Source organism: Corythoichthys intestinalis, chromosome 4, assembly GCF_030265065.1.
Source record: "Corythoichthys intestinalis isolate RoL2023-P3 chromosome 4, ASM3026506v1, whole genome shotgun sequence".
NCBI classification, from domain to species: domain Eukaryota; kingdom Metazoa; phylum Chordata; class Actinopteri; order Syngnathiformes; family Syngnathidae; genus Corythoichthys; species Corythoichthys intestinalis.
This window is the reverse complement of record NC_080398.1, coordinates 11,544,442-11,778,033: the sequence shown is the minus strand read 5'-3', so window position 1 is coordinate 11,778,033 and position 233,592 is coordinate 11,544,442. Positions and strand designations below refer to the sequence as shown.

The 233,592-nt window shown below is 38.8% G+C and overlaps 1 protein-coding gene and 1 long non-coding RNA gene across 3 annotated transcripts; one reads left to right on the top strand and one right to left on the bottom strand.

The window, feature by feature from the left end:
• Positions 1-4,930: 4,930 nt before the first annotated feature.
• col14a1a (collagen, type XIV, alpha 1a) lies at positions 4,931-224,032 on the bottom strand. Its single transcript, XM_057834300.1, has 48 exons — positions 223,770-224,032; positions 218,995-219,098; positions 195,468-195,584; positions 190,215-190,358; positions 189,290-189,388; positions 155,326-155,481; positions 155,129-155,248; positions 154,773-154,937; positions 154,500-154,664; positions 150,850-151,001; positions 149,838-149,967; positions 147,621-147,766; positions 147,373-147,502; positions 145,842-145,981; positions 145,487-145,613; positions 140,936-141,075; positions 135,594-135,726; positions 135,200-135,235; positions 133,990-134,132; positions 126,767-126,899; positions 120,789-120,911; positions 120,151-120,300; positions 115,421-115,537; positions 111,979-112,125; positions 91,419-91,493; positions 88,026-88,165; positions 84,112-84,235; positions 71,166-71,309; positions 68,541-68,705; positions 68,427-68,465; positions 68,203-68,341; positions 64,138-64,280; positions 62,557-62,666; positions 60,821-60,979; positions 54,607-54,684; positions 53,972-54,058; positions 48,368-48,421; positions 42,902-42,997; positions 42,489-42,542; positions 32,416-32,469; positions 31,320-31,373; positions 31,150-31,221; positions 26,835-26,870; positions 24,041-24,107; positions 23,410-23,601; positions 21,967-22,044; positions 20,610-20,765; positions 4,931-7,333 (listed from the first exon to the last, which is right to left on the bottom strand). The coding sequence occupies exons 2-48, from the start codon at positions 219,092-219,094 to the stop codon at positions 7,008-7,010; spliced, it is 5,655 nt and encodes a 1,884-aa protein (XP_057690283.1). The 5' UTR covers positions 219,095-219,098; positions 223,770-224,032; the 3' UTR covers positions 4,931-7,007.
• LOC130914793 (uncharacterized) lies at positions 175,121-178,640 on the top strand. Of its 2 annotated transcripts, none has more exons than XR_009062998.1 (3): positions 175,121-175,268; positions 178,147-178,256; positions 178,333-178,640. It is a non-coding gene; the product is annotated as an uncharacterized LOC130914793 (long non-coding RNA). The 2 variants fall into 2 exon arrangements; XR_009062999.1 differs by having other exon boundaries at positions 178,087-178,256.
• Positions 224,033-233,592: the final 9,560 nt, after the last annotated feature.

The window sequence follows — 233,592 nt, the reverse complement described above, 5'->3', positions numbered from 1 at the left end:
GCATCCGGCAAAATGGGCGGAGCTGGGCCTGGACGTAACAACCCAGGTGCCTAATCACGGTTTAAACACCAGCGAACATGGATGATGAGCGCTTCATCATGGAGGTGGAAACCCACAAAATCATTTATGATGCAGCAATCCTTTCTATAAGGACAATATAAAAAAGGAAGCTGCAAGGTGTCCTATTATGTGTGTTTTTCTGTCCTGATCTCATCATGATGCAGTCATGTCTGTCTCTTAATTCCAGATTAACTAAAATATCAATATGCAAAGAAAATATGTGCTCTCTCTCTGCTTCTCTGATGAGTATAGACTCCGTGTGTTTTTCGTTGTTTTAAATGGCACATTATCGCGCGCGATCACGCGAGAGCTCACGGGGGGGACGAGGTTGGCGGACCGCAGCCGTGCAGCAGCCGGTATGATTTGCCTGTTTTTGACGGACTGCGTGGCACGCAGGCAACACTGAACCGGACCGCAAACGCAACGATCACGCATGCGGTGTACTTGGGCCTTTACTGTGTGGTCAGTGTAAAAACTTTATTTTTAAAAGTCCTGTTCATCTGTCAATGGCAGCCAATGAGTTAACATTTGACGTAATGAAAAATATTTTGGATGGATTTATTAGTGACGTAAACGTCCCCCCCCCCCCCAACTCACTGCCGCCACTGTAAATATACTGTAGTATTTGTATATAAAATTCTTACTATTATAAGTACACCTCTGTATGACAATGTGTTCTTTATAATATTAAAGAGAAAAGTAATAACTTAAAAGAACAAAACACTTCCATACTGTAAAAACAGACTCATTGCATTTTTTGACTGAAAAATTAAATTTAATAAAATCAATAAATAATAATTCAAACTGATTAGCATGAGGACAATATGCCAAACAATTAGGCCGAAAAACAACAATTAATTGAGCAAAAATGACAGTGTCATTGGACAGAGGGACAATTTTATTTTTGCTGCAGGGAGTATCAGCTCCTTTGCTATGGTGTGGGGTTATTTTGCACTGAGCAACTTTGAATGCCAATTTATATGATGCTGACAGGGCTCGCTGGTTTATTGAAGTAAGACTGACAAAGCGGGAGGGTTGTTGCCAATATTTGGCACGTTTTCGCTGAAAAAAAAAAATTCCTGCGGTCTGCTGCAAACATTTTTAGACAAAGTAAACAGACTGGTCTTTCCTTGTCTCCCACTGTACTAAAAGTCAAAGCCAAATGCTACATACGCTTCGTCATATTTCCTTGTCTTAGCTTTTCATATCGCCAATGTTCTTTGCTGTGTGCTCCTGTTTGGTTCAAAAATACTGCGCACACGCTGAAAATGAGAGCGGCACTGCCACCCACTGAGTAGATGTGCAATTACACTTTATTTTAGTATGGCAAAAAAGTATGTTCCCTAAGGTCAAATGTGCCATCCCGATGCATTGTTTCGCACCCCTTTTTTTGGGGCACTATGAGATGTACTGGTGTATCGCGTCAGGGCTATTAAGGTCTGACTGTGTAACCAGGCCAAGTTCGTCTATAGGAGCCAAAGCGGGTGAAGGACAAGGTGATGGTTTGATTTTGATTTAGTTGTTAGTTTAGTAGGATCAGATTGGCTACTTAATTTTAACCACACTATGTTGATTTCAGGGCTGGAAAGCCTTCATTATTTTTAAATATATTAAATGTGTGTCCCAGAACTAAATTAGATCTATGGCTACATATGTATGGATTAATTAATATCATTTGATTTTGCGACAATGTGTGTGTCAAGGTATGTTTTTTATGCTTACATCATATAATATAAATATACTGTATTTATAAGATGATTACATTTAATTTGAGATATGACAAATGCTTTATTTTTGACCTTGTTAATGAAGTTCCTTAATTTCAAGATCAATCACAACAACACAAAATCAACTGGGCAGCTATCAATCTTTCGAACTTTGTAAACAGTTGATAAGTTCTGGCATTGGGTCAATAGCTCACATGGTGGCTAGCAAGTGTTGCGCTGAAACCTAAATGTCTTACAAGTTTGTGATCACAACACAAACACTAGTATTAACAATAGGATTAAAAGCAACAAGTATGTATTCCACAGTGTTAATTTGGAGTCAGGTGCAATATCCAATAGCCAAAGAGAAGTAATCAATACAACACTGAACAGAGAATTCAATTTTTGATGAGGGCAGTGTTCACACTTCGTCTGGAAAATGGGAGCTGATGAATGTTACGTGGAAGTTTGTGCAGCAGTGTAAAACTACAGAATCAAGGTTTAGGGGTGGGTAGAGCAGCCAAAAATTGTACTCAAGTAAGAGTACCGTTACTTCAAAATAATATTACTCAATTAAAAGTAGTCTTCCAAAAAATGTACTCAAGTACAAGTAAAAATGTATTTGGTGAAAAGAATACTCAAGTAATGAGTAACATTGTGAGTAACTGCTTACAAATTTGTTTGATTTTTTTTTCCTTCTCAACACAGTGTTATTGATATGAACTGTTGTTACAATGATACTGTACAATAACCCATTACATAACCACATTAAGCCATAGAAATACAAAAAAAAAACCCATTGAATTCCAGCGAGAGAGAGAAAAAAAAAGACAGAAATAAAGCATTATTCGTCCAAAGAGCATGAGTGCCCTCTAGTGCAGAGAATAGTTCCCAGTTTGAATAGTGAATAGTTCCTTCATTGTTACTTTTTGCCTTCTAGTGGAGAGAATAGTTCCCAATTTGAATAGTGAATAGTTCCTTGTTACTTTTATGAAATTAAAAGGATCAAACTCCGGTTTTCCGTGGTCAATCAGTGCCAAATAAACACAAAAAACGGAGAGAGGTTAAAATCCGCGCTTTCGAGTCATGTTGAGGGCAGCGTTCTTTATCAAATACTGTACTTCATTTTTTAATGGCGCTTCAAAGAGCGCCAAGTGATTGAACAGGCTGGTGTGATCATAGAACGGCAAGCTTGCGTCTGATTGGTATAATGGAGTCATGTAACTATTGTTGCGACGTCTCATTGGTGAAATTGGTAGAACTACATTTGGCATCGCTAGCAAAAAAAAAAAAAAGTCTAATATGAAGAATAAAGAGGAAAAATGTAACGACTTGTGTAGCCCAAAATGGCGGAGTAAGGGTAGCGTTTTTCTTCACAAATCTACTCAAGTAAATGTAAAAAGTATGGCTTAGTAAAACTACTCTTAGAAATACATTTTTCTCAAAAAGTTACTCAAGTAAATATAACGAGTACATGTAATGCGTTACTACCCACCTCTGTCAAGGTGCTTACTTACTGCTATACTTTTTGTTTTGTATTGAAATTATGCCTTTACTTAATGATTATTTACAGTGTATCAAAAAAGTGAGCGCACCCCTCGCATTTTTGCAGATATTTAAGTACATGGTACCTCTACATATGAAGTTAATTCGTTCCAGGAGATTGTTTGTAATTCAAAATGATCGTATGTCGAGCAGGATTTTCCCATAAGAATACCTTATAATTCCATTGTTCCACAGCCTGAAAACCTAAATTCTCAATAAATACTGATGTTACTATTGCAAATATCAATTACAAAGAGCAAAACAAATATATTATAAAAATTGTAATAATAATAATAGCCATAACAATAATAATAATACCTGTAATAATGTAACAAACCGGGTTCTAATGTGGCGAATGTGTTTGCGTAGTGTACCTGAACGCATCGTATGGTTGACTTGATAGTGAGCCTCTTAGTTTCACTTTCACCTTGTTTACTTGCTGCGGGGGATACTAGACATAAGTTGATGGAATAAATGATGAGAAACCTGACAAAGCTGGCAATTTTTTGGCGAAGTTACCACAATAATAACTGCCACCTTAACTTATAAAGACGGGAGAACGGAGGCGGAACATCATAGACCGTCTACGGCTGTATTGTTGAGCAAGCCATTTCACGGATGCGCACCCACGCTCATATTTTTCTATCTTATCTATCTTCATGTCAATAGTAACGGTAAGCATAATCTTTTTTCCTTTTTGCACCACCTGCACTAACATTGTAGGAACCCATGTTGATTTCTCTCACAAGAAAATCTGCCATGCGTCCGTCTGGCGGGAAAACAAACTGGGATGCTGTCATAGATCGTCGTATTTAGAGCATGTCGTCAGATGTAGAAACAAATGTTGAGGCAAATTTTACGTCGGATGTTGAAAAGATCGTGTGTCGAAGCGATCATATGTCGGGGTACTACTGTAGATCTTTTCATGGGACAACACTGACAAAATAACACTTTGACGCAATGAAAAGTAGACTGTGTGCAATCTGACCCCCCACCACTTCAATCTCTGCAGCAATGCTGACAGCACTCCTGTCACGAGTCACATGACATTTTGGAGGGAAAATGACAAGCAGTACTCAATTTGGATATTTAGGGATGTACGTAGTTTCTATGGGGTGTACTCACTTTTGTTGCCAGGGGTTTAGATATTAATGGCTATATTTAGAGTTATTTTGAGGAGAAAACAAATTAATTCTATTATATAAGCTGCACACATACTACTTTTTATTGTGTCAAAGTGTCATTTTGTCAGTGTTGTCCAATGAAAAGATATTCTTAAATATCTGCAGAAATGTGAGGGGTGTACTTATGTTTGTGATACACTGTATATACAGTATATTTTTTCGCAAATGTGTAATGATCAAACGATCCCAATTCAAGCAGAACTACGTAACGACTCTGGTTGTATAACCTAAAATGATGAGTACCTTAATTTTTAAAAAACATCGATTAGCTCACAAACTGTCGAAATATGATGCTCTGTTTTTTAAACTGCGACACTATCTGCACTTCTCACCCTGTATAAATCTTTTTTTGAACCACATTTACAATATTGTAGTATGAAACATAATAATTGAAACACTACAGAAAAAAGTCATACGTGCCATAACAGCCTCTTCTCTCCTTTTCACGGCGCTCTCCGCTCTCTCTCAACACCTTCCTTCGCTCCCTCTCTTTTTCTCGCCCAGACGCCCAATTCTTCTTCTAAGCTTAACTAGCAAGCCGATCATATTGTAGGGGACAGCGGCCCCTTGGGGATACCGGTAACAACTGGTTGCCTGGTTACTTCTGGTAGCTCTTTTTGTGCATTATGCCTCGAGAGAGTTGTGTGTCGCACAACAAGTGTCAAATGCCACTATGAGACAAAACATGAAAATTCATAGAAAGCAGGGCCAAGGAACACATTAAAGTAGGTATCTTTTATATTTGTAATATAAAATCTAAAATTGTGCATATCATTCACTGTTTAAGTTGCTAGTGAACAAGACAAAATGTAAGAGTCGGCTGTTCTGACTTTGAAGGCTCTCTGTACTGTGAGAGACCTGCACTGAGAATCACACCTGTTCCCCTTTGCGTGCTGGGGTGTGTGTGTGTGATATGTTTGCATAAAATGGTGCAGCTGTACAGCTGTTATTACTGTTGCACTTATTTTCAAGTTTTGATATTTTCGACAATATGCATTAGTTTTTAGTTAATTGATGAAGACGAATGGTAGTTATACAAATTAGATGTATGTCCATGTTTTTTTTGTTTGGAGTAAAATTCCAGCTCTGCTGAATATAAAAATTCGGTTGCGCGTCATAAATCTTGGGGTGGCACACTGATTGACAAGAAAATTTGAAAGTGGCACTCCACACCAAAAAGGTTGCTGACCCCTGCTGTAAATGCTTAACAAACTGTTAACAAATACTTCACAATTCAAGAAATTATTTATCAACAGTTTACTAATGATCTATTAACTAGTAAAATGGATAGCTATTATAAAGTGTTACCGAAAATTTCCATAGTTAATTGTATGTATGTGTATGGAGGTGTGTATGTGTGTGCTTTTTGGCTGGGCCCCTACTAAAGGCTTTAAATAGCTTATTAGAGTGTCCCTTTCATGCATCTTGTCAGATGAACTGCTTGTATATATGACCATGTTCTTGTGTGTACCATGATGCGATGTGTGAATAAACTGAAACTGAAACTAAATGTAATGTGATATAGACTAGTAAAATTAATCTTCATCTTTCCATCTTTCTCAGAGACAGGGTGAAAGACAGGATAAATATATGTCTACTAGATGAAAGGAGGTAAAAGTAACCTGTCGTCATCGTAACAGCATCGTTATCCATTAAATCGGTCCAAATTTCAATCACAGTAACTCAATTGAGACATTGATATTGTGCCATGAGAGTGTTCTAATATACAGTCCTACAGACATTGGAGGAGAGGACAAAATGCCGTCAGAAAAGGTGTCTGCACTGGGTTGTAGTTTTGTTATATATTTCCCCTTACCATGTCACTAACGAGCTTGTAAAATGTATTTTACAAAGCACTGTTGGACCCGCGCCTACCCAACGCTCACCCACGTAAAGATGGTGACAAGTAGAAGGGAGGAGTTGAATATCTGTGCTGTGTTTATGCTGTTTGCTGTCAGTTTAATTCTATTCTGTGTTGCATTCATATTTGGGCTCAAGTTAACCACTTCACACAACTTGCAAGCAGAGCAAAATTACATGTTGCACAGTAATCCCAGCAGGCTTCTTTTTCAACCAAACCAAGTGTGAACACAACCTGAAAGATGAACACGCTGGAACCAATAAGTTTAGACGACAGAAAACGCTGCCTGTACAAAACCTTAACACATCGTCATTCATATTTTTTAAATACAAGGAGACGTACAGTACATTAAGATGAGTGCGAAGTTATGGAAAGCTGCTCGAACATTTATTCAATAGCCTAAGTAAGGTTCAAGTGCAATAGCTTAGTACAAGAACGTTTAGATGTGTATCAAGGGCATTGAATAAATATTTAAACAGTTTTCTGTAGGTCGGCTAACCTTGACACTGAAAACAAACATAGATCAGGCACTTTTTGCATTATTATACAAGAGTCCACAGAGATATTTACATTGTTTCATCACTGGGAGAGGATAGAGGCGGGGGTGTCTTGCTACATCTTCTGATGTATGTGTATGCATTTGTGTAGAAGTCAAGCGCTTGAGGGGAGTGCGTCCTTGCTCTTGCTCTCACTCTCTTCCATGACGATGACATCGCGGGAAAATCTCCTGACCACGCCAGGTGAACGCAGTTCCACATCTTCCGAGTGGGAAGGGTGTGAAGGGTAACCATAGCGATAAGGCCCATGGGGGTAACTCCGATAATAAGGTTCCTCTTCACTCTCCTCTCCTTCTTCCTGGTCATCTTGGCCTCCTTGGTCATTGTTGTAAGCTACTGCAGCAGGGTTGTAGGCCTGGTTGTAGAGTTGATTGTAGGCTTGATTGTAGGGTTGGTAGCCACCGTGAGGCAAAGTTTGGACTGTGACAGGGTGAGGGGAACATTAGGAGTCAATTGTAGCACACACAGGATTTTTAGGCTTGAGAAAATCCCTTCTGGAAACCCCTCATTTAAACTGAGCCCATTTAATCCGAGGCCCTTACTAGCAGTAGCAGAGGGTCAAAAAATGCCCATGCCTTGGCACCACCTCTAGAAGAGCAGCTTTCAAGCAATGTGAGGAGCATGCAGAGGTTGAACTCGAATCCCTAGTCAAGTTACAAATTGTGACAGCGCACAGTCCAAAATTCAGGGGTTCAGCCCATCTTTTAAGCAGGCAAACAGTGGAAACAGCCAACAAGCAAGATGAATTCATCACTTGCTATTGAATTTGAAAGACGAGATTAGTGCTGAAGAGATTTGAAGAAGCTGTGGCGCCCAAGAATTGTGTGAACATAATAACAGCATTATGGTCGGTTTTTGGTAAACTATAATCCAGGGTTGCTTCAGAGATTGTCAAAGTATGGGCCTGGAATAGCAAAGCACAGTTGAATGTGACTTTTTTTCTTTCTTTCTCTCTCGCTTTTTTTTTTTTCTTTTTCTTTTTTTTAATAAGAAAATCAAGATGAGTAAATCTAATGGTTGCGATTCACCATCGCAACGGAGGACAAATATCTTGAGGAAGTCTTTCAATGTACATGATGCAGAGGAAGAAGAGGACGACAGCTGGAGAGGCTCCTCAGTAATCATTCCCATAGTCCCGTTGAACTTGAGTCATGGACAAGCAAGAGGAGAAAAGGGAAGGAGGAAAAAAGATGTTACCTCATGTCACCGAAACACCCAAAGACACCCAACGGTTCCAACACACAAACTGCTCTGACACACGTTGCGGAGTCAGTGACAAGTAAAGTAATTAAACAATAAACAAGGTAAGTGATAAATAATACTAAGAAAATAAAGAAAACATTGCAGGAATACCGCATTTCTTGGACTATGAGGTGCACCTACATTGTTTTATTTTGACAAAAATTCACTGCGCTTTTAGGCATGTGTCGGTTCCCGGTTTCAAGGTTTAACATGGTATGAAAACTTCACGGTTTCAAAACCACTAAAATTATCCGTCATACGTTATTTACGGTATTAGCTATTTTTTAGATCCCAAAAATGTAGCGAGAAATCCGCGGCTTGGAGCGGCAGTGCTCACCCATCCCCTTCCAGTTGTTGTTCTGTCCTGTGTCTGTCAGTGATACTAAATCTGAGCTTTTCCCCCCCTCAAAAATAGACAAAGTCGTTAGTATGGGAGTACTTCGGCTACCGAAAAGAAACAGACGGCCGCAGTTCAGTGGAGGAAGAACAGCTGACATGCAGGCAGCACCTCCAACACGAGTTCACATTTACATGATCATCATCCATCACTTGTGTCTAGCGATGGTAAAACAAATGCTATAACGTAAACTTGTTAACGAGGCAGATTACATGGCTTGTTACCATGCCAAGATGGCTAAATAGTTTCCTCTCTACCTTTAGCCATTGTAGACATCTGCCAATTTTCAAATATGTTGTGAAAAAAATCTTGTTCAATGGAAAACTTTTTTTTAACCCATACAACTCAAAATAACACATTTTTTAGCTATAATTGCAATACAGCGATACCGTGAAACCGCATTATTTTTGCTTAAGGTTATCATACCATCAAAATCTCATACCGGCACATGCCTATGCGCTTTATAATTCAGGCCACCTGATACATAAATTCTGATTGTGCTTAATGACCTCGAACCTTTTTTTTTAAATTTTTTTTTTTAAACATAATGTTATTATACTGCTCCAGTAAAATGCTCAAAACACACATTCATCATACATCAAACCATAATTGAAACCACGAAACAAACACTAAGCAAATTTAAAAAATAAAACAATAATTATAATGTTAAAAGACTGTGAACAAATGACAAATGCAGTAAAATGATGCACCAATGCGCCTTGTAATCAGATGCGTTGCGCCTTATGTATGAAAATAAGCACGTTCATTGTTAGTGCGCCTTATAGTCCGAAAAATACGGTGAATTGATACAATGATTAGACAGCTTCTGACGTGATGAACCATCTTCTTTTGGACATTTTAAGAAAAGTGTAACTAATGATTTCAAGCATGAAATCAGAATGTAATTAATATTTTTTTTGCATGAACTATAGTAATATGCAGTGGCGGACTTCGCAATTTTGGGGCCTAAGGCGAACATAGCCAGGGGCCCTCTTTATATGTTCCTTTAACACAAAAGAAGCAGGAAAGGCAGCCTCAAAGGCCCCTATCTACATACAACGTTTCAATAGATTAATACAAAATGAACAAGAGTGAGGAAATATAGCTTCATATAAATTGTATCTCAGAGAGAAAGAGACTGTGTGTATGTATCGAGGCTGAAGATGAACAACTACAATCAGGCATGAAAATGGGTCAGGGGTTAAAAAGGTGAGAAGGGTGTGGAGGAAATATGTTCCAGTAAACTGTACAACTAGGGCTGTCACAGACTACTAATTTTCTCCCAATTAGTCAGCTAGACTATTTTTACGATTAGTCGAATAATCCAATATTTATTTATTTTACTTTTTTTTTTTTACTAATTGAGCAATGAAATTTTTGTTGATGCTTATAAATTCACAAAACATTTTGGAACACGTAAATTCTTTATTAAAGTACAAATAATCACGTGAATAACAATAATTAATCGCAAATAAACAATGAGGTTAAATGCTGATAGCATTTACTAGTGCAAAAGAATGGAACGTAAACAGATTCAGAACACTGACTTTGCCCTTCCAACATTACTCAAAACAATTCGTTAAAAAAATTAGTAAAATAATATTACAATAATTATTATATAATATTATGTATAATAATTATTCATTGCCAATCATATTTTTCATAAAGGGTGTCATTTTAAAGCTATTCTTAGTGTAGAATCTGTATTCTTTGAATCTGTATTATTGTATTTACATATTATATTCCTGAACCATGGCGGATTAACCCCAGAAATCGTTATTTATATGGTGAACATGGCGCGCTTCATTTTGAAATGTTTACCCGAAGTACGTTCGCTAAAGCACTAACCTAAAGCTTGGCACTCCGTAAAAAGCACTCTTCGTCATTGCTTGAGGTGTCACTAATTGATTTTTTTTTCTCCATAATTTTCGTTAGCAAATGCTGTTTGTAGTATATGGACTATGTGTCCCATGATCACCCAGGCTCACACAGCAAATGGCATGGGACTTGGAGTGATCTATGGGAGCGCATCTAGGTTGCTTGTTCGTGATATCTAGTGTGACGCGCGCAAGTGTCGTTGAGCATTAAAAAGTTATTATATGCCGCAGAAGTCACTCTGCTCTTTACATCACATTACCAGCATATGACACTGTGAACCAGCGATTTTTCATCTTTGAAGTGTCACCTTTTGACCGCAAGTTTGCATTTTGGAAAAGACTGCCAATGTTTTATAGCAGGTTAAAGTAGGTTGTCTTTTTCCCCATTAGCCTCAATGTAGCAATGCTAACGTTTACAGTGTTGAATATAGATGTGTTTCCTAAATTTTTATGTCTGAACTGTAATTCTACGGCGTGTTGATTGACCAATAAACATCTGTAAAAGGAACTGGAGTCTCATATGTCATCTACACGCACGCACAAATGTATGCAGCACACACACGGTGATAAAACACAGCCGTGAAAATTACCGCCCTCATTTTTATTTACCTTGCGATAAATGGACTCATTGCATATCGCGACAGGCTTAGCGACTTCAATAAAACATGTCGTTAGTTAGACTTACGACCCCCCCTAAAAATTTTGAATGTTAGTGTATATTTATGCTCAGTCTGTAGTCATGGAACAGTCCATTGTAGTACGTGTGTGGGGGGTAGATAATATAAATGCAGCATTCAAATGGCGTTCTTTTTTTGTTTTGTTATTTGTTTGTTTGGTATGCTGACATAATTATGCATGACAAATAGTTAGGGGGTGCTGCTGGCTCCAGTGGCCCAGGCCCTTTCTCGTTGGGACAGGGGTAGCTGGTTGGGGGCCCCCGACTGGTTGGGGGCCTGGGACGATCGCCTACTTCGCCTTAATAGTAGATCCGCCTATGGTAATATGTTTACTCACTATTAGACTAAGCATTAGTATAAATACTTTACCATGAAACCGCGGTATTTTTGCTGAAGGTTATCATACAGTCAAATCTCATACCGGCACATGCCTAGCGCGTGAGAGCTCAAATCGACTCCTGTCTTTGTAACGAATAGTGAAAGATATGTATGCCGTAAAGCAGGTTGAAAGTGATACAGGCTGAAAGTGATACAGACCCCATGGGGCTTTCACAGAGATGTCATTCAACTACTTGTAAGTTGATTCCTGAGTTAATATGTTTATTGAATGTTGAACATTCATATAGAAGAGGGGTATCACACTTGCAGCCAGAGGGCCAATTGACACCCCATTTGATGCCCAATTGTAGTATTAGTGTTACCCGCACATATTTTGTCATTGGCAATTAAAAAACCAACAACAAAAAAAAACAAACAAACATAATTTCAAATAAAATGAACGAAATATTCGGAAAAAATAGAATGTAGAAAAAAGGAAATTTGAATATTATATAAATAATAATGAATACAAATAAAATAAATAAAAAACTAAATTAAAGTTAAAAAAAAAAAATATATATATATATATATAAAATAAAACAATACATCGTAAAAAAAAAAAAGAAAAAGAAGAAAGTAAAATTTTTAAATAAGTGTACTCCGTGTGTGTTTTTTTCTGGGATTTGTATTTATTTATTTGTTTTGTTTTGTTCTGATTGATAAATCTTGTGACGTCACATATTTAACTGTCTGCCGGTGACAGCAATAGTCGTCCAATCCATTTTAACTGGGAGGGGCTTCTTGTTGAAATGGTTTGGACATCTAATGCTGTCAATAGGTGTTTTCAATATGAACTTCCCTAATTTTACTAGCTACCACAACACATGCTCTGTGACCTTGGCTGGCAGTGAATGAGTGAAGCTGATGATATCTTTTGGTAGTGTTTATACTAACAAGTTAGCCAAAGTGAATTAGCAACATTAGTCCCTTTTTGGGGAATCCTTGATTTAGCCCTGACTCTTATTTCCAGCGACCACTTTAGTGACCACAGTCCCTGAAAGGGTTTATGTCTTCTAGTTGAAGGCGTGTTTTAGTTGAGCTGTAATGAATAGAAATGAACTTTGACATGTAGGGAACAACCAAAAGCTGGATTTTATGATGCAGTAATGTCACATTTCATACACATAATAATTCAGAATAACAGATGAGGCTTTTCAAAGTTGTAACAGAAGTATCACAACTGAATAACTTTCAGTAATATGACTGTCATTTGCTGGATGAAAATTCTCCCCGTCAGCCACTTTGGAAGGCGACACAGGTGTCAAAAGCTGTTAAAGGTGTGATAGCGTCGCTGCAAAGCAGGCCTATCAGACATGCAGCCTCCTCGTCACTATCAATATTCAAATACGCCTTTTGTGTGTCTTGGGGTTTGTTTACCAAACCACCCACTTGAATCTATAAACTTGTCAGTGCAACAGTTCAAAAAACCAGATTAGAGTGCATCGTCTGAAAGGTTTATGAGAACAATAACATAATAACAAAGAGAACCTGATCCCAGTGCCTATATTGTTGCCTTGAACTTTATTTTTTTAGGAGAGAGAGCAGCTGCCTTTTACTCTTCAAATTGGGTGGAAATAGGAGGTTGATATGTCTGCATGAATTATTGAGAAGAAGAATTTCTGGCTAGTCGGATGTTGAATAAATATTCATTCAAAATTAATTTGGCTCAGAAGCACACAACAACAGAAGGACATTTTGTGTTGGGATTAATGTTTTGGCTCCAATTACTGTGACTACTACTTTGTCATGAGAGTATATTGGAGGGAAATCAGACTGCTTTCAAGAAATTCATGGTCTAAAGGACTGAAAACGGAAAAACTCATGTTTTATTAACCCTTTCATGGACAACAGTCACAACAGCGGACAGCTAAAAGCAAGTGACTATTTTTTGTTATTATTTATTTATTGTATTTTGACACATACCCCTTTCACATTTATAGGTTTTCATATTTTAATGAGGATAGTATGCAACCAATGACAGAAGGGGGGAAATAAGTAAGTGATGCATCACATTTAAATATTTTGTGGCCCCCCATTTGGCAGCAATAGCTTCAACCAGACGCTTCCTGTAGCTGCAGAACAGTCTGGCACATTGATCACGACTAATCTTGACCCATTCTTCTCTACAAAACTGCTGTAGTTCAGTCAGATTCCTGGGATGTCTGGCATGAATCACTGTCTTTAGGTCATGCCACAGCATCTCAATGAGGTTTAGGTCTGGATTTGACTTTGCCACCAGCAAGCCAGAATGTGTATTTTATTCTTCTGAAGCCATTCTGAAGGTGATTGACTTCTGTGTGATCATTGTCTCGTTGCAGCATCCATCCTCTTTTTAGCTTCAACTGTCTGACAGACGCCCTCAGGTTTTCCAGAAAAACATCCTGATAAACTTTTGAATTCATTCTTTCATGAATTATTGCAACTTGTCCAGGCCCTGAGGCAGCAAAACAGCCCCAAATCATGATGCTCCCTCCAACATGCTTCACTGTGGGGATGAGGTGTTGATGTTGGTGAGCTGTTCCATTTTTCCTCCACACATGACATTGTGTGTTACTTCCAAACAATTAAACTTTGGTTTCATCAGTCCACAAAATATTTTGATAAAACATCTGTGGAGTGCCCAAGTGCCTTTTTGCGAACATTAAACGAGCAACAATGTTTTTTTTAGACAGCAGTGGCTTCCTCCGTGGAGTCCTCCCATGAACACCATTCTTGGCCATAGTTTTACATATAGTTGATGTGTGCTCAGAGATATTGGACTGTGCAAGTGATTTCTGTAAGTCTTTAGCAGACACTCCAGGGTTCTGTTTTTTTTTTTTTTTTTTTTACCTCTTTGAGAATTCTGCCCTGAACTATTGGCATCATCTTTGGTGGACGGCCACTCCTTGGGAGAAAAGCAACAGTGCCCGACTCTCTCCATTTGTAGACAACATCTGTCTTTTGATTGATGAGCATCCAGACTTTTAGTAATGGTTTTGTATCCTTTCCCAGCTTTATACAAATCAACAATCCTTGATCGCAGGTCTACAGACAGCACTTTTGGCAAAAATTGGTTTCAATTACTCATTAAGTCTCCTTTGGCAGAGGGTTCACTTACTTATTTATTGTTTGCATGCTATCCTTATTAAAATATGAAAACCTAAATTTTCGGGTGGTTTTAGTGAAAGCAGACACTGTTTTTTCATCTGTTTGGTTTTGACAAAGATCAAATCACATTTGATGGTGATTTTATGTAGAAATGTGAGGAATTCCAAAAGGTTCAGATACTTTTTCATACCACTGTATGACTGTTTTTGGGCCTTACAGGGCACTCATTTAACTCATTGGCTACCATTGACGGCAATTGTCTAATCTATTCGCTCCTCCCAGTCAACATGGATTGGATGTCTGTTGCCATCAGTAGCATGCAAAAAGTTAAATAGTATGAAAAATATGACTTTACTATTACTTGGGTACATAACCAGAGTGTATTTCTGTATTTATTTATTAAAATATCAATTATTTAGCTTTTATTAACATTGTATCAATTTATATATGTATTTATCATTGTGTAAAAAATAACCATAATAATAATAACCATACAAAAATATATAATAATTAGAAATAATTATATTAATAATTAAAAAGTGTTAAAGTTAAAAAAAATATATATTTTTTTTAAATGACCAAAAATAGGCACTTGCACTATAAAGGGTTAAAGGTCTTTAAGTGCCAACTTTTGAAAGGCTTTCCATTGTAGTGACCAAGTCCCTTCGAGCAAGTGACTATTTTTGGTCATTAAAAAAAAAAAAAAAACAACAACAATAACTTAAAATTAGCAATTTTGATAAAATTTTTATACTTTTTAAAAATTATAAATACATTTAAAAATTAATACAATGTTAATAAAAACTTCAATTAGTTAAAAAACAAAACAAAACAACAACAACAACGAATACTCGTTGGTTACGGCCCCAAGTAACACTATAACATGTTTTTTTTTTCCCTATAGTATTAAACTGATTGCACGTCAATAATGGCGATAGACGTCCAATTCATTTTAAACCAGGAAGACTGGCTGTGAATGCTCATGTTTCAGTACCGATGACAACATTAGAAGTCCAATCCATTTTCAGCGTTCATTCGCCCCTCCCAGGCAAAATGGTTTGGACTATTAATGGCAGCTAATGAGTTAAATATGTGCCAAGGAAAAGTAAAAAAAAAAAAAAAACTTAATTTGTGCATGAAATGGTTTAGATGTTTTATTTTTTTTTTTATAGTTTTGATATTTACTGTATAGTTCCGATAAAAAAAATCGTCCATAATGAAGATGTATTTCAATTCAAACATATCACAAAAACTGTAAATTATGTCTGATAGATTTTTTTTTTTTTTTTGTAATAACAATGCTTCCTAGCAAAAAGTATTCTACCATAGACTTCAAAATCTATTATGAAGTCTATGATTCTACTGATTCAAAGCTGTTTCAGTTCCCTTTTAAATGGTTCCACATCTGTAGGAACACTACAACATTTGTGGGATGAGCAACAGAGCTGAGTATACGGGCTGTAGCTATGAAAAAGCTGCCAAATCGTCTTTGCTAATAATGCCAAACACCTTATTTTAGTGTAGCCATTCTTGTTTTGAGCTTGTGGTACCCCATCCAGGCACCTGATTGGCATCACCTGCTACTGTGGGCCATGTTACAGTGTCCAGCTTTCTGCGCCAAGAACTGGCATGCCACATTAACTCATTTACTGCCATATTTCAAATGGCAGTCAATGGGGAATTGTATTAAATAACTGAAAAGCAGTTACAACAGTAGGAGTGATGTTAGATGATGTTTCATGATTGTAAATGGTCTTTTAGTTATAGTGTGGTTATTGTAAAAACAGTTCATTCTTAAGTCTCCAATTTGTTCACTATACAGTGATATGAAAAAGCATCTGAACCTTTTGGGATTTCCCACATTTCTGCATAAAATCACCATCAAATGTGATCTGATCTTTGTCAAAATCACACAGATGTAAAAACAATGTAAGCTTTAACTAAACCACCCAAACATTTATAGGTTTTTCATATTTTGATGAGGATAGCATGCAAACAAAGACAGAAGGAAAATAAGTAAGTGAACCCTCTGCCTAAGGAGACTTAAAGAGCAATTGAAACCCATTTTTACCAAACAATTTAATTCAGGTGTGTGCCCAATCACTGATGAGTGGTTTAAAGCTGCGCTGCCCACTATAAAACACACACCTGGTAACAATTGTCTTGATGAAAAGCATTGTCTGATGTGCATCATGGCTCGGTCAAAAGAGCTGTCTGAAGACCTGGAATCAAGGGTTGCTGATTTGCATAAAGCTGGGAAAAGATACAAAACCATCTCTAAAAGTCTGGATGTTCATCAATCGACAGTCAGAGAAGTTGTCTACAAATAAAGAGAGTTTGGCACTGTTGCTTCTCTCCCAAGGAGTGGCCGTCCACCAAAAATGACGCCAAGAGTTCAGCGCAGAATACTCAGAAAGGTGAAAAAAGAGCCCTAGAGTGTCTGCTAAAGACCTATAGAAATCACTGGCACAGTCCAATATCTCTGTGCACAGATTAACTTTATGTACAACTATGGCCAAGAATGGTGTTCATGGGAGGACTCCACGGAGGAAGCCACTGCTGTCTAAAAAAATTTTTTTTTGCTCGTTTAATGTTCGCAAAAAGGCACCTGGACACTGCACAGACGTTTTGGCAAAATATTTTGTGGACTGATGAAACCAAAGTTGAATTGTTTGGGAGTAACACACAACGTCATGTGTGGAGGAAAAGTAGAACAGCTCACCAACATCAACACGTCATCCCCACCGTGAAGCATGGTGGAGGGAACGTCATGATTTGGGGCTGTTTTGCTGCCTCAGGGTCTGGACAACTTGCAATCATTAATGGAAGAATGAATTCAAACGTTTATCAGGATGTTTTTCTGGAAAACCTGAGGCTGTCTGTCAGACAGTTAAAGCTAAAAAGAGGATGGATGCTGCAACAGGACAATCATCCAAAACACAGAAGTAAATCAACTTCAGAATGGTTTCAGAAGAACAAAATACATGTTCTGGAGTGGCAAAGTCATAAATATAAAATGTGATGGTTCACTTACTTATTTTTCCCCCTTCTGTCATTGTTTGCATACGATCCTCAATAAAATATGAAAACCTATAAATGTTTGGGTGGTTTTAGTTAAAGCAGACACTGTTTTTTCATCTGTGCGATTTTTACAAAGATCAGATCACATTTGATGGTGATTTCATGCAGAAATGTGAGAAATTCCAAAAGGTTCAGATACTTTTTCATACCACTGTATGTGTTGTTTCTTTAAATGTCAGAGTCAATGGTAACCGCAAAATAAGCTGTTTGGCACTGGCAGCCAATATTTAACAAATTATTCAAGAACACAATGAACATACTCTGCTTCTCATCCCACAAAGCATGTTCTTTGCAAATGCGGCACAATTTAACAGGGAAATAAACAGGTTATCCTACTGAATAAAATGAATTGACAAGCCGCAACTTAGGACAAACAAATGTCTTTACCTATTAAGCTTTGATGAAATGAAGTGAACTGGCCTTGAGAAAATTGTATTTTCAAATGCGTTGAAAATAGAAAATAAGAGAATAGCAATCTTAATAGAATTGTTTTGTAATGACAAAAATACTTCCTACCATATTCTAATTAAATGAGATGCACCTCTGCTTTCTGATATGGTCGTGCCCATTTATATTCTGTACGATACATATACACTAATGATATCGGCTCAGTTGAGCAAATCTTTGTGTCAAGGGCGTACGTTTGTATAGGGACGGAAGGGACATAACACTACCAACTTTTCAGGATGATCAAATTGTCCCCACCAACTTTTAAGCAATCTCATTTGCATTATATAATGAGTTCAGTTATATGGACACATTTCCGAGGTACATCCGCTTTACTTCTGCATGTCTGCTCAGAACTTCTGTTTTAGAATTTCTCCATCCAAAACAACAGTGGAGCTAGAGTAACATTAGTCATCAAAATCCCTTAAAATGGACAATTTGGAAATACTGCATCCATCTGCCATCATCACGACAGGGGGGACGACAACATGTTCATGAAGTTGGATGTGAAACCAAACTCGTGCCACCACAAAAACCGGGTGATTTTGTAGCCATGTTGCCGCTGTGTTATGGAAGGTATGTTCTTCCTATCCCTGCATTTTCATGTGTCCGGTGCTCAAAAACCACAAAAGCTAAAATCTTGCGCATGAAACGACTTGTTGCCTTTGATATTGTTACTACGATGATGATTGTAATTATGATGATCTTTAATATTATTTACTACAACTACTGTATCTGCTGTTAGCCTGTTGCTAATAAGTACGTGTTGGATGCCACAATTATGTCAATGGATAAATGCAAGTGTTACAAGTTTTTTGTTCGTTTGTTTACAGGTGGAAAACGCTGTTAGGCAAGGGAAGCCCAGTTGATGTGCCTCACAACAAAACTTACTGTACGTTGATGGACATAAATCGAGACTACTTGGGTTCTACCCGTGGATGGCTGGGTGACGGTGGCTCACCTCGCGGTGGACCATCAGCTCGATCCTGAGATCCAACTACAAGCTTTTTAACTGCAGCAACTTTAAGATACGCTATCTATATTACGCACTGCACAGAACGTCTCGGAGTATTATTTCCATCATGCTGAATCCATTTTTGGAGATTCTGTGGGTTCCTCTGGTTTGATTTTGCAGTTTTAACTTTGTCAACACACTGCTTACTTCAACCGCAATTCACGTCGCTCTTTCTAAACCGGAAGTTCAGAGCAGATATTTTCCAAGATGGTGCCGCGCATATTTTGCTCAGGAAACTTGTCTATTGGTCATTCAGGTTGTCTTCCCATATGTTGTAAGAATAGAATATACCCTACCATTATCAAGTGAATTATTTTCATTTTGTTCAGACTTACCCCTTTTCACTTGCTGAATGTGCCCGTGCATTTTTTCCCCCCTTAAACGCATGGTAGATGACTTGGAACCCCCCCCCCCCCACACACACACAATCACAAGTTTTTTTTCCGGCCAGCAGCAGCCTCTGTAAGTAATGGAAAAATGTTGTGGAGGTAGGGAACACACCACTAATTTTACTACTGAAAGTCACACGTGCATCAGAGTTAGCATAACATTAAACTGAACTTGCCCATGGCAAAACTCGAGTAGGAAGCTGAAGTGTCCTCCTGGATGTTTTTTCTACTGTTAACGTTAGTTAAACTGAGAAATGTAGTGGACCGAGCTTTATCCCGTCTTTACAATTTTCATTTTTATTTTATGTATGTGGTCTTAAAGCAGCCCAAAAGAGCTTTTATTTTTTGTTCAGTTAGGCTGTTCTTGTGGACAAAAGCCGTAGTGTTCTACCTGAAGGAAGGCGCCATTCTTATTTTATTTTGTTATTCCCTGTCTAAGAAGGTTTGTCAGTTATATTTTATTTATTTAGATAGACAATGTTGAGTGGTCTTAAGACAAATGTTTATGCTTTGCTTTTCTGGATAGTTAAGAGATAATCAATAAGTTTTTAATTATTAAGTATGTTAATATACGTAATTCATGTTCAAATATTGCAATTTAAATTTGCTATCCCTACCAAAGTTGAGACCAAACCTACGCCCTTGCTTTGATTTAAGTCGTGATTTGTTTAGATTTCTCAATATAAACACTATGTAGATTAGTAAAAGAGGGAAACTTTTTTGTGCGTGGAGGTTTTTTGTTGTTGTGTAAAGTTAAAAATGGGAACTGCTTATGAAACAATAAGCAATGTATTCAAATGTACTTTAGAATATCAAGATCCTTTCAAAAAATAGAGTTTTAAAATATTATCCTAGTATCTTGGAAAAGTTTTTTTCCGGGAATAAACATGTCTATGATATTGTAAAAGAATAATCATTTTAAAAATTATAATAATAATTAAAAAAAAAAAGATTGTCATTAATATGGAAACTTTTCCATTATATTACTTTTTTTGCAAAGTGTCTATAAGCTATGATGAAACTGACTAAGCTCATGATTTTACTCACGTTCTCACAACATCCAAGTACATAATATAGCAGCTACAAGTACATGCCACTTTGCTTACCTCCAACATTATACCCCAAACAAGAATTTGGGTCACAGTAACCTGGTGGTCCAGCCGGTCCAGCAGAACCCGGATTACCATGCCTCCCTGGGGCACCCGGGTTCCCAGGCCGACCGAGGGGCCCCTGAGTCCCCGTACGCCCCTCACCAGGTAAGCCTGAGGTCAGAACCGGAGAGTAACAGTTAAACCTAGTTAGACCTGAACTGGTCCCGAGCAATTCTCCAATTTTTATTAAAAAATAATATTTATGATAAGTGCTAAAACACTGCTCCTATATCACACAGTGACCATGAAATGGTTGTTTCATTTTAGGGGAAAACAAAATCCATCAATTGTTTCTTATAGTACTTCATATGTATGTGTGCCATCCATCGTACGAAAGTAAATTAAACCACGGTTTCCCATTGATTGAATACAAAGATTGATTTGCTTTTTTCTTCCCTGCAAACCAACTGGCTACATTATTTAGTACACTCGGATAGATACAGAATCCTAAATGTTGATGGTGTCGTAAAAATAACCTCAAAGATGGTCTGAAATCAACTACTACAATTTCATCAGCAACTGTCTTTGCTTATGGAACCTGCATCCGTCTGTCGCCATTTTTCAAAATAAAGTCTTTTAAAACGAAGCTAGTGACCAGATGCCTTATTATCAATTCACTATGATTTTGTAATCAGCAGTTAATTAAAAATGAATTATCTTTGAGTTGAGGCTGTCTCACTCGAGGCATTTCATGAGATATCACAAGAATGTTTTACACGAGGCTATCCCCATGCAGCGGCAGACAAATCCCAATGCTTACAAGGAAATCAAGCTCTTATTCTTTTTGCAAGTGCAACACACTCCCTCAAGCTGGCTCTGGATCTAAGTAGAGCAAAACACAACCACTCTCAGCGACTTCACGGTTAGTGAAACAGTTTTGTTTGAAGAAACTTCGTATGTTCAGTATTCGATATGCCTGAGGAATAATCGAGCTGATTGGAAATGAGAACGCGGACCTCTGCCAAGGCTTTAGCATTTGTCACCTGTGAAATCAATGTGTGAAGACTGATGATCTAGGGATTAATGGCTAAAAGAAGGTCAAGTTTCATCAGACCACACAAAATAATCGTACATTGGTCCACAAAATTTCTGAAGGGATTCGATTTCTGGCTATTCAAAATCAATCAAAATATGCAATCATGATTAAATTAGATTTAACTTTTGTCTTCATAGTTTATGACCCTTAGTAACTAAAATAAATTCATACATGACATTTAGAGAGATGCATTGCAAAATCCTGTGATTTATAAATGCTACCATACAAATCCAGGTACACAAATTGTTGCAGACAAGAATATGGAGTTGGTCTCACCTGGTGGCCCTGGGGGTCCCCTTGGTCCTTGATTCCCAACACCTGGACTCCCCCTTTCACCCTTCTCACCTGCTAAACCTGGAGACATTGTGCGACATACCACATTTTTCATTTCTCCTGTATGATTAAGTATGCTGTACATCCCCACTAGATCAGTAATTTCCAACATATTTGGAGCCAACGCAGGTATGTTATCGGCAACACATTTATTTAAATGCAGGTATGTTATCGGCAACACTTCATTTGAATGCCACTCTCATAAGACAGACATTTTCATGACATGATATCTGTTATGAACATTGTGGTGGCTACCACTACCACCACAATTTAGTGTTTCAAGATTAGTAATTTTTTTATGTGGTATATTTTTAGACATGTATTTTCTAATGGGTGCACACTTTAGTTAATATTTGTCTAAATGTTTACTGGATTTTATTTTCTAATTTGAGGAAACGACTACAGCTGTGAAAGATCTGGCACCTACCATTTTGGAGGGGGGATATTTAAGTTCATTTAATTATGACTGGGGTAAAGTTTTCACTGTTTGTTTAAATGCACATTAGTTATTATTTGAACTCAATGTATGGAATTTTTCCATCTGTTGGTGTTTTATTAAGTTGACATTGTTTGGTTAATTTGTTGTCATACCTCCCTCAGGTGGTCGTTAGTAGAGTCTGCCCTGATTTACTGTAAATGGCCACAGACGTGTGTCTGGAGGTCATTTTGGGTTGAAGCCTTTTGTTATGTCGGCCTCTTTTATGTTTAAGTTTAAACACCAGTGTCCTCGTGTATGTTTGGTCCACAACAAACATGAATGACAGATGTCATCAAGTGTCATCAAACATTACAATTTACTGAATGACACTTCCTGTTTTTCATAAGCATTCAATCATATTAATGAGAGGTGTTATGTCATAATTATGAAAGTCTTATGACGGTATAAAAAGAAGCATTCAACTAAAGTGAAACCATAAAAATCTAAAAAAAAAAAAAAAAAAAAAAAAAAAAAACTATCCAATGAAATAATGATAAAACACAGTGAAATAATGATGATTTTGCCTCACAAATTTCTGTTTAACAAAAAAATATTATTTTACTGTATTCATGCCAACAGGAAGGTTAATTGGACTTTCCATGGTTTAAATTGAAAAGCATTTGTTTTGCCTCTCACTAGATGTAGCTGGTTGATTGATAACCAATTATCGTGAAACTGTATATATATATATATATATATATATATATATATATATATATATATATAATAGTAACTGCAGGCTAGTTAGTTAGAAGAACTACACAAATAGTGCATAATGCAAAGGAACGACAGTCGCCTGAAAGCAATCATAGAGAACATGTTTTTTTTTTTTTTTACTGTCTCCATCTTGACATGTGTCAATCTTCCTATGAGAGAGTATTATTTTGTCAAACATCTTAGTGGCTCACCTCTCTCTCCCGGCCGGCCACTCTGCCCATTAGCACCGGGGAAACCGGGCCTCCCAGTTGGTCCTTGTTCCCCCTGTGGTCCTGGGGGTCCTCTCCTGCCGGGCTCACCTGGGGGTCCGGGCAATGTACGCACTGACGTAGCTGACTGGACTGGGATCTGGTTCAGGATGGAGTTGTAACGCGACAAGTGGTCTGCAAAGAGTTAGAGTTCACGATGATGATGGTGCAACAGGGCACATTATCAGTTGAATTTGAGTTTATCTTATTTTCCACTTTTCTTCTCAGCATGTAAACTTCAATTCTCTTTAAAATAAAATGTTAGAACTGTAATCTATCATTTATGAATGAAAACACAAAGCTTTTGCAAAACAACTCAAAGAATTCTACCTTTATAAACATACTGATGTTAAATTTTGTTTGACACACCCCTTTTCATGTAGTTTAATAAAATGACACAGCATGATGCAGCACAGTGGTAAATGAATATACATATATACAACTGCGATATTATTTGTAATATTTAGTTCTTGGCAAGATTCTGGAGAACAATATTGCATTTAATCTGAATTTATTGTGAAATTGTGAAAAAAAAAAAAAAGTGCATTCCATTTTGTTTTGCTGATTTACTCACTCTGGATAAGCTGCTCACACACTTGTCTCGCTATAGCGCGCACTGCAGCTTGGGACTGTACGTCACCCTGGGGAATACACAGTTATACAAAGTCTCTATCACGCCACGTTTTTAAACTATAGGATTCCGTTCTCTTTAAAACATTGTATTCAACATATTGTGTTGGATCTATAAAACTTTTGAAGTATTGACATACAATGAAATATAAAATAAACAAGCATGAATGCAATACTAATTTAACACTACCTGTATCATGTTTTTACAAAGGTTATGAATAGTTGTAAGCTGAAAACATTATTAGTACGTAAGCTGTTTTTCAGTGTAATGATTGCGATGAGAGATACACTGCTGGCCAAAAGTATTGGCACCCCAGCAATTCTGTCAGATAATCCTCAATTCCTCCCAGAAAATGATTGCAATACAAATACTTTGGTAGTAATATCTTCATTGATTTTGCTTGCAATGAAAAAACACAAAAGAAAATTAAATCGTTATCGTTTTACACAAAACTCCAAAAATGGGCTGGACAAAAGTATTACCACCCCTTTGAAAAATCATGTGATGCTTTTCTAATTTGTGTAATTAACAGCACCTGTTACTTACCTGTGGCAAATAACGGGTGATGGCAGTAACTAAATCACACTTTCAGCCATTTAAAATGGATTAAAGTTTACTCAACCTCTGTCCTGTGTCCTTGTGTGTACCACACTGAGCATTTGGAAAAGAAAGAAGACCAAACAAGCAAAATTGTGAGGAAGCATGGACAATCTCAAGGCTACAAGTCCATCACCAAAGACCTGAGTATTCCTGTGTCTACCGTGCGCACTGTCATCAATAAGTGTAAAGCCTATGGCACTGTGGCTAGACTCCCTAGATGTGGATGGAAAAGAAAAATTGATGAGAGATTTCAACGAAAGATTGTGCAGATAAAGAGCCTCCACTAACATCCAAATAAGTTCAAGCTGTCCTGCAGTCCAAGGGTACAACAGTGTTAACCCGTACTATCCGTCAGCGTCTGAATGAAAAGGGACTCTGTGGTATTATACCCAGGAAGACCCCATTTCTGACCAAGAGACATAAAAAAGCCAGGCTGGATTTCGCCAAAACTGACTTGAGAAAGCCAAAAACGTTTTGGTCAGATGAGAAAAGTAGAGCTTTTTTGGAAAAGGTATCAACATAGAGTTTACAGGGGAAAAAATGTGGCTATCAAAGAAATGAACACGGTCCCTACAGTCAAACATGGCAGAGGTTCCCTGATGTTTTGGGGTAGCTTTGCTGCCTCTGGCACTGGACTGCTTGAACATGTGCATGGCATTATGAAGTCTGAAGACTAACAACAAACTTTGAAGCATAATGTAGGGTCCAGTGTGAGAAAGCTGGGTCTCCCTCAGAGGTCATAGGTCTTCCAGCAGGACAACGACCCAAAACACACTTCAAAAAGCACTACAAAATGGTTTGAGGGAAAGCACTGGAGACTTCTAAAGTGGCCAGCAATGAGTCCAGACCTACTGTAAATCCCATAGAACACCAGTGGAGAGATCTGAAAAGGGCAGTTTGGAGAAGGCACCCTTCAAATCTCAGAGACCTGGAGCAGTTGGCCAAAGAAGAATGGTCTAAAATTCCAGAAGAGCATTGTAAGAAACTCACTGATGGATACCTGAAGGGGTTGTTCGCAGTTATGTTGTCTAAATGTTGTGCTACCAAGTATTAGGCTGAGGGTGCCAATACTTTTGTCCGGCCTATTTTTCGAGTTTTGTGTAAAATGATAATGATCCCCCCCCCCCCCCCCCCCTTTCTCTTATGTGTTTTTTCATTGCAAGCAAAATAAATGAAGGTATTACTACCAAAGCATTTGTAATTGCAATCATTTTCTGGGAGGAACTGAGCATTATCTGACAGAATTGCCGGGGTGCCAATACTTTTGGCCAGCAGTGTATATGCAGTGCCCATTGTATAATACTTGGATACAAAAGAGCAACAGCATCAGTCACAAACTGTTACCTAAGGTTCCAGTTCATTGAAATGCCCAAAATAGAGTATGAAGAATTACAATTCAGGGCAATTAATGGTTTAACAGTACAAATCATGATACTCCATTTCGAGCACATCACAGGAGGAACTTTCTGCTCTAATAACACATCCACAAAACTTCTGCTGGGCATTAAAAATCCCTCCAGCAAATTTGTGAAATGCAGTCTGCTACTTTTATTACAAACCCACAACAGATGCGTGTGGCAGTGGCGAGCTAAATATTTCATGTGACCACTTGCTGTAAATGTTTTAAGTTCTCCCTGTAAAATGATCATACACCACCCTATTGCTGTGAAGTGAGTTTTATCATTGGGACGATGCCCACTAGGCACAAAATTGTAATACAGTGATGGGGGGAGGGCGGGGGGAATCCTGGAGAGACCTTCTTTCCTCCAATAAATGAAGCGCAGTAGGACACAAACGACCGTAAAAGTAGGCAAAATTGGATGGATGAAGGTTTTGATTCAGGGTGGGAGAGCTGTGTGCCTCTTTCTCTAATCATAGTGTCGTCAAAAACGTGCAACTCTTCTGTGCTGCAAATCTGAGGCATGAGCACTGACTTGTTTTTTTCTATTCTCTAAAGAAGGAGCAGGCAGTGCAAGTGAGAAACAGAACTACTAAAAACACATTTAATGAGAGGAACAAGGGATTGATTCCTTCAAATCAAGACGCCATTGGTGAGTCTGAGCAAGTAATATTTCCATTTCACAACACTAGATTAATTCGAACAAGCATTGATTGACTATGGAATGGAGAGACTTACTCTTTCTCCTTTATCTCCTTTGATACCAGCAGGACCCTACAAAATAAAAGCACACGAGAAAAAAGATGTGAAAGCACATCTCATTATATATTCAGAGTATCTATTCCCTTTTCTTGATATCCCTTCTCCACTCTACAGTGATTACTACCACAAACAGTGCTTTGAAGTTTTGACGCATTTATATTTTGATAAAGTACATCCATGTGGTTCATTCTACACTCATAAAAGTATACAAAAAATTGCCATGGCTTAGAGGGCTTCTGGCTACACTGTAAAGCACACAGATCTAATATCTGGTTACGCCATATACACGTAAAAGCTGCCAAGCACACACAAATGGATATCAGACTGCAGCACATTGTAATCCCGAGGCAAATATAAGATAAACATTACCTGCTTGTTATTTGATAATCAACTTAAGGCTTTTGAATAAAAGCACATATATTGTAGAGGACGGGCTATCTGTGATGCAAATTGTTTTATTAAAGTGCAAAACAACTTTTTAAGAGGAACTCCTCAGTGTGCTTAAAAGCTGTGTGAGTCAACCAACACTGTAATTAGTCAAATAGTGGCATTAAATCACTGAAATACAGAGAGGACGAGGAGTGTATTTATTAAAGGCTGCTGTGTGTTGATTGGTCAATGGCAAATTACTTTTTCCATGTTACCATGGGAATGTAATGCTCCTATCAATGAACACCACGAGGTTGGGGCCAAACCAATTTTTCCCTATTTGTCTCCTTAAGTGTATAAAACATGCACCTGCATGAACAACACAATCAAAAGTGGACTGATTCACTGATTCAGTGTATGTTACAATAGCAAACTTGGAACAGATGAACCAGGATTTGTTTGCTGTACTTTCAGGGTTCAACACACTAAAGTGAGACAAGTGTGTGGTCACTACAGCTGGCTTTCTGTCTGTCTATCTGAATAAAATAGTATATTCTATTATGAAATGAATTCTATAATCTTACATTTTTAGGGCAACGATTGCAGTTACAGTAACTCAAAACATAATTATGTATGTAAAAACCCCAGTGTTGCCATACTTTGATATAAAAATAAAGTATCATCATAAGAGCTCTTAAAGGGATACAAATGGAATTTGGGAGGAATTGTTCGACAATTTAAGGACGTTTTGGATAATTTTCTCGCACGAAACCTATTCTATTCAAATTTCTTGCCCGACAAAAGAAGGCAGAAACATTTATTATTTCCTGAGGATTTAATAATAATTAATTGTAATCACCACAATGCTAATTACAGTGTTGTTTTCCTCAACAATGATGATAACGAAAATATTTCGTCATCGAACGATTTTTTTCATGACAACGACGAGCTAAAAATGTGGCTCGAGAGACTAGAACATGACGAGAAGAATGCAAGTTTTTGTCTGACGGCACAACAACGAGACGAAACTGCAACATTGTTTCTGTCATATGTTCACAATACGTGACATTTTCATATTGTACGTGGAGTACGTCACTTTGCATCGTAGCAGTGTTTGGGTTGTTTCACTCACGTGAGATGTGCTGCGCCTCTCCCTCACTCTCCTCACTGGAGTTTAGGATGTGTAAACTAGGCTGTGCTCCATCTTGCTTGTTTGGAAACACGGTGATATTTGCTTTCTTATCTTGGCAAGAGAGATTACGCAATGCTGCTTTAGCTTTTATAGGTCTGTGCTGAGTGATCATCAGACGCTAAATGTAACTCCTAGTGTTAGCGTAGCATTCGCATATGCATTAGCTTCAATGGCCAGTCTAAAGCCTAAGTTATGCTTCTGCATTACGGTGACGGAGTAGCGAAGGCGTGGACCCTACGTCGTCAACAACAATTCGAAGCTCTGCGTCAAGGGAACCCATTGCTCTGTAATTCACCACCAAGCCACTAGAGGGGTGTTGCGTTGTGTTTATGTGGCTTTGGGGGACTCTTGTCGAATTCCGTGACAATGGCAACTGAGATGAAACGCTTGAATGTGGATCTTTAGCTCATCAACATTGAACAACAAATGTTGATCATAGAAATGTTGAGGCGCAGGCAACGCAGAAGACTGTTGCTGAGGTGGTCTGTCCGACTGTTGATGCCGCACAGAGACTGGCAGTCACATTATGAATTCTAGCATCGGGGGGAAGCCAGCAAGCTGCGTTGTCCAGCGTTTTGTCCGATTTCTTTGTCATGTTCTACAACCAGCCAGTGGGAAGCCATAGTAGATTTCTGCCGGCTTTGGAACTTCCCAAACTGATTGGAAAGCCTTGATGGTAAACACGTTTTTATAAAAGCACCAAGGCACTCTCAATCAGTGATGATGATGTATCAAGTGTGTGAACTGTCTGTTTTGGAAAATTAAACATCAAAAACACTCAACTGACACCAAACCTGTGCTTTATTCTTCATATACTTAAACTGTAAAATGTAAATAAGTCACAGACTCACAGCAAACATGTGTACAAAATAAATGATAAAGTGCACCAACCAAAAATACGACATAAAGTTATAAAAAGCTGGCAGGTTTTGGCCGGCTGGGTCACCGTTTCGAGTGGCCATTCCCTACCGAACACACTCTGAGGTTCTTCCAATTTTTTAAATATTTTCATATTTTCAGCAATCTCCTTCCTTGACGAAACATTGTACAGGTGGTCGTACTTGCGGACCTCTTTGATGATCCTCCGTCGACTTGGTCCATTTTTGAGTGTAGCGCAAGAATGTTAGTAAATGGCGGTGATTTTGCGCTGAACCGGAAACAACAGTCTGTGCGGACCAAATCCATTTGCGTCACGTCACCACGCGTTGGCGTGACACGTCAGGATTTTGTGGAGGTGCACGTCAGGCTACGGTGGAGGGTCGTAAATCGGGTCTGCCTTGAAGCAGAATTACTTGGCTTTTCTGGTCACTAAGTCTAGAGGAGAGCCAGTTGGCGAAATGGCTTCTTGTATTAGCCCACTTCCGCTGTTTTGTTTGGTAAATGAACAATTACTGGCTTATTAGTTTCTACAAAATGTGCTCGTCAATGTTGATTCGAAATTGTTGGCAACCTTTTTTCTTTTTTGGACAAAAACCTTTGAATTTCACATACGAAAACAATTTGAGTAATTGTCGACCAAAACTAGACAAAATTTGTATGAGATTTCGTCGACTAAAACTTGACGAAGACAAACACACCTTGAAATGATTAAAATATGACTAAGACTAAAAAGTATTTTCATCCCAAAGACTAAGACTAAAGCAAAAATGAAAAGGACTGCCAAAAACAACACTGCTATTTACTAGAGATGTCCCGATCGATCGGCATCCCGATCGATGCCGACCGATCGGGTCCGATCACGTCATTTTCAAAGTATCGGAATCGGCAAAAAAAATATCGGTCATGCCTTTTTAAAATTCTTTTTTTTTTTTTTAATTAAATCGTATTGTATTTAACGTTACAGACATGTTACACTCATCCAGAGTCTTTAGTTTAGGCTTAAGGTAGGGTTATCAAATTTATCCCGATAGCGGCGGTAATTAAATTTTTAAAAAATGTATCACGTTAAAATATTTAACGCAATTAATGCATGCACTGCACGACCCACTCACGCATTGTCGCGCTCAATCTGTAATGGCGCCGTTTTACCTATATAGAGAGATAAATGGCAGTGAAAATGAGTAGAGTGAATTTTGGCAGCCTTTGGAGCCTTTTTTTAATTGGCTAAAGCCTTACAATCCCTCTCCCTACGATTAGAAATATCATGGGAAGCAATGTGGGGAAGCAAGGTAGCAATTAATCTTTTTCTTAACACCTTATGTTATTTCCCAACGCAGAGAAGATATATCAATTGGTAGCACTACGCACAGTCATGGTTCCACTTTCCATCATGCATTTAGGCATGGCTACAGTATCATTTACTGAAAGCTCAACAAATACACTAGATGGCAATATTTAGTCACAATATACAAAGTCACAAGTCTTTCTATCCGTGGATCCCTCTCACAGAAAGAATGTTAATAATGTAAATGCCATCTTGAGGATTTATTGTCATAATAAACAAATACAGTGCTTATGTACTGTATGTATGTTGAATGCATATATTCGTCCGAGTTTTATTCATTTTTTTCTTAATGCATTGCCAAAATGTATATGATCGGGAAAAATGATCGGGAATGATTGGAATTGAATCGGGAGCAAAAAAAAGCAATCGGATTGGGAAACATCGGGATCGGCAGATACTCAAACTAAAACGATCGGGATCGGATCGGGAGCAAAAAAAAAAAACATGGAACAACCCTACTATTTACCATTTAATTTAAAAAGATTGGGGGAAAAAAATCAACTTACAGAAGGTCCTTGCTCCCCTTGAGGACCTCCTGATCCAATCGGTCCTGGAGCTCCAGGTGCACCTGGGGCACCCTGAGAAACAGAATTGGAAAGATGGAACGCGTTGCTCATTAATGAAATGTGTCTGGAAAAAATATATTCTCTTAACCGATTACTATAAGATAACTTACAAGGGGGCCCGGCGGCCCTTGTCGACCTTGAGGTCCATTGTTACCTGGCAGGCCCTGAGAGAGATAGTGAGACAATACACACTCATGATGTTGCTCTTTTCTTCTGTAAGCAATACACATCTTTAAAAAAACAAAAACAAAGTGATGACACTCTTATGTACTTCCATTCAATTTTCAGTTGGAGAAGTACTCAAGATTTATTTTTATTATCCGTGCAAATGCAGCTTCCTGTACTTTGGCACATAGTTGCAAAAATCCAGTGTTATTCACCTTGAACCTTTTTAACTGGAATTAATCTTCCAACTGGGAAAAATGTATGCATGGGCTTGCTTTCTGTATGGCTCCCGGTGCCCTTCCAACAAGGATTCTTGCCTTACATGACTCTCATTTCAGTGAATTGAAGCCAACACAAAGCAACACAACTGCTAAAATATTGAACACAGCTGAAGATACAAGCCCCTAGATACTCGAATGAACCAGCCTCTACGTTTTGCTTACGTTTTTTTTGGCCTGCCTACACTGTTAAATCCCATTTGGTGAGACAAAGATTGCTGGGAACGTTCCCTGCGGTGTTTCAGTTTAGGAGGCAGCTTCTGTATAAAGGGGTTCGTCATCTGTCCAAATGAAAACCCTCGTTCCAGTGACACAATGTACATTTTTCACACACTAACAAATCACAGAGGCATGAGAGGCATCCAGGAGTCAAGCTTTCAAGCGATCACCTGACCAAGCCACTAAAGACACTCTGGAGGAGCAAGATTCACGTCTCACTATTGCACAAAAAAGTGATCGCGTTCATATGCAAAAGGATTAATACACTTCATGTAGTGATAAAAATATATCCTCAGTGAAGTGGACAAGTGTGAGCAGTCAAGCTTGGGATTTCATTGTAAAGCCATTTCCTTTACAACCATGCCTCCTCAGTATAGCCAATTAAATGGGTGGTGCAATAAAACATGATGGTAATTTGAAATGGTTAGACCTAATAATAATTAGATGTGCTGTGTTCTGTCAGATTCTTCAATCACATACACATATTTAAAGTGCATGATGTAAAATTCATATACTTGAACTCAAATAACAAAAGATGTCTTACCCTCACTCCAGGGGGACCATCCCTACCAGGGGAACCCTGACTTCCAGGAACACCCTAAACACAACAAAAACCAGAAGGATTTAATCTTCAAAGCAAACTTCACTGTAGAACATTGTATCTCAATTTTTATTGTGCCATGGCACCTATTGTTTTTCCCCTTCATTTTTATTATTTCATTGCACGACACCAAACTAAATCATATACAGTGCAGAGGCGTAGGCTTGCCTTGGGGGCAGTAGGGACATAACACTACCAACTTTTCAGGATGCTCAAATTGTCCCCACCAACTTCTATGCAACCTTATTTGCATTATAGAATGAGTTCAGTTATAAACTGTAGGTCATTTACTGTAGATCATCTCCCCATATGTTGTAAGGATAGAATTGACCCTACAATGGCGTACCGCAAGCAACACGTCACTTCCGCTCATTAATATTCATGACATTAGCTACTGTTGCTGTTTAAGTAGGGACAAGCCACCGGTTGTCTGTAATAGGAAATGAATGGAAATCGTGTATGAAGATGTTTACAGAGCTAAACCTACCAATTCTCTCCGAAAATGATGTGCCTGGTGCCAGATACACTGGCAAAGATATGGAAGAACATAAAAATGTTCAGTTAAAGAGATGGCTTGAGTGTCGAAGGCTGAAAAAGACAAAAAAAACGAGCCGACCTAAGCATAGCCTTAGCTTTTTTATCGACGCGACTGACAATGACATTCTCCTGTTTCAACAAGCTATCCTTTATCATCAGCCCTGTCTTTCTTATATATCCTCTGGTTGTCCTACGTCTCTTCGTTCTCGGGGGTAATTTAGTTAGCTTTGTGTAGCGATCGCAAATGCTACTCAGTGACAGCCAACGAACACTTTTAATTTTTTCATTGATAACAAATCATAATTCGATAATTTATTTACACTTCCCCCTTATTAAAGTTGTTATATATATATATACACTAGGGCTGTCAAACGATTAAAAATTTTAATCAAGTTACTTACAGCTTAAAAATTAATTAATCGTAATTAATCGTAATTAATCGCAATTCAAACCATCTATAAAATATGCCATATTTTTCTGTAAATTATATATATATATTCTGTAAAATAAATTGTTGGAATGGAAGGATAAGACACAAGATGGATATATACATTCAACATACGGTACATAAGGACTGTAGTGGGCATTTCACTCTACTGTCATTTAAATCTGTCTATGCTGTCCTTACTCCGAAGCGTCTACTTTTTCCAAAGCTAGACAGCTAGTGAACGACGCCATAATAATCAGACTTCTTCCTTTTTCATCTGATTTATTAATAAAATGGCCTCAAACCATTGTCCTCTTTAGACCGTCGTAAAACTACAAAAAAAAAAGTACACAAGCATTGCATTAGCAACAACGTTAGCTTAGCACGCTATACAGGTTCACTAAACATAAACAAAAAGTGTCTCATACAAAAAATATAACATTTCGCTTACTAACATAATATGTACATTATTTACAACAACCATACTTACGGACAAATCTTGTCCAAGGATCATATAAGCACAACATTACAACGTAGGCGTCAGCCCGAGACGTCGTGCAGTCATACTGAACTGGCAAGACAACAATAAACCATGTCGCAAAGCGACCACAAGAGTTCGCTGTTAGACAGCACAAAAAGCCTTGCTGTAAAACTTACCAAAAGGCAGAATACTGTCTGAGCGGGACATGTGCGTTAATTGCGTCAAATATTTTAACGTGATTAATTAAAAAAATTAATTACCGCGCGTTAACGCGATAATTTTGACAGCCGTAATATACATATACACACACACATATATATACAGTGTATATATATATATAACAGAAACGGTAACAGTGGCAATCAGATAACATTGTAATTCTTTTCAGGTCATTCATTATCAGACAGAAGCAGTACGGCACAACGTTACGCTAAAAAAATAAGTAACTCTTTGTCCTCTGATAGACCATGCCAACCCAACAAAATGTTTACTGCATATGAAATGTGAATGGATTCACCGAGCTAGGGTTAGCGTCCGCGCAAGTTGATTCGGTCTTCACATTTTTTCCTCCCGAGTTTTTGGTTTCCAGAAACGTATGAAGAAAACATCCTTCATGTGTCGTAATTTCTAGAGTCGTTTCTACAAGTTCCAAAAAAGCAATGCGTGATCGGCATGTTCGTTTTTTAAAGATTACCGGAGAAAAGTGGCACAAATTATGTTCTTTCTATGCAAGGGCGGATCAATAATGTCCCACTTCGGCTTTATTTCCACTTTACGATGCGACGTCAAGGTCTAAAAATAGCATGCGTGCGGTACGCCATTATTAAGTGAATCGTTTTCATTATTGTTCAGACTTAAATTTACCCCTTTCATTTGCTGAATGTGCCAGTCCACCCCCCCCCCCCAAAAAAAACATATTTGATTGGCTGATGACTTGACACCCCCCAACACACACACGAACTCACAGCACTGACAGAAATACATGTCGACAACATGCTGCCTCCTCCGCACCCTTTGATGAGAAGGGATATTAAAAGTTTATTTTGGGGTGGGGGAGGGCAGCAGCGGCCACTGTAAGTAATGTAAAAAGACATCAATGTTGTGGAGGTGGGGAACACACCACTAATTTTGCTAATGAAAGTCCGACCTGCATCAGAGTTAGCATAACATTAAACTGTGTGAATTTGCTAACCTGCAAAACTTGAGTAGGAAGCTGCTTAGAAAGAATGTAAGCTGTATGTGCTTTCTATTCTTAATGTAGTGAACCGAGGTTTACCCCTTTCTCCCCAATTTTCATTTTTATTTTTTTATGTGGTCTTAAAGCAGCCCAAAGGAGCTTTCGTTTTTTGTTGAGTTTGGCTGTGCTTGTGGAAAAAAGCTGCAGTGTTTTAACCTAAAGGAAAGCTCCATTTTTATTGCTTGACTAAGAAGTTTTTTCAATTATATTTAATTTCTTTATCGCGGTGGCGCTGCTTCATTTATATTGAATGGTTTCTTCTTCTGTTGCTACTTACTTTTATGTTAGAGCTCATCTGCGAACTTGTGTGTGCGAACCGCTGAACTACCGCGTGACGAGTGGTCAAGGTAGATTTATTTATTTTTGTTAAAAAATGTGCATAGGTGGTAGCTTGTCCCATTATTAACAAATTTGTCATTATTGTGTATGTTGATGTAATTTAAATTATGTTCAAATGTTGCAATTTAAATTTGCTAATAACATCCAGGCATGTGTCCTGGATGTTTTCCAAATGTTTCTTTAGTCATTTTTAAAAACAAAAGTTTGTAACAAACGGTGTATCACCTGAACCAATACACATGAAAGTTAGTATAGGTCGGTAAAGATTAATTTTGCATTGATCATTTAGCCTATCAATTAATTATGTTCATATTTATGAGAAATGTGACCCTAACCCCCGTTCACATAATCTGTTTGGTTTTATCAATGTCCTGTCCCCAGTCAGAAGTGTACATGCAGGTTATACTGTCTCTACAAATGTTAAGACCAACCTACGCCCTTGATACAGTGGTACCTCTTACAAATTTAATTGGTTCTGGAAGTAGTTTGGTAACTCGATAATTCTATAAGTAGAGACGCGTTTTCCATTTAAGTGCCTTTATCCGTTCCAAGCCACCAACACCCTCAAAATTCAGACATAAATCTTTTATAATGCATAAAAATGCATCAAAACAAAACAAATACATGTTGCAAATAGATTATTGCACAATAAACATAAAATCAGAGTTATGCATGATGTAAAAAAAAACAAGAGTGAAAGTTAATACACTCATGTAAAGCTGTCGGAACACGAGGGATGAATGAGGAGAACGCTGGGATACACACATAAACATAGAGGTCCTTCTTAGCCAATTGGATGCCAGAAATGCTACGCAATAGACAATGGCAGAGCAGCTATGTTACGTTCAGTAAGCTCTGGGAGTTGCGAGTACCAGCCATACTGTATTTTTGCCTTTCGTATCCTGGAATTTCTTTCGTAACAAGAGGCAATATTTTCCCGATGAGGCATCTCTTAACCTAAAAATTCTGTATGTAGAGACGTTCGTGAGTAGAGGTATCACTGTGCATTAAATACTGGTGCTCTTAACTCAAGAAATACACTTAATCAAGTTTTTTTTTTTTTGCCTGGTTTTGAACACAAAGCCCATTATTCTGTTGTAAGAATGGCAAAAAGTGGATAGAGGTCAATTTGTACCTCCTAAAATCTAGCAGAAGAGCATTTCTTGTTTTGCCTGTCGTTTTACATCACTGGCAAAGCTAGAGTGACAAAGATGCATTATCTGTAGTAAGTTTAAGACCAATTAAGTGAACTTCGATCATTTCCCCTGTATTGGGGATAGGAGTCATGCGATACCATTTTGTCAGTTACAAAAGGAAACCTTTTATTATATTTCAATGCAATGTTTGCCTCAAAATTAGGTCTGCTTGTATCCCATTGCAATTTTAATGCAAAGCATGCGTGACCTGAAGTCAAAATGTGTTCCAATATATGAAAAAAAAAAAAAAAAAATGCAAATATTGCGTCCCCGAACAGTAGGAAAAACATCATTGCATTAGGCAACACATCGCTAGTTCTTCCACACAGAACTCAAAGTGACATTGCCAACGTGTTCCCACAATATGGAAGCAAACTCTTGATTTACAAACAATTTGCCCTGCATTCACCTACAAGCATGTGAATGCAAACTGTCAGTTACATAATAACATCACGCGTTGTGATGATTTATTGCCACATGCACTGTAAATTATGTCATGAAGCAGGACTTTAAAATGTGCTACAAAGAGGAAACGCCTCGCTCCACATCATTATTGATTTGTTATTGTTTCAAACTTGGCAGACATTGTCTTTGACAATAATGACAAAAACTTTGTCAAGAAAGAAGAGGTCACCCTGGAGAAATGCCACACTAGCTATAAAACAAAAGCAAGATTGAGGACGAGCAAAACGCAGGTGGCGAAAAAACAAACTCCAGGTTTTTTACGATATCTACAAAGAAATTCTTCGCAAATACAACCAGGAACTGAAAAATGCAAGACAGTCATTTTTTTCAGCGATCATGAATAGAAACATCAATAATACCCACACTATTTTTTGTCGTTGACAAAGGGACAAACCCACAAGCATCAATACCTCAGGAATTGGTATCTGAGGTGTCCTGTAATGATTTCGCAGCATTCTTTACACACAAAGTACTAAAGATTAGACAGACTGTGTTCAACTCCAGATTAACAATTGTTACTCTAAATGCCTCCCAAACTGTCCCCCACATCAATCTTAAACAGTTTACCCTCTTGGACTATGCCACCTTAACAGAAATTGTGACAAAATTAAAGCCCACAACATGCTGCCTTGACATCCTTCCTTCAAACTTTTTCAAAACTGTTTTTCCTTGCATAGACCCAGACATACTTCAGAATATAAATACTTCTCTCCAAACAGGAGAGTTCCCGCAGACTTTAAAAACTGCAGTTATAAAACCACTTCTAAAAAAAAAAACCTAGTCTAGATGCCTCAACCACGAGTAATTATAGGCCAATATCAAATCTGACATTTCTGGGGAAAATGATCGAGAGGTTTGGGTTCGAACAGATCCAGGTTTTGATGATGCAAAAAAAAATTTAAACTCATTTCAGTCCGGATTTTGGTCACAACACGGCACCGAGACCGTGCTGATCAAATTCCTAAATGATATTCGTCGGAATACTGATGCAGGCAAATCATCTGTTCTGCTACTCTTGGATCTAAGTGCTGCATTCGACACTGTTGATCACAGCATACTACTCAGGAGATTGAACCAGTGGGTAGGGCTCACTGACATTGTTCTTCAGTTGTCCACATCTTATTTACATGATAGGGATTTCTTTGTGTCAATTGGAAACCATAAGTCATGGTCCATTCTTGGACCACTCTTATTTAACATCTATATGCTTCCTGTAGCTCAGATCATGTGCTGGAAACTGAGGTGCTCCTCATCGGCTCCAAATCCACTATATCCAAATACCATAGCAATCCCCTCCTGACAACTCGACTGTTTCACCCTCCCCCCAAGTTAAAGACCAAATGTGAAGTAATTTCATAAAATGCCAAACAGGTTCCCAATTAAAGTAATTAAACATTGTTCAACAAATAAAGCATGAAAAAAAATCATTTATATGTTGTATATTTGACAAAATAATCGCGTTTCCGAAGTGTGAGCCTGAAAGGGGACGAACCCGGAAGTGATACGTCACACCAAGAACAGCGATGGCAGCGCTCCGTACGGCCGCAATACAAAGCCCTTCAAACAATGATTCAAACAGCGATATACAGTAAGGGATTGATCGAGCGCAAGTGAGGAGAGGAGGAGGTTGGAATTTTATGTTGGACCTTACATGTATTAGCCAGACGCTAATCAGGATGCAAACAATGTGCCCACCTGACCTGACATGGAATGGGACAAGACCCATCGAGATTACAAGATTGGTAAGATATAGGCTGCTATTATTTTTAAGATTTGAAGATGCAGGCATTTGCACATAATTTTGTTTTTTGTCAGATTACATTGAATCACAAAAATCACTCTTCATGTTCAAGCAGTTAGCCTACTTGGTACTTGAGTATTCAGCAAATATTTTCGGACCCTCTGACAAACGCGGAAGTGTTCGTCAAAACGTCAGCTAAATAAACCCCCTACTATTGCCTGGGATAAAAGAAAAGTTTTGTCGAATCCCCAGTAGTGTTGTGGAATGAACAGTAGAAGCTAGCGACGTTAGCTTTTATTTACCTGACATGTTTCGGCGAACACTTCCACCTTCAGACCCTGTGACGAATGTGGAAGTGTTCGCCAAAACATGTTAGGTAAATAAACCACCTACTATTGCCTGGGATAAAAGAAAAGTTTTGACCAACTTATAAGTGTAGGCAAAATGAACTCAATACAACTATGATCGGGGATTGCCACAAGTTAGCTTTCGGCTAACGTCGCTAGCTTCTACTGTTCATTTCACAACACGATCGGGGTTTTGCCTCGAGTTACTTTTCGGCTAACGTCGCTACCTTCTACTGTTCATTCCACAACAGTTGGCAGCTCTGCTTTGACAAAGTCATCAGTCAGCTATCCAAAAATCACACTTACTTTTTGGCAAATCCTTGATCATAAGCAGACCGGTTGAGGAAGCAGGCATCATCGAAGTGTTTGGAGCAGAGAACACTACTCGATGATGGCGTGAAATTCATTCGCTTCGTGCGAACGAAAGATGTCCATTTACGTGCCCTGCTATCCTTTGGCCACTCAGAGAAGTTTTCTTTAGATTGAGAACAATACATCGCCACACACCGCCGTGGCATCTTTCCGAAAAGCAATGCAAAAATACTGGTCTATGGCGGACTTCCCTCGTAGTTTTCTGTGTGATGTAATTTCTGAAGATTGTCCCCACATGATTATAAATCCCTTAGTCTCCCTGAATGAATGCATTCATCAAATCAATGAATGGATGTGCCAGAATTTTCTCTAGCTAAATGTGGAGAAGACAGGAGTGATCATTTTTGGGCCAAAAAAGGAAAGGTCAACGATAAGCACACCCCTTAGCACAATGTCACTTACTGCTACGAATCAAGTCAGAAATCTTGGTATAATTATTGACTCAGACCTACAATTTGATAGCCATCTAAAGTGTGTTACTAAATCTGCTTATTACCACCTAAAAATATAGCTAGAATTAAGGGGCTTCTGATTCAACAAGACATGGAAAAACCTATGCATGCATTCATTTTCAGTAGATTGGACTATTGCAACGGTATACACTGTATTTACAGGTCTTGATTAAAAAAAAAAAAAAAAAATCAGTCAGGAAGCTGCAGCTAGTACAGAATGCTGCTGCCAGAGTCCTTACAAATACAAGGAAATTGGACCACATTACACCGGTTTTGAAATCGTAACACTGTCTTCCAGTGAGTCAAAGGATAGACTATAAAATACTACTGCTCGTCTACAAAACACTTAATATCCTTGGACCAAAATACATGCTTGATTTGTTGGATCCCTATGAAACATCTAGACCCCTAGGGTCGTCTGGAACCGGTCTCCTATATGTTCCAAGAACAAGAACCAAGCAGGGTGAGACAGCATTTAGTTATTATGCTCCTCACCTCTCGAACAAATTACCTGAAGGTCTGACGTGTGCTAAAACTGTTAGCGCCTTTAAATAAGGGTTCAAAATGCTTTTGTTTATCACAGCATATCCATAACTGTATACACATTTCAAACTTCACCCTATTTGCTTTTTAGTCCTTTTCTGCTTTATTTCCATTTCTGATTTCAATTAAATGTGATTTTCATGTATTTCATGTAATTTCATCTCCTATTTATATTGCCTTTTTTTTTAACGATTTTTCCGACCTTCATGTAATGTAAAGCACTTTGAATTGCCTTGTGTTGAATTGTGCGATACAAATAAATTTGCCTTGCTTTTGGCACTCATGCCAAATACACGCGTGCAGCCTCTTAATTTCAATTTCCTGTTTGCAATTTGTAAGGTAATGAGTAACACCAATGTTGTCAAAACTTGTTAGAGGAGAACATTTTGCAGCGGGTGGGACTTTAATGTGTAATTATGATTAATTAATTACAAAATAGCTGGCGAGCTAAAAATAAAAAAATAAAAAAGCATATTATCCAAACAACATGGAACCTTTAACAACAAAGAACCTGGGTCAGTGTAAAATTTCCTCACCAATTCCATTGATGCACACATCAGAGCAAATTTCATATAGAATCGCTACAAGACTGAAGCCTCAACAAAAAAAATGTGGGTCTGTGTAAATTGCACAAAACTATTGATTCCCCCACAAGTTGTATGTTCCGAATGAGCGTTTTTGTTGAGGGGTATTTCCGGTTCCCATTTTTTTGTTTCAGTGATGTACAGTAAACTATTTTGTGACACATCACCCACAACTCTTTTCCTTTAAAAATACAGCAGTAGAACACTCATAGTCAAAACACACACACACACACACACACACACACACACACACACACCTACGCATACAAACAGAAGTATATTGTCCTTGCTCAGATGATACAAAAACTTACATCAGGCATGTTGATAACAATGAAAGCAAGATAAGGAGGATGGATGCCCAAACACACACTGCGCTGCTCATTTTTGCAGCAATTTTCTTTCTTATGAAAGTAAAGACAAATATAATCAGAAGCCGATGACAAATTTATATGGTATTTACTGGAGCCACAGATAGACAAAGGAATGGTTTTGGAGAAAATATAGAGAAGGGGGATTAGTTCATTTTCTTTGCTGTTGGAAAAATGGAAGTCTCCATGCAAAAACACATGCACATACATGTTCCAATTCTTGTAATTCTAATAAGTGAAAGAACTGTTCTGGAGTTGGTACAAATCTGAGTTTGCCAAGTTTTTTACGGATGGTATTATAAATCAAACAAATTTGAAAAGCACTGTTTATGTGGGACTCTTCTCACAGTGCTCACAGACTAATACTGAATTTGCTTTGGCAGAACAGTAAAAGATAACACCAACTTGAAGAAATACTGGAAGTGTAAATTGTTCCTGCTCATGAGGGCGTTTCAAAGTAAGGTCTCAATTTTATTCCGCAACCCCCACCTTTCACAAGATCGATAGGAGCCCTTTTTTTGAACAGACTTGTGAAAGCATATTGTGCATAATCATGTTTAATTATGACTGAAAATGGGAAAATGTTTATTTTATTTTTTTATAATGTGACCAGGTCAAGTCGTTCATTGTGGGTTACTATGACAACAACTCTTGCTGACGTCTGTCCACAGACTGCAGGCAATTCAATGATAATATATTGGATGCTCATTTGTATTTGCTACGCATGCACGCACATGCATATACATGGAGAAGAACAATTTCTAAACAGTAAAGCCAGGGTTTCAGTTCATTTGATCATGACCGAAATGGAGTGAGGACTAGAATGTGTGACTGTCAGGTAGACTAGCAAACAGGTCCATGTTTGACAGAGCTTCGTTTTGCTTTTACAAGGTTTGATGTTTGAAATAGTTGCACAGCATTTCTTACCATTGGACCGGCTGGGCCGATCTCACCCGTTTCTCCCTTCTCCCCAGCAGCACCCTGCAAACAGTGTTCCACATGTCAGCTGTTTGAATGATAGCAGTCATCGCGACAGATATCAAGGGAGCAAAGAAACAAACATCAGTTTTCTTTCATATAGTTCTCCTCAAACTTGAGTGTGCTTTGGACTGGAGCCTATAAATGTCTGGTAAGATCTTTTTAGACATCTTATGCTGGCATGTGTTTGATAGCATACAACATGTGTATACACACAATGTGATCTATCTGCCCACTTGTGAGAACAGATTTTTCTGACTTTTCTGATCTATTCATGTAAGATCCGTGCAAAAAAATTAAACATTATGCACAGGTACTGGAACCTATATTTTTTGTAAATGTTATGAACAAGCATATCTTACCGGAGGCCCTTGAATAGAGAGCCCACTGGGTCCCTGAGGACCAGGCAGTCCTGGTGGTCCAGCAGACCCAGCCTCTCCAACAGGTCCTGGAGGCCCCTATGAACATATCACAAAAAAAAAAAGCAAAAAAAAATTTTTTTTTAACTGCCGTCAATATTTCTCAAAAGTGCAGATTTCAACCTCTCTCCCAGTCTTTATTTGGCACTGATAGACCACGGAAAAGCAGAGATATGATTGTTTGAATTTCATGATAGGAAATATGTTGTCTTCACTTTAGGGCACTCATGCTCTTTGGGGGTTGATGGTTCATTTCTGTAGATTTATTTTTGTTAGAAGTCAATGATTTTTATTAGAATTGTGCGATAATGACTTTTTAACGAATATCCCGATATTGTCCAACTTCTATATTCCGAAACCGATATCAAACCGCTACCGATATATGCAGTCGTGAACTTAACATAAAGTATTTTGCAGTGTTGTTTTCGTCATCAAAGATGACAACGAAAATATTTCCTCAATGAACACTTTTTTTCATGACAATGACAAGATGCCAACGAGCTAGAAACGTGTTTTGGGAGACTAAAACATAACGATAGAAATGCCAGTTTTCCTCTGACGAGACAAGAATGCAAAAATGCACAATACTTTCTGTCACATGTTCAGAATGTGTGATATTTAATTTGTAGATAGCCTGCGTCTGGTTGAGTCACTCATGACGTGCTCCCCCCCCCGGATCCACCAGTGTCGTCTCCAGTCACTCCAGCTTGCATACACGGTAAGATATTTTCTTATCTTGGCCAGAGACAATATAAAACGGTGCTTTAGCTATCAAAGGTCAGTGCTGAGTGATCACCAGACACTAAATGTAACTCATAGTGTTGGTATTGCATTTGCGTTAGCACTAGGTTAACGCTAACGCATTAGGTTAATGCTAAGGCTAACTGCACGCGTCCTCTTAACCTCTAGGACATCTTTTTTTTTTTTTTTTTTTTAAATACAGTTCATGGCGTCCATGTGGGTATAACTCATTGAAAATAATATACCGTTTTCCTGCCGAGTGTGTATTATCACCAAGTTGGCGTTGTCCTTGTAGAGGCTACAATATGTGCTTGTCTGTCAATGTTCATTTGAAATAGTTGGAAACCTATTTATTTATTTTTCTGAGTAGACAAAATTAGTTTTCATCAACAAAAACTAGACGAAGACAAACACATTTTGTGAGGACTAAAATATGATTGAGAGTAATAAGTGTTATCGTCCAAAAGCCTAAGACGAAAATTAAAAGGGCTGCCAAAAACTACACAGGCATTATGGCTAATTGTATTGTGATGCCCCACTGGATGCTTCAATAATGATAAATGTAACAACTTCAAGGTTTTCCAAATAAATGTTTTGTGAAAAATAAGAGAACCTCTTCAACTGAAGTTATGGAAAGAGTGCCTATAGTGCACCACTATATTTATTGTTGGAGTCAAAATAGTGCAAAAATCAGTTTTTGGATCAAGTGCAAGTGTCCTCAATGTGTGTGTGGGTACACAAACCGACAGATAGCCAACAAATCAGGCTCTACAGAGAAGTCAGACGCTGGAGTAAAGTTGAATTGGCTTTACTGTGGTCATCTTTCTCTTGACAAGAGCACTGATATATTTTTTTGTAAAATTGAAAACAACAAACATTTCAATATTATGAAATAAAGTCACAAATAAAGCAAAGTATACACCATGTGTCAATTTGAAGAGCAACTGGCATTACAGCTAGCAAGTGATGAAACAATGTAACCAAAATAAAACAAAATATACATATTTCCAATATACTACACAACTCTTATGAATATGAAACAAAGGAATATAACTTACAAGTGATTCTTGTATAAGGCACAAACAACATGGTGAGATGGCAAGAACTGCTATGCTACACTGGCTGCAGATGTTAGCTCGTCCATTTAGCTCTCTCTATTGGCAATGAGCCCACGTCGACATATGATAACATCAGCAGAAAGTGCTGGAGCTTTCCAAAACAAATTACATCTAACACCACCAGGACCAGAAATACAGGCAGGCAATAAGTGGACATGACAGCACTGCCATATGTATATTGGCCCAAAACCGATAATGAAAAACTGATGTGGATATTATCTGATATCATTTAAAAATGCTTTTATCGGCTGATATCATTGGCTAGCCGACAATAGCGGACAATTCTAATTTTTATGTATTGTCATGGCGTAAAATGGTCAAATAGGTTATAGTACAATATAATTTCGTTTTAGATCATATTGTTTTTAGAAAAAAAAATATACCATTGTTTAAAACAAATCTAACAATGTAATCAGTTACCTGAGTATTCTCTTCACCAAATACTTTTTTACTTGTACTTAAGTTAATGTTTTGGATGACTACTTTTACTTAAGTAATAATATTTTGAGGTAACGCTACTCTTGAGTAAAATCTTTGGCTACTCTACCCACCTCTGACTGTTGCTTGAATGTACTTTAGAATGATACCATACGCCTGAAAAATAGGCGATAAGCCCCCCCCCCCTTTAAATACATACAGTACAAAATGTAACAAATAAAAAGTAAAAGTATGTAAACCGAAATGAGATCAGATTAGTTCTTTTTTTTTTTCATTCTAAACCAATTATCTTCATATTGCAAATAAATGGGAATATGCTGGTGGTGGCAGGAGGTCAACACAAGCTCTTGAAATAGCATGGCTGAAAATGTCTTTGTGAGAATGCAATTGTGATCTTGCAGGTAAGTATGTGCGCAGCATATGAATGTGCCAGCCGCGTACTGAAATGCATCTCACATAACACACATAAAAATGTCATTTTTCTGCCCATAGTTCATTCTTGGGAATTTCTCAAAAGTCTCCTGGGTGGGCCAGCTCATGTTCATTGCTTGATACTCTTTCCGATAACCATAATATTTTCTTATTGACTTACTGAAAGGCCACCCTGCATGATCGAGTGTTAGGAACAACCCTATCTAAAACACGTTTCCCATATGTCAGACTAAATGACCATGAAGGGAATGGAGGCACGGAACTGGGAACCTCTATCAACAGCTGGACGGTTAGTTACACTTTACCAGACAACAAATATATAAAAAAACACCATATAAAAATCTTCCATGAAATCATGAATATAATGTGTAAAAGTGGTACGCCACTCACTAAATGTTAGGTGGTAAGTACAATCAGTTATGTTCGCCATTTAGACAAATCGCACACATTTTTTGTCTTTTTCCAAGGGATGATTATATTGACATGCCTCGAGAATGAATAGGTGGATGTTTTACAGTATAAGACTCATTGTTTGTGAGCATTTCCCACCCAGTACTATTTCCCCCCAGCACTTCAATAGACAAATAGATGAGCGCTGTTCTGTCCTTGGAGATCAGGCGTGGACCAAACATATGTAGAATGTATAGTCAGCAAGTGCTTGTGAACACTGCTGAGAGATGAAGTGGGTGGTTTTATTGATCCTCCCTTAGTTGTTCCTTATGTGGGGGGCCTTCTCACTGCCTGTAGCATTATAGCTCAACCGCATGAATGCATTGCATTTGTCTCAAAAATAAAAGTCACACCACTTCCTTCATCTAAACCATATTTCATAATAAGCTCTAAATCCGTGGTGCTCAATTAGCGGACCGCGGTCCACGACCGGACCACAGCACACCCCTATGCGGACCCACAGACATACGAAAACACGAAAGAAAAAAAAAACTTTTTTTCAACATACATCATTTGTATGAATTGCCGATTTATCGCTATGCGCAACTATTCTATCGCTAAATTCTGTTTGATTTTTGGTCAAATATCTTACATGTTTTCACTTCTGTTGTCATCGCCTTGACAACGATGCGCTGATTGACTGAGAGAGCCTGTGTGGATGCGCTGATTGGCTGAGAGAGCGTGCACGGATGCGCTGATTGGCTGAGAGAGCGTGCACGGATGCGCTGTTTGGCTGAGAGATCCTGCATGCTACTTACTAGCATGGGCAGCAGTGTCAGCAACCTCAAACACGAGTTGCACTCGGCACTTTGCAATGTGTTTGTACATGCTGTCGTATATTTATTTTTCATTCGAGAGAGTGAGTCACTGTGAGCAAACGTGATTTATTTATTTCCCCGTATTACCCCGGCACTCTCGCTGTATGCGGGCAACGTTCAAGATCACAACGTTAAGCAACGTTCACTTAAACCACACATGCCACCAGTAGAAGCTCCCAAAGTTAAGCAACGTTCACTAACACCACACGTGCCACCAGTAGAAGACCGAATAGAACAAAATGGCATGCTCAAAGTTGACCAAGAGAAGAAAAGTGGACAACGAAAATTGCCTTTTCAATGAAAAATGGAATGACAAACATAAGAAGCCGTTCTCTGATGATGAAATAATAAAAGAGTGTATGAAGTGATGACAGCAGTGTTCAAAGGGAAAGAAAAGGAGAAAATGACAACAAAAATCAAATCTCACTCTCAGATTTATCAACCACAAGATGCACTGAAGTACTGGCTGATGATGTGGGTAAACAGCTTTGTCACCCCCAAATGCCATTTCTCTCATTGAGCAGTGTTTTACAGTTAAAGTTACTGTCAATAATTGTTATGTTTGCACCTTGATGACATAGCTTGTCATGTATGTTCTGAACAAGTGAACATGTACTGTACTACTTGCACGTTTTCTTTTTTGTCCAGCAGTGTTTTACAGTTACAAAATGTACTGTCAATAGTTATTGTTTGCACCTTAATGACAGATCTAGTCAATTATTTAGTATACATGCGTAAACATTGTTCTTGCATGTTTTTTTTTTTTTGTATTTTCATTTTAAGTCAAAAAAATGTTTTGTTAATTTATTTTTATTTAATCAAAATGTCCATTGTATTTATGTTTGGTCCAAAGAAAACCACCATTACCACCTTCGACCTACCTTGCACTTGACCGACATTAACAAATGGACCCATGCTTGTATGAAAAAAATAATTGTGGACCTTCAAGATTTGTATTTCAGGACCCCTGCTCCAAATCAACCAATGCGTAGGAATTTAAAAAAAAAAAAAAAAAAATGCATTCTCTACATTCCAATAGTATGTCTATTCAGCAAATTCTTGCTTAATAATCACAGATTTTAAAGTAATGTATAAGAACTCATTAACTTTGATGTTTTAATATCTCTCTTTTCAGAATGAAGATAAATTTCACAATACCCTAACGAGTAGACTTTTCCTCATTTCTGCAAAAAGCTAATTGAAATCAGTGTCTTTGTGAAACTGGTTATATCCATTTGAAAATGTAATTGGTACTTAAATATACATTTTATTTCCAACATGAAGCTTATTTAATTCTTTTACTATTTCATATTTTTTAAAAATGGATTTAGGGGGACAAACTGTATCATGCTCAAGGGAAGTGTTACATGCGTCTAGCATGGCGGAACAATACAACAAGGATTTTTACTTACCGTCACTCCAGGTTCCCCTCTGTCTCCTCGTGTGCCTCGTATCCCCGGACCACCCTAATACACAGCATGACACAACACAGAATAATCTTTCTGATAAAAAGTACTTATCTGAGAATATAGATGTACACCTTTGTTTGAAAGGAAAATGTAAAACACTTGGACACAAACATTGTTTGTGTGTACATATAGAAAAAAATACTTTATGCCACAAGAATGGTCATACATATAAATTTAACTCATTTTTTGGCACAAACTATAAGTACTACAGTGCAGTAAATGGCATTAAGTTAGGGTGGTGTGCTCAAGGGCCACATTGGAATCTTACAATTGACAGATAAAGCAGATGAATGGCTTGGAAAAAAATGTTAATTAGTCTAATAAAGCTAAATAACATAAGTAAAGGTTAATTCCTGTCTGTAAAAACCCCAATTCCAGTGAAGTATGATTGTTTTTGAATTAGGTGCTATGAAATGTTAACCATGTCAAAAAAATGATAATGACTGCACTAATGCACTTCAAATACAGACTCAAAACCCACCTGTTCAAATTATCATTCGCAGCTGGACCTCTGTTCTCCTACATGCTATGTCTTTTTAATTTCGTGTTACATTTTGCTTTTGATCTGTGTCTTTTATTTGTTCTTCTTGTACAGTGACCTTGGGTGTTCAGAGAGGCGATTTGAAATAAAATGTATTATCATGATTATAAGTATTATTACTCTTAATGTAATTTTATATGAGGAAACCAATTTGCCACTCAAATCTGGCAGTTTAATTCACCATTTCATTGTCATTCCACCCAGAACAATGCATCAGGGAACTTCCATTTTGTCAGCAATTCTGGTTGTGACATCACAACCAGAATTGATGATCATTTGGAGCTTTCTAGTGCTGCGCAAGCTAGTAAATATTGACAGAATGACAGAACAGTCACATGTTAGCAACATAATAGGAACTCCATTCGAGCAGGCTAGCAGACTGCAAAAATCTGCAGCTCATTCTGGGTGTGACATCATGTTCTCGTTGGAGATTTTTTTAGTCGTCCAAGGCAGCTGAGAAATTAAGACACACGGTAACTGGGATCTAATTTCATTATTAAACCTTTTTCTTTACTTTAAAAAAATTTTTTTTAGATGGTTTTGCATCCAAAAGATGGTCCACTATCATTCTAAAGTCACTTGTCGTCATATTTCATTGCACCTTTAAAATATAATAAAAACAGAATACAATGATTTCCAAATACTTCTACCAACCTACCTGCCGTCACTTAAATACACTACAAAGAGAACATATTTAATGCTCGGGTTTTTTATTAGCGATTTTCAGCTTTTCATTTTGAATTAGATGCTTGCTGTACGTTCCAAAAAAAAAAAAAACCTGGGACAAAAGGCAACAATAGAATGGGAAAGTTCAGGATTGCTTAAAGAAATAAATAAAATAAATACATTGATTAATAAATAAATGTTTGGAACATATAGGTGAACAACTGTCTGACTAAACAACCTTGACCATAAAAGTTTTAACAGAATCTGTGACACTGATGGCTAGTTTGATCATTTGCTGCCTTTTCAATTGAATACACATTTGACAGGACTTGCAAATCAGCATATTTTGTTTTCATATAAACTTTACACAAATGACCATCTTCATTGAAAATGCAATTTTTTTTTTAAAACCTATGCTTACTCAATAACACAGGAAAAGGTGTCATTTAAATGCTCTTTACAACTGTATTTAGTTGTAGACACATCTAGAGGTCTCAGCCCAACAAACTGTCATCAAACTACAGCTCCAGCATGTCCCTGGAGCTATAAATTGTTCTACTTGGAAGACATTACTTCCCATAGTAAAAATACCCTCCAACTGCAGATTTATATTTATCCTTTGGCCCACAAAACATGTTCTGTGCTTTATACACTCAGCATCTTACTCATACATCTTTAAAACAGTTTGATTGATTTGATAGGACTCTGGAAAACAAATTAGATCCAGTTTGTATTGTTGATGAAAAACTGGATACAGTATTTCCGTGCTTTTTTAAAATTCTGACTTTTAAGGATGCTCCAGGCTAGACATCATCATTATTGACGGGTTAGCTCGGCCATGCACAGTGCAACTTCTTCAAGTCGTGGGCCGCCCACATCAAGAGGAGCTATTCACAAACACACGTACGCAGCGAACTTACGGTGGATTTCGTTTCAAAAAGTACGAAAGCTGTACCACATACAAACAGGAAGGATTGTCTCAGGAGTGATTTGTTCGAGGATTCGAGGTAATTATTATATTTTTCGTACCATGCATGCATTTTGAAACGTTGTGAAAAAAAAAAATTGAGAAATTTGCCGCTAAGAAATTGGCATCATAGTTCGCAATACAATGGTACCTCTACATAAGAAGTTACCGTATTGGCCCGAATATAAGACGGCCCTGATTATAAGACGACCCCCTCTTTTTCAAGACTCAAGTTTGAAAAAAGATTTTTTGAATACCAAATTAATTTTTATACAGAAAATAAATACAGTACATCTGAAACAAATGATTATAACAATATATTTGAGAGAAAAAGCATGTTTTTTTTTGCCTCATTCAAATCTTAATATCTGAACATTTAAATATGGAAACTAAAGTGCAATCACATTCGTAAATGAATGGCTTCTGGTTTTTGAAATGTAAATAAACCAATCTATTGTGATAAAACAACAAAATTGCAATAACTGCATTAACCATCAAAGTGAAGTCTAACTGTAACTGTAGTCTTGAAACAAATCTGAATAAGGAAAAACATTGCAATAAATAAAATAATGCAAACTGGTTAAACTTGAGAGTAGCTGAGATCCGTCATGACAGAACATCGCTTCAATTACAGCTGGCACTATCTAGCGTCGTGAATGGGTATAATGTCTAGACCGTGAATATAAGACGACCCCCACTTTTTCAGTCTTATTTAGATGCAAAATACACCGTCTTATATTCTGGCCAATACGGTAATTCATTCCAGGACCTTGTTTGTAAGTCGAAATGGTCACATGTCGAGCTGGATTTTCCTATAGGAATACATTATAATTCCATTAATTCGTTCCACAGCCCAAAAACCTACATTAAATCCTTAATAAATACTACTGGTACTATTACAAATGGCAGTTACACAAAGCAAAACAAATAAATTATAAATAAAAAAAACGGAATAATAATATAATAATAATAATTCCTGTAATAATGTAACTAATCGGGTTCTAATGTGGCGAACGTTTTTTGCTGTACCTGAACGCAGAGAGGTGTCAGAGAGAGGAAGAATTTCACTTTTCACTTTAAATGTTTTCTTGAGAACACCGTCAACTTTGTGTTGGATAAGTTGTGAAATAAATGATAAAAACCTGACGAAGCTGGCAATTTCTTTGGCGATGTTACCACAATAATAATTGTCAACTTATAAAGTCTGGCGAACGATGGTCGGACGAGGACCGTGGAGATGCCTTGTTGAGCCAATTCACGGATGTGCACCCCGTGTTCATATTTCTCTATAACTTGCATCTTCATTTAGAAGGTAAGCTTGTTGGTTTCACCACCTGTCCCAATCTTTTTGAAACCTCAGTTAATTTCTCACACAAGAAAATCTGCTGTGCGTTCGTCTGCGGTGCTGTCATGTTGTCGTATTTCGAGCATGTCGTCAGATGTAGAAACAAATGGCGAGTCAAATTTTACGTCGGATATCGAAAAGATCGCGTGACGTATGTCTAGGTACCACTGTATTTACGTAAATTTAAGTAAAATAAATGCTACCTGCCCGGTTTCTTAAGCTTCAAACCAAAAATCTAGACTGTTTTACGTCAATATCTATAAAGAATTCAGGGATTTAAGCATGTATTTACAATGCAGGCCCCCTATTTATCGGCCCTGCGCCCCATGTCCCGTCAATTACATTATGAAGTCTATGGCTCCAGCTTGGATAAAGATATTCCGAAACAAAGTCCACTGTGAGAATTTCTGCGTAGATGCAAACACTTCTGTGCTAATTGCTTTAATTTGCTGCTCATATATTCAAATATAAGATTTATGAATACCAGTTTTATTGATAAACTTTACTAGTTGTTTGTTTGTTTTTTTTGCTAAGGATTGCAATTGAAATCCTTTATAAGACATTTTAATGAACAGCTTAATCTAAGCAGCATTTTATTTTAAAAACGGCAAACCTACAGTATGTACTGTAGTTGTTTTAAACGCACATCAAACAATTCTCTTTGTTTTGAGTGTGGTTTGACAGCAAACTTCAACTCAAAGTAGCATTAAACTGCTTGTAACCTTTTTTGGATGATTTTTTTTCACTATGTGCCAAACTGCTGCTTATAGTGAAGTGAGCTGAATTGAGTTCATTGACCCCATGCAACGATCATATGGTAAGTCAGCTAAGTTTGCATTTCAAAGTCGATAAATCAGCCGACTGATGGCCCGTATCTCAAAAAACTAGAATGTCACTCATTGAAATATGGTCAGTCTATTGTATTTAAAGAAGAAACTGTACATGGTAGACACACATCAAGCATGATGAACATTGCGCTTTCAAAGTAATGAATAAATTTATTCCATCATGGCATTCACTGACTGCCATATTCCGAAGTTACAATGTGATTTAAGTAGTCTATTCAAAGCTGCAGGGCAAAACAAACAGTGAAAGGAGACATAAAGCAGCAGCAAAAAGAGAGTCAGTGTTGGGATGACGAGGACATAAAAGAAAATAATAGGATGGCCCCCAAAGAAAGCATCACAGCTGCATGCTGTGCTGCTGTTGGCTGAAGAATGAAAGTAAAATAAAAATTCATACACAAAAAGGGGTGAAGGAAGGAAAACAAAATGGTAGAAGTTGTGCATTAACATATATATTGGCTATTTGTTACTGGGCTGCTGTATTGTCGCACTACAGGCTTCTTAGTGGGAGGTAATTAGAAAATTAGAACGACAGTGGCAAGTAGACATGTTGATCCCTCAAATGAATGGGTTGCATGGGGAAAGAAATTGTATTAGATCACAATCGTCTGTGATAAATGAAATCACCTCTTAATTACTGTTTCAGACTCGGTGTTGCCGACAGAAACAAATGCAATGATTGAGAGTTTAGAGTTTGGCGCGTTTTAAGTGAATAGCAGAAAACACAGGACATACGGTAATTTGAAAGACAGAGGGGGGCGATAAGCAAAGACTAATTGAAAAATGAGCATCATGTCAAGAAGTTTCAGGCTATAAATGATATTGTTTTTGTGTTACCTAACTGTGTGTTCTTCAATCTCTGAAACACAGTTACTCCATTGCAACTTTCAGAATTGAATAGAAAGTGAGATTGTCTCAAACAAAATATTGATTTTATTTATTTAGACTCTTTCGTTGATGGGTGAATTGTTAAGAACCAAATTCACTAGTCATTTAAAGCCTATCTCTTCACTTTTTGATAACGCTGGCAAATGAGTGAATACGAAATTAGGATCCAAGAACAAATTCTCTGAGGAAAACCAGTTAACCAGAAACATCAATAAATTAGGGTCCAGCAAAAAAAAAAAAGTTCATTAACGAAAATCAATCTTGAATTCGGATCACATGAACAATAATGACTCACGGGAGGTCCGGAAGGTCCTGGCGGTCCCTTGCTTTCTTGAGAACAAGTGCAGGCCTGAGGCATTGAAGGGCAATCCTCCTCAACTCGCTAAATACATAAGACAACCAAAGCAACAGAAAGACTTGATATACTTATTATCTAATTTTTTCACCATTAAAATTGTTTTCCTCTTGTTTGTTCATGAAAGAGACTAATAGCATCATTTTTATATAGTAATTATGCTATTAGGCACCACAACAGTGTACGGTGTAATGTAGGGTGATTGTGATTCTTTCTGCAGTCATTGTGTTGTAGTGTTGTGTTGCGATGAGGTATATCTCCCGTGTGTATACATGAAAACATAATGGAAATAAAAACATCACACAGTATATTCTCTGGGTGCCTATTGCCTGTAATTCAATTTTATAAATGAAATTAGTGCAGGTGCTGTTATTCGCGGGAGCTGCTTCTCCTGTGGCCATCGCCATTCGAACTGATTCCAAGTCGTTTGGATGCAATTTCAGTTTGTTCGTTCAGGTTTTATTGTCACACAATTTGATGACAAGCACAATTACGGCTGTGATCATCTCAAGCTGTGATGCCCACCAAATGACTACATATTCAGAAATGAGGAGCATGAGTGTATGTGTTCTTACCAAAGCTGGCAGTTCACAACACTTATCCCTGCTTGCCCACGATGTACTGCAGATGATATCAAACATCTGGAGTTGAAACTGCAAACACATATCCCTAATGTTAGACTCAGCACATTTTGGCTTATATGGTCAAAGAGACATATTGTACATACATCTAAAGTGATGTGATGAAGGAAGGGGGCAGTTTAGGGTTAATGGTCAGTGATGTGTTAAGTGGATAAAAAGTCCACTTGTCCTCCTTCCTCTTTGAGATAAATATTTTGAGTCTGCACATTAGCACACAGCACACAATATCTCACCACCCACCTAATTCTCTATTTCCTGGGAGACTTCATGTAAGACAGCTAATAATGCTTTTACATGTGCACTTTTTTTTTTTTTTTTTTTTTTAGAAATATTGCAAAAAAACTGAACAAAAAAAAAAAATCTCTACTACTCAGCTTTCAAAACCGAATTGTTTAATACTTTGCTAAACAGCTAAATGTTTCTACTTTCATTATCAAAGTTTCGTTCCCATGATCTAATTAAATTTTAAAGAGGGATGAATTAACTTTAATTGTATACAAATAGTTGGCTCTCTAGAGGGTCGGCCTACACGTTCACGCTTACAATCAAACTAAGAAGTCGTTAGTCGCCTGCTTATGTTTGAAAATGTTTCTTTTCAATGCAGCGGAATGACTTGAGATGACTCATGTCATTCACCGCGCCACTACACACTGTAAATTCACAAGTGCAATTTTGCAGCTCGGTGATAAAATAGTTCTCCCATGAGTGAAAACGCAATCAAATCTGCATGGCAGCTCACTTTGTGGGGTGAGGATATTGTTCAATTAGCCTGTGGTGGCGCAATTCATTAGCAGTTTAGTCGTGGAAGGATCTACTGATCTGGGAGCAGGGGTGGAAAAAGTACCAAGAAAAATTTACTCAAGTAAATTTACTGTTAGATTGATGAAATTTTGCTCAAATCCTACTCAAAGTAAAAGTACAAAGTAGCTCATTTAAAATTTCTGCAAAGAAAAAGTTACTTAGACTAAGCTCATACCGCAGTTCTTAATGCACAATTCCGATTTTTTTGTCATATGTTTTTTTGGTGTGCCCCTTCAGACTGCCTTTGTCTATTGACAAGTATTATGCATGTGCACTAACTACCATCCAACACGGTGCTGATTAAACTAACCCGCAGAAGCATCAGAACAAATAACTACACATGCTGGCTCTACGTCATTCTAGTGGGATCATATTTTGTTCCAAAAAGAGGAGACAAATAATCACTGTTTTGTCTTAAATTCAAAGTTTATATGGATCGATAGAACGCATACACAGTGAGTGCATGACACACACATACGATCACTTTGCCCTACCCGACTCTCGACCATGTACGCAATATTGAAATATTGCTCATTTGGCGCACAGAAACAAAACCGACCATTCTCAGTCTTATCCTTTTTACAAAAAATTGTATTTATTTTTATGACTGGTCAAGCCCGCCTACTGCCTAAAAGCAGAGTTCAAGCTAGGTGTGCCGCTAACGGTAATGCACAGCTCTGTGACCGCCATAACCCCTGCCTCGCTCGCTCTTTGTTGACGTAATTGCTGCAAGAATTACGATTTGGGAGACTTGAGAGTTCCGACCGGAGCCTTATTCTGGAAAAATGTGCACCAGATCGGATTTTGACCACATACGAAAATGACCTACATTTGAATTTGAAATGGTCAACTTCTATGTGACTTGTCCCTTTCAAACCGTCAAGTTAATGCCTCACTCGAGTCAGAAAAAAACCACGAAAAAAATCAGATTTGTGCATGCAATTAAGACCTGGGGTATGAACCTAGCATTAGTTATTTTGTGTCCTACTTTTTGAAAAAAAAAAAGGAACTTTTTTGATTGTAGCCCTGCTATTTAGCAACATTATTTCCCTCTGTAGCAACCAAGGCATTTGTAGCTTTGTAACTCGTAGCTGGTTGCAATTGCAATTAGAGGTGGGAATCTTTGGGCACCTAACGATTCAATTACGATTCAGAGGCTACGAATCGATTATAAATCTATTATTGGTGAAACCCCCAAGCTATGAATTAGTTAGTTAATTAGTTAATTAATTTGCTTCTAATATTTTGTACATTAGTTACAAAAATTGTACAAAAAGCCTCTCAGGCCTAAATAAAAGACTATTTCAGTATCAAGTTAACAGTTCAAAACGCTAAATAAAATACTCAAGTCCCCATTCTGTATCAGCAGCTTTAAACCACATTTAATCAATTTAATGTTGTGACTCAACCGTTAATGTTGTTCTCTCCTGTTATTCCATAATTTCCCTTCTGTCTACTTTGGACATGTGAAAGTTTTAAAACTGTTTTAAAGATAGATTCAAGTCAAGTTTTTGCGGTTGTTTACTAACGTTGGGAAGTCTCATTTCGCATCTAGTTTTCTATACATGTGCTGCTAACGCCGCCAAGTCTGTAATTTCGCATGTAGTTCTTTATACATGTGATACCTACCACAGCATTATGTGGAAGTAGTTTATAGCAGCTGTCGGCAGCAGTCAGGTATTATTGTTTTTTTTATCTAGCGGCATGTGTTGAGCCAGAGCTGTGAGTTGAGCATTGTCATTATCCAGGTAATGACAAGCATGATGTTTACACTGTTGGTCCATTCCTCATTGCGTCCCGAAGGCCGCGCCGACCGTGTTTTAGTTCCGCTTTACTTGACATATTTAAATAATTGGAATTTGGATGTTTGTGAATCGTTGTCAAATCTTCCACGGCTGAATCGCGAATAATCTAAGAATCCGAAATTTCGCACACCTCTAATTGCAATATATTAATATTGTAACGTATCTAAACTTTTACTATTGCGATGTCTATGACCGTGAGGAAGCCCATCCAATCGGCGGCAATGCAGAAGGTCTTTCAAGACATAATAGAGTTTCTACTAGTAATGCCCAAATGGAGCTTCCTAATCCCCTCGAAGCTTTCCTAGAAAATTGGTTCGGCAAAATTGTTCAATGCTCGAGGTTTCATGAGAACAAAACACCACCTGCTTGCCAAAACCTTCATTTTCATTTGAACTATCAGTGACGACCTCTTGACTTGTGTAGTGACAGTCAACGTGGGAAATAATCCATGTAATGTTTTTTTGGTTCTTACTAATGTGGGACAAATGCTCATTAGAGTCTATTAATATTTGACAAACAAACAAAAAAATACAATTTGAGACAGTGTTTAAATAAAACCAGCAGTATACAAGATGTGTTGAGATTTTGAGATGATTTATTATAATTTATGCATTGTTCTCTGATAAAAATGGCACACTGATAAGTCGAAATAGTGACATCGTTTATTCTTATTGATAAGAAAGATATTTTTCAACAGTACTGGCACCCAGCCCGTTTCTGTTTTTTGGATACCATTTAACCAGCTTTGGAAAACATGTTTACATTGAACTGAGGAGGCAGGGGTGCACATGTATCTTAAAGAAAGCTAATACAATGGGGCAAATAGTATTTAGTCAACTACTAATTGTGCAAGTTCTTCCACTTGAAAATATTAGAAAGGCCTGTAATTGTCAACATGGGTAAACCTCAACCATGAGAGACAGAATGTGGAAAAAAAAACAGAAAATCACATTGTTTGATCTTTAAATAATTTATTTGGAAATCATGGTGGAAAATAAGTATTTGGTCAATACCAAAAGTTCATCTCAATACTTTGTTATGTACTCTTTGTTGGCAATAACGGAGGCCAAATGTTTTCTGTAACTCTTCACAAGCTTTTCACACACTGTTGCTGGTATTTTGGCCCATTCCTCCATGCAGATGTCCTCTAGAGCAGTGATGTTTTGGGGCTGTCGTTGGGCAACACGGACTTTCAACTCCCTCCACAGATTTTCTATGGGGTTGAGATGTGGAGACTGGCTAGCCCACTCCATGACCTCGAAATGCTTCTTACAAAGCCACTCCTTTGTTGCCCTGGCTGTGTGTTTGGGATCATTATCATGCTGAAAGACCCAGCCACGTCTCATCTTCAATGCCCTTGCTGATGGAAGGAGATTTTCACTTAAAATCTCTCGATACATGGCCCCATTCATTCTTTCCTTTACACAGATCTGTCGTCCAGATCGCTTTGCAGAAAAACAGCCCCAAAGCATGATGTTTCCACCCCCATGCTTCATAGTGGGTATGGTGTTCGTTGGATGCAATTTAGCATTCTTTCTTCTCCAAAAACGAGAACCTGTGTTTCTAACAAAAAGTTCTATTTTGGTTTCATCTGACCATAACACATTATCCCAGTCCTCTTCTGGATCATCTAAATGCTCTCTAGCAAACCGCAGATGGGCCTGGATGTGTACTTTCTTCAGCAGGGGGACACGTATGGCAGTGCAGGATTTGAGTCCCTGGCGGCGCAATGTGTTACTGATAGTAGCCTGTGCTACTGGGGTCCCAGCTCTCTGTAGGTCATTCATTAGGTCCCCCCGTGTGGTTCTGAGATTTTTGCTCACCGTTCTTGTTATCATTTTGACGCCATGGGGTGAGATCTTGCATGGAGCCCCAGATCGAGGGAGGTTATCAGTGGTCTTGTATGTCTTCCATTTTCTAACAATTGCTCCTACAGTTGATTTCTTTACACCAAGCGTTTTACCTTTTGCAGATTCAGTCTTCCCAGCCTGGTGCAGGTCTACAATTTTGTCTCTGGTGTCCTTCGACAGTTCTTTGGTCTTGGCCATAGTAGAGTTTGGCGTGTGACTGACTGAGTTTGTGGACAGGTGTCTTTTATACCGATATTGAGTTAAAACAGGCGCCATTAATACAGGTAACGAGTGGAGCCTCGTTAGACCTCGTTAGAAGAAGTTAGACCTCTTTGACAGCCAGAAATCTTGCTTGTTTGTAGGTGAGCAAATACTTATTTTCCACTCTAATTTGGAAATAAATTCTTTAAAAATCAAACAATGTGATTTTATGTTTTTTTTTTTTTTTTCAAATTCTGTCTCTCATGGTTGAGGTTTACCCATGTTGACAATTACAGGCCTCTCTAATCTTTTCAAGTAGGAGAACTTGCACAATTGGTGGTTGACTAAATACTTATTTGCCCAACTGTAAGTGTTAATTATGTACACTCACACTTATTCTAATACTAAGGATTACAAATACCTTGATGGGATATACCAGATAAAAATGTTGCTATACAAATTTCTGCAGCTCCATTGTGCTTATATACACCCACAGTCAAAGGTTTTGAGAAACTTTCTTATTCTACTGAATGGTGTAATCTCATTCTCACTTTTGACCTGGGGTATATTTGTTCCAAAAGCCCATGCAAACATCAAACGCCTCCCCGAACCGCGATGTCATTCGTGATGTCACTCGTCCTTAAAGATACACACTTCAAATCACCCTCCACTAAAGACTTCCTGTTTTTCGGCACACAATCAGTAACTCCAACGCAGTCTGTCGCATCACTAGTTTCTACTCTGTGCTGCAGTCTTGCACTGCGGTTATCAGAGCCAATCAGATAGACGCTCAGTACAGGCTCACAGATGCAAAAATCTTCATCCCCTCTGTCTTGCTCCTTTAATTTAAATGAAAATGCAATTGAGTAAACTAATTCCAATAAAATTTACGCAAGTAAAATTGCTGATTTTAATTTAATTACAGAAAAAATACTTATCCGTAGTTACAGTACATTATCGGCAGTAAATGTAATTTGTTGCTTTCCATCCCTGTCTTGTTTAAGACACTCCAGAAGCTTTCATTTTCAGAATTATAGGCATACCGTATTTTAAATGTCTTAAACTTTTCAGACCTGCATTTTGTCTGCTGGGCAAAACAAACAAAAAAATCCGCTCTGATTTTTACTCTACTCAAACACCAGTTAAAAGTGCAATTTTTGGGGCAGGGGAATGTAATGCTTTTATTGGTTATTTTTAATGTTAATGTGTTTTTAATGAGAAATGAGGACTTTACATGATCCTTTTTGAAGGTGCGTTTGATCAGCCATTTTGTAAGAGCCAAAAATAGCAAGGAAGGCGTGCCAACTCTAATGATTTGATTTCAATGGGTAAAGTTTCATCCAATCATCTTCCAGAAGTGGCAACTAAATTCAATGTATTTATTGCACTAGAGACGCCAACGCGTCATGTCCTTCATCAGCATGCTTAGGTCTGAAGGGGTTATTTAATCGCATTCAATATGCAGGGAGGTTAGAAGGACTCCATACTGACCGTGGCAGAGTGCTCTCTTCTGCCTTGAGACCGCACAATGCGACCAAGGACTTCCACGCCATCCGTGGTGATGTTCCCAGCTGCACTAATAGCTTTTTCCCCAACTGCAACGCAGTCCAATGTCACCTTCACTGCCGTCTTACTGATGGTTACATGGAGCTAAACAGAGAGGAGCATAAAATGCATTGGTGTGTTTATCAAAACTACAAAAAAAAAAATACTTTGGCAATTGCTTATTCATGAAATTTACAAAAGTTTAAAAAAAAAATGATTAAACCACCTAACATCAGAGATTATTAACTAGCTCACATCAAAATTTCCATCATTGGATGAATAAAAAACAGTTTTGATGTAAAAAAGTCTTTATAGTAGTTTGATGTCTGCAAGTCATGTTGATCCTGATGAGATCACTAGGCTGCGGGTTTAACATAAATAAATGAATAAGAATAAATAAAATAGTAAATTGGGGTAAAACCAGAAAATAAAGTCAGAGATAAAAGAAAAAATGTTTGTGTTTCATCATCATTCAGTCTCAAACTTTACCAGCATGAATTGTTGTTTAGGAGGCACCTCGTTTGTTTTGTCTAGCTTATCATTTTCGAGACATGAGACAAATTGCTTTTGGTTCTTTCTTCTGAGAATGATGCATTATCACTCATATTGCACATATGATTTGAGGGAAATTGGTGAAATTTATTAACACTGTTGTACTGTGAGAGCAAGAATCCACAATACTGAGTTATCAAGTGATTCTTATCTTCAAAACACAAACACTGCTAAACAAACAGAGGGGAAAAAAGAAATGGAATCTGGTTATACAAAGTTTATTTAATATAAGTTTTCTTCTGAAATATGCTGTTTAATAAAAAATACTATTTTCTGGATGGATGTCACCGCAGGACAAATTTGTGTTAGAGCGTTTAGTATTGTCTTGGTGATGTACTGTCATGACTTCACTGATATCTTCAATTTGCATGAAGAAAATGTCACTTCACTTCTTGAGAACTTCAATACCAGTTTGGCCTGTGTTAATCTTCCCACTTCACTCGTTTTCTAAAGCTGAAGATATGCACAAGCTAAACCTATGTATAAGTCACTTTAAAAAAATCAAAAAGAAACAAGGATAAGAAGTTATTTCTCCGACTTATTAACATCCATTTGGAATTATGATGAAGGAAATATGTCTACCAACTTTTTTTGAGAGGATATTAAGGTAAAGATAAATTGTATGAAAAAAAGATAATCATTAAACCTAAATGTCACAATTAAATCTCGTCACTCTATGTTAAATGAAAAAGCCTGGAGGCAAGTATAATAACGGGCAGCTCCTTTCTTCACTTATTTATTGCAAGGTATTATTACTGGATGACAATTACTGGTGGGCAGTTAGGGCAATACTAAACTGTTCGACAGTTCAATCTTATCATACCGATAACAATACTGTTGCTGCCTGTGGATAATTTCACAGTAATTACACACAACTACGTACATCATCTAATACCCATTTTTGTTCTTTTTGTACATATGTGTCACTCTTCACCATAGTTTTGAGGACAAAATAAAAAAAAGACTACTGGAAAAAAAAGCGTCAAAATGACAACTTGAACTCATGATGAGACACTCAAAAATATCAAGGGGCTGCTCAAGATTCTCCCTTTTTAAGAGATACTTTAAAAAATTAAAAAAAAAAAAAAAAAAAAAACTATTAATAACGCACTTAAAGTCGACGCACTAACCTTGTGGAAACTGCCGTGGAAGACTTTTTTTATTTGAGTTTCTTCAAAGGTGACAGTTTGAAATTCCCCTTTGTAGTCGTAGTTGAAGAATGTCAAACTTTTCACAGAGTCTGTACGAAATGATGACAGATAAAGATTAGGCCATATAATCTTAAAGAAACACTTGGTAGCTTTTCAGTTTTGGTCGATTTAAGCGACGCCGGTAGACAAAAGCAGTAGTGTTTTGCCTTAAAGCGGAAGTTCAGAATTTTTTTACAATAGGCTTAATCTTCAAGTTAGCGGGGGTTTAATTAGTCTGTGGAGTTGATTTCAACAAATTTCATCCAGTTTGTAAGTTATTTGTTAGTTTCAGGGCTCCAGAGTGGCTAAGCAAGTGCGAGTCAATGGTGCCTGCTTAGCATGCCAATAAAAAAACGATACAGATCTAGCAACATCAAACATCAAAAGTACTTCTCATAAAGTAGTTGGCACATTTGTTATAATTGATCAATTTTATGCCATAATAATTCAGTTATTTCAAATTCCCTAGTTTTTAGCACGTTGTTCTATTGGATCAATTACATGATTTAATTGAGTCTCTACTCTCAAAATTTACAAAACATTTGTTAAAAAGATAAAAGCAAACTGATTTAAAACTTAAAATGTTTTTTTCTTAAATTGAAAACCTGTGATGAATGTTTATCTGAAACGCTGCCTTCATTTGCACTGTTGGTTGTCAGATGACAAAAATATTTTTTTCCCCTCATCTGATTCTTCAGGCATGAAAACATAATGATGGCACTGCCAAGGAGCTATCAACCATATTTACAAATAGAGTATACTTGCAAACACTGCTTACAATATAAATGTGATCTAGTTAAATTGATATTTCATCTTAAGATATCTAGAATGGGGCTCAAGCAAGTACCAGTAATTGTTTTCAATCATTGAAACTTCGGTTGATGAATTTTTGGTAATACAAAACATATTTTGTCCGGTTTGACACAAAAATAACTGCACCCCATATAAAGTGCTGCTTCTCTGGTGTCAACAATGTCTATAAATCTCTTTAATATCGGTCCTCATTAACAAAGCGAGAATTCTCCACTCTCCACAAATGGTCTCACTGCTCACTATAAGAACTAATTATTTATTATTTTGCCCTTAACACAGTTTAAGTTAACTCTGTAGGTTTAAAAGTAAATTTTTCTTGATCGTTCGGGGAGCAGCTGCACCTCCCTTGAAGTCCTGTGGCTAACCCGATTGAAGGAGAGAGTTGAAAAGCACTGCTTTGAGGTATAACATAGAACTGATGTACCAGTACATTTAATTGTCCATGACTGTCATCGTCATCCGTCTTTGTTTTGTCATGAAATATACAAAGCGCAACTCCAAGATCGCAACATCTTTCGGAAGTGAAAACCTTCTTTCAGTTAATTTCACATCTACAGTATGTTCTAATCAAACCAATTACTCCAGCCTAAGTTTGTAAAACTGCAGCATCATACAGGAATTAATCTCGAGCTGCTGAGACTGCAGAATACTCCAACAATCTCAGATCGAGACAACGACAAGAAGCAAAATAATCAAAAGTAAACCCACGGTCCAAGGTGAGTCCCACCACCGGGTTGGTGTCCTTATCGAGGATTTCCCATAATGCAAACGGCTCCTGCGAAGTCTCGGGAAGCAGGCGGATCATCATAGAGATGGTGTAGTCAGATGGTAAACCTTCAGGATGAAGGTACCTGGTAGACGCACACACAACACACAAAAAGAGTTAACCGTACCCTAAAGGCATGTAGCCACGAGGTGTCTTTTCCGAGTCTCTTTGCTGCTCGGCTGAGAGCTTTTACAGAGCTTTTGGCTGCCTCCAACTGTCTCACAGTGCCACTTTCTTTTCATCAGAGAATCAAACTTTTTGGGGTGGGGGAGCTGCCTCTGAGCACTTGAGGTTCAAAAGATTCCAGCTTCTTTTTTTCAGCACTCTTGTCAATGTCACTTTTGAAAAACTGAACGTTCCCAGTTAAGGAGGCTAAATTTAAAGCTGGCTGGCGAAAAAGCTCCAACAACAACACATACAAAATAGTATGTATTCTACAGCAGCACGTCTAGATGCATTTGAATGTTCCTGCTACATTTAAAGTTGACCTTGCACGAGATTAAATTTTCCCAATTTTTTGTACATAACATACAGTAGATCAAAATAAGTGTGTGACCTAGATGAAGTCTGACATCAATGTAATTTGTTGATTTGATTAAAATCACTTTATAAGTCAAACCTCTCTGACAACAAGCAGATGTTCTGACATTGTAATGTCACACTGCTCATTATTATGCTAATATCTGTTCAGCTTCCTCCTTATGCACACACACCCATCTCAGGACGGCAGGAATCAAGGCATCTCACAGCTACATTCAGAACAGGCAAAGCAGGTGAAGTTATCCAAACCCAGGTGAGTTTATAAATGGCTTTAAAACTTATTTTGAGAGAAATCCCTATGCAACCAGGATTTTACTGTTTCAGGCCTATTTTGAGAAGATTGACTGAAAACAATGTGCACATTTCCTGCCATACAAATAAGCACAGAAATACATGCATGTGGCGGAAAACACTCAGTTGACTTGAAGTTCCGCTCTGAGACCCCCAATTTGGCCAAATTTCAAAATTGTCCAAAAGCATGTGTGATATATTATTGGAAAGCTTAAAATCTCAATTTTCTGGGGGAAGAAAAATTTTGAACTGGAGGTAATTAAAAAAAAAAAAATTCTAAAGAGCAAAACCCTAACTTGAGGTGAGAGCACGCGAGAGCAGAATTAAAGACGCCACGATGATTGATTCTAAGCTAAAAATGACATTTCGAATAATAAATACCATTATTTACCTTCTTGTTATGGCTAGTTTGAAACAAAAGCGGTTGCGCGACATCTGTAAATCGGGGTTTCCAGGGTAAAACAGACAAATTAAAAATAGTTCAGGGACTTAATGCGCCATAAATCGGCTATGGCAGCATATAGTCATATTGTTCTATCAAACACAACAGTTATTTTGGCTTAAAATACAGCAATTTATTTTAAAGAAGGGTGCAAGAGCAGAAACTGCTTTTTCAGCCTTGTCTGTGTTTTCTGCCATGTACATTTGTTGTTTACTTTATAATACTTTTGTCGAATGAACCGTTCCTGCCTTTATCTGCTAAATAAAAAAGAATAATAAGAACATGAATGCGAGGTCTCTAAAATCATGCCCCTAAAATCAATTTTCTGATTCTTTAGCCACAAATATGTGAAGAGCAAAAACCGATATACACCATAAAAAAAAGACCTGATGCTTGCAATGTACTCTTTACATGGGGCTAATTTAACTGGCAAAATCTATTTTGTGCTGCACTCGATCAATCCATATTAAAGTTTTTGTTTTGTGGCAGAAGCCGACAGACACCACAGGTGTTTCCAAGCAAAAGCCATCGACTCCTCTTAACCCAGTGCTTCTCAATTATTTTCTGTTACGCCCCCCCAAGGAAGACGTAAATGTTTTGCGCCCCCCCCAAACTCTGCCGCCACTGTAAATAGTATCATTTGTCTATAATATTACTATTATAAATACGCCTCTGCCTCACATTGTATCCTTTTTTTTCTATTAGAGAAAATAACAGACATCAACTTATAAAATATAACTTTATTAACATTGTTTTGTTTGTAACAGAAAAGACATAACGCGCATCAATTTGCCTGAATTAAAAAAAGTCACATCCAAACTGTAAAAATACACAGGTGCATTTCTGACCATTTGATACTGAAAAATAAAATCAGTAAATAATAACAAATTCAAATTGATTAGAAACATTAACTCATGAGGACAATATGCCAAAAAATTTGACCGGAAAAACAAAACTGAATAGAAGAAGGGGGAAAAAAAGTGTCTTTGGACAGAAGTTTTTATTTTCGCTGCTCGCTGCTTCTAGTGCCACCTCCAGTTTGCAATGATGTGGGATTATTTTGCACTAAGGAAGCTAAGAGTGCTCACTAGTTTACTGATATAACACTGACAAAGCGGGATGATTGTTGGCAATATTCGGCACGTTTTCGCTGAAAAACAATCAAGCGGCTTATCAATGAGATTGGGTCTAATGTCTTTAAGTGGCGTCTTAATTGATTTGGCTTCTGGCTGTCCGCTATAATCATTTTTAGACACAGTAAACAGTGGTCTTTCCTTGTCTACCACTGTATTAAATGTCAAAGCCAAAAGGCAAACGGCCCGAAAAAAGCGCATTCTCGACGGCCGAGGGAGAACCGTAGGTGAGGGCGGTCATCGTGACGATCCCAAGCCGAAAATGGCACTTCTCGGGCGGACACGTGAGAACCGGAGAAGACAGTGGGTCGCTGCGTGAGTCCGGCCGGGCTTTCGAAAACGGCGCACAGCTCTCCAGCTCTTCATGAGTCCCTTCCGTGTGCTCTTGCTTACTTCAAAAATACTGCGCACACTTTGAAAATGAGAGCGCCACTGCCACCCACTGAGTGGATGTGCAAGTACACTTTATTCTAGTACAGCAAGAAAAAAAAAAAAAAAAAAGCATGTTCCCCGAGTTCACACCCCACTATTTGAGAAGTACTGTCTTAACCAATCAGCACAGCACACAGACACGCATTAGGACATAACCACACACACAACGCACAACCACAGCAAAGCATCATTGGCGATTAAGCTGTCTTTTGAAGAGATCGCCTGTATAAAGGTAAAACAAGATGCCATGCTTTTGTTGTCCATGGATGGCAAGGCAGTAAAATCCAAAGATCCAAAGTAAACAATCCTGCACAATAGAAGGTCAGAGACACAGAGACATGTCTGTATGTCTGTAAGTACTCAATCCTGACTTCTACCAATGAAAAAGAGGATCCCCATCTCCAAAGCCTTGTTTAAGAGCTATTTGTTTTGAGTATTTTAATAAACCCTTGTTCATTTTAAATGATGGCCACTGAGTTCTAAAAGATATGAGTGTTAACTGTTTATGCAGTTAACTACTATATTTATGCAATAAAATGCGAGCTTTTGACCAAATACATGAAATGTATATGGAAAAAAGCTTATTGTTTATAGTTGTATTCTGTAAAGTAATTCTTACATAGTCGCAGCACTTAAATTTACTTTAACTGGTATTACCAGGAGTTTGTAAAAAAAAAAAAAAAAAAAAAAAAAATGAAAATTGAGTTTTCTGTTTTTGCAAATTAACTCTTCATATATAAAACATACCATATCCTAACGTCCATATTATATAAAATGGATACTAGAGACATGTTTTACTCCATTTGGGACAATGTTTTTATAATAATATCAACAACAGGCTAATGCACAGTTATTAAATCAGTGTATTTTTATTTCTATAAACATTTGAAACACACTTAGAATCCTGTGTAGCACTGGTGATTTCAGTTTCTTTGAATTGAAAAAAATATATATTAATAATTTCAAAATGCTTCGGCCCGTTGTTAGCCGGGATAGGCTCCAGCTCCCCCACAACCCTCGTATGGTTAACGTTTTAGAAGTTGAATGAATTGATGTATTTTCAAATGTTCAAAAATACATCTCACGCCCATACTAATCTCTAAAATTAAACAAAGCTTAATTGTAGGGAGTGGAAGCAAACTTAGAATTTGGGAGAAATCCTCACTTACTTGGTGGGCTGCGACACCAGAGCATCACGGTGTAACCTGTAACATGGGAAGCTGTTGAATGAGCCGGGCTCTAGAGAAACTCCCGATATTGTGCTGTACTCCTTCTCCACCAAACCAAACTTCTCCATCATGCGAAAACCTGCAGAACACAAAAACCTTATCACACCTTTACCTGCATTTTATTATCACATTTTGCAACACTTATGGGTGATGTAAGCCCTTACCTGCCATGCTGTTTCCACTCATTAGAATGGATGGACAAGCTGAATGGTAGAAACAAGTGAGTTTGTGAAATCTTATCCTGACAGTAAGTCTGTTTGGGGTTTGGGGTTACTCACTGGCAGTGGCTGCCTCGCAGACAAAAGTAATGAGCTGCTCCTCGATTTTTTTCACAGCATCCAAATCGTCCACAAAGAAGACATGCCTGTCGCTAGGCTTACTGGCAATATTGACTAGTTCCCCGTAATCTGCATCCGCAAAGCCAATTGCAAAAATGATGTATCCTGAAAATGTGACCAAACGAGAACAACATTCAATCAGTAAGATTGATGTTTTTCTCCCCCATTTGAAGATTCTGATTGTGAAAAATGAATTTTTATGGAAGCCCCACATGGATATTAATGAAGATACAAATGTATCACACAACATATACAGTGGTATGAAAAAGTATCTGAACCTTTTGGAATGTGTCACATTTCTGCATAAAATCACTATCACATGTGATCTGATCTTTGTCAAAATCACACGGATGAAAATACAGTGTCTGATTTAATGAAAACAACCCACACATTTATAGGTTTTCACATTTTAATGAGGATAGCATGCAAACAATGACAGAAGGGCAAAAAATAAGTTAGTGAACCCTCTGCCTAAGGAGACTTAAAGAGCAATTGAAACCAATTTTTACCAAACATTTTAAGTCAGGTGTGTTCTCAATCACTAATGAGTAGTTTCAAGCTGCCCTGCCCACTACAAAACAAACACCTGGTGAGAAATGAGGAGCATTGTGATGTGCATCATGGCTCGGTCAAAAGAGCTGTCTGAAGACCTGCCATCGAGGATTGCAGATTTGTATATGCTGGGAAAGGATACAAAACCATCTCTAAAAGTATGGATGTTCATCAATCGACAGTCAGACAAGTTGTCTGCAAATAGAGAGAGTTTAGCACTGTTGCTTCTTTCCCGAGAGGTGGCCGTCCACCAAAGATGATGCCAAGAGTTCAGCGCAGAATAGTCAGAGAGGTAAAAAAGAACCCTAGATTGTCTTCTAAAGACTTACAAAAATAAATGTCACAGTCCAATATCTCTGTGCACACAACAACTATATGTAAAACTATGGCCAATAACGGTGTTCATGGGAGGACTCCACGGAGGAAGCGACTGCGGTCTAAAAAAAAAACATTGTTGCGAGTTTAATGTTTGCAAAAAAGGCACTTGGACACTCCACAGACGTTTTTGCAAAATATTTTGTGGGCTGATGAAACCAAAGTTGAATTGTTTGGGAGTAACATCAACACCTTATCCCCACCGTGAAGCATGGTGGAGGGAGCATCATGATTTGGGGCTGTTTTTCTGCCTCAGGGCCTGGACAACTTGCAATCATGAATGGAAGAATGAATTCAAACGTTTATCAGGATGTTTTGCAGGAAAACCTGAGGCCGTCTGTCAGACAGTTAAAGCTAAAAAGAGGATGGATGCTGCAACAAGACAATGATCCAAAACACAGAAGTAAATCATCTTCAGAATGGTTTCAGAAGAACAAAATACACGTTCTGGAGTGGCCAAGTCAAAGTCCAGACATAAACCCGATTGAAATGCTGTGGCATGACCTAAAGACAGAGATTCATGCCAGGGCCGGCCCAGGCCATTTGGGGGCCCTAAGCAAAATAATGCAAAGGGGCCTGTATTTTTGGCCCACCATTTCGTCACAGTATACTGTGAAACCCATACATGCAATCCAACCCATACGTCCATATTTTATATATTAATCAGATTTTGTTGCACTGTATACTTAAAACTTCTCCCCCCAAATGATTGTCAGTACTTACAGTAAATAGCGCCAAACCTTTTTCTAAAAGAGCAAAGAAAGAAGTTAAGGAAGAACGTTTATTTTTTTAAGCTTGTAATCAAGTATCAAAACTCACAAAAGTCAAATAAAGCAAACTGTAGTAAAAAAAAAAAAAAAAAAAAATTGCCAGATTGGGGGCCCCCAAGTGGTCAGGGGCCCTAAGCAGCTGCATAGTCTGCGTATAGGCTAGGCCGGCCCTGATTCATGCCAGACATCCCAGTAATCTGACTGAACTACAACAGTTTTGTAGAGAAGAATGGGCCAAGATTTGTCCTGATCGTTGTGCCGGACTGATCTGCAGCTACAGGAAGCGTCTGGTTGAAGTTATTGCTGCCAAAGGGGGAGGGGGAGGGGAACAATATTAAATGTGATGGTACACTTACTTATTTTTCCCCCTTCTGTCATTGTTTGCATACTATCCTCATTAAAATATGAAAACCTATAAATGTTTGGGTGGTTTAGTTAAGTCAGACACTGTTTGTTTCATCTGTTTGATTTTGACAAAGATCAGATCACATTTGATGGTGATTTTATGCAGAAATGTGAGAAATTCCAAAAGGTTCAGATACTTTTTCATACCACTGTAGTACACAAGCATCCACCAATTGGCAGTTCCTACCTCAAGCATACAGTTTTTTTTTTTTTTTTTAACAAAAAAGGTTTGTGCCCACTTTGAATGAGATGACAGCATATAAATACATGTATACACACAGCACGGGGGGGTGTGGGGGTGGGTGCATGCATGTTTCATGTGGTTTTCCCATCTTCTCATGATTTAGATCGTCATGTATCAATGATCACATTTCACTGTGAATGTTTTGCCAATAAATGTTTTCAAAATGTTGCAACGCTATTGAATTCTCTGCTCGAGTTACATTTACTAACAGACACAGACCCTCCATCTGCATTTCCATGGACACTTTATTGACGTCATCCTGCGAACGCCCATCAGTGAGCACAACCAGGACTTTGGGTACCCCCTTCCTGGCTCCAGCATCTGAGGTGAAAATGGACTCCTTTACATGCTTAATAGCACGACCTGATAAAAGAGACAAGATAGCATTAATGATAACATCAAACACTTTGTGATAACAAAATATATATAATCAAAATGTAGATTGAACCTTTATCCATTTTTACCTGCCTTATAAGATGACTAAATAATCAGTGACATCAGTTAATAATTACACAGAATCTAGAACATTATAGAACCACCAATTGACTTAAATGTTCCTCCTTTCATTTATCAAGGAAAGTTGGGAGCCATTGTCTTTTAATTTGCCTATTGTAAATTAAAATAAAAGAGATATTTTAATTCTGTCTACAATAGCAATGAAATATACAATGCAGGTCAAAACCTATACATGTAAATGAGAGACCTACAAAATTCTGCAGCCAGCCAAGCTAAGTGCAGCGTTTCCCACTGCATTTAGAATAAGTGAATTTAAATGAGTGCCTAATGTTTACAGATAAAACTAACGAAAAGATAAAAATGTCATAGAGGTTGAAAGTTGATTAACAGTGAATTTCAATGGATTTAATCAGTCAATAAAATGCAAGCGGGAAGTTTAGATAGGCTTAAAGACTCTCCCATAAGACAAAACATAAACATTTTATTCATGAGATGAAGCTATAAGGCAATTGCTCAATCAGGTGGGATTTGAGCTTATGAATATTTGATATTGTTTTTGTTGCAAAACAATGTTTGTCCTAACTTTCCTCTGACAAAAACATAGGTGAATGCACACATCTGTAACACATACAGTAAAGCCTCATTTTTATTGTTATTTAATGTCAGTGTCCTATCAGACAAGTGGAAATTAATGGCAAAAGAATACAGATCATTAATCTGTCCTGATAGGCTCGATTGAGCAGTTCATTATACCACGCAGCATGTTGGAGCTTCTTCCTTGCCCATTGAGATTAGTATTTATAGTTTGTGATGCTCCACTTGACCTTTATGTAATGGCATGGACAATCGCCATCATCTATCCTCACAAGGGCTCCTGTCAATTAACATTTTATTTTCCCATCATTCTTCTGTTTCCTCTGGCTTGTCAGAGTCATTAATGGTGACACAGTTGGAATGGAGACAATTTATAAGGCAACAGATTCTTTGTTATGTTTCAAAAGCTCTAAGCAACAGATAAATCCACCAACTTCTATCTTAACATAAATTTGAAGTTAGACTTAGGTCGTTTTCGAATGACTTATTTTCACATAATTATTAAGACATGTTCATGTACAGTTACGCTAATGTGAACAAAAAAGATGCAACTACAGTAATGTTGTCATAGAAAAGTTATTTTTCATGTGTGAGAAAAGAATTAATTTTGTGAATCAAAATATCATGAGTATCAGATGAAAAAAAACATTATAATAACGAACTAAAGCAACAATACGTAACTTTTCAGTTTTGGTCGATTTTAGCGACGCTGGTGGACATAAGCGGAAGTGTTTTTGCCTTAAAAAAGACTGCATTTCCTGTAAGGACCAGCGCACACCCCTACAGTGTCGTAAAATCATCAGTCAATCAAAAATCAATGTCCCGGTTGCCTGCAGATGGATTAAACAACATTTCTGTTTCAGCGACTGTGTGAAAGATGAATTGTAATAAGGTATTGAATTCAGTTGTGGCTACACAATAGCATACGGCAGTTAGCAACCGTGTGGCTTAGTGTGGCTAACCCCCCGCTTCACGCCAGCTAATAAAACCCGGGACAATGTTTACTGTTGAGTATCCTGGTAGCTTCCCTTTTTTTCCCTCCTCGGACAAAACGTTTTTTTTCTTTTGTTGCTCTGCCATCTTTGCAGAATTCACTCGAAAGGCTTCGCATCGACTTACGTCTTTATAATGAATGGGGAAGGGCGAAGTGACGTATGCCGTAAAGCAGTCAGCACATTTGTAGTTTTTTTGTGTGGCAGGCTTCCTGCCCCCCTCCTTAAGGTAATTAGTACTGGTGAAAGTGATACAGACCCCCACAAGAAATACAAGAGGTGTCATTCAACAAGTTGTCAGTTGACATATCACAAATGTTATGAACACATTTTATAAAGGTTGAAAAATTACCAAATGTTGCCTTAAGTGTGAAGTATATAGCCTGTATACAGTATATTGAGTCAAAGAAAGCTTGCAGTGGTGCTTATGTTGCAGGGTAGAAATTCATTTATAAGTGTATTCTAACTGTTTAACGTTCCTTTGAGAACATGTTAGAGGATGGGAGACATCAGCCACATTCACATACATCGCCGCCTCCTAAGTCTCCAAAGTCAATCTGACAAGCGCGTGAGAGTGGAGCGGAAACACTCCCTCAAGATGAGGATCCTTGCTTGCAGATTCTTCTTTTTCTCTGCGTTGCCATCACAGGCACTCGCCTGGTTAATATGAGCAAGAGCCTTGAGACTAATTAAAAGCTACCTGGGCTGTCATTTCCTTGTTGGGTACTCGGGGAGAGCAAAATGAGCACACCTTGAAACTTGGGAGGTACGGAAGTAAGCAACAGAATAGATACAAAATGTCAACCTAACCCCATTAAACTTTTGACTTTGAAACTTTTTTGTAATGTATTTTTTAAATTCATTTAAAAACTTTCACCTTTAATGTCACCTAAAACCAACACAATGTAATTGAAAAACTAATTGGTTTATTTTAGGAAAGGAGCAATAATTGAAACAAGTAATATGGTTATCTGCATATTATCTGAACCAAGCACAGTATAATAGTGACTATTACATAAAAAAAACAACAAACAAAACCTACACACTTGCCAAAAAGTGATTAAAGAAAAGAACAGGAAGTTCCATCAGGAAGTCAAGACTCAAATTCAGCAGGAGCAGTGCGTTTTTTGTCCTGGCAGTGAACCAGTTTTACACCCTCAGCAGAGTTCTCGAAGACGAATGGGAGTCCTACCAACCAGTCTACTTGGGTTTTGTAGACTTGGACAAAGCATTCAATTGTGGCCATGGAGAGTCCTGTCCAGGGTGCTCCGGGAGTACGGAATAGAGGACCCCTTTATATGGGCAATTTGGTCCCATTACGGTACGGTCGGTGTCAGAGTTTGATCTTTATTGACAGTAGTAAAGCGGATTTGTTTCTACTCAGAGTTGGACTATGCCAAGGTTGCCCTTTGTCACCGATTCTTTGCATAACTTTTATGGAATTTATGGAAGGCGCGGCCGAGGCATTGAAGGGTTTCAGTTCGGTAACGTCAGCATTGCATCTTTGTTTTTTACAGAACATGTAGTTCTGTTGGCTTCATCAGGCCTCGATCTTCAACTCTAGCTGGAGCCATTTGCAGCCTAGTGTGAAGCGGTTGGGATGAGAATCAGCACCTATAAATCTGAGACCATGGTTTGGTGGAATGCCCTCTGATGCTCTCAAGGATGAGAGGTTTATATATATATTTGGATGTTGTTCATGACTAAGGGAACAGATCAGTGTGCTGTCTGCATTGATGTGGACACTGCATCGGTTCATCATGGTAAAGAAAGAGCTCAGCCAAAACGCGGATCTCTATTTACAGGTCGATCTACATTCCTACCCTCACTGATGGTCATGAGCTTTGGGTTGTGACTGAAAGAACAAGATCCCGAATAAAAGCAGCCGAAAAGATTTTCTTTCGCAGGGTGTCTGTGCTCTCCCTTAGAGATAGGGTGAGAAGCTTGGTCATTCGGAGGGGTTCATAGTAGGGAGATGGACAGGAGTCAAACAAAGTGGCTCAGGGATCTGATTATGATCCACCCTGGAGAGGGGTTCCTGGCACGTCCCATTGGGAGAAGGCCCTAGGTTGATCCAGGACATGCTGGGGAAACGCCTCTGGATCCCCCTGAAAGACCTCTATTGCTGGGGAAAGGGAAGTCTGGGCTTCCCTTCTGAACTGCTGCCCTGGCGAACCAACCTTGGATAAAGTAGTAGAACATGGATGAATCGTCTTTTAGGAAAAAAAATCGGGCACAGCAGTGACATACGGAAAAAGGAACTCAGTCCCAAAAATGACTGAAAATATGAAAAAAAAAAACCACTCAGGTGGTGAAGAGGTATTATCCATTATTAAATGAGCTGTACGACTTTCTGAAAAGTAACGTCTACATTCTGTGTGCGACAACAACCCAAGGTATTCTTTGTAATGTAGACCCAAAAGTTCAGGATAGTTTTAAAAAGGCAACATTGACTGCTACACTGGACAACACTGATTCAAAGTACTAAAGAGGAAATCAAAAAGTATTTCTGACAAGATTATCCAATGTCTTCAGAAGCTAGAATAAGAAGAAAGAATCGACTGCTGCATGTACTACCACAGATCCACAAATGACCATGAGCAGTTACAAGCCTTCCCAGATCAATGACAATTATCTAGCCATAATTCTAACACAATTGGTTGGAAATCCCCTCTAAACCATAACTTCATAGACTTTAAACAAATCTAACCGAATTCTGGAACAGATACACCATTTATTTTTACTTTTCTATCAAAATTACATAAGTTTCCATTCATCCATCCATCCATCCATCCATCCATCCACCCACCCACCGCTCGGGTCAGGTCGCGGAGGCAGCAGTTTTAGCAGGGAAGCCCAGACTTCCTGCTCCCCAGCCACTTCAACCAGCTTCTCCGCCGGGATCCCAAGGCATTCCCAGGCCAGCCAAGAGACAGTCTCTCCAGCGTGTCCTGGGTGATCCCAGGGGCCTCCCGCCGGTGGGACATTCCCGGAACACCTCTCCAGGGAGGTGTTCAGCAAGCATCCAACCAGATGCCCAAGCCACCTAAACTTGCTCCTCTCAACGCGGAGGAGTCCCCAGAGGGAGCCCTCTCCAGCACATCCTCCAAGGACTCCAAAAAGGGTGGGTACTCTGAGCTGCTGTTCGGTGCATAAGCACAAACAACAGTAAGGACCCGTCCCCCCACCCGAAGGCAGAGGGAGGCTACCCTCTCGTCTACCGGGGTAAAACCCAACGTACAGGCGCCAAGCCGGGGGGCAATAAGTATGCCCACACCTGCTCGGCGCCTGTCACTTTGGGCAACTCCAGAATGGAAGAGAGTCCAACTCCGCTCGAGAGAATTGGTACCAGAACCCAAACAGTTTGTGGAGGAGAGTCTGACTATATCTAGTCAAAACTTCTCTGCCTAACACACCAGCTCAGGCTCCTTCCCTGCCAGTGAGGTGACATTCCATGTCCCAAGAGTTAGCTTCTGTAGCTGGGAGTCGGACAGGCCCCCACCTTTCGCTGTCGCCCAACTTACTATGCACCTAACCCCTTTGGCCCCTCCCACTGATGGTGAGCCCATGAGAAGGGGGACCTGCGCTTCCTTTTCGGGCTGTGCCAGACCGGGCCCCATGGGAACATGTCCGGCCACCAGACGCTTGCCTTCAAGCCCCACCTCCAGGCCTGGCTCCAGAGGGGGGCCCCGGTAACCTGTCTGGGCAAGGGAAAACTGACTCCGTTTGTGTTCATCATCATAAGGGGTCTTTGGAGTCATGCTTTGTCTGGTCCCACACCTAGGACCTGGTTACCATGGGTGACTCTGCCACATAGCTCCTAGGATCAATGGGACACGCAAACCCATCCACCACGATAAGGTGATGTAAGTTTTCCCAACAAAAACTATAGCTGGGCTATTATTACTGCAGTCTACCAACCACTAGTTACAATTACATCAATAACAGACACGGGTTATGATCAAAACCTGCTAAGTTTTTTTAAAGGACCTTTTGAAAGCCTCAATATTGAGGTCCAGTGAAACATAATCATACTAGGCATGTACCGAAAGCAAGATTCTTGGCCGAAACTGGAAACCGAATATTGGAAGCACTTGGCTGAAAACCGTAAGACCGAAAAACACAAATGTATACATTCATTTTATATTTCATTTTTTAAAAATTATTTCATTATTTTCCGATTAATGCCCTTTGCCTTGGCATTGGTTCCACAACCCCAGAGGCTCGAGAAATTTAGTTTGAAAGGTGCCGATTCTGAAACCCCATAGGAGGGTGCAATCCCGGCGGCAGTGACCGTTTTGTCGCAAACGCTGAATGCATCCTATTGCAGATATACTGGCGTCGTCACAGCATTATGTTCGTTGGACGGTGACACACACATCACAGCTGATGAAGCCTTGATAAATGAGCTTTCTTGGAAGTTTGGGACACTCGAAAAATGGGTCTCACGCCTCCAATTGCTAAAGTAAATGAGACCTCGATGTCCGTTTGTGTGGAACTGTAGTTCACAACAACAGCAAAATACAAGGCTATTACAATCTATCCTATTCCTTAAAATAAGCCTTGCTGTTTTCTTGCTCAATAAATGGAATCAATTGAGCGCCAGGCGAGTGGGTCAAGTTCTAAAAGCCACGAAGTCCTGCCGGATTAAAAGACGACTGGCAGAGAAGGTTGTGGAAGTTGCGGGAAAAAACATGTGCCAAATAGAAAAAGTGTTCATGTCATAAACTTATTGTACTAAACCACAGCAAATGCACATTTATGTATTTAAATACTACTTTATTTGAGTACTACTCGCTTGATTAAATTTCAAATTACTCACGCACGGGTTGGAATGAACTTTACTCGATGTGACGCGAGACTTCAAAGGAAAGCCATTTCAGAACGAGTGTGTAGCAGTGATGAGGCAAATTTATTTTATTTTCCTTCATTTAATAATTTACATATTTCTTTGATGACTCAAAATACTTCCAAACCGCCATCATGTTGGCTGTGAGCCAGTAGTGTTAGTGAGACCGCGTCACCCAGTGTGTTGCGTCCCGCTGTCTTTTGATTACGTCATCATATGAGGAGTAAGGTTCTTGACACAATTTATATCTTCACCATAGCGTCCCGAAGACCCCGCTTACTGTGTTTTAGTTCCGCTTTACTTGGCATATTTGAAGAATCGGAATTTGGATGTTTGTGAATTATTCTTGATTCTTCCACGGCCGTATTGTGAATGATCTAAGAATCGGAAATTTCACTTATCTTTGCTATTCGGTGGCAAACTTTCGGTCTTCAAAATCGAAAACCTTACCTTTTAGCTCTTTTTGGCTGATAGTTTTCGGTACTGAATTTACGGTCACGTCTCTATAACATACAGAACAGTACCTTCTCTTTTCATCCCAATAACCAATAGAAAAGCAAACTTGGAGTTGTCAGACCCTCCAAAACCAGAACCAGAACCGAATTCATCTCGTCCACAGAACCGGAAGATGGAAGGAGCAGATACATATTAAGAAGGCTCTATATACAGTACAGTTCCGATGGTTATCTAGTCTTTTTCAAACCCACTAAGACAAGAAAGGCCACTACACCTCATCGAATGTGGTGGTCCCTTACATACCTGGTCCATCATAGAAAGTATTTTTTCAAAATACAAGTGCTGATGCACCCACCAGCCATGATTTATGGGATTAAGGGTGATATGTCGTGAACAACCAAGAAGAGAGGCCTCAATTCAACTTTAGCAGATTGCCATGACCTGGATGACTGAGACTCTACACAGCCATATCAAATCACATCTACACCTCTTATTTTGCAGATATCTGTCAGCAATGACAAATGATATTGCGTTTGGCCATAAAGAGTAGTGTTGTCAGATATCTGCCAGAGATACATGTTTCTACACTGTCCAGGGATCACACGGGGCGAGAGTGGAATTACAGAAGCTAGCCAAGCATGAAGTGAGACACGGAGCATAGCAGAGGCGACACAAGGCTCAGGAACGCTAACATGGAACAATGGCATTCTGTATGAAAAGAACCAGGAAAGAAAAGCAGAAAAAAGTAGGACAGGAAGTTTTAGTCAATCAGACGGAAATATTAAGATGTGCAATGGGATTGTGGTTGAGCAGCTCAATTAACTAGTGATCTGTGTGTGTGTGTGTGTTTAGTCAACCCTGTCAGCATAGATTGGGCTCTTTTTATAAATTCTGTTGTCTCACCATCAGTGGGGATGTGTAAGATAAAAATACTTGAAATAATCTCCTCCTCTTTTAGCCCGCAAAGCCTCGCCGCCTCTCAAATCTTTGTTCTTTTGTGCAAGATATTTTTACCCATGCCAAGGAGCTTATGTTTTTTGTTTGTTTGTTTGCCATTTTCTAATCAAGAATAGACATACTTGGCACTTTTTATGAGTGAAGGAGTGTGACATGGACCAATGAAGAACATATATTTGGAGGCTGCTCCCTTTCTTTTGTGATATCCTAGTTTCCCATTATTTAAAAAAAATATCTAAGAAGCATAACTTTTGTTTAGGTTAATTTATAACACGCACTGCTAGAAAGAATAAACTTCAGCCAGAGCAGAAACAGTTGAATTAGAAATGATGTCCTCACTAGGCTAATGCATGAAGTCATTACAAGTAACACTCTTTACATGCTAACAAATATTCATCAACATTTACACACCCATGTAATAAAGTGTAACTTTTCTCTATCCTTGTGTAAGAAACAACCACACATTGTTGAGGATAACTCAAGCAGAATATGGAAATCCATCCCTGTTTGTGTGTCTTTCACACACCAACTCTGGTAAGAAAATTAGATACGCAGGGCATCTAATATATACTGTAGTTCCCGAAAGGTAACACGGTGCAGTTATTAAACTGTTTAGGAGTAAACTTCCCATGTGTGCTTTTATTTAAAGAATTAAGGTTAAATAATGAACACAAATAACTGGCAATGCTGTATGCCAGTGGTGGAATGTAATGAAGAAAAAGTACTTTGCTACTTTACTGAAGTACATTATTTGTGTATCTGTACTTTAGTACAAATGTGGCACTTTTTACTTTTACTTCACTACATTTTACAGCACCTATCTGTACGTTTTACTCCACGACTTTTCAAATTGTTGCCTGCGTTTACACGATACTTTTACAATACTACACGATACCAGTAAAAAGCACTGAAAGCACCCTCTCCTGAAATTGTGAGAACCAGGGAGGACAGCGGGTGAAAGCCCGTCTGAATACCGCCAAGAGTCTACTTAATGTCGGGCGAAAGTTTTGGCGAAGCTCCCTTAAGCCCAACTCCATCACGTTTGCTTGTAGCGTCAGCCTACCGGGCTTCTGTTTGTTTGATTTCCTCATAACCACGTGACTTCATACGTAAGCACACTGACTGCTTTCTTAAAAGGGAATAAAAATGAAAAGACCATATTTTCATGTTTTATTAAATTACCGAATTTTCCGACATGGTCAAAATTATGTCGGTCGTCGTGAAGAATTTCGGTAACGGTAAATTTTCGGTATACCGCCCGGCTCTAATATATACAGAGAGGAGAAGAAGTATTTGCACCCCTTGTGATTTTGCAAGTTTACCCACTTAGAAAATAGGTAGAGGTAATACGTAATCTGTAAAAAAAAAAAAATCCGGAACTCACATTGTATGATTTTACAATAATTTATGTGTAATTTACTGGGGTTCATAAGTATTTGTACCCATGAGAATCAGCAATAATTATGACACTCAAAGAGTTGTCACTCTACCTTAAAAAAAGTCCACCTTTACCCAATGAGTAACCACCCACCCACCGCCCGTTTGAGCTCAATATTGCCACCTGTGCACCCCACAGTCAGTCTTAATCCAACTGCTATCGTGGGCAAGACCAGAGAGCTTTCGAAAAAAGAGAAAGAAAAAAATGTTATCTCCACAAAGCTGGATAAGGCTATGGGACAATTGGAAAGCAGCTTGGTGAGAATCAATCAACAGTTGCAGCAATTGTCAGAAAACGGAAAAGACTAAACATGATTGATAATCTACCTCGGACTGGGGCTCCATGTAAATTCTCTCCTCGTGGGGCATCATCATTCATGATGAGAAAAGTGAGGGCTCAGCCTAGAACTTCATGGCAGGAGCTGGTCAATGACTGGAATAGAGCTGGATGCACAGTTTTAAAGGCTACTGTCAGTAGAACACTACGGTGCAATGGTTTGAAATCGTGCATTGCTCAGAAAGGTCCCCTGTTGAAGCCAGTACATTGAAGGCCCGTCTGAAGTTTGCCAGGGACCATCTGAATGATGCAGAGGGGTCATGGGAGGAAGTCATATGGTCAGATGAGACCAAAGTGGAACCTTTTTGTGCTAACCTTAGTCATCGTGTGTGGAGGAAAAAGGAGGATGAGCACAATCCCAAGAACACCATCCCCACTGTGAAGTATGGGGGTGGAAACCTCATGCTTTGGGGCTGCTTTTCGGTAAAGGGGACAGGACGGCTGTACTGTATAAAGCAGAGGATGAATGGTGAAACGTATCAACAGATTTTGAGCCACAACCTCCTTCCCTCAGTCAGAGACTTGAAGATGTGTCGTGGCTGGCTCTTCCAACATGTCAATGATCCAAAGCACACAGCCAAGCTGACAAAGAGAGGCTGTGTTAAAAGCATATCAAGATTATGGAGTATAAAAACAGAAATAAAAAATCTTTGGGTGGAGCTGAAACTTGGTGTTTCTCAACGACAGCCCCGAAATCTGACCGATCTAGAGAAGACTTGTGTGGAGGAATGGGCCGAAACCCCTGTTTCAATATGTAAAAATCTAGTGAACTACAGAAAGCGTCTGATCTCTGTAATTGCAGACAATGGCACTACATATTAGCACTGATTTTCTCAGGGGGAAAAATTCTTTTGAACCACAGTAAATTCCAAATAATTAATTTTTTTAAAAATCATACAATGTGAGTTCTTGATTATTTTTTAAGATTATGTCTTTATAAGTGGAAAAGCATCTATGAATGAAATTTCAGACCTCTAGCTATTTTCTAAGTGGGTGAACCTTCAAAATCGCAAGGGGTGCAAATATTTCTGCTCTTCACTATAAATATGCTAAGTACTTTTGTACTTTTACTCGAGTAAAACGTTTCTTAGATACCTGTACTTTTTTGCCCCTGTATCTGTAGTTTGACTTACTGTAAGTAAAAAAAAAAGTGAGTACTTCTTCCACCACTGCTGTCTGGTATTCAAACAACAGAAAGTGTGGCTGAACTTCACCATACACAGTGGGAGAAAGCTGACTTGCCATTTATTGTGAAGGCAATAAAACAACACTAGCATAATATAACAACAATTGAAAGCGTTTAAGCTGTGGGGTTTCTTGTTGGCATCAATTCCTCCCCACGAAGGAGGCTGCTGCCAGAGGAAAAATGTCAAAGAGGTCAAAAGTAGACTTTTCAATAGAAGATTTGGGGGTGTAAGCACAGTGAGGGGTCATAACTCACTTTATGAGTAGAGTTTGAGGGAAAAGGCAAAACAATAGCTTTTAGCATGTTAAGGAGAGTAAGAAATAGAGCATTTTAAATCTGAATCCAAGGCGTTACATGTATGAAGGGATGTTTAAAGTCAGCCAAAACACAAATATAAGTGCCATTTTCTCACTGTTTTCTCCAAATGTTGAAAATCCAAGATGCACGGACCAAAGCTGAGAATATTCTCTTTTTGATATATATTAAAACCTCAGTCACTGTGACTGATTATTCTGTGCCCTGTAACAATTGAATAATTAAGTATGATTAAAATGTTCAGCCAAAATGTAGTGCATGTGTAGTCATCTTCAAATGGCACAACCTGAAACAGAAATGGAACAGCACGGACTTTTAATAATATTTCAATTGTTAAAAAGAGTTAAATAGACACCCCCCTCCCCCACCTCCCCTCTCATTTAGCCTGCATCCTGTTATCATGGTTCTGCATAGGAGTGCCATTTAGACCTGACTTTTTGATCCTCTAAACTTGCAAAATCAGCCAATGCAATTAGTCTCACGTTTGACAAGTTGAGTTACAATTAAAAAATTGCACATGCAAAAATCATCAATTTGCATTATATACTGCTCCCAAAATGGAGAAAATGAACTACGCAGCATTTTTTTTCCTTTCGTAATTAGACCAGAGGAAGTCATTGATCATTTTCAACACTGGGTTAGAAAAGCCCCTTGAGACTTTTGTGTGATTTGGGGTATACGTGGTTTAACTTGACTATATTTGAGTCAAGTGTTAATGCTGCAGCTTTGCTCACTGTTACAGGAGCTGTTGAACAAGAGGAGGGAATAAGGAGTGGAGGGTGATCAGGTGGAGATTAAGCAGGGTAATGTAGAAATGATGATGAGATCCGCCCAGAAGATGACAGAAATGCACAAGGACAGAGTTTGTCTGAACAGTTATTGATCCAAACCCAGAATTCAAATGCACTCAACAAGCGACATTCCCTGTAAAGCCTCATTAACGCATCAACGTTCCCGACATTCACCTTGTGCTCACCAGCACAGCTGGGCGCTCTCACATGAATATTACAACAGATTCAGAAACCACACTACTTGTTAAGTATTCAGACCCTCAGAGTCTGTCTCTTGGGTACGGTATGTGAGCGCTTTAACAAATATCCTGCAAAATGTGGCCAATTAGAAGCAAATTATAATTTGAAATACACATTTCTAGAAATTAACTGTGAAATTTCATACCTTAAACTGTAACAGCAGGGAAAGGCTTTATATTGAACTTTTACCAGTTGAAAACACAATCTGTTAAAACGGCCAATTAATGCTCATCTGGTGTTTTGATTATATTACGGCAGCAGATGTCCTGTTAAGACGGACTGTAATTGTAAATGTGAATTTCCATGTTATCCAGGAAAAGAAGTGTTGTCTTAAAAGTTGAGAGCGACAGTTGGTTCTTGCCCTTGGAAACAATTATCCCACCTAATATTACACCTGGGAAAAATCCATCTGCTGCTGAGCATCCTGTGGTACCACTCAAAGGTTCAGAACGGCTGTTAGTGGACCTTGTGTCGTCAGTGCAAACTGTTGTGCTAAAGCAAAACATCTTTTGCCTTACTAAATTTCACACCAAGACTCTTATAAGCTGCACTGACCTGTCTTTGTGTTGCCTCCTTTATATTTGATCCTCTGAATTGCTTCAAGCAGCTCTTCTTTGTCGCCATGGGAACTCAGCTGGACCTCTGTTCGAGCATCATCACTGAATTGACATATGGCCACCTGATAAAAGAAGTTTACTGATATTAGAAGAGTGCCGAATATACTACACACCATGTCAATTGAGTGCCATCGTAAATGTAAACATACTAAATACGATCAGCCTTTTTAGTCCAAGTTGCTGCTTTGGCAAGTGCTATAAAACTGGAAGAATAACATTTGCCCCCCCCCCCTTTTTTTTACCAAAATAGCTTCATTTACTGAAAATTCCACCCTTATTTGATGACCCAGCGAGAACATTTGATTTTGCACAGTGCATTTGAAATTCACACACTGGAAGCTAATATTGTTTGGGTGAGTAATGAGTGTCATCTCAAAAGTATAATGAGGGAATCTTATATTTTTTCCTGAAATAAGGTGGTGGTCCTTACACAGGAAAATATTTAGAAAATTAATTGAAAAAATTTACACTCCCAGAATTGGAGTAATTTGCAAAACCTAAACTGCCTTACTGAGGGAGGAACAATGATTAGCTACAGATTGGTAATGGTGCTGTTGTTTGCTCAAGGCGGCCAACAGCAGCCAATTTTCAATTTAGACCATTGCCAACTTTCTTGCATTATAGCCTGTATTTTGCTGTTTGTTCCCCACCACCATGCTGTTGCAGGGCACGATGAGGGGAGCAAAGTGCTTAACAGCACATACTGTACTGCACAAATGGAAAAAAAGCGTTTCACAAGCACCTCTACAGAGTGACAAATGAAGCAACTGAGCAGTGGTGACATTGTGGAGGGTGGGGGTGTCTACTACAACCTGGCGTTATTGATGAACCTGATATAAGAGAAACGCTCTGAGGCTGAAGAGATTGTAGCATTCAATCTGGCAACTGATTGTAAGTATTCCTCCTGGTAGATTTTATGCTAAGGATCAAGATAATTGTGTTTTCCAGTAGTCCTATAGCCTTAAGGTGCTGGTGCTGGAACTACTTGATATTTGTTCTAAAGAGTCATGCATTTGGAATTAACTTGCCAGAAAGTAGACTTCTCAGGGACAAAACAAAGTGGCGGCAAATAAGCAGCAATGCCTAAATGCTGTTCAGAAACAACACACAAAGACTCTCTTAGGTGCAATGTTCATTCAATGCAAACTTCTCCAATTTTCCCAATTCCGTTTTAGACTGTTGCTATGCTAATTTCTCAACAGAAAACAGAGAATGTAACTCCATTTAGAAATAGATTTTAAATGTTCTTGTTTGTTAAGCAGCTTTTTCCACACACAAAATATGCACTTATTCAAAATTTGATACCTCCAACACTCAATGTAGTTAGGATGGAAATACAAGTAGTTCCCGGGTTACGATTTACCCCACTTAAGTGATTTCAGCTTTACGATGCCGGCTAAAAACAACCATTAAGTGCGGGGAAATTGTAACTCAGCATACGCTGAATCAACCCTTTTTTAACAGCGGCCTCTCCTAAAACTTGATGGCAAATATCCTTGGTCGCAGGCTTAATGGGTTTTTTCAAATCGTGAAAGATTTTTTGGGGCATCAGCAATACGGTTCACAAAGAGGTACAGTGCTGGCCAAAAGTATTGGCACAACTGCAATTCTGTCAGATAATGCTCAATTTCTCCCAGAAAATGATTGCAATTACAAATATCCTCATTTATTTTGCTTGCAATGAAAAAACACAAAAGAGAATGAAAAAAAAAAACATTATCATTTTACACTATACTCCAAAAATGGGCCGGACAAAAGTATTGGCACCCTCAGCCTAATACTTGGTAGCACAACCTTTAGACGAAATAAATCCAAACAACCACTTCCGGTATCCATCAATGAGTTTCTTACAATGCTCTGCTGGAATTTTAGACCATTCTTCTTTGGTCAACTGCTCCAGGTCTCAGAGATTTGAAGGACGTCTTCTACAAACTGCCATTTTCAGATCTCTCCAAAGGTGTTCTATGGGATTCAGGTCTGGACTTATTGCTGGCCACTTTAGAAGTCTCCAGTGCTTTCTCTCAAACAATTTTCTCGTGCTTTTTGAAGTGTGTTTTGGGTCAATGTCCTGTTGGAAGAACCATGACCTCCGTGGGAGACCCAGCTTCCTCACACTGGTCCCTACATTATGCTGCAAAATTTGTTGGTAGTCTTCAGACTTTATAATGCCATGCACATGGTCAAGTAGTCCAGTGCTAGAGGTAGCAAAGCAACCCCAGAACATCAGGGAACCTCGGCAATGTTTGACTGTGGGGACCGTGTTCTTTCTATGAAGGCCTCGTTTTTAACTCTATTTTGATGCCTTTTCCCAAAAAGCTCTACTTTTGTCTCATCTGACCAGAGAACATTCTTCCAAAATGTTTTTGGCTTTCTTATGTAAGTTTTGGCAAACTCCCGCCTGGCTTTTTTCACATTCTTTTATTGAAATCGCTTGTCAATTTTTCTTTTCCATCCACATCTGGCGAGGTTAGCCACAGTGCCAAGGGCTTTACACTTATGGATGACACTAAGCACGGTAGACACAGAAACATTCAGGTCTTTGGAGATGGACATGTAGCCTTGAGATTGCCCATACTTCCTCACAATTTTGCTTCTCAAGTCCTCAGACTGTTCTTCGGACTTGTTTCTTTTCTTCATTCTCAATGTGGTACACAGAAGGACACAGGACAGATGTTGACTCAACTTTAATCCATTTTAACTGGCTGCAAGTGTGATTTAGTTATTGCCACCACCTATTATGTGCCACAGGTAGGTAACAGGTGCTGTTAATTACACAAATTAGAGAAGCATCACATGATTTTTCAAAGGGTGCCAATACTTTTGTCCGACCCATTTTTGGAGTTTTGTGTAAAATGATCATGATTTAATTTTTTCCCCCCTCATTCTCTTTTGTTTTTTTCATTGCACGCAAAATAAATGAAGGTACTACTACCAAAGCATTTGTAATTGCAATCATTTTCTGGGAGAAATTGAGGATTATTTGACAGAATTGCAGGGGTGCCAATACTTTTGGCCAGCACTGTGTGAGTCTCTCAGTGCATTTGCTTTTGTTGCCTTGTTTGCTAGATTTTAGCCACATATCATGCAGACATGCGGACTGGGTTGTAGGCTCTGGCTCATCAGGTCACCTTTTCCCTATAAAAATGTTGTCCAAAGACATCGCTGCCCGCAGCACAAAGCCAACAGCTGCTAATATTACTGTTTACATTGACTGACGTTGGGCTTCTAGAGGTGTGCAAACACCCTAGTTATGGCGGCCAACCACTAGATGGCGACATACACAAATCTCTACTCAGATTAGACAATAGACTAGGCATGCAAATTGATGTGTCAAGAGGCACAGGCCAGATTGCGGTAAGATTATGATAACTTGTCCGTGAAACAAGAAAAGTATACTGCTTAAGATTTTGTAAAGCTAGACACGTTCATTGGGTGGCATGAGCTCATGATTGAAAATCAATGGGCCTGCAAAGTATGGCCCACGGGCCGCATACTGTGGTGTTTGCTCTGTTTCTTAATTTTGCCAACCGAGCATTTATATTATAAGCGTGTCTATTTTATTTTTCCAATGAAAATGATTGCCCTACCCCTAAACATACTGTATACGCCATCTTTACACATCTGTTTTTAGATTACATGTACGCTATGTTATTATGTAACATCATATAATGCATAATTTTACAAGTACAATGCTGAACTAATTTTCTCTCACAATTATGACTACAAGTGTCAAATTCTGCCCTGTACAACTTTATGTACATCACATGAGGCAAAAATACTCTGGTTCAATGTTAAGGATTCTTCTTATGTATTTAATGTTGTGCTATAGCTATAGGTGACAGCGTAGCTCACCTGGGTGCCATCTGTCCCAATTTGATCCAGTGATCCAATGGTACTATACAGGAAATTAGTGATCTTCATGAAGTTGTCATCTCCAATGGACCAAGAGCCATCAACCAGAAAGGCCAAGTCCGCCTTGGCCTCCTTACATACTTAACAGACAGACATAAGGCATATACTGTACATACAGGATATGGAAAAACATTGTACTTTCAAGTTATGGAACATTCGAATACTGTATATAGAGTTAGTTTACTATTTCTATTTCTAGAAGAAATCATACTTTTTTGTTTGTTAGTTTGTTTTTTACTTTCTCTATTACCCGACTTTCCCAGATTTCTTTAATTTCCTTGAAAGATAAGTAAGGATCTCTTATCCATCTTATATTGATGCACAAAGAACAGCTCTGAGAAATGAGGCCAACATACTTTTAAAAGGAACCTCGGAATTAAAGACTTGTAGGCTTTAATAAGCCATAATTGTTCTCTTTTACTAAAATATGTTATTAGAAAGACATAAATTATTGCCATTGATTTAAAAATCTACAATATTTAGTACATGTTTTGACCGACGGAGGGCGCCATGTTTTAAGCGCGCAACGGACGCTCGGGGTGATGATGTAGACTACCAGGTTACTCCAATTCGTTCTACATGGCGAGACGTCCAACACATGCGCTAAACGGTTAAAAGCGGCAAGTACTTACTGTTTGTGTTTTACTGAGTTTATTACATTTTCATTGCCTCAAAATACTTTTTGCATGTGATTCCCTCTCATACTTCTAAAGCATTGTGTTTTCTTGTGGTAGCTTTAAAGCAGATTGTTGATCTGTTGAGCACATAGTCACGTAGCATATTTATTTGATATTACTACGTTTAAGTATTTTCCTAATGCACCTTTAGTATGTACTGTCTTTATGCATCGAAACAAAACAAGCTGGAAGTCCATGGTAGTACTTTGGGTGTCAAATTCACCTCTTGTGGGACGTTTCGCTGGTGTAGCACATTTTGGCAGAACACTGTTTTTTTCCTGCTCTCGTCTTGTCTCATTCCGTCTTTCCTGTTCATTTTGCTTTTGCTGCTAGTTCTGTGAAATATCGACAGTGCTGTCATGCTCATTAATGTTCCCCTCGGGTTCAAAATGAAAGGGTGAACAGATGACATGTTTATGTCGCTAGAGTTATACTCTGAAAGCCCTGCAGCATAACCATGTGACGTCACCGCCCTGCGACGTCAACAACAATGGCGACCTGGACAACCTAATTTTACAAATTGTATAAAAACGAAAACATCAAAAGAGGTTTCAATAACAAATTATTTTAACTCATATTAACGTTCATCTTTTAAGAACTACAAGTCTTTCTATCTGTGGATCCCTTTCAGAACAAGTGTAGTATGTTTGTTGCCTAGCCAAAATCTGTGCCTTGGCATGCTATAAAGATTTTTTTTTCTTATTCCAAAAAGTACAGAAATTAACGTATTAGCCCGAATATAAGACAGTGTTTTTTGCGTTGAAATAAGATTGAAAAAGAGGGGGTCGTCTTATATTCGCGGTCTAGACATTATACCCATTCACGACGCTAGATGACACCAGATATCATTGAAGCGATGTTCTGTCATGACAGATCTCAGCTACTAGTTTTTTACGAATGTGATTGCACTTTAGTTTACATATTTAAATGTTCAGATATTAAGATTTGAATGAGGCAAAATAACATGCTTTTTCTCTAAAATATATTGTTATAATTATTTGTTTCAGATGTACTGTAATTATTTTCTGTATAAAAATTAATTTGGTGTTCAAAAAGTCTTTTTTCAAAGTTGAGTCTTGAAAAAAAGGGGGTCGTCTTATAATCAGGGCCGTCTTATATTCGGGCCAATACGGTACATCAAATTTGTTGTGGGATACACATATTTTAAGGACAGCTTGCATTTGTTGTCACAAGTCCCAAACCTAAATAAAAGGTTCATTAAGTTTCTGAATACATTCTGTAAGCACAGTTCTGTATACCATTTTGATAATGATAAATTCTAACCAATCCAATAATAAAACGATATTCAGAATCTTTTCTGCAGTCAATTATTAATTGCTAATACATTGCTGCTCCAATCGTAGACCCTATGCATTTATGTATCTTAAGTTCTTGGGTGCCTGGCTGCAATTTTACTAATTTTTTTGCTGCTGGAATGCATTTTCAAGGTTTCACTAAATATGAAAGAAAAAAATATTCTTTTTGTTCAGGTCCAAACTGATTCTGCCCCACTACTGATGGAAATTAAATGTATTTAGTCTATTTAATCGAGCTTACTATGCAAGTTTTTGTTCTCTATTTTTTCACAAGGAATTATTGGGCTAACCTGGGATCTGAAATCTCTGTTGGTAGGTCATTAAATTCCTTGAATCTTTCTGAGGAAACATGTTTTTTTTTTTTTTTAATGAACGTCAGAAGTAGAGTATGCTTGTCAGAAATGTCCAGATAAATGTCGGTGCAGAGGTTTTATATTGTCAGGCTTTACGTACTCAAACTAAGATATTGTCACATTTCCACAATTTATTCCTCGTTGCAATTTCTCTAATTGTTTTTATATTTCATTTTCCTTGCATGTAATGGCTATTGTTTCCTGCAAAAAAAATCTCACCTCTCACTTTTCTTTTCCACTTCATTTCCAATCACTAACAGGTGTGTTTGGCTGTGTGTATTTTCCTGTACAAACATATTATAGGCTATTTTTCTTCTGTGGTTTTGTCCAGACATAGGACAAGAGTGTGACAAAGGTCAGAAATGTAAACTTGGATTACAACTGAGGGCTCAGCAGGCGTGTCGGATCATGTCTGTGGAGTTTTGTGTTGTGGGTCAGACTGTCAACTGAGTTTATCAGACGGGAACAATGCAAGGCAGGAACACTTGGTCTGGAGGGTGATGCTTGTATAGTGTAAAAATGTCTCCCTTTCTTTCTCGCTTTTTAATCTTGCTTGTCTCCTTTACTTGAAACTTGTATAATAGGATTTCAGTAAAAAAAAAAAAAAAAAACGCTTAACGCTTGTAATGTTTCCACCTTAGTGAAAAAAAATTTAAATCTACGTTATTTTCAATTACTTACTTTTTACAGTCTCTCTTTTTTTTTTTTTTTAAATCAAAATCATAGTGTTTTTAATACAGACTTGTTTGACTCAAAAAAAGATTTAGAAGAACATAATTTCACGTAAGGTTATATGCTGTCTTTCTGAAACAAGTTGTTCCTCATCCTTACAAATGTAGGTGTTAAGGCGTCAATTGATATTTCATACACAATTCACATGTGTAATTAACGACTGCAGCTGTAACAACTGCTAACAAGACATAAAAACAGCAGTGCAATGTTGAGTAACCAAGAGTGTAGAATGCTAGAGTTAAACTCCTTGCTCACCTTCTTTGGCTGGTGGAATGGTGGGAGGGGGCTCCGTGGCAGGGGGTTCAGTTGGAGCCTGAGTGGGCGCAGGCACTGTAGACACAAGCAAACATATACTGTACATGATAAATCTGTCAAGTCAGATACAACGGATTCTAACTGTGAAACTCTAATGTTTCTTAATCCTCTTTCTGATGGGGATTGCGGAGTATTACATGACCCTTTATTGGGGCGCCTTTGTATTTACAATCAACAAGTGTGAGAGCAATCTTGTTGTATTTTTGTCTATCTCCATCTATAAGTCAGAGTAAAAAGATAACAAAAGTGTCTCTAGCTACCATCTGTTCCCCTATAACCCGAGGATAGCAAAAGTAGTTTCATCAATCCAGTGTGCGTTTGACCACAGGCTGTTTTTCAGGGGTAAAAAACAACTCCTGGCCTGAGGATGTGTGTGTGCCAAAGCGATTAGTTGACAAAAAGGAATGGATTTGGTAGGAAAAAATAAATACATAAAAAAAAGAAAAGAAAAAAAAGCTAAAAACATACAGGTGGACTCATGAACCACATCAACAATGAGATGATACAATGAACACAATTGCAAGTAATTAAAACTCACTAGCTTAATTTTTTAATTTGGTATTTATTTTTAATCAGAGCAGAACAGATGGCAAACTTAGCTAATGTGTAAACAGTCTTTGTTAATCCGATCACATTTTGATAGTCAAAGTAGTTTTTCACTTCAAGTGAATTGGATGTGCACATTTTTTCTTGGGATCAAAGCAGTATACGTGTGTGTATATATAAATATATATATAAATATATATATATATATATATATATATATATATATATACATATATATACAGTGCCCTCCATAATTATTGGCACCCCTGAAAAAGATGTGTTTTTTAGCTTGTAAATATTTCTTTTGATTCAAATAATATGGGACCTTAATGGAAAAAAAGAGAAAAATCCAACCTTCAATACAAGTGCATTCATTCAATAAGGAAAAAATCCCACGTAAAGAAAAAAAATATTTGACATCAAATAATGTGTGTCACAATTATTAGCACCCCTGGTGTTAATACTTTGTACAACCCCCTATTGCCAACAAAACAAGGTCTGGGGACTGAGATGACCATGGGAGGAGCTTGATTTTGTGTGGTGGAACCATTTCTGTGTAGTTTTGGCCGTATGTTTAGGGTCATTGTCTTGCTGAAAGACCCAGTGACGACCCATCTTCAGCTTTCGGGCAGAGGGCAACAGATTTTGATTTAAAATGTCCTGGTATTCCAAAGCATTCATGATGCCATGCACCCTAACAAGGTTCCGAGGGCCTTTCGAAGTGAAACAGCCTCACAGCATCGCTGACCCACCCCCATACTTCACAGTGGGTATGAGGTGCTTTTCAGCATGCGCATCTTTCGTGGCACGCCAGACCCACTTAGAGTGTTTGTTCCCAAATAGCTCAATCTGCCTCAAAGTTCGACGTACTGTGCGTTCAGAGATGCTCTTCTGCCTACCTTGGTTGTAACGGGTGGTTATTTGAGTCATTGTTGCCTTTCTATCAGCTCGAACCAGTCTGGCCATTCTTCTTTGACCTCTGGCATCAACAAGGCATTTCCGCCCACAGAACTGCTGCTCACTGGATACTTTTTCTTTTTCGGACCATTCTCTGTAAACCCTAGAGATGGTTGTGCGTGAAAATCCCAGTAGATCAGCAGTTTCTGAAATACTCGGACCAGCCCTTCTGGCACCAACAACCATGCCACGTTCAAAGTCACTCAAATCACCTTTCTTCCCCATACTGATGTTCGGTTTGAACTGCAGGAGATTGTCTTAAACCATGTCTACATGCCTAAATGCACTGAGTTGCCGCCATGTGATTGGCTGATTAGAAATTAAGTGTTAACGAGCAGTTGGACAGGTGCACCTAATAAAGTGGCCGGTGAGTGTAAAAAAAAAAAAAAAGAAATATTCAGATCTTTATTAAGAAACGCTTGTTTGAAAGAAAGTGATTTAATTGCAGGTAAACAACAAAAATTAACATTGTTTTACTCATTAAACCAAATTTACCAAGAAAAATGCATATTCTAACTGAAGAAAAAGTTAGGACACCCTACCACTTAATAGCAAGTGTTACCCCCTTTGGCTGAAATAACTTCAGTGAGATGCTTTTTGTAGCCATCTACCAGTCTTTAACATCGGTCTGAAGAAAGTTTGACCCACTCCTCAACGCAGAATACTTTAAACAGTGACTTAATGTTGAAGTGAGAGAAAACACCATCATGAGATCAAAGGAGCTGTCTGAGGTCTTCAGAAAGAAGATTATAGACGCTTATGAGTCATTTCAAAAGATCTCAAAAGAATATAAAATCAGTCATTCCGCTGTCTGGAAAATAGTCTACAAGTGGAGGACATTCAAAACAACTGCCAATATGCCCAGGTCTGGCCGTCCAAGCAAGTTTACCCTGAGCGCAGACCGCAAGATGCTAAAAGAACTCTTCAAAAACCCCAAAATGTTGTCACGGGACCTACAGCAGGCTCTTGCTACTGTTGATGTGAAAGTGCATGCATCTACAATCAGAAAGACACTTCACAAGTTTAACCTTCATGGGAGGTGTGCAAGGAGGAAACCTTTGCTCTCCAAGAAGAACATGAAGGCCCGACTTAAGTTTGCCAGAATGAATGTAGACAAAGACCAGGACTTCTGGAATATTGTTCTTTGGACAGATGAATCTAAAATTATTTGGACACTGGATCAGAGGACATGTTTGACTAAACACGATACAGCATTCCAGGAAAAGAATCTCATACCAACTGTGAAGCATGGAGGTGGAAGTGTCATGGTTTGAGGATGCTTTGCTACAGCAGGACCTGGCCTGCTCACCATCATAGAATCCACCATGAATTCTATAGTGTATCATAGGGTGCTTGAGGAACATGTGATATCATCTGTGAAAAAATTCAAGCTGAAGCGAAACTGGACCCTGCAACATGACAATGACCCAAAATATACCAGTAAATGCACCAAGGACTGGCCGAAAAGCAAGAAAGTCCTGAAATGGCCGAGTCAAAGCCCAGATCTTAATGCCAAAGACTGGTAGATGGCTACAAAAAAAGCGTCTCACTGAAGTTATTTCAGCCACTAGCTATTAGGTTGTAGGGTGTCTTTTACCTCAGTTAGAATATGCATTTCTGTTGATAAATTTTGATTTAATGAGTAAAACAATGTTAATTTTTGTTGTTTACCTGTTTCCCAGAGATAAATGAAAAAAAGATCAGACATTGATATGTGAACATCTCTTAATAAAGAACTGAATATTTAATAAGGTGTCCTAATTTTTTCACATGACTGCACATACAGTGGGGCAAATAAATATTTAGTCAACCACCAATTATGCAAGTTCTCCTACTTAAAGATTAGAGAGGCCTGTAATTGCCAACATGGGTAAACCTCAACCATGAGAGAGAGAATGTGCAAGAAAAACCAGAAAATCACATTGTTTTGATTTTTAAAGAATTTATTTCCAAATGAGAGTGGAAAATAAGTATTTGGTCACCTACAAACAAGCAAGATTTCTGGCTGTCAAAGAGATCTAACGTCTTCTAACGAGGTCTAACGAGGCTCCACTCGTTACCTGTATTAATGGCAACAGTTTTAACTCATTATCGGTATAAAAGACACCTGTCCACAACTGCAATCAGTCACACGCCAAACTCCACTATAGCCAAGACCAAAGAGCTGTCGAAGGACACCAGAGACAAAATTGTAGACCTGCACCAGGCTGGGAAGACTGAATCTGCAATAGGTGAAACGCTTGGTGTAAAGAAATCAAGTGTGGGAGCAATTATTAGAAAATGGAAGACATACAAGACCACTGATAATGTCCCTCAATCTTGGGCTCCATGCAAGAGCTCACCCCGTGGTGTCAAAATGATAACAAGAACGGAGAGCAAAAATCCCAGAACCACACGGAGGGACCTAGTGAATGACCTACAGAGAGCTGGGACCACAGTAACAAAGGCAACTATCAGTAAGACAATGCGCCGCCAGGGACTCAAATCCTGCACTGCTAAACGCGTCCCCAGCTGAAGAGAGTACACGCCCAGGCCCGTCTACGGTTTGCTAGAGAGCATTTGGATGATCCAGAAGAGGACTGGGAGAATGTGTTATGGTCAGATGAAACCAAAATAGAACTTTTTGGTAGATACACAGGTTATCGTGTTTGGAGGGGAAAGAATAGTGAATTGCGTCCGAAGAACACCATACCCACTGTGAAGCATGGGGGTGGAAACATCATGCTTTGGGGCTGTTTTTCTGCAAAGGGACCAGGACGACTGATCTGTGTAAAGGAAAGAATGAATGGGGCCATGGATCAAGAGATTTTGAGTGAAAATCTCCTTCCATCAGCAAGGGCATTGAAGATGAGACGTGACTGGGTCTTTCAACATGACAATGATCCCAAACACACAGCCAGGGCAACAAAGGAGTGGCTTCGTAAGGAGCATTTCAAGGTCATGGAGTGGGCTAGCCAGTCTCCAGATCTCAACCCCATAGAAAATCTGTGGAGGGAGTTGAAAATCCGTGTTGCCCAACGACAGCCTCAAAACATCACTGTTCTAGAGGAGATTTGCATGGAGGAATGGGCCAAAATGCCAGCAACAGTGTGTGAAAAGCTTGTGAAGAGTTACAGAAAATGTTTGGCCTCCGTTATTGCCAACAAAGGGTACATAACAAAGTATTGAGATGAACTTTTGGTGTTGACCAAATACTTATTTTTCACCATGATTTGCAAATAAATTCTTTAAAAATCAAACATTGTGATTTACTGTTTTTTTTTTCCACATTCTGTCTCTCATGGTTGAGGTTTACCCATGTTGACAATTACAGGCCTCTCTAATATTTTCAAGTGGGAGAACTTGCACAATTAGTGGTTGACTAAATACTTATTTGCCCCACTGTATAAGTGAAGAAAGATAAAAAATTCCCACAATATTTTGTATTTCTGGTTGTCTAATAAAATTGTTACAATAAAAATAATAATGGACTGGGCAAAACCTGCAGCATCTTCATATTTCTTAACATTTACAATTGAAATAGCTTAAACATTGTTTTGTGAAACCTTGAGTTAATACCGTGTTGCATAACCACCTTTGATTAGAACTTAACAGTATTTGTTTTGGATGAAGTTGAGGTTTTTCTATATAATAGCACAAGACCATTAGGCAAAATTCTACTCCAATTCCTCTGTACTGTGTTTCTTATTTTGTCCTCAGGGACATGTTCACTATTGGATTAAAATCTAGGGAATGGGCTGGTCAGTCCGTAACGTTAATCTTGTTAGACTGGAACCACGATGCTGCTCATTTACTGATGTTCAGTTGTTGTCTTGCTGAAACCCTCATTGCCAAAGAATTTCCACTTCCGCATAAGATAACATGACTTCTTCAAGTTCTTAATGTATTTGAACTGAAATAAACTGAAAGCCAATGTGATCAAAAATTTTCCAACATTTTTTTTTTACATCTCTGATTCGAGTTTCGAATCACAGCAAAACTGTTTGCTTTGAGTAAAAGCAGAGGTGCCAGTTTTGTCCACCAGTTTGTGAAGTTGTAACTAATGCCAATCCAAAGCTGTCTGGGTAGGTGTAGAAAAAACAGCAGGTAGAGAATCTGTGTGTTTTTGAGCACAAGTCTGTGAGTGTTATCCATCTAAAACTCTGACAGTGAACCGAGCCCTCCAGGTCCCACGAGCAATGTGATTCAACTGAGCTCGTCACCTGACCAATGGACTGCAACAGCGGCCAGAGTCCTCACTGAGACTCGGATATTAAAAAAAAAAAAAGTATGATGAAGGTCGAAGTGACTGCTGCAGAGAGGCAGCTCCGAAACACTGATTCAAAAAGGGACTGGTGAAGAAAACTTGAAAATGTAATTTAGTGAAAGGAAAAGTGAGGGGAAAAAAGAAGCCATGGTAACACAATGATCCCTTTGTTGATGTTTATACATATTCTGATAAAGGAAGGTATTTAGATTATAGAGTGCCCTACATACAAGATGTCAGAAAACAAACCCAAACTATAAACTTACAGCTCTTCAGCCATTGAACATATAGTACTTTTTTTCTACTAATCCTGTATGTCAGGTTGTCAAGCAATAAGCAGACTGAATATAATAATAAGACCAGACTCACTGGAGAGAGTTGAGTCATGGACCTTTGAGACGAAAACCCAAAATCTATAGCTGCAATAGTCTTACGTTGCCAACGCCGAAGAAAACAAGACAGTCAGAGTATCAAGTCAAAGCCACGATCACATTCTTCAATGTAAAGGACATATCCCAGTGAGAGTTCTCGCCACAGGGCTAGATGATGAATTAGCATGTCTGAAAAGACATCTTGCAGCATTTGCTTTGTTCAGTGCATGAGAAGAGGCAAGAGTTGGGGCAGGACAACTTGTGGCAGCTCCACCATGACAATCACCTGAAGTATTTTAAAGTTCCTGGGTTAGTAGAACATCAACTTGCCAGAGACATTTTCCTTAGATATGTTATGGTAAATGCAATACAATAATTGAATGTCCGCATGAAGTGTGAACTCACTAAACTAAAAGTTGGTAAATAAAATCCTTCGCAATTTTTTTTGAAAAAAAAAAAAAAGAAAGAATGAAAAGATTTTATATATATATATATATGTATAATATATATTGTTTGTTTGTTTGTTTTCTTTTTATTACCTTGGTCTTTCCAAAGGAAAGAACAAGGTAATGATATTCTACAACTTTATTGTACTTATTATTATTACCTTGGTCTTTCTGAAAGAAAGAACAAGGTATTGTTATTGTGCAACTTTATTGTTCTTATTATTATTACCTTGGTCTTTCCAAGGGAAAGAACAAGGTTATGTTGTTGTACAACTTTATTGTACTTCTTTATTTTTTATTTCTTTATTATTATTATTCAATAATTGTTGACGTTTTTTTCGGCGCGCCGTGCAGCCCGAACCGTACCTCCGATCGGTACCGTTCAAGTATCGGCACGACCGGAATTTTCGCGCGACGATGGGAATTTTTCAAACGGCCCCGAAAAATTTTCCGTTCGCCCGTAAACGGCAATTTTCCGGAAAAAAAAAAAAGTTTCAAAATGTATCTAGTCCTACAATTTTTGACCAAATCGCATAATTTGGTCATCAAAAATTCCGGGACATTGAGGGGCATAAAAGTTGTATACAGAATTTGGCAAAAATTTACGGTTCCCCGGAAATTTGCCAAAAACTTTCCTATTCATTTTGAATGGAAAAAAAACGCGCGCTTCACAGCCCGAACCGTGAGACCGATCGGCACCGTTCAAGTATCGGCACGACCGGAATTTTCGCGTGACACAGGAAACTTTACAAATGGCCCCGAAAATTTTTCCGTTCGTCCGTAAACGGCAATTTTCCGTGAAAAAAAAAAAAGTTTCAAAATGTATCTAGTCCTACAATTTTTGACCAAATCACATAATTTGGCCATCAAAAATTCCGGGACGGTGAGGGGCATAAAAGTTGTATACAGAATTTGGAAAAAAATTACGCTTCCTCGGAAATTTGCCAAAAACTATCCCATTCATTTCGAATGGGAAAAGTTCCCATTCACTTCCAATGGGATTTCCAATGGAATTTACATTGCATTGATGCCATTGACGGCCATGCATGTCGAATCTACTGATGCCAATGTACTTGGATTCAATTGACTATATGGATGTCGATGCCATTGACGGCCATGGACGTCCAAAATTTTTCCCATTCATTTTCAAAGGGGAAAAAACAAAATTTCCCCAAATCAACAGAAAATGGCCAGATATCAATAGGACGTGTCCCCCAAACGTCCCCAACTCCATTGACGCTTATGGGGGGTGCTGCCATTGACTTCCATGGACGTCCAAAATTTTTCCCATTCATTTTCAATGGGGAAAAAACTAAATTTCTCCAAATCAACAGAAAATGACCAGATATCAATAGGACGTATACCTCAAACGTCCCCAACTCCATTGACGCTTATGGGGGGTGCTGCCATTGACGTCCATGGACGTCCAAAAATTTTCCCATTCATTTTCAATGGGAATTTTTTTTTTTTCCCCAAATCAACAGAAAATGACTAGATATCAATAGGACGTGTCCCCCAAATGTCCCCAATTGCATTGCTGCTTATGGAGGGTGATGCCATTGACGTCCAGGGACGTCCAAACTTCCCATTTATTCCAATGGCATTTCTTCATGTTTGTTCATTCTATTGATGCCAATGTACTTAGATTCCATTGACGCTTATGTAAGTTGATACCATTGACGTCCATAGACGTCCAAAATTTTTCCCATTCATTTTCAATGGGAAATTTTTTTTTTTCCCCAAATCAACAGAAAATGACTAGATATCATTAGGACGTGTCCCCCAAATGTCCCCGATTGCATTGCCGCTTATGGAGGGTGATGCCATTGACGTTCATGGACGTCCAAACTTCCCATTAAATCCCAATGGCATTTCTTCATGTTTGTTCATTCTATTGATGCCAATGTACTTGGATTCCATTGACGCTTATGTAAGTTGATACCATTGACGTCCATGGACGTCCAAAATTTTTCCCATTCATTTTCAATGGGAATTTTTTTTTTTTCCCCAAATCAACAGAAAATGACTAGATATCAATAGGACGTGTCCCCCATATGTCCCCGATTGCATTGTTGCTTATGGAGGGTGATGCCATTGACGTCCACGGACGTCCAAACTTCCCATTAATTTCCAATGGCGTTTCTTCATGTTTGTTCATTCTATTGATGCCAATGTACTTGGATTCCATTGACGCTTATGTAAGTTGATACCATTGACGTCCATGGACGTCCAAAATTTTTCCCATTCATTTTCAATGGGAATTTTTTTTTTTTCCCCAAATCAACAGAAAATGACTAGATATCATTAGGAAGTGTCCCCCAAATGTCCCCGATTGCATTGCCGCTTATGGAGGGTGATGCCATTGACGTCCATGGACGTCCGATTCTCCCATTCATTTCTAATGGCTTTTACTTTGTTTAGTGCCATTGACTGGCATTATGGTCCATTCTATTGATAGACCTGAGTGGGGCTAAGATCTGTATCTCCACAGAGGAAAGACCAAGGTGTGTAATTTCTCCCGAAATTGCAGTTTCTAGTTACCTTGGTCTTTCTGAAGGAAAGAACAAGGTTATGTTGTTGTGCAACTTTATTGTACTTATTATTTATTCATCTTATTCTCCGCGTTTTTTTGAGCCAACGCACAGCCCAAACCGTAGCACCGATCGGCACAGTTCAAGTATCGGCACGACCGGAATTTTCGCGTGACGATGGGAATTTTTCAAACCGCCACGAAAAATTTTCCGTTCGCCCGTAAACGGCAATTTTCCGAAAAACAAAAAAAGTTTCAAAATGTATCTAGTCCTACAATTTTTGACCAAATCACATAATTTGGGCATCAAAAATTCCGGGACGGTGAGGGGCATAAAAGTTGTATACAGAATTTGGCAAAAATTTACGGTTCCCCGGAAATTTGCCAAAAACTTTCCTATTCATTTTGAATGGAAAAAAAACGCGCGCTTCACAGCCCGAACCGTTAGACCGATCGGCACCGTTCAAGTATCGGCACGACCGGAATTTTAGCGTGACACAGGAAACTTTACAAATGGCCCCGAAAATTTTTCCGTTCGTCCGTAAACGGCAATTTTCCGTGAAAAAAAAAAAACTTTCAAAATGTATCTAGTCCTACAATTTTTGACCAAATCACATAATTTGGCCATCAAAAATTCCGGGACGGTGAGGGGCATAAAAGTTGTATACAGAATTTGGAAAAAAATTACGCTTCCTCGGAAATTTGCCAAAAACTATCCCATTCATTTCGAATGGGAAAAGTTCCCATTCACTTCCAATGGGATTTCCAATGGAATTTACATTGCATTGATGCCATTGACGGCCATGCATGTCGAATCTACTGATGCCAATGTACTTGGATTCAATTGACTATATGGATGTCGATGCCATTGACGGCCATGGACGTCCAAAATTTTTCCCATTCATTTTCAATGGGGAAAAAACAAAATTTCCCCAAATCAACAGAAAATGACCAGATATCAATAGGACGTGTCCCCCAAACTTCCCCAATTCCATTGACGCTTATGAAGGGTGCCACCATTGACTTCCATGGACGTCCAAAAATTTTCCCATTCATTTTCAATGGGGAAAAAACTAAATTTCTCCAAATCAACAGAAAATGACCAGATATCAATAGGACGTATATCCCAAACGTCCCCAACTCCATTGACGCTTATGGAGGGTGCTGCCATTGACGTCCATGGACGTCCAAAATTTTTCCCATTCATTTTCAATGGGAAATTTTTTTTTTTCCCCATATCAACAGAAAATGACTAGATATCAATAGGACGTGTCCCCCAAATGTCCCCGATTGCATTGCTGCTTATGGAGGGTGATGCCATTGACGTCCAGGGACGTCCAAACTTCCCATTCATTTCCAATGGCATTTCTTCATGTTTGTTCATTCTTTTGATGCCAATGTACTTGGATTCCATTGACGCTTAAGTAAGTTGACACCATTGACGTCCATGGACGTCCAAAATTTTTCCCATTCATTTTCAATGGGAAATTTTTTTTTTCCCCCAAATCAACAGAAAATGACTAGATATCAATAGGACGTTTCCCCCAAAATGTGCCCGATTGCATTGCTGCTTATGGAGGGTGATGCCATTGACGTCCACGGACGTCCAAACTTCCCATTAATTTCCAATGGCATTTCTTCATGTTTGTTCATTCTATTGATGCCAATGTACTTGGATTCCATTGACGCTTATGTAAGTTGATACCATTGACGTCCATGGACGTCCAAAATTTTTCCCATTCATTTTCAATGGGAAATTTTTTTTTTCCCCAAATCAACAGAAAATGACTAGATATCATTAGGACGTGTCCCCCAAATGTCCCCGATTGCATTGCCGCTTATGGGGGGTGATGCCATTGACGTCCATGGACGTCCAAACTTCCCATTCATTTCCAAAGGCATTTCTTCATGTTTGTTCATTCTATTGATGCCAATGTACTTGGATTCCATTGACGCTTATGTAAGTTGATACCATTGACGTCCATGGACGTCAAAAATTTTTCCCATTCATTTTCAATGGGATTTTTTTTTTTTTTCCCAAATCAACAGAAAATGACTAGATATCATTAGGACGTGTCCCCCAAATGTCCCCGATTGCATTGCCGCTTATGGAGGGTGATGCCATTGACGTTCATGGACGTCCAAACTTCCCATTCATTTCCAATGGCATTTCTTCATGTTTGTTCATTTTATTGATGCCAATGTACTTGGATTCCATTGACGCTTATGTCAGTTGATACCATTGACGTCCATGGACGTCCAAAATTTTTCCCATTCATATTCAATGGGAATTTTTTTTTTTTCCCCAAATCAACAGAAAATGACTAGATATCATTAGGACGTGTCCCCCAAATGTCCCCGATTGCATTGCCGCTTATGGAGGGTGATGCCATTGACGTTCATGGACGTCCAAACTTCCCATTAATTCCAATGGCATTTCTTCATGTTTGTTCATTCTATTGATGCCAATGTACTTGGATTCCATTGACGCTTATGTAAGTTGATACCATTGACGTCCATGGACGTCCAAAATTTTTCCCATTCATTTTCAATGGGAATTTTTTTTTTTTTTCCCAAATCAACAGAAAATGACTAAATATCATTAGGACGTGTCCCCCAAATGTCCCTGATTGGATTGCCGCTTATGGAGGGTGATGCCATTGACGGCCATGGACGTCCAATTCTCCCAATCTTTTCTAATGGCTTTTACTTTGTTTAGTGCCATTGACTGGCATTATGGTCCATTCTATTGATAGACCTGAGTGGGGCTAAGATTTGTATCTCCACAGAGGAAAGACCAAGGTGTGTAATTTCTCCCGAAATTGCAGTTTCTAGTTATTATTATTATTCATCTTATTCTCCGCGTTTTTTTGAGCCAACGCACAGCCCAAACCGTAGCACCGATCGGCACCGTTCAAGTATCGGCACGACCGGATTTTTCGTGTGACGATGGGAATTTTTCAAACCGCCACGAAAAATTTTCCGTTCGCCCGTAAACGGCAATTTTCCGAAAAATAAAAAAAGTTTAAAAATGTATCTAGTCCTACAATTTTTGACCAAATCACATAATTTGGGCATCAAAAATTCCGGGACGGTGAGGGGCATAAAAGTTGTATACAGAATTTGGCAAAAATTTACGGTTCCCCGGAAATTTGCCAAAAACTTTCCTATTCATTTTGAATGGAAAAAAAACGCGCGCTTCACAGCCCGAACCGTTAGACCGATCGGCACCGTTCAAGTATCGGCACGACCGGAATTTTCGCGTGACACAGGAAACTTTACAAATGGCCCCGAAAATTTTTCCGTTCGTCCGTAAACGGCAATTTTCCGTGAAAAAAAAAAAAGTTTCAAAATGTATCTAGTCCTACAATTTTTGACCAAATCACATAATTTGGGCATCAAAAATTCCGGGACGGTGAGGGGCATAAAAGTTGTATACAGAATTTGGAAAAAAATTACGCTTCCTCGGAAATTTGCCAAAAACTATCCCATTCATTTCGAATGGGAAAAGTCCCATTCACTTCCAATGGGATTTCCAATGGAATTTACATTGCATTGATGCCATTGACGGCCATGCATGTCGAATCTACTGATGCCAATGTACTTGGATTCAACTGACTATATAGATGTCGATGCCATTGACTGCCATGGACGTCCAAAATTTTTCCCATTCATTTTCAATGGGGAAAAAACAAAATTACCCCAAATCAACAGAAAATGACCAGATATCAATAGGACGTGTCCCCCAAACTTCCCCAATTCCATTGACGCTTATGAAGGGTGCCGCCATTGACTTACATGGACGTCCAAAATTTTTCCCATTCATTTTCAATGGGGAAAAAACTAAATTTCTCCAAATCAACAGAAAATGACCAGATATCAATAGGACGTATATCCCAAACGTCCCCAATTCCATTGACGCTTATGGGGGGTGCTGCCATTGACGTCCATGGACGTCCAAAATTTTACCCATTCATTTTCAATGGGAAATTTTTTTTTTTCCCCAAATCAACAGAAAATGACTAGATATCAATAGGACCTGTCCCCCAAATGTCCCCGATTGCATTGCTACTTATGGAGGGTGATGCCATTGACGTCCAGGGACGTCCAAACTTCCCATTCATTCCCAATGGCATTTCTTCATGTTTGTTCATTCTTTTGATGCCAATGTACTTGGATTCCATTGACGGTTATGTAAGTTGATACCATTGACGTCCATGGACGTCCAAAATTTTTCCCATTCATTTTCAATGGGAATTTTTTTTTTTTCCCCAAATCAACAGAAAATGACTAGATATCATTAGGACGTGTCCCCCAAATGTCCCCGATTGCATTACCGCTTATGGGGGGTGATGCCATTGACGTCCATGGACGTCCAAACTTCCCAATCATTTCCAAAGCCATTTCTTCATGTTTGTTCATTTTATTGATGCCAATGTACTTGGATTCCATTGACGCTTATGTAAGTTGATACCATTGACGTCCATGGACGTCCAAAATTTTTCCCATTCATTTTCAATGGGATTTTTTTTTTTTTTTCCCAAATCAACAGAAAATGACTAGATATCATTAGGACGTTTCCCCCAAATGTCCCCGATTGCATTGCCGCTTATGGAGGGTGATGCCATTGACGTTCATGGACGTCTAAACTTCCCATTCATTTCCAATGGCATTTCTTCATGTTTGTTCATTTTATTGATGCCAATGTACTTGGATTCCATTGACGCTTATGTAAGTTGATACCATTGACGTCCATGGACGTCCAAAATTTTTCCCATTCATTTTCAATGGGAAATTTTTTTTTTTCCCCAAATCAACAGAAAATGACTAGATATCAATAGGACCTGTCCCCCAAATGTCCCCGATTGCATTGCTACTTATGGAGGGTGATGCCATTGACGTCCAGGGACGTCCAAACTTCCCATTCATTTCCAATGGCATTTCTTCATGTTTGTTCATTCTTTTGATGCCAATGTACTTGGATTCCATTGACGGTTATGTAAGTTGATACCATTGACGTCCATGGACGTCCAAAATTTTTCCCATTCATTTTCAATGGGAATTTTTTTTTTTTCCCCAAATCAACAGAAAATGACTAGATATCATTAGGACGTGTCCCCCAAATGTCCCCGATTGCATTACCGCTTATGGGGGGTGATGCCATTGACGTCCATGGACGTCCAAACTTCCCAATCATTTCCAAAGCCATTTCTTCATGTTTGTTCATTTTATTGATGCCAATGTACTTGGATTCCATTGACGCTTATGTAAGTTGATACCATTGACGTCCATGGACGTCCAAAATTTTTCCCATTCATTTTCAATGGGATTTTTTTTTTTTTTTCCCAAATCAACAGAAAATGACTAGATATCATTAGGACGTTTCCCCCAAATGTCCCCGATTGCATTGCCGCTTATGGAGGGTGATGCCATTGACGTTCATGGACGTCTAAACTTCCCATTCATTTCCAATGGCATTTCTTCATGTTTGTTCATTTTATTGATGCCAATGTACTTGGATTCCATTGACGCTTATGTAAGTTGATACCATTGACGTCCATGGACGTCCAAAATTTTTCCCATTCATTTTCAATGGGAAATTTTTTTTTTTCCCCAAATCAACAGAAAATGACTAGATATCAATAGGACCTGTCCCCCAAATGTCCCCGATTGCATTGCTACTTATGGAGGGTGATGCCATTGACGTCCAGGGACGTCCAAACTTCCCATTCATTTCCAATGGCATTTCTTCATGTTTGTTCATTCTTTTGATGCCAATGTACTTGGATTCCATTGACGGTTATGTAAGTTGATACCATTGACGTCCATGGACGTCCAAAATTTTTCCCATTCATTTTCAATGGGAATTTTTTTTTTTTCCCCAAATCAACAGAAAATGACTAGATATCATTAGGACGTGTCCCCCAAATGTCCCCGATTGCATTACCGCTTATGGGGGGTGATGCCATTGACGTCCATGGACGTCCAAACTTCCCAATCATTTCCAAAGCCATTTCTTCATGTTTGTTCATTTTATTGATGCCAATGTACTTGGATTCCATTGACGCTTATGTAAGTTGATACCATTGACGTCCATGGACGTCCAAAATTTTTCCCATTCATTTTCAATGGGATTTTTTTTTTTTTTTCCCAAATCAACAGAAAATGACTAGATATCATTAGGACGTTTCCCCCAAATGTCCCCGATTGCATTGCCGCTTATGGAGGGTGATGCCATTGACGTTCATGGACGTCTAAACTTCCCATTCATTTCCAATGGCATTTCTTCATGTTTGTTCATTTTATTGATGCCAATGTACTTGGATTCCATTGACGCTTATGTAAGTTGATACCATTGACGTCCATGGACGTCCAAAATTTTTCCCATTCATTTTCAATGGGAAATTTTTTTTTTTCCCCAAATCAACAGAAAATGACTAGATATCAATAGGACCTGTCCCCCAAATGTCCCCGATTGCATTGCTACTTATGGAGGGTGATGCCATTGACGTCCAGGGACGTCCAAACTTCCCATTCATTTCCAATGGCATTTCTTCATGTTTGTTCATTCTTTTGATGCCAATGTACTTGGATTCCATTGACGGTTATGTAAGTTGATACCATTGACGTCCATGGACGTCCAAAATTTTTCCCATTCATTTTCAATGGGATTTTTTTTTTTTTCCCCAAATCAACAGAAAATGACTAGATATCATTAGGACGTGTCCCCCAAATGTCCCTGATTGCATTACCGCTTATGGGGGGTGATGCCATTGACGTCCATGGACGTCCAAACTTCCCAATCATTTCCAAAGCCATTTCTTCATGTTTGTTCATTTTATTGATGCCAATGTACTTGGATTCCATTGACGCTTATGTAAGTTGATACCATTGACGTCCATGGACGTCCAAAATTTTTCCCATTCATTTTCAATGGGATTTTTTTTTTTTTTTCCCAAATCAACAGAAAATGACTAGATATCATTAGGACGTTTCCCCCAAATGTCCCCGATTGCATTGCCGCTTATGGAGGGTGATGCCATTGACGTTCATGGACGTCTAAACTTCCCATTCATTTCCAATGGCATTTCTTCATGTTTGTTCATTTTATTGATGCCAATGTACTTGGATTCCATTGACGCTTATGTAAGTTGATACCATTGACTTCCATGGACGTCCAAAATTTTTCCCATTCATTTTCAATGGGAATTTTTTTTTTCCCCCCAAATCAACAGAAAATGACTAGATATCATTAGGACGTGTCCCCCAAACTTCCCCGATTCCATTAACAATTATGAAAGGTGCCGCCATTGACGTCCATGGACGTCCAATTCTCCCATTCATTTCTAACGGCTTTTACTTTGTTTTTTGCCAATGACTGGCATTATGATCCATTCTATTGATAGACCTGAGTGGGGCTAAGATCTGTGTCTCCACAGAGGAAAGACCAAGGTGTGTAATTTCTCCCGAAATTGCAGTTTCTAGTTACCTTGGTCTTTCTGAAAGAAAGAACAAGGTATTGTTATTGTGCAACTTTATTATTATTATTATTATTATTATTCAATAATTCTCCGCGTTTTTTTGAGCCAACGCACAGCCCAAACCGTAGCACCGATCGGCACCGTTGAAGTATCGGCACGACCGGATTTTTCGCGTGACGATGGGAATTTTTCAAACCGCCACGAAAAATTTTCCGTTCGCCCGTAAACGGCAATTTTCCGAAAAATAAAAAAAGTTTCAAAATGTATCTAGTCCTACAATTTTTGACCAAATCACATAATTTGGGCATCAAAAATTCCGGGACGGTGAGGGGCATAAAAGTTGTATACAGAATTTGGCAAAAATTTACGGTTCCCCGGAAATTTGCCAAAAACTTTCCTATTCATTTTGAATGGAAAAAAAACGCGCGCTTCACAGCCCGAACCGTTAGACCGATCGGCACCGTTCAAGTATCGGCACGACCGGAATTTTCGCGTGACACAGGAAACTTTACAAATGGCCCCGAAAATTTTTCCATTCGTCCGTAAACGGCAATTTTCCGTGAAAAAAAAAAAAGTTTCAAAATGTATCTAGTCCTACAATTTTTGACCAAATCACATAATTTGGGCATCAAAAATTCCGGGACGGTGAGGGGCATAAAAGTTGTATACAGAATTTGGAAAAAAATTACGCTTCCTCGGAAATTTGCCAAAAACTATCCCATTCATTTCACATGGGAAAAGTTCCATTCACTTCCAATGGGATTTCCAATGGAATTTACATTGCATTGATGCCATTGACGGCCATGCATGTCAAATCTACTGATGCCAATGTACTTGGATTCAATTGATTATATGGATGTCGATGCCATTGACTGCCATGGACGTCCAAAATTTTTCCCATTCATTTTCAATGGGGAAAAAACAAAATTACCCCAAATCAACAGAAAATGACCAGATATCAATAGGACGTGTCCCCCAAACTTCCCCAATTCCATTGACGCTTATGAAGAGTGCCGCCATTGACTTACATGGACGTCCAAAATTTTTCCCATTCATTTTCAATGGGGAAAAAACTACATTTCTCCAAATCAACAGAAAATGACCAGATATCAATAGGACGTATACCCCAAACGTCCCCAACTCCATTGACGCTTATGGGGGTGCTGCCATTGACGTCCATGGACGTCCAAAATTTTTCCCATTCATTTTCAATGGGAATTTTTTTTTTTTCCCCAAATCAACAGAAAATGACTAGATATCAATAGGACGTGTCCCCCAAATGTCCCCGATTGCATTGCCGCTTATGGAGGGTGATGCCATTGACGTCCATGGACGTCCAAACTTCCCATTAATTTCCAATGGCATTTCTTCATGTTTGTTCATTCTATTGATGCCAATGTACTTGGATTCCATTGACGCTTATGTAAGTTGATACCATTGACGTCCATGGACGTCCAAAATTTTTCCCATTCATTTTCAATGGGAATTTTTTTTTTTTCCACAAATCAACAGAAAATGACTAGATATCAATAGGACGTGTCCCCCAAATGTCTCCGATTGCATTAACAATTATGAAGGGTGCCGCCATTGACGTCCATGGACGTCCAATTCTCCAGTTCATTTTTTCTAATGGCTTTTTGTTTTGTGCCAATGACTGGCATTATCATCCATTCTATTGATAGACCTGAGTGGGGCTAAGATCTGTATCTCCACAGAGGAAAGACCAAGGTGTGTAATTTCTCCCGAAATTGCAGTTTCTAGTTATTATTATTATTTATTCATCTTATTCTCCGCGTTTTTTTGAGCCAACGCACAGCCCAAACCGTAGCCCCGATCGGCACCGTTCAAGTATCGGCATGACCGGAATTATCGCGTGACGATGGGAATTTTTCAAAACGCCACGAAAAATTTTCCGTTCGCCCGTAAACGGCAATTTTCCGAAAAAAAAAAAAAGTTTAAAAATGTATCTAGTCCTACAATTTTTGACCAAATCACATAATTTGGGTATCAAAAATTCCGGGACGGTGAGGGGCATAAAAGTTGTATACAGAATTTGGAAAAAATTTACGGTTCCCCGGAAATTTGCCAAAAACTCTCCCATTCATTTCTAATGGGAAAAGTTCCCATTCACTTCAATGGGATTTCAATGGAATTTACATTGCATTGATGCCATTGACGGCCATGCATGTCGAATCTATTGATGCCAATGTACTTGGATTCAATTGGCTATATGGATGTCGATGCCATTGACTGCCATGGACGTCCAAAATTTTTCCCATTCATTTTCAATGGGGAAAAAACTACATTTCCCCAAATCAACAGAAAATGACCAGATATCAATAGGACGTGTCCCCCAAACTTCCCCAATTCCATTTACGCTTATGGAGGGTGATGCCAATGACGTCCATGGACGTCCAAAATTTTACCCATTCATTTTCAATGGGAATTTTTTTTTTTTCCCCAAATCAACAGAAAATGACTAGATATCATTAGGACGTGTCCCCCAAATGTCCCCGATTGCATTGCCGCTTATGGAGGGTAATGCCATTGACGTCCGTGGACGTCCAAAATTTTACCCATTCATTTTCAATGGGAATTTTTTTTTTTCCCCAAATCAACAGAAAATGACTAGATATCAATAGGACGTGTCCCCCAAATGTCCCCAATTGCATTACTGCTTATGGAGGGTGATGCCATTGACGTCCAGGGACGTCCAAACTTCCCATTTATTCCAATGGCATTTCTTCATGTTTGTTCATTCTATTGATGCCAATGTACTTAGATTCCATTGACGCTTATGTAAGTTGATACCATTGACGTCCATAGACGTCCAAAATTTTTCCCATTCATTTTCAATGGGAAATTTTTTTTTTTCCCCAAATCAACAGAAAATGACTAGATATCATTAGGACGTGTCCCCCAAATGTCCCCGATTGCATTGCCGCTTATGGAGGGTGATGCCATTGACGTTCATGGACGTCCAAACTTCCCATTAAATCCCAATGGCATTTCTTCATGTTTGTTCATTCTATTGATGCCAATGTACTTGGATTCCATTGACGCTTATGTAAGTTGATACCATTGATGTCCATGGACGTCCAAAATTTTTCCCATTCATTTTCAATGGGAATTTTTTTTTTTTCCCCAAATCAACAGAAAATGACTAGATATCAATAGGACGTGTCCCCCAAATGTCCCCGATTGCATTGCCTCTTATGGAGGGTGATGCCATTGACGGCCACGGACGTCCAAACTTCCCATTCATTTCCAATGGCATTTCTTCATGTTTGTTCATTCTATTGATGCCAATGTACTTGGATTCCATTGACGCTTATGTAAGTTGATACCATTGACGTCCATGGACGTCCAAAATTTTTCCCATTCATTTTCAATGGGAATTTTTTTTTTTTCCCCAAATCAACAGAAAATGACTAGATATCAATAGGACGTGTCCCCCAAATGTCCCCGATTGGATTGCCGCTTATGGAGGGTGATGCCATTGACGGCCATGGACGTCCAATTCTCCCAATCTTTTCTAATGGCTTTTACTTTGTTTAGTGCCATTGACTGGCATTATGGTCCATTCTATTGATAGACCTGAGTGGGGCTAAGATCTGTATCTCCACAGAGGAAAGACCAAGGTGTGTAATTTCTCCCGAAATTGCAGTTTCTAGTTATTATTATTATACTTTGGGGGAAGAAAATGTCTTACATGTATCTCTTTCCAATGTTGTTAAATCTGAATAAATACGTTGAACCCCCCCCATTTTAAAAAATGTATATAAGCTCCACCAATTTCTACTTCGCAGATATTCGATTTTTTTTGGGGGGGGGTTGAAGACAAGGGATCACACTTACAATATACCTAGACGTTCCTAGTTTTTGGCATTCAAAATGACAGTTTTGTCCAAAGCACAACATACATGTCATGTCAGTGACGGAGATGGGAGGTCCTTCCATTTCTTGCATTTGTGTGCGAATGCTGATCTCATATTGGCTGCTTGGAAAAAGGTCGTAGAAGCACTGTCGGGAAGCCCCGCCTTCGAGACTCACTTCCTGTCGCTGACTGTCTGCAATAAAACATCAAAATAGACACATGAGGGTGGAGGCAGAAGAAATCTCCATTTTGAGAAGATTCTTCCTGTTTGAAAATTAAAGAAAAGCTCTCAGAGGGTAAACTGACCACTTTGTACACTTACCCATTGCATCTTACTATCAAAGCATTAAATGTGTGTTTGTGTGATTACAAGCCATGCTATTCTTTGTACTCACAAGTATACAAATACACAGAAAATAATTTGTAGTGAATTCCCCTTTAAAACCGCATATCATGACGAGGTTTTGTTCGATTGCGATCCTCAAATAGCTTGCAGCTGCATGTGACATTTGAACAAATACAACTTTAGAATAAGGTGACAAAATAAACCGAGTAAATAAATGGCAATACGGTATTGATTTGTTTTCTCATCTAGCCCCACTTTTTTTCAAAACTTTGCAAAGGCCACACAGAACGGAAGCTTCTCTTACTCATAGGACTGAAAGGTTTGCTGACTTGAAACGAAACTGGAACAAACTGAACAGACCATAAAGCTTGTTGCCTTTTTTAGTTTTACTAGCCTTCATTTGATCACGAACATATGTCCAAAAAAAGAGACAAATGTGTTAATCAGTGTTGTTTTCATTTTCGTCACTGAACAATTTTTTCATGATGATATCACAATGACGCGCTGAAAACGTGTCTCGGGAGACTAAAACATAACAAGATGGATGCCAGTTGTCGTCTGACGACACAAGAACGAGATGAAAATTCGCAATAGTTTTTGTCATAAATTCACAATGTGTGATTTTTTTTATTGTAATTGTAGTTAGCACGCATTTAGCAGTGTTTTTTCGTTACACTTATGTGACGTGCTGCGCCATCCCCTTACCTCCCCACCCCCCGCCTCACACACACACGCTTAGGGGTGAGTAAGTCTGTGCCTATTCCAGGCTCCTTTTGTGAAACGTGAGAGGTTCTGCTAGGTCAGTTTTGCGTTCTTATCTTGGCTAGATATGCCAAGTTGCTTTAGCCTTTAAAGGTCTGTGTTGAGTGATCATCACAAACTAAACTAACCTGTAGCGTTAGCATAGGGTTCGCAATAGCATTTAGCGCAGTGACACAGTGTCTTCTAAAACTCTTGGAAAACATTTTATATTAGGCCTGAACGATATATCGTTTAAACATCGCCATCGCGATGTGCGCATGCGCAATAGTCCCATCGCAAGGACGTGCGATAGTTTTTTCATTTCATTTTTTTAAATCCACAAACGTTTGTTTTGAGGAAGGAGCGCACAGCCTCCTCTCATTCCCTCCAACTCGCAGTCATCGGCTCCTCCCCCTCCCCTGCTACAGCGGAGTGGAGGGAGGAGGGGCCGAACAGCAGAGCGGAGGGAGGAGGGGCCGTTTTCAAAGTGAAAGCAAGCAACACGTTGAATAGGGAAGACTGTCTCCAAAAGGAGTTTTGGAAGTATTTTGGCTATCGACAAGAATATAAGGAACAAAAAACAGCCCTGTTGAGAGTGCCTCGCCATGGCTGCCTCAACAAGAAGTAATCCGTCGAACATGTGGGACCATTTAAAACGCAGGTATCTATGCATTCCTGCTACGAGCTTCCCATCAGAGGCTTTTTAGTACAGGTGGGAACATTGTTACGTGCCAACGTTCTTGTCTCAAGCCTGCAATGGTGGATAAACTAGTAGTCTTGGCCAAAAACCTAAGAGACCCAGTTGAGAATTGCTGAGCAAGGAAGGTGGACGATATGCAGACAAATATATAACACAGCTGCAGGAATGTCTTTTCTTCTTTTTATTCATGTGACAGCTATCAGGAAGGCAGGAAATTTGGGAGTTAAAATGGTTCTGTTATTCATCAGTTATTTGCTGTTATTCAGTTCAATTATTTACAAGTTCAATTGAGTTTCTGTTTCTTTTATATTTAAATTAATTGTAAATCGTATTTTTCAAATAACTATAGTACAGCTGCACATAAAGTTTTGATACTTAATATTTTTTAAATATTTTTACAACTTTGTTGCAGTTTTGCAGTTTTATATTGTTATATTTTGTGTAAACAACTCAGGGGACTAATGCACTTGCACTTTTATTTGACAGATTTAATATTTAAGTTCAAATATGTTGACAACTTTATTGTTTTACTGAGGTTTTTATTTATTGTCATAGTTTGTGAACAACTCTTGTCATATTTAATATTTTTGTTCAACTATGTTTACAACTTTGTTGTTATTTTACAGAAGTTTTTATTTATTGTTATATTTTGTCAAAAACTTAGGGGACGAATGCACCTGCTCTTTTATTTGTCATTTAATGTATTTGCTGCTGTTGAAGTGTCAAATATTGTGTTCAATATATTATCTATTTTGTGCAGACATTGCTTCCTGGATCCCTTCATAATAATACAGCAATCTTAATCATTCACTAATGAAACGGTATTATATGAATACACTGTGGTCACGGTGTGTCATGCAAAGTATTTCCAAACAGCTATTCAAGTCATCTAGTGAAAATTTCTTTAAAAAAAAAAAAAAAAAAAAAAAAAAAATATATATATATATATATATATATATATATATATATATATTTTTTTTTTTTTTTTTTTTTTTTTTACTATCGCAATATAATATCGCAATATTTTGCACACCTCAAAAAAATCGCAACAATAGTTTTTTCCAATATCGTTCAGGCCTATTTTATATGCAGTTCGTGGCATCCAGGTGAGTTTAATTAATTGCAAATAATGTGCTGTTTTCCTGCTGAGTGTGTGTTATCATAATGAAAATGGTGGTATCCTTGTAGACTACAGTTATGTGCTCATCTGTCATATTCATTCAAAACCGTTGGAAACCTTTTATTTATTTAATTATTTATTTTTTTCATGGACTAAAACTTTTAAAGTTTATTGACGAAAACATTTAGAGAATGTCGACTAAAACTAGATGAAATTTGTCTGAGTTTTCGTTGACTAAAACTGGACAAAGATGAACACATTTTGAAATGACTAAAATATGACTAAGACTAATAAGTATTTTCGTCCAAAAGACTAAGACAAAATTAAAATGGCTTCCAAAAACAACACTGGTGTTCATGTTACAAATAAACTGAATGTGCTTAAGCATAATGTTTCACTCCACACAGATTAAACCAAATCCCCTCAAATAAAAGGAACATTAAATACAAATTTGTAACGGAACAAAGTAGGCCCATCTGTTGGCTGTTTTAAAACCGCAGAAAAACCGTGAGGGGCCTTTGCACATTATTTACACATAAATATTTGAATTAACACTCATTCATTCAATGTATTGTACTTACTGAGTGTCGACTGGATGGAGACTCTGTAATTTGTAGCATGCAGATGAGGTTGCCATTGGACACACATGCTGTTGTGGCGCGCCTGGTAGACTGTCAAGTCAGAGATACCCAGGAACACTGCAGACGGAGGAGTAGAGACCATAAGAGAGTAAAGGAGATACTAATAATAATATAAGAGAACACGTCTTTGCTCTTTGAATATGATACTAATTGGTATGCCACATACCGTAATTTTCTGACTATAAGGCGCACCTGACTATAAGCCGCCACCCACCAAATTTGAACCGAAAACGGCATTTGTTCATAGATAAGCCGCACTGACTGTAAACCGCAGCTTTTCTCACTTTATTATGGGATATTTACGCAATAGATAGTAACCGGTAACACTTTATTAGACAGCGGCATCATAAGACTGTCATAATTATGAAATGATACTGTCATGAGCATTAATGAATGCTTGACAGATGTCATTTAGTGTCATCCGGCAAATATCTCACGTTTGAATGGATGTAAAAGATCCGAGCCGGACATAAATGAAGTTAGTGACCAAATTTGCCGGATGACTCTTAATGACATCTGTCATAAGAATACATTAATGCCCATCACAGTGTCATGCCATAATTATGATGGTCTTATGACAGTCTTATAACACCCGCGGCTGTCAAATAAATTGTTACCTATTAACCCAAATAAATCAACAAATAAGCCGCACTGGACTATAAATCGCAGGATTTAAAATGATGGGAAAAGGTAGCAGTTTATAGTCCGAGAATTACGTCACATTGTGTTGTCATATTGTCAAACCTATTAGAGAAAGAGTATTTTAGAACAAAAGGTTTGTTCACCTCATCACTTGTGAATTTTAACCTATGGCCATCTTGAAATGATTTTTTAAATTAATTTGTTTTTAAAGTAATATGTAATTTGAGGGCATATTTACAAAATATTACTTCCAAAACGTTACCCCGTTACCCTAGGCTTGATTTGTTACAAATCAATATTCTTTTTCAAGTGAATTTCATTTATTTATTTTTTTTGTTGATATCAGTATGAGCTGGGGAAAATAAAGTGGTGCAGACAAACAAGGAGGAAGTAACACAACACTACAGTGACTTTGACTCATCTCATTAAGTCCTTCAAACCCAAATTCAAACATATTATATCTTGGCATCTGCTATACGTGATGAATGTATTTTCATTTTTTCGTTAAATAGCATGCATGAGTGCAGAGACATAGAAATGTGGCTGTAAATTCAGTTATAACTATGTGTTACTTATAGAAACATAAGGCAGGATAAACAACTTAAATAGCACTGGAAGCAAGCAAATCTCCAAGGAGCTACTTCCTGCCTCACTTTGATTCCTTTCACAACATCCCCCCTTGTTAACAACACTTGCTGACTGTAAGAAATAAACTTGGCTCGAATGCCACCTAATTGATATTTAGTGCAGTAAGCATATGCCAGGTGCTCCTTTTTTATTAAAAAGAGAAAAAAGTGATTCATGCATGCTGTATATGAAAAAACACCAGTTGTTTTAGTATTACTAATGTAAGAGTAAACACAGACATTCAATCTTTCAAACATGTCATACATTTTAGACACACTTGCCATGTTAGTGGGTTCTATCAGCTATTGAGACAAAAAAAAAAGTGCATTGCTTTTTATAAAGTTTTACAATTATTCACTTACTGAGTTCGCATAGTCAAACCAAAACTTTCCCTTAGAGGTCAATTAAGTAAAATAAAATCTAAACAAAGCCCTCTAGTGCAGTGGGGAATAGTATGTGAATATAAAGACAGCTTTGAATCGACTAGAAAAATGAAATCTAGGACATGGCAAAATAACATTTTATACAAACAGCTAAGAAATAAGGCTGTGTGTGTAGAAGAGGATTTCTGTGACGCTACTGCTATGGAACAACATAGCTATTAAGTACATGCTGCAAGTAATTTATATGCATTTGTGTAAAACCACTTTGTACAGTAAGATGAGACATCTCAATATATAACACATAAAACTTAATTATGAGGAAACATTTTCAGCGGTACCCAAGGTGCCAATAATTATCCTTCCACTTGTTCCTATGTGAGTCATTGGTGCAAGCATGCACATCTGCTACCGTTAAAAGGACGCGACCATGAATAAAGGAAAGCATCAACTTTAAATCTTGGCAACTTGCAAGTGCAATTTGTATTTCAAATATCAATTTCAATTACTTGCAACATGGTATACGATGTGTGTCAGGAAAGTTGGAGGACTGACTACATTTCAAACTCGAACAAACAATTTTTGCCTTGAGGGTTTATGGAGTTCTCCGAAGCCACTGAACTTCTTTTCCACATGCTTTTTCTTCTTTTGCATATTGTCATTAATATTTTTAAAATACATTATATATTAGAGGAGATGGTGTCTTTTCCCGTAGGCACCTAGCCTGGTACTCCAGACTCACCGCTGTTCCAGCTATTAAGTGGATAAAATTTCCAGGGCGGAGCAAGCCACAGCAAACAGACAGCGGAGTGGACCAATCAGCGACGGGCGGGACACGGGACTTGCGCGCGGAAGTAAATATACGAGGAGAGCGGAGTTTATTCAACATGGCTAGCGCGAGACAGACTGTTGTCAATGACTTGTGTCGATGTGTTTTTGTTAATTTAAAACTGATTTTACCGTGGATTGGAACATATTCTCGGCTCTCCTGGTCACCATCTGTGTTGTTGTGGAGACGACTTCCGACGCAGAAGAGTGACGTTGCTCGTTAAGAACACGTCACGCAAATAAACGAATCTGATTTGTCGATTGATTTTGTACTTGCTCGAGAGGCCGTTAATGTGCTGGGTACCACACTATACTCTCAGTGTTTGAAAAACACAGGGAGAATGGTCTGGCCGTGCCAGGCAAGTAGGCACCGTCTAACTGTTTGCATTATTCTAACACACTTAATATAATAAATCAGGGAATAGTATCGTTTCTCGTATTTACTGTTTGACTGTTTGTATTACTCTAACACATCTAATATAAAATAATTGGCACTTATACCATAGTTTAAGGAAAACAAGCAGAATATAGGGCAGAAGAGATAAACAACGTCTTTTTTATCACGGAAGCCCAGCGCGTGCGTTATGCAAGTGACGCACCAACTCTCGCAATCAGTTCTCCCGGACAGTCCAGAAGAAAAAGCAGGACGTTCTGTCCCAGCACAAGGAAAACTGGAGAACGTCCGATATCCAACTGATAACGCGACTGACAAGACTCCAAGAGCCCCTTTGATGCTGAGGTGGCAAAATCCACAACCCTTGTTGCCCGGACAACAGTAACTCTCGAATCCTCCTGTTTAATTCACAAACAGACAATAAAACCAAACACATCCTTCTTCCTGCCCACGGCCCGCCCCGCAAGACCCTTCAAAAGACTGAATGTGTAACTAATCGTTATCATTTTTCTTGGGAACCCTTTGTTGACGTGTAATAGGGTGACCTTGCCTCCACGTCTGAGTGTTTCTGTTTTGCCTTGCCATTTTGATCGCTGTCGACCTGAATAAATTGTCAACTTGTTTTCGGTGAGCCTTCTTTAAACCTTTCAAAATGGAGTCAGTACAAAAGGTTAAGACTAAGGTGAATGCGTGGAGTTGGCCTTCTGGCCGAATTGCCGGGCTCGTTGAATCTGCGATAGCGCGGGTCCGGATTCCTTCAATATATACACAAATACTCCATGTAAGGTGTTATGTAATCCTGTATGTATTGGAAAAAAAACTACCAGATAAAATATATTTAAGGGGGGGTTGACATTATTTGAGGGTAAATCTATGTTCATGTATTTCTGTCATCGCCATGCAGATTATGTTAAAGAATTGGAACTTCAAAGAATCAGAAGGACAAGCAGGATTTATTGTTCATCATTGATTTAGATTTACTGTATTTGCGATCTTCATTGCGCAAAATGCATCAAAAGCATACTTTTTTGGGGGGGTAACTGTGGAGTGACTTATTATGTTATGGTTGATTTTTATTTATCAACATTTTACACTTTAAATATGGAAAAATAATTAGCTAGTTGTAAAGTTTCATACTCATATATGCGTGCTCTGAGGAACGTATTTTGAACATACAAGTAGATAATTTCTTGGTCTTTTATATTGTCCTTGGATGATCTACAGTAGAAGAATTGTAGTTTTCTAGGTATGTAGCTTGCTAAATGATTCATGCCTGACCATTGTTTTTCTTATAAAACCACCTTTGTCTAAATCTGCTGAAAATGAGTGAGGAGTAAAGTCACTTTTGCCTTGTACAACCACTGAAACCAACTCTATATACCAAGAGATTGTTCTTTTCGTCTGACTGGGCTACAGTATATCAATATTGTTCTGTTGGACTGTGTTTTGGAGTCTCAATGGAAATCCAAACATTTAATATGCATGTTGTACTTCTCCCTTCACTGTTATTGCATCCTCTCAGTCCTCACTCAGTCACACTGTCCTTAACACAAATCTGCAAAGAAGACTTAACCTGACAGCAATGTTCCATTATAGCTTGGAATTCAATTTAAGATCTCATTTTAACCACACTGTCATCATTAACCTTTTGCTCCATCAAACTGACTGCATGACTGATTCCATTTCAATTTTATTTAACTCACACAGTTGTTTTCGATATTGCCAAGGGCATTTTTTTTCTAAATCTGAATATGATTCAAGTATCAAGAATGGTCAAATAAAACTGGGTGCAAACTCACATGTCTTAGTGTTCACCAGCAACGGTTCACTTTGTCCTGATGGGTAGGACGCGGTCACTTGAACGCTGTACTCTGTGCCACTTTGTAAATTCAGGAGGAGAATCGAGTTAACGTCTTCACCAACGGTCATCTCCAAAACGCTCCCTGGTACTGAGGGAACAACATGCACACGCGCACACACAAACAGAAAAGCACAAAGTCTGCTATTTTCATCCACATAAAAAATTTCACCGTTGCTAATTCATATATGTGGCCAGCCTTGTGTTTTGATTGAATTATTTCTGTTCCCTTGTACTCCTAAAATCACATTAATGTGGACTCTTGGTTTGAGGCAAAGCAGTTATTGTGTTGAGATGAAAGCGAGCAGATATGGAAACTACATTAGGTGAAGTTATGAAACAATTAGCGGTCAAGAAGCAATGACAAAGTAAAAATGTGTCTCTTAAAAATGTTTTCAGGCAATTTTAGACACACAGTGTCTTAAAAGGAATGAACTAAACCTTAACGAAAAACAAATTGGAATAGCCTCCATCTGTAAAACATTTGTATGTTCAATGTGTATGTATAAGTGAAGGGAACCCCTTGTTATTTACTGACTAGCATAATTGTTGTAATTATTTTTCTTTTAGCATACCTACCATGGACTGGCTGGTAAAGGATCTTGTAACCAAAAGCAGCAGCCTTTGGAGGATCCCAGGAGACTCTGAAGCGGTTGTACCACTCCTCTGATGCACGAAGATTTTCAGGAGACAAGAGAGGCACTGGGCAAAAATAAGGTCATTAATTCAAAATAGTTTTAAACAGATAATAAATACAGAACACCAAAATGTATATTTCCCTAATTTTACATCAAATTTAAGGCATTAACATAACTGAAACAAGCAAACGTTTACTTGCAGAGCCCAGAATTTAATTAGCTTGAGAAGTACCATAATTTTCAGATTACAAGGCGCACCTGATGATTGGCCCCCACCCACCAAATTTGAAACAAAAACCACATTTCTTCATAGATAAGCCGCACTGGGCTATAAGCCGTAGCTGTCCTTACTGTATTATAAGTGTCTGTCATAAGACCAAATGAACCACCATGAAGCTTTGAACCAATTAGCTGCAAAGCTTCATTGTTTTAAGACGCCTGATTTGGCCATCACTGCTCCCTTAGTGGAGACAGTCATCCTCTTCTGCCACCTGCTGTAAACACTGTTGTCGTTCAACATGCCTCCTAGCATGCATTGCAGCGATGCAGATGTAAAAAAACTATTCAAATCCATGTTCTGTGCTAATCGTTTCTTCAGTTATTTTTCCAATTGTTACATTAATTGCTAGTAATGGTATTTGGTAATACTTAATTTGACAGTGGCCCGATAAGACTGTCATAAGACAATCATAACTATCACATGACACTGTCATGAGCATTAATGAATGCCTAATACAGATGTCATAGTGTCATAGTGTTATCTGGCAAATTATCTCACTTTCGAATGGATGTAAAAGATCCAAGCTGGAAATAAAGTATAAAATTAAGTTAGTGACATAATTTTCCAGATGACACTTAATGACATGTGTTATGAGTAGGGCTGCAGCTATCGATTATTTTAGTAGTCGATTAATCGATGAACCATTAGTTCGAATAATCGAGTAATCGGAAAAGGAACATTAAAAATTAAATTAAAATTAAATATACATCCTCAACAAAAAAAAATACTTTCAAAAGTATATAAAGCCCTCTCATGTAACAACTCTACTTGCCTACCAATCGAAAAATGGAATAACGAACTTTCGGTAACATTAGATAATAACTATTGGTCCAACATCTGTAAAAATGCATTTATAATGACAAAGAATAAGAACCTTCAGCTTATACAGTTCAAAATACTGCACAGATGGCATATTACTCAATCTAAAATGCACAAAATGGGGTTCTCCCAATCCGATAAATGTACAAGCTGCAACGAAGATACTTCAGATACATACTTTCATGCTCTTTGGCAATGTAAACCAATACAAGATTTCTGGGCACAGGTAACGAAGAAACTCTCTTTCCTATTGAACTGCAGGATTCCATTGTCTCCAACTCTTTGTCTGCTTGGCGATCTGAATACAGTGAATATCTCTATCCATCAAACCCGTCCACTACTAGCAAGTCTAACGATAGCCAAAAAAACAATATTGTTGAATTGGAAAAACAAACAAAACATTAGCATTAACCAATGGCTAAATCTAATCATTGAATATATAACATTAGAGAAAATATCTGCCAAACAGACAAATAAAATGGACAAATACGAACAACAGTGGGAAACGGTCGCAAGAATGATGAACATAGAATAAGGATTCTCTCTCACCTGCGAAGGAATGCCACAAAAATAATAGAAATGTATACATAAATGGATGTATGCGGGGTGTCCAGGGAAGTTGTATGCATCCTTCTGCAGCTGGAAACTGGACATGTTTAAATCCGAATTGTTTTATACACTCCCACCAGCATGTAATAAATAATTTTTCTTCCTTCACAGTTTAGTCGGTCAATGGGCTTATTTTACAAGGATACTCATAGACAATTTGGTTTCCAGCTACTGGGGATCATATGCAACTTTTTTTGGAACACCCTATATATTACTTATCAGACTTGGAACAATTAAGGAACTATGCGTAAATAATACACTTCACTGGTCCTTGGCATACATCTAATGGTGTTTGATAAACCTCTTCTTCTATCAGCTTTACAGGTGGAGTTTGTTGGCGTCCTGCCCTGGGCCGTCCCGCCGCCGGTCTTGGCCCCCGGGATTTTCGGCCGGGGCTTGTCTGGTTGCGTCTGGCTGTGCGGGGTGTCCCGTCGGGCGCGCGCTGGTGTCGTGGGCGGGTGGGGGGGCCGCGCGGGTGCCGGTCCGGGGCCGCGGCCCTTCCCCGGCCGGCCGGGGTGGGGTGGAGTTGGGGTTGGGGCCGGGGGGTGTATGCGGCAGCCATGGTTCCCTCCCAGGTCCGCCCGGCCGGAGCCGCGTCTCCCTGTACCGGGTGCCGGGGAGGTGCCCTCTGGTACCATACCGCGCGCCCCTCTTGGCCCGGAGGTGGGTTGTGGGGGGTGCGCTTCCCTCCCCTTGGTCTGTTTCCGGCCCTGTCCGCCTCCCTAGGCCGCGGCTGCCCCCCGGCCAGCGGGGTCATTGGCGGGGCCTCTTGGGGCCCGCGGGGCCTAGGGTGAGGCTCGCTGTCCCTTGCCGGTGGGGTGAACGCCCCCTGGTCGCCGGCGCTTGGTGTGGCGCCGGCTCGGGGTGCGGGGTGGGTGCTCGGTGGGTGGGAGGGGGGTGGGCGGTCGCGGAGGCGCCGTGGGTGGTCTGGGGTGGGGATTGATCGGGGCCCTGACGCTTCTTCCGCCCTGGGGCCGGTGGTTCTGGTGGACGGGGCCACGCCCGCGGGAGCCTGCCTCTTAACTCACTCACTTCGGCACTGTAAATATTTTTCACCCTGGCACTTACATGCTCATACATTTCTCCGGGGAGAGTTGGGACGGGGCTTTACAGTCCCAGCCCGACTCCCCCCTGTTTTTAATGCACCACACACAAAGGCTGTGGGATGGTTGGGACCTGTTGGGGGGGGGGGGCCTCACGGCTGCCTCCTCACCACAGGCCCCGCCATCCCTGCACCTTTTTTAAATGCACCACACATATCATACTCCACAGGAGAGCTCCGGCAAAGGGCGGTGGGACGGGCGGCTGGACAGAAACTCCATGCTGCGGTCCCACTGCCCCAAGCCAAGCTCTCCTATTTTAATGCATACATTGCACTACCCTCCCCTCACACCCCCATCACGGTGCTGGGTGATGGCTGCCAGTCGGGAACCTGGCAGCCACAGTAATAGGGTGGTAGGTGGGTCCCACACTTTTTCTATATGGCGTGGCTCCCGGGGTGTGGCCTCCCCTCTGCCTCGGCTGCCGGCCGCGGGAGTGGGTTGGGGGGTCGGGTCTCCGATCTTGCATCGCCCCGTGGCAGTTCCTGGGCGTTCTCCTGCCTCCGCCTTCCCCTCTCTTCTCTGGCTGGGCATCCGCCCTGCGCTCCGTCGCGGGTCGCTGGCTGGGCGCCGGTGTATCAGCGGGGTGTCGCCTGCACCGGCGGGGGACCCTGCCTTGCCTGGGGCTTGGTGGGCCGCTGGGGGTCCCGTGGCGTGCCGTGCCGGTTGGGGGGCTGTGGCTGTGGCTCGTGGCCCGGGTGGGCGGGCGGGGGTGGGTGTAGGCGTGGGGTTGGTGATGCGTCCCCTCCTGCCATCCCTGAAGGCCGGTTGATGGGCACGCGGGTGGCCCGGGGGACCACCCTGGGTCCCGGGGGGGGGGGACGGTGGCTCCTTTGCTGGGCGGCGGCAGGAGGGATGGGCTGCGCATGGCCCCCCTGCCCCCCCGGGCTGGCTGGGTGGGGGCCGTGGACCTGGGTTGGCGCACGCGCGGTTTCTCCGCCCGTCTGCGTGGCTGTCGCGCGCCCGGTGGGGCTTGCGTGCTGCTGGATGTGGTAGGGCATGCTCGGGTTGGGGGTTCCGGTGCCGGGATTGGCGATGCGGCGGCGTAGGGTTGGTCGCCAACGGGCTTACACTCATAAGAGATTCACACGATTACTGGGTTCTAGATCACAGAACTGATTTGTGTACACTCTACCCCTTTCAATCACTTAGCTTATAGTCTTATAGACACCCCCACCCCCATTCTCCTCTTTCACTGGCCAATTGGCCCCCACATGGTGTAAACCGGAAATACATCTCGCTGACGATAGCACCAGCATATTAGTAACTAGTTTAGATGTTCAATGTATTTCTTGTTGTTGTTTGTGTATGTGTTTCTTTTCTTTCTTCTCTTGTATTTCTTTTCTTCTGTCCCCCCATAATCCCTTCCTGTTCGCTGCTTTGTCATAATAAAAAGGTATTTTGAATGATCACAATGGGAGTATGTCAGACTCTCCATGTGAAACATTAAAACTGTTCAGAATCCGGGCACTTAGACTTCCATTCTCTGTGTCAAACAGCTGAACAGGACAGGTTTAAAAAAAAAAAAAAAAAAATTAAATTACCTGAGCTGAGCCTCAAACGGTATAGAAAAATAAATAAATGAGGATCTATGTGCAACAATAAAACAATTGGCTAACTTACATAGCAAAAGTCCGCTAGTTTAAATGCTATAAAATGCTAACTTTTTTACAACGCTTTAAAAAAATGGTTTAGACACATATTCCCACAAAAATAACTAAATATACCTAAACTTAATTACGAATTCATTAAAAAAAAAAAAACATTAGCTCAAACAAAAACTTAGCTTATGTTGGTCTTAACAGGGAGCACCTGGATTCAGCCATGTGAAATGAGGCAAACTAGAAGGCAATGTATCCACCCAAATCAATAAAACTAAATGCAAACACTTTCAATCTAAACCATTAAAATGCCACTTAAATTAAACGAACACTCGAAGCAGCAAAATTTAATTCGAATCTTTTTTTCTAATCGAATACTCGAGTTAATCGATTAATCGTTGCAGCACTAGTTATGAGCATTCATAAAATCGTAAAACTCATGTTAGTGTCATGTCATAATTATGACGGTCTTATGATGATCAACAAATAAGCTGCACTGGACTATAAGCCTCGGGATTCAAAATGAAGGAAAAAGTAGCGGCTTATAGTCCGAAGATTACGGTAAATGGAAATTGTGTTTAATAGAATTATTTGCTGAGAAAGTTTTCTAACAGTGGATACTGTATGTCAGTGTTTTGGAAAAACAATGATAGTGTCAAACGTTGTGTGTAAAATGAGCACATTAGTAAACAGTGTTTGGTATACAGCACACATTTATAAGTATTTTGCCTCTTTCATCAAAACTGTATTGAGGTTTGTTTTGAGAGTCAGTGGCTTCACATAATCATTTATGTTCACCATTTTTGATCCTCCAGTATTAAAACAGTGCTGGATACAGTAGTTGTTATGGATTGTTGAAACATTGTATCTATCCATGCTTTAAATTGCATATGTAGCAAAAAATGTGTTCAAAAAAATGTTCCCTTTTCTAGAGTTGGTTTAATATGTTTATTTCCTGAATAATTTATGTGCAATGACAGTTTTATCCCAGCACAAAACAGATTATCATGTCATGCAGTTCACGCATGCGTGTCTAAGGTTTGATTTATTACTGCGCTGCTTGTAGGCACATAGGTTTTCATTTGCAATAAGACCAGCTATGGATGCCTCATATTATAAAGATGCATCTTATCCAGCATTTCTAACAAGGAGGCAATCAGTATTCCTCACGGGAACGGTTGAGGTAATCAATAAGGAAGTGAGTAGAGGCTCTTTAATGAATGAAACCTCTGTAATTATGAATGGGGCTCATTAAAACAATTAAGGAGGCATCAGTGTTTGTCATTTGCTTCACTGAAATTTTATTCCATGGACATTGCTGGAAATAATGTATCTGGTAACTCAGTAGCATGTCAAGCAGGCCCTCTAAGCTTTCGCCACTGGCTTAAACATTTCACTGATCTGCATTTAAAACTTCCATGATATGTTTTTAATTTATTTCCAACAGTCTCTTGTCTGCATTTCCTTTATTGTGTGTTTGCGCATTTGCGTGTTTGCTTGTGAGACTTACATGTGCTCCCTTCTGCTGACACAGTGATGCCGTCATCCCCTCCACTGTACACTGGTGTGATAGTTACTTTGTACTGCGTGTCAGGAAGTAAGGACTCGAGAAGCACACTTTTCTGACTTCCAGGAACTAACACCTAAACACACACACAATCGTATAAAAGTGGCAGTTAAAGTTTACATTACAACTACCGTAAGAAGGGACAGTGAAAGTGACATACAATACAGATACTAGAGACACTAGATGAATGGTGGGGGGGAGTAAGCGCATTTAGTGGCAGATTGCAGAATGCTATGTGTAACTTAAGGGATTTAAAGCCCAACTGTTCAGCAATTCTGCTCGCTTCAGCTCAGTCAATAAAGTCAGATGAGGCCAAGAGTGAGAAGCAGCAATTAAAGTCAGTTATTGGTGTTGAAGTTGGTTCTCTTTCAGCATTTAAATGTACTTGTTCCCACCAAATAAATTGGCCCACTGGTTAGTACATCCTCCAGACGTTGTGGGTTCTGTCCTCCCACATTCCATAGAAGTAAGTAAGTTCATTTTTGTGTTCTGCGATTGGCTCCAGCAAACCCACGACCCTCACGATGATAAACGGTACTGAATGTGAATGAATGACCTAAGTAGCAACTTAGCATATTGTAGAAAATAACCAGAATGCTGTGATCTTGTCAAAAGACGATGTGGATATGAATCAAGTCTGATTGTGAGGACAGGATTGGAAGTCCTCTCAAGGTTAACTTTAAGATCTCTTCTTCTGGTGTTTTCGAGTACTTTACAAGTTCTGCTTTAACTGAACAAATTTGATGTGCCTTTTCCAAAACAGCATGAGGGATTAGACATCAATCTTACCTCTGAGGAAGGAAGCTGCCCTATTCAGTGTCATGACAGTGCAAAGGTTCCAAGCAAAAATAAAACACCTCCCAGTAAATTCCCAGATTTCGCACATAGAAAGTTTGTGAGTAAATAGGGATATGATCATAAGTACTATAAATATACTTTTTATGATATTGTTGTTTGATGATGTGCAGTAAGATTTTTATGTCATGCTGTAAGTGCTTTGGCTCAGGTAATGTTAGAAAACACTGTAGACTACTAAAAAACTCATTAAACGCTGGCCATTTACAGAAAACCAAACACATTTCTGCGTCTTTTGACTGCTTTTCAGAAATCCATGTAATATTACATATTATGATGATTGATATGCCGTACTTAAAGCTTTTCTTCTATGAGCATGTGTTGCTTTTATCAAACTGCTACCATTTCTCGCAAAAATCTCTCATGTGGACTCTCAGACAAGGATGGCAAATCGACAGACTTGTATAGCACCTTTCCACCTTTAAGGGCTCAAAACGCTTTGACCAGTGGTGGATGAGGTACTCACTTTTTTTCCTACTTAAGTAAAAGTACAGATACACAGCAAAAAATGCTTAAATAAAAGTAGAAGTGTCTAAGAAACAAAATTACTCAAGTAAAAGTCATTACTTGCTTTAAATTTTACTTTACAAGTAAAAGTATTTTCTCCCGATGCAAAAATGTGATATAGAGATCTAAATCAATATTCAAAGAAAGAACTAGAAAATTCATTGACAGATTTTATTTAAAACTGTAAACAGAAGCCTTACAAGCTAAAAAGAAAACCCCCCAAAACTAAACTAAATATCTCCTGGCTAAATGATGAATGAAAACCTCAATGGCCGATTGCAAGTAACTTTCAGGTGCATAAATCCACCTAGTGTACAAGAATGTGCAGCATCCATCTGAAGGCGTGCTGCTCTCAATGTTGGTTTCTATTGGTCAATATCTTGTTCACCTGCCAAATCTAGCTTGTACTCGTGTTGCTTGCCTTGAGTGCTCAATTACGGTGTAGTTGCACGGAGAATATCAATTGGGCCAGAGGCATAAAACCGAAACTATCCATTCACAATAAGAAAAACAAAAACAAACAAACAAACAAAGGTGACGTGGAATGCAGGAGGCAATTTGAAAGTACACAAAGTAAAAAGTACATACAGTGGGGAGAACAAGTATTTGATACACTGACAATGGGTTTTCCCATTGTGCTGTAAAATGTAGCAAAGAGTAGTAGAGAAGTAAAAAGTACCACTTCGTATTTCTACTCAAGTAAAGTACAGATACACAAAAATGTACTTAAGTACAGTAACAAAGTACTTTTACTTTGTTACTGAAGGGAATAGTTACCTTTCTCGCACACACCATATAACTGTTTGCATTACTCTAACACACTTAATATAATAAATCAGGGAATAGTACCGTTTCTCATATGTACTGTAGGATTGTTTGTACTACTCTAACACACCTAAAATAAATAGCACACCATAGTTCAATAAAAAGAAGCAGAATAGATACACAACGCCATCTTATCACAGAAGCCCAACGTGTGCGTCACGAACAAGATTGACGCACCAACTCTTGCAATCAGTTCTCCCGGCCACTCCAAGGACAAAGAGCAGGGCGCTCTGTCCTAAAACAAGTAGCGTCGCGCCCAGCCCGGATAATAAGTTTTTGCCTTGTTTTTTGACCATTGTCGACAAATAATTGTCAACCTGTTTTCGGTGAGCCTTCTTCAAACTTTTGGAACATGGAGTCAGTACAAAGGGTTAACACAGGAAGGGAACGCGCGCAATGTCGGCCCTCCCGGTTGACTCACGCAGAAGCGGCATCAGCGGAGCACCATTTCCGTTCGGCTGTCGCTGTTTCCGTGCGGCTTGGTCGGGGGGGCGAATTCCTTCATTACATTGCAACATAGCATCAAGAGCAACTTGGGGTTCAGTATCTTGCTCAAGGATGCCAAGTGTGTCATCGACAGTGTTGGGAGTAACGCCGTTATAAATAAAGCGTAATGGCGTTATTTTTTCAGTAACAGGGTAATCTAACTAATTACTTTTTCCGCCGTTACAACGCCGTTACCATTACTGACAGTCAAAAGCGGCGCGTTACTTACTCTGAATAAATTGAAGAAACTACCAGCTGTGTCGAGTCGACTCTCTGCTCTGTTGATTTGTCATCCAAGACTTGGGGTGCGTTCAGGTTCGAGAATAGCGCACGTACTTCTGACTCCAAGCTGTTTGTCCCTGCTCATTCAATTAGACAATGCTTCCCAAAGTTTGGTAACATTTCTGTGTTTGCTACACCTGATGCCAGCCTCGTTCCCATCTCCCACTGTCAGCCAGCAATAATTCTGCTTCCATCTTGAGGACGGCAGACGCTTTGAAGGTGACGTGAATTGTCGGGAAACGAGCCTACCTGAATGCAGCCCCTCGAGAGATGCGATGGAAGTGATTGTGATTGGCTGAGGGTTAGAGTCATGTGTCGTGGTAAGCCAATCAGAGCCGGTGATTTCACAAGCAAACCGGAACAGCGTGTGCGGCAAACACACACACGCAAAACAGATGCACAGGGTCAGGATGGCAGAGCAGTCAGAAGAAAAATTGTCTTTTAAGAGGTGGCGATATAGACACTATTTCAAGTTTGTCGAAATTAAAGGAAAGAACCTGCATGCAATGTGTAATTTATGTCCCGGGGCAAAGCTTTTGTCGACATCTGTGGTAAAAAATTCAAATCTGCTGAAGCACCTAACAAGTTAACTACCTGTCTGTTCTTCTCTATTCCACTGACTCGAATACTGCTCAGAAAATTTCAAATTCTTTGACATACAACAAGTTCTTTTTAAAGTAACGGAAATAGTTACTTTCCCTGGTAACTAATTACTTTTACTATAGAGTAATTCAGTTACTAACTCAGTTACTTTTTGGAAGAAGTAGTGAGTAATGTAACTAATTACTTTTTTAAAGTAACGTGCCCAACACTGGTCATCAAACCCACAACCTCTGGGTTGGGGAACAACTACTCAACCACTGAGCCACACCGCCACATGACAAGCTTGTATTTAAAATAGTTTATTGCTGTCATGTGCTGACGGTTATGTGGCCGTAAAATCGTTTGAGTTTTAAATTCAACGTATAGCTTCTAATTGATGGGTACAGGTACTGTATATCTTTCAATGACACTAAATTGGTTAATGTCTTCAAATCTACAAATTTTCTTGGATTTAGTTCAATCTTATTCATCCATTCTTATTCTGTGATATGATCTTTGATGCAAAAGGACACTTAAACCTTTTAAATAGAACATAGCTATACGATTTCAATAGTACTGTACAGGACCAGGACTGTCCTGATAACAACATCTGTCTGCAATAAATATTTGTTGGCACATGTTGTGGCAAACACTTGCCACTACTGTCACACACTCGCCAACCCATTCGTCAATTTTCTGCTGGATATTCAGTTGAGGGTCACAGCAAGGGCTGATGCTTATCCCAGCTGACATAAGGTGAGAGGCAAACTAAGCCACATATCAGTCGCAAGACAACAGCAGCTTGAAAGAGAATGGATAATCAAGTGGGAATTGATCCCACACCATCACCCTAAAAGTGATGTGAAGAACTGCACCACCGTTACTCTTGTGCTGAGTCTCTTTTTACAAATGCGAGCTAGCAACAATTATGTGTGAGGCGGTGGTCAGGCTTAAGCCTTTGTCCCACATTTCTTTTTTTAGTGACTGTTTCCTCATGCCTGCTTGTTTCTTTCATTCGTGTCTTTGCTGCGACCCATTTCTGAAGTAAATAGCTGCAGAAAAGATAATGGAATGTCCTCTGGCTTGGTCAGGCCTCTCCATCTTGTGCAGATCTGACGCCACAGCGGGAAATTAAAACCAGAAGTAGAAAAAGTGTGAGAGGAATGAAAGTGAAAGGAAGTGATGAGAGAAGAGCTAGGCATCGTCGGATTGGAGGGACAAATGGTGGGGAGGTAAGGGAGTCGCCTGTTGTGTATCAGTGATTGGAGAGGCCAAGTGGAGCGGCACTAAACGTGTAATCGGTTTTCTAATGGAAGTAAATGATCACCAGAACAAACCAGTGCCAATTCTGAGAAAAAAAAACCTTGCTGTCTGTTCTGTAAAATCAATGTGTACAACTCCCCAGCTTGTTCTCACAAGAATACATGAAGTGTGAAAATGTATATGATGTGCAAATAATATTGGAGAAGATAATTAAAAAAAATTTTTTTTGGGGTTTGTTTTTTACCAAAATCATTAAAGTGTATATGACATGACAAAAGCATTATTATTGGAATTAAAAACATATTTTGAGACGATTCAACTATATAGAGCAATTTGGCAAAGTGCAGATGACGAGAAATGCGTCTTTAAATCTGCTATTTAGCTCCTCCTGTCATTATAGCGCTCTGGCGCATCTATCTTGGTGATGATGTCAGAGAATGAGCGGTTTCAGCGAATTTAGCATTGAGCCCAATGGAGGAGAAAGCGTTTTTCAGCGATTCTGGTTCAAGTGTGGCTTTTATGAACGATATCGTCAATCCGTAGGAAGTAGGTGACATACAGCCTATATGTTTGAGTCGTAATTGGAGGAAGAGGAAGATTCAGACTACAAACACGAGGAAAATGACTAGAGCAGACTGCATGGGGAACACAAAATGTCATCATTGTTTTTATCTCTGTACTCCAATATTTTTACTGGATATTCTTTGTATCGAAGTATTTTTTCCCCGATTGCTATATAATTTGTATGGTCATGACGAAAAACAGTCTTGTGCTAAATTAAATATGAAATAGTAAAAATGCATTTATTCAGTACGACAGGGCTAAATTACTGCATATTGGTGAAAACTGCAGACTTCTTAAACCTCACGAACGGTATTTTGGATGGTCCGGCCATGCGGGGGGCAGCCAAGGCGCAGAACCCGAGGGGGTGGCAGGTGGTGCCAGGAGGGAGAGGGGGGAATTCCCTCCAACCCCCTAGCCCGGCTACCGCGGCCCAACCGACGCTTCCGCAGCTGAGCGTCCATCGGGACTGCTTGCTGGGGCCGCAGTAGGGAAATGACGAGCTGTCATAGTCCGCTGAAACTCACCACCAGAGGCTGGTCGATCGGTGAAGGCAAGCACTCCTGCCGCCATGTGTGACATGAGTTGGGGTAGTTTTATGTTATTTTTCTTTGTGTTATCATGTAGCCTAGTTGTCACGCAGCCTCTTTTGTTTACGCTGTTCTTCCAGCACCGAGGACTGAGCAGGGGAATGAATGTCAAAAATGGCTCATTCTCGGCAGACACAGTGTCCGACATCGGGCGGCTTGTCACATATCATGGCCGCCGGTGTAGGCGCACTATCCTATTCCCCTCACTTTCCACTCGCGGGGGCCTGCGCTTGTCAGTGACGTTCCTTATTCTCGCTATATGATTATACAACTTTAACATTTGTTAATAATACGCTCTGTGTGAAGTATCATCCATCGCTTTTCCTTTTTAAATGGGCACTTTTAAGCGAACGCAAGAAGTGACAACGGGAACATTTTTAAACAGGCATTTCACGGGAGAGCATTTCGTCTCTTTGGCCAATCATATAGCGAGAACGAGTGGATAGTGAGGGGAAGAGGACAGTGAACCTACACCGGCCAATGAAGGCAAGCACTGCCTGCTTCCCGACAGCAAGCATTGTCACCCACAAAATGCAAGCCACCGCATTATTAAAACGTGTGCCGTGATCCCAGTATCTGACATAATATAAAACACTTATCTTACTTCCTCATCCGTCCAATGGTCCCTCGATTGTCAGACTTGTTTTGCTCATTCTTTGCGGTGAACAGGATCTTTTGGAAACCAAAAAGGCTCACACCACTCTCCATGGTGTAGCAACAAAAGCCTGCAGCACAGTGGGCTGGTGTGACACGAAAAATAAACGAATTAATCTGCAAAAACAGCTGAATCCACAGTCCTTCTGCATACAATAGTATGGCTGTATAGTGAAGATGATCTCATTCTCTGACATCACATCTGCCTTCTTCCTCAATCCTAGACTCTGGCCGGAAGTCACTCATTTTCATGGCGCTGGATTCATAAAGTTGAATAAATAAATCGATCGCTTCCGCACACATCCAACAGGTCCATTTCATTCATGAGCAAAAAAATACCGCACGTAATACGTAATAAACATGCTTTCTGGTGTCATACGCACTTTATGTACATGAATGCTTGTTTAGTGCACCTCCTTTAGTTTTCAGGCTTTGGTTTATGAATTGTAAAGGAGGTTTGAAGAAGAAAAAAAAAACATGACAAATTTGTTGCAAACACAATAGCAGCCAGCAAATTTCCCAACATTGTAGAATTCTACTTGGTAAGCTTAACAAACTCACTGTTTCCTCATTGTGATCGGCCCCGAGTCTGGCATAGGACAGCCTGTAGCTCTCCACGCGGGAGTCGTTCAATTCCCATGATGCCTTAAGGCTCTGCGTGGTCTCATGATTCAGACGAAGGTTTCTCACAGCTTGGCGGGGGGCTGAGCAAGACATGAGGTATTCAACGGTGAGATTTATTCATCAAAATGTCACTGAAAGCTAGCAGTGGGTTTAAGTGTGCTTCTGTCAACTATGGGATGGACAGATTTAAAATGTCAAGTTTATAAAAAAGACATTTACGACAGGGGACTTACACACACCAGTAAAGCAAATGTTGAGTTCGTCTGTGCCACTAGTGTTGCTCGCACCTTGTTGTGCACAAAAATCAAGAATATGCAGACTTGAATTGATCAAATCTGTTAAGTCGCTTGCATCAAGCAACTATTAAATATAAGCTGTGAAATAGGGATGGTTCACTGTTCTAAATTCCAATGAAAGCCTTTGGCTATATTATATTAGGTTTTGAATTTTTAAAGATTTGACTAGGGAAACGCATTTAACTCAATCAGCTGCAGGACAAAAACAATACAGGCTGCTTAAGGGTCACCCCAAAATAATCAGCTTGAACCACAGTTGCAGAGGTGAATCCAATTTGGTAATACAACCATTGTATTGCAGATTCGATTTTGTCAAAGAAAAACAAAGAAATTCTTGTTGGTCTCATTCGATTTTTTGCACACTGGCAACAAGCGAGTCTTTAAACAAATTAAGGCCTTGAAATGCTTTAAACAGATGTACCGGCTTGAACCACAGTTAAAACTCACCAGGCTCTGCATTGATGATCAATAAAAGAAGGAACTGTTTGATTGTGGACTTTTTCTCTTTGAAAAGCTTTCGGGTACTTACAAAAACAATTTATGTTTTGATGTGACTGCATCTTAGCTTAAGTATTTTTTTAGTCATAAATAAACAATATACTGTTTGCATGACTACTGTTATGTATCTGAAATAAGGTTATTTCACCTTGATTGCTAATAAAACAGTACAGTTCGACAAATGCACTTTATGTTTTCAGGATATGCGGAATTGTATGTAAATAGACAAGTACAAGTGAATCTTGAGCGAATCTGTGACTACTTTGGAATAATAGTCGTGTCAAGTGTTATGTTTCGGTACATTTCACAGGGGACATCTTTACTTTTTCTGCAGTTATTTGTGCATTTCTTACCAGTGGTTGTGGTGGCAATCGTTGTTGTCTTGGCCACTGGGGAAATACAGAGAGCATCAATCACATAATTAGAGCGAAACACAGCAACTCTCGATATCAATAGCTCAGGTAATTAGATAGATACATACAAATCATTGATGGGGAAAATAGATTTCCCTCCTCTGAGATAAACAAGGACAAACAAGTCAATGCAATTAGTCACATTCAGCATAAGACTGTACTGAAATGCATTTTTTTTTTGTTTGTTTGTTTGTTTGTTTGTTTTTTATGATAAAAAACATATGTTTGGTCTGATTGGTGTCCTAAGAGTAAAGTGCAAAGTGGAAGTAGGCAATTCAAGATTAGTTCTTGAGTCACTAATAAGAATCTCTGGTGGCTGAGAAACATGTCTTACATGTAGTTTCTGTGACAGAGACAGCGTCGCTCTCTGACTGATCTTTGAAAACTGCCATCACCATAACTTCATATACAGTGGAAGGATTCAGATTTCTCAAAGTGTATTGGTTATCACTCCCACTCAGGACCACCTAAAGCAGAAATACACAATTATTGCACTGCATTTTACAAACAATATCAGTCTGGATAAAAATAGCAAAATGTGTTTGACCAATTCAAATACGACTCTCAGTAGCGATTGCCCACATTTCTAAATGTATTATCCGTATTTCACCTGGAAGTTAAAGAATTTTGGGAATAGACCACCATTTGACAGAAGTATTTTATTCTCTAAATACAATGTATGACTTCCAAAATGGAGGTAATTAATATGTGCTGCGAGAGCTATAAAAATAAAAATGCTACTAAAACCAAAGCACAAACGAAATTGTAGGTTACTACTTGAGCTTGCTTAAAGTGGATTTTTTTTACATTAGGCTTAATCTTTGAGTTAGCAGGGGTTTAATTACATGCTGGAGTTGATTTCAACAAATTCCGTGCAGTTTGTAAGTTATTTGATAGTCTCAGGGCTCCGGATTGGCTAAGATAGCATGAGTCAATGGGAACAACTTAGCATGCCAATAAAAAACGATGCAGATCTATGAACAGATCAAACATAGTCAAATATATTCAAAATGCAAATCATAGTTCCAAAACACCCATGCGGTCAAAACTATGTCACAAAAAAACTGCCGTAATTCATTTCATTCTGCAGAACTAGTTTTGTAAGATGCGTAATACAACCACAATAGAGAGGAGTGCTTCGGCCACTCATGCTCACGCTGCATTTGAGGAAGGTTGGAAGTATGACATCTCCAGCTCAAAGGGTGCAAGTTGCGACCTAAAAGCGTTCCGAGCGAATGTAAACACCAAAGATGGCTGATCGCGACAAGTTTTTTGTTATTTAATTTTGACCTCCAGCAAACCTGCCTTCTCGTACATGATCAAATAGTAGAGGCGTTCCATTGATATTTTTTCAGATCGGAGGTTGGAAACTCTGACTTCCGACCTTCCTCGAATTCAGCATCAGTCTGCTGGGTTAACTGACAGCCAGCAACATGGTGAAATGTGCATTTAGAGGCTGTGGAAACAGAAGAAATGGGCAAAGGAATGTCCATAAATTCCCTATGAAGAACGAGCAACAGTGTAAACTGGTTACTTGCTGCTGGCTACGACAAAGAATCAGCGGTGAAAAAAAAACGATGTGATATTACTCCGCCCTGTTCCTCTGCAAAGCTTCTGGATTACAACTGTTGCTGTTTATACTGCAAATATTGACATGCAATGGTAGGTTTTAATAACTTTATCCTGAAAACATAGCCAACATTACTGATTGCATGGGTTATCGATGATTTTCTTGTGTGCATATATTGTTTTTTATTGGCATGCTAAGTCGGTCTAATTGACTCGCGCTAGCTTGGCCACTCTGGAACCCTGAAACTAACAAATAACTAACAAACTACACGGAATTTGTTGGAATCAACTTCACCAACTAATTAAACCCTTGCTAACTCGAAGATTAAGCGTGATGTCAAAATTCTGACCTTCCCCTTAAAATACTCTGTATACTGTATATAAAAAAATCATTGCTTTAGCTGGTTTGAATTTAACTTTACTCTCTGTTACATGTTAAACAAGAACTTGATTGCAATTGAATCATATGCAAAGACTGCCGGCTTTACTGAATGCAGCAGCAGAAGTCCAAACAACATCTGCAATTTGTACAAGACAAAAATGAATCAAACCCCAAGGTAACATTTCCATCCTGAGCAACTCTGGAATTGGAAGTGACTCAAAAACCACACTGCAGTGCATCCTTCATCATTCAATCTATCTGTATTCCAATTTTAGTAAAGCATTTTTCTACTTATCTATTTATGGTTTGGTTTCTTTTATGTATAGCCCTCAGGGGCATATGCCTAATTAATGAAAGGAATCATTTCGGTGGCAAAACACAAAAACAAAACATTCAAACGATGTATGAGGTCGCAATAAATAAGTTCACATTGAAAGAATTTTTGTCTCTGATGCATAAACGTCTTATAATGTAGTGTACAATAAGTAATAATAATAAATAATAACTGTTGGCAGGGGCAGAGCCATCATTTCAGAAGTGGGAGTTTCAAATCATTCAGGAATAAGATGCATTCAAGTTCAAACACAAAAGCAGAAAAGAACAAGCAGCCAGATTAAAAAAAAAAAAAAAAAAAAAAAAAAAAAAGCTGAGTGAAAACATGAAACCAAAAATTCTGTAAAATATCGTTGTTGCCAGCAAATGCATTGCATTATCAAAGTTAAATCCTGCAAGGGTCCATTTCGAATTCTATAAACTGAACATTAGCACATGAAACTAATCAATTATTTGTACATGTACAGTTTTCATTACCAGAATAAGTGAACACTGGGATATGAAAATACAAATGGAGACTTAATCCAATTCATTTCTTCCAATCATTAATGTAAACACGATATACAGTATATATATATATATATATATATATATATATTTTTTTTTTTTTACCTAATGTCACAAAAACACTAAAATTATAATATTGGCCACTAAATTGCATGTTAGCGCTACAAGATTTCACATGCTGATAGTTTACTTTCAACAAGTTGTGTGTATCAGCAAGTTAAAAGAAGCAAAGAAAGAAGTTTAAAGTGATGGAATTGGAAGTGTTAATGGGAGACCAAAACAACTGAACGATGTATGTAACATTGATGTAAACAAAGTATCCCTGACTATTATATGTCACAATGGATGCACGGTGGCAGAGTGGTTAGCACTTCCACCTCACAGTTCTGAGCTCAAGGAGTGAGATCAGAGTTTGCATGTTTTCCCCGTGCTTGCGTGGGTTTTCTCTTGGTACTCTGGTTTCTTCCCACATCCCAAAAACATGGATGGTAGACTGACTGGAAACTCTAAATTGTCCCTAGGTATGGGTGTGTGCATGAATGGTTGTCCTTTTCCTTGTACCCTGCTTGGCTGACAACAGATTCAGGGTGTACCCCACTTACTGCCCATAGCTAGCTGGAATAGGCTCCAGCACCCCCACGCCTCTTGTGAGGATAAGCAGCTCGGAAAATGAATGAATGAATATAATGTCTCATTCTAGGGTACAATGGTGAATAAAATGCATTTTTTGCTTGATTTAACTTACTTTATCTGCACTATTTGGAAACTGGATGTGCAGGTGTGTGCCCATCTTGTGTAGTACTGCATTTGTGAAACTTGGGAAAGCATAATCAGAAAGCTGCTCTGGAAAAGGGCAGCACCAATTTTTACTGTATTCAAATAATCAAGAGGCATGACAATAGAGTTGACCTAATTTTGTCATGTTTTAAATCGTGTGATGATATGTTGCAATGCTTTCATTTGATCATACAGTGGTACCTCTAGATACGAACTTAATTCAATCCAGGACCTTGTTTGTAAGTCGAAATGGTCGTATGTCGAGCAGGATTTCCCCGTACAAATACATTATAATTCCATTCATTTGTTCCCCAGCCCGAAAACCTACACTAAATCCTTAATAAATACGGCTGGTACAATTATAAACCTTAACTTAAAAAGACTGGCGAACGGAGGTCGGAAGAGGACCGTTGAGAGTAGACATTCTACAGCCATATTGTCGAGCCAGTTCACGGATGCCACACCACGCTCATATTTTTCTATCATTTTCATCTTCATTTCAATGGTAAGCATCACCTTTTTCCTTTTTTTTCACCACCTGCACTAACATTCTTCGAACCCATTTTGATTTCTCTCATATGAAAATCAGCCGTGCGTCCGTCTTATGGGAAAACAAACTGTCATAAATCGTCGTATTTCAAGCATGTCGTCTGATGTAGAAACAAATGGCTACCTAAATTTTAGGTCGGATGTCGAAAAGATTGTGTGTCGAAGCGATTGCATGTCGAGGTACCACTGTTTCGGAATGTGGTGTGTATATGAAGCATTTTTATTCCGATCAGACTTTTTATTACAATAAATGTGAGAAAGAAAAGAAACTGTGGCGCTGTCATGAATCGTCGTATTTCAAGCATGTTGTCGGATGTAGAAACAAATGGCGAGTAAAATTTTACATCGGATGTCGAAAAGATCGTGTGTCAAAATTATCGTATGTCGAGGTTCAGCTGTAAATGTAATATTTACATGTGTGGAAAAGTTCCCTTTGTCGTCATTGTATTTAATTTAGCCTGCACCACAGTCGCACCACTTATCATGCTGTTATGCACCTTCCTTTAAAGATGCAAAATCAGCCTTGGCAATTTGTCTCAGGATTGATAAATAACATTGTGTGGTTAATTAATCTTATTCACACTCCTCCCACAGCAACAAAAAATATCTGAGCTACAATTTACCACTACTACTAATAATAATATTAACAGTAAAACTTATTATTTGCTTGTAAACCAGTCATACATTGTCTAGTACAATGTTGTTTTCAGTCCTGCCATGATCAGCAGGTACCATATGTTTGTCTCATTTGCTGTCTGTGTGATTGATCTTCTGTGAGGCGACTATGCGTGATGCATTCCAGAGCAACTCGGGAAAAAATGTTTTGAATTTACAAAGAATTGAATCGTTTTAATGGCTGTAAAAGCGTGTCGGGGATAGAGAGCACACTGGGGTCCGGGTGGTGGTGGAGTGTCTGTTCCTCTTCTCAACTGTGTCCCTGAGTGTTGGACCAACAGTGTTGGTGCATGTTTGCTGAGTGAATGAGAGACAGCTTGCTCGCTATCTGTGTTTCCAGCCTACCTCTCTAACTCCCAAGAGTGTTATTTCCAGCACTGATCACTCTCAGCAATGGCACACGCACGCACATACACAGACACACACATAGATTTTACAGACATTAGGCGCTCTATCGCCGCCTCCCAGTTCTCACCAAAGCCTAGATCAGTGTAATAAAACACCCAAGCCATTCATTTCTGGGTCCATTCAGCCTTTATTTATACTCAGTCATGTCTGGGCTTTTACCAGCTCTAGTGGAGCAGTTAGGTCCATGCAGCACGCGTTCCACTTTATCAGGGCACACACAGCCATAAGTAGACTGCTGTCTTATTGAACAATTGTGACACCCAAAAGGATAACAATGTTTGGCTCTAAATTAAATTTTCACTCATGTAATATTTTTCAAATTGATGAGAAGAGAGCAGCACAAAAACTGGCTTTAAAAAGCCTATTCATGTTTAACGCGTTCATTGTTTTCAGTTTAAACACTTCAAAGTCAACCTCAACTGCTGCAATATAGTGGAAGCCAAGTAAAAAGTGCTCATTACTGGTACTGTGCTAACCTCCTTTGTGTTGCCACCTGTGAGCGGTGCCCAGGAGAGTCTATAGACGATGATGTCATCTGATGAGTGATCCCAGCTGACCTGAAAGCTGTCTGAACTGACATCACTGGAACGGAAATGAAGAGGACCTGGAACAGGAGCTGCGGGATAAAGCTTACATTTATTCTTTTACATAAGGTGGAAAATACCCAGTTGACTTGAAGTTCCGCTCTGAGCCCCCAATTTGGCCAAATTCAAAATTGTCCTATATGCATGTGTGATACATCATTGTTCCTAAAATCTCAATTTTCTGGGGAAAAAAAATTTGAACAGGAGGGCATTAAAAAATAAATAAATAAATAAATAAATAAATTAACAGCAAAACCCTACCTGGAGGTGAGAGCACGCAAGAGCAGAATTACAGATGCAATGACTTTAACGAGATATTTTCACAAACTTACCTTGTTTCGATCCAAAAACTCAATGTCGAATGTATCACTGAGTGTCAAGACACAGCTGTGAATGGCCACAGCTGGATTTTTGGGGGATTTTATGGGTGAAACATGGTAATATAACAAGGGTCGCGATGCAGAAATCGCAAACATCAAGAAGTGGTCGAGATTTACTTTTTCATATATTTACCCTTTTGAATGTTTTTTTCAAATTTTCTTTCTTTGTATCGATTATTTATCATTTAACATATCAGGGAAAATGCGAAAGTAACAAAAAAAATACAATTTAGCGATCGTTATAAGGTATATATACGTGACTTTTACAGACGCCATTTTTTTTTCATTGTGACGTAATTTGTTTAAGAGTTTAAAATATGCGAGTGAATAATTTTTTTAAGTGTTTTTTTTTTTTTTTAAACAAAATATTAGACATCAATTAATGATTCTAAGCTAAAAATGAAAGACATTTTGAATAATAAATATAATTATTTTACTTGTTTTCATGGCTGGGTTGGAACAAAATCTGTAAACGGGGGTTCCCAGGGTAAAACAGGCAGATTAAAAAAAGTTCAGGGGCTTAATGCGCCACGAATCTGCTATGGCAGCATAAGGACATATTGTTCTATCAAACACAACAGTTGTTTTGGCTTAAAATACAGAAGTTTCTTTTCAAGAGGAGTGCAAGAGCAGAAACTGCTTTTTCAGTCTTGTCTGTGTTTTCCGCCATAAGCATTTGAAACATTTGAATGTTTTTTTTGTCATACATGTTGCAAATGATATTTGTGTATTTAAGCTCCCATCATAAAGAACCTGCAAGGCCTTTGCTTCACTGAACTAACTGATAAGAAAAACATTCTCATGTTCACAACTAAGGACTTCAGTAGTTTTTTCTCCACAAGTCCATTTCGTTCAACTGACTCAGCAAGGCAGTCTTGTCGCTTGTTGCTTAAGGGATATTTCGACCAATCAATAACCGTTAGTATGATTGAATAGTCAGGGACAGGGAAATGACCTTTTAATGTGCCGGGGCTATTAAGCTGAGGTGTAAATGAGGTGGGCATACTGCCAACATTTCAGAGGAAGCAGAGAGGGCAATAAAATTCAACACAGTTTGGCACTGAAAGAAAATGTCTCACCTTTGAACAGTATTGATACACCCTTTCATGGAAACTAATAATTAATTGAGATTGCCTCAGGTAATGAAAAACAACCGATTCTTATCACAAAATGAAGAGAACATTTATGTACTTCTGCTTGCAAATTGGTACTGGTCTATGATCCCAATAAAAAAATAAGAGAAACACGCTTGATGAGCAAGTAAAGCAGAATATCTACAAGTGTGGAATCCTCTGAGACTTCTCAACCTTCAGAAAATGACAAAAAAAATTCTGGTTCAGTACAAAGGTATTATACTTTTATATAAAATGAGTAATACATTAGTACATTAGTTCCAAAACTGTTCAAAAATCCTCTTAGGCTAAACCAAACTACTATTTCAGTATCAAGTTAACAGTTAAAAACAGTAAATAAAATACTCAAGTATCCATTCTGTATCAGACGCTTTAAACTACATTCAATTAAATGTTGTGAATCAACCGTTAAAGTTGTTAAAATTGCTCACGTTATTCCATAATTTCCCTTCTGTCTACTTTCGACATGTGAAAGTTTTAAAACAGTTTCATTATTTAAAGATAGATACAAGTCAAGATTTTGCCAATTTAGGAGTATTTTAGATAAAAAGGTAATTAATAATAGGTTCGCTACAACAGGGCCTTCCAGAGAAGTCTACTGCTTTAAGATGGCTGCTGTTTACTAACGCCAGCAAGTCTGTCATTTCGCATCTAGTTCTCTATACATATTCTAACGCCGCCGTCGTCTGTCATTTCGCATCTAGTTCTACATATATATGATATCTACCGTAGCATTATTGTGCCCATATGTTTGTAACAACTAGCAACTGGGCGTTGTTTGCAGCGGCTGTCGGCCGCAGTCAGGTATTATTGTTTTTTTTTCTATCTAGCGGCATGTGTTGAACATGATATTTACTCTCGGTCCGTTCCTCATTGCATCCCGAAGACCGCGCTGACTGTGTTTTAGATCCGCTTTACCTGGTATAACTCAATAATCGGAATTTGGATGTTTGTGAATCGTTCTCGAATCTTCCAAGGTCGAATCGCGAATAATCTAAGAATCGGAAATTTTGCACGCCCATACTACTTATTATTATGAACTTGTTGGCTGCCTTTGACGGTGCTACACGTTACATTCAATTTGACTGGGAGGGCTGGCAACGACTTTTGGACATCTAGCACCGTCAGTTGCATTGAAAGATGAGGATTCACAGCCAATCCTCCCAGTTTAAATGAATCTGATGTACAGTATAACGCTATCAATGGCAGGGAATGAGTTAAGAATTTTAGACTTCATTTTAATTTAATAAGTACATCAACTCTTGTGTGTCTACACATCCAGAAGCTGGCCATCAAAGTTCTGTTTCAATACTGTGACGAGATAAAAACGCTCTGTTGACTTTGGAGAGTGACAGGTGAATCAACCAAACATGTTTGATTTTAATTAGGCACGACCACCCAAAAATAGCTCCTGGGCCTTCCCGAAGTTTTAAAAAGCAACATATCATCCACAGCCATGAAGGAACATACGGTTGTTGGGGGGGGTTCAACCACAGAATGTGCAAATTTTTTATAATAAGGGCACCAGTGTTGTTTCCGTCAGCAATGACGATAACGAAAATATTTCGTCAACAAACACTTTTTCATCTGATTAGGCAAGAACAAGACAAAAATGCTCAATAGTTTGTGTAACATGTTCACAATGTGTGACATTTAATGTATAGTTAGCCTGCATCATAGCGGTGTCTGGTTGTGTCACTCATGACGGGCTGCCATGACCCTTTCCCAGCTCACCAGTTTGTCGTCTCCAGCCTCTATGCAGGCTTGCACACCCAGAAAGATTTGTTTGTTTTTTTGGCCAGAGAGAATATGCAATGTTGCTTTAGCCTTTAAATGTAACTCAAAGCGTTAGCATAGCATCCGCATTTTTTTAAAAACAGTTCGTGGCGTCCAGGTTGCCTGGCTCGGCCAGACTGTTCTCCCTGTATTTTTCAAACACTGAGAGAAAAGTCTGGGAACCAGCCCATTAACGGCCTCTCGAGCAGGTACAAAATCAATCGACAAATCAGATTCGTTTATTTGCGTGATGTGTTCTTAACGAGCAACGTCACTCTTGCGCGTCGGAAGTCGTCTCCACAACAACACAGATGGTGAACAGGAGAGCCGAGAATATGTTCCAATCCACGGTAAAATCAGTTTTAAAATACCAAAAACACATCGACACGAGTCATTGACAACAGTCTGTCTTGCGCTAGCCATGTTGAATAAACTCCGCTCTCCTCGTATGTTCACGTCCGCGCGCAAGTCCCTCGTCCTGCGCTCGTCGTTTTACTAACGTCACGTCGCTGATTGGTCCACTCCGCTGTCTGTTTGCTGTGGCTTGTTCCGCCCTGGAAATTGTATCCGCTGAATGGTGGCCAGACTCAATAGCTGGAACAGCGGTGAGTCTGGTGTACCAGGCAAGCGTCCAGGTGGCTATGATTAATTGAAAATAATGTACTATTTTCCTGCTGAGCGTGTATAATCACCAAGTTGGCGTTGTCCTTGTAGACGCTACAATATGTGCTCATTTGTCAATGTTAATTTGAAAAAGTTGGAAACCTTTATTGATTTGTTTTTGAAGTAATTTTTTAAAATTTTACAAATTAGTCTTGAGTTTTCGTGAACAAAAACTAGAGGAAAACAAACACATTTTGAGATGACTAAAATATGACGAACACTAATAACTATTATCATCCAAAAGACTAATACTAAGACAAAAATTAAAAGGCCTGCCAAAAACAACACTGAAGGGCACTATCTAATGCAATGTCTTCAGGAAAAAGTTTGATCATTTTCTAAAATCAGTGAGCCCTGTTGCTATGACAATGTATGTTTTTGATGTTGATGGCTGATGAGAAAAGCCAGTTGTAGTGCTCACAGTTGTCCACTCATAACCACAAATAAACGCAACAGGCAATTTTAAACAACAACAACAAAAAAAGCCTTACTTGTAGTGAATCCATCAGTGAGTGGATCTGATTGGCCTTCATCATAAAGAGCAAATAGAGCCACTGAGTACTCCATCAGGGATGTCAGTCCACTGAGGTCATAAGAACTCACGGGACCAACTTCCACCTGAAAAACATCCAAGCTCCGTGATTAAACCTTAAATACCAATTCTGCTTGCTCCGGTAGATTTTGTCAAGGAAGATTTTTAAAGAACTAGTAGTGATGTGCTGCTTTATATGCTGTAGTTACATAATTTCTACCAGTATTAAAGTGCAAAAATAATAATTTTAGTAATATTCTTTAAAAATTACAGGTATAAACTAAGCAGAATAAGGACAACTTTGACACACACACCTCCTCAGTGACTCGCCCATCTGACTTAACCCACATGATTCGATAACCAGTAACTCCACTGGCAGCTGGGTCCCAGCTGATGCGTGCCGAGTTGTGAGTGATGTCAGAGAACTGGAGGTTCCTAGGTGCGCTCAGTGGTACTGACCAGAGAGAGTGACAATGGCGAATAAATGAATATGTTGACAATACACTCACTGGACATTTGAATAGTAGCAGCGTGACAATACATCGATTATTAGATTCATCGAGATTGGACACATGACGATTCGATTACAATACATAAATGTTAACAATGATGATTTTTCTCTAATAACTTAATGAAAGCCGCTGATAGCCGAACGAAATTCAAGACACGTCGTCTGCCGCCCGGACACCTTAAGGGACGCACAAGGTGAGGATGGCTGGAGCCGAAGTTACAGAGCGAGAGATTTGCTCCTGTACATAAAGACTCAAAAATGAATTTGTGTTTGAGACAGTCAAGCACCTCTTCCGTGTGCAAGTTATTTTTCAGAGCGAGAGGGGAGGAGAGATGGTTCGCTGCTCCTTGCCTTTCAGTTGTCCAGGAGTAGGTTCAAGTATTGAATGGAAAATGTCCCTAGTATGTTGCTAAGTCCCGTGTGTGTCTATAAGAGGTGAGTACACGAACCCTCATGTACCGTTTAACCTCTATTGTTGTTGTTTTTGAGATGTTACCAGTTAGCGCTGAGCGCTATTCTAATTAGCGAATTTGCTAACGTGTATTTCCATGTCCATTTGTGCATTGTTTGGTGGTGTACAAAAGTTACTCTAGATACAGAATGTGTAAAACCAGTAAAGTGGTAACACTACAAACATGCGAAATAGTATAGAAATCTGTGAAAACACAGTATTTTGGTTAAAAGAAGTTTTATTTCTAAAGGCACATGTTTGTTTCCAGAAAACGTGGAATTCATTACCAGCGTAAATGTTATTGTATTGTTGAGAGAAATAAGTACTGCCTTTGAAACAGCTAATGTTTTTGCACCTTCTTGTTAAAAAAAGCAGCTTAAGGTCAGCTTTGTGTTGTATAGGCATGTTTCCATTGTTCCTGCTGAATCATTAGGCGATTGGAAATAAAACGTAACGGACATAAATTTATTTGGCTGCTTTAATTAATTAATATTGGCAGATATACGTTGCTTAAAAGTATGGAATTAGCCGCAAAGTAAGAAAAAAACAAATCATGAAAGGTAGGAGGGAAAGATGCATCCCAAATCATGATAATCGAATCTACCGTGAAGATCGTTCAATAATCGAATCGTAGCACCCTAAATCAAAATCGAATCAAATCGTGGGGTTGCTTAGATGGCACACCCCTAATGAATAGATACTGCTATAGTTTGATGTTATCCAATAAAATCTCAAAATGTTAGCCTGTACAAAGAAAATTAAGTCCATTTTGGTGGACTCAGTTGGACAGGTATTATGTAACGGATGAGTGTGTCATACATAAATCATTATTTTATTTATAATCCCATGAGGAGGACTACAGTGTATGGTATGTAACACTTACAGGTCGTTTCCTGGTTTGTAATAGGGTCGCTGGCCTCATCTCCGTACATAGCATAAACAGTGACAGTATACTCAGTGTGGGGGCTCAGACCATCGAGATTCAGCTCCTTCACTGCTTTTGACACTTTGATCTGCAAGCAAAACAAAGACAAATTCAACAAAAATCATAAAACTGGTCTTCGTGTGATTGAAAATGTTTTTTTTTACAATGCAAACATTTTTTTGCTTCACATTTGTTTTAAACATTACCTCTTTCTCGCCCAAGTCTCCGTTATCTGTGAGTGGTGCATAAAGCAACATGTATCCTGACGCCCCCTTCACACTGTCCCATCTTGCTTTCATGCTGTTGTGAGTCACCTCTAACAGCTGGAGGCCTGTCACAGTGGGAAGAGCCACTGCAAATGCATAGGACCACACACAGTGTAAAACAGCAAGAACAAAAAAAATATAACAAATACTGCAAATGTAAGATATGACTGTGCTGAGTTGCAACTAGCAAAGGCAAGTTAGGCAACTGCATTTGGCACTAAAAAACAATAACTTTTAATTGCCCACAAAAAGAATGACCTCATCAAAAGGTGTTTCAACAACATAGTTGGCTGTTGTAAGCATATCATGTAAAATATGCAAGGTTTATTTTGCAATTTTTACTAGTTGACATCTGATTTGCTTAATACTGTCCTGTATGAATACAATTAATCACTTGTTTGTATTGTGTTTCACAAAGCAGAACCAGAAAGACATACAGTGGGGCAAATAAGTATTTAGTCAACCACTAATTGTGCAAGTTCTCTCATTTGAAAATATTGGAGAGGCCTGTAATTGTCAACATGGGTAAACCTCAACCATGAGAGACAGAATGTGGGAAAAAAACAGACAATCACATTGTTTGATTTTTAAAGAATTTATTTGCAAATCATGGTGGAAAATAAGTATTAGGTCAATACCAAAAGTTCATCTAAATAGTTTGTTATGTACCCTTTGTTGGCAATAACAGAGGCCAAACGTTTTCTGTAACTCTTCACAAGCTTTTCACACACTTTTGCTGGTATTGTGGCCCATTCCTCCATGCAGATCTTCCCTAGGGCAGTGATGTTTTGGGGCTGTCGTTGGGCAACATGGACTTTCAACTCCCTCCGCAGATTTTCTATGGGGTTGAGATCTGGAGACTGGCTAGGCCACTGCAGGACCTTGAAATGCTTCTTACGAAGCCACTCCTTTGTGTGTTTGGGATCATTGTCATGCTGAAAGACCCAGCCACGTCTCATCTTCAATGCCCTTGCTGATGGAAGGAGATTTTCACTCAAAATCTATCGGTACATGGCCCCATTCATTCTTTCCTTTACACAGATCAGTCGTCCTGGTCCCTTTGCAGAAAAACAGCCCCAAAGCATGATGTTTCCACCCCCATGCTTCACAGTGGGTATGGTGTTCTTCAGATGCAATTCAGTATACTTTCTCCTCCAAACACGAGAACCTGCGTTTCTACCAAAAAGTTCAATTTTGGTTTCATCTGACCATAACACATTCTCCCAGTCCTCTTCTGGATCATCCAAATGCTCTCTAGCGCACCGCAGACGGGCCTGGACGTGCACTTTCTTCAGCAGGGGGACACGTCCGGCAGTGCAGGATTTGAGTCCCTGGCGACACATTGTGTTACTGATTGTAGCCTTTCTTACTGTGGTCCCAGCTGTCTGTAGGTCATTCACTAGGTCCCCCAGTGTGGTTCTGGGATTTTTGCTCACCGTTCTTGTTATCATTTTGACACCACGGAGTGAGATATTGCATGGAGCCCCAGACAGAAGTAGATTATCAGTGGTCTTGTATGTCTGCCATTTTCTAATAATTGCTCCCACAGTTGATTTCTTTACACCACGCGTTTCACCTATTGCCGATTCAGTCTTCCCAGCCTGGTGCAGCTCTACAATTTTGTCTCTGGTGTCCTTCAACAGCTCTTTGGTCTTGGCCATAATGGAGTTTGGAGTGTGACTGACTGAGGGTTGTGGACAGGTGTCTTTTATACCGATAATGAGTTAAAACAGGTTAGACATCGTTAGACCTTGTTAGAAGAAGTTAGACCTCTTTGACAGCCAGAAATCTTGCTTGTTTGTAGGTGACCAAATACTTATTTTTCACTCTAATTTGGAAATAAGTTCTTTAAAAATCAAACAATGTGATTTTCTGTTTTTTTTTTCCCACATTCTCTCTCATGGTTGAGGTTTACCCATGTTGTCAATTACAGGCCTCTCTAATTTTTTCAAGTAGGAGAACTTGCACAATTGGTGGTTGACTAAATACTTATTTGCCCCACTGTATGTATATAAAGAACGCCACACTGTAAAACATAATTTACTTTTGCTTTGCCTAGAGACGAAACCTATGAACCGTTTATTGCAGTACTAAACTTGTGATGTCACATGTTTGTATGAGGCTGCCGCAAAAGCAGGCGTGTGCATAAACACTTACGGGTTGTTTCATAACCTCTTAGTGGTTCACTGGCCTCGTTTTCATTCACTGCAAACACGGACAGCTGGTATTCGGTCTGTGAGTTGAGATGCTGCAACACCACGGAGTTGTCGCGGCCGTCTACAACAGACTGTGGTGCGTAGAAGAGGTGTGAAGAGAAACAGTTGAGACCAGGGAGCAGATGGTCGAGGAAAAGTGGGGAAATGAATGTTGGGACACGACAATAAAATAATAACACACAGTGATGAGATTGAGTGAAGAAGGAAACAATGTTTTTCATTCATTGGGATCCAGATGTTGGCAAATCTTATGAAATGCTGCCTTTTGCCCTTTTGGAACGAATTTTGGATACACTCTGCTAAAAAGCAGTTTATTCGAGTAACGTCTCCTCACTTGAAGAACTAATAGGTTGCTGTTAAATCATGCAAGCATAAGATTGAAGAGTTTCTCAGTCCAAAGGAGCAAGAAAACTCAAACTGTCTGAAAGCCCTTCCTAATGTGCCTAACCTTGTCGACTGAAAAATCTACTTTTGGGAAGATGACATGAAAATAAATGGATCAGTTAATATGTTTAAACCATGGCCCATTGTTCCTTAAAAACATAGTTTACTGATATGTGGAAAAACATCTTTTCTAAGCATGCAAACACAGTATGCACAATACGCTTTTGGGACATCCAGCCTTTTCACCCTAGAGTAAAAAAATAATTAAAATGTGAATAAATCGTCAAATTATTCACAGCACCTTTGAAATTCCCACCTATTTAATAATATTTTATATGAGATTTTGTTCTGTTCTGTATCAACCCAAAGTTGTTGTTGGATGAAATTGAGATTGGGGCTCCCAAATTTTCCAACACAGAACTCATTCAAGAATTTTGAGCACAACAGCAAATTATGCTCGAAAAGTAAAAGGCCTAATTCTCACTTTTCCCATAGTAATAGAAGCATAGATTCATCGACACTTGCAGTACGTATTTATGGAATGTATACCAGACTGACTGACACTTTACCTCCTGGGGTTGTCCCCCATTAACAGGAAAATAGACCACTCTGTATTTCTCTACATTTCCAGGGGAGTGATGCCATCTAACTCGAAAGCTCCTAGCTGTGACCTCTGATGTCACCAAGTCTGACGGTGGTCCAATACTTTCTGGTGGATGTTCTGAAAAAGACAAATTTGACACACTAAATCAGTGGAATTATTAGAGTAGAACATGAAAGCATCATTATTTGTACATGAATTTGTTTCTTACAGGAGCAAGATACAGGATTATGAGTAAAGGAACAAGACATAATTTGGCTGTCCTGTTCCTGCCGACTTAGGCTAAAAAAAAAATTCAATGAGCTTTTACCAGTGTTGTCACTATGGATGGGAATTGATACGATTTTTACGACTCCGATTCCCTTATCGATATTGCTTAACGATTCGATTCTTTATCTATTCTCTTATTGATTCTAATTTGGGGAAAAAGAAGGACAAACGGTTTGATTGGCATTGAGTTTATTTAATCAGAAGTCACAACCTTACAAACTCACAACGAGGTCAAAAGAGGCCCAAAGTCTCAATGTTAACTGTGGAAATAATTGGCAAATACACAAGAATGTGTAACATTTTACTGAAACATTTTTCTAATATATATATTTTTTAATTGGTATATATTGGCATATAGGTTGTTGTTCTGCCTTTGGCAATATGTGTTAATGTGTATTATTTACCATTATATTGAAATGCATGCCTTTTAGTTTTTAGTGTGCTTTCACGCTCAAGTGGGGGCGCCCTTGCGCTTACTCACGCGAAGAAGAACGCACACACGTGAAGAAGAGCGCGCTTACACGCGAAGAAGTGCAGCTACAAAGCATCCAAGCGAGTGAGCGAGTTAGTGAGAGAGGGAAAAACTGCTACGAGCCTAGTCTTTGTTAATGTTTGTAAAATATCTACAGAGGCAACGCCTTTATGTATCATCTTTTGTGTTGTTGTTGTGTGTTTCCACTTGCGATCAGACAATTAAATCCAGTTGCGGAGTGGTTTGAATCATGTGCTAATGCTAGCGAATGCATGCTAACCGTTTGTGTTATTAATGTATTAGCAGCTAATCATCGCTGATTTACGTTGATGCGAACCTGTTTATTTTTGGGGACGAAATTGATTTGTTTCATTTTTATTTTTAGTTTCACTCTTCAAGTGATGGTGTCATATCGACGGCTGAATAAAGTCAGCATATTATACCAACGTCTTCTGCATCTTCGTTTAGGAGTTTAGGTCGCGTATAGCCAGGACAGAGTCTTAGCGTCTTGGTGAGGACAGTACAGTCGTATTCCCTTAGGACGCAGTTATCTCCACATTGCAGTGACTGCAAGTCGCTTTGTCATAATTTTTCCAGGTGAAGTGAAGACACACTTTCGAGCGTTTGAACCTACGTGCTGTCATTGTTATGTTTACGGTTGCAATGCTCGTGCTAAACCATCGTAACCTTTCATTTTCACCCTCTTTCCTGATGAAGTGTAGCCAAACTTTGGAGCTAGTGGTTCTTGGCGCCATGCTAGTTTGATGCGTCTGGACAACAAGACACGTAAAGTCACATAATGATGCAATGCGCGTCTTTAGGAATCGTTAAAGGGATCGTTAAGGCTTTTTCATTGTGATGTCCAGGCCTCGAAACACTAGAAACTGGTTCGGAATCAGAATCGGAGTTCGATTCCCATCCCTAATTGTCACAGTGTTGTTACTGTAATCTGATTACTTTCAGAAATGAGTAATCAAACGCGTTCATTTAAAAAAAAAAAAAAAAACAGTAATCTGATTAAAGTTAGTTTCCTTAGTGTGTGTGTGTTACCATTTTGTTATTGCCTTATAATGTATGTAGAATGAAGAATATTGTAGTCATGTACGAAGAGCATTTTGAATAGAAAATGTTAGAAAGGTTCCCACTACGTGTTCCTTTCCTTGGTGACCGCTCATAGATCTTCCTGTTTTGGTCTTGAGTCACACTCGCTAAGTGTTTTGGGACTGATGTGTGCCAGTGCAGGTGCACATTCGAGCGAATTACAGCCACCTGTTGAGAATGAGACGTACGAGGGAATATTGATCTGTGTGCGTCCATGAATAAACGTCAGTATTCATCCTTCATTCTTGAGGGTTCCAGCAATAGATTGGAGCTATTATATTCACGGCCGTTCTGTAGCTTTGCCGTTCAACGGCAGGTAGTCGTTGCTCCCGCTCATCTTCGCAAAATCGGAGACCATTTTTTATATCATATTCGTGTTGCACATTTCTGCCGTGAGGTGACGTGTTCGTTCAGCATCTTTGTGATGTGTGGTAAGTCCGACTGAGTGTAAAGTGCTAAGTTACGCCACGTTTTATGGCCAAATTGACCGTGTGTGTACGGTGTACTTCCAGGTTATGCGTGCGCATCCGTGCCCGCCCCAACCTTTGTGTATATTGCACGGTGCAATTCATTGTTTGCTGTTGATTATTGTGCAATCAACTTGCATTGTTTTATATTGGCACTGATATGCTTTTAACCCTAACCCGAAATTCTGAATTTTTGATATTAGGCTTAATCTTCGAGTTAGCGTGGTTTAATTAGTCGGTGGCGTTGATTTAATCAAATTCCATGCGGTTTGTCAGTTATATGTTATTTTCAGGGGCTCCGAAGTGGCTAAGCTAGCGCAAGTCAATGGTGTTTGACATAAACTCCGTCGACTAATTAAACCACTGCTAACTCGAAGATTAAGCCTTATGTGAAAAATTCACATCTATCCCTTTAAATTCAATTATCGGAAAGTCATTTACAAGTGATGATATTTTTCTTTTGACATTCTTATGTTGAGGCAGCAAATGGAGAAATACTGGTAAAAAGTAACTCATAAATTACTCTTAGGTAACTTAGTTACTTTGATAATAAAGTAATCAGTAACATAACTAGATTACTTTTTGAGACGTAATCAGTAATTAAATTACTTTTTCAAGTCATCTGTGACAACAGAGGCTTTTACTTTAAAATGACATGCTGTATTATATGCAATTGGATTCCTGTTTGTTTCCGTACAGGATCTCAAGGATGATGACAAGGTTTCAACCCAAACAAAATATTCATTCTACAATTATATATTTCATTCTACAATTATATACATTTTTCTTTTTGAATACCAAATACTATTTAACCACAACAAAATATATTCCATATCATTTCTAATCGCTATAAACTACACAGATGCACTTCAATGAGTTTAATATAGTGCAAAAAACCTTTTCAGTATTTTTGTTCAACAAGTGAAATTATAAGTCTTTGATATCAATTCACTAGAGTGAATCATTCATGACTTTAATTTCTATAATTATGACAATCAAAGCTTCCAGCAAGGAATATCACCAAAGTTGCCAATTCTTTTTTAAATTATTGATATTAATTTCAATATTACCTGCTGTAGGTTTTGGCCTACTGTGTAATTTCAAATTAATCGTGATATGGTAATATGTGACTTTCAATTTTTCAATTAAACCACCAAATGATTGGATTTTCTATGGTCTTTATTACATCTGCATTAATTGCTAAACCTGTATTTCCATTGGTTTTAAATTACAATGGTACTCCTTGGTCCATTTATTGCTCCGTTATAGTTAGCCTGCAATTTACTTCATGCCTCATTGTCCACTTACGCTCCTTGATGTCCTTGTCTTGTTGCTCCACTTGTTCACACACTGTTCTGGTCAGTCCTTCTACAATGGAGCTCATAACATGAAAGTCAGCGACATTATATACATGAGAGTCATCTGGCTCTGAGGCGATGGAGCGCAGCTCATTCTCATCAGCATTCTTTACACCTGCAAAAGAAGAGGGAATACACGAAGGGATTTCAGTCTATTCTAATGGTGGGTACCTGCATGGGGCTGTAACGGGATGATTCACAACCCTTGTGTTCCTAATCTCACCAATAGCAAACAGCTCAACCCCAGCTTTTTGCAGGCTTTCTGCAGGAGGTATAACATCATCCTGAGACTTCCCATCGGTAATGAGGATCCCAATCTTAGGTACGCCAACACGGGCACCAGACTCAGGCTTGAAACAATTCTCTAAGATATAGGACAGTGCAAGCCCTAGGGAAAGACAAAAGGATAGAGGAGGAGCATACAGTATGTAAATGTTAACGGTGCAGGGTGAATGAATGAAAGATTCTATGGTGGTTTGTACAATGTATAACTGAAATGCAAACAAAATCACTGAAAGGAACAATTAATTGAATGGTAAATTGGTAAATTAAAAATTGCAACAATCCAAAAATAATTACCGGTGAGAGTATTTCCTCCTTTGTAAGGAAGGTTCTTGACAGCATCAATAACGGCTTCCTTGGTAGTGAACGCATTTAGGTGCCACTCTATCCTGGGATCACCACTATACTGAGCCAGACCTACAATCAAACACATACTTTTATACACACTTTAAAAGATCATAGGTAATTCAATAGGCATCAGTCAGTAGTCATACCGATCCTGGTCTTGTCAATGGCGACGTCAAAGGCGTTAACCAGGTTTTCAAGAAATATTCGCACCAGTCGGAAGTTGAGCCGACCAATACTCCAGGAACCATCTACCAGGATCACAATGTCTGCTATGGACTCCGTGTGACACACAAACTGGTCCACTGGAAAAATGAACAATACAAACTAAATAATTGAATGGTAATCATTTAAAGCTTGGACCTCAACTAATGATGCAAAACTCTACAAATGTTTGTCTGAATAGCTGATGTGAAGATTATGATATGTGGGGTTACGTGGTTCTTACATCTGTCCTTAACATACTTTATTTGAATGTCAAATTTGATTTACCTGAAAATTAAGTGTGTTTTCTTGAGCCCCAGAAGCAGTCATTTCCAGTTCCCAAAATCATTAATGGCTAATATTATTAGTAATAAAGAATAATCCAGATCAATCTGACCAAGGTAGCTAAACTATTTTTGCACAATCCCTTCCACTTAATTAAATATAAAAGAAGAGAGACAAACACATCAGATAATAAAAAAAAAAAACGATGGAATGAAAATCGAAATAAACAGATCTACTTTGTTTTATCTTCACCAAAAGCCAATCCAAAATGTATTTTTAAACCTCTTCCTAAGGAAAGGTGTTATTACTTACGGTGCTCAAACAACAGAGTTGCTGGTGAAGCTCAGGTGTCTAGTTGCTAATTGCACCACCTTTTCCCTCCACAGTGTGAACATTAATATATTTATATCCAATACTGAATAACAAAAGACAAATGGGCTTTCGATTGTATAGTGCACATGTACATATAGTGCTTTTCTACCTTGCAGGTACTCGAAATGAAGAATCAGGAGTGAACCATGTTTCAGTATCTTGCTAAAGGATATTTTAACATGTTCACCAAGGCAGAGGATTGAACCCAGACCAAGAGACGACTAACCTAGCTTTGAGCCATGCCGCGCCAAAAGGATAGTTACATTTATATTACATACTATGCCATGTATACAGTGCTATGAAAATGTATCTGAACCTTTTGTAATTTCTCACATTTCTGCATGAAATCACCATCAAATGTATCTGATCATTGTCAAAATCACACAGATGGGAAAAAAACAATGTTTTAACTAAAACCATCCAAAAATGTATAGGTTTTCATATTTTAATGAGGATGGTATGCAAAAAATGACAGACGGGGGAAAAATAAGTATGTGAACCATCACATTTAATATTTTGTGGCCCCCCTATTGGGAGCAACAACTTTAACCAGACGTTTCCTGTAGTTGCAGATCAGTGTGGCACATCGATCAGGACTAATCTGGGCCCATTCGTCTCTACAAAACTGTTGTAGTTTAGTCAGATTCCTGGGATGTCTGGCATGAATGACTTCAGGTCATGCCACAGAATTTCAGTGGGGTTCATGACTGGACTTTGCCACTCCAGAACGTGTATTTTGTTCTTCTGGAACCATTCTGAAGTTGATTTACTTCTGTGTTTTGGATTATTGTCTTGTTGCAGCATCCATCCCCCTTTTAGCTTCAACTGTCTCACAGACAGCCTCAGGTTTTCCTGCAAAACATCCTGATCAACTTTTGAATTTATTCTTCACTTAATGATTGCAAGTTGTCCAGGCCCTGAGGCAGAAAAACAGCCCCAAATCATGATGCTCCCTCTACCATGCTTAATGGTGGGGGTGAGGTGTTGATGTTGGTGAGCTGTTCCATTTTTCCTCCACACATGACGTTGTGTGTTAATCCTAAACTATTCAAGTTTGGTTTTATCAGTCCACAAAATATTTTGCTAAAACGTCTGTGGAGTGTCCATATGCTTTTTTGCGAACATTAAACGAGCAAAAATGTTTTTTAGACAACTGTGGCTTCCTCCGTGGAGTCCTCCCATAAAGACCATTCTTGGTCATAGTTTTACAAATAGTTGATGTGTGCACAGAGATATTGGACTGTGCCAGTGATTTCTGAAAGTCTTTAGCGGACACTCTTGTGCTCTATTTTACCTCTCTGAGTATTCTGCGCTGAACTCTTGGCATCATCTTTGGTGGACGGCCACTCCTTAGGAGAGAAGCAACAGTGCCAAACTCTCTCCATTTGGAGACAACTTCTCTGACTGTCGACTGATTAACATCCAGACTTTTAGAGATGGTATTGTATCCTTTCCCAGCTTTATAGAAATCAACAATCCTTGATCGCAGGTCTTCAGACAGCTCTTTTGACCGAGCCATGATGCGCATCAGACAATGCTTTTCATCAAAACATTTCTTAACATGTCTGTGTTTTATAGTGGGCAGGGCAGCTTTAAACCACTCATCAGTGATTGGGCACACACCTGACTTAAAATGTTTGGTAAAAATTGGTTTCAATTGCTATTTTAGTCTCCTTAGGCAGAGGGTTCTCTTACTTACTGTATTTTCCCCCTTCTGTCATTGTTTGCATGCTTCATTAAAATATGAAAACCTATAAATGTTTGGGTGGTTGTAATGAAAACAGACACTGCATTTTCATCTGTGTGATTTTGACCGAGATCATCACATTTGATGGTGATTTTATGCAGAAATGTGAGAAATTCCAACATTCATCATTTAACTTTATATTAGGGATATGCGCTACTAGTTGTTTAATCGTTTAACCACCTACTCATAATTAAACGTTTGGTATTTTATAAGTCGATTAATGGCAGCATCGTGCATCTTGACCCCCTTTTAGACATACGCTGAACTCCAGTAAAATCCCGTAATTTAAACGGGTAGCCATTATATCTGAAAGCAATTTCCCAGGTCGACTTTCATAGAGATGACACGGACATGAACCGAGTCGTGTACTAGTATGACGTCCAAAACATCACCGGGCCGCGGCATGTATAAAAGCGGCCTATTAATTCACCAGTCACAGCGCAAAGGCTGATGACGTACATATCATAGCGGGCCGATCGTCATTTCCTCTTTCTTCGCAGCAAGACGAAAAGCAATCAACAAATATCAAATCAAATCATCAAATTATCAATAAGGCAAACTAAAAAGATGGCAAAATTCAACTCGAAACATAATGAAATCAATTTGGTACTGAATCTTAGAACCCAGGAAGAGACAGCCCATCATCCATCTTTGGAAATTTGTGGTTTATTTTGTTGCCGATACCGACCAAAAATGACATAATGTCCGGGCTATAAAATCCTGTCCCTTGCCCTCTACAAACAGAGCGCAGAGTCGGGACAAGTCTGAAAGTGTCTGTAATTCCTGGTACATCTCCCAATGTCTGAAAGCCATGACATGGGGAAATCTCGCATCACATTACTTACATTACATACTTAATTCAGCGTGATATAAGTCTGAAAGGGCTTTAGGTAAGTTTTGGCGAATGTATTAGGAATGTACCGGTATTTCTCTTTCAATTATTTACCTTCATTAAGTCACTTTTTGTTACATCAGTACAATTTAAATAAACAACATGTCCTGAATGTGGGCTGAAATAGCTCATTATTTTAAAACTTTTACTATTAAAACTTTTGCATATCATACTTCTTATTTACCGTAATATGTGTATTAAATTATAGTCAGGGGTGCACATATTTTTTTTGCCCAGGTTCTCAGAGGAGGACCTGGAGATGTGACTTGGTCCTCATTGAGCTTGAGAGCCGACCCGCCTGATGTGATAAAATTATGACAAGCTTTACTTAGAGCCAATTAACTTTAATTAATTACATTAACAATTAATGCTTGATTAACATCAACTGGCACAACAAAATTGCCATTACTTTAAAGTGAAATGTAAAGAAATAAACATAAAAGCACCAATTCAAAATAAAGGGCATTATGCGGCTCCCACATTAACTCCAAGCCTTTGTAAAAGTGGGATGTCCTCCTTAGGGATGGGAATTGATAGGATTTTTACGATTCCGATTCCATTATCGATATTGCTTAACGATTTGATTCTTTATCGATTCTCTTATCGATTCTAATTTGGGGGAAAAGAACAAACATTTTGATTGGCATCGAGTTTGTTTAGTCAGAAGTCACAACCTCACAAACTCACAACGAGGTCAAAAGAGGCCCAAAGCCTCAATGTGAACTGTGGCAATAAGTGGCAAATACACAAGAATGTGTAACATTTTACTGAAACTTTTTTCTAATAGAAATAAAAAATATTGGTTTATATTGGCATATACGTCGTTGTTCTGCCTTTGGCAATTTGTGTTAAACGCAAGGGTCCCCAAACATTTTTCTGTGACGGCCACATAACTTTTCCCTTCTCTGATGAGGGACCGGGGTCAGTTTGTAACAGAAAAGTGTGACATTGCAGGAGTGCCTAAATGGAAAAATTTATTGTTTTTCAGAAAGCCACAATCAAATAACCCTTTCTGGATTCTTCACGGAACAAAAGTAAATAAAATAGAAATAATAATATGATATAATAATAATAAAAACACTATTAATTAATTAGATACTAACCAAATAACCCTCTCTGAGTTCTTCACAGAAAAGGCCAGGAAATAAACAACACGTGTAAAAAAAAAAAAAAAAAATGTTCAGGGAGCCGGACCAAATGTGGAGGCCAGCCGTATTCGGCCCGCGGGCCGTAGTTTGGGGAGCCCTGGCAAAGCGTATTATTTACAATTAATGCATGCCTTTTAGTTTTTATGGTGCTTTCGCGCTTCCCTTGTGCTTCCTCATGCGAAGAAGAATGCGCTCACGTGAAGAAGAGCGCGCTTACACGTGAAGAAGAAATGCGCATCCAAATCGAGTGAGCGAGTTAGTGAGAGAGGGAAACACTGCTACGAGCCTACGTTCTTTGTTAATGTTTGTAAAATATCTACAGAGGCAACGCCTGTATGTATCATATTTTGTGTTGTTGTTGTTGTTGTGTGTTTCCACTCGCGATCGGACACTTAAATCCAGTTGTGTAGTGGTTTGAACGATGTGCTAATGCTAGCGAACGCATGCTAACCATATTGTATTAGCAGCTAATCATCGCTGATTTACGTTGATGCAAACCTGTTTGTTATTGGGGACGAAATTGATTTGTTTCATTTCTATTTTTAGTTTCACTCTTCAAGTGATGGTTGAATAAAGTCAGCAAATTATACCAACGTCTTCTGCATCGTCATTTGGGAGTTTAGCCCACTGTATAGCCAGGACTGAGCCTTAGCGTCTCTGTACAGTCGTATTCATTCCCTCCCGATGCAGTTCCCTCCCGATGCAGTTATCTCCACCTTGCAATGACTGCAAGTCGCTTTGTTGTAATGTTTCCTCGTGAAGTGAAGACACACTTTCGAGCGTTTGAACCTACGTGCTGTCATTGTTATGTTTACGGCTGCAATGCTCGTGCTAAACCATCGTAACCTTTCATATTCATCCTCTTTCCTGGTTAGGTGTAGCCAAACTTTGGAGCGAGTGGTTCTTGGCGCCATGCTATTTTGATGCGTCTAGACAACAAGACACGTCACGACGCAATATGCGTCTTTAGGAATCGTTAAAGGGATCGTTAAGGCTTTTTCATTGTGATGTCGAGGCCTCGAAACACTTGGAACCGGTTCAGAATTGGAATCGGATTTCGATTCCCATCCCTAGTCCTCCTCATAAGACCTCATTGAACGTGCATGTTTAGCTTTGTAAAATGCGGACAAAAACACGTTTGTCAGTGCATGGCGGTTTTCATGACCTTTATTCCGCCACTTGTCCATAGGGCGAGTGGGGTCCTGTCTGACATCGATAATTTGCTTAATTGCCACATGCTGTTTTTTTCGTGCTTTTCAAAGTTTGGATGGCTGAAATTCTTTGACCCTACATAAAATGCGCTGCTCTTATCAGCGACATTGGGATTCTCACGGCACATTTTGTACCGCATTTCCGTGCGAGCATCATTTACTTCTAGCCATGGTACCTCCTGCAGCCACTTTTCAGCAAAAGTCCTTTTTTTCCGGTAGCTCCGATGACGTCTCCGTCGTCTGTCTGTCTTTTGACGGGGGTGGGGGAACATGGAAATAATTACTCAGTGGGGCCTGCCTCTTCGACATTTTGAGAAGTTATTTTCTCGTGTCCGCCGCAAATACAGTGGTCAGCCATCGGTACGCAAAAGCGTATGGAAGCCGTTGAGGGCCAGCGCGTTTGTCTACGTCCAGTACGCATGTGCGCATGCGGACCACTAATGTGCACCCCTGATTATAGTTTTCTTGCTTATAGACTAGTCGACTAGTCACAAATAAAATCTGAGACTAGTTGGTAGGGAAATTAGTTGAAATTCCCATCCCTAGTATATATAAAAGACAATACAACTCTGATGATAAAAATAATAATAATAATGAAATATTACAACACTGACGAAAAAAACGTCAGCTTTTTGATTCACACATCAGAGATAACGCAAAAGAAAATACCACTTTGGCGCAAAACAGAGGATATATGGTACTTATGTAAATATTCAAAACAAAATGTCTAAGTCCATAGAGGCCATACTAATCACACACTCAATAACACTAAATGCAAATGGGCAAGGGCACGCTAATAACATGGCTTAAACCAAATTTGAGTTCCTGTATGTGTAACTCTTAACCTAAAAAGGTTTGAAAAATCTTTATGGTTTTGCATATTAAAATGTTAACAATCTTACAAAGAGAATCAAATTAACTGTAACTGTATCTAATTTTTATATCGACAATAGCACATTAACAGATTCATTTGGACCTTGTGGAACGAATTCTTCACAAATTCAGCGTGGCTGTGATCAAAGATTGCAGCTTGTATAACCTGAGTAGCATTTGATAATAATCTAACAATGTTTTTGACAAATTACCCAAAATCACATATCCGATAAAGATAACTACTTCAATCACGTAGCTATTCACTCACAGTCATGCACCCAAATAATAAACACGGATGCAAAGGAATGGGACAGCAAATCAAAGCCCTGCTTTTTCCCTAACCATTAATATGCATACAGTGTTGTTGATGTCAGAGGGATTGCTTGGGTGCTACTGAGATACGTGCTGATACATATCATCACTACACAATGCTTGGCTTGCAGTCAACAGCCGGCTGGTCAAAGGTGCATCTACTCCCCAGGTAAAGTGTCATCTGCCTTAGTTTCTACTTTTCTTTCACCACCAACACCCCATCTTTGCTCTCATCTCACACCCTTTGCTCTTTCCAACTGAAATTACATATCCAGAGGAATAGTGTGCGAGAGCTTATTCCTGACACATGGATTGAAAAATGAAGGACAAAAAAATGAGATACAACGAGAAGGCAACAAGTCCTTTTGAGAGGCAATGACAAGTTCTGTTCTGTCTATAATATAAAGTATGGCCAAGGCTGTTTCCATGACTGTCCATTCACACTGAAAGGGTGGATGCTTGTAGTGATAATGGAAAGAAGATGAACAGCCTTAAATTGGTTACTCTGTCCAGACCAATGGAGTTCTTCTGCCTTCTGCAAACTGTTAGAACCCAAAATTGGAAGCATGGGATTGATGAAAATTACTTGGGAAGATTACACAAATCATAGTTCCAGGCAAACAATTCAAATGGAGCTGCAACTGATTCATTCCACCAGGTTTAAAGAAAAACATTGGGTGTTTACCTTCAAGCATTGAAAGAGTCAATGCATTTGGTGCAAAATTGTTTACTCCGTTACATTTACTCAGACCCGGCAGCATGGGCGGGCATTATGGGGCTGGGCCCACCCTGAGAGACTTCTGTGGGTTTCGGCGTAATTTGTACAAGTGAGCACTGATTTTTAAATGTGTACGCCGTTCAAAATCTGTACGTTTTTCATGGATTACGTTTTTTTTTTTCTTCTCCGTTCCGATTTTGTCACCATTTCGGCAATGAGACAATGTGCGTTACGATGCGTTACTACGTTGGTTGAATGACACGAGAAAAGTCAGAGACACTGAGAGCGAAGTGTTTGTTGTGACGCTGTACCAAACGCGATGCTAGGCCAGGTGGCTCCAACATTTCCTGACTGTAGCCGACAGCCTACAATCTTTGCCTGGATATCAAATGCTTTTAGAACTACATGCGAAATGACAGATAGCGGCGTTAATTAACAGCTGCCATTTTGAAGCAGTAGACTTCTCAGAAAGGCTCTGTTGTAGTGAACCTTCCTCGCAAACTTAACTTTTTGTCTAAAATACTCCTAAATTGAAAAAATCGTCACTTGAATCTATCTTTAAATGATGAAACAGTTTCAAAACTTTAACATGTTGAAAGTAGACAGAAGGGAACTAATGCAAGAACTGTAGCAATTTTAACAACAGTTGATTCACAACGATAAACGATTTCCAAACATAGCAAAGGTGACTATGTTTTTTTTTTTTTTTTTTTTTTTTTTTAATGAAAAAAAAACATGAAAGGTAACACCAGTTACTTTGCCAAGTAACTAATTATTCTTACCTTCAGGTAACTGAGTTACTAACTCAATTACTTTTTGGGGAAAGTAATTCGTAACTAATTAATTACTTTTAAAAATTAAGATTAGCAACACTGGTCATAAAGATGAAATCTGCAGAATGAAAACTGACGAAAGCGGAGATTTCATTCTGGCAATTTGTTGCTCAACACAATTTGCCTGCAACAATTGCTGATCACTTCTCAGAATTAGCAAAAGAAATGTTCCCTGACTCGAGGATTGCATTGGTAAGTTAATTTTATCAATTGACCTTTTTAGTTTATAACTGGACACACTAACGAACTACCTTCAAGTCAAACTGAATTGCGAGCTGAAGTGCCATGACGTGCAGCCATCAAGACATGACAGAAATTGCCAAAAGTGCTACATACAATTCTAACAAAAGTCACTGTTAAATTTTACTAATCATGATGTAGCTGAAGATATTGATTGTTCTTTGATTTCAACAGGTTATATGTTACAATATTACCAATAAGTTAATATTATTTTAAAAATTGAGTTTTATTTTTGTTTCATATTGCACGCTATATACAACGTTGTAAGATTAGTCACCAATTTATAAGGGCATACGTCACTATTTGTAAGATTGCCAACGGCCTCAGGTTGATAGGTATGTTTTCGTTTCATGAACTACCACTTGTGTTTTCAGTGACAGAAAATATTTCAGTGCACTGATGTAGTAATGTACAGGTAATAACGCCATTGTTCAGGCTAAATTTACATTGAAGAAGTGCGCCCCCCCCCCCCAAAAAATGTAATGCCCCCCCATGTAATTTCTTTCTGCAGCCGGGTCTGCATTTACTTGAGTAACTTTTCAAGAAAAATGTACTTCTATGAGTTTTTAAGAAGCCATTCTTTTTACTTCTACTTGAGTAGATTTGTAAAGAAGAAATGCTACTCTTACTTTGCTTTTTGGGGCTACACAAGTTGTTACATTTTTGTCTTTATTCTATTCTATTCTATTCTATTCTATTCTATTCTATTCTATTCTATTCAGTCTTTATTCCACATATTAGATTATCTTTTTTCTATTTTGCCAGAGACGCCAACAGTCACTCTACTAGTTTCACCAATGAGACATCATAACAATAATCACGATCCAATGATGCCAATCAGACTCAAGCTTGCCATTCTATGATTACACTGGCCTGTTCAATCATGTGGCATCTTTAAAGCACCCTAAAAAAATAGGTATTTGACGTAGAGCGCCGTCGTCAACATGACTCAAAAGCGTGGATTTTAACCTCTCTCCTAGTTTTTATTTGGCACCGATTTACCACACAAAACCGGAGATATGATCCTTTTGGTTTCATCGTAGTAAATACTATAATTTTCGGACTAAATGCAACTACTTTTTTCCCCCTCGTTTTGAAAGCGGCTCATAGTCCTACACGCCTATTTGTGGATTTATTTGGGTTGATAGATAACACTTTATTTGACAGTGGCATCATAAGACTGCCATATGACCGTCGTAATTATGACATGACACTGTCATTCGTATTATTGAATGCTTACGACAGATGTCATCAAGTGTCGTGCGACAAATTATGTCACTAACTCCATTTTAGTGAGTCAAAGGATAGACTATAAAATACTACTGCTCGTCTACAAAAAACTTTATGGCCTTGGACCAAAATACATGCTTGATTTTTTTGGATCCCTATGAAGCATCTAGATCCCTAAGGAGGTTGGGAAACGGTCTCCTGTATGTTCCAAGAACAAGAACCAAGCAGGGTAAGACATAATTTAGTTATTCTGCTCCTCACCTCTGGAACAAGTTACCTGAAGGTCTGAAGTGTGCTCAAACTGTTAGCTCCTTTAAATCAGGGCTAAAAATGCTTTTGTTTATAACAGCATATTTATAACTGTTTAAATATTTCAAATTTCAAGCTACGGTATTTGCTTTTTATTCATTGTCTAGTTTACTTCCATTTCTGATTTCAATTATCATTAGTTCTTTGTCTACTTTGTTTCCATTTCTGATTTCAATTAGTTTTCTATTCGTGATTTAATGTGATTTTTATGTATAATTTTATTTCATTTTTCAATTGTCTTTAACTTTCATTTGATTTAATGTGATTTTTATGAATCATTTTATTTCTGCTCGTGGATCTTCATGTGATGTAAAGCACTTTCAATTGCCTTGTGTTGAATTGTGCTATACAAATAAATTCACCTTTTCTTGCCTTGCGTTGCCTTGCCTGAGGATCTTTTGCATCCATTCTAAAGTGAGATAATTTGCCGGATGACACAAGATTACATCTGCCATAAGCATTCATCAATGCTCATGGCAGTGGCATGTCATAATTATGATGGTCTTACAACAGTCTTACAGGGCCACTGTCAAATAAAGTGTTACCAAATACCATAACTAGCAATAAATGAAACATTATTGAAACAATTGGAACAGAAGCTGAAGAAATAATTAGCACCGGCCATGAATTTTGATTGTTATTTACATCTGTAGCGCTGCAATGCATGGTAGGAGGCAATTTAGACGTCAACAGTGTTTCCAGCAGATGGCAGCAGAGGTTGACTGTCTCCTTCAAGGAAGTAGTGATGGCCAAATAAAGCTTTTTGAAGCAATGAAGCTTTGCAGCCAATTGGTTCATAGCTTCATGGTGGTTCATTTGGTCTTATGACAGTCGTATAATGCCGCTGTCAAATAGAGTGTTACCAGTTAATATCTTCTTGTGTAAATATCGCATAAACAGTGAGGACAGCTGCGGTTTATAGTCCAGTGCGGCTTATCTATGAACAAATTCCATTTTCATGTCAAATTTGGTGGGTCGCGACTTATAGTCAGATGCACCTTATAGTCCGAAAATTACAGTATGTTTTCTCTACGAAAGGGCACTCATGCTCTTTGAAAGAATTATTAACGAATTAATTCCTGTTTTTTCTTTTATCTCGTCGCAATTCCATTTTTTTTTCCTTTGGCTGAATCTGGTTATGAATTAGGTTATAGCATAGACTTCATAATTATATTGACAGGACAGAATCCCCAGACACTGCGGCACGCCTTTTCGTAGGGGGCCGTCCCACACTCTGCTTCAGTTATTTGCAGTCGGTCTTAGTTCTTCTCAAACACATGCAGCGATCCAACTACAGATTTAGGTTGAAAAAGTATGAAAGCTGTACCGCATACAAATAGGAAGGATTGTCTCTGGAGTGATTTGTTCGAGGATTCAAGGTAAGTATTATATTTTTCGTACCATGCATGCATTTTAAAACGTTGTGAAAAGAACAATGGGAGAAATTAGCTGCTACAGCATCTGCGTTATACTTCACAATATTTACGTAAAATAAGTATGAACTGCCTGTTTTTTTGCTTTTAACCAAGAATCCAGACTCTTTTACGTCCATATATAAAAAGAATTCAGGGATTTAAGCATTTATTCACAAGAATTTCAACATAAAATGCTCTTTGTGGTGATAAGGCGGCGCCACAGTGGCTTAAAGACGAGCAGCACATTCGACATATTTACGTAAAATAAATGCTAACTGCCCGGTTATTTTGCTTTTAACCAAGAATCGAGACTGTTTTACGTCCATATATTTATAAAGTATTGAGGGATTTAAGCATTTATTCACAAGAATTTTCAACGTAAAAAGCTATTTGTCTGTGTTTCCGCTCAACTTTGAAGGAGATTGGGCCCCCTATGAATCAGCCCCGCGCCCCGTGTCCCGTCAGTACATTATGAAGTCTATGGTTATAGTCTTATTCTTCTTCAAAGTATCATAACAACAGTTCATATAAATAATTTCGTGCTGAGAAAAAATGACATTGTTAAAAAAAAAAAAAAAAAACTATGTAAGCAGTTAATCACAATTTTAATTATTACTCAAGTATTCTTTTCACCAAATAATTTTTTACTTGTACTTGAGTACATTCTTTTATGACAACTTTTACTTGAGTAATATTATTTTGAAGTAACATTACCCACCTCTGATTGTCGTTGATTTATCAGGTGCTGAACAGTGGGTCAGGTTGGGTGAACTCTATTTGAACCATATTTGCTCATAAACCTGTGATCAGCAAAGCTCTATGCCGTAACTGATCCTATTTACATGCAAGTACACAAATATGAGGAGCATCATCGATAAATGGCATTGAAAAACATGGCTAAACAGACAGTCCACCTGGTGGAGAGTTCAAACACAGAGCAGTCCAATCGGGGAAAAAGTGTGTGACTCGCAGACAATCGAATTAACAAGCAGGGGTACTGAAATTGTGACTGAAACTGTGACAGTTGCAATGGGAGCTCCTGGTTGTGTGCCAGACTCCTCCAGCAGGGCAATAGCTCACACGCAGAAAAACACATCATAAACACTAGCTGGAACAAGTTGATGGAGACACATATCATAAGTTGTTAGTGGTTGTAACACATATATTGGTATCATGGATGCACTCTCAAAGTGTGTAAAGGCTTTACTGATACAATCCTTTACTTCCATCTTTTTCTTGATCACTCAACTGAAGTTTAGCCCAGCAGAAAACTGGCAGACAACATCCTTGACTGCTCAACAGTCAATCACGCTGTATAGAAACATACTGCCTTTCACATTCGTGTCACTGAGTACAAACTGAACTCAAGATGCCTGCACCAAAGTAATGCAAGCATGCAACTATGACATCAATAATTTGTTTTACAGGACCTATATGAAACAAAAATTTTAAATGTGGGGAGAAAAAAAACTCTTAAAACTAATAAAACCTTGATTTATTAGTGACTTCTTTTACAGAAGGATCAGACAGAATGCGGTGTGATTTCAGTCTGTCCCTTTTGAGGCTTTATTCCTCCCGCCACTCAGATTACATAGTAGTTACTGAAATTAATGTCAAGTTATGCAGATGGAGGGACAGTGAGTGGAACAAATTCCAATGACACCAACATCTCTCTTTCTTATTCCATGTGGAATTCCTAACTATTTTTAAAATGGCATTTCACAAAAAAATGACAATTTATTGCAAAGATAATCAAAATAATATTTTCTCAACAGTTTCTCATGAAAATAATGTGCAGTCTTGATGTAACCTAAATTCCATCTACAGTGGTATGAAAAAGTATTTGAACCTTTTGGAATTTCACACATTTCTGCATAGAATCACTATCAAATGTAATCTGATCTCTGTCAAAATCACACAGATGAGAAAACAGTGTCTGCTTTCACTAAAACCACCCAAAAATTTATAGGTTTTCATATTTTAATGAGGATACTATGCAAACAATGACAGAAGGGGGGAAAATAAGTAATTGAACCATCACATTTAAAATTTTGTGGAAGTTATTGCTGCCACTTTGGCAGCAATAACTTCAACCAGACGCTTCCTGTAGTTGCAGATCAGTCTGGCACATTGATCAGGACTAATCTTGGCCCATTCTTCTCTGCAAAACTGCTGTAGTTCAGTCAGATTCCTGGGATGTCTGGCATTAATAGCTGTTTTTAGGTCATGCTACAGCATCTCGATGGGGTTCAAGTCTGGACTTTGACTTGGCCCCTCCAGAACGTGTATTTTGTTCTTCTGAAACCATTCTGAAGTTGATTTACTTCTGTGTTTTGGATCATTGTGTTGTTGCAGCATCCATCCTCTTTTTAGTTTCAACTGTCTGACTGACGGCTTTAGATTTTCCTGCAAAACATCCTGATCAACTTTTGAATTCATTCTTCCTTTAATAATTGCAACTTGTCCAGGCCTTTAGGCAGAAAAAAAACAGCCCCAAATCATGATGCTCCCCCACCATGCTTCATGCTGGGGATGAGGTGTTGATGTTGGTGAGCTGTTCCATTTTTCCTCCACACGTGACGTTGTGTGTTACTCCCAAACAATTCAACTTTGGTTTCAACAGTCCACAAAATATTTTGCCAAAATGTCTGTGGAGTGTCCAAGTGCCTTTTTGCGAACATTAAATGAGCAACAATGTCTTTTTTAGACAGCAGTGGCTTCCTCCGTGGAGTCCTCTCATGAACACCATTTTTGGCCATAGTTTTACATATATTTGATGTGCGCACAGAGATATTGGACTGTGCCAGTGATTTCTGTAGGTCTTTAGCAGACACTCTAGGGTTCTTTTTTACCTCTCTGAGTATTCTGCGCTGAACTCTTGGCATCATCTTTGGTGGACGGCCACCTCTTGGGAGAGAAGCAACAGTGCCAAACTCTCTCCATTTGTAGACAACTTCTCTGACTGTCGATTGATGAACACCCAGACTTTTAGAGATTGTTTTGTATCCTTTCTGAGCTTTATACAAATCAAAAATCCTTGATCACAGGCCTTCAGACAGCTCTTTTGACCGAGCCACGATGCACATCAGACAATGCTTCTCATTAAGACATTTCTTAGCAGGTGTGTGTTTTATAGTGGGCAGGTCAGCTTTAAACCACTCATCAGTGATTGGGCACACACCTGGCTTAAAATGTTTGGTAAAAAATGGTTTCGATTGCTCTTTAAGTCTCCTTAGGCAGAGGGTTCACTTACTTACCCCCCCCCCCCCCCCCTTTCATTGTTTACATGATATCCTCATATGAAAACCATAAATGTTTGGGTGGTTTGAGTTAAAGCAGACTCTTTATTTTCATCTGTGTGATTTTGACAGAGGTCAAATCACATTTGATGGTGAATTTATGCAGAGATGTGAGTAATTCCAAAAGGTTCATAAAGTAATGGGATACTGTAATGTCTTGTTGTTATAGCTGGCCAAAATAGATGGCAGCAAAGAGGCAGAAGGGTATCCCCTGCATGCCATAAATCAGGAATGGCTTCAGCATTCCTGTGACAGTGCAAAGAATACACTGGAACCAAATGCATGTAATGTCCTGTAAACTCATTTTCATGATTTGATTTAAAAAATGTATGAAATATGTTTGAAGACATGTGCTGAAAACATGTGCAAAGACTAAGAGACAATTAGTATTGAATTGCTGAGTTGTAGTAATTAATTCTATTTCACCTCTTCAGCTAGCAGGATTTTATGGGAGAGCCTAAATGAAGGATGTGCCGACATCAGCAGATCTCTGGCTTTCTGGCCCGCCCCTCCCTCTATATAAAGACTAAGCGTCGAATAGCCACTGACGGCGCTTAAAGTGTAACTTCCTCATTCATAATAAAATGGCCACGCTACGGTTTCAAGGTTTCAATTCCCCAAAAATACTGTATATCTTCCCTTGGGTATTCATATGTTTTGTGTTATGTGGGGCTTTGTGAAATAATGCATGGAGAAACAGCTTCTGAGTAGTTGTGAGCTGCAACGCAGCATAGGAGGAGACATGAAAAACCATCGAGAGGCACCAGGAAGCATCGTGCAGCAATGTCCCACACTAGATGCGTCACAGTTGGATACAGTTCCATCAACGGTCTTCTGAATTTCAACAAAGGCAGCTTCTGCCAGATTTCAGTCTAAGGCGCCTCACCATCAAACAATCGTGAGTTTTAAAAAATTTTTTATTTTCTTTCAAGGCACATTTACCAAACACTATATCACACAGTTATCGAGCAAACTATGTGTGTAGTGCTAGCATTACGTGAGTAGTGTTGGGAATAACGACGTTATAAATAACGTCGTTACATAACGACATAATAATAAGTTATTTTTTTCAGTAACGGGGTAATCTAACTAATTATTTTTTCCGCCGTTACAACGCCGTTACCGTTACTGACGGTCAAAAGCGGTGCTTTACTTATGCTGAATAAATTGAAGAAACTACCAGCCGTAGCGAGTCTACTCTGCTGTTTATTTGTCATCCAAGACTTGGGGTGCGTTCAGGTTCGAGAATAGTGCACGTGTTTTGTTTTGTGCTTTTTTCTTAGCAAAGATATATCACACAGGACATGCTGGCACTCTGTTTCTTTAATAGCACATATAACTTCAACATTAACACAAAGGTACGGCTCTCGGCAGGCCGTCTCTCTAACTCACTCCCACATCATGTGAACAAAACATTATTGGCGCCGTGTGCACTTTAGGGTGCCTCGGATAATTCTGTATCAGAATATTACAGCACATATTTCTTATGACTCCAGGCTGTTTGTCCCTGCTCATTCAATTAGACAATGCTTTCCAAAGCTTGCTAACATTTCTGTTTTTGCTACACCTGAATGCTAGCCTCGTTCCCATCCCCCACTGTCAGCCAGCAAGAACGCTGCTTCCATCTTGAGGATGGCAGACGCTTTGAGGGTAACGGGAGGAGTAGGGATACGAGGCTACCTGAATACACCACCTGGATTAATGCGATGGAAGTGATTGTGATTGGCTGAGGGTTAGAGTCATGTGTCATGGTAAGCCAATCAGAGCCAATCACACACAAACAGCGCGTGTGGCAAACACACACACGCAAAACAGATGCAGAGTGATATGATGGCAGAGCATTCAGAGGAAAATTTGTCCTTTACGAGGTAGAGATATAAACACTATTTCAAGTCAAAATACTTGAAGTACGGTAGGCTATGTCTACTTGACCACTTGTCTCAGGTTGTGAGAGTTAGATTTAATTGATTAAACTCACTTTATATTGTTTACTACTGAATGTTATTTTATTATATTGTTTACTGTTTATTTTTGTTGCTCTTCAATTGTAGGATAAATCTGTTGCTGTTGAGGTGCAATAAATATTACAAGGTTCTTTAACACAACTACCTGTCTGTTCTTCTCTATTCAACTGACTCGAATACTGCTCAGAAAATTTCAAATTCTTTGACATACAACAACTTTGTTTTAAAGTAACGGAAATAATTACTTTCCCTGGTAACTAGTTACTTTTACTATAGAGTAATTCAGTTACTAACTCAGTTACTTTTGGGAAGAAGTAGTGAGTAACTATAACTAATTACTTACGTAACGTGCCCACCACTGTACATGAGTAGTTAACATTAAATGTGACCGAGAGAAGTGGTTCTTCCCGCGCACGCGTTCACAAAGCTTTGCTAGAATGAAAGTGAGAGCGGGGAATGCTAAATATGGGGCCGAGAGACCCCAGGCATCTGCTCACCAACGCCATGTCTACAGTAGCAGGGTATTTGCCGTTTTTGTGTTACGAAGCGTGAGATAGGCACCATCAATTCGTGAAAGAGGACATTGACTTACTCGAAAGGTAAGATAATCTGGTGATGTCACGATTTTTTTTAGGTCACGATTCGAGTATCAATACTTTTTTTTAGTATCGATACTTTAGATACATCTAACACGCTGTGCCAACGCAGCGCCAGCCACAACCCAACAAACTAGAGATGTCTCGATCCGATCACTCTCCGTCCTGCTGCTTTTCTTGGTCCGCAGTGCACTCCAGATTGCTTGTTCAATTTTTAACCGTTTTCAAAATAAGGAAATATCAAGTAAGACAAAATAAGGATATATCAAGTAAGATCACAAGCATAGATGACCAATGCTCACAAAGCCTGTCTTTTTTTTTTTTGAGAACTATGACAAGGGCTCAAAATTGAAGCTTTTCTTCGTTTTGTTGGCAAGTTTATTAGATCAGACAACTTGCCGGGATTTGTGACGTCTGCCATTTGCTTAGTGATCCTCACATCACCTCCATAAACTCAGCCACTCATTGCTATTCATGCAGGAACTTATGGGCCCTCCTTGGGAGAGTGTTATTCAATGGGATCTACAGCATAATCCAACAGATGTATTTTTGGCAGTTTGTCTCGTTCCACAAATGACCTTTCTTGGTCTCTTGATCTCTTTAATCGATTGCCTTGTTCTGTTTCATCGGACTGCAAAGATGTTATGACACCACAGATGCTTCATGTATTAGCTCAATACAGCATGAGGCTTTCCCTTAACCCGACTCTCCTCTACCTTTGTCTGTTTGCTTTCCCTGCTCTCTCTATTATGTTTGTTTTAACCTAATCTCTGTTCCTCGTTGCTCACATATTTGTTGAGTAGGCTCCAATTTTGCAATTGGCCCCCGCTTATCATATCTGGCTTTTCTTTAGTCCTACCCCCGTATTACAAAAAAGGGAAGGTGAGGGTAGCTCGATCTGGATTATGGGTCAAAATCAACAACCAGTCATCAATTGCATTAGTATTGTACACCTCAATTCCAACTGATTCATCTTAACGATACTGAAGTGGCTATTATGGATGATTTTGGACATGATCGCCATTTGACCAATCCTGATAGGAATTTTTGTGATTTAATTTTAATTTATACTCAGTATAGCCAATTAAGCATGCAGGTTTGAGGAGGGTTCGGAAATTCTGTGTAACATCATCCTGCCTAACCCTACTCTGAGGCAACATCTAGAAATGATAAGGTTGGACTAGGGCTGGGCGATATGGCCTCAAGTATTTATCACTGTAAACTGAGCAGATTTACCCCGATAATGATAAATGACGATAAAATTCGCCCAAGCGGACTGTTATATAATTTGAAAATCTGAAATACAAATTAACTGTTTCTCATTGATTTATTTAACAGATTTCAATTTAACATATTTAAACAATTGTACATGCAGTCTAAACATTAAGTGTATAAAAGTTTCTTGTAAACCATAAAAATTCAAGTATGAACATTTATAACAGCTTGTAAGACTTGAACAATGTACAACATTACAAAAATCAATACGAAAACTGTGCAAATATGTCATTGTAACACAAATGACTTACAGTTTGAACAAAACAATTCAAACAGACAATTTATTGTTAATGGCTGCTGTGACATAATTACTCAACAAAAGTGTTTACTTCAAGGTTTCAGTTTTTTTTTTCCTCAGAGCATTTTTTAATATAGCACGCACACATGCACCTCCCCTACCCAAACAGACACACACATTAAAGCTATATTGCTCTTTTGCCAATGAAACATTCAAGATTTTATCATGGCAGTAATTATACAGAATGAAGCAAGCACATACAGAAAAATAGCTGTGGCTATTAAACGGTAATATTACAGGCTTCACTGTTGCATTATAATTTATGCTGAATGCTTTACCCTCATAAAAGATATCAAAGAAATCACACACACACACACATGCTCACACAGATACAAAATAATGTGACATCCTAATTGCTAGATGCAGTCCGTGCCCAAACCACTCATTAAGTTGAGCAGTTTTGAAAAGGTTAGCGTTAATTTTATAGCGTTAGCTGCTAGCGTTAGCCAGTGGCCTGGTTACCAGTAGAAAGCACCCTCTCCTGAAATCGTGAGAACCAGGGAGGAAAGCGGGTGAAAGCCCGTTTGGAGGCTGCCAAGAGTCTACTTGAAGTCGGGTGAAAGTTTGTCGAAGCTCCCTTAAGCCCGACTCCATCACATTTGCTTGTAGTGATAGCTGCTAGCTGTAGCCACTAGCGTTAGCTTACCGGGCTTCTGTTTGTTTCAGTTCCTGATAACCACGTGACTTCATATGTAAGCACACTGACTGCTTTCTTAAAGGGAATGAACATAGCCGAACAACACAGAGTCTATAAGACTAAAAGATTTTAAAGATATTAAATTACTGAATTTACCGACATGGTCAAAATTATGTCGGTCATCGTGAAGAATTTCGGTAACGGTAAATTTTCGGTATATCCGGCCAGCTCTAGGTAGGACAAGATATTTCACACTTTTTATGAATTATACCTGGCCACACAGGCATTTACACAGCTTTTACAACCCAATTTTGCAGCAAGCTAAGCTCACGTTTGTACGAACAAGAGGCAGAGGCTTATGTATATATTAAGTCATTATCAATAAATTCTAACATAAAACATTGTTGAGTACCCTTATGCAAAATAAACATAACCTGGCTACGAATACATATATTCTTTGTTGTATGTGAGGTGAATCCTCTATGCTTGTTGTGCTAATGCTATCAAAGACTATCTTTACCGAGCCTTTCTAGTGTGCATTCTACTGCCTATGCTTTAAAGGGAAAGATCTGAATGTGAGATACGTATGTTTGTTTTTGCAAAGGCCTATCCGGAAAACTCAATCAATTTTCAAATTAGCCATATCATTCCACCTAGCAAACTGTAACTAATTACACAAAATACTGCCACTTTACGTTCCCTCTTCCAAAACATTTCGTATTTAACCTGGCTCCTTTCCCAAAGTCGATTTTCATCAGTCTGTGTGACTTTGATTCACAGGATTATATTTAAAAGTGCTTTCGTTTAAGCATTTTATATGAGGTGGAGAGGGACAAAAGTGGACACAAATCATTTTAATTGACCTCTTTACTCTATCAGTCCTTCCTAAAAGTGACCCATTTGCCACTCAAGTGCAGTGTCACGCAATTAGCTTAACCTAGCAGCGAACCCTATTACTTAATTGGGGACAAGGACAAAAGTCTGGAGAGTGCACAGTGCCCACTCTCTTTCACAAGCTTGTAAACTAAAATGAGAGGTAGTCAATCTGCTCCCAAGACTGCGAATGGCTGTCCAACACTGCTCTGAATAGCAACGATTCAGCTGTGAGCCCAAGTTCAATGCAAAGTATTAAAGAAACGTTGCGGAAATGGAAAGAGCAATAATTGAAGGAATATGAATGAAAAAAAGTGTGCAAATTGCAAAGGACATGAAAATGAGTTTCCTTATTGCTTCCATCTCAGTTTGCATTGAAGTTTAGGTTCATTATTTTTCAATTTTCTCCACCACATTTCCTGCTGCTTTTCCTTGTGTCATATTTGCAGTATTCTAGACCACCACCTGTCATCATCATCACTCTTCTCTGTTCTGAAGTCTGAACTGCCAACATAAACCAAATTAATGTTGTAGCCTTCACTGACTTCAATGGGCTGCCCCGCCACCTGCCACAATATTTTACCAACATTTTGACATAATCCTGCATATTAATGTTTAAGATTTTGAGCATCAAATCTCTCTGCCACAAAGGAAAGAAGGAAAATGTACAAACAAGAAATTGATTAAAACAATGAAGGCAGAAATGTAAGCAACCAAGTGGAAGAAGAGACTGCTGTCTCTGCATAACAAAATTGTTGGCAGGATGCCCTTGATAGAACACTATTGAAATTCGCACAGGACAAGATTAAAAACTAAAGAAAAAGCAAGCAAGAAAAAAAAGGATTTTGCAAGCATGATAACCTTTGACAGACTTGTGGCAGTGCTTCTTTCATCCATTGCTTCATTGAAAATCACTGTGTCTGGGTTTACAACACATAGTTCAAGTAGCGGGATATTTATCTTGTCACCAACTGCTTACTTAGCCCTATGCTGTCCGTTGTGTTTTGAAAATGGACTTTTTTAATTGAACTTGAACCTGGTAAATCTGCATTGAATAAGTCAATTCAGTTTATTTTTTTGCAGAGCTATTTAACAACAGAAGTTATTAGTTATGTCCTGATAAAATATTTATCATAAACGTCATAACCAATTGACGTGACATGGGAAACGGGGCCAATTCGTAGGGGGCCTACATATTTTCAAAAACTTCAAATTAAAATATTTACAAAACCAAAGCTGCTACTGACCAAAAACCCCAAACAGGCATCTATTTTAGCCATATATGAGTCTCCATGAGCAGCGTCATCAAAAAATTCAAAGTCGTTCCCTTATAAAATCCCGATAAATTATTTTTTATATAACACAACTTAAAATGGCTATAAAAGTCTCAGATTTTACACTAGATGCACATAAATCACCAAATGCAGAGATAATCAACTATATTTTCAGGATCTTGAGCAATATTTAAAATATATAAGTTTTTGACCAAAATAGCAACTTTTTTGTTGTTGTTATTAACTGCAAGTTTTCAACAGCTAATAAATAACTCAATTTAAAATCAGAAACTTAATACTTGAGGAAAACATGCAGAATCAATTATAAATAATATGTGAATATATTATTAATAAATTCTATATACAATCACAACTTATTATAGAATAGAATAGCCCTTTATTATCATTATACACTATATACTGTTCGCGAATGAGGCTAGCGGCTGCTTGGCTTAACAGGAGCTTTTCTGACGAAAATTCTTATGAATAAATATTTAAATCTCCAAATTTTTCATAGATATGGACGTAAAACAGTCTCGATTCTTGGTTTAAAGCAAAGAAACTGTGCAGTTAGCATTTACTTTACGTATATTGACGAAGTACAATGCTACTATGTTAGCGAAGGAGGATAGCGGCCGCCTGGCGTAAAAGGTGCTTTTTTGGCGAAAATTCTTGTGAATAAATGCTTGAATTCCAGAATTCTTCATAGATATGGACGTAAAACAGTCTCGATTCTTGGTTAAAGGCAAAAAAAAAACTTCAGTTAACATTTATTTTACGTATATTGACGAAGTACAATGCTACTATGTAAGCGAATGAGGCTAGCGGCCGCCTGGAGTAAACAGAGCTTTTGTGGCGAAAATGCTTGTGAATAAATGCTTAAATCCCTGAATTCTTTATGTTAGGGCCTCCGCCCCTCCTTCCTGAGCCCTGCCTCAGGTGAGGGGAGTTTTGCCTGATTACAGGTCGAATGTCAGACGGGTGAAGCGGCCAGCTGTAAGCAATCGTCATCAGCCAGTTTAGAAGCCTAGCGGACACACCACCACGTCGCCCGAACAACTTGTCTGTTTTCCACGTCAGTTGATTCTCTCATCCCTAGCGTATCTATTGACTTTGACCTCCGGCTCACAATATCTTTTCATTGTTTCCAGGACCTGATCAGCGTGCCCCTCGTCGGATACTTCTGCCAACCTCAGCCTGTCAAACCCCCAGCTGACAGCTACACACGTGGCATCCACAGTGCTCACCACGACCATTCCGCCTCCTGCCTCGCTTGAAGCTCAAGACCCAAATAAACGAGAATTCTCCCTCTCACCGTGTTTTGTCACGTTGCCTGCGTTGGGATCCCCCCCACCGGTTCCACCATCCCTAACACTTTATAGATATGGACGTAAAACAGTCTCGATTCTTTGCTAAAAGTAAACTATGAGGCTAGTCAGTTACGAAAATTAGCCACCTCCATGTGCAAACAAAGAAGGAAATTCCTGCGAATAAATGCTCAATCACGAATGCATGGTATGAAAAATATAATATTTACCTTGAATCCTCGAACAAATCACTCCTGAGACAATCCTTCCTGTACAACTTTCGTAGTTAAATCCAATCGTAAGTAAATCCAAGCTTAAATCCGACATGAGCGTGTGCCGTCTTCGGCTATTGATAAATGAAGCTCGGCTCCCTCTGATAAGGCGTCGCGCAAAGAATGACGAAGAGACACGTCAATAGTGATGATGTCTATGATATTTATGTACCCAAGTCTGAGTCACCTGATGTGGAGGAGTTGCCAATACCAACTTGCGATCAGACACTTTGGTAATGTAACCTGGCACGCCAGATTTATTTTTCCATATAGCTGTTACAAATATATTCAACATATCAATCTGAGAACGATCCGATCGAGACTTGTTCCATGGAAAGAACCTTAAAAAAAAACATACAGAATGTTGATTGAAATTAAGAAAACAATCGTTTGCACATGAAGGTTATGGTGTCCTGAAAAAAAAAGAGACCCAACCAGGCCATGGTGAACAACATCAGACAAAATAGGTCTGGACTTTAAAGTGTTAAGAAAGCAACTGAACCCCATATTGGTAAACACAAGGTGTCTGAAAAGGTTTCATTGAAATTGTGTTTGTTAATTTAGTCATTTTTAGTACAAATGCAAACTATGGAGCGGAGTTTCCAACCCAAAGAGCTAAAATACTGTCGAAAGTTAAGAATGCCTGCCTGACTCAGAGGTGTCTGAGGTGTGACTTTGTAGAGGTGATGGCTCCAAGAGGACTCTCCTTCCATCTCTCATTATCAGAGCATTCAGCGTAACGCAGAATCTCATTGGCCTCCAGTTCAACTTTAACTGCATCTGTCCCTTGGGTTCATTCCCTGAGTGTGTGCACATTTGCGTGTGTGCACGCTGGTCGTAAGATTCAGTCACACAAGGTGGAGGGCAACGCTCTCATCTGATTAGTTCATACGTGTGTTGAAAAATGAATTGTATCAAAAGGGGATAGGATTTTGATCTTTATTCCTTAAAGATTTTAATTTGAGAGTGTGTCCTTCAAGTTTAATGCTCTGATTTCTTTTGTTCTTTAATTTTACAGTCATGAAAGTTGCGTGTTTTCTAACATATTTGGTCATATGGATATTTAATATCAATTTTAACAATCTTGGAAGATTCAAGTAATAGAACTAAACAATTAAAACAGAAAAAAGATTTTTTAATAACATTCAGTAAGTATAATTTTAAAGAAATTGAATTTCTGTTGAGGAATAAACTACACTGTAAAAAATTGCTGTGAATTTACGGCCAATTATGAACACTAAAATACCGTTTTTGTGTTCAACAGTTTATTACTGTAGTTAGCAATGCATTGTGGGTAGTTAGCAATGCATTGTGGGTTACCAACATTAAAGCAACAAGACAAATGCTGTAAACGGTATGTTAATGTTTCAATTACATGACACTACCGTATTTTTGGAAACTGAGTTTTGACTGGAGATTTGGAGCATGGTCAGAAATCTGACATCTTTTACATTGTGGGAATATAGACTATGTTTTTTGCCAATTTAAATTAAAATAACTAGACACCGCAAATAATTTGCCATCAAATCCAGGAGGACCTAATTAGCCATAATTTGGATGTTGGAGACTCTTCGGAGGATGACTTTAGATGAAATTTGCTGCTCTTCAGTGCTTGTTCTTCAACTTATATTGGGATTTATGTGTGCCAATTTATAAACGGTGAGTTAATTCTTACTCATATTACCTAAATTATTTTATATTAAACTAAACTTCTGAGGATTGCTGGATAGCAATATATAATATTGAATTTAATTCCTCTGGAGTGCCAGTAGAGGGCAGTTTTCTATTGTTCTATTGTTTTTATTGTTGTTGTTGCAAAAGATGCAGCTGAGTGAATTTTTGGGGAAAATAAATAAAAGGTGTTTGCCGGTGAGCGGTTAAAAAGGCAAAATCTGAGTGTCTCATATGCATCCAACAGTGGAGTTACAATACAATAAAATGTATTTTTAATTATTTCTCTATTTATATTATTTATTTTATTTAATATGTTTATGTTTTGATTGTTAGTGGTTTTAAATTTTGATGTTGCAAATGTTAGCTAAATGCATTAGCGTTAGCTGTAGCGGATGATGTATGGGAGTTGAGCCTCAGACTACAACACAATCACATCGACGCAAACACCAGACTGGATGTTTGGTTGGCCTATAGCAGGGGTCCCCAAACTTTTTCCTGTGAGGGCCACATAACTTTTCCCTTCTCTGATGAGAGGCCGGGGTCAGTTTGTAACAGAAAAAGTGTGACGATTGTAGTAGTGCCTAAATGTAAACATTGATTTTTTTTTTTTCAGAAAGCCACAATCAAATAACCCTTTCTGGATTCTTCACAGAACAAAAGTAAATAAAATAAAAATAATATAATATAATATAATATAATATAATATAATATAATATAATATAATAATAACACTGGACGATCAAATCAAATAACCCTTTCTGGATTCTTCACGGAACAAAAGTAAATAAAATCTAAATAATATAATATAATATATAATATAATAATCTAGTCGTATGGCAGTGAATTACTGTGAAAATGTCACTGGCTGCGACAAACTTTGTCCCCACATCACACGAGACCAATGTTTACATTTGGAGTAAATTAGGTGCTTTTTTGCTTCAATTAATTTTTTTTACAAACTCTTACTTCTTCATATTGAAGAAACCCATGCGAGGCATGGGAGTATTATGGACAATGATTTTTCACGCATTGTAAAAAACCCTGATAAACATCAACATAAAAGCATTGAGCAGACAACCAGAACGTGAATTGGAAAAGCACCAGCATGCAAGCACTATGGAAATGATGCACAGCTGGAAGAGATTGGCCAATCAACCCATGAGCAACCCAGAGCTATAAAAGCAGGAAAGGAAGACTGCAGCCTGGTTTGGCTATTGACACTTGCAGTCCTGTGCAGCTGGAGACATTGGCAAAAGATAACCAGAGAGGCAGCCGGTAAGCAGCAGAATTAAAAGATGAAATTTGCCAGAAGCTGCCATAAGCACATAGCTTTATTCACCGGTGGAAATGTTTGAACAATTGTAGTATATTGTTTAGGGGTAATTTGGGATTTGTCCTTCACCGATCACCACTTCTGACCCAGCCTGTCCTGTTTGACCCGACTACACCAGCCCGATCAACCTCCTCAGCCTGTCCTGCTTGACCAGACTATGCCAGCACTCCATTGAGCTCAACCTGCCCTGCTTGCCTGTCCCGATTACGCCAGGTCTCCAGCCTGCTCAGCCTGACCTACACGACCTGACTGCACTCTCTCTCTAGTTCCTGTCCGTTTTCAATGCATGCCAACACAATTAAATAGAACCTGTTCTGTTTCGCACCTGACATCAGCATTTTTTTTCGTTAAAAACGCAGCATACTTTAGCTCCTCAGTTGCCTGCTCTTTACTGTGAATTCTGGTAATACAGGACTATACAGTTTTTCCTGGATTAGACTAATACTGTTAAATATTTTTACATTACCAAGACTGTAAAATAAGTCTGGTAATGGCTATCCTGCTGACGGACTTTTACTGTATTTTCTATAAATACAGGAATCAACCGTTTTTCTGGATTACAGACTACTACTGTGAAATATTTTTACATTACCAGGACTGTAAAAAAACGGTCTGGTAATGGCTATCCTGCTGACGGACTTTTACTGTATTTTCTATAAATACAGGAATCAACAGTTTTTCTGGATTACGGACTATTACTGTGAAACATTTTTACATTACCAAGACTGTAAAATAACAGTATATAAATGGCAACCCTAGCTGCCAGCTCTTTACCGTTATTTTACACTGAATTTTTTTACAGTGTAGGACACCCCCACATTCAATCCCACTTAAAATGGCTAAAATCACACACAGGTGTATTACCTCCAGTGCATATGATTAGAAAATTGTTACCCAGTGTTTTAAAAAAGGCTTGCCTTTTTTAAACCTCACATTTAGTTTGGTGTGCCCCTCACTGTTGAAGTGAGAGAAAACACCATGGTGAGATCAGAGGACCTGTCTGAGGCCTTCAAAAAGAGGAATTTAGACGCTTCTTAGTCTGGTAAGGGATTTCAAATGATCCCAAAAGAATATAAAACAGCCATTCCACTTTCCGGAAAATAGTCTACAAGTGGAGGATGTCAAAACAACTGCCAACATGCCCAGGTCTGGCTGTTCAAGCAAATTCACCCTGGAGAGCAGCGGCAAGATGCTAAAAGAAGTCTCCAAAAGCCCTAAAATGTCATCACGGGACCAACAGCAGGCTCTTGCTACTGTTGATCTGAAAGTGCATGCCTCTTCAATCAGAAATAAACTTCACATGTTAAACCTTCATGGGAGGTGTGCGAGCAGGACCTTTGCTCTCCAAGAAGAACATGAAGGCCAGACTGAAGTTTGCCAGCATGAAAGTAGACAAAGACCAGGACTTCTGGAATAATGTTCTTTGGACAGATGAATATAAAATGTAATTATTTGGACACCAGAACAGAGGACATGTTTGGGGTGAACCCAATACGGCATTCCAGAAAAAGAACCTCATACCAACTGTGAAGCATGGAGGTGGAAGTGTCATGGTTTGGGGATGCTTTGCTGCAGCAGGACCTGGCCAGCTCACCATCATAGAATCCACTATTAATTCTATCGCGTATCAGAGGGTGCTTACGGAACATGTGGCATCATCTGTAAAAAAAAAGTTAAAGTTGAATGGAAACTGGACCCTGCAACATGACAATGACCCAAAAGATACCAGTAAATCCACCAAGGACTGGTTGAAAAGGAAGAAATGGAGGGTCCTGGAATGGCTGAGTCAAAGCCCAGATCTTAATCCCATTGACATTCTGTGGGGTGACTTCAAACGGGTTGTACATGCAAAAAAAAAAGAAAGTATTCTGCATTGAGGAGTGGGGCAAACTTTCTTCAGACCGATGTCAAAGACTTGTAAATGGCTACAAAAAGCATCTCGCTGAAGTTATTGCAGCCAAAAGGGTTAACACTAGCTATCAGGTAGTAGGGTGTCCTAACTTTTCCCTCAGTTAGAATATGCATTTTTGTTGATACATTAAGTTTTATGAGCAAAACAATGTTATTTTTTGTTGTTTACCTGCAATTATATCACTTTCTTTTCCAGAGATAAAGAAAAACAAGATCAAACATTAATATGTGAACATTTCTTAATAAAGAAGTGAATATTTCATGGGGTGTCCTAATTTTTTCACATGACTGTATTTATTAATTAAATTTTTCATTTTTTTTTCTTTTTTCCACTCAGTGTAATCTTATTGTCCACTTTTTCCAAGGGGTTTTATGATGTTTGCATGTCAATGATTTCTTATGGGTTTTCCACACTAGAGGCAGCTCCATGTGAAAAGCAGCCTGCAACAAGCGCAAAAAGTGAGGAGCCATGCAGGCACACGTAGATGCTGTCAGGAAGTGAAAAACGGGTGAACTGCAGCAAGCATATTTACTATAGTCCTAAGAACCAATGAAAATAGAACAAGTTTCTATTTTGGGCTCCGCACTTCAGCGAAAATTTACTCAAGACTTGCTGCTCCGTCCAAAATGACCACCAATGCTTAATTTCGTCTAGAAGCCTAATCCACATACACAATGAATGGGTTGCCATGCACACTTCCACACCCAGCTGCATGGCCGGTAGTGTGAAACGACCTTTAGGATAATCACCTAGTCCGAACAGAACCTTTTTTTTTTTTTTTTTCATATTTACCAACAATTGTAATAATTCTTTTTAAAAAAAAAATGATTTGGGCAATAACTTTAAGGAGGTGGTGTTAATTTTATCTAACACACAAGAAACTGTAATTTAACGTTGGCAACGACAATAAAGGATCATGTATCTTACAATAGGTTGTAAAGGTTGTTTCAGTATCAGGCCTTTTCTTGTAAGCAATGTCACATCCTTTTCATTGATTCCCCATGATTCCAAAATTAGTTCAACCCAGAACTTATTAGGGGGGCTTATTTATACATTTCCCAACAGAATGAAAGCTTTTAGTTAGGTAAGAGGGACCGTGTTTGAGATCATTGGCAGCCTTTAATTTGCTTTCAGTGCAAGAAAGAAAATGGAAACTGTTACTGAAGAAGAATAAACCAGATATTTGTTTTCACAGTCAAATTTTGAATTTCAAAAGGAATAAATTCATTCATTCATTCATTCATTTTCCATGCCGCTTTTCCTCACGAGGGTCGTGGAGGTGCTGGAGCCTATCCCAGCGGAAACAAAACGCAGTTTCAAAGAACAGTTACAACCTCGTAAATGTAAATACTATGTTCAACCGAAGATTAACAAAGTCTTAACGATCGGAGGCAGCTGAGCAACATCTGTGACACACATGCATGGATTCTATTTGCTATCTAAATAATCATCTATCAGCTATCATTTTTAAGGAAACATTGGTTCGGGGCAACTTCCAAAGAAAGCACATTACTGCTGAACACTAGTTCCACTAATGATTCTGTTCTTGCCTTGAAAAGCAAAGCACGCACATGTATTGCTATGGTAGAATTCTTTCTGACTTTATGTTGGATGAGATACATGAGAATCCAGTAGCAAAAGCTATCTTAGTAAGACAAATGGGACACAAATTGACATATGTCTAAATACTTATGTAAAATAACCATTGGTATGAAGTGATGCACTGGCCAACAATGCTACCTTAGAAGGGAAAGTAACAGGAGACATGCAAAGAAAATGTTCCTTTGAAGTCCATTAATATACTGTGTAATTGTGAGAATTTTGTCTATAGCATGCTTAAAGGCTAATAATTATGCTGTTTTTAGAGCATAATATTTGTCTACAAATATTGCAATTAACCCCTTTGTGGGACCATCATGCATCAATCTTTACCTTGTTTTTCTCAACATTGACGTGCAAGGAAAAAAAACCTAACCGATCGATTATTCAAATTTAGCTTTTAACATGCAGACCGACACAGTGGCGGAGCAATATTAGCTTAAATGAGGAGTGGAGTGCTGTAGTAGCAGAAAGTGCTTGCGCTGAGTACGATGCAGTTACTAGGTAATTGTGTCAATGCCGAGAAAATGCTTATGTCCATCTGGCACCATATATCATTTATTTTTCGCATTACTGGGATTATCATGTCTCGGTTTTTTTTTTCATGAATGTTTTGTGGGATTCTGGGAGGAAACTGAACATGCAAACAACACGATTCCGCCCCAAAACCTCAGAACATTGAGGCAGATGTGTTCACCCCACTGTATCACTAATAGCCTACAGTGGGGATTTATTAATCTTCCATGAGCCATTGTCTGAATTAGGTTTACAAATACACACATCTGCATTGATTAAAATGACATTATCCTCATATCAAATAAACATTGGCTTATAATAGAGGCCCTAACAAGTCACAGTGGAACATGAAAGAACAACTCTCACTCATCTAGAGCATGACATTATCATCATCACTACGGTACACAAAGGCTCAGCGACACGCAACGCATTCACATTCATTGACACTATTGATGCACAGCGGCATACTATTATAAACCTCGAGAGATGTTAGGCAAAACACTAATGAAGGTCACCTCTGCTCTAGTGAACGGTTTTGTGAAAGAGCAACCAGAAGGACTTCAACAGTCTAATCTACCCAGAAATAGAGGATGAAGAAATACAGCAGGGGCAATAATGATTTCATTCTAAAGCCTGTTCTGGATACGATGTATCTATGTGTTCAAATAAATCTATCAAAAACATTCTTGACTGCTAATTTTTTAAATGTGCATATAAGTTAAATCTTATTCGAAAATATCAGGAGATCATGTACCAGTAGTTATTTCCTTTCATGGTGTTGTATTAAAATTGTGTGTGATAATTTTTGCTTGTGATATTAAAAAAAAACAGGTATAATTTAAACAACACAAAACACACAAAGCCAACTCACAGTATTGAGCACCAAACTTTCACTACACTTTCAAAATATCTGTAAAAGGTTAATACAAATTATATTTGCCAGTAAAATGTAATTACTGTCATTCTCCATGAATTTCTAGATGAACAAAAACTAGAGTTGTCCGGTATCATTGGGTAGCCGACATTCCATTTTAAAATGATAATGGATAATAATGACATTGGTTTTTCATGATCAATTTTGGGCTAATATGCATATGGCAGTGCTATCATGTCCTCTTATTGCCTGCCTGCGTTTGTGGTGTTTTGTTGCCCCCTGCTGGCGTTTAGGTGTAATTAGTTTTGATAAGTTCCAGCACTTTCTGCTGATGTCATCATATGTCGACGCGAGCTCATTGCGAATTGATCTAAATGGACGCGCTAACATCTGCAGCCAGTGTACTATAGCAGATCTTGCCATCTCACCACGTTGTGTGTGCCTGATACAAGCACCGCTGGTAACTTATATTTTTACTTTGTTTTATATTCATGAGAAAATTCATGTAAAATGTGGTTACATTATTTAATTGCTTGCAAGCTATACTACCAGTTGCTGTTGAAATTGTCACTTGGTGTATACTTTGCTTTATTTTGTGACTATATTTTAATATCATTGGCACAATGTTTTGTTGTTTTCAGTTTAAAAAAAAAAAAAGTATCAGTTCTCTTGTCAAGATGAAGGTGATAACAGTAACGCCAATTTAACTTTACTCCAGCATGTGACTTCTCTTCAGAGCCTGATTTGTTCGCCATCTGTCGATTTGTGCACCCACACACACACTGAAGAATAAGAATAAGTGCCTTATTGGCACCTTGCACTTGCACTTGATCCAAAAAACTTATGTTTGCACTATTTTGATTTCAACAATAGTGGTGCAATATAGGCACTTTTTTCCATAATTTCAGTTGAAGTTATTCTCTTATTTTTCACAGAATATTTATTTGAAAAACCTTGAAGTTCTTACATTTATCATTAGTAAAGCATCCAGTTAGGCATCACAATAAAATTAGCCAAAGTATGTTAAGTACACGACCACATATATCGGTATTGGTTTGATAGTGGTATCGGATTTTGTGAGTTGAACAATTTCGATATCGGTTATCAGTGAAAAAGTCATTCTCGGACAACTCTAATAAAAACTCATAAAGCAATGAAAAAAAATAATCTAAATCATATTTGCTACAATTTTCAACCCCTCAAAAAATGATATATAAGCCCCTAACGTCACAAAGGCCAAGATTGTGTGTTTACTTCTATTGATGATAACAAACATGGATGAACAGCAGTACTGTGGTGCTTACATAAACTGGTTTGTATGCATTTGTAAGCATTGAATTGTGTGTATACAGTGATCCCTCGCTACTTCGAGCTTCAAACTTCACGATTTTAGTCCATCGCGGATTTTTTTTCCAACTAAAAATAAAAATAAAAATACAGATGAGCTGTCCCGAGCCGATAGCATAGTCTCACTCTCCCTCCCTCCATCCCTCTCCCTGCTCTTTGTTGTTAAGGCAATGCACAGGAGTTGCTTATTAAAGTTAACGTTGACTGATGGACGTCTTCTGTTTGATCTTGCCACAGATCCCTGGAAGCCTCAGCATCAAAGCGTCGCCTGCGTCAATCAGGATTAACTTGTTAAACAGTTGCTGTGGCAACTCATTATGTGTATGTGAAGAGATGGAGCGGGATTGAGTGGACTCACTCAATGAAGCATTTAATAAAGACAAGCATTTTTATACTTTATTCTTGTTTAAAAAATAATTGGGTGGGACAGTAACATGTTTAAAAATTATGATTATTACATTTGAAGTGCTTAAAAACTATTTATTAAAATATACATAGGCATAAAAGTTAGTTTTTTTTTATTATAGTTTGGGGGGGAAAGTGAAAAAAACATGTCTTATATGTATCTCTTTCAAATGCTAAATCTGAATAAATACATTGAACATACTTTTTTGGAGGAGGAGGCGCTACTTCGCGGTTTTTCACTTATTGTGGCGGGTTCTGGTCCCCATTAACCGCAAAAAACAATTGATCACTATATCATTCTATTGGTTTGTAACAAAGCAGAAATGATTCTCACTTTTCACTGCATTCGAAATACAATATATTTTAACATTTGTTGAGTATTACTAAGGCTGCCAGTTCAAATAATAGCGTTGTTTCAAGATGAAAAGGGAGACAGTCGTGTCTGGGGCGAGGTAGTTCAAGTTTATGAGAAACAACAAAGACGAAAGCCCTTCATTGACAAATACATCACTCAGCACTGTGTACACAACTCTGAATGATTTACCAACAGTGTAAACATGATTAGCATTTGATTTCTGTATGTGCGTCGCATTCAAACTGTGGGTTTTGTTTTCCTTGAAAAGAACAAAGACTTAGCATGGAAGAAAAAATTCTCAATCGCATCCAACTGGACATGGAAAGAAAGACCACATTTTTGGGGGATTTGGATTGTAAAGGGCTGCTGTTTGGAGATGGCCCAGACATCTGTTTGTGTTAGGTCAATTAATCACCAGAGCACACTAAAGCCAAGACCTTCGAGTTTTATTTTATTCATCCGAGCATCGCATTAACGCCAATCTTTCTGGCAAATTTGTGAGTATTTATCTTACCTCCAGAGATCTCATTGACATCTTCTGGAAGAACAAATGAATCGGTCAGACGCTGTGGCTCCATTTCACCTTCTCCATCACCGTCGCCCCTCTCAATCGCTGCACATGGAATTCAAATAATGTAATTTGATGCCCAATTCATTGAATCCCCATTATATCATGGTTCAATGTTTGCGCTTCTGCTGTATACATGTTCCATATTTGTACCTTAAATTACTGTCGGCGACTTATTATTATAAATATATATGTACATATATATATATATATATATAATTTTTTTAAAAATTTATTTATTTATTTTTTTACAGATTTTTACAATGTATGAGAGACAAGTCTGAATTTAGAGTTGCAAGCCTACAGTGCATTGTGCCGCAATATGCCAAGCACCACTGAGGTCTATTGAAAGAGGCGTAGCATAATTACCAGAAACAAAAGGCAGACAACTTCTGTAAGTAATTGTTGTTCCCACAGAGCATAACATTAATGCCTGTGAGTAATATACGCGCTGTTAGAATGTGTTGCTGCTGTTTGAAGGTTTATAATTACAGTAACATCTATGCTCATTTCCATTAGCCCAAAACTTGGGTTCACTATAATACATTTTGTTACATGCATCTAGGGTCTAGTAGGGCCAGCATAAAACAAGGCCACACAGCCACACATTTTTACTGTACTCTCCCAGAAGGAACCCTTTTTCATAGTGCTGCCTCATTCATCTACTCACACAGTGAAATAGTGTTCCCTGGGAGGAAAAGTATACAAGTCATTTACACTAAAAAGACAGTATCAGCTCCACTTTAGGTCTTAGTATGTCATTTGTGGATCTTTAGACAGGACGTAAAGGTGAAATGTTAGTTGAAATAGTCATATTCCAGTTGAGAATGACCAAGTAAGCAATAATGAAGGGTTAAATTTAGAAACCCACCTTTAAATCGGCCCAGCAGCGCTTTGCTCTGAGTGCTGCCGCTGACAGAAATTACACTGACAACATAGTCCTTGGATGGGTCGTAGTCTGCTATCAACATTTTACTGCCAGTTTTTGATATGATGATCTCCTTCTGTTGGCCACCTATGAGAGGCAAGAAAAACAGGCAAATCTTTTACTTGTGCCAAATATACCCCTACAACTGACTTATTCAGGTGCCTGAAGGAAGTCTATTACTTTTATAACCAATTGGGGGTGTTTTCTTTTTGGATGTAATTAATGTGCACTGAGCCAAGTGATGCTTGAGGTGGGTTCCAAAACATAAAAGTGACACTCAAAGAATGGTGATCCCTGGTTTGAGAGTGAAAAAATAATGCTTAAGACACGTGGCTGCGAGTTTGGTTTATCCTTGCAAGGAACACAATCAGCCCACTTATATTTTGACCTTGTAATCAATGCATCCATCACTGAGGTGTGTGCATGCTTTTTACAGTCTATCAATGCAGTCCAACGGATAATGACATCTTTAGCACAATGGCTATGTGAAGAAACAGCAGTGCTCAGCATTCGCATTCATCCAAACCAAAGTCACAAAATGAAATACTCTATCATTAATTGAAGGGTTTTATGACTTTGCACACCTACATACTGTACATCTATTTGAAACTTAGACATACTTATTTGCAGAATACATATACACCCGGTTCTGTGTGTGAATAACAATTTTCCTATTTTTTCACAGGTTGTACACATGAGGTCAAACATCTAAGTAGACAGAAAAATATCAGTTTTGTAGCCTGTGGTTCAAAAAAGGGATTCAAATCTCACCTCTGTAGATTTTCTCTTAAGGCTGGTGTGTACTGTAGTTTGGTAGCTAATCTGCATTACATGCAATGTATACAAATTCTATTTTAGTTGGACTCTTAGGTGGAGAAAACTGCATTTGTTCATTAAAAAAAATGCTGCACTCGAGCATAAGCCAAAGATGTCCACATTTAATTATTGGAAATTTACACCAAAAGACATGCAGCTCATTAACTTGTAGCGACATTAACATTTCATCTGTTCAACCCTTTCAATTTGAACCCGAAAGGAACATTAATAAGCATGACAGCACTGTCGATATTTCACGAAACGAGCAGCAAAAGCAAAATGAACAGGAAAGACGGGATGAGACGAGACGAGAGTAGGGGGGAAAAAAAACGGTGTTCTGCCAAAATGTGCTACATCGGCAAAATATCCCACAAGAGGCGAATTTGACACCCAAAGTACTACTGTGCGCTTTCGGCTTGTTTTGTTTAGATGCATACAGACAGAACATACTAAATATGCCTTACGAAAAACTTAAACATAGTAATATCAAATAAGGGTGGGTTAAATATGCTATGTGACTAATGTGGTCAACAGATCAACAATCTGCTTTAAAGGTCCCACAAGAAAACACAATGCTTAAAAGTATGAGAGGGAAACACATGCAAAAAGCATTTTGGCAATGCAAAGGTAACAAAAGACTCAATAAAAATACAAATAGTAAATACTTGCGGCTTTTACCCGAAGAGCACATGTGTTAGACGTCTCGCCGCGTAGAAGAAATTGGAGTAACCCGGTAGTGTTCGTCTAGTGACAGTGACAATCTGCGTCATCACCCCGAGCCTCCATTGCATGCATAAAACATGGCGCCCTCCGTAGGTTAAAAAATGTACTAAATACTATAAATTTTGAAATCAATGGTAATATTTAATGTTTTTCTGATAATAAATTTTAGTAAAAGAGAATAAATGTGGCTTATTAGAGCCTATAAGTTTTTAAGTCCGAGGTTCCCTTTAAAGCTTCACCATAACGTGCATGACAGAACAAAAGTAAAATGAGGATATATTTTTTTTTTAATTACACAAGTTTCAGTGTACACAGATTGGAAATAAAGTTAATTAGTGACTAGTGGCAAGTTTTGATGCAGTAGTAACATAACAGTGTGTATATGAAAATTTACAGTACTCAGACTATGAGACAGATGGCTGACTTGATGTGATGGTGCAAATGAGTTTGTGCATTGATATTGATGTAACAGTGCAAAAATGCTATGATGTAACTGTTCAAATATTGCATATGCAGTACCCAGATTATGCAGTACCCGTTAGGCACCTACTCGATAACACAATTGTCTAATCAGTCAATCACAGAAACTCAATGTATTCAGGCATATAGACATGGTGAAGACCATCTGCTGCTGTTCAAACCGAGCATCAGATTGGGGAAGAAAGACTAATTAAATGACTTTAAAGTTGGTAGGGTTGTTGGTGTCCGACGGGCTGATCTGGGCATTTCTGACAATGTGGATCAATTGGGATTCTCACGCAAAACCTTCTGTACTATCTTAACAGCTCCCTCACTTGCTCTGTGTGTTTACAGGTTGCATTTGTCTTTACAACTCTAGTCTGCAGAGAAAATCATGAAAGAACTTTTATTTTTAAGTTATTCCTTGTTCCCTGAGTCTGGTTCTTTTCCTGTGGATTAATAAATCAAAGAATAATTCCATGACTATCAAATCACTTCAACAGATTAGTGGGCCCACACCCCCAACATAATGGAGAAACCTGGGTGAACCCCATAAACATCAGATCAAAATGTACAGTAAATATTGAAATGTTACAATTTTGCAACTTGTTTTAACAGAAATCTGAGTATATGAAATAATATGAAGATTAAATTAGAATCCGGACAACAGATTGATTGTGACTGGATACTTTTGCATGGAGCGCTTAACTATCTTGAAAGTGTGTGATACGGAAAGGACACAGTGGAGGGCCAAAATTTTACTGCATGTGCTGAGTGCCAAGGAACCGCTGCAGCACTTCCACTCCTCCCGGAGAGGAAACAGCCGTAAATTTGATTTTTTTTTTTTTTTTAAATTCTTTTCTACACCGTTAAACGCAGCACGAAATTGTCAGACACGGCTTTTCTCACCATAGGTTGTTTGTGGGGGAGCCTAGTTATGTTACAATGTGCTTATTCAGACCCGCTTCTTCACTTTTACAATGTCTGCCTGTGAGAGAATTATCTGCTGCGTTTCAGCACGACATTAATAAGGAACAATTGCGAGGTCTGCCGCGTTGCAGTCAAGGACTTTATGTCACAAAGACATATGACAGCAAAGGTAGAGACCCTGTGATTACAAGAAACATCAATGGCAATTAGGGTGACTTGTGAATGCCTTATACAAGCGCAGTGATATATGAGGTCGTATCAGACATTTAACACTCCAACTATTTGTAATAGGCTGGATGAGATGCAGCATATTGCGGCTATGTATACAGCTTGTGCCTTACATTGGTCCTGAGTTTTGACTCATAACCAGAGGTGAAAGTGGGCCAGAACGGTCAGGAATGCAGTTTCGGTATAACAATCAGGGCTAGAACGCAGTTCCGGTATAAGATTCAGGGTCGGAATGCTGTTGCGGTACTCAGTGCTTTGATTCCAAAAATATGACGGCAACTGTCAAAACGCTATGTAATTTAAAAAAAAAAAAAAAAAAAAAAAGCATGGAGGTTTCCTCAGCTGCTGCAGTTATCGGAGTCTGACGATGATGAGATTCAGATTCAGAATATTTATTGTCATTGTTACAAAAAGCACAACGAAACTTTGTTTGGAGCATCCATACAGCTCATGCAGCTAAGTTGGTAAAGTGCAAAACCCATAAAATAAATACCCTTTAGTACCCAGTGTAAACATTGACACAGTTTTGGACATATGTACAACAAAGATTCCACAGCAGCATGAGGTCATGTCAGTGCTAAAGTGCAGAGCAAAAATATACCAGTTAAAAACAGTCATAAATCAGTGCAAAACACAGATAAGTTAATCAAGTATAGCCTACTGGTCGTCAACCAATGGGTAAGGGTCAGGGAGGAGGAAATAGTGGATAGTGACATACTGCAACAATGCAAACCAGCTCAGAGTTATTGTTGTGTGAATGCACGCAGCAAAGCAAAACGCCTGGACTAATTTTTCCGTTCAATATGCTGACATACTGACATGTGATCAGCATGTTTTCTGGAACAGCAAAAAAAAAAAAAAAAAAAAGGTTGAATTGATCGACAAAAAAGGGCAATGCAACAAAAAATGGATCAAATCTTTAAGAGCAAGGAAAGAGTTGAGGAGGCTTATTTATCATATTTAGTTTTATTTGCTCTGATGGGGAGATTCAGAACATCTTTGCTGTCAATGTGTACTTTAGACCAATATTTGTTCATTTATGTTAAGCTACTTATTCATTTCTTCAAAATATATTCCGTTTCACTCTGCATAATATAAGTCATTTGTACTTACCGGTATTTTTCTTAATGTACAGTATGTTACTTTTATCTTTGTTATTATAAAAAAATAATAAACAAAAAGTAAATGTTTACATTCACTTCAATTGTAATATACATCCTATGTTCTTAAGAAGTTAAAATTGAGATTTAGCATTTAGTAAGTGAGGAAATGAGTTAAAATAAAAATAAGGAGATGGAGATAGGGGTTATTGTTGTTTTTGTTAACTTTTATTTTGCAAATCATTTACAAAAATACAATTTTGAATGAAAATCAGTTTGTGTATGTGTTACAGAAATAACTGCTGAAACAGTTTTCTTTGCATCTCAGTAGTTTAAGAGGTTTGAAAAAAATCTGGCTCCGTGGCGACCTGCATGTCGGGGAGTTCCGGCAAGAAATTCTAGCCACTTTCACCCCTGCTCATAACTCAATAATGACGCTACTTGAATAAAAATTTGCTCACAAAAAAAAAAAATCACACATAAACATTATTTTGACTCCAGTATAACAGACAATAGCGTTAAGTGTTGAGTTCCTCAGAGGAAAATTGATGAGATCAAAATCGCATAACTGTTCCAGAGATGCAGAAACTCCAACAGGTAATGTAATTCTCATCCTTAAAGTTGAGTTAACTCTAAATTTAATGGGACTGTTTTTTTCTCTGCATGCTACAATTGCAGGAGTGTGAATCATTTATATACAGGGGTATGAAAAAGTATCTGAACCTTTTGGAATTTCTCACATTTCTGCATAAAATCCCCATCAAATGTGATATGATCTTTGTCAAAATCACACAGATGAAAATACGGTGTTTGCTTTAACTAAAACCACACAAACATTTCTAGGTTTTCATGTTTTATTGATGATGCCAAAATGTGACAAATTTCAAAAGGTTCAGATACTTTTTCATAACACTGTACACGGCTTTTAAGAAAATCCTACCTGGTATGCTGTTGTAGAGGAACAAGTAGCTGTCAAAGTTGCCTTTAGGCTCCTTCCACGAGACGAGCAAATTATTTGGCTTCAGCACTTTGAATCGCAGCCTCCTCGGAGCTGGAACTGAAGGAACATATTATGAACAACAGTTCTAACAAGGGAAATTAATCGCAAGTCGATTAATCAAAAGGATATTAATTAAAATGCTCCGAGTCACCAGGGATGCAGTGCAAGTAAGTGGAAAAATTGCCTGCCTCCATTTGAGTTTGAGACTTGCCGTGAACCCATTTCACATCCGATGTAGCATCATATGTATACTGAACATATACTAGGCAAACGATGGTAGCTAATGTGATGTAAAATCACATTAGGAGGCTCTCTTTCAATACGGAACTTGAGTGTTGACTTTAATCATAAAATAAGCTCATAAAGAAAAAAAAAAAATTATGAGATTCTATTTAGGTAAATGTAGCCTATAATTACAGTAATTGGTAGCAAACTTAAAATCACTTCTACTGTCAAAATAATTGTGTCTTCAAAGAAAATTATTCCACAATTTTTGATTCGAGGAAGGTTTAGTCCCGGTTATTGCCCTTCAAATGCTCCTTCTTTCCTTCCATTGTTATTATTTGATTTGATTATGGTGTGGAGACAAAATGCAGTACAGCAGTTTCGCCAATTACTCATTGCAATATCAGGTATTCGTTTCACGTCAACCGTCAAATAGTCCAAATGCATTGTGCAAAACTATATAATTACACTTCACCACAATAAGACTCTATGAATAATTCACAGCCAGTGGGAATCTTATAACTCTGGCACCGTTTGGTGTGTGCTTGATAGTGTTTGAATGGAGTTGGCAGGAGATTAATAACAAGGCCTTCCCTTTGCATGTCAAAGAACACATACTGAATTATAATTAACAAATGTAAAAATTGAAGGAGACAGCTATAATGCTCAATGTATGCCAAGGTCTGTACATTCAGGCGGTTTAAGAGACCATAACTGTGATTAATGAATATGGATGTAATAAAGCTAATAGCTGTGCATGCTGACTGAAATTGAGGGTTCCTTATTTAAACTCTTCTTCACAGGTCAGCACATCTGCCACGTCCAGAATATTAAGACTTTCCAAACTCTATATTTCATTCTTTGCTTCTTCAGGTGCCAAAATGCTTTGGAATCTGGTGGACAAGGTGCTAAATCACAGCCAAGATGGATAAGAAACTCCTCTAATACAGTGGCTATAAATGTGCAGTATAAAGCTCAACATGGGCGTGGGAGTGGAGAAAAAAGTAGATCTCCCCAGGGCCCAAGGAGGGTGTGCGGGGCATGAAAATCCTGATTTATTATTATTATTTTAATTGATTTGAATTTCGAATGTATCGGAACCTCCAATTATAAATCGATCACTATCGAAGACGTACTAATACATCTTTTGAAACACCTCCGTTTGCTATCAACGTTACATTTTTTGTTTGTTTGTTTATTTGCTTGTTTGTTTGTATTCCTGGGAGGCTAAAAGGGGGTCCAACGCAACTCTTATCAAAGGGTTAAACTGCAGCTCAATTTTGATGCCCCCAAACTGCCAGCAGGTCGCGAAGTGCATTGGATGTCCTCAACACGTCAATAAAGAAAAAAATGAAAGAAGTGAGTTTAAAAAAGGAAACCGTGATCCGTCACTACTTCAGGCTTAAAACTCCCACCTCCCTTAAATCATTGCGGATTTTTTTCAGTTATTAAATAAATACAGTATTTTATCTGGAAATGTTAAGTTATATGCATTTATTTTCTTATATACAGTATATACATACAGTGCCTTGCAAAAGTATTCGGCCCCTTTGAATCTTGCAACCTTTCGCCACATTTCAGGCTTCAAACATAAAGATATGAAATTTAATTTTTTTGTCAAGAATCAACAACAAGTACGACACAATCGTGAAGTGGAACAACATTTATTGGATAATTTAAACTTTTTTAACAAATAAAAAACTGAAAAGTGGGGCGTGCAATATTATTCGGCCCCTTTACTTTCAGTGCAGCAAACTCACTCCAGAAGTTCAGTGAGGATCTCTGAATGAGCCAATGTTGTCCTAAATGACCGATGATGATAAATAGAATCCACTTGTGTGTAATCAAGTCTCCGTATAAATGCACCTGCTCTGTGATAGTCTCAGGGTTCTGTTTAAAGTGCAGAGAGCATTACGAAAACCAAGGAACGCACCAGGCAGGTCCGAGATACTGTTGTGGAGAAGTTTAAAGCCGGATTTGGATACAAAAAGATTTCCCAAGCTTTAAACATCTCAAGGAGCACTGTGCAAGCCATTATATTGAAATGGAAGGAGCATCAGACCACTGCAAATCTACCAAGACCCGGCCGTCCTTCCAAACTTTCTTCTCAAACAAGGAGAAAACTGATCAGAGATGCAGCCAAGAGGCCCATGATCACTCTGGATGAACTGCAGAGATCTACAGCTGAGGTGGGAGAGTCTGTCCATAGGACAACAATCAGTCGTACACTGCACAAATCTGGCCTTTATGGAAGAGTGGCAAAAAGAAAGTCATTCCTCAAAGATATCCATAAAAAGTCTCGTTTAAAGTTTGCAACAAGCCACCTGGGAGACACACCAAACATGTGGAAGAAGGTGCTCTGGTCAGATGAAACCAAAATTGAACTTTTTGGCCACAATGCAAAACGATATGTTTGGCGTAAAAGCAACACAGCTCATCACCCTGAACACACCATCCCCACTGTCAAATATGGTGGTGGCAGCATCATGGTTTGGGCCTGCTTTTCTTCAGCAGGGACAGGGAAGATGGTTAAAATTGACGGGAAGATGGATGCAGCCAAATACAGGAACATTCTGGAAGAAAACCTGTTGGTATCTGCACAAGACCTGAGACTGGGACGGAGATTTATCTTCCAACAGGACAATGATCCAAAACATAAAGCCAAATCTACAATGGAATGGTTCAAAAATAAACGTATCCAGGTGTTAGAATGGCCAAGTAAAAGTCCAGACCTGAATCCAATCGAGAATCTGTGGAAAGAGCTGAAGACTGCTGTTCACAAACACTCTCCATCCAACCTCACTGAGCTCGAGCTGTTTTGCAAGGAAGAATGGGCAAGAATGTCAGTCTCTCGATGTGCAAAACTGATAGAAACATACCCCAAGCGACTTGCAGCTGTAATTGGAGCAAAAGGTGGCGCTACAAAGTATTAACGCAAGGGGGCCGAATAATATTGCACGCCCCACTTTTCAGTTTTTTATTTGTTAAAAAAGTTTAAATTATCCAATAAATTTTGTTCCACTTCACGATTGTGTCCCACTTGTTGTTGATTCTTGACAAAAAATTAAAATTTTATATCTTTATGTTTGGAGCCTGAAATGTGGCGAAAGGTTGCAAGGTTAAAGGGGGCCGAATACTTTTGCAAGGCACTGTATATACATATTTACTGTATATATTAGGGGTGTAACGGTACACAAAAATCTTGGTTCGGCACGTACCTCGGTTATGAGGTCACAGTTCGGTTCATTTTCGGTACAGTAAGAAAACAAAATGCAAAATATAAATGTGCTAGTTGTTTATTACACACTTTTGTGCTTTCAACAATCGGAACATTAGCTTAAACAAAGCTAGAATTCTGCTCAAAAATAGAAAATATAATATTCTGAAATGTAGATATTTTGAAAAACAAAATAAAAATAAATAACGTTGGCTCAGACTTTTTCTTTAAACAAATATTTGATGTGCAAAATTGAACAGTTGCAACACTGAACAGTTTCAAGTTTCTCATATTAACTTTATGACCACAGCCTCGAAAAGTAAGGGTTACATTTAGGGCTGTCAAAAGATTAAAATTTTTAATCGAGTTAATCACAGCTTAAAAAATAATTAATCGCAATTCAAACCATCTCTAAAATATGCCATATTTTTTTGTAAATTATTTTTGGAATGGAAAGACAAGACACAAAGGCAGATATATACATTCAACATACTGTACATAAGTACTGTATTTGTTGGTTATAACAATAAATTCACAACATTAACATTCTTTCTGTTGAAGATACTTTCTTTTTCTCTGCAAAACCAAACACACAACAGAGCTTTAGAACAGTAACAAAAAAAGTATTATTTATAATGTGTGCAAAGTGTGTGTAGTGTACACATAAATGTGGCCCTCTTCTCTACTCATCCTCTAGCCAGTCGCTGAGGCAAACCAACTTATTTACATTTTCTGAGAGTTGTTCCATCTATATTCTTTTTTAATTTGAATTCCCCACCCAGAGGGCCAACCTGCTTTTCTTCCATTTTTGCATTTAACCGTTACCCACGCTGCTCACTGCACTTCTGAGTGGTGCTACGGCCCTGGCCGTTTAATTGGTAACTTTTTTGAGACTGTCAGTCAGCTGATCGTCCCTACCACCAGCTGGCTGCCGCCCCTCCGAACGTGACATACTCTGATTGACGCCGCACGGGAAGACGACGACGTCGCCGCCGCTGATGGGCCACCCGAGGAAGGGTGCCGACTTAAAAAACTAGCCGCTGTCAACAGAGTTCGCATTTGACAGCATATGTGCCGCGTACCTCCTCTCTTCACCAGCTGTTTGCTCGCCATTCATTCACCTGTGCATTTGATCGCTACTTTGTTACACTTCCGCTTTTTCTGTGAGGTCTTTTGTGTTCGTTATTGGATCTTTTTTGTTCATCACTGTAAAGTGGAGGTTGCAGGAGGCTGTTCTTGATCGTCTTGAAGGCTGGTGGTTTCTACCCCTTCTTAATTAACTGGATCGCTGGTGTTTGTCTTGCCTTGATCTGCCGCTTTTTCACCCTTTCCCGGTCCAAGATGTCTGCAAGTGCCCAGAGGACCTTGTCATGGCGCCTCCTACTAGTATAGACCCTACCCACGTGACGTCACAACTCCGCTCTCCTGAATGGTACCGCCCACTTGTCCGTCAAAACATAGTGTTAACCTGTTACGGCTACGTACATTTCTCCTATTTACGGCGTGTTTTTCTGCTCCTTAACATTAATAATCAAAATGGTGAAGGCGTGTGTGGCTGTTGGTTGCACTAACAGAGAAGATGGAAGGAGAGACTTGAAGTTTTACCGTATTCCGAGGGATCCAAAGAGAGCGAAATGGACGGCTGCAATTCGACGTGAAAACTGGGCACCAAAAAATCACCACAGACTATGTAGTAGTCATTTTATATCCGGTAAGATGCATTTAAGATATACTTAGAGGGTTTTGGGCTGACAAATAACCACAATTAAGATCATTGCGAGGCTAATCGCCGACAACATACGACGTAGTACGACATAGTTTCAAATTCAAGATGTTTGTGACTTTCCTTTCGTCCACCATCGTTATTTTTTGAATAATATTTAGCTGGTACCAAGTGAAAGAAACTGGCCTCGTCTACGGGGCTGACAAATAACCACAATTAACATCATTGCGAGGCTAATCGCCGACAACATACGACGTAGTACGACATAGTTTCAAATTCAAGATGTTTGTGACTTCCCTTTCTTCCACCATCGTTATTTTTTGAATAATATTTAGCTGGTACCAAGTGAAAGAAACTGGCCTCGTCTACGGGGCTGACAAATAACCACAATTAAGATCATTGCTAGGCTAATCGCCGACAACATACACGTATGTATGTAGTGAGAGTGCTATCGCTAAACCATATAAACATTAAAAGTAGAGCTGTCCCGACTAGTCGACATAGTCGACGTCATCGATGACGTAAATCCGTCGACGAGCACAACATCCCGTCGACGGTTAATGAAGGGTTAAAAAAATATTTGAGTTAGAATGTCGGATGCTCTGTTTGCAAGCGGGGAAAGCGGCACAAAGCCAAAAAAAGCGCACCAGAGTGTCCAAAACATTGCCTTATTTCAAAGAAACAAAGGAGAGTACACTCTTCTGTCGTGTCTCTTCAATGCCAAGCTTGGCTGCACGTCGGCCGTGAATAAACACTTCAAGCGCCTTCACGCAGTTTGTAATTTTTTTTTCTTTTCATTTTTTGTACACCAGAGGGTGCTGTCGCCTCACTAAATAATAATGTTTCATTGACAATGGGCCTATAAGTGCTATTAGTATTGTTCTTAATGCTAATTGAAAGGTTTATTTCATGTTATGGTTTATTTTATGGTATAGAAAATTATATAAGGTTAAAAGGTCATAAATATATACAGTATATACAGTGATTGCACTCAAGGGAGAGACTGTCAATGATAAGGTAATAAATTAAGGTAAAGGCAATTCATATAGGCAATTCATTGATATATAAATAAGGTTTAAAAGGAAAAAGGTGAAAAGTTTTTGTTAATTTCTAATTGTGTTGCTTTATTTGTGTGCACCGTAGCTCTTACAGTGTGTTTACATCAAGGATGGAATAAAAGTTGTAAACCATCAGTTTAAGAGACCATCTTTTCAATCGGGATGCTACACTAGTTAATTCTATCAGCATTTGAACTCATTGTTTATTTGTGATTTATTATTGTTATTTTCGTGTTTATTTGTACTTTAATAAATAATTTGAGTGTTCCAATATGTTTTTTGTGAATTGATAAGCGTCAACAAAAATTTCATTGCTAAATCAGTTAAAAAAATATATAAAATAATTATTAGATTAGTCGACTAATCGTAAAAATAGCCGGCTGACTAGTCGGGAGAAAATTAGTCGTTTGGGACAGCCCTAATTAAAAGCCTTAACTCCATTGACAAACGACATGAAATACATTAGACTTGACAGTGGATGTTAGCAATAACAAAAGATTTTGAATTGAAAATTTCGTAACTCACCTTTCCAAGCACAAGATAGATTCCTGCCGAATTTTCGTGGACGAGGACCTGTTTCACCCAACCAGCAACGAAGTATTTATAAGCCTCCAAGCTCTTGAAGTTTTTCATATTTTCGTGAGAATAGGCTGATTTAGTGTGGACAAGATAATTGTAAATATCTGCGTAGCAGATGTCAGGCAGACAGGGCGAAGACAGTGGGTCGAAAAACATCGATTTGGGCATCAAATATGGATCTGGCGACTGTATAGAACGAAGCTTTTCCTCATAACGCCTTTTATGCAACAGATCCAGTGAGTTTGCGGCATCAGAAAGCACCGGGTCTTCCATGAAATGCATTTTAAATTCCGCCATCAATTGAAAACAATGATAATACAGAGTCAAAATGACGGACAAGTGGGCGGAACCATACAGCGAGCACGTGGTTTTGTGACGTAGGTGGGTAGGGTCTATATCTCCTCTGGCTTAGGTCAGTCTTGCACCCAAGTAAGTGCGCCATGGTTCCTCTCCCTCCACATAGCCTAAACGATGGGCCCTCCCTCACTCCCTATTTGTGGAGGTTTGATGGTGACGGTAGGGTGTCGTACACTGATCGGAGCAGGAAAGAGATGCAAAACGGCTCCAGTCACCAGAGCTCAGTCCACGTGATCTTCCTCTCTGGCCGGTCCCACTTTGTCCAGGCCAAAAAATATTAGTGTCAAAGTTATAATTGAAAAAAAAAAAAAGAAAGAAAAAAAATTTACAGAATTCTGCCTTGAAAACAAACTTTTTCGAAAACTTCATAACTATAGAATTGAAAAGAGTAGAAACTTTTTCTCTGATGACAGAAGGTAATCTAGTCTTTCTTTTGTTAGGTTCTATGTCAATATAACCATAGGAGAAAAATAATGAATATCATGTAAAACCTTATTTTTATTTATTTATTTTTTTTTAATTGCCATTCATAGTGGCTTCCCCTTGCTCAAGAATGAGCTTTCAGTAAAACTCATGCCAGGCAGTAAAATTAAAGACAATCCGCAAAGTAGGACCATGGTGACAACATTTTTGCACCAGGAAGTAATCAGAGGTGCCAAACCATACAATACATGAAGGGTTTTATACAAACAAAGATCCATTGTTTTTGGTAAATTACAGGAATGCCTTCAAACACATTACATATCTTGCAAATGCTCTTGCTGTGTGGCGCTGTGAACCTCCATTCAAAGGCCTTTTAAAAAGACTAATTAACGTAATCTTAAACTATGCATAAAGTTTAAGCTAAAGGGAAAAACTGCGGTCATTCCAGGTGAATATACAGTGGGGCAAATAAGTATTTAGTCAACCACTAATTGTGCAAGTTCTCCCACTTGAAAATATTAGAGAGGCCTGTAATTGTCAACATGGGTAAATCTCAAACATGAGAGACGGAATGTGAAAAAAAAAAAAAAACAGAAAATCACATCGTTTGATTTTTAAAGAATTTATTAGCAAATCATGGTGGAAAATAAGTATTAGGTCAATACCAAAAGTTCATCTCAATACTTTGTTATGTACCCTTTGTTGGCAATAACGGACACCAAACATTTTCTGTAACTCCTCACAAGCTTTTCACACACTGTTGCTGGTATTTTGGCCAAATCCTCCATGAAGATCTCCTCTAGAGCAGTGATGTTTTGGGGCTGTCGTTAGGCAAGACGAACTTTCAACTCCCTCCACAGATTTTCTATGGGGTTGAGATCTGGAGACCGGCTAGGCCACTCCAGGACCTTGAAATGCTTCTTACGAAGCCACTCCTTTGTTGCCCTGGCTGTGTGTTTGGGATCATTGTCATGCTGAAAGACCCAGCCACGTCTCATCTTCAATGCCCTTGCTGATGGAAGGAGATTTTCACTCAAAATCTCTCAATACATGGCCCCATTCATTCTTTCCTATTGACCAGGGGTGGGCAAACTATTCCACAAAGGGCCGCTGTGGGTGCAGGTTTTTGCTGCAACCCACCAAGAGGACACCTTTTTTACCAATCTGGTGTGTTATGAGTGCAATCAGTTGATTGCAGTCAGGTGCTTCTTATTTCCATTGAAACCTAATTGGTTAAAAGCTCTGTGCTGGATCAGTTGGAACAAAGACCAGGACCCACTGCGGCCCTCAAGGACCGGTTTGCCCACCCCTGCTATAGACAGATCAGTCGCCCTGGTCCCTTTGCAGAAAAACGGCCCCAAAGCATGATGTTTCCACCCCCATGCTTCACAGTGGGTATGGTGTTCTTCAGATGCAATTCAGTATTCTTTCTCCTCCAAACACGAGAACCTGTGATTCTACCAAAAAGTTCTATTTTGGTTTCATCTGACCATAACACATTCTCCCAGTCTTCTTCTGGAGCATCCAAATGTTCTCTAGCGAACCGCAGATGGGCCTGGACATGTACTTTCTTGAGCACGGGGACACATCTGGCAGTGCAGGATTTGAGTCCCTGGCGGAGCATTGTGTTACTGATAGTAGCCTTTGTTACTGTGGTCCCAGCTCTCTGTAGGTCATTCACTAGGTCCCCCTGTGTGGTTGTGGGATTTGCTCACCGTTCTTGTTATCATTTTGACGCCACGGGGTGAGATCTTGCATGGAGCCCCAGATCGAGGGCAATATCAGTGGTCTTGTATGTCTTCCATTTTCTAATAATTGCTCCCACAGTTGATTTCTTTACACCAAGCATTTTACCTATTGCAGATGCAGTCTTCCCAGCCTGGTGCAGGTCTACAATTTTGTCTCTGGTTTCCTTCGACAGCTCTTTGGTCTTGGCCAAAGTGGACTTTGGAGTGTGACCGAATGAGGGTTGTGGACAGGTGTCTTTTTTACTGATAATGAGTTAAAACAGGTGTCATTAATACAGGTAACTAGTGGAGCCTCTTTAGACCTCGTTAGAAGAAGTTAGACCTCTTTGACAGCCAGAAATCTTGCTTGTTTGTAGGTGACCAAATACTTATTTTCCACTCTAATTTGGAAATAAATTCTTTAAATATCAAACAATGTGATTTTCAGTTTTTTTTTCTCCACATTCTGTCACTCATAGTTGAGGTTTACCCATGTTGACAAATACAGGCCTCTCTAATCTTTTCGAGTAGGAGAACTTGCACAATTGGTGGTTGATTGGTTGTCTGTCCTTTATCCTGTAGCTTTTTAAAAATTGATCAATTTGTATATTTTGCTTCTCAAAATGTTGGCTTCCTTCATGTTCTCTCCTCTATGTTATTTTGATGCTTTCCTCAGTTTGCTTTTTCTGTCAAAGAATTTAAATAGCAGAGCGGTCAGCCTGGATTGAAGCCTATAAACCTGCACACTGGCCGCAAACAAACAAGCTCTGGTAGCCAGATCACGTAGTACACAAGTGTAGTGATGAAATCCTCTGTCACACTTGGGTTACTTGTCAGATCCTTCTTTGCTACACTTCTCTTCACCTCCCAAAATAACATTTCCTGCCCTGTGAAAGACTGGTGACCAGTGCAGGGTGTCGTCTGCCTTTCTGGCCAAAGTCAGCTAAAGGCTCAAACTCACTTCAATCCTGAATAGGATAAGCGGGATGGAAAATGGTTGGATAGATGGATGGAATATAACAATTCTATCATCGATAAAATCTCTGCATTCCCCTTGACTAAATCATTTTCTTTTTTTTAACCACTGCAAAAGCAAATAGCATGAGGTGGGAGATATTGGTTTTGATCATTGCTTGCTTGTGGTGCCATGTGTGCTGATCAAAAGGCCATTGCATTTTGTGAGGGAATATTTTGTTAAAGAAAAGTGTGGAAATGTATATTTTATTTTTTCAGCCAAATTGTTTGACTGATTGTAAGACAGTTTTAATGTTGACTATCTCTGCTAAGTAAACGTCGGTTTTGTCACAACTGTTATCATCTGTACTTTCTTTTACATTTAAACTAGGGCTGTCAAACAATTCAAAATTTAAATCGAGTTAATCACAGCTTAAAAATTGATTAATCAGAATTAATCGCAATTCAAACCATCTCTAAAATATACCACATTTTTCTGTAAACTATTGTTGGAATGGCAAGATAAGACAAGATATATTCATTCAACATACTGTACAGAAGAACTGTATTTGTTCATTATAACAATAAATCCACAAGATGGCATTAACATTATTAAGATTCTTTCTGTGAAAGGGATCCACGGATAGAAAGACTTGTAATTCTTAGAAGATTGAATACAAGTTATAGTAATTTTATATTAAAACCCCTCTGTATGTTTTCATTTTAATAAAATTTGTAAAATTTTGAATCAAAAAATAAACTAATAGCTCGCCAATGTGGAAGGTAGTGATTGAAATATACTACAAGGTGTCAAGGGCAAGTTTTAAATGAATTAGAGATCTAGCCAAGTTTTTCTAGTGTGTTTTGCCCCTCGACTGACGCCGTAGTTTCCGGGTTTATTGTACCTTATGTTCATTTGAGTATTGACTTCACAACATATGAGACCTCTGATAGTTTGTATATTGTGACTAAATATTGCCATCTAGTGTATTTGTTGAGCTAAACGAAATGTTTGAAAAGAGTTTGACCAAAGTCAGAGTATTATTTTGCATAGGTTTTTTGATTGGGAATGCCATTTTTCCTTGCATTGAGCGCTTTTCTTTTTGTGAACATTATTATTTTTGAGAGATAGGAATATTATTTTTGCTGTGCTTTCAGTAAATGATACTGTAGCGGCTTAACTATTCCACCCAAATGCATGATGGGAAGCTGGGCAACCATGACTGTCAGTGGTGGCTGCAAATGGTATATCTTCTCTGCCTTGTGTTCAATACAGGGTGTTAAGAAAAAGATCTCCTGTCATACTACCCCACGTCGCTCGCCACAATAGTAAAAATTGTTGTGGAAGAGATGTCAACGCCAATTGATATCGCGGACCCAATGAATGCCTGTGTCCACTCCGCTCGCTTATCTCTGCCTCTTAGCTCTCAATACACATAAAACGGCCCCATTGTCATCTGCTTGTGGCAATTCATGAGTGGGTCGTCCCACGCATGCGTTAAGTGCGTTAAATATTTTAACATGATTAATAAAAAAATTAATTACCGCCCGTTAACACGATAAATTTGACAGCCCTAATTTAAACATCATAAATATACACAATTTACAACCAAGAGACATGCAGTATGCACAATTACACACAGACTTGCTGAAGTGATATAATTTTCCCATGAGATTAATTATTTAGTGGAACACTAATTGTTTCTCCTTGTCAGAGTTGGGTAGTAACGAGTTACACTTACTCCGTTACATTTACTTCAGTAACTGTTTGAGAAAAATGTACTTCTAAAAAACAGTTTTTTCCACGCAATACCTATTACTTGAATAGATTACGCTAATTTCACTCCACTGTTTTGGGCTACACTAGAGTCGTTACGCTTTTCCTCTTAATTCATTACATTTTCGTTTATTTTTCCAGTGATGCCCACAGTGGCTCTACCAATTTCACCAATGAGAAGTCGCAACAATAATCACATGACTTCATTATACCAATCAGATGTAGCAATACAGTGACATGACCACACACAAGCTTGCAGTCACAAGTCTTTTGATCACAACGGCCTATTCAATCACATGGCACCTTTAAAGCGCCATAAAAAAAATACTCAATTACACAAGTGGAATCCAACCTTTCCCAGTTTTTATTTGGCACCGATAGACAGCGGAAAAACGGCAATATGATTGTTTTAATTTCATGGTAGGAAATATATTTTCTCCACTGAAGGTCCCTTATGCGCTGTGGACGGGGGATGTTTCATTTCTGTAGAGTCTTCTAGTTGGTATTCGATGATTTTTGTGATAGTATGGTTATGTAATAGGTAGTGCTGCAATAATTAATCAATTCACCCCAATAATTCGATTTTTAAAAAAGCTTCGAATCACATTTTGCTTCTTTAGGATTCGGATAATTAGAGTAGCATAGTCATGGCTTTGATAATGTTTGCATTTACAGTAGTTTATTTGGGTGGGTATATTTGCGTGGATAAACTGCCCTCTAGTGGGAACAGTGAATATGACACACTCATCTAACATGGCGGAATCCAGCTGCACCCTGTTAAAACCAACATAAGGTAAGTTTTTTTTGGCACTAATATGTTTGTTCATGCATTCGTTTTTTAGCTTGGTATTTTTTATTTTTATTTTTATTTTTTTTAATGGAAATATGTGTTTGAATGATTTGTTCAGAGCTTTGTAAAAGAAAAAAAATGTTAACATTTTATAGCATTTAAGCTAGCCAATTGTTCTTTTGTTGTACTTAGATCCGCATTTAGTTTTTTAAAATTTTTTATTCCGTATGACACTAAGCTCCGGTATTTTAATTTGTTTTTAAAATGCATATATTGCTCTTGTGAAATGAAAGTGCAATTCGACATCGTTTGAAGAAACATCCTGGTATTTCATTTTGTATTCATTTTTAATGTTCTTTTGAAAGCGCAATCTTGGCAAGTCAGAATAAATGTTATTGCAAGCGTTCCTTGACTATTCAAACGAACCAATCGATACATTATTTGATTACCTTAATACTGTAATTTCCCAAATATAACGCGCACTTTTTGTCCCCAAAATCAACTTGTAAAATCATGGTGGTCATTATAAACGGGTACAGGGATGGAGACAAAAATATAAATATATTATACAGGTATATATATATATAAAGACCGATTTTTTTTTTTTTTATTGACACGGCCATGTTGTGTTGAAGCAACGTATGCGCCGATTCGTTGCCGACCATTACGGTACGTGACGTCACCATTTTCTTTCGGTCGTGGCGAGCTAGGGAAGGAGTCGGAGGTGGAGTATCAAACAACGGAGCTAATCCGCGTTACTTTATTGACATTTAGGCTGCAACAATGTCTGTTTCACATTCAACCCGCGGAATATATTATAGTACATATTAAAGGATAACAGTTCATACTGATGATGATGTGCTGTAAGGAAAAAAATATATACCAAAAAAATATATACCCCCCAAAAAAATCTGACAATGTAAGCTGTAACTCATGACATTAGTCTTCTTTTAACCAAATACTTTTTCACTTGTACTTGAGTAAGTATTCTGGATGAGTACTTATACTTTCACTTGAGTAATATTATTTTGAAGTAACGCTACTCTTACTTGAGTGAAGGTTTTGACTACACTACACACATTGGTTCAATGTCCATTTTCTTTATGTCCTCGCAAAAAAATATCCATAATTATTTCCGAAAAAATTGACATTGGCTAGTGAGGCTGATTTTACTCTACTGATTATTTTATATCAATAACAAAGGAGGTAAACCAGTGGGGCCATTTCACATCACATCTATTGCTCCATTTATCCCCGAGTTGGAGATCATGACAAGGTGGATTACAGTCCACAGACAGTGAATGGTGAGGAGCTGCCACTTGAATGGCTTTGGATAAATGAGCATTGTTTAAATTCAAAGCAGGCTGCCTCTACCTCATTCTGCCTTTTGTTTAGGAATTAATTCTTTCACCTCATTGGCTTCATTCTGAGTTCATTATAGTTTGAATCATTGGTCACCACGAAGTCACTCACACTTATCGTCTGTCCTCTAACCACATACTTGCACTGCACATATGCATGAAAGATCATTGCAGATACACACGCAAACATCACTCGATGTTGGATTTCAACCTGAACCACACTAATTAGATAATCAACACAACCAATTTAAATAAATGAGTATCCACACAGACACTGAACACACACATGCTGGATAACACAAAGATACTTTAGGGTCCTTGATTGTGTAATTGGACTGCAAAGAAATCATCAAAATCTTAGGAAATTTGAGCACTGTTGTGCTGCTGCTTCCACAGCTGCATGATAAACTATCTCTACTTGCACCCTCTGGGGGCCGAGTAGGGAACAAAAATGAAGATGAACAAACTTAAACATCCCTTAAAGAGCATATGAGACGAGAAAAAAAGTCTTAAATGGCATTATTATGTGAATTAGAATCATATTTTGAGACGATTCGACTATATACAACAATTTAGCAAAGCACAGATGATGAGAAATTAGTTTTTTAATCTGCCGGTTAGCCACGCCTACCATTATAGGGCTTTAGCGTCCCCAACAGGTGGATGACGTCAGCAGTAGACTGGGCTCATCGGTTTTACTATTCAGCCCATTGAGGGGGAATTATTCAGAACGAGGAAAACGCAACGAAGAAAGCCGCAAAATGTCATTGTTTCAGTCTCTCTATTCCAGTACTTCTCAAATAGTGGGGCGCGCCCCCATGGGGGGGCGCAGAGCGATGCCAGGGGGGGCGCATGTGTCCTCGGGGAACATGCTTTTTTCTTTTTTTTTTTGCCGGACTGGAATAAAGTGTAGTTGCACATCCACTCAGTGGGTGGCAGTGGCGCTCTCATTTTCAGAGTGCGTGCAGTATTTTTGAACTAAGGAAGAGCACTCAGCACACAGAAAACAGATATGAAGAGCAGTGCGCCGCCGCCGTTGTCGAAAGCCGTTTTCCGACCGGACTCACTGACGCAGCGACCCACTGTCTTGTCCGGTTCTCACGTCGCCGCCCAAGAAGTGCCATTTTCGGCTTGGGATCGTCACGACGACCGCCCTCACCTACGGTTCTACCTCGGCCGCCGAGAATGCGCTTTTTTCGTGCCGTTTGCCTTATAGCTTTGACTTTTAATACAGTGTGTGATGAGGAAAGACTACTGTTTACTGTGTCTAAAAATAATTATAGCGGACTACCAGAAGCCAAATCAATTAAGACGCCACTTAAAGTCATTCGACCCCAATCTTATTGATAAGCCGCTTGATTGTTTTTCAGCGAAAACGTGCCGAATATTGCCAACAATAGTCCTGCTTTGTCAGTGTTATATCAGTAAACCAGTGAGCATTGTTAGCATGCTCATTGCAAAATGACTCCACACCATTGCAAAGGAGGTAATACTGAGTGTGAGCAGCAAAAATAAAAACTGTCCTTCTGTCCAAGGACACTCTTTTTTTCCTTTATTCATTTTTGTTTTTTCGGTCAATTTTTTTGGCATATTGTCCTCATGAGTGAATGTTTCTAATCAATTTGAATTTGTTATTATTTACGGATTTTATTACATTTTATTTTTCTGTTTCAAATGGTCAAAAATGTACCTTGAGTGTATTTTTACAGTTTGTCTTTTTTTTTTTTTTTTTTTTTTAATTCAGGCAAATTGATGCACGTCAAGTCTTGTCTGTTACAAACCAAACAATGTTAATAAAGTTATACTTTATTATAAGTTGATCTGTTACTTTTTTCTTTATTAGAAAAAAGGACACAATGTTAGGCAGATGCGTATTTATAATAGTAATTTTATAGACAAATAATACTATTTACAGTGGCGGCAGAGAGTTTGGGGGGGGGCGCGAAACACTTACGTCTTGCTTGGGGGGGGGCGTAACAGAAAATAATTGAGAAGCACTGCTCTATTCCAATATTTTTACAGGATATTCTTTTTACCCAAGTATTTTTCCCTAATAGCTATATAAATGGCTTGAGAAGGACCAGTCAGCCCGTCGAGGGGGAACTATTCACAACGAGGAAAACGCGACGAAGAGAGTGGCAAAATGTCATTGTTTCTGTCTCTTTACTTCAATATTTTTACAGGATATTCTTTTTATCCAAGTATTTTCCCCAATAGCTATATAAATGGCTTGAGAAGGACCAGTCAGCCCGTCGAGGGGGAAATATTCCCAACGAGGAAAACGCAACGAAGAGAGCGGCAAAATGTCATTGTTTCTGTCTCTTTACTTCAATATTTTTACAGGATATTCTTTTTATCCAAGTATTTTCCCCAATTGCTAAATAAATGGCATGGTCATGACAAATAACAGTCTTGTACTGAATGGAATATGAAATAATAAAAATGCATTTATTCAGGACGACATGGCAAAATTACTCCATAATGGTCAAAACTGTCGACTTCACCTTTACTGTCGCGCCTCCCGAACGATATTTTATGACACCTAAATCGGACATATGTCATTTCCCTTCCCCGGCTTCGGAGAATGTAAACAAACCAGAAGGCCTGACAGCTAGCCGACATGCTAACCCGAACCGAGTGATGTTTCAAAGTCTTCGAAGCGGAAAATCACACATAACTATCCTGGATTATTTGACATGACGACCTGGTTGTCGATTGTCTTTGCGGATCGGCAAACCGCCCGGCGGAGAGCAATTTACAGTTCGTTCCCCGGAGGAGGGTGGCTGGAGTTGTTGTGCAGCTAACGTGCTGCTGCTAATGAGCATTAGGAGAGCTTTTTACATGCCTATCAATGATCAAACGTAAGTAGTCCTTCATTTAAAGGAATTTTGTAGTGTTTACTTTGTGATCACTGTATTCGTATTTGACATAATACAAAACAAGATGTTTACTCACTTCCTCGTAAGTCCAATGGTCCCACAGTAAATATCCACGGTGAATGGGAACCTTTTGAAACTCCAAAAAGGCGCATACGCCTCTCCCTCATACAGAATGATTTTCCTGCAGCCGTTTGGCTGGCGTGATGCGAAAAATAAACGTATTAATCCGCAAAATCAGCTGAATCCTTCGTCCTCATACACAACAGTACACTGTAGCGTGAAGAGGACTTCTTCTACCGTACACGTCACAGCGCCCTCCTCCTCAATGCAAGACCGAAGCCGGAAGTCACTCATTTTCATGGGGCGGAATTAAAAAAACTAAATAAAAATAGCTATGGCTTCCACACACATCCAAGCGGCCCATATCATTCAGGGGCATAAAATACCGCGTGTATTATGAAATAAACATGCTTTTTCGTGTCACAGGCACTTTAAACAGACTCAGCGTCACTGAGAAAAACAATACAGAAGGCATCCATGAAATATTAGATGCAGCAATAATTTGAATAATGTTTGAGTATACATGCATTACATTTATATTTTTATTCAAATTAAAATTTGCACTATATAAATTGTTAAGTCTAAATTGTCACGTTTTCGTGAAGTGGATGCACTTTCAAAAGAAGACAATACTAGATTGTATTTATTGTACTTGGCAGACCCGTCACCGCAGGCAGGCCATACACGGGCCGTGCCCTCCCCCATAAGGAGAGTTCCTAAAGATATCATGAAGTTATGTGTTGTATATACAAATATCCTCCACTGTTAAAACACAGTACACACACTAATCCTCATTCTAAAATCGCAGTTGACTAGATATTGTTGCCTAGAGGGGCGTTCATGTCTGTCCACTGCCCCCTAATGAAGGGATTGGACAGGGGTCACCCGTATGATGCTGTAACTTGGTGGCAACAATTCCCAGTCCAATTTAGACCGGCACCCTTTGGTCGCACCTCTTGTTTATTTCTGCCTAAAATGAAATAAATGACTCTATGCGGTACAATAGCTGCCACAAATTGGACTGAAATGATGAAAGCGAGGAAAGCGGACTAGGAAAATAACTAGTAAAAACAGAGGGAGAGAAGAAATGGTGCAAGCACAGATGGGGATCGAGGTGTTGGCAAAAGAGGAGAGAAAAGTCATGCTCTCATTTCAAGTAATCAGTGTTTAAAAGTACATCTGCTAAATAAAAGTCGGCACAAAAACCATCAAGATACATGCTTTAAGACAACCTCTAGAAATCCACCAACAAACATTCATTATTTAAGCATCTAATTCGTTGGTATAGTTGTCTGTATCTTGATGTGCTAGAGATCAATACAAGGATTATGTGACAAGTGGATTATTGATTCTACCAAAGACCTTCAGAGCGATTGAAAAATCTTTGATTTTGTGGAAAATACTTTGCACACGCCCACATTGTGTACAGTTGAGGCCAGATGTACAAACCCTAATTCCGGTAAAGTTATATATCAAGCGGCAGTGGGAAAGAATTCCACCTTCAAATCTTAACAATTACGGTCATCAGTTCCCAAACGCTTGAAGAGAATTATTAAAAGGAAAGCAGATATTGTCACAATTAACGTAGTTTTCAGACTATAAGCCGCTATTTTTTCCCTCATTTTGAGTCTTGCGGCTGATAGTCCAGTGCGTCTTATTTGTTGATTTATTTGGGTTTTGGGTTAATATGTAACACTTTATTTGACATCGGCGTCATTAGACAGTCATAGTTTTGACGTAACACTGTTATGGGCATTAATGAATGGTTATGACGGATGTCATTAAGTGTCTTCTGACAAATTTTGTCACTAAGTCCATTTATGTCCCACTCTGATCTTTCATTCAAAAGTGAGAAAATTTGCAGGATGACACTAAGGCTAAGTTCATACTGCAAGTCTTAATGCACAATTCTGATTTTTTTTGTCATATCTGTTTTTCTGGCGTGCCCGTTCAGACTGCTTTAGTCCATTGAGTCCTTTGTCTGACATGCGCTGAACAAACTGACCCGCATGTGCAGAAGCATCAAAACAAATAACTACACATGCTGACTGTATGTCATTCCAGGGTGATCATATTTTGATTTTCAAAAAGAGGACACACATAACAGACATCAATAATCCCTATTTAGTCTTACATTCAAAGTTTACATGGACTGATAGAACGCATACACGCACTGTGCGTGCATGACGCACGCACATAAGCCTTATATGTGTGTGTCAGTTTGCCCCGACTCAGCCATGTGAGTAATACTGAAATATTGCTCATTTGGCACACAGAAGGAAAATCAAGCATTATCAGGCTTATACTTTTCTTCATGTTATTTTTCTTTATGACTGTGGTCAAGCCCACCTCCTGCGTAAAAGCCGAGTTCAAGCTACAGAGTACAGAGAATACAGAATACAGAGCTTTAATGGTTATTGACACAAGACATGACAACGAGATCAAATCGAATGAGTGAGCATCGGGCCACTGCAGATGAACATCGCCGCCAACTTTCTCTCTCTTAATTGCTATTCACGAAGCGCTAATGCTAATGAACAGCTACATCGCTGCCATCTTGCGTGCCGCTCTTACTCTTTGCTGACATAATTGCTGCATGAATTAGAATTTGGGATTCTGAACTTGACAGTTCAGACCGCGGCCACATTCTGGAAAAATGTGGCCCAAATCAGATTTAAACCACAGACGAAAAATGCCCAGATCGGATTTGAAATGGTCTATTTCTATGCGACTTGTCCCGTTCAGACCGCCAAGTTAATGCCTCACTCGAGTCGTAAAAACACGAAAAAATCGGATTTATGCAGTATGAACCTAGCCTAAAGGACATTCATCATAGGGATTCATTAATGCTCATCTCAGTGTCATGTCATACCATATTGGCCCCGAGACGGTGTTTTTTGCATTGAAATAAGACTGAAAAAGTGGGGGTCGTCTTATATTCGCGCTCTAGACGCTATACCCGATCGATTGGCATCCCGATCAAGTCATTTTCAAAGTATCGGAATCGGCAAAAAAAAAAAATCGGCCATGCCTTTTTTAAATTATATATATATATGAGAGAGAGAGAGAGAGAGAGAGAGAGAGAGAGAGAGAGAGAGAGAGAGAGAGAGAGAGAGAGAGAGAGAGAGAGAGAGAGAGAGAGAGAGAGAGAGAGAGAGAGAGAGAGAGAGAGAGAGAGAGAGAGAGAGAGATTTTAGAGAGATTTTTTTTTTTTTTTTATTAAATCGTTTTCTAATTATTTAACGTTACAGACATAATATGTTACACTCATCCAGAGTCTTTAGTTTAGGCTTAAGGTAGGGTTGTCAAATTTATCCCGATAACGGCGGCAATCAATTTATTAAAAAATGTGTCACGTTAAAATATTTAACGCAATTAATGTATGAGCTGTATGACCCTCTCACTCAATTTCGCGCTCCATCTGTAATGACGCAGTTTTACCTATATAGAGAGATAAAAGATAATTTCCCAACGCAGAAAAGATATATCAATTGGTAGCACGACGCACAGTCATGGTTCCACTTCCCACCATGCATTTGGGATGGCCACAGTATCATTTATAGAAAGCTCAACAAATACACTAGATGGCAATATTTAGTCACAATATACAAAGTCACAAGTCTTTCTATCCGTGGATCCCTCTCACAGAAAGAATGTTAATAATGTAAATGCCATCTTGAGGATTTATTGTCATAATAAAACAATACAGTACTTATGTACTATATGTTGAATGTATATATTCGTCCGAGTTTTATTCATTTTTTTCTTAATGCATTGCCAAAATGTATATGATCGGGAAAAATGATCGGGAATGGAATTGAATCGGGAGCAAAAAAAGCAATCGGATCGGGAAATATCGGGATCGGCAGATACTCAAACTAAAACGATCGGGATCGGATCGGGAGCAAAAAAACATGATCGGAACAACCCTAGTAACTAATTTAGATTGAAAATGTCTGTAGTACATCTTTTTATTTTTTTGATCATTTGTTTATTTAAAGCAGTACTTCTCAAATAGTGGGGCGCGCCCCCCTGGGGGGGCGCAGAGCAATGCCAGGGGGGGCGCATGTGACCTCGGGGAACATGTTTTTTTTTTTTTTTTTTTTTTTTTTTTGCCGTACTGGAATAAAGTGTACTTGCACATCCACTCAGTAGGTGGCAGTGGCGCTCTCATTTTCAGAGTGCGCGCAGTATTTTTGAACTAAGGAAGAGCACTCAGCACACACAGACAACAGATACGAAGAGCAGTGTGTCACCGCCGTTTTCGAAAGCCGTTTTCCGACCGGACTCACTCACGCAGCGACCCACTGTCTTGTCCGGTTCTCACGTCGCCGCCCGAGAAGTGCCATTTTCGGCTTGGGATCGTCACGACGACTGCCCTCACCTACGGTTCTACCTCGGCCGCCGTGAATGCGCTTTTTTCGTGCCGTTTGCCTTTTAGCTTTGACTTTTAATACAGTGGGTGATGATGAAAGACCACTGTTTACTGTGTCTAAAAATAATTATAGCAGGCAGCAAGAAGCCAAATCAATTAAGACGCCACTTAAAGACATTAGACCCCAATCTCATTGTTAAGCCGCTTGATTTTTTCAGTGAAAACGTGCCGAATATTGCCAACAATCGTCCTGCTTTGTCAGTGTTATATCAGTAAGCCAGTGAGCATTGTTAGCATGCTAATTGCAAAATAACTCCACACCATTGCAAAGGAGGTAAATACTGTGAGCAGCAAAAATAAAAACTGTCCTGTCCAAGGACACTTTTTCCCCCCTTTTATTCAGATTTGTTTTTTCGGTCAAATTTTTTGGCACATTGTCCTCATGAGTGAATGTTTCTAATCAATTTTAATTTTGTATTATTTACTGATTTTATTACTTTTATTTTTCTTTATCAAATGGTCAAAAATGTACCTTGAGTGTATTTTTTAGCTTGGATGAGAATTTTTTTTTTTTTTTAATTCAGGCAAATTGATGCACGTCAAGTATTCTGTGTTACAAACAAAACAATGTTAATAAAGTTATACTTTATTATAAGTTGATCTATGTTACTTTTTTTCTTTATTAGAAAAAAAGGACACAATGTTAGGCAGATGCGTATTTATAATAGTAATTTTATAGACAAATGATACTATTTACAGTGGCGGCAGAGTGTATGGGGGGGCGCGAAACATTTACGTCTTCCTTGGGGGGGCGTGACAGAAAATAATTGAGAAGCACTGATTTAAAGTAACATATTACAAATCAGATCTTCATTGGAAGGGGATTTTGTATTTGGACAATATCTCTCTTTTTTCATATTTGCTTTTACATACCACCAAAATGGAAAACAAATAAAACAATTATGAAATACTGTATATGAAGGGTTTGTCTGAAAACCTTGTCTTGTATTGTGCCCACACTTAAAACTTGATTGTTACATTTCAAATTCAGCAAAATAATTTCATGTGAACATGATCACAGATAGCAAAATTTCTCTCTTGCTCATTTTCTTATAATCTTCATCAAGATAAGTACAGTATTTAACCTCCTGCACTTCCTCGATTGCACATTTTTCCTGCCTCTCGCTCTCTCCGTCACACACACACCCACACACAAATACATAACACTGTAGTTATATTTCGAGCGAGGGATGATGGGTATAATGACTTTGAAATTATCCCTCTCATATTAACCCAAACTATAGCTGCAATGATAATCAGATGAAATCATACTTCCCTAGTTTTAACAAGCTTTTGTGCATTGTCATCATTCCCTAGAGCTTAAACACGCCAAGTGAAATTCATCAAAAACATCTATTTAAGACTGAAGTAAACACAAATTGGGTTTCCCAAGGATACACGAATATGCTAATTCACCTATATCAGTCATCAGCACAAACTAGACAGCTCACTTTTGTGATGGGACGCACTTTGATTAAATCCAGTTTGCTGAGGTGCGGTTGATTGCAAGGCACACTGGAGCGTTGTATATGTTGTGCCGCTCATCGCACAGCAAATCACCACGGCCTGAAGCGCGCTATTACAGTACATATATTAAAAACCGCTCTGAAGCGTAGCAGGCATCTGCAGCCAGGTGGCAAGCGCCGCCGTGATGCCGGGCTGAAATGTTACCCTGTTAGAAGTGATAGGATCAGAATTTGCGTGATGTCATTTGATCAGATTGAGCCTTCCCATCAACACCAGAGATAATGTAGAGGGAGGAGTGATGATGAAAGTTTTACTAAGGAGCAAGTGTAAAACAGTGTAGACCTGGAGCTCAGAAATCAGGGAGAAAGGGATTTTATATAAGGAGAAAAGGACTAAACCTTGAGTACAGCATAAAGAGGAATCAAGAAAACTTACCTTGATCTTGTGCTTTACTGGGGAAGTTGGAAAGAGCAGCCAGTAACACAAGCGGAGCCAACAAATAGCCCTGAGAGAACATCCTTACAAGCAGCAACATGGACCTGAGAGAACAGCAAAATAAGCTAAGCAAAAGCTGATTGAGACAAGACACAAAGTGACAGACCTCAAGAATGCTATTCAACTGTGGGTTGGCTCCATAGGTCAGGGAGACCCACCTTGCCACCCTGCCCCCCACATAGACCTAAGGGGCTGATCTGAAATCAGTTAGCCCGGTACAAAGTCCACTTGAAGAGAATTACACAGCGGTTGTTGGACAGTCTAGACTGACCACAGAGCAGCTATCGAGATTCACGCCCACACGCAGGAGGCTGAAACAGTGGAGGACTTTGTTGGCAGGAGAATAGAAGTCAAAGTGTCGAAGAAAAGAGTACCGAAAAACAGAGAAGAGGAGAAAAGAGACTATGACCTTCAACAACCAATTTCTAGTTCCATTATGGAAGAGTGAGGCTACAGAGGCAAAATAGAAGAATACAAATTATTTAAAATAAAGAAATGGGTGATTTTGGAGCCTTATGGCGTAAAATGACCCCAGCCACACAAATAGAGACAATCTCACAAAACTAAAACAAACCCATGAATTATAACATGGAAAAGAGAATTTTCAATTAACACTATTGGTTTCGTAAAAGTGAGATTATGGTTATGCAAAAACAATTTTAACTAATTTTGAATTTTATTGATAGTATTAATAAATCAATCACTTAACCCTTTTATCACCAATTCTTTTTATTAAAAAAAAAAAAATGAATAAAATGGTATAAATAATAATCAGAGGTGGGTAGCGTAGCCAAAAATTTTACTCAAGTAAGAGTAGTGTTACTTCAAAACAGTAATATTCAAGTAAAAGTAAAGGTAGTCATCCAACGAATGTACTCAAGTACAAGTAATAAAAGTATCCAGTGAAAAGAATACTCAAGTAATGAGTAACATTGTGAGTAACTGCTTATCATTATTATTTTTTAAACAATAGTATTTTTTTCTCTCAGCACAAACTTATCAATATGAACTGTTGTTATAATGATACTGTACAATAACCCATTACATAACCGCATTAGGCCAAAAAAATACAAAAAAAACCAAAATAAAAAGTCAGTGAATTCCGTCGAGAGGAAAAAAAAAGACAAAAATAAAGCATTATTCTTCCAAAGAGCATGAGTGCCCGCTAGTGGAGAAAAGTTTCTAGTTTGAATAGTGAATACTGTAGTTCTTTCATGGTTACTATTATGAAATTAAAAGGATCACATCTCCGATTTTCCGTGGTCAATCGTTGCCAAATAAAAGCTGGGAGCAAGGATTAAATCCGCGCTTTCGAGTCATGTTAAAGCAGGGGTGGGCAAACCGGTCCTCGAGGGCCGCAGTGGGTCCTGGTCTTTGTTCCAACTGAGCCAACACAGATAGTTTAACCAATGAGGTTTCATCAGAAATGAGAAGCACCTGACTGCAATCGACTGATTGCACTTGTAAAACAGCAGATTGGTGAAAAGGTGTCCTCTTAATGGGTTGCAACAAAAACCCACACCCACTGCAGCCCTTTGTGGAATAGTTTGCCCACCCCTGTGTTAAAGGCAGGCTGGCATGATCATAGAACGGCAAGCTTGAGTCTGATTGGCGTAATGGAGTCATGTGATTATTGTTGCAACATCTCATTAATTCTAGCGGCAAGGTAGTGGCACCAACTTTCCAAAAATGACCAAAATGAAGACCAGAATTCTGTTCATTTGAATAAAAAATGTTTGACAAGGGCTTTTGAAGCGCAAACATGTCATCTTCTTTGGCCATTTTCTCACACTTTTGCATCTAGAATGATCTCGAATATGTAGATTTCAAATATTTTAGCAGATTTGAAAAGCTCTTCAAATTTACAGTTATGAGTTGTATTTTTCAGTTTTTTACCCAAGTGTGCCAATTAGACAATTAAACGATGATAATTGTCACTTCTTTCAATTACCTTCACAATTTACCTTTGAGTTGTTTTCGTCATGTTGAAGACAAAATGGATGACTTAAATGTCGTCTACAACTGTGTCGCTTATAAAATTCGTTGATGACTAATATATTAATCGATTTAATTGATTAGATCCGTATCTACCACAGCAATGCCCCATAGTAATTTTTTATTACCGTAATTTCCGAACTATTGGGCGCTCCTAATTATAAGCGTCACCCAGTACATTTTTAAAGGAAAAACCATTTTGTACGTACATAAGCCTCTCGTGTATATAAGCCGCATGTGCCCACATAGTAACATGAGATATTTACAAAGAAATACACAGAGTTTTCGAAATTTTAATAACATGTCTTTTCTTTCCGAACAGCGCCAGCAACACGGCAGTTACATAACAGCAACACAGCAGTTACATAGCAGCAACACGGCAGTACAGCACTAACTGGGCTGGTTATTAGAAAACATAAAAGTCTTAGCCATTTTCATCTTCCTCCTGTGCACTGAAACCATGGAAGTCTTCACCCTCAGTGCCGGATACGAATAGGCTCAGATACACTTCGCCACGCACCTTCTGTCTCTCTTTCGTTGTCGCTTTCAATGTCTCTCATAATGAGGCAAATTCACTCCTGAGCTTGTGGCGTCCTCTTCGTCACGCAGCAGACCGGTTTTTCGAAACCCGTTGGTGATGGAGGATTTTTTTCACACTGTTCCACGCTGTCAGGATCCATTGGCAGACTTGTGGAAAAGTTGCTCTTCACATGCGGCCAGTTTTGGTAAGCGATCTCTCACCGCCGGTCATCCAAGCCTCCCATTCAACTCGGAGTGCCACTTTAAATGCACGGTTCACACTACAGTCTAAAGATGAGGGTGTGCTACTTTTATTCATGCACAAAGCACAAAGTTACAATACCGCTAATAGTGCATACTACAGTCTATCTCGACACATATATTCCATGTGTCTCAGTCTTACATTTTATGCTCGAGCGCCCCTGGCGGCCGTTATAAAAATCGATAAATTGGCCGTATCATTGCACACACCACAGGATTCAAAATGAGGAGAAAAAGGTAGCGGCTTGCAGTTCAAAGAATTTAAACCAGTTTAAGGTGAAGAAGGTCCTAGACGATTAATCGGTTACCAAAATAGTTATCAATTAATTTGCTAATTGATTAGTTGTCGATGATCAGCTGAGGACTTTGACTGCCATGTAGCTACTGTCAACAACTTTAGGGAAATAACAGCAGAAGGTCATATTCCTTTCAATTAAAAGCAAAGATGTTATGTTTACTTTGTCAAAGAAATGGTTTGTCAAAGAGATATGTCTGCAGTGTTGTTCCATATTAGTACATTAAATTACTGTCAGCGAAAAGTATAGCTGTTCTAAGCAGCCTGATTACGAATTCCCCTCAAGAATGATGGGGGAAAAACCGCTCATTTTCAACTTATTATCATAAATATTCTAGGGCTGTTAAATGGTTCAAATTTTTAATTGAGTTAATCACAGCTTAAAAATTAAATAATCACAATTCAAACCATCTCTAAAATATGCCATATTTTTGTGTAAATTATGTTGGAATGGAAAGATAAGACAGAACACGGACATAAACATTCAACATACTGTACATAAGTACTGTATTTGTTTATTATAACAATAAATCCACAAAATGGCATTAACATTATTAACATTCTTTCTGTTAAAGGGATCCACGGATAGAAAGACTTGTAGTTCTTAAAAGATAAATTTGAGTACAAGTTATGGTAATTTTGTTGGGCAACCATGACTGTCAGTGGTGGCTGCAAATGGTATACAATATTTTCTGCGTTGTATTCAATTAAGCGTGGTAAGAAAAAGGTCATCTCTTGCTCCGCCCAAATGCATGATAGGAAATTGGGCAACCATGGCTGTTAGTAGTGGCTGCCAAAGGTTAAGCCAATAAAAGGCGCGGTCCAATGAACACCTGTGTCCACTCACATTACTCTGCCTTTTCACCTTAAATATGCTAAAACGGCGCCATTGTAAACTGTTTGAGGCAATGCATGAATGGGTCATTCAGTGCATGCGTTAAATGCGTCAAATATTTTAACATGATTAATTTTAAAAATTAATTGCCGCCAGTTAATGCGATAAATTTGACAACCCTAAAATTTCATGTAAGTTTATTTTATTGCTGACACTGCGTTTAGGGGTCATCAACATGTTTTGCCCCTCCTGCTCCAAAAGTCAAACTTCGACTATGCAAAGGAATTAGATTAGGACTTTAAAAAAGGGGAAAATGGTGAACTAACGTAAACCAAATTTGACTGACAGCTCAAATAAGGAACAGGGTGGTTTGAGTGCCTCTGTCAATCCACTCTCCTCTCTTCAGTCCCCACTTCTTGTTCCTCCTCACCTCGTTTACCTCTCACCTCCTGACTGATGCTCATTATTACACACGCAAGAGAAGGGATGAGGAATCTTTCTCACCTGGGGACACCTGCTCTCCCGCAGCTCGATGAATAAAACACCACTTGTAACAAAGTTGTGTCAAGACTGGATTCTTATGGCATGTGGAGCTAAACCGATCCACAGCCCCTATATTCAGACTATGCCTTTGAGCTGCAAGTAATTCATAAACTAGGAATGTGGTTTCTTTTATTGTTAGAAGCGAAACTGAGTATACAAGACACTCTTTCAGACTTTTAATTCCTTCGGTTGCATTCAAACGCACCTGCAACGCACCTGAGACCGACTTTCACATGCAAGCACGATGAATGAAATTCCGTTTCTTACCTTTCCAATCATAAATCCGGATCGTCCCTTTTTATACGCCAAAAAATAGAAATCCGAAACGACCGCGTCCCAAAAGGATTCTTCTCCCCTCGTCCTTTTCCTTGTGTCGCTCCTTTTCTCCGCACACGGCTCACTAAATCGGTCGGCGGTGGGGTAGGTGTAACTCTCCTCGTTATTCAGTCATCCCTCCCTCCGGCTAATCCTTCCTGTCCCAACCCTCACTACATCTCATCTCATCACACACATATACGCGTTTACGCACACGCATTTGTACATTGGCGTCACGCAGTGCAGCTGCGCAAAATAACCCGCTCTCATCCTCTAGGTTGCACCCGGGCTGCAGCAACCTTCGTTGGGGGTCACTATTCGACCCTGTGGCCCGGCTCACATCCGGAACCTGCGATCAAGAGGTTAGTTTAGGTTACTGCATTCGATTCCTCCTGTGAAGGATAGTCAATACTCATTCTAAATTCCAAGTATTAAATGTTCAAGAGCGAGTATTCTATTATAGATTATATTTACGGTGTCAAATAATTCAGTTGAAGTCCAAAGGCATAAAGTGGATTTTATTTTTTTTTTCCACATAAGCGGAGAAGTATCATTGCATGTACCATATTGGCCCGAATATAAGACGGTGTTGTTTGCATTGAAATAAGATTGAAAAAGAGGGGGTCGTTTTATATTCGCGGTCTAGACCAGACATGTCCAAAGTCCGGCCCGGGGGCCAAATGCGGCCCGTGGTCAAATTTCATCTGGCCCCCAGCCTCCTTCATAAAATCAATAATGTCTGGCCCGCACACAGACTTATAAATTGGTCAGTAGTACTGCTACCAGCATATGAAGTAGCTTACGCACTAAACGCTGTTCCTCATTTACCCACTAAAAGGCAGCAGCACTCAAAGCAACATTACTCCGTTTTACCTTTTACTCCTAATTTTCTAAAATGGCAACAATCAACAAAAGAAAGTTGACCGCGACGGCCGACGCTTCAAGGATAAGTGGAAATTGGACTATTTCTTCCCTAAAATACGCTACAACTGTGTCTGCCTCATTTGCAAAGAGACAGTCGCTGTTTTTAAAAAGTTCAATGTGAGGCGATATTACCAAACAAGACACGCTGACATGTACGACAAGATTACAGGGAAGATACGTAGCGAGAAATTGAAGCAACTTAAAGCTAGTTTAATTCCACAGCAGAAGTATTTTGCAAGAGCCCGAGATTCGAAAGAGAATGCCGCAAAGGCTAGTTGCGAGATCGTTGAAATTATTAATTTAAAAAAAGAAAATGTGACACACAGAATGGCTTGCTAAAATTTGCTTAAATATATATTGTTCTACGTAAAGGACGTCAGCCAAGGTCGGCCCCCCTCATTTTTACCACACCAAATCTGGCCCCCTATGCAAAAAGTTTGGACACCCCTGGTCTAGACATTATACCCATTCACGACGCTAGATGACACCAGATATCATTGAAGCGATGTTCTGTTATGACAGATCTCAGCTACACTCCCCATTCACGACGCTAGATGGCGCCAGATATCATTGACGCGATGTTCTGTCATCACAGCTCTCAGCTACTAGTTTAACCAGTTCGCATTATTTTATTGCAATGTTTCTCCTTATTCAGATTTGTTTCAAGAGTACAGTTACAGTTAGACTTCACTTTGATAATTAATGCAGTTATTGCAATTTTGTTGTTTTATCACAATAGACTGGTTTATTTACATTTCAAAAACCAGAACCCATTCATTTACAAATGTGATTGCACTTTAGGTTACATATTTAAATGTTCAGATACAGTGCCCTCCATAATTATTGGATTTATTATAATTATGTGTTTTTTAGCTTCTAATATATTTTTTTTCTAAATAATATGGGACCTTAATGGAAAAAAAGAGAAAAATCCAACCTTCAGTACAAGTGCATTTATTCAGTGGGGAAAAAATCCCACATAAAGAAATAATTATTTGACATCAAATAATGTGTGTCACAATTATTAGCACCCCTGGTGTTAATACTTTGTACAACCCCCTTTTGCCAGCAAAACCGAACCTAATCTTCTCCTATAATGTTTCACAAGATGGGAAAAGACAGAATGAGGGATCTTACGCCATTCCCCTTTGGAGAATCTCTCGAAATCATCCAAAGACCTGGGTCCTCTCCTCTGTACTCTCCTCTTCAGCTCACCCCACAGGTTTTCAACGGGTTGAGGTCTGGGGACTGAGATGGCCATGGGAGGAGCTTGGTTTTGTGTCTGGTGAACCATTTCTGTGAAGATTTGGCCATATGTTTAGGGTCATTGTCTTGCTGAAAGACCCAGTGACGACCCATCTTCAGTTTTCGGGCAGAGGGCAACAGATTTTGATTTAAAATGTCCTGGTATTTCAAAGCATTCATGATGCCATGCACCCTAACAAAGTTCCCAGGGCCTTTGGAAGCGAAACAGCCCCACAGCATTACTGACCCACCCCCATACTTCACAGTGGGTATGAGGCGCTGTCTACACGCCAACAAGCTGTTTGGGAGGCATGCACGGAGAAAACCTTTCCTCACTCACAATCATAAACGCAAACGACCAAGCGGTATTGGGGCTTCAACTGGGACCGTGTGCTTTGGTCAGATGAGACCAAGACTGAGCTTTTTGGCAACAAACACGCTAAGTGGGTCTAGCGTGCCACGAAAGATGTGCATGCTGAAAAGCAAACACACAAGAAAGCGTGCGTTTTTTCTGCCAACTCGAAGAAATGAAAATAAATTGCGTTTTTTTTTTTCCGCGTCACTCCAAGCCGGGTCGGGCTTCAATACCAGCGGGCCGTGTCGGGTCGGGCTGGATTTTTTAGGCCCGATCTAACCTCTACTATCGCTCTGCTCTCTCGATTGCAAAAAAACTGATATTTCCTCATGTTGAAACAGATTGTTATGGCTGCTAAAATGCTGCTGCACTTCATTTTAATTCATTATTTTTTTATTGTTATGTGGTAGTTACTTGATTGCATTTCTAAGTTGATTGCACACCCACTGTATATAGTGGGCTAGGCCTACATTTTACTTTTGTTCTACATTGCAATTTAGTTGATGTTTTGTTTGCAACTGAACTGATCCCTGGATTGATATTGCGATAAAGATCCTGCTGCACTACAATATTTTCTTTGTCGTTTTCTTTAATATTTACTTGAATATTTTTATTGATGGGTCGTTGTGACTAAAATACAGTGACTGTTATTACTGATTTTGCACAGGAGTTCAGATGTTGCACTGCGTGATAGGGTGCTACTGTGTGTAAAAAAAAAAGAGAAAGCCCTGGTCTCATTCAAAGCACCAATTAAATGCTGTGATATGTTTTTAAAAAATATATATATCTGAAAGTATTTTCATTTGACTTCAATCAGGAGTGACAAAAGAGCCAATAAAAAGTTGTTTAATGTGTGACCGCTTGTGTTGCCTCATGAGTCACGAAAAATATGCTTTGCTTTAGAATTTTAATGCATCCCAGGCATAAGGCATCGAGATACATTGCCGAATCGAACCAAATCGAATCGTGACCCTTTGAATCAAATCAAATCGAATCATGGCCCTCCGAATCGAATCGAATCGTGAAGGCAGTGCCGATGCACACCTCTAGTATTTAGTACATGTTTTGACTTACGGAAAGCGCCATGTTTTACGCTAGGAGTGGGAACCTCTTGGTGCCTCACGATACGATATGATTTGTGATGATCTGACGATATGGCGATACAACGATTATCGATACATTGGTTGGAAAATCATTCTAGGATATTTTACAAACAACTTTTAAACAGAAAAAACAAGCTTCTGCTGTGAATTGGAATAAGTTTATAACTAGTAGACGTCCAATCCATTTGAACTGGGAAGGTGGCAGGGAATGAACGAATGTTCATCCCTCCCACTTCAAACGGATTGAACGTCTATGGCCGGTAGTGGCAGCCAATGCCAGGCAATGAGGTAATTTTTGGCCATTGAAGGTCATTTACCTGTTAATTTTCAGTTACTTCCTGTTGATTTTGGGGTATTTTATGGGTCACTACTCACTTCCTGTTTATTTTGAGTTACAGAACAGGAAGCGACCTGGGAATCACCCAAATGAATAGGTAGTGACTCAAACTCAACAGAAAATGACCTGTAAATGCCCTAAAATAAACAACAATTGACCTGTAAATGCCCTGAAAATCGGACAGAATGACTGTGAATGCTCTGATTTCGAAAGAACGAACGTTCCCAGTCTAAATGGATTGGGCGTCGAGCACCGTCAATGCAGCCTTAGAGTTAACTGAGACACTATTATGGTGGAAGATTTTAGTAGCAACTTGTTGGTTTATTTTTATTTATTTAGACATTGATACAGTTTTAAAACGATATCTCGATTCTTGGCAGGAGCATATCGATAACCTTTTGGGATACAAAGTATTACGATATATCACCATTTCGATATTTTGTCACACCCCTATTTTACGCGTGCAATGGACACTCGGGGTGATGACGTAGATTGTCACTGTCAATAGACGAACACTACTGGGTTGCTGCAATTCCTTCCACGCGTCGAGACGTGCAACACATGCGCACATCGGTTAAAAGCGGCGAGTACTTACTAATTGTGCTTTTATTGAGTGTTTTATTACTTTTTCACCACCTCAAAATACTTTTAGCCAGTCTCTTCTTGTTGTCTGCAGAATCCATGGTAAATTTTGGACAGCTACCGGCTCGCGTGTGGAATATTTTTGCCAAGCAGAGACTAGATGAAACGGCGCTGCCGCCTTGAGGACGCACGTGGATGTGCACAGACGTGTGTTCGCCCAGAGTATTTGACCCGAACGTTTTCTATTGAAGGGAAGAAAAAGGGCTTTTTCAGGCAGTCTCAGTTAAAACGTTAGGGCTCTGTGTACTCATCGGGGCATTGGTGGAGCATGCATAGAGTAGAGAAGTATTTCACATTAACACTATAAGATCCATATTGTACTTTTAAAGGGAAGTCTGTATGTATATATGTTTATACTCCTCCATTTGGTACAGGTACAATTAACATACAGTGGGGCAAATAAGTATTTCAATAAATAATAATAAATCAATGAATGGATGTGCCAGAATTTTCTCCAGTTAAATGTGGAGAAGACAGAGGTGATCATTTTTGGGCCAAAAAAGGAAAGGTCAAAGATAAGCAGCCAACTTAGCACAATGTCACTTACAGCTACAAATCAAGTCAGAAACCTTGGCGTAATTATTGACTCAGACCTAAAATTTGATAGCCATCTAAAGTCCGTCACTAAATCCGCTTATTACCACCTAAAAAATATAACCAGAATTAAGGGGCTTCTGACTCAACAAGACATGGAAAAACTTATGAAAAACTTATGCATGCATTCATTTTCAGCAGATTGGATTACTGCAACGGTATATTTACAGGTCTTGATAAAAAATCAGTCAGGAAGCTGCAGCTAGTACAGAATGCTGCAGCCAGAGTCCTCACAAATACAAGGAAGCTGGACCACATTACACCGGTTTTGAAATTGCTACACTGGCTTCCAGTGAGTCAAAGGATAGACTATAAAATACTACTGCTCGTCTACAAAACACTTAATGGCCTTGGACCAAAATACATGCTTGACTTGTTAGATTCCTATGAGACATCTAGACCCCTAAGGTCGTCTGGAACGGGTCTTCTGCATGTTCCAAGAACAAGAACCAAGCAGGGTGAGGCAGCATTTAGTTATTATGCTCCTCACCTCTGGAACAAGTTACCCGAACTTCTGAAGTATGCTCAAACTGTTAGCTCCTTTAAATCAGGGCTAAAAACACTTTTGTTTGGCACTGCATATCCATAACTGTCTATATATTTCAACCTACCTGCCTTCTATTCCTCTTGTGCTTATCTCCATTGCTGATTTCAATGATTATTAGTAGTAGTAGTTTTTGCTTTATTTTTATTTTTTTTTAATTTTTATTTATTTATTTTTATTCTGTGATTAAATGCGATCATTTGTCTTGGTTTTTACGTTGTGTTGATTTAAATGTGATTTTTATGGTCTTCATGTGATGTAAAGCACTTTGAATTGCCTTGTGATGAATTGTGCTATATAAATAAATTTGCCTTGCCTTGCCTATTTAGTCAACCACCAATTGCGCAAGTTCTCCTACTTGAAAAGATTACCGAGGCCTGTAACTGTCAACATGGGTAAACCTCAACCATGAGAGACAGAATGTGGGGAAAAAAACTGAAAATCACATTAATTGATGTTCAAAGAATTTATTTCCAAATTAGAGTGCAAAATAAGTATTTGGTCACCTACAAACAAGCAAGATTTCTGGCTGTCAACGAGGTCTCACGAGGCTCCACTCGTTACCTGTTTAAATGGCACCTGTTTTAACTCATTATCGGTATAAAAGACACCTGTCAACAAACCTCAGTCAGTCACACTCCAAACTCCACTATGGCCAAGACCAAATAGCCGTCGAAGGACACCAGAGACAAAATTGTAGACCTGCACCAGGCTGGGAAGACTGAATCTGCAATAGGTAATACGCTTGGTGTAAAGAAATCAACTGTGGGAGCAATTATTAGAAAATGGAAGACATACAAGACCACTGATAATCTCCCTCGATCTGGGGCTCCATGCAAGTTCTCACCCCGTGGCGTCAAAATGATAACAAGAACGGGGAGCAAAAATCCCAGAACCAAAGCTTGTGAAAAGTTACAGAAAACATTTGGCCTCCGTTATTGCCAACAAAGGGTACATAACAAAGTATTGAGATGAACTTTTGGTATTGACCAAATAATTATTTTCCACCATGATTTGCAAATTAATTCTATAAAAATCAAACAATGTGATTTTCTGTTTTTTTTTTTTCACATTCTGTCTCTCATGTTTGAGGTTTACCTACGTATGTTGACAATTACAGGCCTCTCTAATATTTTCAAGTGGGAGAACTTGCACAATCAGTGGTTGACTAAATACCTATTTGCCCCACAGTATTAATCCATCATTATTTAAGTACTGTAGGTCCACTATATATTCCATTGCAATTTTTGTGACGTTTATGTCTGGTTGTTTGTTGTGTTATGTTTGGAAAAAAATATTTGAGGTAGGAGTAAAATTATTATATGCCTTGTAACTTCGCCTGCTAATTCCCATTAGCAGTTCTGGGGTTCCTGTCTATCCGTCCTGGGAGTGGATCTCTCCTAAGGCTGGAAAACACCCTTATGGGTTCTGAGATTCGTATCTAATCTCTAACCTTCTAGTTGGGAATTTGTATGTGTTTAAAGCTTGCAAATATTTAGATTGTTCATGGAACAGAAGTTTCAAAACATGTGACAAGGTTTCTCATAACGGTGGTACTTCTGAATTGCCATGCAGTTTTAGATACCTATTGTCAAGTTTTCCTGAACGCTTCTATAGAGATTATCAGCAATTGTTGGAGGTGGGGGAGCTGAAATGCGGATATTATTACTGCGAATTGAATAAATGCCACCTCTTTGGCCCCTAATGGCTGCACTTTGTGTGTCTGAGATGTACAACAGCATATTGGTTACCGAAGTGCAGTGCAGCTGAAATAACTTTTATTATGTGAGCTGGAACAACAACATAACATTTGTTTGTCGCATCACACACTTGAGAGTCCAGTCACATACACACATAATGTAAACATCTGTCTGAGAGGGGATAAATTACTTTGGGCGTAGCTAGCTACTGCCATCTTGACTGGACAAATTAGCCACACTTCATGAAAAAACACTTTGGGTTACATTTAGGGAAAGAAAACAATTAATTAGATGATCAAGATAAAGATTTTTTTTTTCAAACTGAACAGTTGTATATGCAAACTATGAGTAAGGACCTTTTTTATCTTCAGTGCACAAAGCAAATCTATAAAAATACAGTATGCTTTGCAGAGTTCGGTGTGATCAAACAATCTCGTGAACTCATCAGAAACCTTCCACAAACAATGGGGTGAACTACAAGGGACTTTAAGACAGACAAAATGGTTTCATGAATGAATTTAGAAAAATGCCCACAGACAGCTAAAGCTTTGAGAAAATCTTGCCTAAAAGTGCAAGCTTTTACGAAAAATAGACATTTATCGCAGTCATGGAGCTCAGTATTGGCAAGTTATTATTACTTAAATATGGACTTTGATTGTTGTTTTCCAAGCAAGACAAACAAAAATTAGACATTTCTGAAAAGAAGATTACTTATTGAAGACTCAAACAGTGGTTGTCAAAAATTTTCATTAATACGACTCCGAAATCATGAAAATTGAGCCCTCCTCCTAGCTTGGCCTTCACCTGTTACTTAAATATGTTCCGACTGTATCTACTCAGATTTCTAAAGTGTGAGCCACATGCTGAATAATGGATGCTGCTGTGTCTGTTATGAGGACCCAAACACCGACCGTGTCGAGGATCACTCGCTAGCTAGCAGGATGATGGGTTAGCTTACTCTTGGGCTAAGATGGACCGGTATCAGACAGATAACCTGAATTTGGTCAGGGAGATCTGTGCAGTGAACTTCGCACTTGGAGGCCACCTTCTACTCCGACCACTCGGGTCTCTGTGACCCTCCCATCAGTCATTCCCGCTCCAGCGGTGCTGGAACCAGTGGGATGAAATATAGAAATATATACTGTATACAAATAAATATATCAGCAATATATCAAAATATGATTAAAAATGGTTATGCAGGACTGTTCATTGATTTCATTTTTGCAATGTCCCAGAGAGCTCAATGTACGCTCTGCATTTATGAGTGAAACACATTGATGTCCACCTCACATACCAGCACACCCGCATATCTTCCTGCCTGCACCTCATGTGCAAGACCAGCAGTCAAACCTGCACCAAAAATGGTCTTTTTTTCACACACTTAGTGTGCTGTGTGGCTTGCCCTCAGGCTTGAGGGAGTCATGGGAAACCAAGGCTGGTCTGGTCAAATGTCCCTCTGAGTGGCTTGAAATCCCAAATAACTACACTCAACAGGTGGCTCCCTGAGGCACCAAACACAGCACAACATACAGACACACAAGTATCCATTCTTGCCACGGTCAAACAACTGTCCAGATGTTATAAACACTATAATGAAGTAAATGAGGATTCCCTTCCCTCTTGTTAGTTCTCGCAACCTTAGGGTGCTCAATTTCCAAGTGAACTGTTTTCCCTGTACAAACACACAGCAAAAACAACTTCCTTTTCTATTTAATTTTTCTATTTAGCAAAACACACACAAAAAAAACATTTGTTCATAGATAAACTGCACCGGACTATAAGCCGCAGCTGTTCTCACTGTATAATGGGAACACCAAATTTACACCAAAAGATATTAACTGGTAGCACTTAATTTTACTGCGGCATTATAAGACTGTCATAAGAACGTCATAATTACCGTATTGGCCCAAATATAAGACGGCCCTGATTATAAGACGACCCCCTCTTTTTCAAGACTCAAGTTTGAAAAAAGACTTTTTGAACACTAAATTATTTTTTATACAGAAAATAATTACAGTACATCCAAAAAAACATGATTATAACAATATATTTGAGAGAAAAAGCATGTTATTTTGCCTCATTCAAATCTTAATTTCTGAACATTTAAATATGTAAACTAAAGTACAATCACATTCGTAAATGAATGGTTTCTGGTTTTTGAAATGTAAATAAACCAATCTATTGTGATAAAACAACAAAATTGCAATACTGCATTAACCATCAAACTGAAGTCTAACTGTAACTGTAGTCTTGAAACAAAACTGAATAAGGAAAAACATTGCAATAAAATAATGCAAACTGGTTAAACTAAAAAGAGTAGCTGAGATCTGT

Excerpts from the sequence above, each read along its gene's own strand:
- col14a1a (XM_057834300.1), bottom strand. The coding sequence starts at position 219,094 with ATGTTGCTGCTTGTAAGGATGTTCTCTCAGGGCTATTTGTTGGCTCCG. Across the intron at positions 141,076-145,486 it reads CACTGATGGATTCACTACAA|CTCCTGTTCCAGGTCCTCTT; the intron begins GTAAGGCTTTTT and ends TTTATCCCGCAG. Across the intron at positions 126,900-133,989 it reads CCGATCACAATGAGGAAACA|GTGTTAGTTCCTGGAAGTCA; the intron begins GTGAGTTTGTTA and ends GTGTGTGTTTAG.